Below are 221,791 nucleotides of genomic sequence, written 5' to 3' on the forward strand. Positions count from 1 at the left end.
GGGCAGTGCGGGCGGCGGCGGCTTGGGTGGCACGGAGGCGCCTCCCTTGCACTCCGGGCATTCCTCCGTATAGGCAGGAGGGGCATCTGGGTAAGTTTTTTGTGCGGCAGTGGGCTGCGCGCCATTTTGGGTTTCAGGCAGAAATGGAGGCCGCCGGTCGCCATTTTTTGCGTTGCTCGGAGAAGAAGGTGGAAGTTCGCCATCTTGGTGGCTGTCCTCAGGCTCCGGCGGAGTCGCGGCATCGAGGGTGTTATTGAGCCGGGCGACAAGAGACTCGGAGTCGTCGCCTGACTCCCCTCGGCCCTCCTCGCAGGAAAAGACTGCGGGGGGCGCGCTGCCTTGAAGGCAGGAGCGGATGGTAATGAGCGTAGGGATGAGGCCAGGTGGGAAGCACTTGTGCTTGTGCTCCGTGGCGGCCGACACACGGTTGATAAACAACCGGTATGTGTTGGGATCCCAAAGGTTGGCTGTAGACAGCCAGGGGTTGAAAGGGACTAAGAGGTTCCAGTAGTGCTGTAGCTGTTGAACTGAAACCTTGCAGCTGTGGCACTCAAGGAGCGCAGCAAGCGCCCGAACCTGCGGGGCTTGGCGGCGAGTGAGTGAAGCTCCCATACCAGGCCACGGGGTTACTTACCTGGGCGGAGATTCTCAGCTTGCCCTTGCCCCACATTGGGCGCCAGTTGAGGTTGCGGCTCGCTGGGTGAGGAGTCCGCAGAGGGGCCGCAGGCAAGTAACGACGAGGGGAAGAACCCACACGGAGACTAGGCTGATGGCGCAGGTCTGATTTAATGAGGAAGTGCTTGACAATATAAGCCCGAGGGAACGGGGGTGGGGCTAGCATGGGGTGAGAGCGGATTGGTGAGCACGGGCAGAATACCCTTATATGGCCAGGAGATGCAGCGCTGCAGACTAATGGGTGGAGACGGGGCAGAGGTGGGCCGGCAAGGGGGCGTAGCCGGGGGCAATGTGAGGGCGGAGTCACCCGTACCAGGCGGAGGGCGTAGTCACCCATTCCCGCCACCCCTCCCAGGCAGCTGTGGCACCTTACAGCTGCCCCGGGCTGGCCACAGAGGTTAACCATACCTCGGCCTGCTTCCTCTCCTCAGACTCCTACTTATTTTCTCATCTCAACCTAAAAATCACCTCCTCTGGGATGGTATTCTTGATCCCCAAAACCTGAGTGAAAAATTTCTCCCAAAACACCTTGTACTCTGGAAGTAGATGCAGCTCAGTGGTTGAACACCTGCTTCCCATTCATGAAGTCCCGGGTTCAATTCCCAGTACCTCCTTAAAAAAACAAAAACACCCTGTACTCAGTATTACTGTGTTTATTATTCTCTGTTGCCAGTGGATAGATGGATGAATTTATAGGATGAATGGACCTCCAGTTGATACAGTTGAGTTGACTCTATTCTCCATTTTATGGCAATGTCATGTCAGTCTTCTGTACCTGATAGGAAAGTCACTGAAAAGGGGAGAGTGTTTTGGTTTCTGTTTTATCTTCCCTGCCTATTAAAGTACCTGATACAAAGTAGGCACTTAAAAATGACAAATGACTGTAAAATGAGCAAGCATGTAACTATAATAAAAGTAAAAAGGGGTAACTGTCACTAACAAAAGAAAGGCACAGAGAGAACATTCTTCAGACTCCTGCTCTGCAAGATATACTTAGCAAGATCTGAGACAGCACAAAACTAAGTGAATTAAAACTGAAATGCCCAGTTGAGTAGAGGAAGTAAGAGAAAATTAGCCACAAAAGAAATACTCTTCTTTTTATTAGATTCTTTAAAGTGTACCTCTCCTTTGTATAATTTTTCTTGGTTATTAACTTTCATTAGAAAGCAGACCAATTTTGTCCTTGAAAAATACATCTTCTATTTCCTCTTCAATTTTTTCCCACACTCAGGCCTGCACCTGTATGTTTTACTACTTGCAATAAAGACCAGCATCTCAGAAAAAGCACTGTAAAGGTCAGAGGTAACCAACCAGGGCCTATCTTACTTAATATATATATATAATGTGGTTGTTATTTACAAAAATAATATAACACAGGGTTTACACATCTCTATTAATTATTTAAAGTTACCTAGGTGAGGATTATGCTTCAGTATAACCATTTTAGATTTTGGATTGAAATAGGAATTTTAGGCTTAAAAATAGATTTAAGAGCCCATACAGCAACACAGACTTAATAATAAATCCTGATGGAAATGTGTTGCTCTTATACTGGGTGCTATACATCCCCTAAAGAAAAAAGTAAAATATGGCATTAAAATAATTTTCTACTCATTACATTAGCACATTACCAAATTACTAATTGCATGATAATCTCTATATTTTTAGCATCTGCTCATCTCTACTTCATTAATACAGTATCCAGTCAGCAACAACAAAAAATGAGTGCATGCTGTACAGCAAGAGGAGAGAAGCAGCATTTACAGGTTGATTATCTTATATGGCAACCAAAAGCAAAACAGGTAAGAAAAACATATCTTACAAGATATATACAAAACTAATTTACAGTGACATTTAATATATACTTTTATCAGAAGGAATACACTTAGATCACAATTACATGGAAAAACACAAACTATATGAAATTCTAGGTTTTTCCCCTAGAATATTCACAATGCTTATCAAAAGTGAATTAGTACAATAAAGATGACCACCAAGTGATTGGATAAACAGAATGTCATTTAGTATTTTATAAACACAGATTCTGATAGAAGCTACCACTAATTATCCAGAAATCTGAGTTAACAGACATTCTATATTGCATACTTGATATTAATACAGCCATTAACTGTATACACAGACTATGAGTCCAAGGCAGGAGCCTAGAGGACAGTCAGAGAAATACAATGAACACCATCCCACCAGAGTGAGTACAGAGCTCCTGCTGTTTTTCAGCCCATTCCCCCCTCTGCCCCACTACAGTACAAAAAGCCCAAGCCTGGCACTGAAAAGCCTTTCAGATGCTGGTATGATTCTTGATCATTTAACTGGACAGGACCCTCTCCATGGCCTTTCAGGTTCTGACTGTACAATCTCCCTCCCACAAAAGGAATCAAGCACTGTCCCTGAAGCCACAAATGAGGTAACACAAAAAGAATTAGAAGAAGGAGGTATCTGAAGAAAAGGCACCTGCAAGTCTAAAGTCCTCTTTGGTGAGAACACTATACATCCGCTGGGGCAGGGCTTTGGAGTATGGGGCGGGGCGGGGCACAGTGGTCCGCAAAATGAGTTCCCGGCCAGCAGGCAGGGGAAAGTCGGATGCCGAATTCTGCCTTCTTTCTTCTGGGGAGCCCATTCTCTTCAGTTCCTCCTCTGGTGGAGCCATGGCTGCAGCCTTGAATAGAAACAAATGCAAAATTCAAAAGGGATTCAAATGCTAAACTCAAATATTTTTGAAGGACAGATGAATAAACATGATAATATACATCAAAATGTTCTGTATTACTCACTAATGCTGTCAGCTATGTTATGATTACCCAAGAAACACAACATAGGAAATGCAAGAAGCTTAAAACACTGCACGAGCAGCCAGAGATAATAAATTGGTGACAGAAACAGAAGGGGTAATGACTGTCAGGGAATATGCTTTGAAAAGCAAGGGCCATATTCAGTATCTGATGAAAGGCAATAAAGGAACTGTTCTGGTTTCTATACATTTCTTTTAGCAATGACCCAAGTCTGATGTCCTCAGTCCAGCAAGGAGCTACTGCTCTCCAGAGTCTGGAAAGATGATTTTTTTTCCCAATCTCTATTTTTTCAGTCAATTCTTTTTAAAGTGCATTTGGCAAATTAAAACTTGGGAAATTGGTTTTGTTTGCTGAGCTGCTAATATGATCCAGAAATGACAGACATCCATGTAGCAATAGCCACAGAAGAGAAGTTCTAAATAGTAAAGGCATCTTCTACTTTCATTAAAATTTCATAAAATGCAGATTCAATTAGGCTCTTCATTTTTACTGTGATCATTATACTTCTTTAAACCAATACCACAAGTTTAGGGAGGAAATGGAAACATGAAATCATGTTATGCTAAACATCAGCTAGAAAGGTATGCCAAATCCAGACTGTTAAAAAGGTGGTTAATCTTAATGACCTTATGAAGTTAGAGGGATGGGAAGGAACAAGGAACTATGAGGGACAAAAGCTATTTTGTTACCTCATCAGAAGATTCAGTCAGCTTGAGAAAGGGTGAGAAAAGAAACAGTGATGAAAAGAAAACAAGCAAGATGGCTTAAAAAGGGCTTGACAAGAAATTTCAAGGCTGTTTCCAACACAGCATGCACTACATTAAGGAATATGATCCTACCAAAAGAATATCAAGACAGACAAAGTCACACCACATACTAGCTGTCAAGCAGACTGGACATCCCCCCCTATTCATACATCTGATGATCCAACAGCTGAGGTAGCAAGTGTCATTTTATGGGAAAATGATATAACAAAAATTACTCTTTTATTGAAGAATAAAATTTTAAAAAAGTGCTCGTGACTTGAAAAATAGATAATCCAATGACTTTAAGAATAGGTGTCTAAAATTTACTCAATTTAGCAACACTGAAGCAAAATTCAATCATTAATTTGCTGAATCCCATTTAAATAAGTCTGTCTCACAAAAGCATGTACATCACATGATCGAGTTTATTAAAAATTTATTTTTAAGGAAGTTTTAAATATATAAAAAATTCAGTGAAATTTCATCACAACTTTAAAATTTTAAATCTTGATTAGTAAAAGTGATATAAATTATGAGCAGTTGTACATTAAGAGCTGAGTTTAAAAATGTACCAAACTGATGTTTGTTCTACAGATTATATAGTGTACCAATTCCCTAACAACATTCACTACAAGATTTGAAAGCTTGAAATCTCTTAAAATTGTATGTGTGATAAATGTACAATCTAAGTATCTATTATCAGGGAATTAGTCCTCTGTATAATGAAATACAATGGGGTCATTAAAAAAGATGATGCAGGAGAGCGATGTAGCTCAAATGGTTGAGTGCCTGCTTCCCATGTAGGAGGTTCCCAGTTCGATCCCGGGTACCTCCTAAAAGAAACAAAAGCAAAAAAAGATGACGTACTCAAAAAAAAAAAAAATTAACAATCAGTGGAAAACAAGGATAATAAAGTAAATTATATAATATCCTTCTATAAAATATACATATATCTATTTCTACTAAATGTTAAATGTTGAAAATGATCATCAGTAGGGAGTAAGATTATGCATTTAATTTTTTCTCCATAATTTTCTGTATTGGACTTTTTTTTTTTTTTTTAAGATTTATTTCTCTCCCCTTCCCCCCCTCCAGTTTTCTGCTCTCTGTGTCCATTCGCTGTGTGCTCTTCTGTGACCACTTCTATCCTTATCACAGCAGCACCGGGAATCTGTGTCTGTTTTTGTTGCGTCATCTTGCTGTGTCAGTTCTCCGTGTGGGCGGCACCATTCCTGGGCAGGCTGCACTTTCTTTCGCACTGGGTGGCTCTCCTTATGGGGCGCATTCCTTGTGCGTGCGGCTCCCCTACGCAAGGAACACCCCTGCGTGGCAGGGCACTCCTTGTGCGCATCAGGACTGTGTATGGGCCAGCTCCACACAGGTCAAGGAGGCCCGGGGTTTGAACCTTGGACCTCCCATGTGGTAGAAAAAATGCCCTATCCATTGGGCCAAGTCCGCTTCCCTGTATTGGACTTTTATTTGGACAATAATTCTCTACGGATGGTCTAGGGGGAGGATAATTTCCATTTTGTGGAAAATTTTGCTTAACTGCCCCAAAAAGTAGTGTTTTCAGCATTAAAAATATAAATACTTTAGATTTTAAACCTTCCTAACACATAATTTTTAAAAAAAGATCAAAGAGGCAAGAGCTTTTGCAATGAGAAAAATTCATAGTGCTGGTATCAAAGAAATGTGCTTTAATAGTCTGGCTAGACTGCAAACGAAGATACTATAGGATGGGAAATTAACCAGATTTTGGATCTATTCTGTTTAGAACTCATACTTTATAAGGAAATAAACTTTTTAACTTGAAAATCTTAAACTTTAGGGGAATTTTCCTGTATTTTTTGCTTTTGCTAAAGTCAGATCAGTATTTGGCCATGACTGTGAATCCATTACTAGATGTACTGCAGGCCATCTCAATGGAGATTACAAAATTGTTATTCCATGTGCAAACCCATGAAATTCTTTCTTATTTGATAATGAGAATTATATCCTCAACACTGGGTCCTTCTAGTGTCATCACTGTGACACAGAAATACAGTAAGTAAAGGATGCCCTTTATAACACTCTTTATTAGAGTCTCTAATATTAATAAGTTCTGAAATGAGATTCATCTTTGGGATAACAGGGCCTCTTAACCAGTAAATAAGATCATCGTTGACCAAGAGAATATTGGCCCAAGTGTAACTAGTATCACCTTCATAAAATTTAATTTTAATATTTTTTAAATATCAGAAGATAGTATATATTTGTTAAACTTTCACTTACATTAGTAGAGGCAAAAATGATAATTTTCCAAATTGAGCTTTTTTCCTATGCTGAAGGTTCATATATACAGTTTCTATAGTCCTAAAAATCTAAAATGTTTCTCTTTCTTTTTAGGACTTCTCTAAATTTAGATCTATTCCCTCATCACGATAGTTTGAGTTAAAACTTGAACCAAGTTGTAAATCCATTTACAACTGGATTTAGATTGGGATTTAAAGATGGTTAAAGTATACTGTATTCTATTTTCAACACTGGTCATGGCTAACTGAACACTTACCAGTTTCTGTAACAATGGATTCAGATTCTTCTAATTTCTGAAAACTAGGTCCTAAATACATATTATTCATCTTACTTGAACCACTGTAGGAAAGCAAGTGGATTTCAAAGACTTAGAAGTCACAGTAAGAGGCAATGTTTCCTTAATGTTCAAATCTAAACTCCCAGATTTACAATCAGCTGTGTGTGTCAAAATTGCACCTTACTAAGTAGAGGTCACAGAGATCATGATATAGTAAGTAAGGAGTCTCACATACCCTCTGAGCACTCACAAACAACTTGTGAATAATCCTGCCAGCATGTCCTCTTCCTGCACCAATGACTAACACTTCAGGCTGCTCCAAGAGGCAACTCACAAATCTAGAAGAGAGGAGTAGTGAAAGGATGGAAAGGAAAGCAAGATGCTCAGTTCATATGGTGTCAATCCTCCCAGATTAATTTTGTTGGCAAATCCTTAAATTGGTATCCTCCAATGCCAGAGTGGATTTTTTATAATAGGATAGACTGATATTTGGAATTAATCAATTGACCATCTTACTGCCTCTTCAAATGTTTTCATAATTTTTTTTTTGCCTTTTATCTTTTTTTAATTGTTTTCATAAAATTTTTAAAAGCCTCTGTCAAAGTATAGGAAAAAATATTCAATCTGTTTCAGACTACAAGCTTAGAAAAGGCTACACTAAAAGTCTTTTCTTTTTTTCTTTTAGATAATAGAAACTTAGTTTTATTTAGTAGGCAAAGGACTGATGCATGTTTCTAGCTCTTCTCCTTTTTGAGTTGTGCTTAAAATAAGCCAGGCAAAATCTCAATTGTAGGCTGTGCCATTACGTGCTGGAAACACTGCACGGACAGCACAGCTACCTGCCAGTGGAGCTAAGAGTCACAGGTACAGAGCCCGTGTGCCTGCACCACCTGTTCACCAATTCATATTGCTATTTTAGAAATGATTCCCTTGATTAGAGCTTAGTGTTCTCATAAAACTGAAGGAATTTTCAGGAGCAAAATAGGCTGGCAAAAATTTTGTTCAACAAAAGACAAAAAATTCAAACAAGAAACTGTTCAAAGCTATAGTAAATGTCTTGTCATATAATACTAATTATTTAGCATCAATAATGCCATTTCTTGTGGAACTTCTGAGGCTGATGACAAGTTTTAAAAATATGACTAATTCAAGCTACTAATCAAGGTAACTGGAAACATTTTCTCTATCACATACTAAAACAGCATTGTCCTTTAAAGGACCAAGGGCAAAAATGGACGGGGACTCAGACTGAGAGAGGCTCAACTGGTAATAGTGCCGAGCTGCTCAAACCTGCCCCAATCATGTGCTCCATTGGGAGAGGCCATCTGTTTCGTCTTTCGAAACATATTTGCCAGGTACATCAGATGTACACCTTAGAAATCACAAATCTTGTTTTAAATAAACTACTAGGAATAGTGAGCAGAAATATAGCTCAAAACATTCCATGCAGTAGTCAAGGAACAGAGGTGAACGCAAAACTTGAGGACACCCAGTTTAAAGTTCCTCCATAGGAAACTGCATGCAGAACATCAAACAAAGAAATCCCTAGAAGAAAGGACACTGGTGGACTGTTTCTGAAAGGAGGAATGGAAACACCTTGCAAACATTCGGAAATATAGCATTGGTCAAATCCTATGGTAAAATATTTCTCTATCTATAGTCAATGCTTATTTCAAATAATATGAGTGCCACAAAATCTCAATATTCTATTAAAATTTCTCTAAAGAGAGTGGTAGCTTCTGCTCCTACTGACAAAAGTGAGTTAGCAAAGGGGCAATTACCTTTCCAGATCTTCTTTTTCCTCCTCTAACTCACATTTCTCAGTTCCAAACTTGGCTTTTAGTGAACGGGCTCTAGCAATTGTAGCTTCCACATTAGTAATTTGATGGATGATTTCCTAACAGTGGGAAAAGGAGAGACATACATTGGAAGACAGAAAAAAGCAACACCTTTTAAAAATGTATCTTTAAAATAATTATTACCAAGTGGGGAAAACACTTATCATGATTCTGATAATACGTCTAACTTACTTCCAATTTTTTGTCTTCTGGATTGGGGAAGTGCAAAACCTTACTGGAATGGGATATCATTTGCTTTATAATCTTCTTCACTGAAGAAATGTTTTCCAGACTTTCTATTTTTAAAAAGATCAAAGTGATCATTAAGTAAGTTAGGTAAAATATACTTTCATTTTGAAAATGAACTAGTGACCAATCAAATAAGACATTTACCTTCTTCTTTTACCTTGAGTACAGCTGCATGAATTACACAAGGTAACAGGTGCCGAGCAAGATCTGCAGGTTTCTGGATTGCCAGGTAATGTAGCACCTTAAGGAGACATAAAATTACATAAATGATCAATGTAGCTGTCAAAGAAATGAAGCAGCCATTTATGTAAGTACAAAATCCTATGGACCACTGAACTACATCCATAACAAGAGAGTAGAAGAGAGTTCTCCTTTCAACTGAGCACCTACTACTACTCATCCAAGTAAGTAGTTAACTATACCAAAGATAAGAATAGTACTACTGAAAGCAATTAATAATTTTGCTTTTTGACAAGGCTGCCAAGTCCATGCAACTGGGAAAGAATAGTCACTTCAACAAATGGTGCTGGGAGAACTGGATAGCCTTATCTAAAGAGAAAGAAAAGAGGACCCTATCTCACATCTTATACAAAAATTAACTCAAAATGGACCAAGGACCTAAATATAAATCTAGAACCAAAAAAATCCTATGAGAAAATGTTGGTAAACATCTTCAAGATCTTGGGGTAGGTGGTGGTTTCTTAAACCTTACACCTAAAGCACAAGCAATGAAAAGAAGAAAAAACAGATAAACGGAGCCTCCTCAAAATTAAATACTATTTTGCTTCAAATGAATTTGTGAAGAGGGTAAAAAGGCAGCCAACTCAATGGGAGAAAGTTTCAGAAACTACATATCTGATGTTTGATTTTCATGTTACATAAAGAGATCACATATCTCAACAATAAAAAGATAAGCAACCCAATTGAAAAATGGGAAAAAGTCTTGAATAGACATTTTCCAAAAAGGAAATACAAATAGCCAAAGAGCACATGAAAAGATGCTCAATATCACTAGGAAAATTAGGAAACATTACAGAAATGCAGATCAAAACTATAATGAGATACAATTTCACACCTTACACAATGGCCATTATTTAAAAACAAACAAACAAACAAACAAACAAAAAACCCAGAAAATTGCAAGTACTAGAGAGGATGTGGAGAAATGGGAATACTCATTCACCACTGGTCAGAATGTGGAATGGTGCAGCCCCTGTGGAAGACAGTTTGATGGTTCCCTAGGAAGCTAAATATAGAACTGCAATATGATCCAGCAATCATGCTACTAGGAATATATTCAGAAGAACTCAAAGCAAGGGTGTGAACAGATATTTGCACACTGATGTTCAGAGCAGCCAGAGAAGCATTATTCACAACTGGTAAAAGATTATTCACACTGGTAAGTGCTCATCAACTGATCAATGTAGTATATACACACAAACACAATGGAATACTATTCAGCTGTTAGTAGAAATGAAATTGGGATGCATATGACAACATGGATGAACCTTGAGGATACTATATTGAGTGGAATCAGCCAGACACAAAAGGACAAATATTGGTCTCACTGATATGAACTAAATACAATGAGTATAACTTACGGAGATAAACTGTAGAATATAGGTTAGTAGGAGACAGAAGGTGGGTTGAGAAGAGGGGACTGATGGTGGATGTATTTAGAATGTTTAATAAGGATGATTGTAAATATGTGGAAATGGATAGAGTTGATAGTAACACATTATAATGAAGATAACTAGCCTCACTGATTTATAAATGTGACTGTGGTTGAAAGGGGTAGTCTAGGGAGGTTAATGTTAATTGAAAGAGGATAATCTAGGGACTGTTTACTATAGTGATTTCAGTGGTACATCTGGATTGTGATTAATACAATAATGTTCTTCTATTAAAAGATATTAAGAATATGGTGAAACATGGGAAAAATATAACTAATGTATCTTACAGACTATATTTGACTGTAATATTGTAATATTTTAGTAGCAAAGGCAAAGAAGGTACTATATTGATGCTAATGGTTTAAAAAGAGAATATGGGATTTAGTTTTATGAGTGAAAATAATCTCTTTTTTTCTCATTAACAAGACGACTTTGGTCATGTCATTTGACCAACCTGTGTTCATTTGTTTATTTGCCTGTCTTTCAGAACACTGGAGAAACAGTGTTTGTTTTTGGGATTGGATAGGATAAATATAATATGCCTGGATCGGATTTTTTTAAGGTGACAATTCCATGGCTTCTTAAGGTGCCTTTTGTCTGTTATTTCATTTTCTGAAGTTGAAATAAAGTTTATTAAAAAAATTTAAATAATAAATCTATTGTCCATTGGGCCCCTTATAACTTTTTATTTTCAATATGCTTTTACCTTTCTCTTCTGTTTCTGTCCTGAGTTAAATCAGCTCTAATTTTATTTTTCTGTGTTTTGTCCAGTTTTGTCTAGTTTTAGCATTTCTAATTAAAGATGATTTCCATCTCTCTCATTCTTATTTCAGGATATCTGAATCAGTTTGAAATCTTGTATTACAATTTTCTTCGACTTCATGGTCAGTATTCTGGGCAATATTTTCACATTTTCCTTTTTTTAAAGTAATTTTGTATGAATATAGTCTGCACTTTTCTATTCATAGCTATTTCACAATTTGAAAATGCTATCTTCTGTGCAGTTTAATATATGGAGGGGGAAGGAAGGGATGGGATTGATACCTCTTGTTCCTCCTTCATTTCTACAGGATCCTTAAAAATTTCCCCCTCTTATCTCCTTTCCCATCACTACAATGCTTCTAAGAAGTATCACTTCTTCTCTATATATCTGATTCTTTGAAAGGCAATCTCTCTCTGATATTCCATTTATTTTCTAGTCCCTTCCCTGAAGCCAGTGCTGTGAATTACCAAGCCTAACCTGTGTGTTTTGGCACTTAGTGTTGAGATCTTTCTTTCAGGGGTAATTCTGAACTTTGTCCCAGTACTCTGTATCCCTCTACTCTTTTTCATAAGCCTCCTGATCCACATTCTCTACATCCACAGGCTTAGAGCATTGGGTACTCCAATAGAATATGGTTTATTTCTCTATCTCCTAGTAATATTAAAGGCATGGGTCTGGGTCATTTGTGGATTCATATGCTCTACTTGTTGATATGAATTTAGGGGTGGAAAGATGGCAGAATCATCTCAGGCAATTTAATATCAGGCACCTGCCACTATTTTCCAGACTTAGAAATGTTTTTTTAAATATTCGCAAAGTATTCCACTGAATGGATGTACATATTTATTGAATAAAGGCCCCACTTGGGAAACTTTGGGTGTTGCTACTCTTTCATTATAGAATTTTTTAAAAAATTTATTTTTATTTATTTCTCCCCACCTCCTCATTATTTACACTTGCTGTATCTATTGTCTTCCTTGTTTCTTTAGGAGGAACCGGGAACTGAAGCTGGAACCTCCAATGCAGGAGGGAGGCACCTAATCGCTTGAGCCACCTCCGTTCCCTGCTTTTGTTGTGTCTCTCATAATGTTTTTTTCTTCTTTTGTCTCCTGTTGCATCAGCGTGCTATACCTGCTTCTCTTCTTCAGGAGGCTCTAGGAAACTCTGCTCCCTGCTTTGTGGTGTCTCTCATTATGTTCTTCCTCTTGTGTCTCTTGATGCGTCATCATGTTACATCAGCTTGCTGCATCTGCCTGTCACACCAGCTCACGGTCTTCTTTAGGAGGCACTGGGAACTGAACCACGGACCTCCTGTGTGGTAGGCAGTAGCTCAATCACTTGAACCACATCTGCTTCCCTCACTACAGAACTTTAAAGAACATTTTTTTATATAGGTCTTAGTGTATTTCTCACTATTTCCTTAATATATTTTTGGTAGTAAAATTGTTAGGTCAAAAGGCATCCCTATTTTTAAGGCTCTTGACAAATAATGTGAAACAGTCCAATAGAAAGCATTCTATACACAATATTCATGGCCTTATTCTTTGATCTATTTCCAACCAGTCCTAAAATTTCATGTCTATGATATGAGAATAATAATTAGAATTCTAGTATTAGAGACCCAATTACCTTTTCTGCTTCCCGTGTATCATCAAAGAGTCTCCTCTGCCTTCTAGCAGGAATTGGCTTAGCTGTTTCCCAGGCTTCTACCCACATATTGCTTGGAATCTTCATTCGGGCACTCAGGTCTCCTTTCAGAACTACATTGCCCTTTTCATCAGTCACCTCCTCTTCAATATAATCCCGGGGTGAATACCACCTCACAAAATCTTCCAGAAAGCAACCTGGATTAGCTGCCTAAAATAGGGCAAAAAAAAAAAAAGAATTCAGTCAAATAAAAATCAGTGGTTACTAATAAACCTGTGTTAGCAAAATCGTACTTTCACATCTTTACAATCTAATATGTGAAATGAGTATAAACTCTCCTTTAAAACAGGTCAGCTGTTAAAGTACCAAAAGCATTTTATTTTTGCTGACTCAGATTCTTAGAAAAAGAAAACATTTTCATTTGATGAATTTGGAAATAAAAATGTGATGTAAAGTGAAAATAATTTTCTTCATCCAATTGTAAGTTACATAATTTAATACTATAGCATAATAACTAGTCAATACTCATAAAAATATCAAAACTCTCATCAAGTAAAATTAAATAATACGAAACATGATCAGAATAACAACACAATGGTGGAAAATTTCTGCTCTTTTTCTCAATAAATCAATACTGGTACTGTAGTAAATACTGGTTAACCTTCAAAATTTTCTTTTCAGCCTTCAAATCTTTGTGCTTTATATACTGAATTACCATCACATAAATTGTTTTAGTGCTGTTAGGAATTGGAATTCAAACTATTGTTTCTCAATCTTCTGGAAACCAAACTATAATAATTAGGTAAAAGTGGCAGTGGATAACTCTATGGAATTAACAATGATGCATGCCAAAAACTTTCAAGTAATTCTAATTTCAAGCAAAAAACAAACAGGCTTCACAGTGTTAGTTGTAAAGCATGGAGGTGTTTTTCTAAGTGCCCAGCAATACATTAATGTGAGTACTATGATGCATGTATACATCATCCCAACCATAGTACTAAAAGGATATGTGTACATATGTTAAACACATACTTGTCTATTATATTCTCTATTACACCATATTCTTCTTGCTTACAGGTAGTATATTTAATTGCTTGCAACAATAAATAATACAAACAATAACAAGTGCGAAAAGAAGGGTTATTTTTCTTTCCTTTTTTAAAACAAATTAACTTCAGACTAAAATGAAAATCACATAAGAATGGTCAGTCTTAAGTATGAAGAGCAAAACTGTCAATTTTTCCTCACTGAAGTCACTGCTACAAGCTCAAACATCCCCATAGGTTTAGAAAATGCCCCTAGGACACGAGGAATCAGAGGAGGATCCTTACCTGGCTCTCAGTAACTTCTAAGGGTCATGGCATGGTCTGTGGCAACAAAGTACTGCCATGAGCTACATGACACTCACTGACACAGGATTCACATAAAAATATCTGGATCTTAACCAGGCAACACCACACCCACACTAAAACATGATAGGAAATTAAAGATAGGCCTTGCATGATGGGAGCCAAATTAATAAAAAAGAAAATAATATTCTATGCCTACATTATGTATTATGTTAAAGCAGGGGTTCTTAAAAAGGGGTCTGTGAGCTTGAACTGAAATTTTAAAAAAACATTATTCTTGTGGGGATGTGTTGGAGCAGGTGTGACATATTTATTAAATAATACATAATATAATGTGGACTTAAGGGATCCGTGGTTTTCACCTGACTGGCACAGGGATAAGTGGAACAAAAAAGGTTAAGAACCCCTGTGTTAAAGGAAGCTATTTCACACCAGAATCATTCCTTCTAGTTGTCCTTAGTTTGCTAGGCTGAAATTATAATTATCAGGAGACGGTCAAGGCTCACTTCAGCTGCTTTTATATTCTTTTCTTTGTGAGGTATAGGTGCACATCCACCTAAAGCTCTAGGGATTCTACCAAGGATCCCTAATATCAAGTCATCCTGAAACAAAACCTATTTTAGAGTAACTATGTATTTCCTTATATATATAATTATCTGATTTCCATACTGGGACAGTTATGTAAGTTGACTATTTTAAATATAATCAATTTTCTAATTAAAACAGTGCTATAAAAGATTTGTAGTTGCCCAAGGTAGTACACTGTACTGCAGTACCCTGAACCACAGCTTTGCTGAAGCACAACATTAAAGCAAATTACACTGAGGGCCAAATTATATCCAACTTGGAATTTCCTCCTGTCCATGTCTCTGCAAAGACACTGAAGCAGGACAGGAGCAGATGACTAGGAAGACAGCTAGAGGTCAAGTGAAGAACCACAGCTGTCAAGGCTAGTACTTCCTGTTGTACAGACATACCCTAAGCCAGGGGTTCTTAAAATGTTCCCTTTTATTGTCACTTAAATTTGCTAGCAGGGAAGGATAAAAGTGGCATAGGCGATCATGGGCTGTTTTGTTTTTTTTCAAAGCACATGAAAAAGCAAATTCAGGCAGGCCTGCCTAGCACAGAAGCAGGACTGAGTAGGGACTATGGATTGAAGAGATGGAGGCCATCACAGGCAGCAGAAGGTCAAGAAGAAAAGTCTGGGCCTAGTGTATCACCAAGAGAAAAGGGAAGTCAGTCCTGTGGCCCACCAGCCTATCCAACTGGTTTTTTTTTTGTTTTTTGTTTTTAATATACACAGGATTTGCCTATGCTTTCAAGAATATATAATTCAAACACGAAAGTCTTTTCTTCTTCCTTCATTTCTGGTTTTTTAATCTAAAAAGAAATTAAATGTTACCATTCCCTGAATTCTCAATGTTCTAGATAAACGTCTATATCTATGCCTAAAATATTCTTCTGCAGGTGGCAAATGTCTACTCACCCTAAATGACAGCCTTCTGAGAAACCTGTGACCACTCAGTAGAGTGACTTTTTTGACCTTGCCTTCATAATAAAATTCATCATGTTAAAACTACTTATTTCTTATTCATCTAATCATACTATAAGGCACACAGTAGGCACTCAAAGGTCTGCTGAATGAAGTCACTTACAGTAAATCCTAAATTGGCTGAACACACACAAAGGAATACCCCTATACATACATAGAGAGAGAGAGAGAAATTATTCAATTCTCATTTTTTAATTATTATTTAAAGACTGGTTATTTTCTTTTGTTAAATTTAAGAAACAAGCTTATCTATGTCTTTTGGGGGATAGGCTAGGGTACTATAACTACTAATGAAATCAAAACCCTTAACAAAAAAAGACATTCAGGCTTTCATACCACTTTGTAGAATGACCTTTACATTTTCATCTCAGAATAGTTCAAAATAAACCACAGAGCTCTGAAAGTGCGACCCACCTTAAAAGACTCCATATCTGAGAGCAAACAGGCACTCTGCATGCGTGCTCGCAGGTGAGCCCCTTCTGCTGATGTCCCCAATTTAGCTAAAACCTCCGACTGCTCTTCTAGCAGATCTTCTGTCATAGGTGCTGGTTCCTGTGAAGCACAAAAGGACAAAGCTCACGAAGAACCTTTTATTTTCAGACAAAGCAGAAGTATAAAAATAAAGATGGTAATATTTCAGCTCTAGCAGTCACAAGGTACGTATTTAAAGAATTCAGAGAAATGGAAGTTTTCAGAACCTACATTAAAAAGTGATAAATTAGGAAGAATGAAAATAACTTTCAGCAACCCCCGCTTCCCTGCCCAGTGCTCTCCTTCTAGTAAGATTACCATGTTTCCCTCCACAAAGACTGACAGCCAGAAGAAGGATCTGGGGCCACTGAAAAATTTCCTGCCTATTAATTATGATGAAATGAAATCCTAATAACCATGTATGTCGCCAGATCCTGAGCCTCAACAGACTCCAGCACCTACAATCTGATTTATTGGACTTACCACACTCAGCTAAGATGGAGGTGAAGAAGGACAACCACCACACCATGGAGCCTAGAGTGATTACAACTGAAAATGGGAGGATTGCATCCAGCATCCAGGTGGAATCTGAGCCTCCTCTTGACATAAAGGTGCAATGGACACAACCAATCCAGTGTCCACATAGAAGAGGTGGCATTGGATTGGGAAAAATGGACATAATGGACAAAGGGTATGGGGAAAGGCAGGAAGAGATGAGAGGTGGAGGTGTCTTTGGGACATGGAGCTGCCCTGGATGGTGCTTCAGAGGTAATCACCGGACATTGTAAATCCTCACAGGGCCTACATGATGGAATAGAGGAGAGTATAGGCCATGATGTGAACCAATGTATATGAGGTGCAGAGGTGCCCAAAGATGTACTTACCAAATCCAATGGATGTGTCATGATGATGGGAACGAGTGTTGTTGGGGGGGGGGGAGAGGGGGGGGTGGGGGGGTGGGGTTGAATGGGACCTCACATATATATTTTTAATGTAATATTATTACAAAGTCAATAAAAAATAAAAAAATTAAAAAAAAAAAAAATAACCATGTATGTCATTACCAGTTGCAACAAGGTTTTTATTATAAATAATGAGAAAAGAAAATGAAACATAAAAATAAAGGCAAATAAATAAAATTGATGTCAGGAGTTGTTTTGAGTTTAGGTTTTAGTTTTTAGAATCTGAAACATAATGCATTTTAATGGAAATTACAAATAAAAAAGCAGCTAAGGCAAAGGAAGGTACAGCTGCAGAATCATTGAGACAGGGAAACATTTCAAGGCTGTTCAAGGTGGCATAAGAAAGCTCTGAGAATTAATTCTATTATATACTACATTTGAAATACGAAGAGCTCAATAATATAGAAAGCTTACCTGCTTTCTATATTAGTTAGAAAAACATGAACATTTCTATTCCTAGATAAGAATAAGGTAAAACCTAGCAGAAGGAAGAGTGGTTAGAGCATCTTGCCAATAGATTCCTTCCAGATTTCAGGAGCTTACTATAAAGCCGGGTCTCTTAACCTCAGTACTGACTTCTTGGCCATGTAATTTTTGTTTTGGGATGTTTAGCTCCATCCCTACACTTTACATACTAGATGCTTGTCATATCACCCCCACCCTGTGACAACCAAAATGTTCTAGAAATTGCCAAATGTGTCCTGAGAGGCAAAATCCCTTTCTAGTTAAGAACCACTGCCATAAAACATATCTGTTAGAAATAAAGTAGAAGCATGGTAGAGCTATGACATTCAAGACACAAATCAACAAAGTAAACAACTTTTTCTTGTATCAACCTCATTTTTGAAACATTTAAACCTAAAATGGGACACTTTCAAACACTGCTGGACGGAATATAAGGGATAAACATTCCAGGACAACAATTTGGCAATCAATATATTTGGCAAACATTTATGATCATGCCCCCAACCCAGTAGTTCCACTTCTAGAAATATCACTGCAGCATTATTTGTAATAGTGTAGAAAGAATGAATGGTCAACAATAGGAAAATAATGACAATATAAAAAAAATGGGAGGGAACGATTCTAACAGTAATTACTTCTGGGTTATGGAATTATGAGTATTTTATTTTCTCTACAATGAATACATATTACTTTTAATTACCTGACAGGTACCAAGCAGGAGTCTTACACCAAAAAATTTAGCTTCGACCTTTACTGACACTCAGGGTTGAATAGCAATCAGCCAACAAGGTAGGAGAACATATTGGGGAAGAGCTTGGGCTCCAGAGTCCGTATGACCTGTGTTGAAATCCCAGCTATGTGATCTTGAGCAATCACTCGACTTCTCTGTGACTCCCTTTCTTTAAATATAATATAAGTATAATAATAATAAAGGCTATATCATAGGGTTATTATGAAGAATAAATCCTGGCATGTGCTCAGTAAACACTAGCAATCAAAGAAATAATACTTAGGTTGCATTAAACGCTCTATACTCAGCTTTCTCTATGACTATTATTTATGACTACTATTTTATCAAAATATCTCAGTAAAGTTCAAAATTATATGAATCTCTCATGAAGCTATATACTCAAAAGCAGAGTCTTTCTATTAAGGAACTACTTTTTTTTTAACATTTAGTATGCACATATTTATTCATTTTTAACTTTATTTTAAAGAAGTTTTAATTTACAGAAAAGTCACATTGAAAATGTAGTGGATTCTCATATACTCCACGCTCTCTCCCTCTCACATTTCCTCCATTAATAACATCTTTAATTAATGTGGTACATTTGTCTTAGGGCACTGAAACCACAGGATAGGAGAGAATGAAGACGATACTGACTACACCTCCTACTGGGCACTGCAGCCAAACTGAAGTGAAGAGATAATAAAGAGGAGAAGCAGCTGTAAGCAGCATGAAGATCGTACGCTTTCATATATACTCCTTCTGAATATGCCCAAAGATTTCTCGTATATCTTGTCTGACGTAATCCCTGAGGGGTGGTCAGGGCATTTTACAAGTGATGAATCTGAGATGTAGAAAGATAAAGCTCCTTGTCAAAGATCACCAAGTAGCAAATCTACCAAGTGGCAAACCAAAAAGAGAATCCAGGACATCTGGCTAATGCTGACTTTGAGAGCTACTAGTTCAGGAGTGTTTGAATTCTTAGGAAGCAATGTAAAGTTTACTATATTTTAGTGAGGCAGGTAATTGATTAATGGAGTTTTTAAGCTAATACCTAAAGTATGAAATTATATGGATTTCAAATGATATAATTTTGAGTTACAACCACTTTCTTAAAGCACAAATATAATTCAAATAAACGTTAAGGTAGTGAGTGGACTAAAAATTTGCCCAGATCTACCTAAAGGTAAGTTATAAAAAGTAATCTCTAAAAACGTATAATGTGTGTTGAAAAAAAAAGTTTATTCTATATTCCAGGTATACATTTGAATATGTAAAATAAATGAGGGGGCATAGACTTTTTTTTTTGAGAGAGAGAGAGAGAGAGAGAGAGAGAAGATAGATAGATTCATTCATTTATTCCCCCCTTGCAGCTTGTTCCTTTCTTTGCTGTCTCTTCTCTGTGTCCATTTACTGCCCAATTTTTCTGTATCTGCTTGTCTCCCTTTTTTGTTGCGTCATCTTGCTGTGCCAGCTCTCCACGGCACATGGGCCATCAGCTCTCCGCGGCGCACGGACCTGCTTGCCTTCACAAGGAGGCCCAGGGACACAAACCCAGGCCTCCCAAATGGTAGATGGGAGCCCAAATGATTGAGCTACAGCCACTTTCCTTTTTTCTGGGGGGCTGGGGTGGGGGGAAGGGGGTATACTTTTGAAGAAAAAGAAAGGACTAAATTAAAAAGCATTTATTCAAGAAAGAAAAAGTGTGAGCTTCCAGAAGAGTTTTCTCAGACTCTTTGTTAATCCAAACAGGATAACAAATATATAACTTACTAAAAATAAGAACTACTATTGATTAAAACCCAGGGTGACCATCCTCCCAGAATTTGCCCTCTAGCAAAAGCAGCATGAGACAACACAGGGGAGTGCAGAAAACTACAGAGGCAGACAATCTGGGATAAAAGCCAGCTTCAGATACCAGGGAGAGGGTGATCTGTCCCCTGAGAAATAGAGGGGACAATCAAACTCTTGTAAACAGGGGAACTCCAAAACAACTAACTAGCAAAAGGCCAGGACAACATGGATGCCCATTAAGACAGGTAAAACCTGGCACAGTGTATTTTTTCTTTCTGATGGGAGGAATGAAGCTCAAGAAAACCTCCTGTCTTCTCACCAGCTGGTTACAAAACAAAGAAACATATATACCAGGGAGTAAATCCCAGAGTTAACATTTTAAAATATTAAAACAGGGAAGAAGCCTTGGCCCAGTGGTTAGGGCATCTATCTACCACATGGGAGGTCGGCAGTTCAAACCCCGGGCCTCCTTGACCCGTGTGGAGCTGGCCCATGCGCAGTGCTGATGCGCGCAAAGAGTGCTGAGCCACACAGGGGTGTCCCCCGCGTGGAGGAGCCCCACGCACAAGGAGTGCGCCCCATAAAAAGAGCTGCCCAGCGCGAAAGAAAAGTGCAGCCTACCCAGGTATGGCACCGCACACAGGGAAAGCTGACACAACAAGATGATGCAACAAAGAGAAGCACAGGTGCCTGTGCTGCTGACAACCACAGAAGCGGACAAAGAAGAACACACAGGGAATGGACAGAGAGAGCAAACAACTGGGGCAGGGGGAGGGGAGAGAAAGAAGTAAATAAATAAATCTTTTAAAAAATATATTAAAATATACAGTGTGCAACTAGAGTACAAGGCACACAAACAGGAAATGATGGTCCAAAGGAAGAGGAGAAAAATTCAGAAAACACCCAACAAAGACAAAGAGAATATGGACATATATAACAAAGTCTTTTAAAAAATACTCTTTAAAATGCTAAAGGAGGTGAAGAAAAGTACAGAGAAAGAACCTACAGGATATCGGGAAAACAATGAATGAGAGTATAAGTAAAGATTTTAAAAAGGAACCAAACAGAACTACTAGAATTGAAGACTAAAATAACTGAAATGAAAAATACCCTGGAGGGTTTCAAAAGCAGATTGAGGCTGGCAGAAGAAAGAGTAAGTGAACTTGAAGACAAAACACTTGAAATGAGTCAGGCCAAGAAGCAGAAAGAAAAAAAATATTAAAAGCAAAAATATCCTAAGACAGCTACTGGGACACCATCAAGTGCACCAAAATATGCATTATGGGAGTCCTAGAAGGAGAAGAGAGAGAGAGGAAGGGGCAGGAGGAAGAGTCAAAGAAATAATGACAGAGAAATTCCCAAACTTAACAAAAGACTTGAATGAGCACATCTAAGAAGTTCAGAGAACACCAAAGAGGATAAACATGGAGAAGAGTATATCCCATCATATGGTGATTACACCATTAAATGCAAGGACAAAGGAAAGCGTTCTGAAAGTAGCAGAGAAAAGCAACATGTTACTTACAAGGGACTCCCAAGATAACTGAATGCCAACTTCTCATCAGATACCATGAAGGCAAGAAGGCAGTGGGTTGAAATACTTAAAGTGCTGAAGGAAAACAACTATTAGCCAAGAATTTTATATCCAGCAAGGCTCTTTCAAAAATGAGGGTGAGATGGAGAAATGCTCAGATAAACAAGCTGAGGGAATATATCACCACTAGACCTGCCTTATAAGCCTTGCTAAAGGCAGTTCTTCAGACTAAAACAAAAGGACACAAAAGTTATTCAAAGCAGAATAAAGTAATAAAGATCTGCAGTAATGCTAGTATTATTGTATTGTATTATTTGGTATGTAGCTCCACTTCTTACTTCCAACAAGTGCTAAAATGCAAATGCATAAAAAGTATGATATACCTATGCTTTTGGACATACAATGATGTAGCTCCACTTCTTACTTCCAACAAGTGCTAAAATGCAAATGCATAAAAAGTATGATATACCTATGCTTTTGGACATACAATGATGTAGTCACTGTGGAAGACAGTTTGGCAGTTCCTCAGAAAGCTAAGTATAGAACTACCCATATGACCAACAATCCCACTACTAGGTATATACCCCAAAGAACTGAAAGCAGGTGCTTGAACAGATATTTGCACACCAATGTTCATAGTAGCATTATTCACAATTGCTAAAAGATGGAAGCAATCCAACAGTTCATCAAAAGATAAATAAAATGTGGTATATACATATAATGGAATACTATTCAGCCATAAAAATGGAATGAAGTCTTAATATATGTGACAACATGGATGAACCTTGAAGACATCACGTTGAGTGGAATAAGCCAGACACAAAAGGACAAATATTGTTTGTTCGCACTGATTTGAAACAATTAGAATAAGCAAACTCATAAGAGTCAGAATCTAGAATATAGGTTACCAGGGGACAGGGCAGGACTAGAGAATGGGAAGTTGAGGCTTAAAATATATGATTCCTATTTGGAATGATGGAAATATTTTGTTAATGGATGGTGGTAATGGTAGCACAACACTGTGAACACAATTAACAGCACTGGAATGTGTATCTGAATATGATTAAAAGGGGAAATGTTTGATTGTATGTATGATAACAGAATAAAATTAAAAAAAAAAAAATCCATGGAACTACAGGTAACCCTAAGTTAAATCATGGATTTTACATTTACACTTCCCATGTACAATTATAAAATGTGATATCATCAACTTTTAACAAATGTTCCACACCAATGCAAAGTGTTTGTAGTAGGGCAGTATATAGGGATCCTGTATTTTACACACAATTGTTCTGTAAACCCACAGCTTCTCTAATAAAGGAAAAAATATTCCAAGTTGATGGATATAAATAAGGGAAAGCAAACATCTTACTGTACAATTACAATTGATCAACTTAATATTCTTCAGAATATAAAGACCTGCTACAAACCGTTTTAAGAAAATCCTTGCATCTTGAGAAATAGTAGTAGCTAGCCACTTGTGTAAGAAAAATTTCTCAGAAAATTAATAGCTAAAAATTGTGTGCTTATTTTATACTAGACACTTTTATTTACCGAACACATACTATTTCATTTAAACCTCACAATTATAATGTCGTTATTACATGAACGTGTATTAATACACCTAAAGAAACTGCAACAAAGAAAGATTTGAAAACTAGATCACTCAGATAGTAAGTGGTAGAAATGGAATTTGAACTCTGGTAACCCAACTCAACAGACTGTGTTCCTAAGCATTAGATTATACACTAATATGTCTGGTAAGCCTAAAATAAGTAATTTTAAAATTAAGTAAAGTTCTGTGTCAATTATAACTTAGTAAATAAAAACTAACCTTCACTGTTACTCTACAATAACAGTGTACTCTACACTGTACTCTACAATAGTACCTTCTGTAAAAGAAAGTTTAGAATAATAGCTTTATTATTAACAGTAATTTGTCAATATAACCATCTTGTGTACAATGGCAAATCAACATGCTAAGAAGAATTACAAAGTTCAGAGAATAAGGTTTCTTTATGAAAAAGAACCATTTGAGAACTTGGAAATTAAAAATACGATTATTTAAACCCCAAGAGCAAAACAATGCAAAACAAAAACTCAATAAAGACAAATGAGCACATCAAAAAAGGTAAGTTAGTAAGTTGGAGGAAAGAACCCTAGAGTTAGAAGATTAAAAAATCAGAATAGTCCTGTATCTATTAAAGAAATTTAATTTAAAAGTAAGCCTATAATTAAAAACATTTTACAAACAAAATTCCAATTTCTGAGTGGCTTCACTGGTAAAATTTAGAAGTAGTCAACACCAACCTTATAAAGATTCATCCTTATACAGAAAAAAGAAGAAACACTTCCCTGATAAGGACATTATAAGGAAGTTTATAGGCCAATATCTCTGATATATAGCTACAAAAATCTAAAACAAAATATTAGCATATCAAATCCAGCAATATATAAAAGCATAATACATCAAGTCCATGTGGGATTTATTCCAGGAATGCAAGGATGTTTCAACCCTCAGAAAGCAGTGTAATTCACCACATTAACAGAATAAAGGAGAATAATATGATTACCTCAATATGCAGAAAAAACATATGATAAATCGCAATGCCTATTTGTGACAAAAACTCAGCAAACCATGAGGAGAAACTTCCATGACGATATTGATGTCAGATCCCATCAGTGATTATCATATATATTGGTGAGTATAGAATGCTTTCCTGCTGAGGTTGGAGACAAGACTGCCCACTACTCAAAAGTGTACTGGAGGTGCTAGCCAGTACAATTTGGCAAAAAAGAATTAAAGGGCATCAAGACTGAAAAATCAGAATTAAAATTTTCTTTATTAACAGATGACATGATTGTGTATATAGAAAACCCAAAAGAATCTGCAAATTACTAGAAATAATAAGTGAAAGTAGCAGGATTGCTAGATCCAAGGTCAATATAAAAAAGCAACTGTGTCTATATCATAGGAAAAATTAGAAAATTAAATTTAAAATATTTACAGTAATATTTTAATAATCACAAATACCTTGGGAAAATTCTCATGACAGCAAGTCTAATGACTGAAAATTATAAAATCCTTATATAAAATGAGGGTTATTTAATGATCATACGATAATACTGTTAAGGTGTTAATTCCCCCAAATTGATCTTCTCAAATTTATATGAAAATGCAAAGGACTGAGACTAGCCAAGACAATCTTTAGGAACAATAAAGTTGGAAGATTACCACTACCAGATTTGAATAGTTATTACAAAACTATAAAAATAGAGACAGTAGATTACTGGTAAAGAGTCAGTTTAATAGAAAAGAATAGTCCAGAAACAGACCTATACATATTCAGTCACTTGATATGACAAAGACATCACTGATATTTAATGGGAAAGTATTAAAACAGTTGGATATCCTTACAGAATAAAAAAGAAATTTTAATCTCATTCTCATACCACACACAGAATTAATTTGAGGTAGAGTGTAAACATAATTGTGACAGGCAAAACAATAAAGCCTCTAGGGAAAAAAATAAGAATACATCTTCAAGACTTCGGGGTGGCAAAAAACTCATAAATAGGACACAAAAGGTATTATTCATTTAAGAAAAACATTGGTACTTGGACTTTATTAAAATCAAGAAAATACATGCAACACAAATATCAAAGGTCTCACATTAAATATATATGAACATTTTCTACAAAGAAAAAGACAACTAATTAGAAAAAAAAAAAACTAGGCAAAGGCCTTGAACAGGAACTTTACAAAAAAAGATATCCAAATAAGCAATCCATACATGAATATGTGCTTAATATCATTATTCATCAGGAAAATGTAAATTAAAAAGCAAGAGATAGTACTATATAGCCACTGAAGAGGCAAACAGTAAAATGACTGGCAAATTCCAAGTGTGTAGAAAATAGTTAGCATAGCAGAGTTGAGACCATTATGAGATCACTACCCACACAGGGTTTCAGAGCAAGGCTGCCCTTGGCTTTTATTTGGAAACTTGGATTTTAGGGTTCCCACCATTCCCAGAACTGATAAAAATTGCTCACACTGCCTGAACTTTGTGTGAAAACAATATAGATTATGCTGAATACCTGCTTTCATTCTGGAAGTTTGGAATTTTATGTGCTAGACAGAGGGTGCCTATGTGACCGACCCCTAATAAAAACCCTGGGCAACAAATCTCTAATGAGCTTCCCTGTTAAATAACATTTCTCATACATTGTCACATTTTGTTTGCTGAAGGAACGAAGCACCATCCTGTGTGATTCCATCAGGAGAGAACTCTTGGTAGCTTGTGCCTGTTTTTTTCTGAACTTCATTCCATGCATCTTTTCCCTTTGCTATTTATCCTCCCGCTGTAATAAATTATAGGTATGAGTTTGACTATATGCTGAGTCCTCTGAGTCCTCCTAGTCAATCACTGAACCTGCAGGTAGGGCCTTGTGAACCTCCAAGTGTTGGAGATTATAGAGAAGAACTATGATTATTATACATTATTTTTGGGGATAGTAAATTGGTTCAATCACTTTAGGAGACTGTTGGGCAATATCTACTAAAACTAAAACATATTTCTACAAGATTACCTATCAATGCTGTTAGGAACATAGCAGAAAGACATGTCCATCCAAAGACATTTACAAGAATGTTCATAGAAGCTTTATTCATAATATCCCCAAATTGTAAATAACCCATATGTCTATCAGCAGGTGAAAAAGATAAAAATATTGTGGTATATCATACTACAAACAATAAAACTCACATAAATGCTTACATATGCAACAACATGGAAGAATCTCACTGACGTTAGTTATATTAAACAAGAAGTTCAACACAAAGAGTACAGAGCATACAATTCAATTTTTTTAAAAGATTATTTATTCCCCTCACCCTTGTTGTTTTGTACTAACTGCCTGCTTTCTGTGCTCATTCACTGTGCATTCTTCTGTGTCTGCTTGTCTTTTCTTCAAGCAGCACCAGGAACCAATCCTGGGACCTCCTGGAGTGGGAGGGAGGTGCTCAATCTCTTGAGCCACCTCAGCTTCCTGGTTTGCTGTGCCTCTTTTTGTCTCTCCTTTGTGTCTCTTTTGGTTGTATCATCTTGCTGTGCCAGCTCTCCACACAGGCCAACATTCCCGTGTGGGCCAGCACTCCCTGTGGGCCAGCCCGCCACACAGGCCAGGTTGCCTTCACCGGGAGACCCCAGGAATCGAACCCTGGAACTCCCATATGGTAGATGGAAGCCCAATCACTTGAGCCATATCAGCTTCCCAAATTCCATTTATAGACAAAAAAGTAAGCAATGTATGATTCCATTTATGAGGTTCCATCACTCACAAAATTAATCCATGGTGATAAAGTTAGAAAGTGATTACCTAGAAAGGAATATTGGGCTGTACTAAGATATGTGGCTGTTTAAATTTAAATAAATGAGTTCAACAGTCACATGTAACTATGTACAGTGCAGATACAGTATACAGAACCTTCTATTTTCACAGAAAGTTCTACTGATCAGCACTGTTCTAGAATAACAGGAATTTTCTATATCTTGATCTGGGTGGTGGTTACATGGGAGTATACATACAAAAAAATTCTTAAGATATACATTTAAGAATTATGTACTTTATAGTATTAAGTTGTACCTCAAAAGAAAAACTGGATATCCATATGCAAAAACTAACTTAAAATGGATTAAAGTTCTAAATATAAGAACCAAAAACTATACAACTCCTAGAAGAAAACTGAGGGAATATCTTCATGATCTTTTGATAGGCATGGTTTCTTAGCCATCACACCAAAAGAATGAACAAAAGGAAAAGCAGATCAATGGACTTCATCAAAATTAAAAACATTTTTGCATCAAAGGACTTTATTATGAAAGTAAAAAGATAACCTAAAGAATGGGAGAAAATATTTAGAAACCATATGTCTAATAAAGATTTAATATCCAGAATTTACAAAGAAATCCTACAAGTCAACAATAAAAAGATATATTAAACAATTCAATTTAAAAATGGGCAAGAGACTTGAATAGATGTTTCTCCAAAGAAGATACACAAATGGCCAAATTCAAACAAACAAACAAAAAAATGCTTATGAAAGCTCCTCAACATCATTAGCCAATAGGGAAATGCAAATCAAAATCACAATAAGATACCATTTCACAACCAGTAGAATGATTACTATTTAAGAAATGGCAAAGAAAAGTGTTGGAGAGAATACAGAGAAATAGGAACCCTAATATAATGTTGGTGGGAAGGCAAATGGTACAATCACTATGGAAAACCATTTGGTGGTTCCTCAGAAAATTCAGTATAGAATTTCCATATGACCCAGCAATTCCACTTCTAGATATACACCCAAGAGAACTGAGAGCAAGGATTCAAACAGATATTTGGACACCAATGTTTGCAGCAGCATTATTCACCATTGCTGAAAGATGGAAGCAATCCAAGTGTCTATTTACAGATGAATGAATAAACAAAATTTGGTATATACATATAATGAAATATTATTCAACCATAAAAAGGAATGTTCTGATACATGCTACAATATGTATGAACCGTGAAGACGGCATGCTGAACGAGATAAGTCAAACATATTCATATACATGAAATATTATAATAAGCAAATTCATAGGGTCAGAATCCATACTATAAGTTACCAGGGGCCAGGACAGGGGTAAGGAATGGGGGGTTAATGCTTAATTGGTACAAGAGTATCTGTTTGGGGTGATGGATGGTGGTGACTGTAGCACAACGTTGGGAATATAAGACAATGAATTATATATTTGAATGTGGTTAAAAGAGAAATTTTAGGTTGCATATGTTAATAGAATAAAAATAGGGCATTTTTAGGGCATTTGAATTGTTCTGCATGATACTGCAATGATGGATATAGGCCATTATACAATTTGTCAAAACCTATAAAAACCTATAAAAGTGAAAAGTAAAAACCATAATGTAAACTTGGTTAGTAACAATGCTTGGTTCATCAATTTTAACAAATGTACCAGACTAATGTAAAGATGTTATTAATAGGGGAAAATATGGTAAGGGGAGGGGGTGGGTTATATAGGGAATCCCCTGAACTTTTGATGTAACTTTTTTGTAATCTAAAACTTGTCCAAAATCAAAGTTATATAGACAATATAGTTATATAGACAAGAAAATAAATAAAAAGGAAAATTTTAGGTTTTATATATGTTACTAGAATAAAAATTAAAAAACAATAGAATTGTAAAACACAAACAGTGAACCCTCATGTAAACTGGGGACTATATTTAATAGTATTAATTATAATATTGTTTCATCAATTATAATAAAAGTATCACAGTAATGCAAAATGTTAATAACAGGAAAAATTTTGTGTGTATGTGTGGGATATGAGGATTCTGTATTTTCTGCACAAGTTTTCTGTAAACCTATAACTTCTCTAATAATAAAAATAAAAAATAAATATTGTTCATTCTTAGGTGTTGAGCTGTTGCTGTTCTACTTTTCAATGCTTAAAATGGCTTCAAACTGCAGTTCTGATAGTAAAAAAGTTAAAAACTAATATAATAAAAACTAAAACTAATATAATTAAAGGTTTTGTTTATTCTCCTCCATATTTTTAGATTTTGATTTTGAAATACCTGAACATTCACACTAAGTTTAAGAAATAATGGATAACATTTTACATGATGAGCTACCTATCTATTTTAACTTCAAAACATTTTTCAATCTCAGAATCAGAATTTTAAACAACTGCCCCTACCCAAAAGTTATCATCTACTAAAATGAAGCTACATAAAGAATAAAATAGTAGAATTCTGAAAATCAATCTGTGTCCTACCTGGGTTACGGGAATGTAGAGAGGTTCTCCATTATGTAGCAGTGTAAGTTTCCCATGCTGATGGAGACGTCCTTCTGGCTTTAAAATTGCCATTTCCTTAAGTCCTCCTTTCTTGCCACACTCTTGTCCATTTCCCTTAAGTTCTTCAGTATCACTTAAGCATTCAAAAAATTCTTCTTCACTGTCACTCCAGGAATCCCAAGATTTTCCCACCTCTCCTTTTTCCTTATCTGTGTCTTTCAGATTATCTACACCCAACTGGTCTCCAGCTTTTCCAGCATCCCTGGGATATGTATTAGTCAAATTATCTGAAGAACCTGTCTTTCTCCCCTCATCACGGGCCTTCTTCCTTTCAATACAGCAATTTAACATCTTAAGGAAATAGAAATTAATTTATATTTCAGTTAGTTACAGTAAAAATATAATCTATCCATTCTTTAAATATTTAATATTTATTCTCCACCCTTCCTCAGTTCTTTGTTGTGAGTTACAGTGATTCACAAACCTAGGGTGACTCTCAGTATTCTCAACACAATGAGAAATAGTCTATGGTCCAATATATTCCCATTTACTACTAGATTAAATAACAATTAAATCAAGATCACATTTATATAAGGTCCTTAGGGAATCTTTACCTGTAGTTTCTGATGCAGTAAACAACATCTTAGATCTGGGGGTCCACTTGCTAATCTATCACATAAAAGAAGTGGGAAAAGAAAGCTTAATTTTAGTAAAAGTGCTTCACCTATGCATATTATTCATACTCCCATAATTTTTAGCCATACTGATTGGTCAAAACTAGATTTCCATAGGTAAGGTAAGTGAGTTCCAGAAGGGATGCAATGAACCCTAAAAGATCAAAAAGAGTCACTGCTGTTGTGTTCTCCCATTACACAAACCACCAACAGCAAATATAATAGATCAATATTGGCAAACTAGTAATGATCTCAAGCCAAACAAAACTTAAAGATGTCCAGTTCTGATCTGGGGCCATGTCTACCACCATGCAAAAAGAGAAAAAGTCTCTAATCCACCCCAAGTAATAGTATATATTTCACAACACATAAAATTAATTGGTCTATGCATTCAGAGCTCAATTATTAATGTGGATTTTCACTATAAAAACCAAGATCTCCACTTCTCTTTTGCCACTCCCCAGACTGTATCTAGTTTTAAACCATGAGGTTCCCATGCAATCAGCCAAAGATATGCCTTCATATTCAATATGCCCCTAGTCCTGTCTAAATTAAGTTCCAGAGCAAACTGGTTAGAAACAAGAATGAATCTAGTCAAGCAGAGACTGGTAAATGACATAATAATAAAGGTTTTTGAATCAATCACAATTTTAGATTACTCATATCATAGTGTCCTCTCTCAGCATGGGTAGAAGAGCATTATAAACTATGCAATATAAACAGATATGCTAACTACAATTTATTTAAATATCAATATGACTTTTATACAGGAAAAATTATACGTTTAATATCTGAACTTGTAATAAACTCTAAAGAAATCTCCCCCAATATAAAATAGATGTTCACTGAAAAAGATTTGGAAAATACATAGAGGAAAAAATAAAAATATAATTTCAAACCTATGAGAAAAATTGCTATTGGCACTTGGATATATCTCTTTCCAATGTATTTTCCCATACAAATACATTAGCGTAATTGAAAACACAATGTATATGTGATACTATTTTCTCCTTGATGACATATTATGAACATAATCAAAGATTCTTGGAAAAAATATGTAATGGATCCATAATATTCCATTACAGAGAGACATCATAATTGATTTACGTATTCTTTTACTGTTTGATACTCAAGTTGTTTCCATCTTTTTTTCCTATGATAGATTTGCTGCAGTAAATCTATCTACATAAATCATGTCCATGTTTCTTACTACTCTCTTATGACAGATTTCCTAGAAGGGGAGAATTAATGGGTCAAAAGTCAAATGTCTGCTAATAAACAAAATTTCTATTTATACCATTGAATTTGAAATTGAAATTATTACCCTGGAATCAGAAAGTTGTTTTCCCATCTGAAACGCATTTCAAGAACAAATTCCTGCCAGAGGTGTGCCACTCCTTTCAACCCACCATGGTAGAAATTGATCATACAAAGACACAAAGCCAATTTGTATGTTAAACTGTCAGATGGTGCAGATTTGAACTGATTGTAGAGATTCTAAATTTAACAAAACAGAAATAAAGCAAAACTTAACATTTTTACATTTATAATAAAAAAGTGGTAGAGATATTTTAATATTAAAATTAACCTAGCTTACCAAAACTAGATTTTATCAAACATATAATACACTACTGCCTAAATCGTTCCTAGGCAATTCCACGTTTTCAAGATTTCTAGTGGGATTTTTAAAAAGCTATAGTTTAGTGAGGCTAAAGTTACAGTTTTAAATTTTCTTTTGCAGAATCTTTAAGATGTATTCCAAACTTCTTATTGTTTTTAAAAATCTTTTTCTAATTATAAAGGAAGTATGCTCTTGAAGAAATAAAGGAAAACCAATAAAGAATCAGAATGGTATGAACTAAAAATATATATATAAGCCTCTGCTTTTCCCCTCACTTCATGAAATCTACTTCCCAACAATAACTATTATAAACAATTTGATGTATCTCTACACCTGTCTTTTAAACACTCTTATTTCTCAATTTATCAAAGCTGTGGATAAGGAGAAAATTTCACATTTTATTCCATTAATGAGCTCTCTACTCACTTTCTAGTTTTGAAATACGGAGAACTGAAGTTGCAGAATATCTGAGGAAAATCCTACAAGTATGCACAGTATGCTGATGCTATTTTTCCACTGATTCCAGAAACTTTTATCAAAAATATTTATCTATGCCAATATTCTACTCAAAGTATTGATCTACGCCAATGCTTTAAAAGGCCACAATCTCCACTCAGTTTTCCTAAGTTGCTTTTTAAAATAAAAAGATACTTACGCTACTATATTAGAAATATAATAAACTCCTAGAAATGCATTACGTTTTAAATATGCTAATACTGAACTCCAATCCAAATCAACTTACATATTCCTCATTCTCTGATGGAGGATTATTTTCTGTTGTAGTAGTTCCATCTAATGATTTCTCAGAAGCAGCATCAGGGAATAAGAACTTAGGGAGAAGAAGAAAATCTTCATTTTAGACCAAATTTCCTATTTTCTTGATGTTTATAAATCACATAAATATTATTTGACTTTTTCTTGGTTTTGCTGTTACAACAACGGAAATGTTCCTATTGGGCAGGTTAGCTGCTTCTATGAGATCTCAAGTTTTCTAATTCAGTTCAAAAGTACACAAAATTTCAATGATTAACCAATTTTAGAAAGATTTTTCTTAAGAGAAAATTAACCGCCTGTTCTGTGAGCTGAACAGAAAGCAACACTGAAATCTCTCCATTGCTATTTCATTCTCATCCAAAGCCATTAAATTTCTTAAGTATTATTATTATTTTAGGAGGTATTGGGGATTGAACCCAGAACCTTGTACATGGGAAGCAGGCGCTCAACCACTGACCTAGATCTGCTCCCCAAAAAGAATTGATTTTTTCCCTTTGTTTGTTTTTAGGAAGTACCAGGGATTGAACCCGGGCCTTGTCTATGGGGTGCAGGAGTTCAACCACTTGATGTACATCTGCTCCCCTTAATATTATTAAAAAGACAAAATTGTAAAAGAAAATTTAAAAACATCCATATATTCACAAAGCTCTGTGGATTTAGAACATTCATAAATCTTCACATATAAAAGACTGAAGGCATGATAGTCCAGACTTATAACTTCATTTAATAAAGTATCCCTAGAAAGTGGGAGTAAATGGTAATGACCAGGGCATCCTTTCTAGGTGGTTTCTGCTTCTATATGTTAATGTATGTGGGGATAGGAGGGGGTGGTGATGGTGAATAACTTCTTGTCACTCTGCTCCTTTATTTGTACAAATATTTAATCATTCTAAGAAATTCAAAGTATTAAATTGGTGCTACTGGTAGAAATTTCTGATGGAAACAGATCTGGTAAAAAAAAAAGTCATTGTTTATGACACTGAGATATATAATTTGAATAAAATCTCTTAGGAAACATTCTTAAGAAGGAACCTTATTCACAGAAATTTATCTTTAGTCCTGTCCTCTTACTGCTATTCCTTCCAATCCAACTGTTTTCTGTAACTGCCAATTATTAATTCCTTTTATTATGCATTCATATGACAGAACACACTCAAGAGATTTTTAAAAATTAGACGATCTCTTATGTGCCAAGCCCAGTATTAGGCACATTTACAAACATTATCTTATTCTCATTTCCACTGTATGAACTAAATATCACTGTCCACATCTTAAAGATGCACAGTGAAAATATGGCCAAGAAGCCTTGTTCAGATAAATGTGAAAGAATAAGATTAACATCAAGTTTCCAAGTCCAGTGTTTTCTTCATTATACTACTTTGGAAGGATTTTCCCAGAATTGTCTTAATGCACAAATTGACAGAAATATGATTATCACTACAATTATAATAAAAATAGCTCTCATTCACCAAAACCCTTTTATATAACAGACACTGTAAAAGAAAGTCCTTTACGCCTCATGACAATCTCAGGTTTTATTAGCCTCGTTTTATAGAAGAGGAAACTGAATTTGTATGACTTACTGAAAATCATGCAGTAAGTCAGAGTTAAGCCCTGTTGTGTTCAGTTCCAAGGCTGGGCCCTTTCCACCATGCTATATCGAAAAGAAACTCTAAACCTCTAATTTCTAGCCTATTCTCGTTCTCACCATAGAGCTTTCTCTATATTGTTGTCAAAGGAAGCTTTCAAAAATAAAGTACAGGAGGCAGATGTGGCTCAAGAAGTTGAGCGCCTGCTTCTCACATGGGAAGTCCCAGGTTTGATCCCTGATGCCTCCTAAAAAACAAAAATAAAAAAAAAGAACAAGCAAACAAACGAAAAATCCAACTCAGGGGAGCTGATGTGGCTCAGTGGTTGAGTGCCGGCTTCCCACATACAATATCCCGGGCTCAATCCCCAGCAAAAGAAAGAAAGAAAACAAAGAAAGAAAGAAAAATAAATAAAGCCAAGTGCTTCAGGATGTCATTTGCTACCTCTTCAGTCTTACCCCTGGCCACTCCCAGGGAAAACCCTACAATATACCAAAGTGTTCAATGTGCACTCTCAAGCCTCTGCTATTCCTCTGCTTCTAAAGCCTTCTTCTCTTCAAGACTCAGCTCAAGCCTTCCCTGATCCCTACTGCCCAGACACAGACAGATGCATCCCCTGCTGTATTTTCACAGCCCTTCTGCTGCACTTTTCACATGCTATTTAGTACTGTAACTCCTGGTTTATTTTAGTTTTCCCCACTATACTAGGAACACTGAGTGTGGAGACTTTCTGTTTTACTCATTTTACATTCCCAATCCAGTTCCTGCCACACAGAAAGGTCTTCATATATAATGAGCAAATTATTATGCATATAAACATGTAAAGATACATTTACTTACCAAGAGAATAGTATTGAGAACATCATTATTCAGTGGTGACTCTTCTGCACCTCTGTGTTTCCGTATTTTCTTCTTTGCAGTGTGTACCATATTTGAAACTGATAATTTATGAATTGGAACTGGTGCTGGCTCTGTCAACTTGGACAAAGCGTGAGATATATCAGCAATTTCTACAAAAAGAACAATATAAACAAATTATCTCACCTACCACAGCAAGGTAAAGTGATGAGTAAATCAAAGATTGTATAGAATATTTTACTTACTCTTTCCACCAGAGTGACATGGTCTCAGAATTATAAAATTTTTAAAACATGTTCAGCTTTACATGCAAACACGAATGACAAAGGTTTCACACAAATTATTTCTCCTCAGGGGAGAACTCTAAAACTCTGCATTTCAAAATATCTTACAGTTTTGCTAGAAGAGTTTATAAAATACACTTAATGTCTTAAACTCAGGCTGTGGCCTGGAAAGAAATGGTAACTGTCCAGTCCATTAAAACTAGCTTCTCCAACTTAATTCAAAATGAAAAACTGGATGAAACATTGTTGGGAAAATGTGCCAAATAACAGGGTAGAAAACCAAATATGACCTTAAACAAACAAAAAAGTAGGTTACCTCTTCCTTCTTCCTCAAATGTAGACCGTCCAAGAATCTCATCAGTTGACTCCTTTCGACGGCAAACTTTAAAAAATTCACTGACAAAATCACCTACACAGAAAAAGTTACTCATTTATGACACTTAATCGGACAAAATCAGTCCTATAAATTAAAGTACATGTCTCTTCACAAAAGCTATTAACCATTGAGTTTTTCCACCTGAAAATCCAAAAATCAGTCCTATTTTAAAGGTTCTTCCTTCTCTTTTCTCCATAACCCAGGATATTAAAATGTTTTCCTTAGAAATCCCTCTAGAATGAAAGGAAAAGGTAACTGTACATAATATCAAGTCTTACTATGTGCCTCAATGAGACAAGTAATATTACCATAAAGTTCTGTAACAAGAATATTACTGTATGTATGTAGTATTGTTCTTTTCCCAACTGCCACCCTACTAAATTTTTAATCCATAAAAATATATATAAAAGAAATTTTAAAGATATTTTAGATTAAGAAATCTTACAAGTTGAAAGTCTAGCAGCTTCAGCTGCATATAAGCGGTATACTTTGTGGCATTATTTTAAGGGGGGAAAGGATTTGGTATCTAAAGAAATCATAGCTTAACAAGAACTATCAGTTCTAAAATTGTTGATTAATATAATATACTGAGTAGATTTAAGCTTTAAAATTCATAGACTAATTCTGAATACACATAGAAGATTTTCTGGATTTGTTGAGAAAAATAGTAAAGTTCTACAATCTAGTCAAATAATTTAAAGAGGCAGGGTAAGAACATGGACTAATTTAAAATTAGAGCACTTTTTTTTTCTTCCCCTCTCCCTCCCCCGCCCTGCTATTTTTGCTATGTCCATTCGCTGTGTGATCTTCTGTATTTATTTCTCTTTTTGTCTTCTCTTCATCTTTCTACTCAAGGATTCAGCAGGATTGAATCCTGGGGACCTCTGGTGTGGATAGAGGTTCTCTGTCAATTGCGCCACCTCAGTTCCTGGTCTCTGCTGAACTTCATCTTGCTGTGTGACTCACTTGCGTGGGCACTGGCTCACGCCAGTTTGTTTGGGTACTTGGCTTGCTGAGTGGGCACTCGGCTCACCACACTGGCTCACCACACGGGCACTCGCACAGGCACTCAACTCACCACGTGGGCACTCGGCTCACCACACAGGCTCTCGGCTCGCCATGTGGGCACTGGCTCATCACATCAGCACCCTTTCTCTTTTTTTTTTTCAGCAGGAGGCCCCAGGGATTGAACCCGGGTCCTCCCATATGGTAGGTGGAGGCCCTATCACCTGAACCAAATCCTCTTCCCTAAAACTAGAGCACTTTTCTTTTTAAAGCCCTCTACAATTACTGTAGAAGTCAATGGACGATGAATAAGGAATTAGGAAAAACTTTTGTAGTAAATAAATTTAATAATTTGATGAATAACTGACAAAAACCATTTATTATGCATTCACTATGAGACTGGCACTCTGTTAAGTGTTTTACACATACACACACATAATCATTTGCTCTTCAGAATAAACCTGTGAAGTGTGTACTATTATCTATCTAATTTTACTGAGAAGGACAATGAGGTGTACAGAGAATAAGTATCTTTGCCCAAACTGGTAGATCTAGGATTTGAACCAAGGTGTGCAAACTTGAAAGTTCTTGATCTCAACACTATACTTTCTCCCTTAAAACCCAGACAAATTCACCAAGGGCCAGAATTTTACCTTTTAACATCTGTGTGTTCACTAACATATACTTAGCACAAATGGCAACTGCTACTTAGCATTTGATGAATAGCATATGATGAATGGTAAGGAGCTCAAGAAAATAATGCTTTATGGAAATGCATCATTACTATCATCAGAAAATACTTAGTAACTCAATCAGTTGGATGGTACCAGGTAATATGGAGTGAAGGTGACACAGATGAACACAAGAAATAGAGAAAATATTTTCATATGTAGTAAAGATAAGGAGGAAAAAGCACATTGAGGAGATGGGTTTTAAGATTTCATAAAAGAGATACACTGATAAAACCGGAAAGAGAAAGACAATTCCTGACATGGGATAAAACAATACCATCTGAATAGCAGTTGTTATTTCACTTGATTCTTCAAATAACCCTATGAGGTTACAAGGTTATTTATACCCTTTTCTCTTATTAGAAAACAGCCTTGCAGAGATCATACAATTCTACAGAGGCACTCTAGTGCAGACTGTCAAAATCAGTGCTACAGGTCCAGTGGGAAAACAAAAGGTAAACAAGTCCACTAGCTGGAATGGAAGATGCAGATATGCCACAGGAGGAAGGAAAGGAAATAACATTAAAACATCCAAAGAGTAAAACTCAGGTAATGGGAAAATACTAGGGAATTCTGAGGTGTAGAATTCTTTAAGTTAAAACCAAAAGACAAGAAGGAAATCCTGCTAGTGAGATTCAAGAGTTACTAGGAGTCACTGCTGTTGGCAATGATTAAAAAAAAAAAAAAAAAAAAGGTATAAATGGTATTAACCAAGGTGATCACAAATGTAAAAAAAATTCCCTTTTATATAGGTAAAATACAGTACAAAGAATGTATAATCATGGTAGCACAACACTGTGAACATAATTAACAGCTCTGAATTACATATGTGAATGTCATTAAAAGGGGCAATTTTAGCTTATATATGTTACTAGAATAAAAATTAAGCAAGATATTAATAATATAGTATATGGGAACTCTATTTATGCATGGCTTTTCTGTAAAACTAAAACTTCTCTAATAAAAAAATTTCAAAAGAAGAAGAGAGGAATGTACTCAGTGTTCCTGATCTGAAGATAGGTAGACTGGTGGTATTTCTGGAAAACAACACATATAATTACCTTACCTAGCAAACACTGAGGATTATCAGCTTTTCGAACTCTAACAGACCAATGGGGAGCTTGAACAGGATCCAAATCACTAAAACACAAAACAATACACGTAAGATCCTAATTATGACAATTTGCAAGATTCATGGACTTTAAAAAAAAACAAAATCTCTTAAATTTCTTAGACAAAAAAGTATAAAAGCGAAAACCAAAATCAAAACTAAATTATTAAAAAGCACATATAAAAATGATTTTGAAGAGGTAATGTACACTGATAACTTAATGAGAATTACATTAAGTAATTAATGTACATTAAAAAGTATTAATGTACATTAACAAAAAGTACATCAAGTAATTACATTAAGTAATTAATGAGAATTAAGAATAAAAAGGGAATGGTAAATAAGGAAGTATGCTTAATCATCTTAAACAACCTGTTTGTTATATCATTAATAAAAAAATTGACTACAAAAATTTGCACAAGCTCCTAATGCCCTGTTTTATCAATTAAAGAGATTATAGCACACTTAATGGAATAAAGTTCAGCCATTTAAAAAGTGAAACATCTATATTTATTGACATAAAAGATAAATATAATATATTAAGTGAATAAAGCAAATATATAGTGCAAATTTTTAAAAGATATACCCTAAAATGTTAACTCCCATTTTAAGTGAAAGGATTATAGTCTTTACTTTCTTTTTAACCTCTCTAAATTACTTGATTAAAGCACTCATGTTACTTATTATGACCAGCAATTACAATAAATTCACTTAACTGATGAAAAGAAAAGGTGTTCTATTTCTCTCTGTTTGGTTTCAAGCATAAGAAGGTACTTACATTAATAGCCTTCTTCTTTCTCCACTTTGTTCCTGGATAATTCTTGCTATAATTTTCAAGTTCTTAACATTGCACAGGAATGTATGAATGAATGTTTTATTATTTATACAATGTTTTATTATTTATGATAAAATACTATTCCAAAACATTTTAGTGACCTTCTTATTTTCATAAGTACTTCATGAAATGCTTCATAACAGCTCAGAAATGCTCAACAGAATTTTGCACTGAATCTCAAATTCAGAGTAAGATTCAGATTGCTCATTACCTCTGACCTAAGAATTACTTCCCCAAAATCTATTACCTACAACACATCTCTACTATATATTAAACTGTTTAAAAGAGTGATCTTTAAAAATAGAAAAATGAACCTTTTCAGAAACTGATGTTAGAAAAAGGAAAAATGCTAACTTATTTAGTAGTAAATTTATTCTAATGTAGTTTCTGAATCTCACTGTACTACCTTTAACATACTTACGAATAAACATCATTATCCACAATGATCCCTTCTGTCAGGTGAGGCCATGTAGTTGCTAAATGGAGTTCACTAAAATAAACAAAACAAAAAAATATATCCAAGAGCTTCAAAACTGTATATAGTCTCTGACTGAGCAATTTTACTTGTAGAAATTTATCCTAAGTAATTAACTAGTGATGTACATACAAGTATGTTAAAACTAGCATCTATAAAAAAACTGAAGACAACTGCTTTAGCAAAACGGTAATACATCCATATGAAATTCACATTTTGCAAACATTAAAAAATCATGTAATACATAATAGTCAAAAAGTAGAAATAACCTAAATGTCAATGAGAGCTGATGAATGGAAAAACAAATTTGCTATATACAGTGGATACTATTCAGTCATAAAATGGAATGAAGTTTTGTTCTGATATATGCTACAATATGGATGTACCTTGACCAACATTATGCATATGCTAAATAAAATAAGTCAGAGAAAAAAAGGGAAACTGTCATATGCCACTTATGTGAAAAATCTAGAATAGTCAAATTCATACAGACAGACAAGAGATGAGAAGTTACCAGGTGCTGGGAAGAGGAAAGGGGAGGTACTGCTTAAGGAATACAGAGTTTCTGTTCTGAGTGATGAAAAAGTTTTGGCAATGGTAGGTGGTGATGGTAGAACAACATTGCAAATAGAATGCCACTGAACTGTACACTTAAAAATGATTACAATGGCATTTTTTTTTAGGCAGTGCCAGGGATTGAACCCAGGACCTCGCACAAGGGAAGCAGGCACTTAACTACCTGAGTACATCCACTTCCCTACAATGGCAAATTTTATGGCATATATCTAATAGTACAAAAAATTAATTTATAAAGAAAGAATGAAGTACTAAGCCTCTAATGAGCATCCCTGCTCTAATCATTGTTTAAACATTTCACACATGTTACAAATTGCTGCTGGAAGAATTAAATGCGTTCTACGTGACTTCTCTGGGAGAGGACCCTTAGAGCTTTGTGCCTGGTTTCCTTGAGTTTAAAATATGCACAAATAAAAAGAAACTAAGAGAATTCATAAGAAAGAATCCAGCTTTGCAGGAAGCATTAAAGGGAGCCTTAGAGGCCAAAAGAAATACAGGAGAGAGGCTTGAAGGAGAATGTAGAAAGGAAAACTATCTGAAAGGATAATCAAAAGAGTAAAAAGACAGGAAAATAAGATCTGATATATGGAAGACAAAGTATAAAACAGTGGTAGTAAATAATGCATTTTTAATAATACATTGAATGTGAATGGATTAAACTCCCCGATCAAAAGATATAGACTGAAAGAATGGATTAAAAAACATGAGTCATCCATACGCTGTCTACAAGAGTTTTGCCTTAGATCCAGGGACACAAACCAGCTGAAAGTAAAAGGCTAGAAAAAGATATTCCAAGCAAATAGTAGCCAAAAAAGAGCAGAGGCAGCTACACTAATAATGGACAAAACAGACTTTAAATGGAAAAAAAGTGGTAAGAGATACAGAAGGACGTTATCTATTAATAAAAGGGACAATCCACCAGGAAGATATATAACAGTCAAAAATATCTATGCACCTGACCAGGGTGCCCCAAAATACATGAGACAAACTCTGGGGAAACTGAATGGAGAAACAGACATCTCTACAATAGCTGGAGACTTGAACACACCACTCACATCATTACATAGAACTAGGCAAAAGATCAAAAGGAAACAGAACCCAAACAATATGATAAATGAGGTAGACCTAAAAGACATACACAGAACGTTGCATCTCAAATCGGCAGGTTATACATTCTTCTCAAGTACTCATTGATCTTTCTCTAGGACAAACTGCATGTTGCGTCACAAAGCAGGTCTCAACAAACATTTTCAAAGCACCTTCAGATCATAATGCAAGGAAGCTGGAAATCAGTAATAGGAGGGAAAGGGGGAAAATCACAAATGTGGAGGCTAAACAACACTCCTAGACATTCAGTGGATCAAAGAAGAAACTGTAAGAGAAATTAGTAAGTATCTCGAGATGAATGAAAACGAGAACATAACCTATGTAAACTTATGGGATACACCAAAGTCAGTGCTGAGAGGGAAAATTAAACCCTAAATACCTATATTTAAAAAGAAGAAAGAGCTAAAATCAAACACCTAACTGAAAACCTAGAGGAACTAAAAAAAAAAACAGCAAACAAATCCCAAAGCAAGCAGAAGGAAAGAAATAATAAAGATTAGAACAGAAATGAAATCAAGAACAAAAAAAATGAGATACCATTTCACATCTATTAGAATGGCCACTATTAAAAAGACTGAAAACTACAAGTGTTAGAAAGGATGTGGAGGGATAGGAACACTTAATTCAGTTAATGGGAATGTAGAATGGTACAGGCACGTGGAGGACTGTTGTGGCAGCTCTTAAGGAAGCTGGATACAGATTTACCATGTGACCCGGCAACAGAACTACTAGGTATATACCCAGAAGAACTGAGAGCAGTGACACCAAACAGACACCTGCACACTGATTTTCATACCTGCATTCAAAATTGCCAAAAAATGAAAGAACCTAGGTGTCCATTAACCAACAGATGAATAAAAAAATGTGGTATATACATATGACAGAATATTATGCAACTTTAAGAGGAATGAAGTCTTGAAGCATATCACAACCTGGAGGACATTATGTTGAGTGAAGGAAGCCAGACACAAAAAGACAAATACTGTATGGCTGATTATTAATTAAATATACTGTGTAAACTCACAGAGTTAATAACTAGAATATAGGTCACCAGAAAACAGAAGTTAGAGAATGTAGAGTTGGGGGTTAATCTGTACTGAATTGGTAAAAAGGTTATTCATAAATCTTTGGAAATGAATAGAAATGGTGAAAGCACATCATGGTGTTCTTAACTAGAAGTGCTAATATATGGGTATGACTGGTTGAAAGGGAAATTCTAAGGTCATGTATATTACTTAGAAGGAAAGCTAAAAATTATAACATGGGACTATATAGCTAACAGGAAAATCTTGTGTAAAATGACTATGGGTAATATTGCATTATAGAAGACTTTTTTCTTTGATACTGAACAAAATGTATGTTAATGCTATAAAATGTTAATATCAGGCAAAAATACAAACAAAACAAAATATGGACAGTAGTGTATAGTAATTTATTAATAAGCTTCCATTAAGGGTTTAAAAAAAAGGAAATATAATGTGAGAGAAACTAGGCAAAAGGTGCTACATACTATTTGACTCCTTCCATACAAAATATAAATACAAATAATTATAAAGACACAGAATAGCAACTAAATATGGCAGGGGAAGAATACAGAGATTGAGAGATGATTATTAAGGGGCACAACTTTTTTATTTTGTTTTTATTACTACTGGAATAATGAAAATGCTCTAATGATTGAAATGATGAACGTACAACTATGATTGCATACCAATGATCATACACTTTGGATAGGTCGCATGTTTTATTAATATGTACAAATAAAATTGATTTTAAAAAAAACCTCTACACTCCTGAATAATTCTAGGACTTAACCTCAGATTCAGTTCCATAACCATGTCCTTTTTTTTTTTTAAAGATTTATTTTTATTTATTTAATTCCCCTCCCCTCCCCCGGTTGTCTGTTTTCTGTGTCTTTTTGCTGCGTCTTGTTTCTTTGTCCGCTTCTGTTGTCGTCAGTGGCACGGGAAGTGTTGGCGGCGCCATTCCTCGGCAGGCTGCTCCTTCACGCTGGGCGGCTCTCCTTATGGGTGCACTCCTTGCGCGTGGGGCTCCCCTACGCGGGGGACACCCCTGTGTAGCAGGGCACTCCTTGCGCGCATCAGCACTGCGCATGGGCCAGCTCCACGTGGGTCAAGGAGGCCCGGGGCTTGAACCGCGGACCTCCCATGTGGTAGACGGACGCCCTAACCACTGGGCCAAAGTCCGTTTCCCACCATGTCCTTTCCTAGCCCTCTAACCATAGGATAATTTGAGGAAAGAACAAACTTTGAAGAAAACCTCTTGACTTCCTTTTCTAATGTCAAAGATTTCTTTCCAAAATGCATAATGCCCACGATTGTTGATCAACATTGGATTTATATTGTCTAACATATGCACATCACCAAATTTTTGCATTCTTCAATCCTAATTGGTTTCTCGGCTGACTATGACTTATAAGGAAAATATTTAAGAACCAATTCCTTCAAATTTGTACTACCAAGTCAGTTTTATTCTGTCCCACTAAAATTTTCTCTAAGCAAAATCCAAATGAAAGAAACAATTGTAGGGCCATATATATATCTGTAAGCTAACTCAATCCATTCCCCTCCCTGCTCACTACATTCTAGCCATGCTGGCCTTCTTCAATTTCCTCCAGGAAACATGCGAAGCTTTTCTTGCAAACATGTTTCCTGCAAGAGGGCTCTTTGCATAGGCTTTCACCTGGAATGGTTCTTGCTCTTTTCCTAACTCCTGCTCTAATTAAAATACAGACTAAATATCACTTCTTTTCGGAACACTTTCCAGACCAAACCCAGTGAAAACTGGTCCTCATTTTATCACATCATTACACCCTATACTTTTCCTTCAAATTATGCCACAATTTATAAGTTTTTCAAAGTAATTATTTTAATGTCTATTTCCTTCAGCTAGACTGTAAATGCCAAGAAAGCAGCAACTGTTTTATTCACTTCTATATCTTCACCATTTAGCATAGTGCTTGCTACATATAATAATTATCAATTACAAAAGATACTACTTTATCATCTCTCTTTTTTTGAGGTACTGGGGCCAGGATTGAACCCAGGACCTCCTAAGTAGAAACCTGGTGCTGAACCACTGAGCCACATCAGCATCCCTGAGTTGGTTTTTACATTTGTTTGCTGGCTGTTTTTTTGTTTTTAAAGTACACTGGAAACCAAACCCAGGACCTCACATGTGGGAAGCAGGCACTCAACCACTTGAGCCACATCTACTTCCCACTCTTGAATACTTTTAAGTTAAACCATTGTTATTTCTACTTACACATGAGTGTGTAATATATGTATGTGTGCGAGTATCTGTTTAAATTAACCAAACACTTTAGTTAACGAAATGAAATAAGATAATTTCTAAATCTGTACTATCTATGTTTTCCATGTAGTTTGCTCTCCAGGATTAAATTTTCTAGGTCCTACATTTCCTTGTAGAACCACTTATAAAATTTCAGTAGCTCTTCTATAAATGCAATTAGATGACCTAAAAGGTCACTGCTGTATCTCTTGTGTAATTCTTAATTTCTACATTCTGAAAAACTGGTCAGGCAAAATGAAAGTAATTGCTAATTCTGGGATAAATGAATGCTTGTTCTATTCTTTATGTTTTTCAATATTTACATTTATTTACATGCTTCCCCCCAAAAATTCACCAAGAATCACTTTTGTTAATGAGCAATCAATAGCATTACAAACATTTTAGGTATTATTATTATTATTATTTTTTAATTTATTTTTATTTATTTCTCTCCCCTTTCCCCCACCCCCAAGTTGTCTGCTCTCTGTGTCCATTTGCTGTGTGTTCCTCTGTGCCCACTTCTATTCTTATCAGCGGCACCGGGAATGTGTGTTTCTTTTTACTGTGTCTTCTTGTGTCATCTCTCCATGTGTGCGGCACCATCCTTGGGCAGGCTGCATTTTCTTTTGCATTGGGCAGCTCTCCTTACAGGGCGCACTCCTTGCCCATGGGGCTCCCCTACGTGGGGGATACCCCTGCGTGGCACGGCATTCCCTGCGAGCACCAGCACTGTGCATGGCCAGCTCCACATGGGTCAAGGAGCCCAGGGTTTGAACTGCAGACCTCCCATGTGGTAGACGGATGCCCTAACCATTGGGCCAAGTCCACTTCCCCAGGTATTATTTTAAAACCTCATTTATTTCTTAAGTTACAGAGAAAAAGACTTTCAAATTATTAGTGGTAGCTCTTCACTTCTAGTCTTACATTCATCCTAACAGGCAACAGTATTATAAAGTATAGCAAGAGCAGTTCCAATATAAATTTTAAAGTAAAATAATCCCATAACTCAAATGATAATACTGAAATTCTCACCTAATAGGATCTTCACAGGCACCAAATGGTAACTTGCCAAATTCCAGGCCTCCAACTTCTCCTCCTACAAGGGCATCTATATCTAAACAAAAGAGTATGTTTTTCATTATTTAAAAAAAAAATAGAGAAATAAGATTTTATCTATTTATGGCAGGGATTCTTACCAAAAGGCCCATGAGCTTGAATTAAAATTCAAAAAAACATTATTCTTGTGGTGTGGGTGTGATATGTCTATTATTAATAAATAAAACACAGTATAATGTAGACTTAGCAAGGGGTCTATGGTTTTCACGTGACTGGCAAAGGGGTCCATGGAACAAAAAGGGTTAAAAACCCCTGATTTAGGGTAAACCCTTTGGAACATTATAGCTTTAAAAGGGCCTATAACAGGGAAGCGTATTTGTCTCAACTGATAGAGCATCAGCCTACCATACAGGAGGTCCAAGGTTCAAACCCAGGGCTTCCTGATCCATGTGGTAAGCTGGCCCATGCGCAGTGCTAATGAGCACAAGGGGTGCCATGCCAAACAGGGGTGTCCCCTGCATAGGGGAGCCTCACACACAAGGAATATGCCCTGCAAGGAGAGCTGCCCCACGTGAAAAAAGCACAGCCTGCCCAGGAGTGGTGCTGCACATACAGATAGTGATGCAGCAAGATGATGCAACAGAAAGAGACACAGATTCCCGGTGCCGCCTGACAAGAATGCAAGCGGACACAGAAGAACACACAGTATATGGACACAGAAAGCAGACACCAGAGGAAGAGAAATTTTTAAAAATCTTCAAAAAAAAAAAGGGCCTATAACACAGCTAGAACATACAGCATCTTAAGAGAGCAATCAGAAACTAAAGACTTTTTTTGAGAAAAACATAGTAAAAGGACATACTTATCTCCAATTAATCCAGGGTTTCATTCAAACAATGCATTCTAAATTTTACCCCTTTAAAGTATTCCTTAAATATTACTCAAGAGATATTTCTGCAAATTGTGGTTTCATTTTCTAAGAATGTGATTAATATCATAAAAAAAATTTTTATCACCAACCCTAAATTCATCAGTTTTGCTATCAATAATTCCTAAATAGCAATTTTCCCACCAATAAAATATATTTTGGTTGGGAATATCTTGAAATACTTAAAGTTCAGGAAAGAACCTCCTTTCCATTATGAATGTTATGTGAAATTAGAGGAGAATTTAGAGGGTAAATCACCCCACTTTGTTCCATCCCTCCTGAAGAAGTAATACCTATTTTGAAAAGACATGAAGTGGATATAATTCTCTTTGAAACAATATAAATGGTTGCTTGTAGTTATACACAATACACTGTGAAATAAAGTTTACTGTTGAGTTATGAACTCTCCCCAGACGTGCTAAAAATAATTTCTGACAATTATCTCCACTCTAAGTTATTAAAATTAGTCGTTTAATATGGCTCAATGACTTGATTCAGTAAATTTTCTCAAGTTAATTCATTCTATTCCTTTGACTAAAGAATGACTCCAAAAATAAAGATCACAATGACTAGCATTATTACTAAATATAAAATTTTTAAGAGTACTAAAATTTATAATAAGCAAATTTTGGGCAACTGGTAAGTGAAAAATTACTACTAAAGGTTTCAACTAAATTAAAAGTTGAGAAGTAACACTGTAGAATGAAGAGAACACGGGATTTGGAGCCAGAATATGGTTTTGTTTTGTTTTTTGAATAATGTAGGAATTGGACTATTTTTTTTAAGATTTATTTATTTCTCTCCCCTTCTTCGCCCCGTCCCAGTTGTCTGTTCTCTGTGTCCATTTGCTGAGTGTTTCTTGTCCTCTTCTGTTGCTGTCAGCAGCACAGGAATCTGTGTTTCTTTTTGTTGCGTCATCTTGCTAAGTCAACTCTCCGTGTGTGCGGTGCCATTCCTGGGCAGGCTGCACTTTTTTTTCGCACTGGGCAGCTCTCCTTATGGGGCGCACTTCTTGCGCGTGGTTCCCCTGTGCGGGGACACCCCTGCATGGTGCGGCACTCCTTGTGAGCATCAGCACTGCGCATGGGCCAGTTCCACACGGGTCAAGGAGGCCCGGGGTTTGAACCGCGTACCTCCCATGTGGTAGACGGATGCCCTAACCACTGGGCCAAGTCCGCTTCCCCAGAATATGGTTTGAATCCAAACATTCTCACCTGATGACAACATGACCTTGGACCAGTTATACACTTTATAAAAGAATGATACTATCTGCCTCATAAGGAAAGGAAACTAAATGAAATTATATATAAAAGTGCTAAGCACATTATCTGGCCCATATTACATCTTTGGTCTCTTTCTCTTATAAGAAAACAATGTTAAGAACTTATATGGCCCTCAATCCACTGAAGGAGAAGGACTAGTATTTTAATACTCATTTTTAAAAATGGGTAATATTACATTAGCCAAAGGCCTTAAGGGCAGTCAGAATTGTAATGTTAAGATTCTAGCTCTTGGGCTTCTTAGATCAACCTACCATACAACCTTGGAAAATCTTTAGAACTGCTCAGCAACAGAGTAGTCTTGGAGTAAAGTAAAAGGAAGATAGGAACTGAAACTTACACAAACTACAAATACTCAAGGGGGTACAGTTTTTGGGAACTAAAGTTACCAACACAAACACTCGAGTCATCCTTCTTCTAATATAAATCACAGCTTACCTTTCAGTTGCCTTTGCTATCCTTTAGATGCAGTTTTTTAAATTGTCTATAATTTTCAAAATTTCAATAGTACAAAAACTAGTAGTAATATATGTAACTGCTAAAGGAAAAGGATGTACTATATTAATTTTAACATTCAACCCACATCTACTGATATATAATTTTGAATCCTATAAATAAACAACTACTTGGACCAAAAATAAATAGTAAACAATATTATTTTAATTTGTTTCTCTTTGGTAAAGGGAAAAATGTTTTCAGGTTACTAAAAATCATACTATAATTATTTATAAGTTCGTAATACATTTCTTAATAGACGTTGTGGCAGTTTGATATTATTTATGAATTCCAAAAAAGGATACTGATTATGTTTGGAAACTGGTCTGTTTCTCTGGCCACGATACCTTTTGAATGTATTAGATTCAGATGAGATGCCTTTGATTAAATTATGTTACAACTGGGGCTTTGATTCAATTATGTCATTAGAGAGTGCAGGGTTGAGTCCCCACCCCCTTGGTAGGCTGATAAAACAGACTCTCACAGGGAAGAAGAAACACAGAGATTCCTAAGGCCCCAGAAAGAGAGATGAGCTTAACTGTTTACAGCTGACCTTGTAAAGAGACCAGAGCAGCTGAGCTCAGAAAGAAATGAGCCCCAGAGGAAGAGACGAGCTCTATGCCAGCCTAAGCTGAGACTGGAAGAAGTTGGGATGACGGAGCCTTCAGAGGAAAGAGGAAGGCTGAATCCTAGCAGATATTGCCCACCGTCTTACATCAACACGTGGCAAAGAACTTTGAGTGAGAAAGCACCTCTTATGGTACCTTGAGTTGGACTCTATAGGGCCTTGTAACTGTACTTCTACCCCAAATAAATACCCTTTGTAAAAGCCAACAGATTTCTGGTACTTTGCAACAGCACCCCTTTGGCTGACTAATATAGGTATGGTTAACTATAATTACAGTTATGTGTCAGAGAAATGCTCAGGAACCAAAACCTCAATTAAGCAATATGTCCATCAGGCTGAGTTTCTCTAGAACTTAGGTCATACCTCACTCACATTTGTGTCCCTCTAGCACAGCCTGGTCTAGCACAGGCTATGAATCAATATATCAATGACTAAGCAAGCAAAATGATTTTAATTCACTTTTATAATATGCAAATTCAAGTACAAGAGTCTACAGTTCTTCCCATTATAAGTATGTGCGTATACAGATGTAATTTTTTCTTCTGTTTCTTTCCTTATTTACCAATCTTCAAATTCAATTTTCTATACAGTTCTCCTCATGTCTATTCTCAGCATGTGAGGGTGGCTTCTCTTATTATAATCTAAAATAAGACATTTTAATTATTCACTACATACTAATTTACAGCACACGATGATCCACAGCAAGGGGTGCTTTATAAATAATACTAGCTTTCAAAGACATATTGTCTAACATATATAATACTATATCTAGAACAACCTATGAAGCAGTTATAAGTGGAAAAAAAAAACAATAAAGGCAATGAGATCCACAAATACTACATTTTTTAAAAAATTACAAAGCGGACTTGGCCCAGTGGATAGGGCGTCCATCTACCACACGGGAGGTCCGCGGTTCAAACCCCAGCCTCCTTGACCCGTGTGGAGCTGGCCCACGCGCAGTGCTGATGCACGCAAGGAGTGCCGTGTCACGCAGGGGTGTCCCCCGCGTAGGGGAGCCCCGCACAAGGAGTGCGCCCCGTAAGGAGAACCGCCCAGCGTGAAAGGAAGTGCAGCCTGCCCAGGAATGGCGCCACGCACACAGAGAGTTGACTCAGCAAGATGACGCAACAAAAAGAAACACAGATTCCCGTGCCACTGACAACAGAAGCAGATAAAAACAAGAACACGCAGCAAACGGACACAGAACAGACAACGGCGGGGGGGGGGAGCGGGGAATAAATAAAATCTTAAAAAAAATAAAACAACTGAAACAAACTGTTAAATAATTTTAGTTTCTAAGTATATTTGCTTTTTCATTTATATTCATTAAGTTAAAAATACTTCTAAGTTATCTTACCTGGAGGTTGCTGAGGCCAAAAATACTGCTGCCAATCCTGAAGAACATAGGTAAATCGAATAGCAATACTAACTGGAGGCAATGGAGTTAAAGGACATCCCTAGGAAATAAATGCAGGAAATAAATGTACCATGTAAGTGCTGGTACACTTGTTCTATATAAATTACAACACTACAATTTCTAATATGCAATGGATAAAAAACTATCTTTTCAAAACCTGTATTTTCAGATTATGGTGCTAGATAGATAACAAGAGCAAATGTTCATAAAGTATGACATTCTAGCCATTAAACAGGAAAAAAAAGTCATTAGACATCATTAGAACTAAAGGTGCAGAAGTTAGGAAATAATTTTTATAGGAGAAATTCTTACAAACTAAAAGCTTTAAAATTTTACAAGCAGTGAATCAAAAAAAAAGGAGCAATGCTAGCAGAGGTTAGACCTCCTTAAAAAGAAAAAGCAAAGGTAAACTCTTCAAAGGAACCACCATATATCTACATGTGCATGAGTGTGTACAGAGTTTCCCACAACTCTTGCACACTGCTTCTGTAAATGTTTTCATTTGAAGAAAAAGTTGTGCAGAAAAAAAGTTTTAGAAACAATGCCAGAGAGCAAATTAATTTTTGCTTTATTATGAAAATTGCTTAAATTACTACATGGAAAGGGAATATTACATTCCATTAAACAAAATGATCTTTCAAAATATATTATACACTTTTAATTACACAAATACAACTTCTTACTATTCACTTCAGACAAACAGAATATGAAAAAAGTTTCTTTTTGCAAATAAGACAAAGTATGAGAGATATCTTTTCTTTTGAATGAAAATGACTCAAACTGAAGTCAGTTGTAATATTCAGCCAGAATTTTAGACTAAGATAGTCACTCATGCAAAAGATATTAATGAATTGGTGAACAACATAAAACTTAAATTTATCTTTAAACTAATTAAAAATTTTTAAAAATTACCACCCAAACATCCCAGGATCCAGATTCCCTTCATAGTGCTTAATCTCCACAAATATGAAATGGAACATGAAGGTGCATGAGAATTGCCTAGGAATCTTAGGAAAATGCAGAGTAGTAGTGCTCTGCATGTCTGACAGCATTCTAGGTATTGCTGGTACTACTGGTCAGCAGACCACACTTTAGAGCAGCAAACAATAAGAAACATTTAGCTTAGCAGTAGCTATAAAATTCACTAGTATCTTTAAATATAAACTCATTCTGAAGTCAAAATAATAAGGTGGCTGACAAAGAAAAACTTTTCCTCGTACTGTTCTGGAGGGAGCAGAGTAATCCTTGTACACATACTAGAAACATGTATGTCTGGTGGCCCAATCTATCTAGTGGTGGCCTGAGAGACTCACAATCCAAAAACATGTGCTGGGTATAAAACGTGGCTCACAGAGCTCTCCTACATAACTCCCCAAGAGAGCAATCAATTGGATATCTGAGGCAGGGGACTGCTGCCTAAAGGACATACCATGTAGTGCCCACACCATGAGGAAACTATTTCCTAGTAGAGAAGGGATATTCATACCTGTGCAAATAGGGTATGGCAGTTTGATATTATTATTGAATTCCAAAAGAAATATTGATGATGCTTATAAACTCCGGTACCCTTTGATTGTATAAAATTCAGGGATTTCACTTTTACTTCATTAAATTAAAATTAGGGCTTCGATTTGGTCACGTCAGTAGAATATTGAGTCTCTTCCCCGTTGATGGGGGTCACTCACACAGAAAATGACATGGCAGAGTCTCTTCAGAGCATAGGCAGTGAGTAATAGGGGAGGACAGGCAAGTATGTCAAGCCCTCAATGTTGTTGCAAGTAACTATGAATCTTGTCCTTCAATGAGTTAATTTTGACGGTTACCATGGTTCCTGAAGGCAGGGGTGGGAGGAATACAATAGATGGAACATGGGGCATGTTGGGGGTGATGGAATTCTTCTACATGATCTTGCAATGATGGATACAGACCATGTTAAGCATCAAAAATCTAAAAAGGGTACAGTGCAAATTGTAAACCTAATGTAAATCACTGACCATGGTTAGCAGCAACGTTTCAATATTTATACAAAAATGAAACAAAAGTACCACCCAACGAAAGTAAACTGTTATTAGGAAGAAGGGGAAAAGAGGGAGGATGTTGGTTATATGGGAATCTCCTATATTCTGTACATGACTTTTCTGTAACCAAAAACTTCTTTGAAGACAAAATGAAAAAAATATCAAAAATTTTTTTAAATTTCGTATTTATTTTTAAATTTCAAACTTGTAAAACATTTTTTGTATTTTGCTTTTTTAAAAACTATCATTATTATATCAATTTCCTATTAATTATATTGTTACTTTGTTGGCTTCAATTTTGAAGAAATTTTGGATCACAGAAGGGTTACAACTATGACAGGGGAGGGTCACTGATGCGAGGTGTCAGAGATGGGGGATGCACGGGAGGAGGTTCACCTGCAGCATACCTACAACGCATATGAATGTGTTCAAGTGTTCATGGGGCATTGTCACAGTGGGTGGAGAGTCACACAATAACCAAAAGAATGTAGAATTCCCATCATGGAGAGCTCTGCCACATTCTCCAATGGTACAGAAAGTATCCCCTGAGTAAAGGGGCAGTGGCTAGTGATGGAGGATGGATCACTGACAGGCCCTTCATAGTAATGACTGTACTTATGAACTTTTAGCCTTGTAATACAGGGTGCCTAAGCGTTATTTCCGGAAAGCCTCCTTGTTGCTCAAATGTGGCCTCTCTCTAAGCCAAACACAGCACATAAATATATTATCTTCCCCCTAGCGTGGGACATGACTCCCAGAGATGAGCCTTCTTGGCACCAAGGGATTACTACCAAGCACAAACAGGCACTGCAATTGGAAAAAGACCTTGACCAAAAGGGGGAAAGGGTAAAGACAAAGGAGCTTATATGGCTAAGAGACTTCAAAGTGAGTGGGGAGGTCATTCCAGAGGTTACACTTATACATGAATCAGCAGGATCTCATTGACAGCCACAGAAAATATTGCCTCAAAGAGTGGAGCTCCTATGGTGTCTGAAATCAGACACCACAGGCAGAAGAGACAGCTCAGGGGTTTGGCGCCCTGCCAGCAGGCCCTACTTTGGAATTTATGCTCCCCAATGTGACAGGGTTGGACTCAGTTGTGGTTTCCCTACACATGGCTCTTCTGCCCCTTCTATTTGAACTTATAGTTACTACTAGAGCTGATGGGTATATGTCCAAGAGACAAATCTTTCAGCTGTCCATATACCAGTTGGGCCCTGAATCTTAACAGATTTGCAGTACCTACTCTCCAGTTCACTGGACTCACCCAGGACAACAAACGAAGAGATGATGATAGACAATGACCGTTTCAAGGAACAGAGTCTGCAACTGCAAGCAAGACAGTCCCATCCGGGAAGCGGACCTGGCCCAATGGATAGGGCATCTGCCTACCACATGGGAGGTCCACGGTTCAAATCCTGGGCCTCCTTGACCCGTGTGGAGCTGGCCCATGCGCAGTGCTGATGAGTGCAAGGGACTGCAGTGCCACGCAGGGGTGTCCCCCGCATAGGGGGGCCCCAGGTGCAAGGAGTGTGCCCTTAAGGAGAGCCACCCAGCGCTAAAGAAAGTGCAGCCTGCCCAAGAATGTCGCTGCACACACAGAGAGCTGACACAGCAAGATGACGCAACAAAAAAAAGAAACACAGATTCCCGGTGCCACTGATAAGGATAGAAGCAGTCACAGAAGAACACACAGCAAATGGACACAGATAGCAGACAACTGGGGGGGAGTGAGGGGATGGGGAGAGAAATAAATAAATAAATCTTAAAAAAAAAAAAAAAAAAAGACAGTCCCATCCATCTGCCCCATAGGATCTAAGCCCCTTCTCAATTAGAGGTGAGGTGGGCATCACCATCCCAGAATCCTCAGGACTGGGGAATGAATGATGGAATAGAGGAGATCAGTTATTCTACTATAGACTTACTGTGATTCTAGCAATGGAACAACTTTTATTATTGATGTGGAGGCAGTGGCCACTGGAGGTTCTTAGGGGAGGGAGATGGAAAAATATGTGTAATTTGGGGCATTTTCAGGACTTGGGAATTGTCCTGAATGACACTGCAATGACAGATACAGGCCATTATATATCTGTCATAACTTAGAATATTTTGCAGGAGAGAGTGTAAACTACAATGTAAACTATAATCCACGCTTAGTGGCAATGCTCCAAAATGTGTTTATCAATTGTAACAGGGAGACGGACTTTGGCCCAGTGGTTAGGGCGTCCGTCTACCATATGGGAGGTCCGCGGTTCAGGCCCCGGACCTCCTTGACCCGTGTGGAGCTGGCCGTGCACGGTGCTGATGCGCGCGGGGAGTGCCGTGCCACGCAGGGGTGTCCCCCGCGTGGGGGAGCCCTGCGCGCGGGGAGTGCGCCCGTGGGGAAAGCCGCCCAGCGTGAAAAGAAAGAGCAGCCTGCCCAGGAATGGCGCCGCCCACACTTCCCGAGCCGCTGACGACAACAGAAGCAGACAAAGAAACAAGACGCAGCAAATAGACACCAAGAACAGACAACCAGGGGAGGGGGGGAAATTAAATAAATAAATAAATCTTTAAAAAAAAGAAAATTGTAACAAATGTACCACACTAATGAATGATGTTGTTCATGAGGAAAAATGTGGGAGGAGTAGGGAGCAGGGCATATAGGAATCCCCTATATTTTTAACGTAACATTTATGTAATCTAAGTATATTTTTAAAAAATTAAAAAGGAAATTAGCACCAAGGGATTACTACCAACCACTAACTGGAGAGGCAACTAGAAAGAGATCTCGAATAAAAAACTCATACCAGCAGAATATCTCAGCCTACGTGTTGGATCAAGTGTTAAAAACTGCTTTTGGACCTTGAATAAAAGAGGGAAATGGCAAAGACAAATGAGTTGATATGGCTAAAAGTCTTCCAGAAAGAGTCGGGAGGTCATCAGAGGGGTCGAGCTTATGCACACCACAGCAGGACCCCAGAAAAAGCCAAAATAGATAAAAGACTAGGTACTGGTTCTCCTGAAGGCTATGGAGATCCACAAGGTATATAATCATGGCAGATGGTGCCACGTCAGAGGGCCCCACTTTGTAATTTGTGTTCCTGAGTGTGATGGAGCTAGACTCAGATTTGACTTTTCTACACATGCCTCTTCTGTCACTTTTACTAAACCTGTGGCTGGCACTAGGGATGGTCCATACTCAGGAGACTTGAATCTCTGGACTGCCCATGGGCCAACTGGGCCCTGAGCCTCAGCAGAGTGGCAACTCCTACTCTCTGGTTCATTGGTCTTACTGACCGACACCAGCTACAGGCAGGTGAAGATGGTCAACCACCACACCAGGGAATCAAGACTGCCTACAATGTAAGCAAAGGAATTGCATCCATCATCTATGTGGAATCTAAGCCCCCTCTTGATCTAGAGGTGGAAGGGACATCGCCATCCCAGGGTCCACAGAATGGAGGAATAAAATATGGGCTACAGTGGACTTACTGATATTCTACTATAAAACTATTGTGACAAGTAATAGAAGAAATCTTATCATCAAGATGGAGAAAGTGGCCACAGTAGTTGCTGAGGGCAGGGAGAGGGTAGAAGAGATGTGATGTGGGGGCATTTCTGGGATTTTTGAGTTACCTTAATATACTGCAGGGTCAGATGCTGGACTTTATATATCCTGCCATAACCCACTGAATGTACTGGGGGAGAGTGCGAACTACAGGGTAAACTATTATTTGTAATGCAGCAGTGCCCCCAAAATGTGTTCACTGAGTGCGATGAGGGTGCCGCAATGATGAAGGAGGTTGTTGGTGTGGGAAGAGTGGGGTGGGGGGCTGAGGGGTATTCAGGAACCTTTTATATTTTTTAGTGTAACAGTTTTTTTGTGATGTATATATCTTCAAAAAAATACAATTTACAAAAATGATGTGATGGGGAGTGGGGAGTGGGTTATATGGGAATGTCTTAAGTTTTTTGTTATTTTTATGTTTTATAATGTAACATTCCTTGTGTTCTATTAATTAAAAAGAATTTAAAGTATATTAAAAAGAAAAAGAAAAAAAAAGAATACTCTTTGATGAATATAACAAATGTATGACCCTCAAATACAAGGTAATAACAACAGAGTGGAAGATAGGAAAAAATATACCTAATGCAAAATATGGATGATAGTTAATAGTACTATTTTAATAACCTTTCTTCAACTGTAACAAAGGTAACAAATATTTAAAAATAGTAAAATTATAAAGAAAAAAGTGCTATCATCAATTGTAACAAATTTTCCATACCAATGCAAGGTACTGGTGGTAGGGAGGTAGGTATATGGGAATCCTGTATTTCATGTATAATTTTTCTTTAAACCTACTACTCTTAAAAAAAAAATTGAAGGAGAATGATATTTATGTACAACCTACACTCAAGTGTTCAGAAAATGGACTGACAGACACATGGATAAATAAGACAGATCAACAGGATGATATAGCAAATAAGGCAAAATTGGTGGAACTTGTATCTGGAGGAACAGGTGTATGTTGAAGTACTCTGGATGGGGTTTATATTATTTTGGTAACTCGCCTGCAAGTTTGAAAATATGTGAAAATAAAAACCTAAAAAAAAAAAGCCTTTTAAAAGAATTAGATCAATTCCTACTGAATCAAGTTTGAGAGATGTTTCATATCTAGAAGACTGCATTTTGTGAAAGTTCTAATAGAGGATGGAATAAAGTCATTAAGAACTTTTTTTAAAAAACTACCACTAGCAAAAGGTAAAAATCTAAGTCAGGTTTCACAGGGTGATTCCAAGTTTCAGAAAAGAAGTTTACTATATAGATTAGTGACCCAAAAGATCCATGAATATAATGTTCATTAACATATTTTAGAAGAAGAAGGAAGAAAGTATTAATGTTTGCATGTGAACAGAAATTCGATCTAAAAATTTTTTAAATAATTGAAAATTTCTGGATAGAGAAAAGGACAACTAATGGTGGAGAAATGAACACATAACTGCCTTTTTCAAAAATGTTCTCTAATAGTACATGTAAAATCAAGCAGTACTTAAGCCATTTCAGAGCCCAGAAAGTTTATGAAGAGAAAATTATATATAGGAAATTCCTTAAAATACATGCTTCTACAATTTTTTTTTAAATGGAAACAATCACAAAAACTGGTAACAGTTATTTTGAAGGGAGGGATTGAGGTTAGTAAAGGAAAACTTTGACTTTAGTTAAATTTCCTAACCTGGCATATACATCAATTTTTAAAAAATACATTAACCTAATTTATCAGGGTGGTAATAACCCTACCACGACACCACTTAGTTTCATAAAAAGTCCTAATCCTAAATTTATTTCTAGCAAACAAGATGTATTAAAAAAGAAATTTCAGCATTATTTTCTTCTATAAATGTTTTTCTTTTTAAAATTCTCAAACCTTTGGAAAGGGAGCAAAACCCAGTACAATAAACACTCCCTTTCACCAAGTTCGCCAATTACTAACATTTTACCACAATTGCTTTCTCTATTTATACACACAGACACACACATATACATATACTTTTTTTTAAGTTTTTGCTGAACCTTTTGAAAGTAAAATGCAGGTATCATGACAATTCAACCCTAAATAATTCAGCATTTTATTCCTAAGAGCAAGGATAATTATCCTACAGAACCATAACACAATTACACTCAAAAAATTAACAATGATACAAAATATTTTTCTTACATCTATTTGTTTTGCTCAAGAGTCTAATCAACAATTATGCTTGCATTTATCTGTCTGTCTCTTTAGTCTCCTTTAATCTAGGCAGTTCCCTAGACTTTATTTTGCCTTTCATGATATTGACATTTTTGAAACATCCGGGCCAGTTACTTTGTGGAATATGGCTCATTTTGAATATATGTGATTATTTCCTCATGTTCTGATTTAGGTTAAATATTTTTTGCCAGGAATTCCACACAAGTGATCATATAACCTATTCAATGAATCACATAAGGAGGCACATGGTGCCAATTTGTTAATCAAGTTTGATCACCCAAGTGAGATGTCAACTTTAGCATTTAAAATATCCCAACTTTAAATTGGCATCCTTATAACCTAAAGGTAATAGTTCTCTAAGTGGAGGATTCTCTATGCCACTCATATATATGACCTTGCTCTCTTTATTATAGAGTATTCAAAATAGCTCAACCTTCATTTTTCCCCCAGAGCACAGGTAGGTAGGTCCTCCATATCCCTGTGAAAACCTTTTAATAGAACATCAATGATATTTTTAGCATATGCCATTTAGCCCTGCTGTCCTCAGTCATAGACCAAAAGATAGATTAACCTTAAGAAAAAAATCAAATGAAAAATTGGGGGAAAAAAACAAAAAAACAGGCAATTCACAGGCCAAAGGTTTCTGGCCTCAAGAAGCTCACAGTCAAAAGCCCCTCAAAAATGATGCGTGAAGCCCATGCATGAATTAGGGGAGGCCAGCAAAATTACTATTATAGGACAATGAATAGAAATAGATACCATAGATAAATTTCAACTGAATGAAAAAACAAAACAAAACACAGTTTAGTTTCTTTATCATTAATGAACTAAAAATCTAATTGGATATTTTGTTTCTTTAAATATCCATAGTACTTTATGAAGTCCATTAAATTCTTCTTCTAAGCAATAACATTATCAGTATTATAGAGAAATATTGCTATATGCTTAATGAAATTACCAAACTGCTATTTTTCTCCAATCCTAGATAAGACAGACAATATGAATGCCAACTTACAATCTTTGATTTGAATACGTCCAGGAGACCTGACAAATGAGTATACTGATTTGGCACCTTTCGAAGATGAACCATTTCAAAATCAGTTCGGACACCAGGACCCTGACATTCTCCCACATACATTCTTCGCCATTTGTGATGTATCTGCACGAAGAGTGGCACCTGACTGAAAGATATAATTAAATAGGAATAGACTGGACATTTGTTAAATATATGAATAACTCTCAAATCTCCAAATTTTCCAAAGCTACATTATTTCATTGATAAATAATTTTTAATCTCAAATATTTAAAAGCACTAAACAAGGAGCTATCCAAAAATACAGACTTGAATTTACAACGAAGCCACTCTGGGTAACACTTGTCTTTAGAACAATAAACTAGTGATTTTCAGTCAAAAAACTGTTTAAAAATGGCTAAATGTCAGAGAACAGCGGAATTAAATTTTCCTGGATAAAAAAACAATCATATTAGTCTTTAAAAATTCGTAACATAACCTAATTCAAAGGTATTAAATTCAAATTAAATCAACATGGTAGTGAAATAATAGTTTTTAACTTTACCCTTCAAAGATATAAATACTTTCCCAAGCTAATAATACTATATTAGTAAACATTTTAAAGCATTCCTTTAAAAAAAGAGTTCAAATTATTCACTTATCATATACTACAAAGGACATCCACTCTAATTTTTCTGCATTAAGTTTACATTTAATATCTTAGTCTATGATATGCAAATGAGCACAACTCAAAATACCAGAACAGTAATTAATCAAATTTCATGTTCTTAATTACTTCCATTTTAGTATACAGCCTAAAAAAGTATTTGAAAATGCATTTTTAAACGGATTTATTTAAAAGTTGTTTTAAAATTAGATTTTGTAATAAAACAAACTTTCAAAATCAAAACATAATTGTACAATTTCTTCTTCATCTTAACTATACGTTGAATATTTCAATGTTTTCCTTTAGAAAGGCCCTCCATGAAGGTTTTAATTTGATCCTTATATATCAAATTCCAGTTTATGTACTGTTTCTAATTGTAATAAAAGCATTACTATTTAGCAACCATTTTCCTTCATAAATTTTAATTTAAAAGTTTCTAACCTTACTGTACAGGTTTTTCAAAATGCCTACCTACCAGCCAGTATTTCCCAAAGCAATAGAAACAGAACTCAAAAGAAGATTGCACTTCGATTCACTGAGAACAGCATCATTATTTGCAGCAGGGGCAATCACCACAAACTCACGCAGTCCATACCTTAAAGAAAGAATCAGTGCAGTTAAACAGGGAAAAACGTCAAAATACAAAAATTCATTACTTGGCAAGTGAACCTAAAAATACCGCATTTCTTTGTTAGAGAAGCACTTCCATTATTCACCTATATCTCACTTCTAGCTTTACAAATTAGAAGCCATTTGCTGAAATGACAAAGGAAGGTCAAATAACAAGTTTTGCCTTAAAAGTTAAAACTTTGAGAGCAAGCACTGAAATCTTGCTTTAATTAACTGACCACATCATGTCAGTCAGTATGAAAAGACAAAGCTCTGCAACAGATTTCTTAAATAGCAAAAAAATAATTATCATCCATGATTTCTTCATGCTGTCTAAAAGTGAGAACACAATTTGCTAAGTATCTTAACTAAGGAATGCTTATATTCTTTTACTCAATAACACATATTAGACAGGAGTTAAAAATTATCAGAAAACAGCTCACTCTTTTTATAACTATCTTACAATAATGAAAACACCTCATTTAGTCGTCAGGTCTTTTAAAAGCCACATATTTCCAGCCAAGCTTTACCAAGACATAAGGTCAAGTTCATAATCTTGCCTACTGAAAATTCCTCTACTAGTCTATTACTGTATTTTTATTGAATACTTTATTTAAAATAATGAAAATAATTTATGAAAGGTGTTCCTTGTTTGTCTAGTTTATTTTATTATCAGGATAGGTAAAGAATTAGTAATGTTTAATTAACATTGTTCTTCAAGAAATCCCTCAAATAGCAGCAAAAAAAGACAAAAAACAAAAGCAAAAGTCTAATCCAAAATCTGTTTATTGTTTAAACCACAAAAATGCCTCACTACATCTTACCTCGCCTCAACTCTCCTACTGATGAAATCAAAATTAATTAGGTAGAGGCAGCGAACACTGGAAAGAACTCAGAACTGTACATTTTAAGCTCTAAAGGTCATTAAAAAAGTGTTTAAAATGCCCACAGAAGGAAAAAAACAAAACAATATGAGAGAGCATTCTCCAACGTTGTCCCCCACCCCAGAGTAAAATCACTGTCAACAGTTTTGTGAGCATTCTTCCAAAAGTATTTCTGTCCTTGTACCCATCCTACCCCCACAAATGGTTATACTATATATACCTTTCTGTACTTCCTTTTCAAAGGTTAATTCCTTACTAATCAGTACTTTATTTCCAGTTTTATGTTACTGCAAACAATACTCCAAATATCTATTTCTATAAGTAGAAGTTAAATTGCTGATAAAAGAATATTTGGATTTTTAATATTGATACTGTTCACAAACTACCTCCCCCCTTCTGTGAGGGGGAAAAATGAACTTCTGCCAGTATATACTCCCATTAACAAAAAATAAGCCTAGGTGAACTGCCTTCTTTTTGTCTGCAGTTTAGCATCTTCCACTATGTCTTTGTTTCCTCTAACTGGAATGTCTCCCCACTCTATTGCCATCACTGAATATCCATATTCTGCTAGATTCATTCTTTGAAGATGTCATCTCAAATATCACCCTACCACCCCAGCTAAATGTCTTCTCTGAATTCTAAAATTTTTTCTTGTATTATGATTTTTAAAACATCAATATGATTGACTTACTTTCCCTATTAGATCTGCTTGATTACTTGACACCATGCCTTCATCAAGTAAAGAAACATTAAGTGGGGGATTAAAATATTAGCAAAAACATGGGAAACAGATTTGGCCCAAAGGATAGTGCATCCGCTTACTGCATGGGAGGTTCACAGTTCAAACTTAGGGCCTCCTGACCCATGTGATGAGCTGGGCCACATGCAGTGCTGATGCACACAAGGAGTGCCCTGCCATGCAGGAATGCCCCCCACGTGGGAGAGCCCCACGCACAAGGAGTGTGCCCCATAGGGAGAGCCACCCAGTGCGAAAAAAGTGCAGCCTGCCCAGGAATGGCGCCGCACACGTGGAGAGCTGACGCAGCAAGATGAAGCAACAAAACAAGACTGGGATTGCAGGTGCCGTGGACAAAGAGAGCAGACAACAAGGGGGCTGGGGGGGGGGGCAGGGAAGGGGAGAGAAATAAATAAAAAATAAATCTTAAAAAAAAAAAAAAGGAGCAAAGACAAACATTTTATAAAATAGAAAGATAAATGGCTAATGAACTTATTAAAAGATGCTTACCACCTCACTAGTGTTAGGAAAATTAAATTAAAGCAAAATACCACTGTTAACCTATCAAACTGGGAAAAATATGAAATACTGATAAAACGCAGTGTTGGTCAGTGTTGGGAAATGCTACTGGAGGTGGTATATAAACTTTAAAACCTTTTTGGAGGGCAGAGGGAGAATACATCAGTATTTAAATCCCCAAACCTTGAGCTTAATTTCATCTCCTTATATAGATGCTATGAAAACATTCATACAAATGCAAAAAGACTTACATGCGATTTTTTTACTGTGAAAAACTAGAAACCTGAATGTTCTTCAGTAGCAGTTGGGTAAATAGTAATGTTTTCCCCCCATCCCATACTGTGGAATTCTTAATAGCCAATAAAAATAGTAAGGTATATCTGAGTGTACTGATATAAAGGCTATCATGAAAGCTGAGAAAAATTAAGATATTACAGAACAATATGCAGAGTAAAATCCCATCCATGAAAAAATTCCCAAAACAAAAACACAACACATTCATATAATTTATATACTCCTAAAAATTATCTACATAGACACACCCCTTATTTCCCACAATTTCCTATTGGTTGTCCCAAATCAAGAAGCTTAAGATTGTTTTTACACCCTTTTTCTTGTGTGTGGGGATGCGAGGGATGTAGAAGAAAGAATGGAAGGGGAAGAGGGAGTGGGATGTAAGACAAGTTTCATTAGTAAATATATTTCCTACAATTTCTAGCCCAGTCATTTAAATTAGGAGCTCAAATGCATCAAACAAATAAGAATCCCATGACAGTGATTTTAATAATAGAACTGCTGAACCTAAGAGATTACATATGTACACTAAATACTAAATTTAATTTAAAATTTTGCTTTAGCACCCCATTGTCCAACCAAGAAAGGCAGGATGACTACATGAACCATTTCAATTTACTTTATTTTAAGATGTATTTTTATTTCTTACTCCAAAAAAAAAAAAACACAAAAAACAAAAGCAGCAACAGAAAATTAACCATACCACCTACTGTGAATGCTACCATTTCACATGCCTCACATGTATTTCTTTATTTTAGAAGGAAATATATTCAGAATCTCTTCAAATAGCATAAAGACTATATGCATAAGATATTGGATTATCAAAATTAGTGGTGATAAATAAAAGAGGGAAGTGGACATGGTTCAATTGATACAGCATCCATCTACCATATGGAGGGCCCAGGTTTCGATCCCCAGGGCCTCCTGACCCATATGGTAAGCTGGTCCATGCACAGTGCTACTGCACGCAAGGAGAGCTGTGCCACACAGGGGTGCCCCGTATAGGAGTGCCCCATGTGCAAGGAGTGTGCCCCTCAAAGAGAGCCACCTGTGTGAAAAAAGCACAGTCCACACAGGAGTGGTGCCGCACACAAGGAGAGCTGACACAGCAAGATGACGCAACAACAAAAAAAAGAGGTGCAGTTTCCCACTGCCACCAGACAATGCAAGCAGATGCAGAAAAACACACAGCGAATGGATACAGACAGCAGACAACGGGGGGGGGGGGGGGGGGGGGAAGGGGAGAGAAATAAATTAAATAAATCTTTAAAAAACAAACAAAAACAATAAAAGAACCATTTCTTGGACACATTGAAACACCTAGGATCTAGAAAACTGTCTATAAATTGGAGTTCAATAAACGTTTATTTTATTTTAGGGGTTCCTTGGGTATTGCAATATGTATCAATTTATATAATCTATTTCAGGTTAATTATGGGTAAATAAAGCAACTTTGCACAGTACAGCACTATTTTTCCTCTCTTTTGTGCAATACTGTCACATGTATTACATCTTTATGTACATAAGTTATAAACCCAACAATACAGTACCATAATCACTACATTAAGCAATCTTACATTTCTTAAAGATTACATTCACCTTTTCTATTTTTTCTTCTTCTTCTTATATATATTCTGCCACTTTCATCTCAAAGTTTCTCATCTCAACCAGTCCAAAACATACAATTTGGTAGGATTAATCACATTCATAATGTTGTTCTACCCTAACCACCACCCACTTACCAGAACATTTCCATCCCCCAGACAGCCAGTACCCATCATGCATTAGCTCCCCATTCTCCCTCCAGTTTCACCCCTCTAACCTGTAATCGACTCTCCTTCTCCAAGAATTTGCAGTCTAGTTATTTCATGTATTTGAAATCACACAATATCTGTCCTTTCATATCTGATTTATTTCACTCAAGATGATGTATTTAAGGATCATCCATGTTGTGTCATGTATCAGAATGCCATTCCTTTTTATGGCTAAATAATATTGTATATATATATATATCACAGTTCATGCATTCATCTGGTGATGGATGTTTGGACTGCTTCCACCTTTTGATTACTGTGAATAATGCTGCTATGAACACTGGTGTACAAATATCTACTCAAACCCCGGCTTTCAATTCTTTTTGGATAATCTCCTAGAAGTCAAATGTAATTCTATATTTAATTTTCTGAGGAATCACCAAACTGTTCCACAGCGACAGTACCACTTTACATTTCCACCAAAATTGCATGGGAGCTCCTATTTCTCTGTATCTTCGACACATTATTTCTGTTTTTAAAATAAAAGCCATTCTAGTGATTGTGAAGGGATCGCATTGTGGTTCTGATATGCATTTCCCTAATGGCTAATGACTACATAAGTTTGAGATTTTAAGGTTGAGCATTTTTTCAGTACTTGTTGGCCATTTAGTTATTTTAGTTGCCCTATTAGCCACTTCAATGTCCACAGTAAGCTGTGGGACTAGCAAGCCAGGCACAAGCATACTGGTTCAGTCTTTCAAGCTGCCACCAGACACTGTACCTACATGCACCCTGATATGCACATAAGGGTTACTCTACTCCTTCCAGACCAGGCCCACACTGGTGGTGTGGGCTGGCTCCATATTGAGTAAGGAAGGGAAAGGAAGGGCCAGAAAAGACACCACAAGTTTTCTTATCATTTTTTTTAAACCTTTATTTTTTTAAAAAATACTTTACATTACATAAATGTCACATAAAAAATATAGGAGATTCCCAATATGCCTCACTCCCTATCCCTCCCACACTTCCCCACATTATCAACATCTTCATTAGTGTGGTACATTTGTTAGAGTTGATGAACACATACTGGAGCACTGACACTGAGCATGGATTATAGTTTACATGATAGTTTACAGTCTGCCCACACTATTTTGTAAATTATGACAAAATATATAATGGCCTGTACCCATCATTGCAACGTCATTCAGAACAATTAAGTAGCTCTTTTCATGATTTAGAAATCACTGTTACTGCAACTCTTTAACTGTATCCAGGGCTCTGAAAAAGACGATCATGTCAATTTTTGCTTATCATTTAATAATTTGTGGGAGGATGGAACCCTGGAGCATCTCACTACAATATCCAGTGTTCATCTTTATTTTGGAAAGATAGTTAAGTTAAATATAGAATTCTTGGCTGATGGTTGTTTTTTGAGCACTTTAAATATGTTGCTGCACTGCCTTCTGGCCTCCACTCTTTCTGAGAAATCAGTCAACTGTATTGCTCTCATATATGATGTCATTTATCTAAATGTGTATTTACAACTTGCTGTTTCAAAATTTTCTCCATGTATTTGGGTTTCAACAGTTTGACTGTCATATATTTAGATGTCATTTTCTTTTGTGTTTATCCTACTTGGAATTCACTGAGATTCCTAGATCCCTGAGTGAATGTTTTTCATCAAACTTAGGAAGTATTTAGCCAGTAATTCCTCAAATATTTTCTTGCTCCTTATTCTTCATGTGGGACTCCCATTACATATAACCATTCTTTCCTTTTTATTTTTTTAAGAAAAAAGGAGAATTTAATTTTAATTTACAGAATACTGTAAGATATGAAATGCCACAAAAAATAAAAAGCATATAGATAGGAGAGGCTTCATACAGTATGTATAGACTGGAACTATTCAAGTATAGTTTCACTGTAAAAAGTGCTACATGACAAATCACATTTAAAAAGAGTTATTACAGAAAAAGTAAGAAACACTTACACCAATCACAGCAGTCAATTTTATATCTCAGATGTACAATTTGAGCACTGAAAGTCCTAGAAGTATCAGTCTGAGCTTGGAAGCTATAACCTTCAGAAGTAGCTTCTGGCACAACATTCTGATCTTCTTTCTCTATGCAGAAATACTTTTCAGTCAAGCTTAATGAAGGCTTGTACACAGACTTCATTTTCCTAGTTTTGTAGAGTTTGAATTTTGTCAAAGCCTTCACGTTCTCTAGTCATTATACTAATAAGCTTCTCAGTTTCACCTAGTTTCTCAGCAGTCTGGAAAGTATTTGAAATGGCATCCAGAATAACCAGAATAATTTTGGCATCTGTTACAGTTAAAAGGTGCATCAATGGTTCTATTATACCACAATGGATATGAACTATTTTACCACTTGTATATTTGGCCATAGTCCATACACCTTCCTTTTGTGTCTTAAAGTCTGTCTTAGAGAGAACATCAGTAATGAATAGGACTAACCCATTATTCACTGTTTGCTAAATATGGTCCTGACAGTCACCTCCAATGTTTGACATTGCCCATGAAGCTTCCTTCTGAATATTAGTTTTGATGTTAATTGGCAGGCTGGGAAAGAAGGCAAGTGCTCCTGCATCTATTACAACCTGAGTCTGTTCACCTGTCTAAGTGACAATATTCCCTATAGCTTGTAGCATATTGAGTTACAAATGGCATTTCAATACCTCCTAGAAGATTCACAAGCTGAGGCACAACTCCTGTTTTCAAAACCGTTTGAACTTATTCATATGCACCATCGATAAGAATGCCCAACAGCATCTAATGAGGTTGTAGAATTCTTGTTCTAACAAAGGTTTGAAATAGTCCAGGTAAGATTACATAAATTACCACAAGTTATGGGAAGCGGATTTGGCACCCGCCTACCATATGGAAGGTCCATGGTTCAAACCCAGGGCCTCCTGACCCGTGTGATGAGCTGGCCCATGCGCAGCGCTGATGCACGCAAGGAGTGCCCTGCCACGCAGGGGTGTCCCCCGCATAGAAAAGCCCCACGCGCAAGGAGTGTGCCCTATAAGGAGAGCTGCCTAGCATGAAAAAAGTGCAGCCTGCCCAGGAATGGTGCCGCACACATGGAGAGCTGACTCAGCAAGATGACACAACAAAAAGAGACACAGCTTCCTGGTGCGGCTGACAAGAATACAAGTGGACACAGAAGAACACACAGCAAATGGACACAGAGCAGACAACGGCGGGGGGGGGACGGGACGACTAGTGAGGAAGGGGAGAGAAATTAATTTTTTAAAAAATCTTAAAAAAAAAAAAAAAAAGACCTATCAGGAACTAGAGGTAGAACTAACAGAAGATCTGCACCTTACTTGATAAACAAGTCTCAGAAAGCTAAGCCATCACCTGTAATGTTTCCTAGAGCCCATACATTTTGCTGGTAAGAGCATGTAGAGATACCAAGAGAGAAATGCATGCTGGGATGCCACCTCTGTCTACCACAGCCTTGATCTGTATGATGTCCCAGAGAATTGTTAATGAGCCCCAATCAGATTCAAACTGAATGGGAGTAAAGTTAGTTCTGTCAAGGATACAAATGTGAGAATCAAACCAGCCTGGATTATGTTGTCTTTGAGGAACTGCTGAGCAGCTGGGAGCTAACTTTCCAAATTGTTGCTATTTATGCCTTTGACAATGTCATCAACAGACCAATTTTCAGTACCCTGATTGTTGGGGTTTTCTTCCCATGTAGTATCATCAACAGGAAAAGAGCTGACATTTCTCCTGTCCAGCCTCTTGCCATCCTTCTCTTAGCTTTCCTCAGCTCCATTTTAAATTCTATACGGGGATGCCTCATATCTTTACTGTCTTTTCCCCTTGTTCTTGAATCTGCTAAGGCAGGCAGCTGATGAATTAGCATTGTCACTGGTAGACATGGTTGTGAGACAAAGGGAGAAAACTTCAGAGTGGGCTCAGGATTCCAGAAGAGGAATTGCAGGGTTCACAGGCCATGTACATCAATTGCCCTCAAAATGTCCATCATGGTTAAGCCAGAAGATGGTGTGCATGTAACCATTCTTAATCGAAGATTTAGCAGTTTTCAGGAATAGATGGTTCTGACTTTGCTGTCTGTCTCTGGGCAATTTTCAGTGCCCTGAAATGGTTTTAACAATTTCGTCCAATTTTGTACTTAAATTGTTTTTCTAAGAGAGAAGAATCATTGACCACTTTATTTTGCCATTACCAAAAGCCCTCTGAACACTTGCTCTTGAAAAAAATGAAAACATTTTAAAGGTCCTAACAACTAAAATATAAAATACAAGTCTCTCAAAAACATCAGGTTCTTTTACATGTACCTCTCTCTATCTTAGCAAAAAAATACATTAAAATGACAAAACTAAAGTTTTAAAAGGGGTCATAATAATTACTCAACTACACAGTTCACAAGATGGCTTGTAAACGGTTTCTTTTGTTTTGCCCCTGCTCCTTTCTGGTAGCCAATTAAGGTTAATGGAAACTAGAGGTCCAAAAACAAGGAAGAACAAATGCAAAAGCATGCAGACAAAAATGTCCTCAAGTAAATCCTTTCAGTATATATACCATTCTCAGTATAACCCCTTCAAACATCTACAGCTTTTATTTTCTCCCTTTTTCTATTAGTTTCCTATTGCTGCTATAGCAAACACAAACTTGGTGGCTTAAAACAACACAAATATACTGCCTTTAAAGTCTGTATGACAGAGGTCTGATATAGGTCAGGGTTAAAATCAAAGTGGTGACAGGGCTGAATGCCCTACTAGAGGCTCTAGCAGAGAATTCTTTTCCCTTGCCTTTTCCAGTTGCCAGAGGGTGTCCACATTTGCTACGTCTTTAAGATTAGCAACTTACCATGTGTAAATTCTCACATCATACCACTCTAACTTTTGCTTCTGCCCTTTCAGTTTTTAAAGACCCTGTGACTACACTGGGCCCACCCAGATAATCCAGGATAATCTCCCTCTTTTAAGATCAACTGATCAGTAACCTTAAATCCATGTACTCCCTTGATTCCTTTTTGTCACGAAACCTAACATATTCACAGGTTCAATGCACATCTTTAGGGGATAAGGGGATTCATTATATTGTCTACCATCCTTCTAATTAAAACCTCTACGCAGAAGAAAGCTCATGAATTTACATTCAGACATAAATGTCTGCTAATGCTGAAGTCTGGGTTCTTTCCATGGCTATTTATATTAACACAAGGAATAAAATTAATCAAAGTTATAAACCTCTAATGATAGTTCCAGAAATCAGTGACTGGAAGACATTTAAAGGATGGATATATAAGGAGGTGGTGAGAAGCATGATCAAATCCCTTAAGATCAATTATCTTGCCTAGACTATAAAATTGACCATAAACACATATCTTTTAAAGATCACTTTTTTTTTTTTAAGGTACTGGGGGCCAAGGACTGAACTCGAGACCTTGTATGTGGGAAACCAATGCTCAACCACTGAGCTACATTGGCTCCCCTGATTCAGTTTTTTTGTTTGTTTGGCTTGTTTTTTCAGCAGGCACTGAGAACTGAACCCAGGACCCCTGTGTGGGAAGCAGGCACTCAACTGCTTGAGCCATATCTGCTCCCTAAAGACCACTTTTATAAATACCCTTTAAAAAGTTAAACAGGATGATTGCTAACCTGGCACATATTTCATATAAAAGATAAACTAGAATATATCAAAACAGTTTATAACAAGGTTCAGCATTTAACATAAATATAAAAATTCTATATCCAAAAGAAAAAATATAAACAAACAAGTAAATAAATACTATTTCCTCCAGTTCAATTGATTTAAAAGTATGTTAATCATATGTTAATTTATTGCATTCTAACAGGGTCAATCTATACAAACTATTGTATAAATGAATATTTTTATGTAACTTTTTAATGTAGTTGTTTTAGTATTTAGTTTAATTTTAAGACGTCAATGTTCATAGGTGAAAAACTTGTTATTTTTCACTTGATAAGAAACATAAGAATTTCTATGCATGAAAATTTTAAGAATTTTTATTTTTAGCAATAACGAAAATCTTCTATGAGAAAACTGAAATCAACTTAAGATGTCCAGTATACACAAGTCCCAAATACTCAGATATCAAGCTATTCCGATCTTTTGCCATTCCAACCCTCTGCTGCTTTACTCCAGGCTTGTATGTAGTTTTCAAGTCATTTAGGCATCTTTATCTCTACTAAAGCTCTTTCTTCTGCCTTTTTTCCTCCCCTTCTCCCCCACCCTGCTCTTTTTCTGTTGTTGTTTTGCTGCTGTGTCCATTCACTGTGTGATCTTCTGTGTCTATTTCTCTTTTTGTCTTCTCTTCTCGTTTTTTCTCCTCTAGGATTCACCAGGATTTGATCCTGGGGACCTCCAATGTGGAGAGAGGTTCCCTGTCACTTGCACCACCTCAGTTCCTGGTTTTCTGTTGCTTCTCGCCTTGATTCTCCCCTTTGTCTCTCTTTTTCGTTGCGTCATCATCTTGCTGCGTGGCTTACTGCACCCGCACTGGCTCTCTGCATGGCCACTTGGCTCACCACACAGGCATACCTTTACCAGGAGGCCCTGGGGATCAAACTCAGGTCTGCCCAATGGTAGATGGAAACTCAATTACTTGAGCCACATCCATTTCCCTCCTTCTGCCTTTAATACCTTTATACCTGATTGTACCAGACTTCTTCTTACTCTCCAATGAACATATATGCAAAAATTCTCAACAAAATACTTGCAAATCGAATACAACAGCATATTAAGACTTAAACATCATGACCAAGTGAAATTTATTCCTGTTCTGCAAGGGTGGTTCATTATAAGAAAATCAATTAAATTAATACACCACATTAACAAACTGAAGGAAAATACCACATGATCATCTTCAATTGATGCAGAAAGGCATTTGACAAAAATCCAGCATCCTTTCTTGATAAAAACACTTTGAAAGACAGGAATAGAAGGGAAATTCCTGAATATTATAAAAGACATATATGAAAACCCCACAGCCAACATCGTACTCAATGGGGAAAGGTGGGAAGAATTCCCGCTAATATCAGGAACAACTCAAGGATGCACACTGTTACCATTGTTGTTGTTGTTGTTTTAATAAAGATTTATTTTATTTATATCTCTCCCTTTCCTGCCCCTCACTGTCTGCCCTCTTGTGTCCATTTGCTGTGTGTTCTTCTGTGTCCGCTTACATTCTTGGCGGCACCGGGAATCTGTGTCTCTTTTTGTTGTGTCATCTTGCTGCATCAGCTCTCCATGTGTGCGGTGCCACTCCTGGGCAGACTTTGCTTTTTTCATGCAGGGTGGCTCTCCTTGCAGGGTGCACTCCTTGCGCGTGGGGCTCCCTTATGCAGGGGACACCCATGTGTGGCATGGCACTCCTTGCGTGCGGCAGTGCTGTGCATGGGTCAGCTCACCACACAGACCAGGAGGCCCTGGGTTCAAACCCTGGACCTCCTGTATGGTAGGCAGATGCTCTATCAGTTGAGCCATATCCACTTTCCATGTCACCATTGTTAATTCAACATTGTACTAGAAGTTCTAGCTAGTGCAATTACACAAGAAAAATAAAAGGCATCCAAATAGGAAAAGAGGAAGTAAACTCTATTTATAGATGACATGATCCTATACTTAGAAAATTCTGAAATGTCCATAACAAAGCTACGTTAACTAATAAACAATTTCAGCAAAGTCGCTGGGGATAAGATCAACACACAAAAATCAGTAATGTTTCTGTACACTAGGTACTGGACAATCTGAAGAGGAAATCAGAGAAAAAAATTCCATTTAGAATAGTAACAAAATGACTCAAATATGTAGGAATCAATTTAATCAAGGAAGTACAGGACAGAAACTTAGAAAACAATGTTAAAAGAAAATAATGACAACCTAAACAAATGGAAAGACATTTCATGTTTATGGACTAGAAGATTAAATATCACGAAAATGTCAACCCTACCCAAACTGATTCATAGATTCAATGCAATACCAACCAAAATTCCAATAGCCTACATTACAGAAATAGAAAAGGCAATTACCAAATACATTTGGAAGGGAGAGTGTACCTGAATAGCCAAAATCTTTCTAAAAAAGAAGAGCAGCGTGACCTTGAAACATATTAAAAGTACAGTGGTCAAAACAGCACGGTGTCGGAGTGTAAAGACAGATGCACTGACCAGGGAATAGAATTGAGAGTCTAGAAATAATCCTCACCTTTACAGCCAAATGGTTTTGACAAGCCTACCAAGTCCATGCTGACGAGACAAAACAGTCTCTTCAACAAATGGTACTGGGAGAACTGGATATCCATAACTGAAAGAATGAAAGAGGACTTCTGTATCACTCCCTATACAAGAATCAACTCAAAATTAATCAAAGACCTAAATACAAAAGCCATGACCATAAAACTACTTGAAGAAATACAGGGAAACATCTTAAAGACATTATAGCAGGTGGTGGTTTCTTGGACCTTACAACCAAAGCATAAGCAACAAAACTAAAAATAGATAAACAGGACCTCCTCAAAATTAAACACTTTTTTACCTCACAAGACTTGGTCAAAAGGGTAAAACTTAACTGGAAAAAATATTTGGAAATCACGTGGCCAATAAAGGTTTAATACCTGTGATATATAAAGAGATATTACAACTCAACAATAAAAAGACAAATGACCCAATTTAAAAAAAGGGTAAAAGACTTGAATAGACATTTGTCCAAAGAAGAACTATAAATGGCAAAAGACACAAAAAAATATTCAACATCACTCATGCTTAGGGAAATGCAAATCAAAACTACAATGAGATATCATTTCACACCTATCAGAATGACCACTATTAAAAAGACAGAGAACGACAAGTGTGGGAGAGGATGTGGAGAGATTGGAACATTTATTCATTGTTGGTGGGAATGTAGAATAGCACAGTCACTGTGCAGGACTGTCTGGCAGTTCCTAAAGAAGTTGAAAATAGATTTGCCACATGACAGGCAATACCACTACTGGGTAGATACCCAGAAGAACTGAGAGCAGTGACCCAAACAGACATTTGCACACTGATGTTCATAGCAGCGTTATTCACAATTGTCAAAATATAGAAACAACCCAGGTGTCTTCAACCAATGAATGGATAAACAAACTGTGATGTATTCACACGATGGAGTATTATGCAGCCATAAGAAATGAAATCCTAAAGCATATGACAACATGGATGAACCTGGAGGATATTATGTTAAGAGAAGCAAACCAGACACAAAAGGAAAAACACTGTATGACTGCACTGCTATGAAGTAAATATATTGTGTAATCTCATAACGGTAAACACTTGAATATGGGTCACCAGAAAATTGAATGAGTTTAGAGAATGGAAAGCTGAGGATTAACTTGTACAGAACTGGTACAAAGGATGTGTATTAGTATTTGGAAATGAATAGAAAACGTGAAAGCCTAACATAATGTTTGTAACTAGCAGTACCTGGGTATGAAAGTGGTTTAAAGTCTAAGGTCATGTGTATTACTAAAAGGAAAGCTAAAAAATTTAACATGGAACTGGATAGAATAGTAAAACTGCATGTGAAGTATAAAAATGGATAAAATTGCATATATAAGACTGTTCTTCTTTTAAGCTGTACCAATGTATGTTAATATTACAAGATGTAATATCAGACAAAAAAACCCCATTAGGCTAAGTGAAAGAAACCAGACACAAAGTACTACATATTATATGATCCCATTTTGTATAATATGTAAATATAAATCAATTTATAAAGATGAAATTAGATTAGTGGTTATATAGGCCTAGGCAAGGAATGTTAAAAAGGGTAGAGTATTTTTTTTTTTTTTTGAGTAATGAAATTGTTCTAAAATTTTTGTGGTAAAGAATGCACAATATTGTGATTATACTAAAAGCCACTGATTATACACTTTGGATAGTTTGTATGTTATGTGAATATATCTCAACAGAACTTTTTAATAAATAAATATTGGGCAAGAATAAAAATAAATCAATCATATTCTTACATACTAGCTCCAAACAATGGAAAAACAAAATTAAAAAATAATACCATTACAAAGCTCCTTAAAAAAAAGAAAAAAAGAAAGTAATACTTAGGAGTAATTCTAACAAAACATATTCAGGTTCTACATGCTGAAAATGACAAAAGACTGAAGAAAGAAATTTTTTAAAAAACTAAATAATTGGAGACAACCAACATGTTTATAAAATGGAAGACTTGGGCTAATGTCAATTATCAATTTCCCCTAAGTAATCTACAGATTTAAGGCAATTCCAATCAAAATCCCAGCAGGAATTTTTATAGAGAGAGACCAACCATTTAAGAATGTAAAGCAATTTTGGAAGAAAAAAAAAAGGTTGTAGAAATCACATTACCCAATATAAAGTTTTATTATAAAGCTACAGAAACCCAAACAGTAGGGTATTGGCAAGGGTTAGATAAGTAGATCAATGAAAGCAACTAGAGCATCCAGACATAAACATTTGTAAATGATTTTTTATAAAAGTACAAAAGCAATTCAACAGAGAAAAAATACTCTTCAACAAATGCTGTTGGAACAAATAGATATTCTTATGCACACAGACACACACAAAAATAGAAAAATATGACCTACACCTTATACCTTTTACTCAGTCTGCCAAAGAGGTGCCAATGCAAAGTACCAGAAATCTGTTGGCTTTTATAAAGGGTATTTATAAGGGGTAAAAGCTTACAGTCCCAAGGCTGTGGAAAGGAAAACTCAAAGTACTATAAGAGGTACTGTGTATCCAGTCCTCTGTCTCCCAGGCTTTCTATATCAGTCTCAGCTGTTCTGGTCTCTTCCTAAGGTCAGCTGCAAACTATCAAGTAAATGGCTTGTCTCTCCCTGGGGCCCCAGGATCAAAAATGACAGGGCTCTTATTCTCTTCCCATGTCTTCTTGTATCTGTCTGTTCCTCTGAGTGTCCCTCTATATCAGACCCAAGAAAGGGGAGTGGAGGGGGAACTCAACCAAGTCACACCCTACTGATGTGATGGAATCAAAGAAAACCCTCAAAGCAATCTTAATAGATCATTGACTCGAGGGCCCCTCAACTGGATTTAATATAAAGGGTATCACTGTCAGAGGAATAGAGTGGTTTACAAACGTAATCTTTCTCTTTTTGGGATTCATAAATAATTTCGAATTGCCACGTTTACATAAAAATTAATTTGAAATGGTTACGAGATCTAAATTAAAAGGTGAAATTTTACAATAAAACACAGGAGAATTATCTAAGTGATCAAGGTTAACATCACCAGTGATTAGTCATGTTGATAGCCTGAACTCTGACATGAGATGAAAGTGGCATTTCACCTCTGTGGTATTCATCCCCAAAACCCATATCCAAGTCTAAACATCAGACAAATTCAAACTGAAGAGCATTCTACAAAATATGTGGCCAGTCGTCCTCAAAACCATCAAAGTAACTAAAAGCATGAAAGACTAAGAAATCTTGAAAGAGCAGAGAAAACTAAGGAAATGTGATGAAAAATGCAAACTTATATCCTACACAGGATCCAGGAAGAGAAAATGGGCATAAGTGGAGAAACTAGTTAAATCAAGTTTAGCTAATAACAATTTGGTATATCAGTTTTAATAAATGTACCATGGTAAGAGGGGAAACTGGGTGAGAGGTGTACTGGAACAGTCTGTACAATCTTTGCAGGTTTCCTGTCATTCTAAATTTACCCCCAAAATTAAAAATTGTTTAAAAAGAAAGCTTTTATGACCTTAGACAGAAATCCTAAACAACACCAGAAACACGAGCCAAAAAATCCAGAAAATTGATAAACTGATATTCATCAAATCTGTAAACTTTAGTTTTGGAAAAGACACTGCTAAGAGAATAAAAACACAAGCTACAATCTGGGAGAAAATATTTGCAACCACACATTTCAATACCCAGCACCCCAATACATTAAAAAAAACAACAAAACACACATCAAAAATTGACAGTACCAATTATCAGTGAAGATGCAAAGCAAATGGACCATGCATACACTGTTGGTGGGAATGTAAACTGGTATAGCCATTCTGGATATCAGTTTGGCAGTTTCTTATAAAGTCAAACACACATTTGCCATATTGCTTAGCTATCCCACTCTAGGTATTTACCAAGTGAACTGAAAATCCGTAATCATGCAAAAATCTGTGACTGAACATTTATAACAGCTCGATTCTTAAATACTCAAAAGTGGAAATGACTCTCATATTCTTCAACAAGTGAATGAATAAACAAACTATGGTACATCCTTACAATGAAAGAGTATTCAGCAATAAAAAGGAACAAACTATCAATACACACAACTTAAAAGGATCTCAAAGGCATAACATTAAGTGAAGATGTATGACATTCTATAAAACACAAAACTATAATGACACAGTAATTGCCAGGGGTTAGTTACAAGGATGTGGGGAAGGTGTGACCACTAAGGGACCATGAGGGAGTTTTGGGAAGGATATAGAACTATTCTATACTGATTGTGATGGTGGTTATAAAAATCTATAGATGTGTTAAAGTTCACAGAACTGCTGATCAAAAAAGTCAATTTTACTATATAGTAATTTAAAAAAGCCAAATTTTGAAAAAGTATATGGCTTTTTAAAAAACTTAAGAGGGAGTAGATGTAGCTCAAATGGTTGAGCACCTGCATCCCACATACAAGGTCCTGGGTTCAATCCCCAGTACCTCTTTAAAAAAAAAAAAAACACACAAGCAAACAAAAGAAAAAAAACAACTCAGGAAGCAGGTGTAGCTCAGTGGTTAAGTACCAGCTTCCCACATATAAGGTCCCAGGTTAAATCCCCATCCCAGTACCTAAAAAACAAACAAACACCCTAAGAAGTGATTTACCCTTAATACAAACAAAAATCTCATTTGATAGACTGAAATTCACCATATCTGTAAACTTTAGTTCCCTGACCCAACAGTAGGTATTCAATTAATGTTGATTGAATGAATATATGCAAAGTTCATGCTCTATACTAGCACGTTGCCTTCTGGTATATTTAGTCATTTTTTTTTTTTAAAAGATTTATTTATTTATTTAATTCCCCCCCCTCCCCTGGTTGTCTGTTCTTGGTGTCTATTTGCTGCGTCTTGTTTCTTTGTCCGCTTCTGTTGTCGTCAGCGGCACGCGAAGTGTGGGTGGCGCCATTTCTGGGCAGGCTGCTCTTTCTTTTCACGCTGGGCGGGTTTCCTCACGGGCGCACTCCTTGCACGTGGGGCTCCCCCACGCGGGGGACACCCTTGCGTGTCACGGCACTCCTTGCGCGCATCAGCACTGCGCATGGCCAGCTCCACACGGGTCAAGGAGGCCCGGGGTTTGAACCGCGGACCTCCCATGTGGTAGACGGACGCCCTAACCACTGGGCCAAAGTCCGTTTCCTATTTAGTCATTTTTAAAATGTATCCACATTTTAAAATGTATCCACATTTTAAAAGACCAGAAGAGAATCTGGAAGAATTTAAATAACTCATAATATAATGCATTTATTAAATTCCTTTTTTAGTTAAGTTCACAGTTTTTAAAGCCAGTATATAAACTTCCTTAATTGAGGTCTTCTTTCTTGCATGTATACTCATAATGGGCCCAGTTTGGTGGTGGTATATTTTAACCCACCCACACTCCCAAAGTAAAGTTCAAAGGCACTTTTAAATATGATATACTTCTTATGTTTAATTTATCAACTTTACAATTTAGACACAAGTGATTTTTTATCATACAACTAAGATCAGCATTTTATTTCAATTCAATTTCCAAAAATAAGTATTAAGTATTCTATGCCAGTCAAGTGTTCTATGCTAGTTATTAGAATTAGAGTTAGGCATTACCCTAGATTATGAAGCACACTGCAAAAAAGAGTTCACAGCAGGTCTGCTTACAAGGTTGGACATTGTCTAGCACCTGAGAACTTGGATTTCAGGAGGGTTCCCACCATTTCCAGAACTGATGAAAATGGCTCACTGTGACTAAATTATCTGAGCAAACAATGTCATTTATGCTGATTATCTGCTTTCCTTCAAGGAGTCTGAAATTATGGTATGTGCCAGTCACAGGGAGCCTACATGATCAGCTCTCAATAAAAACCCTACACTGAGCCTCTAATGGGCTTTCACTGTATATGACACATATACAAGTGTTGTCAAAATTTTTTGCTGGGGGAATTAAGGCCCTGTGTGACTCCACTGGCAGGACTCTCAGAAATTTGCACCTGATTTCCTATGGACTTTGTCCCATACACTATTTCCCTTTGCTGATTTTGCTTTATCTTTTTGTTGTAATAAATCATAGCTGTAATTACAACTACATGCTGAGTCCGGTGAGTCCTCCCTGTGAAGGGTCAACTCTGGGATGGTCTTGGAACTCCAGTAACACATATAATAAAAAAGATTCTTGAGTAAATGTATACATACCATCTTACCAGGCAATGTGCTCTTGGAGGAAAGTCATTGTTCATACACAGCAGATCTTGCATAGTTTGTGGAATAACATCTATAAAAACATTTGATAATGAAAAATAGAGTGTGTTCATTCTAACACAGAATTTTACAATATATTTAGTGAGGAAACACATATCTTGCAAGTCCATGTAGTTTTGTCATTGTTTAAAGCCTTGTATCTAGGGCTAGCTCTAAGAGTTGGAGGTAAGGTTATCTCTCTCTCTGTTTAAACAAAGTCAGCCTATAAAAAAGACATATACCATTCCTTAAACTATGTTTCTACTATTTTTCTTTCTTCTAAATCATGAATCAATTCCTCATCCTTAGAAAGCCATTTTTTTATTTATTCTTCTTCACCTACCTTTGTATTTTTCTTCAAAATTCTATTTAGAAGTCTCATATCTAACTTTTCTTGGCCTTAGTCATCCTAAGTGGTCTTGTAAAACCTGTGCACAACTTACAGTTTCCAACCCTTATATCTTTCAGTACCTGAACTACTGCTATCCATAACAAGATACTAACATCAATGTTCATTATTTATACTCACAAATGCACAATAAATCCAAAGCATAAACAGTAATGTGTTCATAACAAAAATATTCCCTTGTGCTGTATATCTATATTGATAAACAAATTTATATTTTCTAAAAGAATAAATAAAATATTAGTGACTTGGCCCTCAATTTAATTAAGAACAATAAACAATTTCAATTAAATAAAAGATCGGTGCTCAAATCTTCTGACGTCTGATTATACACAGTTTTGAACAAATGTGTATCTCCAAGTTAACTGATGATTTGTTTCTAAATTCCCCATCTAAATGAAAACTACATAGTATAAACACAAATGCAACAATAATGCCCTTAACTATCTTAAATTCATCTATCTTCTTTTACACCAGTCCCCTCTATCTGTTCATCTCAGAAACACTGATTCTAAGCGTCCTTTATTTTTTTAATTTTTATTTTTTGGTCCTGTATTTTTAAATGTCCTTGAAGAAAGAAATTATTACTACAACAGCTTTTCCTTCATGTATGATCTTTCCTCAAATTAAGAGCCCTTAAAAACACTCTATTTTGAACAGTTTCCTTTGTTAATCAGTGGAATGGTGGAACCAGAAATCCCAGGGGTACTATCAGATTTCCCACCAACTGCATACATTTCCCTCATCCCTTTACACCTAATGTACACATATTTATATTTTGGTTTGATTATTTTATTTTGCTGCATAACTGTCTTTCACATGTGTATTCATGGAATGTTACATGTCTTAGTTTATGAATCTGAATGCAAATATAACCTAAATGTTTTGTTTGTGAGAAAAAATAAATATAATAGGAAAAGTAATATAACTGTATTTCTACATAAGAAAAGGCAAAAACTATTTTGGGCTGCACTTAAAAATCTATTTTGCCCAGGAAAAACATTAACACATATTCTACATATTTATTTTCTTAGTGACTATAGAAGAGTATCTGACTGACAGCTCCAAAATTCATGTTTATTTATATCTTATTTACTAACTTTTATACACTAGCATGTCAAAAGACCAGAAGATTTTGGATGATGTGACCTATTAGTGGTCACTTACTAAATAGCTAGCCAGGGCCAGGTAATGGGAGAGGTGCTTATGTATAATATCTCTTTAAAAACATCTTATCAACCATCCAAATAGTATCACTTCATGTTACAAATAATAAAACTTAGTCAAGTAGCCAGTAAGTATAAAAGCCAGAATTTTAATCCATTTGGTCCAATTCCAAAGTCTGAGGTATATCTAAAATCACAATAATCAATAGACAAATTTTCTTTTGCTTTAACCCTTCAAGGCCCAGCTCAGTTGCCTCATTCTATATGACACCTTCTCTAACCTCCTCCAATTAAAAATGATATTTTTTTCTTCTAAATTCCAGTAGAATGTTATCTGTTTTTTGGATGGCACTTACCACTCTCTACCTCCTATTACAGTTATTTACTTGTGGCTCTTAACCTCTCTTATTGTAAAGTAAGTTTCTTAAGTATGTGTTCAACAAGGCTTAGCAGAGTACCAAGGACATGTTAGCTACTTCATAAATACGTGTAAAACTTAATTCATCTTATAATGAATGATACAGCAATTCTATATCTGAAAAGATCATACTTTTCCTTCAGATGTGATGAAACAACTTTGCAAAAATAAACAATTTCAGAGGATAATGCTGAATTAGCAAAATAAATTCATGACTCAAAAATCATAAACAGTCTCAAAAGTGAAGAATTAAAAATCATATACTATAAACTTACCTTCTAACAATTCATCCTTTCCTTCTTTATCACTGGATTCTTGGACAAGATGATGGTGAGTAACTGAAAACCTGAAGTCAGCAAAGGAAATTTCATCTGATTTCTCTTCCCATGTACCAGAAGTAAATATACCCTGTATTTAAAAATAAAATGGAAGAAGATTCACCTTAAAGTATTCAATATGTTTATGTTTATTATGTTTATTAACTCAGGGATTTTTTCCTTTTCCTAAAAGGAAATCTAAAAGTTTCATCATATAACTATGCTACATGTAAAGAAAGAAAGAACATTTAATAAGTAAATAAAACCAATAGGACATTACTTTATGAATGATTTACCACAGTGATCCTTTAAATAGAAAATTCCCCTAGATGATCAGTTAACTTCAAATGTATAATATTCCAGTAATTTTCCTAAATAAGTCAGTATATAAAATCATAAATACAAAGTAAATCCAATGCCTCTTCACATGCAAATAAAAAACTTCCTATTAATAGAAGAATCTCTATCATAGTTACTCGTTAACATAAAATGATTAAATTTTACAATCTAATCATGAAATTTCATAAGAACTAAGAAAAATACATGGTAATAAAATAAATCTCTATTATAAAAAGCTCAAGCCTAATAGCACTATGTACTACTTCACACAGCTCTACTTACTAGACACCAGAAATTGCTTCAAAAGGAAGTAGTCTGGGGGACTTCCAGGAAGATGAAGAATTAGAAAGGCACAAAAGTCACTTCTCTCATAGAAAAATAACTAGAGAACAGGCAGAAACTCACAGGAAAACTGTTATAGGATTTGGGACACCAGAGAAGGCTGGACACTACCCACAAGAGAGCGGGGCAAAGAAAAGGAGACTTGGTGGGAAGATCCCCGAGTACAGCTGCAGCCACAGCTGTTAGCACCCAACCCCCCACCCTCAGAAAGCTGGCTGGTGGCTATAAACTGAAGGGGTCACAGAGACCCAAGTTCCCAGAAAAGGGGAGTGGGGGGGATATAACCAATAAGGCTTTGGCCCAGAGAACTTGGTCTTCAGCGTCCCACAGGTTGTCCCATTATAGCCTGAGCCAGGACACGACATTGCTCTCCCTGGAAGCCAGCATACAACGAATGAGAACCTGCCTTCTTAAACAACCTCCCTACTGACCTGGACTGGTTGGTGAGTGGAAATTTAGCTTCTCATTGGGAAAAGAAGGGATGCAGCCAGCTGAGGGAGGGCAGCATCTGATCAGCAAGTGTGAACTGGGAGACTTGACTGAATAGCCCACCCAGAGGGAGACTTCTCTAGGACACTGATTCTACACCAACCACCAGGGTGGGGTTCCAGTGAACATATTCCCCAGAGGGGATCGTCTGATAGCAGACAAGGAGAGTTCATGCAAAGAAACAAAAACTAAATAAATAGAAGAAGCTGTCTGGTACCTTCACTGCCCTCTCTCCCACCAAGGTCCCTGGAAACTGGTCTATGCTTCATTACTGGGTTCATGGCCCTGGTTTGAGCAGTTAAACAGGGGCAATCCAAAAGACCTGGAACAAGTTGAACTAAGAATCAAAGAACAAAAATAAAAATAAAAAAAGAATCAAAGAGGGAAGTGGCTGTGGCTCCATTAGTTGGGCTGCTGTCTACCATATGGGAGGCCCTGGGTTCGCATCCCAGGGCCTCCTTGTAAAGGCAGGCTCGCCCGCATCATGCAGAGAGCCACTGGCCTGGATGCCACGGAGTGCCACCCAGCCTGTTAGTGCTGCAGAGACAAGCAAAAACACAGAAGAGTGTGCAATGAATGGACACAGAGAGCAGACAGCAAGCCGCAAAGGGAGGAGGAATTAAAAAAAAAAAGCCACGGTAGGGGGATAAAAAAAAAAAAGAATCAAAGAACAGCAGTAATGTACACAGATGCAACATTAAATCTCTAGACAAGAGGAGAAACTGATCATCAGAATAAACACACCATCATAATTAGATGCCTAAACATCAGTAAAAAAATTGACATACCACGAAAATGGAAGCTATAGCTCAGGCAAAGGACCAAATCAAAGCTCCAGATGAGATACAGGATTTGAAAAAATTAATCAATGATGTTCACACTGATGTGGGCTATGGGTGGGAGGCTCTTTGTCTCTTCAGAGATAACCTAAGCTCTCTGACTTGTGGGTGTGACGGTAAGAGGCTGCAGTCCTGCCCTTGGTAACAATGGCAAGGACTCCAGTCCCAGGAAACAGTTTAACAATGCAAGGTTTATAAACTTTAAGTATTTAGGGGATATGCAAACTAAATATGCTAAAAGCTTACCTAGAATGTCTGAAGTCCATGCTAAAAGCTTACCTAAGATGTGGAAGATATATATGCTAATTGAAGCCTATTGAGAACTGAAACAAAGGGACCATTTGGCCTTTCCTCTCTGTATAAAAGGGATTCAAAAATCTTGTTTGGGGCTCGGGATTCAAACAGAAAGCTCCCAAGTCCGGCTGGCCGTCAATAAACCATTTTTCCTTCTCAAAATCATTCCTGAGTCCTGGCCTCTCTATACACAAATAATTGAACCTCTCTCAAATTCTACAACATTTTTGGCGACCACGAAGGGACAACAAATGAAGGCCAGAGACGGTAGCATTTTGCTGCCCCTTCCAAATCCCCGAGGAAGCCGGGAGGACTCGGGTGAACCCCAAATCTGGGCGCCCCTGGATTAAATTTAATCCAGAAAAGATGTGGGCTCCACCAGAAACTTCCTGACAAAAATCAAGGGCAATGGAAGGTCTGAAGAGAAAGATTCTGGGAATGAAAAAGAACTCTGAACATGGAAGAAGGTAAGACTCCCCGGGTGAGCAAAGTCTGGAAAGCCCTAGCTTTAATTGCTAGGAAGGGGAGGCTGATCACCTCCCGAGAGAACCCTAGTAGCCCCAGAAAATTGGGGGGAAGCCGTTCTCTCTAAGCCTGGGAAAAGGAGAAAAACCAGGGGAAAGCCCTGGTGTTTTAGGTTTGTCTAACTTGCATGTTAGAATCTGGTACTGGTCTCACATCCACTGAAGGAGTGGAGTCTTGATTTTAATAGGAAGGGTTGTTTATAGGTTCGAGTCCTAATGTCTTGGAGAAAAACCGGGAAAAAGCCCTGGTGTTTTGGGTTTGTCTAACTGCATGTTAGAATCTGGTAGTAGTCTTATATCCACTAAAGGAGTGGAGGATTGATTTTAATAAAAAGGGCAGTTTATAGGTTCAAGTCCTAACGTCCTGGAAATTGGTCTAGATTAAAAAAAAACAAAACAAAACAAAACTTGGTTATAGGAAAATGGATCGGCTTTTCTGGTGGAGCTTGGTCTGGGTGTAAAGTTTAAACAGTGGAAAAAGTCTAGCTGAAATCTTTTATTACGGTGCTAAATTGTGAATGAATTCGCTTCATACCAAATGTTAAGTGTTCTAAGGTTTGTGATGGCTGTGGGGGCAGCCATGCTGAAAATATATATATAATCTTGTGGGTCAGATTAGTGACCTTTGTACTTCTGTCTGTGTCAGCTCAATGCTAGTGTTGGAGTTGTGTCCTTATGTAAAGTAGAATTACAGCTGAGCTGGAGCCCTCCCTTGCCATTGGCAAGGGGGTGAAATGATTATGGGGCAAAACTGAGGAGTCTGGATGTTTGCGGAGTCTAGATGTTTGTGCATGCTCTGCTGTCTTGCCTCTGGTCTGGCCCTTTGCCGGGGCTTGGAAGCCATCTGTGTCCGCGCCACACACCCAAGTTTGTTGGGGATGTCCCAGTCAGGGTGGCTGGGTCCCTGGGAGAGCTGCCAAATTTGAGTAGGTTCTGCCTGCCCATTTTGGCTGAAAGCTGGAAAGGGGGGAGCGGCTTGCCCCTTTCCAGTGAGTCCACACCTTCTATTCATAAGCCGGATTCCTGTTTGATTGTTGTGCACCCGACTGCCTGGAAGGGGGGGAAGTGAAGGGGGTGAAAAGCAGAATCAGAATAAATGCAGTAAAGTTCCCTCCATAGGGTGCCAAAGCCAAAATATGTTTGCATTCTGCCCAGGTTCTTAGAAGGTATTGTAGTAACTTTAAGTAAAAGAATGTGTTCTGTGAAGGTAAAATTTGTCTTAAGGGTATAAATAATTATAAAAGTTTTACAAAGCATTGTTTAAATTAAGGTATTTAAATGGCTAATTGCAGAAAGTCATTATTAAACAAAAACTGAATTGATAATAATAATAATAAAAGATACTTTTATAACAAACTTATTCGGCAGCCAGTCTCCCCTGCCAACTTGCTTCCAAAAAAAACTGTTTCTGGTATTACATGCTACTAAGTATTTAAAGTGAAGAAAAGTTCATTATTTTAACAAGCTTGTTTAGTATTAATGGCAATTATATATTGTAAGAAGTTTGCCTGGTAACTTAGTATGTGGGATATATGCAATGTGTTTTTATTGTTAAGGAAACAGAAGATGATTTTGTCATAAGATAAAATGATTGATTATTGGAAAGAGTAGAGTGTGGGACAAAACCTGAATGAATACTGAAAGTGTAGAAGGTTTGTGGAAGGAAAATTTTATGATTAAAATTGAGTAAGAGCAGTATACAAAGAAAATCTATTTTATCAAAATAGCTTCTTGTGCTTTAACCTCATCATTTCCTCAGTGTTTGAAGAAGAGTCTTACCTCTTTTAAAAGAACATAATGTTCTAGAAATCAAATCCTGAAAAGTAGCTTTTTATTTCAAACTAATGGCAAGAGATTTATTCTTTTACTTTAAAGGAAAAATTAAAGTAATGGTTAAGTTCATTTATTATGTTATAAGTCGAATGAAAGGTATTTAAAGGTGTTATAAAATTAACAAGTTTTTAAAAAATTAATAAAAACTGTAACTAAGAGTTAAAATAATTTATAAATGCATTTATATTATAAAACAGTGAAAAGATAATAACTGAAATTATAGCTGAGGAATTTAGCCTGAAACTATTATTTAAGTATAAATTCTAAACTAACCTTTCCTTTGTTTATGGTTACTTCAAGCTCAAACCTCACCCCTTGCCTTTGCCTATGGTTATTTCATAATTGAGAAGAGCTGGGACATCACTGTCTCCTCTTCTGGTATTAGTAACGCTTTCTCTCATGAATTCAAGTGTAAACTAAATAAATTGCTGCCTGATGGAATAAGATTAAATGGCCACTGGAGTTTTATTATCTCCAAAATCAAAAAGGGGGGGTAGAGGGGGAGACGTCTCCTGCCCTGACGGTCAGTGTTCCTAAGAGTAGTAATTCATGAGAGAAACCAATCTGTCTCCCTGAGGCTTCAAATAGCCTCAGTAAATGTATATAAAATTAATCTTGTTGCTTATCCAAAATATTGCTAATTTCAAAGTAAAATATAAAGTTCTGAAACAAAATTGTGCTAAAGCATTGAGAACATTTTGGTTACAATCCATTAATTAAAAAAATTCTTGTGTAAAACTGCATGGTCATAGCGTAAAACTGCACAGTCATAGTGCAAATTAAGAAAAGTTTCAGGAATCTTTGAAATATTTTGTAGTCACATTTGTTTTGTAAAAATTAGAAGTTTAAAGTTATGTTTTTGTGTCAAACTATTCATGTCTGCCTATTTGCTCAAATTGTTTAAATTAAATATGCAGTTATATATGTAAATAAATATTCTTAAAGCCCAAATTAAACTAAGCAGGATGAAAAAGTCATAGAAATCTGATTACAGAAACAATTGGGAAAGGGCCTCCTCTTTGCAAAAGCTTTAAAGGCAAGACTAGGCGTGGCAGATTAAACCTATCTACTAGGCTAGGGAATTAAGAATCAGTTTGCTCAGTAATCTCCCAGTTTAAACCTTTTGTCAGCCATAAAATGTAAAAAAAAAAAAAAAAACAAAAAAAAAAAACAACAAGGATTAGGCTAGTTTTCACATAAAGGAAAAAAAAAATGTTGATTTTTGTAACCTGGTGGCCTGCTGCCTCAGTCTCCCACTCCCAGGTTGGACAGCAGTGGAGGAGACCATCTTAGGCCAGTCCTATGGGCAGTGAAAGGATGCCCAAGAAGGAGCTAGGTCGGTGCCATTTCAGCACTAAATTCTATTCCTTATTTAACAAAGGGGAACAGGTAAAAACTAAAATGGTTGGAATGTGATAGAGGAAGCAGTTAAATCACAAACTTTTGTGCGGGAAAGTTAGATCTCAGATAAGCTGTAACTAAAACAAAGGAAGAGCTTGTGTGCTAGGCTTAGGGGTATAAATTGTGTCATTTTTCTTTGTTCGGGGCGCCAGCCATAACTGGCTCTGCACCCCTTCTTGCAAGATTGAGAATAAATTATTTTCTTCTCCACAATCTGGTGAGCCTTATTTACTTCCAGAAGATTTCTTTCCAATAAAATAAAGGTAATTAGTGGCTCTATTAACAAATTTCAGTAAGTAAAGAAAAGTCCATAAAAACTATGGAGAGAGCTTTCCTGGGTTATGATTAAACAAATTAAGTAATTGTGTAATGTGTTTTAAAACGTAGTAGTCAGTATGCTTTTAAATTATTCATTTTCATAACTTAAACAAAGAAAAGAAGTTTTTAGTTTCCTGTAAGGGAAAAAGAGAACATTCCTTGCATAAACTGTAATGATTTCAATTTTATTTAACTTGAGTGTAATCTCCCATAGTTAATTTATAAACTAAATTAACATTATGTACGAAATCTTTAGAGTAATGAAAATTGTAAGTTCACATTAGTGAAATTAGGCTAAAGGAAAAAGATTGTAGATATGCTCTCTTAAATAGAGTAAATTTCTTTGGTAATTGTAACTTAATAAGTTTATTTAAACATGAGGTATCTAGTCAATTATAAGGAGTTTGTAAAACATCTGCCAAACTGAAAATGTTTAAATAGTTCTAGTTGTAGAAGTCATTGTTAACTAAAACTTAGATTGGTATTGGTAGCAGAAATAACTTAATGATAATAAAACCTATCTGAAGGCCACCACAAAGCACATATTTAAGTAAATGGTAATAAAAAGTTATCTTGATTCTACTGGAAATCTTCTGTTTTCATTTTAACAATGAAAAATAATATTTTTCCTCTATTACTGACGTAAAGTACCTACTGTTATCTTCATAGTAAAATTGTGTAAGTAAACAGTCATTTGATATATGTGTTGCATTAAGTTGTTTAAAATATATATAAAAACAAGGAATAAACTTTAACATTGCCAAACTCTTGTACATTCAAACCAGGCCTTGAATACACTACAGGTAGCCTCTCCATGTCAGTTATTGGCTAGGCTGGGCACTGACCCCTCAATTAAAAATATTTGCTGTATCAGCCTCTGGTTCTGCTCCTGAAGTCGATGGAGACTACGTTGCAGTTTCAAGCTCCTGTAGCAGCCAATAATGACTTGGTACAGCCAAGTGTACAATGGATATCGCCTCCAGACTGGCACTGTTCCACGGTGCCAGAGAGCACTATGCACCAGGCTAGTAGAATACTGGAAAATCTCTCTAAGATCAAGGATGCTGCGACTTGCTCACTGTGTTGAAGAACATGCTAAGTGGAGCCATGATACCAGGATACTATAAGTGAAACTTAAACACAATTGGCATTATGGCCTGCTCTCATGGAGAGAAAAGATGTAAAGTATTACAAACCTGAAACTCAAAACTAATAATTGCAACTCTGAATCCTTTTGCATTAAGTAATACATTAGTTAATATTAAGTGCTGTACTTTTATCCTGTACTAAACATATGCCTAATAATTATAACGTTATCTTTTCTATTTTAGATCAAGTGCAGAAGTATATTAGACATGTTAAATTCCTGGTAAAATCATTTTCTAAACAGTTAATTAACATGTTTATAGACTAAGGTGGCAGTCTCAGCCAGTCTCAGTCAACTTACTATATTCTACTGTACTCTGCTGTGTAGCAAAGGTGAGGCTTGCTGACTGATGGTGAGTCACCTATTGAACAAGTCAAAATTGCTAGAAATTGTACATTTAAAACCAAGGTGTAAAAAACCTGTATTCTGTAGTTCTGATCACTCCCACAGGGGAAAACTAAGAGAATTTCCAACTTAGTGTTCTAATCCTGAATGAAGCCAGTTGCCCAAGGAGTGCCAGTTGACCAGGAGCATCTGACAGAGCGAATGAGTGCCAATCATTGAACAGCTTGGAATGTGTCTTCAGACAAAGCTAAGTGTCTGTTGCAATTTCTCTCTGAAGATGAATAACTTAAAAAAGAATATATATGCTGTTCCCACCAGCTTTTAAGGAGTGCCATCTTTATAGGCACCTAACCTTGTCTACCTCTGTAATCCAATGTCCTCTTTTAAAAACGGGTATTCCAAATTTTTAATTAAGTTTGCTTCTTTCAGAGTGAACATCTTATTAACCATATGAAAACTTCATCCAACTTCATACAGAATGCCAGATCCATCTTCCTCCAGTTAAAATAAATTAAGAGTTTTACACCTTATTAGGTAATGACTACAGCCCATGGTCAGCAGGAAGCAGTTACAGAAAAGAGATCATCTCCCTTCAGCACCCCTTTTAAATTAAAGGTGTAAACTCTTCAAGGGTAAAATAAAATTAATAGATGGATCTGGAACCTGACTGGAAATCCACGTGAGCGCCGGTGGCCGCAGGATGACTGCAGGAGGCCCCCGCCCCAGGATTCTGCTGTCCAGAATGAAAACTTCTAAACATTTAAAAACAGTCCTGGATGCTACACTAAAGATTGATAAATAATCAATCAAAACAACAAATAGCCATCCACCTCATAGCTCAAACAATAATTATGCCAAAGCTTAGCAAGTTAAACTTTGGCAAAGGGGGGAAATGATATGGGCTATGGGTGGGAGGCTCTTTGTCTCTTCAGAGATAACCTAAGCTCTCTGACTTGTGGGTGTGACGGTAAGAGGCTGCAGTCCTGCCCTTGGTAACAATGGCAAGGACTCCAGTCCCAGGAAACAGTTTAACAATGCAAGGTCTATAAACTTTAAGTATTTAGGGGATATGCAAACTAAATATGCTAAAAGCTTACCTAGAATGTCTGAAGTCCATGCTAAAAGCTTACCTAAGATGTGGAAGATATATATGCTAATTGAAGCCTATTGAGAACTGAAACAAAGGGACCATTTGGCCTTTCCTCTCTGTATAAAAGGGATTCAAAAATCTTGTTTGGGGCTCGGGATTCAAACAGAAAGCTCCCAAGTCTGGCTGGCTGTCAATAAACCATTTTTCCTTCTCAAAATCATTCCTGAGTCCTGGCCTCTCTATACACAAATAATTGAACCTCTCTCAAATTCTACAACAATACAAGTCTCCTAAAGCAAATCAAGGAGTTGAAGGACATCTTGGCTAAACAGACACTGGACAACACAAAGAAGAATTTGAAATCTTGACTGAAAAATAACAGAGCTTATGGGAATGAAAGACATAATAGGTGAGATTAAAAATACATTAGAGGGGAGCCAATGTGGCTCAGTGGTTGAATGCTGACCTCCTGTACAAAAGGTCCTTGGGTTCAACCTCTTCTACTGGTACCTCAAAAAAAAAAAAAAAAAAAAAAAATTTAGAGGCATACAAGAGCAGATTTGAAATCACAGAAGAAAGTGACTTAGAAGAAAGAACAGCTAAAACTGAAAAGAGAAGAACAGAGGGAGGGAAGAATGGAAAAAATTGAGCAGGGGCTCAGGGAGTTTAATGACAGCACAGAGTGCAATAATGTGCCATGGAAGTTACAGGAGGAGGAGAAGAGGGAAATGGGGTAGAAAAATTATTTGAGGCAATAATAGCTGCAAATTTCCCAACTTTCATGAAAAACATGAATGTACATATCCAAAAAAAAGAGGGGACTCCAATCAGAATGAATCCAAAAGACCTACCTCAAAACACGTACTATTCAGAATGTCAAATGCCAAAGAGAAAGAGAAGATTCTAAAAGCAACAAAGGAGAAACTAAATATCACATATAAGGGCTGCCCAGTATGATTTCGTGTAGATTTTTCATCAGAAATCATGTAGGTGAGAAGACAATGGTATGATACAATTTAGATACAGAAGGACAAACACTGCCAGCCAAAAATTATTTATCCAGCAAAACTGTCCTTCAAATATGAAGATGAGTTTAAAATATACAGGTAGACAAAAAATAAAAAGGGACATTATGACCGACCCCAGAGAAACTGAAACAATCATTAAGAATGCAACAAACCCATCACAAGACAATGAATCAGTCATCAAAAATCATCCGACAAACAAAAGTTCAGAACTAGACAGTTCCACAAATGAATTCTATCAAACATTTCAAGAATAATTAATACCAATTCTTTAGGTGAGCCCTGAATCTCAGAAAGTTGTGGGCAACACCTACTTTCCAGATCACTGGACTCACCCAGAACAACTAACGAAACGATGCTGATGGACAACTCCCATCCCCCAAAACACAGAGTATCTACCACTGCAAGTAAAAATAGTTCCTTCCATCTGCCCCATTAATCTAACCATCTCTCAATCTGAGGCCAGAATCCTCAAGGTTAAGTAATAACAAACATAATGGGGAACAGATGGACAAAGTAAACTTATTAATACAGTACTAATGGGAGAATATGTAACATTGTTATAAAAATAGTGGTCACCAGGGATTCTAAGGGGAGGGGAAGAGAATAATAAGCAGAACACAGGACATTTTTAGGGCATTGGAATTAAGCACAACGTAAACTATAGACCTTGGTTAATAGCAATTCTTCAATATTTATTTATCAATTGTAACAAATGTACCACACAATTTTAAGATGTTATTAATAGGGGAAGATGTGGGAGGGGAAGGGAGTGGGGTATATGGGAATCCTGTACACCTTTATGTTCAAGGCTCCCTCAACGTTATTCCTACGTCTGTGCTGTTTCATCTGAATCTCCACCACTGACACTAATCCATTGGGAAATGGAACAGGGGTAAGGGAGCAGCTCTACTCAGTTCAAATTCTTGCATATACTTTTTTGGTAAATGATTAAAGATTTTTATACTTAAAAAAACAAATGAAAAACACAATCTGTTTAAATTCATCCAAAAAATTGAAAAGAGCTGAAAACTACTCAATACATTTTATGAAGCCAACATCACCCTAATACCAAAGCCACATAAAGATACTACAAGAAAAGAAAATTACAGACCAATCCCTCTAATGAACAAAGATGCAGAAGTTCTCAAAAAATATTTGCCAATCGATCCACCAGCTTATTAAAAGAATTATACACCATGATGAACTGGACTTCATTCCTGGAATGCAAGAGTGGCTCAATACAAGAAAACCAATTAACATAATAAAAAACATTAACAAATTGAAGGGGAAAAAACCCATCTCGACTGACACAGAAGACATCTGACAAATCCAGTATCCTTCCCAGATAAAAACACTGCAAAAGATAAGAATAGAAGGAAAGTTCCTAAACATGATAAAGAGCATATATGAAAAACCCACAGCCCACACAGTACTCAGGAGGGAAAGGGTGAAAGGATGCTGTCACTACTGTTATTCAACACTCAAGCTAGAGCTGCAAGGCAATTTAAAAAATAAATAAAAGACATCCAAATTGAAAATGAAGAAGAAAAAAATCTATTCACAAATGACATGATCTTACATTTAGAAAAATCTTAAATCTACAACAAAGGTACTAGAACTAATAAATGAGTTCAGCAAAGTGGCAGGAGGCAAGATCAACAAGCAAAAATCAGTACAGTTTCTATACACTAGTAATCAAAAAGCTGAAGAGGAAATCAAGAAAAAATTCTATTTACAATAGCAATAAAAATGCTCGAATATGTAGGAATTAATTTAACCAGGAATGTAAAGGACTGGTATTCAGAAAATTACAAAATATTGCAAAAAGAAATCAAATAAGACCTAAACAAATGGAAGGACATTACATGTCCATGGACTGGACATCATGAAAGTATCAATTCTACCCAAATTGATTTACAGATACAACTCAATCCCAATCAAAATTCCAATAGCCTACTTTTAGAAATGTCACTTACCAAATTTGTTTGGAAGGGAAAGGGGCTCCTGAATAGCCACAAACATCATTAAAAGAAGAGCAAAATTGGAGGACGCACGCCTTCTGACTTTGAAGCATACTGGAAATACCAATCAAAACTACAACAAGATATCATTTCACTGTTAAACTGGCCACTATTAAAAAGTCTGAAACCTGCAAGTGTTGCAGAGGATATGGAGAGATAGGAATGCTTATTCACTGTTGGTGGGATCGTAGAATGGTACAGCCACTGTGGAGGACTGTTTGGCAGTTCCTAAGGAAGTTGAATATAGACTTGCCATGGTACCTGGCAATACCATTGCTATGTATATACCCAGAAGAACTGAGAGCAGTGACACTAACAGACAGCTGCACACCAATGTTCATAGTAGCATTATTCACAATAGCCAAAAGATGGAAACAACCCAGACGTCCATCAACTGATGAACTGATAGTCCACTTTGGATGGATTTATGCTTTACTAATATGTATCAATAAAATTAATTTGTTAAAAAAAATGGGCAAAAGACTTGAATAGACACTTTTCTAAAGAAGAAATAAATGAAAGAAATACAAAAATATAAATGGCAAAGAAACACATGAAAAAACTGTTCATCATCCTTTATTAGGGAAATTCAAATCAAAGTTCCACAATGATTTATCATCTTGCACCTACTAGAATGGTCACTTAAAAAAACAAAACAGAAAACTACAACTGTTGGAGAGAATGTGGAGAGACAGGAACACTTATTCATTGTTGGTGGGATGTAGGATGTTACAGTCGCTGAGGAAGTCTGTTTGGCAATTTTCTAAGATAGTGATCTGCCATGTGACCCGGCAAAACCACTTCTAGGTATATACTCAGAAGACCTGAGACAGGTTCATGAACAGACATCTGCACACAGGTGTTCACAGCAGCATTATTAATGATCATCAAAAGATGGAAACAACCCTGGTTTTCATTAACTGACAAATGGATAAACAAATCGTGATGTATATACACAATGGAATATTATTCAGCTGTTAGAAGAAATGAAGTCATGAAGCATATAACAACATGGATGATCCTGGAGGACATTATGTTCAGTGAAGGAAGCCAGGCACAAAGGATAAATATTTTATGATTTCACTATTACGAACTGAATATAATGAGCAAACTCATGGAGTTAACAGCTAGAATTTAAGTCACCAGGAAACAGAATGAGGTTAGAGAATGGAAAGTCAAGGTATAATCTGTGCAGAATTGGTAAAAAGGTTGTTTGTAAATGTGTATGATACATATGGCAAATAACTATTTATATATGGTCTTTCCTTAAAGAGAGGTTGACCTGTGTTAAATTAAGGCATCTATGGCCTACAACAAAAGTCTGAAGCTGCAATAAGTAATAATGGTTTGGTATGCTAGGAGAATACCAAAATATGAGCAAGACTCTACCTAAAAAAATTTCAAAACATTGCTAAAAGAAAACTCAACTTCTGGGGAGATGGTGGATTAGAAAGACATGGGAATCTCTTCTCCACAAAAAGAGCTAAAGAACAGGCTCAAACAGCCTGGAAAAAGATCTTCTAGCGTTTAGGACACCAGTGAAGGCTGCCCAGACACTGCCCAGAGGAGAGAGGGACTACGGAGAGGAATCACGACCACAAAACTCTCAGTTGAAACCAGAGGCTGCTGCTGCTGAGATTCTCCCCCACCTAAAGACACTTTAGTATACTCGGGCCTCTGGGCCTGCAGCTACAGAAAATGGGGGCTCCAAGAATCCACCAACCCAGGAAAGGGGAGAGAGGGACGCAGCCTAAGGCTGACTCAGCTTCTGACCCACAAATTTGGTCGGTTGTGTCCCATCAGCCCTTCTAGGCTGGGTGGGGCCACGCCATTGTTTGCCTTAGGAGCCAGTAAGGGGCTTAAGATATAGGACCTTCCCAATCTCCTCCTCTACTAACCAGGACTAATTGTTGAGGACATAGAGGGAAGTAGAACTATTTCCTACCTGGGAAAAGGGAGAGGGCTGTTAGAGAAAGCAGGAGAACTGTCTTTGAGAAAGCGTAAATTACAAGGCTCTAAACCTCCAGGCAGGAAGCTCTTCCACTTTGATTATGTGTTGCAAAAAAGACCTCAGACCAGGTATTGACCTGGAAGGACTACCAAAGAGCACCCTCTGCTGGCAGACCAAGGAGGTACACGTGAAAAAATTAATGAGACTTTTCCCGACCTTTATAACCTCCTTCCCCAAGGACCTAGGAAGAAGGTCTGCAACTAATTATTGGGTCCAGAGCCCAGTTTTAAGCAACTTACAGGGTCAATCCTAACAATCCAGGTTAAGTAAAGAGTCAAAGAGCAATGGTAACACACAGCCTCCTGCCACTAAATCCCTACAAAAGAGAAAGAAATTGAGCACCTGAGTAAACTACCATCCTAATCAAATGCCTAGACATCAGCAAAAAATTGCAAGCCATACCAAGAAAATGGAAGACATGGCCCAAGAAAAGGAATATATCACAGCCCCAGAAGAGACAGGATTTGAGAGAATTAGCGAGATGCACACACACATTTCCAAAACCAAATTAAGTTGAAAGACAATATAGCCAAAAAGATAAATGACATCAAAAGGACATTGATAGCCACCAGTCTAATGGGTGTAAGATAAATGGCATCAAAAAGACATTGATAGTCACCAGACTAATTTTTTAAATGGGTTGTCTTTTTATTTTTGAGGTATAATTTTTTATATATGCTGGATATCAGACCCCTATCAAATATATGGATACCAAATATTTTCTCCCATTGAGTAGGCTGCCTTTTCACTTTCTTGATAATCTCCTCTGAGAAGCAAAAGTTTTTAATTTGAGGAGTCCCAATTTATCTATTTTTTTCTTTCATTGCTCATGTTTTTGGTGTAAAGTTCATGAAACCATTTCCTAATACAAGATCTTGTAGATGCTTCCCTACATTATCTTCCCAGATCTTTATGACCTTGGCTCTTATATTTAGATCCTTGATCCATCTTGAGTTACTTTTTGTATAAGGTGTGAGATGGTGTTCTTCTCTCATTCTTTTGGATATGGATATCCAGTTCCCCAAGCACCATATGTTGAAGAAGCCATTCTCTCCCAGTTGAGTGTACTTGATGCCCTTGCCAAGTATCGGTTGACTGAATATGTAGGGATCAATATCAGAACTCTTACTTTGGTTACATTGGTCAGTATGTCTATCCCTATGCCAATACCATGCAGTTTTGACCAATGTAGCTTTGTAGTATGTTTTAAGGTCAGTTAGTGTGATTCCTCCGATTTCATTTTCTTTTTTCAATATGTCTTTGGCTATTTGGGGCTCCTTACCCTTCCAAATAAATTTCCTACTTAGCTTTTCCAATTCAGTAAAAAATGCTGTGGTAAGGCATCCATGGGGTAAAGGCATCCAAATAGGAAAAGAGGAAGTAAATCTTCACTATTTGCAGATGACATGATCTTGTATTTAGAAAATACTGAAATATCTACAACAAAGCTACTTGAGCAAATAAGTGAGTTCAGCAAAGTGGTAGGATACAAGATCAGTGTGCAAAAATCAGTAATGTTTTTGTACACTAGTACTGAGGAGGAAATCAGGAGAAAAATTCCATTTACAATAGCAACAAAAAGATTCAAATACCTAGGAATTAATTTTAAAAAAAGGGGTATAAGAACTATATCCAGAAAACTACAAAACAGTACTAAAAGAAATCAATGAAGACCTAAACAAATGGAAAGACATTCCGTGTTCATGGATTGGAAGAATAACTATCGTGAAGATGTCAATCCTACCCAAACTGATTTACAGGTACAATGCAATACAAATCAAAATTCCAACAGCTTACTTTACAGAATTAGAAAAGGTAATTACCAAATTCATTTGGAAAGGAAAGTGCACCCAAATAGCCAAAAGTATTCTAAAAAGGAAGAGCAACGTGGGAGGAATTTCACTGTCTGACCTTGAAACATATTACAAACTACAGTGATCAAAACAGCATAGTACTGGTATTAACAGATACATCAATCAGGGGGAAAGAATTGAGAATCCAGAAATAAACTCTCACCTCTACGGTCAACTGGTTTTTGACAAGCCTACCAAGTCCATATTAACAGGACAAAACAGTCTCTTCAACAAATGGTGCTGGGAGAACTGGATATCTATAAGCAAAAAAAAATGAAACAGGACCCCTATATCACTCCCTATACAAGAATCAACTCAAAATGAATCAAAGACCTAAATATAAAAGCCAGGACCATAAAACCACTACAAGAAAATGTAAGGAAACATCTTAAAGACCTTGTAGTAGGTGGTGGTTTCTTGGGCCTTACACCAAAAGCACTCACATAATGAAAGAAAAATAGATCAATGGGACCTCCTCAAAAGTAAACACTTCTGCTCCTCACAGGACTTTGTCAAAGGGGCGAAAAGGCCACTGACTCAAAGGAAGAAGAGATTCAGAAATCACATGTCAGATAAGGGTTTAATATCCATGATATATAAAGGAATGTTACAACTCAACAATAAAAAGACAAATGACCCAATTAAAAAATGGGCAAAAGACTTGAATAGAACATTTTTCCAAAGAAGAAATAAAATGGCAAGAAACACATGAAAAAATATTCACATCACTCATGATTAGGGAAATGCAAATAAAAACAACAATGAGATATCATTTCACACCTATCAGAATGGCCTCTATTAAAAAGACAGAGAACCACAAGTGCTGGAGAGGATGTGGAGAAACAGGAACATGTATTCACTGTTGGTGGTAATGCAGAATGGTATAGCCATTGTGGAGGACTATTTAGCAGTTCCTAAAGAAGCTGAATATAGATTTGCCACATGACCCTGCAATACAACTGCTGGGTATATAACCAGAAGAACTGAGAGCAGTGACACAAACAGACGTCTGTACACTGATATTCATAACAGCATTATTCATAATTGCCAAAAGATGTAAATAGCCAAGGTGTACACCAACCAATGAATGGATAAACAAACTGTAATGTAGTCACACAATAGAATATTATGCATCCGTAAAAAGAAATGAAATCATAAAGCATATGAAAACCTGGGTGAACCTGAAAGACATTATGTTGAGTAAAGCAACCCAGACACAAAAGGACAAATACTGTATAACTGCATTACTATGAACTAAATATATTGTGTAACATATTGTATGATTCCATTAAAAAAAAAAAAAAACTCTTCTGAAATTCCAAGAGGAAACAGATGAAGTATGAATGTATAAATAAATCTTCCAAGTCCAAGGGGAAAAAAAAACTTTAAAAGAAAAATAAAGCCCTACATAAATGGAAAAAAAGAATACAGAAAGAGAGAGGTAAGATGGTGGCAGAGTAGAGAGTTCCAAGAGCCAGCCTGTCCTACAACGCAGTTAATAATCACACAAAGTTATCTATAATCACTTTACTGGGGGACCCAAGAGACCAGAAGAGGAAACTGCAAAGTTCTTGGACGAACAGGAGACTGCCCATCTGCAGTGAATATTCATGAGTAGAGTACTCCATGCTATGGAGACTGGTGCCTATCCCTTGCTGCCAGGGCAAGATACTTCAGGAGCTATTCCCTGGCAGGAGTTGGAAGCTCCATTTCCCAAAAACAGGGGAGGAAAAGACAGGAATAGACTTCAGCTACTGATTAGTAAATTCGACTGGCTAAAGTCCAATCCTAAGTACAAGCTAAAGTTTGAACCTGTTCAAGTCAGAAAGAGACCAGTAGCCTCCACTTTAACTCCACCCCCAGTATGAGGGGAGGCAGGGCTGACTGAAAATCACAGTGACTGTAGGGACCAGCTTCCTTCTACCCAGGTCAGATAGCTGCCCTAGCCTGCACTCCATCCCCACCACCAGCAGGGAGGAGGCTGGGGGGACCTGCACCAGCCTCTCCAGGCAACCGTAGTCACCTTCAGCCCACACAGAACAGACTGTTGAGCACTCCTGGCTCCATTCCCACCCCAGACAGGGACAGTGTTTCCTCAGTCTCTCCGGACAACTGCAGTCACTTTAGACTTGCACAGACTAGACTGTTGGGTACACCAGTGGCTACTTCTCTGCCCCAATAGGATGGGGAGGGCAGTGTCTCCCCAGCCTCCCTGGACAACTAGAGGCACTTTCAGCCTGCAGACAAGACTGTTTGACACACCTGTGGCTCCATCCCTGCCCCTCACAGGACAGGAGGAGGGACAGTGCTCCCTCAACCTCTACAGGCAACTGCAGCTGCTTTGGGTCCACACAGATTAGACTACTGAACACAACTATGGCTCCATCCCTGTCTCTGACAGGGCAGGAGGAGGGGCCCTTATGGCAGGAGTTCTTAACAAGAGGTCCTTGAGCTTGAACTGAAATTCAAAAAATCAATCTTGTGGTGATGTGTTGGTGTGAATGAGATATTTTTATTAAATAATGCACAGTATAGTGTAGACTTAGAAAAGGAATCTGAGCTTTTCCCTGACTGGCAAAGGGGTGTGTGGAACAAAAAGGTTAAGAACTCCTGCTCTATGGGTAACTGCAGTCGCTTTCAGCCCACACAGACTAGACTGCCATATACACCTGTGGTTCCATCCCTCATTCCTGCCCCTGGCAGGGGAAGAGAGGGGACAGAGCTTCATCAGTCTATCCAGGCTACTGCAGTCGGTTTTGGCCCACATGACTTATTTTACTGTCACACCTGTGGCTCCAACCACCACCCCTGTCTCTGTGGGTAACTACAGACAGTCTTGGCCTGCATGGCTGGGATTACTGCATATGGCTGTGGCTCTGTCCCTACCCTGGCAGGGGAGAAAGATGGAATAAGCTTCATCGGTTCCTGGGGCAACACATTCTCCATGGCTTACAGTATCAACCTCATCCTCAGCTTTTACTCCGCCACTAGCAAGGTAGAAAGGGCAAGAAATAGATAAAAAAGAGCTGAAAAAATTTCAAATTGACTAAATTGGTGATCACCTGACAGCTGCAGTGTCAAAAACCATAGGTACAGCCTTGAGCAGCCCTAGTATGACTAGCAATGCAAACCAATAGCCCCCAGTTAGCAGTGCAGCATCTAAACCAACCTCCTGAGCTGCCCTTGCCAGAAGGCCTCCCAAATCTCATTAGAAACTTAAACCCAAGGGCAATGTAAGAATTCGGGGATTAAAAAAGGGGTCATTTGCAAAGACTTTACCAATTCAACCTGTTCTGCCTCCTCAAACTATAATCCAGCAGCTTCAGCCATTAATTTCACTGGTACAAAGGCAACTGCCTCAACAGCAGCCTCAGCCATAAAAACCAAAGTAGCAACAAGGACCTCAGTTTCAGGCCCAGCGTTACCAAGTACAGCCCCAGCAGCAACAGCTGCAGAATCACTGGGTACCTCCTCGAAAAAGTGGGCAGGAAGCGGATTTGGCTCAATGGATAGAGTGCCCACCTACCAAATGGGAGGTCCAGGGTTCAAACCCAGGGCTTCCTGACCTGTGGGTGAGCTGGCCCACTTGCAGTGCTGATGCGCACAAGGAGTACCCTGCCACGCAGGGCTGTCCCCCGCATAGGGGAGCCCCATATGCAAGGAATGTGCCCCCTAACGAAAGCCACCCTGCACAAAGAAAGCGCAGCCTGCCCAGGCCACACACATGGAGAGCTGACGCAGCATGATGATGCAATAAAAAGAGACAGAGATTCCCAGTGCCACTGACAAGAATCCAAGCGGACACAGAAGAACACACAGCGAATGGACACGGAGAGCAGACAACAGGGTGGGGGGAGAGAAATAAATAAAAAATAAATCTTAAAAAAAAATAGGGGACAAGTTCCAACCAGAACTAGGGAGTAAGGAATGAAACCTTTGATTTAGGTGTTGGTCCTGCTTCACCTTTCAGTGTAGAAGTGCATCCAGTACTGGGAAGACTAAAGGCAATAAACAACTATAATCCCAACGATTTTGACTGGAACCTGACGAATGGGCATGTATTTATAATCAAAAGCTATTCTGAAGATGACAAAAATCACTCCATTTAGTACTCTATCTGGTGTCATACTAAACATGGTAATAAACATTTGGATGCAGCTTACCATTCCCTGAATGGGAAATGCCTGCTCTATTTACTATTCAGTGTGAATGGTTGTGGATATTTTTGTGGAGTGGGTGGAGATGAAGTCTGTTGTGAACTGTAATGCATATGCTGGTGTCTAACCTCAGGATAAGTGAAAGGGCAAATTTGAAATGAAATGAATCTTTGTCAGAGGTGTTCCCAATAACTAATTATAGCATGTTCATTTAGAAAACGACAACAAACCAGTTACCAATTCAAGGGACATTCAAGAGGTGCCCCTAGAAAAAACTAAGCAAGTGCTTAAAATAATTGTCACTTTCAAGCATACCACTCTCCATCTTTGATGACTTTGCAAATTTTGAAAAACCTCAAGAAGAGGAGGAAGTCATTCGTAGGGAAACAGAAACAAACAATAACCATATGGAGATGTCCTGCTAGAATTATAACACTAATGATGTAGACTCTGAAAATACCTAATACATCAAGGAAGATGTTATTAAAGCTTTTTTCTATGTAAATTGACATCTTTGAATGCTTAACACAGACTTCTCTTGTAATATTAATAGTTTTCATCAGCACATTTGCCCTTATACACTTACCAAACACACCTGAGAACTGTAACTTCATCAGGCAATTTCTGCCCTGAAGCTTTTACCAGTATCTGCTGTCTTCCCTAATTATGCATTCTAGTTAAGTCACAGAAGACTTAATGAATGCAAGGATTCATTAACTCTTTGAATTAAATAGTAAGAGTTAACCATTAGTAGCGGTTCAGTGATTTAACAGTCACAATGCTTCAACGTTTTCTTTCCTGCAGATTTTAAATTGCCAGTTTAGCTGTCAGATTAAAAGCAAAATAATCACGCCATATTTAGTCCTGGAGTTTAAGTCTAAATGTTTATGTAAAAAAGTATTATAGTAAACTTTCAGTATGACAAAGCAATCTTAAGCTCTATTTTAGCCAAATGAAACTATCTGAAATTATGTTAGAACGTTTCCTTTGTTTTCAAACTGTTTGGTATAACAGAATATTAATATGCAACTTGCTGGATTTCACCAGTTAATGCACTTTCTTCTCCCCTCTATGCCCCAATGAAATCTATCCTGAAAAATGTGCATTTGTCTGAGGAATTATTTTGTTTGCTACCACTTAATGAATCTCAAATTTTGAGTAAACTTACCTCAGTTTAATAAGACTTTTAATGACCTTTATAACGACACTGAAAACCCTTAATTTCTATTTCTGGGTGTTTGTGAGCCTGACTGCAACCATGAAGAAAAAATTTATTACTCTAGGTATTCACTAGGTAAATAAACATAGTTCTTGTTCAGCAAGAAAAAAGAATATAAATAGTGTTGGAGGAGTGGGGAAATGAGTGCTTTCACATAACATGTATGGGGAAGAGTTTAAATTCATTCAGGCTTTTTTGGGCAGACAACACAGCTTTTTTTATTAAAAGAAAGAATCACATCCCCTTTGACCTAGTAATTCTACTTTTAGAAATCTATGCAGAAACAGTCATACAAGTATGCAAGGGTATATACAATAATGCTGACTACCACAGTAATGTAACCGTAAAAACTGGAAACTAAGTATCATTCAACAGAGAGATACATAAATATCTTATGATATGGTCACAAAATGTATTACAATGCACCGTTAAAAGAATGAGATAGATGTCTATGCCCTGGCTTGGAAAGAAGCCCACAAGATATTAACTTTAAAAAATAAATAAAATTTTTAAGAAGGTAGCTGCAGTACAAGGAACATAATGTGAAGGCATCTTTTCTCAAATGTAATGCATATATACAATTATATGAGGATAGAAAAGACTCTGGAAGAGAATAGCAAACTGCTAAAAGTTGGATTAGAAAGTAGATGGGGCTAAGTAATAAGGAGGGGACTATCATTTTTTAAAAAAATATACATCATCTGATTTTTTTTTTACAATATCATTATTTTTGTAATTAAGGGTTTTAAAAAAGTAATGAAAATATTTTGGATTCAAAAGCAGAAAAAGAAAAGGACAATAAAAACATTCATTTCAGGGTGCTCACTCTATAGGACAACTTCATAGATCGTATGATAGAAATTCTGCTCTAAAATATTTCTCCAACAATGTTTACTTATTACCTTTCTACATTTTACTGAAATTCCACAAGCACTGTTTTAAAACTATTAAAAACTTCAGGCATCAGGACTAAATGGTGGAAAGGAATTCAAGGCAATGTTATTCACAATTGCCAAAAGATGGAAACAGCCCAAGTGTCCATCAACCAATGAAGAGATAAGCAAAACATGTTATATACATACAGTGGAATACTGCGCTGCTGTAAGAAATGAAATTGGGACACATGACAACAAAAAGACAAATATTGTACGGTTTCACTAATATGAACTAAATACAAAGAATAAACACATGGATTAAAACCTACTAGGAAAAGTGGGCTGAGACAGGGTACTGCTAATTTATGTAAATTTTTAATTAGCTTGACTGTGTAAGTGTGGAAATGGATAGAGTTGATGGTAACACATTATGAGTATAGCTAACAAAGTTGGTTTATGAACGGGATTGTGGCTAAGAGGGGTGTTCTAGGGGTATAAATATCAATTGAAAGAAAGCTAGAGAATAATCTAGGAACTGAATAGTGAACCCAGAGGTAGATGAGGATTACGGTTAATAGTACAAATACAAAAATGTTCTTCTATGAACTAGAACATATGTACATCATTATTACAAGGTGCTAAGAACGGTGGTGCATGGGAAATACAATTAATGTAAATTATGTACTATAATTAGCACCAACAGTGTAATATTCATGCATCATTGTAAAAGAAGGTACTACATCAATGCTAAGGGTCAATAATAGGGAGATATGGAATTTTTTTCTTTTAGACTAAGGAAAACGTTAAATAATTTACTGAGGCGATGACTGCACAACTCTGTAATGAAAGTAAGGGCCAATAAGTGTGCACTTTGGATAAAATGTTCAAGACATGGGAATGTATAACACAACGAGCCATGTGGTAGAAGATGGGCTATGGTTAACAGTACAGATATGAGACTGTTTTCTCATGACCTGTAACAAATGTATAATACTAATACATGGTATTAAAAATGGGGGGGGTTATTATAAAAAATATACCAAATGTATGCTATGTTACAGTTAGTGGTAACAGTCTGATGATATTCTTTCATAATCTGTATCAAATGTGCCACAACAATGTAAAGTGCTCATAAAGGGCTGTTGAATTGGGATTTCTGCATGTTATGCATGATTGTTTTGTAAGTTCACTACTTCTCTAATAGAAAATATATATTAAAAAAAAAAATGACAAGGAATAAGAAAAACTGTCTCTATTAGTAGACAACATGGTTATTAATGTAGATATGCAAAAGAATTCATGAAAAGATTATCAATAATGAGTAATTTTAACAAGGTTTCAGGATACAAACTCAATATATAAAATTTTATTGTATTTCTATGTACAAGCAGCAAACACCTGGAAAATGAAATAACTCCATTTACAATTACATCCTACAACATACAATTTAGCAATAAATTTAACAAATTAAATTTATTTGTTAATAAGACTTGTAAGACCTTTACACCAAAGACAATAAAACATTGCTAAGAGAAATTAACAATGATCTAAATGAATGTAGAGATATACCATGTCTATGACTAGAAATTTCAAGATTGTTAAAATGTTACTTTTCCCCAAAACAATCTATGAATTCAATGCAATCTGAATCATAATCACAGCATAATCCTTTTTTATAGAATATGGAAATGTAAAGAACCTAGAATAGACAAGACAATCTTGGGTATAACAAAACCTGGAGGATTTACACTACCTGGCTTCAGGATTTACTATAAAGTGGGAACAATTTTGAACCCCCAGGAGAAACCTGGCAAAGTCCGGCAACATTTTTGGCTGTTGCTACTGAGAGGGTGCTACTGGCATCTAGTTAATAAAAGGCCAGGCATACTGTTAAATATTCCACAATATACAGGGTAGCCCTCCACCACAAATCCGGCCCAAAATTTCAGTAGTACCGAGGATGAGAAACCCTAAACTACATCAAGGTAATGTGGCATTGCCATAAGGATAGTCAAATAGATCAATGAAACAGGATACACTCCAGAAGCAGATCCCCTTGGTTAACTGCTTGACAAAGGCCACCAAAAAAAAGGGGGGGGGGGGGGTGGGGGTAGGAAGAGGGCAAAGAACTTGAACAGACATTTCACAAAGATAACAAATGGATAATAAGCACATGAATAGTGTCCAGTATCAATATCCATCATGGAAATGCACATTAAAACTATAACCCATTAGAACTACTAAATTTAGAAGACTGATCATAACCAATTGTTGGTAAGAATGTGGACAAATCAGAATCTCATAGATTGTTGGCTGGTGGGTAAAACACTACAACTAGCTTTAGCAGCGTCTTGTAGTTAAGCATACACTTATCCTATGACCCAGTAGTTCTCCTCCTATTTACCCAAGAGAAATAAAAACATATATCCAAAAAAAAAATGTTTAAGCCTCATACAAGACACAGTAGTCAGTAATTGAACAAAACCCAAATGTCTATCAAGCAAACCAAATTTTGGTATATTCATTCAAGAGAACACTACACAGAAATAAAAAGATACTACAACCTAGGTGAATGTTGAAAACATTAGGATGAGTAAAAGAAACTAGAAACAAAGAGTAGATACTATCAGGATTCCATGAAAAATACAAAAGAAAAAGAATTAGCAGACATCTGGGAAAGGGGAGGTGAGGTGAAGAGCATGAGGATTTAATGGCAAGAGTCACTACGGATCTTTCTGGGATGATGAAATGTCCAATAGCTTTAGAGGAGTGTAAGTTAAACAGGTATGACCATTTCTCAAAATTTAAGCAGTCAAGGGGAGCAAATGTGGCTCAAGCAGTTGAGCATCTGCTTCCCACATGGGAAGTCCCCAGTGTCTCCTAAATACAAAAACAAAACAAAACAAAAAACCAACAACAAACAAATGAAAAAATCAACTCAGGGGAGTCGATGTGGCTCAGTGGTTGAGTGCTGGCTTCCCACATAACGAAGTCCTGGGTTCCGGGTTCAATCTCTGGCCCCGGTATTTAAAAAAAAAAAAAAAAAAGTTTTGGACATTACAATGTGTATAAATTTTATTTTTTAAAAACTGTAAAATAAGGTCTACTTGGGCAGGAAGGAAACAAGAATGGCAGAATATTGTTGAAACTAGGTGAAAAGCTTTTTTAATTAGGTTTGTTATTCTATTCTGTTCATTTTGTATATGGTTGAAATAATTAAAGATTTTAAATAAATCACTTTTCTTAAACCCCACCCGTGAAGGAACAAAACTGGTAATCAATGTCTTTCACATAAATTAAAAGCTCTTATTAAGGCATTCTTTAAATCTTCTTTTCTAAGCTGAATAATGCCTATCCTTTAGACTTTCTTTAATCTTATTCATCATAGCTACAGCTTATCTTGCAATCTGCTGGTTTCTACATGTCTTTTCTTCACTACTGTTTACTAGGGGGCTTCTCCACCTTGAAGAGGTAAAAGTGCCTGGCAATGCAACTTAACACATTACCCAACTGAAGCTTCCAAATTCAATTTAGCATGTAAAATTTTAATCTTGTATATTACTTTGCTCCCTCACTAGAATATACCAGTATTTTCTATGGCAGCACAAATCTTAAAATGTCCTCACACTAAGCACACAGCAGGTACTTAGTAAATAATTGAAAAATCAAAGAATGAATGAATATATCAGCACTCAAAGTACCCTGTGTAGCTCTTTTTGATAATGCAAACCAATTCCCACTCCTATATCCAGTCCACTTCAACTATATCCAGCTTATTTTGCCTTCAGTCTTACTACCATCCATATCAATTTTTACTATGTGTTTGCTTCAATAAGTGGAAAGATTTGAGAACTTCACATTTCTCCTTTATTACAAAAAAAATGTAAAAATATTATAGTAAGTCAGTTTATACTATATATTTCAAAATATATGGTTTCAATGTAGTATTATTTTTTCTGCTCATATTCATATGGATAAAGAAAAACCTAAAGCTTTCATGATAGTCTTATATTCTGTCACCATAAAGCTGAAAAACCCTAAGAAGCAAATATTGAGAAGAGATGCATAGCTATTAATCGATTTGTATTAAGAACAATGATCGATTTTACTTTAAAGGAATTTAATTCACATTAAACATACACATAAGCTTAAAATCAAAATGTTAGTTCTCTTAAGTTAAAAAGAAAAATCTAAGTTTCTTCTCAGAACCCATGCTTCAGGAAGTATTTTGAGTGTGGTTTATGAATAAAATGACCAATTCCTTATAATGCTAAAAGAATTAGAGTTTCATCTCAATTTTGAAGAATAGTTTTTTCATGCTTAAATATCCTCAAAGCACCCATATAAGGTTTTTAAAAGGGGGAGGGGAAATGAGGAATTCAAGAATGTAAATCCAGTCTGTCTGTTCCCTCAGTCATGCTAAGATCATTAATTCTGTCAGGAAGACATGCTGGTCTTAGAAAACTGGGGGAAACAACATTCTTTAATACTAGTATCTTAGTATTAGCATGCTTTGTCCTCCAAAATGTTCTGCCTTTCGGCTAATTATGTGTGGAATGTGCAGTGAATGTTTTCCTGCTAGGTATGTAAGGTTCTCTTAAGTCCAAGTAATTTCCTATGAATTCTTTTTCTTCTATGGTCTTTAAGTCTACACTGGTAACATTGTGAGGATGTATAGATTGAGGCAAAAAAAAAAAAAATCAAGACTATACATCCTAAATCCAGGACGAATGCCTCCTTATAATGTTCTTTTTCTTATTTAAACCTACATTCATATTAACTCTGTTTTAAAGCTAGGATCTAAATGACTACTTCTGATTTATACATAACAAAAAAATTCCTCTGGCAAATATCCTCTAAGAAAAAAGTGCTTGGTAATGCTGAATCTCATAGCTGTTTTTAATAAAAAAGACTAACTTTCAAAAAAAGCGGGGAGAGGGGACAGGGAGGGACAGGAGCGGAGAGACCATAAAATACAAAAATTGAGTAAAGCAGCTAACTATACCAAGTCAACTGTAAGACCTAGATTTCCTTATTAAATAAGCAAAATACTCAAACCAAGAAGTTGGTAATTACAATATTTCTCTAAATAAAAGTCTGTGATAAAGGAAAAGGAAGGAAAAGGCAAGAGAGAAATAAACATCAGGAAAAAGATAAAGAAAATCACAAGAATGACATTATATAAAACAAAACTTTATTATTTAAAAAAAACATTTCACAAGTCTTACATTTGCCACAGATTCAAATCCAAGCACTTCCAGATGCTATTTGGTGATGTTTACAGATAATATATAACATTAAAAAATACTTAATTCAAATGTGCCAAATGTACCAAGTGTTCAAAAATAAAGGTTTCAAAGTAAATACTCATTTAGAGATACCAGCAAATAGATCTCACCTTTTCAAGTGGCTTTCCCAAAGAGTTTCCAATTAGTTTCCAGTCATTCAAGACTTCTTCGACTTTTGAAATAAACCTAAGATAGGGGGAAAAAAAAACTTTCTAAAAATGTAACACAACATAGTATTTCCTACTACTACACAAGTTCTTTAAAAGGGGATTTTTTAAAGGTTCAGATGAGGAAAAAAGAAAAAAGGAATTTTAAAAATATTTTAATACTTTTATCGCAGAGAAAGCTCGGTAAATTTAGTACTGTCATCCTAATTTATAGATGTGGAATAAAAGCAGAAATAACCTTCTTTAACCCAAGAATTCTCAGATTTTGAGTTTTTTCGTTTTTGTGGGTTTTTTGAGGTACCCGGGGTTAGAGATTGAACATGTGACCTCCTATGCAGGAAGCTGGCACTCAACCACTGAGCCACATCGCCTCCTCTAAGTTGTTTTTCTTTGTTTGTTTTGCTTATTGTGTGTTTTTAGGAGGCACTGAGGACCCAGCACTTCCTATGTGCCAAGCAGACATTCAACCGCTTGAGTCACACCTGCTTCTCAGATTTTCGTTTTTTAATTCTATTGCTTACCCAAAGGCATTCTACCTTCTATAAAATGTAAATTAAGAATTAATAAATTTCTCCATCTTAAAAAAAAATCATGAATTTAAGGATAGACATAAAAACTGACTAAAATGCTTTATTAAAGATCATTATGATATCAATAATCTACCTCTTTCTACAAACTGACCTACTTAAATCAATCTTTCCTTTAAATAAATTCAGGAATTCTCAGATTTGCCCCACTCAAAAAAAACCCACATTATTTGGAAACTTTACTCATTAAAATAAAACAAGTTTTAAAGGACAGCTGACAAGAACATTGAAGTAACAACTGACAAATAGATTTTACAACTATTTACTATCTCATCCCTAAATCTAATAATCAAGCAGATCTTTTTAATAAATTCTTTTCAATAAAGGAATTGAGTTTTGACTAACAACATGCTCAAAACCAGCAAATGAAAACTGTCAAATGTCAGCAATAGTGGTAAATACATATTATACAACAAACACTTTCATAAGACTACTACTTAAGAAACAGACTTTTATCTTATAAAAGTATGTCATCTTTCAGCAATATTAGCTCTACTAAAACACCTAGATAGTACTACTGCCCAAGTAAATTAAATCAAGCTCTATTCAAAGGCTTCAGATTTTTACTTCTGTAACATTACAAATTAGTATTTACATTTCTGTTATAAGAATAATGATAAATGATAAATCAGATTTATGCTTTAACTCTACCTTTTAATTAATTCATTAAAATGAAAGGCATTAATTAATATACTAATTCACTCTGGGGGGAGTTTAGTCAACAATTTTCAGTTTTGAAAATGGATGTTCTCAAAACAAATTAGCACGTTTACAAAATAGAAATAAATTTAAAAACATATTAATGAAGTTAAAAAAACTTGAAGCTATATTAGTGTCCAACTGCAGGAAAGCTGTTAAATTAAATTAGTAATGGTATATCCATTCAATGGACTAATACATATGCATTAAAAATTGTGTTTTGAAGGTTAAGAAAGTGTTCATATGCTAAATGAAGAAAATATAGAAAGTATTAATATGGTTTGATCCAAAAAGTCTACAAAACATACAAACACACAGACTAGAAGGAAATGCATCAAAATTTTAATAGTAGTTATCTTCCAGCAGTAAGATTACAAGTGACTTTTCTTTTTTATTCTACAATAATCTATAATAAAAATAATTTAAAATAATGTAGCTTTCACATTAAAAGGAATATTTTTAAAGGTATTGCATGAATTCTTCTAGTTCTAGCTAAAAGTGATAATTTAGACTAAGTTCCAAGATTTGCACTGAAAATTTAGTAACTTCTTCCCAGAAGCTCACTCCTCAGATATTAAAGGGTAACTTATTCTATATTAAGTTCCTTTGTTACATGCACTTAAAAGATCAGGTTTCTTTCCCTTCCTAGCTATTTTTGCAAAATTTTTAATTATAGACATATCATTACTTGATTCATATCTGTCTTTTCCACTAAATTGTGTACTCCATAAGAGCAGGAATGTATCTGTTTTTACCAACCACCAAATCCCAGGTGTTCTGCATTGTGTTTGACACATGCGTGCTCAATAAATATTTTCTCAATGGACAAATGATGAAAAGACTCATGGGCTTTAGCCCTCTTAATAAATTGTCTGTATGGCTCATAACACATGGACGAGACCTTTCATTAAAACAGTAAACTCAAGATTTAAGCAACTTCAAAGTCTTCAACAGTTTTCTCATGAATTATAAACACAAGTTTCACTCTAGAACCAAAAGCATGAAAGTCAAAAAGCAAATTTCCTACTTTGTGGCAGTTCTGATAATTATGGTAACAATTATTTCTGTATGAGAAGCTAAAGGATTTAATATTCCACTTTAAAATAATTTAAATATTTAGCTAGAAGAAAGTGATCATTTCTTCATTAAAAACCTCACTGCCATTCTCCAAAACTCAAGTTTTATTTTTGTAACTGCCTTCAAAACCACGGAGTTACTATTTGAAACTCAACAGATCCACAACTGACCTCTTCTCATTTTACCACTTTATCTTCATTTTTTAGGCAAGAAACCACAGCTCCATGCTTGATTCTTCCTACTGTACAGTTCATCCAGCTTATCTAAATCTTCTTTGATATGTCCTACAATCCTCCCTTCTATCCTTTCTTTGTCCCATCCTAATTGTGGATGACCAAAGTATGTCATTGGCTTTAAATTTACCTTATCTCGTGAAGCAACTCTCATATCCCTTCACCACTCTAAAATCTAGCAAGGACCTCTTCCTATTTGCCTAAAGCAGTGCATGGTGTCCTCCTAACTAGCAGCATCAAAATTACTTGGGAACTTGTTAGAAATGCACATCTTTAGGTTCCACTTCAGACCTAGTAAATCAGAAACTGAGGCTAGGGCCCAACAATACATGATTCTGATGCACACTAAAATTTGAGAATCACTGGCCCAAAAGCACCAAATATAGATTCCTTTAGTTTTGGACGCTGTCCATAATCTGGTCCTATCTTTCCTACTAACATTCTTTCTTACTTCCCTTCAACAGAGGGCCTTCACTCCAAAAAAGACATATTTTTTCATGAAATCCCAAAGGTTCCTTCTCACTATATGCTCTCTACTCATGTCAGCCCCTTCTTGTACCTTCCCAATTTCAAGGCTCAGTTCATTTCCTACCTTCTCTACGAAAACATTTCCAACAATGTAGTCCACAACAAACTTTTATTTAAATTTCCACAATTTTATAGTTAGTACCACCTGGCTTACAATTTGGCTATTCGTTTTTTGATTGTTTTTTAAACATAAATGGATCAAGTTTTTTCTTTAATACAGTTCTGGACTCACTGTACCTGCTCAATAAAGCCCTGACAGTGTGGTTGTCTTAGTGAACTTGTGTTTTTTTTTTTTTAGTAGATGTGGGATACTAGCGGTCAAACTATTATTCCAGCAGGAATTTTTTGTATTGCTCCATGCCATCTAATGACAACCACAAATTCTCTCCCCCCTATTGGTAAGATTATAAAATGTTGCAACAAGCTAAACAGACTTCCATAACCAGGAAGCTTAAGTTTCTGGGCCAATGAACAGAAAAACTTCTTATTGAAGCTATCACTTCTCCACAAACTTGGCTTTCAAGTAATTTCAGCGATACAACAGTTTCACACAGACAGCTGTTCAAGGGAGTTTGGCAGGCACAGGAAGCCTGGGCACATTACCCAAGGATATAACTCGAATCAAAGCGTTCCAAAGCCATATGCAGACTTTTTTAAAAGGTCATTCTAAAAGACAGGATGGAGATGGTGGGAGTGTGGCAGATGGACAACAACCAATACTACGAAGAAAGGCCTCCTCCTGACATGTAATGAATGTAAACGAAAAGGAAGAAAAGCAGCTGTGAAGTTTACTGCTTACCATAAATAAGTTTCAAAAGGAAGTGAAAATAGGGACGAAGTCGTAGCCTCGAAAATTTGTTTTGCGGGTGGGTAGCAAGCAGATAATCAAAAGTCTAAGGGAAGTGGTTTGAGAATAGAGAAAGTAAAAACTTTCCTCAGAATTCTCCTCCCAGGGATTTGGCTGACGTGGGGGGACCGGGGTTTGTCACGAGACTGGGAAGGGGCTTGCAGCTGCCCAGAGAAGGAAGGACGGGGCGCACCGAGGCCACATGGGTCTTATTTTTCCCACAGAAGTGGCATCACATTTGTTGTGTCTAGGTTAAGAAAGCCCTGGGGGTACGCTGGGGCCCAAGGTCCCAGTAACCAGTGCTGCGACTCACTCACCTTTCCCATTCCGAGGCAGTGGTGAAGTCCGTGATCTCAAATACTTCGGACTCTGGCTGCGGGAAGGGGAAAGAGAGAAAGAAAAAGATTGAGCCCCTGGGCGCTGACGCGGAGGAGATGAACGTAAGCAGAGATAAGGCTAGACTGTCAGGGAGGAAACACCTCACCTCGCTGTCGGCCGCCATCTTGAGGAGCGCCAGGTCGGGCGCTAGGGCTGCCGGGAAGGACAGCAAAAAGGCAAGGGAAGGAGGAGGGCGGAGAGTAGGCGGAGGCTACGGGCGGGGCTTCCTCGCGGCCCCGCCCCACTGTTAGCAAATTAAGTCTGCGAAGGTTCTCTCAGCCAGAAATCATAATTCAGAAATAAAACAATGCTCTCTATTTCCCAGGGCCGGAAGAACTTAGCCTACCCCCTCCAACTCCCCTTCCTCTACTTCATTTAATAAAATTTAAAAATATCCAGTTGAGAAATGAATTCAGAAGGAAAGGGAAGCAAGTAGGTTGGAAAAGGCCATAGGCTCATGTGGATGAGATTGTATTAAAAAAAAACTAAAGTACATTGGCTATGTTTTTATTCAATCTCTGTTGATTGCAAGGCACTGAGCTAGATCGGTAATACCCACCTACTCTCAAACTCCAAATTTCCAACCAATGGACTAGCAATGTGTCTGGAAAAAGATCTTGACCAAAAGGAGGAAGTATTAAATACAAATGAGTGTTTATGGCTTAGAGATTTCAGAGTGAGTCGGGAGGTCATTCCAGAGGTTATGCTTATGGAAGTCTTGGGAGAATCTCATTGACTGCCACAGGAATCAGAGCCTCAAACAGCAGGGCCCCTGAGGACTCTAGAGACATCTGGAAACTATAAGCTGGGTAGACAATCAAAGGAGTTTGGCACCCTGTCAGTGGGCCTTACTTTGGAATTTTTGCTCCCCAATCTAACAGAGTTAGACTCATCTGTAGTTTCCCTACACATGACTCTCCTGCCCCTTTTATTTGAACCTATAAGTAACACTGTAACTGTTAAATATATGTCCCAGAGACTTAAATCTGTGGTCTGTTTATGAGCCAGTTGAACCCTAAACCTCAGCAGAGTTGCAACACCTACTCCCAATTCACTGGACTGACCCAGGACAACTAACAAGGGCAGGATGATAGACAACAACCATCCCGAGGAACGGCGAGCACCTGAAAGCAAAACAGTTTCATCTGCCTCAAAGGATCTAAGACCCCTCTCAGTTAGCAATAGAGTGGGCATCACTATCCCCAAATCCTCAAGACTGGGGAATGAACAATGGACTAAAGAAGATTTATTATTTTAAAAATGGAAGAACTTTTATCATTGATATAAAAGCTGTAGCCACCAGAGGTTCTAAGGGGAGGGAGAGGGAAGAGTAGGTGTAACAGGGTGATATTTTCAGGACCTTTAAATTGTCCTGCGTGACACTGCAATGACAGATACAGGCTATTATACATTTTGTCAAAACCTATAAAATTGTGAGGGGCAAAGCGTAAACTATAAATTATAGTCCATGACAAATAGCAATGTTTATATGTGTTCATCAATTTCAACAAATGTACCACACTAATGAAAGATGTTGTTAATGTGGGAAAGTGTGTGTGTGGTGGGGGAGGGTATATAGGAATCCCCTATATATATATACACATATGTTTTTTTAAAGATTTATTTATTTATTTCTCTCCCCTTCTCCCCCACCCCGCCCCAGTTGTCTGTTCTCTGTGTCTATTTGCTGTGTCTTCTTTGTCCGCTTCTGTTGTTGTCAGCGGCACGGGAACCTGTGTCTCTGTTTATTGCGTCATCTTGCTGTGTCAGCTCTCCGTGTGTGCAGCACCATTCCTGGGCAGGCTGCACTTTCTTTCGCGCTGGGTGGCTCTACTTACGGGGCGCACTCCTTGGGCATGGAGTTCCCTTATGCAGGGACATCCCTGAGTGGCATGGCACTCCTTGCATGCATCAGCACTGTGCATGGGCCAGCTCCACACAGTTCAAGGTAGCCCGGGGTTTGAACCGTGGACCTCCCATGTGGTAGACGGACGCCCTAACCACTGGGCCAAGTCCACTTCCCTATATATATATATATATTTTTTTTTTTCTTTTAAAAAATACTTTCATACACATCTCTTTTTTTTTAAGATTTATTTTTTTATTTCTCTCCCCAAATTGTCTGCTCTCTGTGTTCATTTGCTGTGTGTTCTTCTGTGTCCGCTTGCATTCTTGTCAGCAGCACCTGGAATCTGTGTCTCATTTTGTTGCATCATCTTGCCGCATCAGCTCTCCGTGTGTGCGGTGCCACTCCTGGGCAGACTGGACTCTGGCGCGGGGCGGCTCTCCTTATGGGGTGTGCTCCTTGTGCGTGGGGCTCCCCTACATGGGGGAAACCCCTGCATGGCATGGCACTCATTGCACGCATCAGCACTGTGTGTGGGCCAGCTCATCACACAGGTCAGGAGGCCCTGGGTTTGAACCTTGGACCTCCCATGTGGTAGGCAGACACCCTATCCATTGGGCCATATCCACTCCCCTATATTTTTAATATAACATTTATGTTATATTAAAGCTTCTTTTTTGAAAAAAAAATTTTTATCCAAAAACAAAAAAAAATAGAATCATCCTACTGGTTTTCTGATTTCTGGGAAGAGCAACATATTGTTCAGTGAACGCTTCATGTTCCTCAGTGGAGGAACAAAGAGGTTGCCAGCTCACAATTAATAATTATATCTCATAAATAATGAAATATTTACAGATAAAAAGATACCAGGTCTAGAATTTGCTTCAAAATAATGGACTTGAGGAAGGGGATGGCGCTAGGAATGAAAAAAGATTGTCTTTAGTGGATCATTTTTCAGGCCAGGTTATGGGTACATGGGTGTTTATTATACTGTCATCTCCAGTTTTGTTTAGCTTTGAAAGTTTTCATAAATTAAAATTGTTAGAATTGAATCTCATTTTGGGAGTTCTGCAACCCCCAAGAGGAAATTGAGGGTAGGCAACTAGGAGATGCAGCTGCAGCAATGAAAATACTTGATTTTGAAAAGTGTTAGAGAGATCAGAAATTTGGTGATGTATAAAGGTCAAATAAGGTAACTAAAGAGCAGAAGACACATAGTATTGGCAGTGTCAAAACTTGAACTCCTATTTGTAGATGCTCTTTTGGTTTCTGTCCACTGTACTAGTGGGTGGCTGTGAGTTACTACTGTAGCAGTCTTTCCCAAGCGGTCTGAACTTGCACCACCTTCATTCATTCACAAGTATTTATTAAACACCACTAAAAGAGAATCACTAGGCTCTAGGGATATGAAGGTGTATGGTGGATATAGCCCCTGACTTCATGGAACTCCAGATCTAGTAGGCAAACTAGAAATTTGCTGCACCAACAGAAAGGAGAGGTGCTACACGTATCAGTATCACTATTAAAATACCTTTCCCATTATCTTTAAATAAGGAACAAAAACTAAAGGATTATTATGTAGGGTCTTAAAATGAGAAAAAAAAATCCATTCATTCCACAAGTATTTATGGAGCTTCTTCTATGTGATAGGCATTTTGGAAGTCACAGAGTATAAGGAAAAAGACTTTACCATCCTCAAGGTTACTGTCAGACCATAAAGAAGAAGGGGAAAGAGGGAAAAAGAAGATGGATGCAGGGAAACAGACTTGGCCCAGTGGTTAGGGCGTCCGCCTACCACATGGAAGGTCCACGGTTCAAACCCCGGGCCTCCTTGACCCGTGTGGAGCTGGCCTATGCGCAGTGCTGATGCGCACAAGGAGTGTCGTGCCATGCAGGGGTGTCCCCCACGTAGGGGAGCCCCATGCGCAAGGACTGCGCCCCGTAAGGAGAGCCGAGCTGCCCAGCACGAAAGAAAGTGCAGCCTGCCCAGGAATGGCTCCACCCACACTTCCCATGCTGCTGACGACAACAGAAGTGGACAAAAGAAACAAGACGCAGCAAATAGACACAGAGAACAGACAACCGGGGGGGGGGGGGGAATTAAATAAATCTTTAAAAAAACAACAAAAATCAAAAACAAGAAGATGGATGCAGAAAGGGAGATTTGCAGCTATGGGAGATGAGGAGGATTAGATAGTAAATACAAAAGGAAAAAAAGTGTTTGTTCACCTCCCTTTTTAAGATTCTCACCAAGTGAAATAAGTCTGTGACTTTTAGGGTGAGACATATCCATGTTTGAAACCATGAAGTTCAGCCACTAACTTTCTGACCTTGGATAAATTACTTAACTAAACCTCAGTTTCCTCATTAGCGAAAGGGGTCTTGTAATACCTACAACTGCATAGAATTGTGACAAAGATTAAAATCTCTATACACTTGTAAAAACACTTAGCACAATGTCCTAACAAGCAGGAGGTGATCAATTAAGGTAGCATTCAAAATGAATGTACTATACAAACCATAAACTGCTATTCAGATGTAAGGCATTGCTCTTTCCTCCTTGCTTAGCCATGAAGATGTTTCAGTACGTACCAAAATCAGAAACTCCACAATCACAAAGATGTTATTGCAAGAAGTTAAATTTTAGAAACTGTGTGAAACAGCCTTATCAGGTTGCTAGGTAAAGTTTTCTTCCAAGATATTTTTGGTTCCTTGTCTTCTCCCCAGAGAAAATTTTAAAATAAGTTATTTGGTAAAGCAAAGTGTGAAGCCAGGATGCTAATGATCTGAAGCACCCAGGGGAGACACACTTTTATTAGATTTTCACTGGTTCACAGAACAGAAAAGATTTTGTTTCTTAAGTGTTAAGAGCTGTTTTACTACACATCCAAAGGCAAGGGTTTACCATGCAAGTGTGTTTCCTCTCTGCCATAATTTTCGGTTATTTCAAGGTGTTACCAATAATGGCCACAGGGAGAATTTTGACACAGAGGCAATTTAAGAGATTAGGAGCCTGGAAAAATCACCCTCGGTTTAGTCCTCAGAGAAATGTGGTGGCATAACAGTTTAATTATGTCTTAGTGACAGAGCAAACACAGTTTGTGTAAGGAGCAACAGTGAGACCACACCATCCTCATTTTCCTTGGCCCCTGTTCTAGGAAAATCAGGAATTCTCTATGACCCTGCCATTATCACAATAGAAGGTGCAGCTGGAAGAGGAAGAAATTCTGCGAGAACACGAAACTCTTCTGAGAAAAATTCACTAAATAAAAATTACTGGACTACACTTATGCGTTCATTCAGTGATATTTATTAAACACTGTGGTAGATTGAATTATACATACCAACAAAAGACATGCTTTTAATCTTAATCCACATTCCTGTGGGTCTGCACTCAGGTGTAAATAGGACCTTTTAAAGATATTATTTTTAGGTAAGGTGTGACCCAACTGAATCAGAGATTATTCTTTGAATGCTTCCACAGGATCTACCTCAAGGCGTGACAGTAGACACTTGTCTTGGTCTTCCAGGCCGCTATGGCAAATATCACACAATGGGTTGGTTTAACAAAGTAATTATTGGCTCCACATTATTGGAGGTCTTACGAAGAGAAGAAACCAGAAGACAGAAGTCGAGAAAGCCACAGGGAGGAGCCATAATCGAAAGTCAGTGGAAACCAGATGAGGGAGAGATCTCTATGTGACAGGAGGCAAGCCAAGGAACCCCAAGGATTGCAGCAATCCAGCACCAAAATGCTACAGATTTGGGGGAGAAAGCATTTACTTGCCAATGCCTTGATTTTGGACTTCTAACCTCTGAAAACCATGAGCCTGTAATTCCAAGTGTTAAACCAACCCATTGTGTGATCTTTGTCATAGCAGCCTGGAAGACTAAGACAAGCATCTACTGTCATGGCCCTCTGGTAGAGCCTGTGGAAGCATTCAAAAAATAATCCCTGATCCCTATCCTCAAGGTGTCCACAGTCTGAAACTGCTCTCAGTCTAAGATAAGACTTAAATGAAAAAAATATGGTTTTAAAAAGGATGCATGACAGTTACCCAACTTCTTAAAGCTCTTTGTAAAATCAGTGGTAGGGAAATATTTACATAATCTTTCAAAAAACACACACTCTAAATAATAGTCTGCTATTTCTTGAGCTAGAAAGAAATAGTCACCCTGGTGAGGAATCCCTAGAGATTTTCAAAAGAAATAATGCAATCTTCATTCACTCATCATTCAGTCAGTCATTTCTTCAATAAGCATTTGGTAAAAGCAGCTATGCGCTTAGCGCTGTTTTAGAAACTGGGATTGAAAAACATAAAAGAAAAGTTGCCTGCCCTTCAAAAGTTTCAAGCATAAAGTAATTGAAGTCCTGGATGGTAATAATAAATCAAGAACAGCTAATTCCAGGTTCTTAGGTTTGGAACTTGTTTTCTGGCAGATTCACACAGGACAGTACTTGCTGGCAGGTTGATTTAGTTTACACAAATAAATATGCTTTTATTTTTAAACTATTTTAATGGAGTCTTGAATTGGGAATGTGGGAAGCAGAAGAATTAATTGGAAAGAGTCATAAGAATTGTGTATAAGTTTACAGAATAAGCATACACTGTTAAACATATGTGTGGGTGTGTGGGGGTATATAATTGTATATACAATTAATTACTATATATTACACACGGGCATGTTCTTATTTAATCTCCAAACTTTCTTTGTTAGGATAATGAACTGTTCTTGCTCAGGTGATTAAGAAATGCAAAATCTTATACTTAATCCTGAAATTCTTTTGTGTCATAATGTCTTAAATCCCACTACTTTTGCAGTAAAAATGTCTCCAGGTGCTTGGTGATCTGCTCCTCAGATTCTATTTAACATTCACTTCACTCTAGTTGCCAACGTCTAAGGAGTTCCATCTTAACCGCACCTGCTATTTTGCTGGCAGTTAATCTTCTCTCTTCCATTTATCTCTATTCTTTGCATTTGCACATTTATGTACTGCAATACACAGCAAAGTAAGAGATACTTAAATCACTATCACCAAAGGCAGAGCCTGGTAATCTGTATTTTTAATTTCAATTGTTGTAAGTTTTACATAAGTTAAAGGATAGTTTTCTCATTGTAAAAGTTTCAGATGATACACATAAAGCCAATAGCCTCTTTGACTGTCCTCCTTTCAAATCCAATAGACCCCATGCTATAATCTCTGATACCAGTTAAGTGTGTCCTTTCAGACCCTTTCCTGTGTCTTTACATATTCATTTGTGTATATAGAAATATATACTTTTACCTTCTTTTTAATTCGGATTTTGCACAAATAATAATGTCTAGTACTTATTAAGTGCCAGGCATTCCTCTAGAAACTTTACTATACAAACTCATTTAATTTTTACAATAACTCTATGAGGTAGGTACTATTATCATGCACCCTATTTTACAGATAAAGAAACTGAAACAGAAGGAGCTTAGGTAACATGCCCAAGTCACACGCCTACTAAGTGGTAGGGCTGGTCTTTGAAACCAAGTAGTCTGCTTCCTGAGAGGGGCTCTGGATCTCCTCACCATACCAGTATCCTACTATCTGCATTACTTGGCAACTGGCTCTTTTCACTTAAATCAGTGGTTCTTAACCTTTTTTTGTTCCATGGACCCCTTTGTCAGTCAGATTAGATGACTGTATTGTAATTTATTTATTGCGTACATTCATAAGTGAAGGAAATGATAGATTTCAGTTACAGGTCAGAGAAAATAAAGATAATAAGTTGATTTTTTTCAATGCAAGTTCACAGACCTCTGGTTAAGAACCTCTGACTTAAATAGTTCAGTTTCTTGGAGCCCATATTTGGCAGTATTTAAAGCTCTTTTCTCCTTTTTTAAACTGTTGCACAGCATTCCAAACTTCAAAGTCTGGATGAACCACATTTTATAAAAACCATCGCCTATGGCTTGACATGTAGACCACTTAGTATTTTTTGCTATTAATGAAAGTGTTACATGAGTGATGGGTACATGGGAGTTCATTATACTATTCTGTTTACTTCCTTTATGTTTGCAACTTTCCTTAATAAAAATTTATTTTAAATAGGAGGATAAAAATTAACTATACTGGCCTCGTCCCGGGCCGCCACAGCCCCTGCACAGCGTGGCACCCGGACTCCACACTGGCCGCTGCCCACTGACCCCTTGGCCTTCCCCTCCCAGAAGGCAAGTCGGAGGCAGCAGCGCTCAAGCACAGGCCCAGGAGTGGGGGTGGGTGGGGAGTGGGGATATATGGAAACCTTTTATATTTTTTAATGTAACATTTTGTGTGATCTATGTATTTAAAAAATAATAATAAAAAGAAAGGAAGAAAGAAAAGAACACAATAGTAAACAAGGGATATTTCAACTGTGGAGTTATCCTTTTAATGAAGAAAGCACCGTGGTAAACTGGGATTTCAAAAAATCTTCAGTGGAAGCTGATTTTAATGTAACCAATAATCCTTAAGGCTTTTCACTCTGAACCACTCACCGGCAGGCGCTACACCTGAGAAGCGAGTGGGTTCGTAGCCTTGACTGCAGCAGAGCTGCCGTTAGGTCTCCACTGGCGCTATGCCAATGGAAAGGATGGAAATGGACCTCATGTTAATTTGTGGTCAGCAATAGAAAACAACAAGGGTGGAATTTTTCTGCTCCAAATTGGAATCTGAAATATGAAAACAGCAGTGTGGAAGAAAATTTAACAAATAAACGTGATTTATTAGAAAATGAAAGAGCAAATGATACTTTACCCAGCATTTAAAAAAAAGAACCAGAAACCATAGAAAACTTTGAAGAATCTTTCACAAAGGAACTATGTGAAGTATTTCCATATTCTGATTTTTCTCCCTCCACCTTTCAATATTCTGGACTTGCACAAATGAGTCCCCCTAAAATCAGAAACTTTGGAAAGTGATGGTGGAGCCCCCAGGAAGCTCTACTAAACACTTGATAATGTTTACTGGAAACGGAAAGAATACTTGTGACTATACAAAAAGAGAAGCCCTAACTACAAACTAACTCTTTACTCCAACAATTACTGAATGACCTTCATCCTCCAAAGCAATACCCAAAGTGAGACAGTCAAGCTTCTCTGATTCTTTGAGTCTTCAGACATCTTGTATAGATAAATGTCAAGAAAAAAAGAAAAAACAATTCTGGCTCTTGCAAGATTGAACAAAATACTTCTAAATGGAACTGAAGCAATGCTGGAAAATATAAGTGGAATACTAGACCACTGTCTCTAAAAGTTCATACACCACAAAACAATTTTTTAAATTTATTTACTTATTTTTATTGTCTTTTTTTAAAAAAGATACATAGATCACAAAAATGTTACATTAAAAAGTATAAGAGGGAGGAAGCAGACTTGACCCAATGGATAGGGCATCTGTCTACCACGTGGGAGGTCCAAGGTTCAAACCCCAGGCCTCCTTGACCCGTGTGGAGCTGGCTCACGCGCAGTGCTGATGTGCGCAAGGAGTGCTGTGCCACGCCGGGGTGTCCCCTGCATAGGGGAGCCCCATGAGCAAGGACTGTGCCCCATAAGGAGAGCCGCCCAGCGCAAAAGAAAGTGCAGTCTGCCCAAGAATGGCACCGCACACACGGAGAGCTGACACAACAAGATGACGAACACATAGCAAATGGACACAGAGAGCAGACAACTGGGGAACTGGGGGGGGGGGGGGGGGGAGAAGGGGAGAGAATAAATAAAAAATAAATCTTAAAAAAAAAAAGTATAAGAGGTTCCCATATGCCCCATCCCCCACCCCATCCCTCTCTTCCCGCTTCAACAACCTCTTTCATCATTGTGGCACATTAATTGCATTTGGTGAATACATTTTGGAGTGTAGCTGCACTGTATGGATTATACTTTACATTGTAGTTTATACTCTTCCCCAGTATATTCAGTGGGTTTTGATAGGATATATAATGCCCAGCATCTGTCCCTGCAATATCATTTAGGACAATTCCAAGTCCCGAAAATGCCCCCAATTCACATCTCTTCTTCCCTCTCCCTGCTCTCAGCAACTACCATGGCCACTTTCTCTTCATCAATGATACAATTTCTTCCATAGTCACAATAGTTCCATAGTAGAATATCAGTAAGTCCACTCTAATCCATATTTTATTCCTCCACCCTGTGGACTCTGGGGTGGTGATGTCCACTCCACCTCTAAATCAAGAGAGGGCTTAGATGCCACATAGCTAGTGGATGCCATTCTCCTGCTTGTAGTTGTAGGCACTCTTGGTTCCCTGGTGTGTTGGTTGACCATCTTCACCTCCCTGTTAGCTGACCTTGGTAAATTCAACAAACCGGAGAATACAAGTTGCAACTCTGCTGAGGCTCAGGGTCCAGCTGGCACATGGGCAGTTCAGAGATTCAAGTCTCCTGAGCATATACCAACCCCAGTACCAACCACAGATTCAGTAAAAGTGACAGAAGAGGCATGTGTGGAAAGGTTACATCTGAGTCCAACTCCATCACATTCAGGAGCACAAATTCCAAATAATTAACTTGACTGCAAAAGTGTGGAAATGCATAGAGTTGATGGTAATACATCATAGTGAGTAGCACCTGGTTTATAAATGGGATTGTGGTTGAAAAGGATAGTCTAGGGATGTAAATATCAATTCAAAGAAAGCTAGAGAATAACTAGGGACTGAATAACACGATGAACCCAGAGATGGATGAGAATTGTGTTTAATATACAAATGCAATAAAATGCCCTTCTCTTGAACTGAAGTGGACATATGTCACTATTACAGGGTGGTGGGATTGTGGAGAAGCATAGGAAAAATAGAAATGGTGTGGCCTATGGACAGTTCTTTTTTTTTTTTTAAGATTAATTTTTTATTTATTTCTGTCCCCTTCCCTCCACCCCACCCCGTGTTGTCTGCTCTTTGTTTCCATTCGCTGTGTGTTCTTCTGTGGCCACTTGCATTCTTGTTATGGACAATTCTTAACAGCAATACTGTAGTAGTCTTGCATCTAAGGCAAAGATGTATAGTGCTGATACTGGGGGGGGGGGGAGGGGGATGGAAAATGTGTGCCAAATGTATGTTATGGACCATGTTTGGTGATAGCAGTCTGATGATATTATCTCGTAATCTCTAACAAATATTCCACCATGGTGTGGTGTGTTGGTGAAGGGGTGTTGTGTGGAAATTCTAAACATGTGAATGTTTGTAAACTCACAACTTCTGTAATAAAAATATATTTCAAATAAAAAGTATTCACAAAGGAGCAGAGAGGCATGGACAAGAACCCTCCAGCAAGCCTACTACTGCCCAAACAGCACCCTCACTGGTTAAACTGGTCTCAACAACATGCCTGCTGCCCAGGTCTCCAGTACCAAGTTCACCTGTACCTTTGTCTTTTCCCAAAAATCGGAGGGAAGAAATTGAGCCACCAACGACCAAAAAGAAATTTTTTCTAGAAAAATACAGTATTGAACAAACTATTCTATAATCAGAAGCTGAACTGTTTATTGCCTACTGAAGAATAAATGCTCACCCACTGACCAAAAATAACCCTTTTCTTTTATACATCTCATCATGAACAAAACTCTTGCAAGTAGCCCAGCTAAAATATGGCTCATCATTCCAAGGTACAGCTATTAAATGCACACATACAGACACACAGAGGAAACAATTGCTTGAAATGCCATGGAGTGGAACTCGTGTAAATCACTGCAGAGATGTCTTTTTATAAGTTCCAAGACTTCTTTAATGACATATTTGACAATCATTTGTATGTTTCAAAGAAATATTTCACTTGGTAAACTAAGCCATTATGTTAAAAAAATTGTTCTTTTTTAAATTATTTTCCATTATAATTCCATCAATAAATGATAAAATTGGCAAAAAAAAATTCATTATACCTGCATTTTTGTAAGCATGTATTAGAATTACATAGGTGAGATACAGAAATGGAATTGCAGGGTTGAAGAGTATGTGCATGTAAAAATGTAATAGACAGGGAAGCAAATGTGGCTCAAGTGATTGAGCTCCCACCTATGACATGGGAGGTCCTGGGTTGGGTTCCCAGAGCCTGCTAAAGAAGATGTGCAAGACAGCAAGCTGATGCAATGGGCTGGTGTGGTGAGCTCACACAAGATGATGCGGCAAGAGACACAAAGAGGAAAACATAATGAGAGACACAGGAACAAAGCAGGGAGCAGAGGTGGCTGAAGTGATTAGGTGCCTCCCTCCTCCATGGGAAGTCCTGGGTTCAGTTCCCGGTGCCTCCTAAAAAAGGAAGACAAGCACACAATGAACAGGCCAACAACAAGGGAGTAGTGGGTAGAAATAAATAAATAAAGCTTTAAAAAAGGTGTAAGAGACACTGCCAGACTGCAATAACCAAAATGAGTTTTAGTGCTTTACATACCCACAATAATGTACAAGAATACTCATTTTCCCACAATACTTAATATCACCAATCTTTTAAATTTTTGCCAATATGCTGACCAAAATGATTTTGATTTGCATTCTCTGATGCCTGATGAAGATAAAACAATTTTATATGTGTCTGGCCATTTATAGTCCTCTCCTGTGAAGAGTGATTTGAAAGCCTTCACTTATTTTTCTATGAAATTGCAAGAACTTATGATTTTTATAAAATCTCTCCAGAGGATATTCAGTCATAGCTGGGAGCCAGGCCTTTAAGGGCTCCATGTCAGAGTAGGTGAGGATCTTCATGCTCACATACATTGTTTTTCTGAGTTGCAAAAAAACCCTAGTTAATGAAACCAGCAGCCCCCATTCAGTGCTACCAAAAATCCTGGCCTCTCTCATTGAAGTTTCTGTAGCTGTTCTGACTCTTGGGCCTCAATCACATCTCCTTTATCTCCTTTCTCAGACCACTGAGATGCCCAAGTCATCCTCCCTCCTTGCACTCTATACCCCGCTCCCTGCTCCACCTCATATGCTTCCAAGTGGAAAAGAAGATATTTGGGGCAAAAATGTTCCTAGTAAAATTGTCTTCCTTAAAAGCAAGAGGCCCCTCTATGGTCTTCCTGAAAAAGCGTCTGTCTTTTCCCACAACTGTGTTGCAAAGGACACCATGGGTTTTTTTTTTCCTGACTCATTATAATAATCTTCTACATTTTCTACCGCTCCTCTCCTCCAATTAATTTTCAATCCCACTTCCAGAAGGATCTTTCTAAAATACAAATTTGATCACTTGCTTCCTTGAATAAAATCCTTTCATGTCTCTCCCAAATCAGCTGTAAACAGCCTCACTTCCCTCCTTTCTCTCCTGTATTCTGTGTCCCAGCCACACAAAAATATTCTCCATGCTCTCCTTCCTCTGGACATGCTGCTGTTCCTTCTACCTGGAACGCCCTCTGTCTACAGTTTGCCCAGTGAACCGTCATTCCTGCAAGTTTCCGCTCAAATACACCTCTTCTGTGACAAGTCCCCATGTCCCTCCTCCAACCCAGAGGAAAGCATTTTGCTCCCCCTTCCACGCTGCCTTTGAGTCTTTTACAAGCTCTGCGGGAGCCTTGCCACCTCGTTTCATCTTGTTTTGTATACCTGTCTCTCCAATAAACTGTGAGTTCCAAGATTCAGCTATTAAATGCACACACATTTTGGGAAATGAATAAATATTTCTCAAAAGGAGTGACCAGAGGAGGATTACTCTTTGGGAAGCCAATCAAAAGACGCATGGATTGCAAACCAGCCTGAACCCAAGGTTAATCCTTCAGAAATCCTATAGATCAGAAGGTACAGTACTTAAAACTTCCTCTTAACAGAAAAACTAAGAGGACTACACCTGCTGGGAATAGAAGCAAAGTAAACTGTAGTAAGTAAAACAGAATACTAGTCTGTGTGTGTACACAAAGTAGTGTTAGGTTGCTCCAAGTTGCATTGGGTGGTAAAAGAGTTTACACAGACTTAGCAATCGCTGAGTGATTTTTACCGTGATGTCATCATTGGCTAGAAAAATGAGTGTGTGTGTGTGTGTTAGGAGCATGGTAATAGCGGTAAATATATCAACATCATGGTCAGGCTGCTTGGGTTCAATCTTTGGCTCCACGATTTATTAGCTTAACCTTTCTCAGCCTCAATGTCCTCATACGTAATATGGGAGGGTTAAATGATGTCATACATGTGAGGACTAGCCTAATAAGCATTTGATCAATGTTAGCCACTGTTATTATAACACAATATTTGTACTCTCTTCAGCTGAGTATATATAATGTTAAGTAAATCTTTTTGATAAGAAACCCGTGTCCTTCAGCAAGTGGCACAAAAAAGTCTAACAGCATAAAATGCCAGGTGACCTTGTGTTTTAGAGTGCTGTGGGTCTACTTCCTCTTGAGTATGTTTTTTTGCAATTTGAAGTCTCTTTGAGCTTGGTTTATTACCACTTGTGGCTCAGACAAAAATGCGGTCCATATACTGAAGCTTTGCTTTGGGATGTCACGGCGTGTCTAGATAAGGAAGTGTTCTAATGTAGAGTCTCCATTTACTGGTGCTTTCTCAGGCATGACTCTAAGAATACAATTAGTCCGGCTGTACTTTATTGGATTCTCCCTGTGTTTAACATATTCGGATTTGGAAAGGGGCCCTTCTGGCACATTACAGGAATTACAAAGTTAGGGCTTTCCTGGAGAAAATCTCTAAGTGGGAAGGGCGAGAATGGTGACTGTGCTAACTATGGAAGTGCAGCAGCGTACAACTATTTTAAGCATTTAACCAGCAACTTTAAAGAATATACACACTTGTTTTCCTTCCTGGATGAGATTGTCCTGCTTTCAATTCTCCAAGCTAAATGCACTGCGGATGGTTGCCGGGGCAACAGTCCGTAAACTAAGCTGTCTCTTTGCAGTTAACTGAAGGGTTTGTGCAGGCAGAACCAGCTTTAATTATCAAAAAAAAAGTGCTTTGGGCTTGGCAACATCGGAAAATAATCAAAGAAAAAATCTAAATCTATGGTGCTTTCAAATGGATGCTTCGCTGCAGTGTGGGTTGACAAACATCCTAGAAATCAGTGCCACAGTGAATTAGGATGATGTTGACTGCCGCTTGGCTTGGTGTTTCTTCAGCAGTGTACCAACTCCCTGGGCAAAATACACTATAGGTAAGCCAAATCTTCACTTTTCATCCCATTTTAAATAATACCATATGTCGCAAATTTTTTTTTCTCCCCAAAGAATGTCCCAGAGGAGAAACATCAGGTAAACTGACAGGAAACTGTGTCCTAGTCTCAAATAATTATAAACTTACAGTAGTATTAAACTATTTAAGATTTTTCAAATATTGTGACAATTCCTTCTAACACTTTAAGAAAATGTCTCCAGACATAGGCTAAATAAATAATGATTAGAAAGTGGTCATAAAGATACTAGCTTCCATTGAATTATATCAAAGACAATCTTTTATTTTACTTTAGACTCCAAAGTATGTGTTAAATTTACATGGCATAAATCTTGAAACCACTTCATATTATATGAATGTATCCTTAGCTACGTTTTCTTAACACAAAAGGCGATTACCATTGCTTTGTCTTACTTATGTAAGGTTTCAAATCCAGTATATAGTGTAATAAAAAGGATTTTGATTTTCAAATAAACCATGCATACAATTAAAAATTAAAAAAGACCGGGCCTCAATTGATGCTAAACCAGAAGTCCCCATGGAATGAAATATTGCTTAAAAACCATTGAGCAAACGAGTCTAAATAGAAACTTGAGAAAAGTTTTCTTACAGAGAAACTTAAAATGGAAATGTCCAGATTGAAGGTCAAAATAGGAAATGAAGCTGACTTAAGAAAAATCAGTGCGGGTCCATCCATGTTAATGGAAAGAGTGATCTGCACGTAAGGGTACTGCTCTATGTCAAGTCAATCTTCATTGTTTTACTCTGGTTACTACTGAGTATGTGAATCAACAGATGATTAAATAATGACCACATTGCTCAGTACTGTAGTGATTTGGCCAGATATAACTTTGCAGTTATTAATTCAAGGTTTGGCTAAAATCTTAATTTTTATTTTTTATCTAGATTCTACATACTACACTTCTTACAACATGCTCACACTTAAAGGTAACATTAAAGAATTAAATCACATAATCATAACATACATAAGTCATTTCATTGTTAGGTAATAGCATTCTTGGAAAAAATACTTTAGAGGGTTTATTTCACTTTACAATTAAGCTTATGATTAAGCTTGTGATACAAATATTTATTTCATGCCTTATTACTTTAATAACTTATTTTCAGCTATTGAAGGACAGATTTTAACTATCCTTTATTTCTGAATTTCTTTTACCTGTTATATTGCAAATATCTGTTTTCGAAAACAAGTATGTTTAATCCAAGTTGCAAAGCACTTTTCCGGGACAGATGTGTGTGCACTGGTTTTGAAATTTTCTGTGGCCTGAGTATATCATCTGCTCCGCTCTGAATAAATTTCCAGGAACGTTGCTTATTAACTGTTAATGATGAAGATAATTGATGATCAAACGACAACAATCAACCACATGTGTGCTTCTCTTAGAAAAGCTGAAAGGAAACAGTCAGGCACTGATAGTGGAACTGTGAACTGGTGCAGCCATTCTGGAAAGCCATCACACTTAGTGAAATTAAATACTCTCCACCGTTTTGCCCCAGAGAAACTCTCACACAGTCCCTAACAAGGCATGAACAAGGGTATTTACCACAGTGTTGTTTGTGAGGTGGAGTGTCGAAAGCAGCCTTCCACAACGCCAGGGCAAGGGATACTAAAATACAGTGGGCGCATTCTATGAAGCTGTTAGAGGCACAGCTAAGAACAAGGATACAGCTTAAAAACAAAGCGTTAAGTTAAAAAATAAGTAACAAGATCAGAATAAAATATCATTTGTGTAAATTTAAAACGTGTCCACACACAATAGCAGCCCCATATGCCTTATAAAGATATATACATATTATAATATAGATATAAGGACACCTCTTAGGCACAATAGGTTGGGTTCCTGAGTGAAAGAGGGAGGAATGGGGGTGGGAATTGGAGCTGAAGGGAGAAAAAATAAAATGAAACAAGAGGAAAGCCTGACGTGGCCCAGTGCTGCTAATGTACTATGAAATAAGGAGTATGATTAACTCAACCCCCTCTACCTAAGGTCTAAAAAAAGAAAAATGAAAAGAAGCCTGTTTTACTAATGTTTCTTTAAATATTAGTTGCGTTAAGTCTTCAGGCAGTTACCTCCCCACTGTGAGATCCCTTTGTGCCAATCTGAAAATGGGTTTCTCTACCATCCATTGTGTGATCTTGAGCAAATGATTTAACCTGTCTGGGCTATGTTTTTCTCATCTATAAAACCGGGATAATACTGCTATTGACTGTTCTGATGGTGTTGTTTGAAATTAAGTAATGTAATATATGCAAAGCATTTAGAACAGTTTACGGCACATAGTAAGCATTAGATAAATGCTGACTATCATCACTTTTGCTATTGTATTACTGTTATTATTATCTAGATATTGCATCCCTTTGAGCACAATTAGGGAAAGACTTGATGAACTTATTCTCTATTTCAATTTACTCTCTATTAGAAATTGGGGAGGGGCTAATATCTACCTTAGGACATTTAATAAAAAATAATAAGTGTCAATGTTAAATGTCAATTTTAAAATGAGGTGAATTGCAAGAAATGTTGTACATTAAAATCTAATCCCAGGTCAGTGTTTCCAGAAGGAATCACCTCACTGCAGGGCTTAAAAAAAGGAGAAAGAGTTCCCAGCCTCACACCAGCCCTACTAAATCACAAGGCACGGGGGAAACTTTTTTTTTATCCCCCCACCCCCGCCCCTTGGATTTCTGCTTTTTGTGTCTGTATTTTATTTATTTATTTATTTGTTTATTTGTTTATTTCCGACCCCCTCTCCTGCGGTTTGCTTGCTGTCTGCTCTCTGTGTCCATTCCCTGTGCGTTCTTCTGTGTTTTTACTTGTTTCCTTTTTTTGTTGGGTCACCTGGCTGAGTCGGCTCTCCGTGGCACCTGCGGAGCTCTGCAGCGTGCGGGCGAGCCTGCCTTCACAAGGAGGTCCCGGGGCAGGAACCCAGGGCCCCCATATGGTAGACGGGAGCCCAACTGATTGAGCCACAGCTGCTTCCCGAAATTTTTTTTTGTAACAAGGGGGGCAAGGGATTCTTAGGTTCATGCAAGTTTAGAAAACTGCACTAAACCAAGGGTGCCATTTCTCTGAAACCAAGGAGAAGACATTATGTTTACCGGCTGGCTTGGCTGCTGACAGCATCTATTGTCATTTTGTGAAAGGAACCGCCTACCTCCACCAGCATCCCCTGCTCCCAAGTGCCCCGCCCCCAGTCTCCAGACCCATCTTTCATTTTCTGTGGCCAGTGTCACAAATCCTGTTGACCTTTCCTTTTAGATTTGTGTTTCTGCCTCTCTATTCCCCATTTAAGTCACTCTACAGTCTGCTATCATACCTCTTCTTCCTATGACACCAAAGTTCCTGAAAGACGCTGTTCAAAACTCTCCGTGGGCTTACCAACCTGTCAGAAATTAAGTGCAAATTTCCGTCCTGTTTCCTCCTTTGCTCATGTCTTCCCCCAATCAAAACTGCCCTTTCTTCTTCCCTCTGACTCTCCAATCTTATTGGTCCCTCCTTCTTTCAAGGGAGTATTCCAGGCCACATTGACATACCATCTCTCGGACATCTATAAGATTCATTATCTATTGTTTGCTTTGACATTTAATCATACATGTTCCTTGTCTTTTGTCTTACCTGTTTTATGTTGTGTTCTAACATGACAGGTAAATGGAAGTTCCTGAAGGGTATACAGTATCTTCCTAACTGAATTAACCAATTCATCAGATATTTCTGGAATGGGATAGATTTCTATTTTGAGAGAGAGGCTCTATTATTGTCTAGCCCATGAAATCTGGAGGCATTTGTATGTTTAGAACTTCGAAGACCAAATCTAGCCTTATTTATTTTCCTGAATTTTTCTCCATGAAGTTATACCATGAAATGGATCTTTTGTTCTTTTGCTTTGAACCAGCATCATTACAAATAAATTGCCATTCCGTGAAATACCATGTGCCTACATACAGTAAGCATGGTTTTAGAAATAGAAGTTAGAGCTATGTAGTCCAAAAAGGGATTTTGTTTCCAGCAGCAAAAGCCTCTGTGGGAGAGGTAGTTGGGTGACCCTAAAAATGACAAGTTTAAGAGACATCTTTTTTTTTTTAAAGATTTTTTTTTATTTAATTCCCCCCCCCCCATTGTTTGTTCTGTGTCCATTTGCTGGGTCTTGTTTCTTTGTCCACTTCTGTTGTTATCAGCGGCACAGGAAGTGTGGGTGGCGCCATTCCTGGGCAGGCTGCACTTTCTTTCGCGCTGGGCGGCTCTCCTTATGGGGCGCACTCCTTGCGCGTGGGGCTCCCCTACGTGGGGGACACCCCTGCGTGGCAGGGTACTCCTTGCGCGCATCAGCACTGCGCGTGGACCAGCTGCACACAGGTCAAGGAGGCCTGGGGTTTGAACCACGGACCTCCCATGTGGTAGACAGACGCCCTAACCACTGGGCCAAGTCCGTTTCCCAAGAGACATCTTAATGGTTTGAGGAAATGAGATGGGATCTTTACTGTAAGGATTTTACTGGAAAATCTATCATCTGTGGCCACAATGCTGCTCAATGACTCACACTGGGCTAGAACTAAGGAGGATAATTAACGTCCCTGCCATTGAGGAGTTTACAGTATTATTGGGGAAATAGGAGTTCCATAAAGGAAATAATTAGAGGGAACTGAATAGACAACACTAAGGATCTTGAAAATCTGCAGGAATTCCCACTTTTGGGATGGGCCGACTACTTTGTATACAGTATTTCAGATCCTCAAGCCCTTTTAGGAAAGAGGATTGTCATTTCCATTTTAGATACGAGAAAATGATGTTCAGAAAAGTTGACCAACTTGCCCAAGTCACATAGTTGGTAAGCTGGGGAGGAGAGATTTGAACCCAGGTTTTCTCAGGCTACAAAGTCTAAGCTCTTTCCATTCTAGTATTGACCCATTCTTTCTTCTCCTACAGCCCAGATGATCTCTCAAAGTGATGGTCAAATTATTATTGCTCCTAACTTAAAATATGTTAAAAAAAGAACAATAACTGGTGGGATTGTAGAATTTCCCCCTTTTTCAAAATTGTCTTTAAAACTGTTATATTTTTGGGTGTGGCTCAAGTGACTGAGCTCCCGCCTACCAATAGGAGGTCCATGGTTTGCTTCCTAGTGCCTCCTAAACAAGACAATGAGCTGGTGTGATAAGCAGGCACGGCAAGCTGGCACAGCAAGAGATGCAACTAGAGACACAAGAAGAAAAACATAATAAGAGACCTAACAAAGCAGGGAGCAGAGGTTCTTGGTGCCTCCTAAAGAAGACAAGCAAGACAGCAAACTGACACACCAGGCAGGCACGGTGAGCTGACACAACAAGATGATGCAGCAAGAGACACAAGAAGAAAAAACATGAGAAACACAACAAAGCAGGGAACGGAGGTGGCTCAAACGATTAGGAGCCATCCTCCCATATCAGAGGTCCTGGGTTCAGTTCCCAGAGCCTCCTAAAGAAACAAGGAAGACAACAGACACAGAAAATGCAAACAATGAGGAAGTAGGGAGAAATAAATAAATAAATAAAATCTTTTTTAAAAACTGTAATATTTTTACACATAACAGGAAATAGGTGATGGTAAAAGCAAAATGTTGCATATAACCAAAATGTTGCATATGAATGCTTGTTGGCTCTTGTATAATTAAATTGTTCCTTTTCTCTTGAAGGCAACTACATGGAATTGGAAAGATGAATAAAAATAAACTGATTCATGATTTCCTGGAGGTAGTTTCAAGAGGTGATGTGGAACTCATCTGCGGCCATATTACTAAAGTCCATTCCATCCTTGGAAACCTTGACTTTCAGCACCCAAAGACTGGGAATACACCTCTCATCACTGCAGCAGAAGAAAATCGAACAGAGGTAATGTGTGATATCCTGGAACCTAAGGATAAAGAGTTGTCCAACCTAACGGTTCTGAGAATGAGATGTGTGGGAATAGCATAACCACCCCTTCCATCTCGTGCAAAAATTGTCTAAAAAAACAAATCAGAAAAGATAGTAGGTAGAGGGGGACTGGGAAGCCTTAAATAGTCTTAGATGGGACTTATCTTTATTCATTCCCCCACTCAGCCAACAGGTAATCCTCCTATACCCAAGACAATATAATCCACACGGTGGACGCAGGTAAATCAAACACAGATGTCACCCTCGAGAAGCTCATGGTCTAATGGAGACCCAAAATGCTCCAAATATTCCTCTTTTCTCTATCAGCACCTAGAAATGTATTTTCTGCTCTAACAAATGCCTGAAAGGTAATAGGAGTAAATAGATGAATAAAAAGGCCCAAAACAGCAGGAGACTTTGTCTTCTTTGTTCTAGCTGCTTCCCCAGCTACAAAATAGTGCCTGACACATCTAAGCACTTAGTAAATATTTATAAATGGATAAACTGACTAATTAATAACCCATTTGAATTGTATTTACACCCTAGAGTTTGGAAACTTGCAAGATCCTTTTTAAGAATGCAGGTAAAAGGGGTAACAATATGAGCACTTGGAATTGGGGAAGGGTGGGGGTTTCAAGGAGTATAGAAAAGGGCTCAGAAGGGGAAACAGGTGAAAAAGGCAAATTTCACTCAGCTACATAGGTTGGTTCCTCTACAAGTTCTTAGGAATCCAAATGCAAGTGGACTCTCAACCCTGCCTGGTCACCTTTCTTCCTTAATGAGTTGCTCTCTTGACTATATTTTCAGCTCTTTTTCTTTTTTGATGTCTTTCCACGAATATTTTTATTTTAAAAATTATGAAATATAGTATATATGTTAAAATATATGAAAACATGTGTAAAACTTAAAAATAATGAAACAAGCACCTGTGTATCATCATCGAGGCCAAAAAAAATAGAAAAGTGCCGTGCCTCAAACGCCCTCTCTATTCTCCTCCTGAATTGCTTCCCCCACCCCTGATTACTGCAGACTTGAATTTTGGGTTAATCATTTCCTTAGTTTTGTCACCTCTGCATATATCCCTAAATAGTCGAGTGTGTACTTTTTCCTGGTTTTGAATTTTACAAAAACAGACTCACACTGTATGTATTTCTCTGTAACTTACTTCTTTTGCTCCTCTTTCAGGCATTCAGCTCAGTTCAATTCACTGGCCGGGTTGTTACGAAAGATATAATTGCCACGGACTTCCCCCTCTTTTGACTTCTTTCCATTCGGTACTCTGAGTCTAAACATGTAGCTCTGGTTTTTCACTTTTACTGCTATCTAGGATTCTACCGGCTGAATATGCCATAACTTATTATCCATTCTATTTCTATGGACATCCAGGTGGGTGCCAGATTTTTGCTATTATAAACAATGTGCCATCATAAATAGTATTTAAATATGCTTAGATATCCCCCTTCTATTAACACATAAATAAACTCCTCCTTTGATCTCATATTCTACTCCAATTACTTCCTTCCTCTCTTAACTCTTAACCTGCAGACCTCTGTCATGAATTATGAAAGGTCTGAGGTTTTAACCTACTTGCAAGCTAATAAGTTAGCCTGGAATGATTTCTTGAGTTCTTAGTAGAAGATACAAAACTCCTAGGTTAGAAACAAAGGAAGTTTATTACTTATCACAATAGCATTGGCCAAAGCATCACCAAGTTTTGTATCCGTTTCCCAAGTCCCCATTTCCATAAAATGATGGGAAGAGAGGCAGATGTCTCCTGCACACAGTAGGTTGGATCTCAGGAACCCTAAGCATGGGGAACCCAAATCTTTTATAATGGGCAGTAAACAAACCTATCCTTTACTCCAGAGGGAGACACTATCTCAAGTATCTTTGAAGGTTGTTCACTAGACAAACAAGTTTGATAAGATAGTCTGGAACAAAGATAGTCAATGTCTTTGTTCACAAGACTTGCAGAAAAGTGAGAGACCTATGGAGACTCATCTAATAATACCTACCCTTATTTTTACATTGTGTTTCCTTCTGGTGAATTTTTCCATGAGAAAACCACTTTGACAGCTACTCTGATTAATCAACAGAGGCTGGGATCAAATTCGACAGTTTATCACATACAGCATTCAATTAAGGCTCCTACTGACAAGACTCCACGCAGCAGGACTAGGCTACCTGCCATATTGTCCTCAATCATGCCTTGAAGGATCCTAGATCCATCCAGGTGAATAAATATCACAGACTATCAGGGTCTGCTTTTGAAGCCCAGGAGACTTTCTACTTGAGTTTCTGTATTGTTTCCTCTTGGCCCAAGTTGTCAGTCCAGGTACAGCAGGATGTGTTAGTAATTGCACAGACAGACTCCACCACAAGGAGAAGGTCTAAGGCAATTCCACCTTCCTTAACAACATTAGCCAGTGAGTTGAACTGACCTGAAAACCTCTCATGGAAGAGGTGGGATCATTGATAACTATAATTAAAGTCAGGGACCAATTTTGTTCCATCTTTTCTAATTTGATGACTCCTGTATTAGTCAGCCAAAGGGGTGCTGATGCAAAATACCTGAAATTGATTGGTTTTTATAAAGGGTATTTATTTGGGATAGGAACTTACAGATACCAGGCCATAAAGCATAAGTTACTTCCCTCACCAAAGTCCATTTTCACATGTTGGAGCAAGATGTCTGCTGACACCTGTGAGGGTTCAAGCTTCCTGGGTTCCTCCCTTCCAGGGTCTTGCTTCTCTCTGGGTTCAGGGTTCCTCTCTTTCCAGGGCTTACTTCTTTCTGGGCTCAGGATTCCTCTCTTCCTGGGGCTTGCTTCTCTTTCCTCTGTGAGCTTAATTCCTGGGGCTCCAGCTTAAGGCTTCAGCATCAAACACCAAAATCAAAACTCCAACATTAGGAACCCTTTCTGCCCTTTGCCATGCCCTTATCTGTGAGTTCCCAGCCATTGGTGGGTGGGGACTCAAAACCCTAACGATGTGACCCAATCAAAACCCTAACCATAACTTAATCACACCCAGGTACAGTCCAGATGACAAACATAATCCAGTATCTATTTTTGGAATTCATAACCATATCAAACTGCTACAACTCCTATTAGAGAACTAATTGCCCACAGTATGCACATAAATGACAAGTCAGTTACCCCTCAGTGAAGCTCCCCAAAGTAACCAAAGGAAGCCTCATTTGGAGAGAGCCCTGCTATCATCTAAGGACTACATGATCTAGTGATGCTATTTCCTTAAACATCTGAAGGTCCCTTATGACCTTTATCATAAGGTGTAAGTCTCCATATTTTCAGGAAGGAGGAAAGTTAATGCCTGGATTCCAAGCATGAAATGCCCCTGAGGAGAGAATTGTTTACAATTGTTTTCCCATCCCCAAGTGGGACCTACGTAGGTTTGGGGAGTGAGAGTGGGGAGCACAAGATGACAGTGCCTCCAATATGTTCTCTAAGCAGGATGATAGGCTTTGGGATTCCCAATTCAGTTTGAATAGTTGTATGTAGTCCTTGATTTTGTAGGATTATCTGTCCTGTTTATCCAGGTCAACAGCCAAATGAAATTCATCCACCCCATCAGAAACACAGAACACTTTCTTTGTGCTTAGTGTGTGATAGCAGATGTGTCACCATGTCTGATATAATGATGGATCCTGGCAGAAATGGCGGCAATCTGGACAATGCCGGGTCAATCAATAGTTTCATTTCAGTTGATCTCATCAGAAAATGAACCCTCTTCTACACGAGGTGACCCAGACAGTTTTTTTTCCCTACAGTTCATGGCCCTAAAGAGGTGTACTGTAATCTGCCAGTCCATAGTTTTCCAAGTGTAGATCAAAGACTTGTTTCATTGGCAGCAGTGCAAAAACCATAAAAAATATAACCAGTTTAATCAAGGGTGTGTTGACAGAGCCATGAGTTCTATCCAGAGCTATGAGTGGAACAGCCATGTCCATTGTCAGTTCTGGATACCTGGCCCCAGAGCTGAACAGTTGTCACAGCCCAGTGCTTGCCATCAAGCTGCAGCTTGGCTGAACCATCAATGACCTAGGATTAGACATTTAGGAGAACCTCAGTGAAATGAAGTCCCCATTGAGCCAGTGGTTTGGTAAGGAAAAAAACTTGCATGTTTGAGATATAGAAAGCAGGCCAAGATAACTAGGCTTGTAGAGAGATGTGGAAGAGTGGCACAAAATGAGGTTGGAAAAATAGGCAGGAACCAGATCACGCAGTGCCAAAAAGGCGTGGAAAAGCATTTGGAAATAATGAGACCCATTAGAAAGCTGTTGGAGTGGTTCAGGCAAGAGTTCGGGGGGTGACCTGGTCTGCAGTGACAGTAGGGAAGATTGAGAAAAGTGGACTGAAATTAGAAACCTGGGAGTGATCCTTGATTTTTGGCTCACCATCAGCCTTCACATGTAATCACTGGCCAATTCCACCTGCTTTTGATTATTATGCCCTCAGCTACTCCGCTTCTATCTCTCTTGTCCCTTATCACTATCTCTCCATAAGGCTATTGTAGTAGTGTCCTCAAGTTTCTCCACTTCCATTCTTGACCCACATACATCTCTTTCATATTTCTGCAGCAGAGTGATTTTCTGAAACACTGCTCTGATCATGTCATTCTCTGTGTAAAACTGGTTCCCCATTGCCCTGAAGATAAAGTCCTCATTCCTCACAGGGGGTTGTAAGGCCTTTCAGGATTAAGCTCCTGCTGCCTTCTCCAGCCACATCTCCCGCTGTGCCTTCTCCATCCTGAGCTCCTGCCATAGTTAACTCTTTCCAGAGCTTTGAGTGGTATGGGCCCGCTCATCCCCACTACTTTAATCACACTGTAACCTAAGCTTGGAATAGTCCTTCCCCAAATTTGGTCTCTCAGGTACCACTGAGACATCACTTTCTCCAAGAAGACTTCCATAACCCTCCAAGACTGGTTACTAGGTTTATTCTAAGTGCTCCTCAGCCTCTTGCATTCACCTCTCTTATTGTACTTATTACACTCTTTTGCAATTATTTTTTTTTCTTCTTCAGTAGACTATCAATGCCTCGAAGGCTGGTCCTCTATCTTGTTCATTGGTGAAGCCTCAGCACCAAGAAGAGTTTCTAGCACATACTAGGTACCCACCGATATCTGCTGAATAGATTATTTCTTCACCATTTTGAATAGAATTTACTTTCTCCCTAAAAATACTAGAATACAAGATTCAAAAATCTTTAAGCCAGGAAACTGTGGGCCTGTGGGTTTTATATTCTAAATTATAGATGATCCCAATAGGATGTCAATGTATTATGTGAGTTTGAAATAAAGTATTCACATGTCTAGTCCTAAAAAAAAGAGTATTCAAAAAACAACTATCTTGAAGATTTTTGTTTCCCAAATTTAAAATGACAAATAGCAGTCACCTGTGTACAAACCAACCCTTCATTTTTATCAGTCAGAGCCACATTCATGTCAGTTTTCTACCCAGCACTGAAGACACTTTAAGCACTCGAAAGCACTAAATAAGAATGTTGTGGTATTGCAGGTTGTTGGATTTCTTCTGGAAAAAGGAGCAGATATCACCCTTTGCAATTACAGCAATCAAACTGCAGTCCACGTAGCTAACTATGATGTCCAAAGACAGCTCCTCTTGGCCATCAATGGAATCCAGGCCCCCCAAATGAAACTTCTACAAAGTTCATGGCAAGGCGATCTTGAACGACTTCGACACTTGCTGGTTCGTTAAATTGATGTTTGCTTCTCTCTTTGGGTTAGGTGGGCAGTAAGAATAACACAAACTACGTATAGCTCTATTTAAAGAAAAATAAGTTCTTTCTCAATGCAGTTCCAGAAAGTTTCAGGCAGAAAATATGAGCAAGAAACAAGGGTCAAACAGAAGAGTGGGATGGAAAATAAGATAATAAAAGAACACAGCAGCAGCCCATTTCCACCTTCTTCCAGCTGGAGGCTAGAAGTCATGAGCACCCCTGGGAAATGATGTGCTCCCAGGAAGCCCCCAGAGGACTGCTGTCAACTTGCTCAAAGGAGTTCCCTTGACATCATTGCCATTTGTACAATTGCTGTTTAGATCCCTTTGGGCCAGACGCAGTTATTATCTTTATCCTGAAAAGGGAATCAGAGAGCCTACGCCTTGCACAACATTTAGTTATAACCAACGGTGTTAGGAAATGTTTCTAAAATGCTGTCTACTTGGAATATTGGTCCTCTTCTTTAGATTTTCTACTTATAGCTACTTTCCCCAAAGCAACTTAAAAATCATGTACATAACCAAGGACTTTACTTGTGGGTGACTGACAAATGCATACCCTTGACATTTACATGCAGACCACGTGACCTTGTAACCAAAAGAAAATCAATTGCTACTAAGAAACAGATTCTTCCATTCCCTTATGGCAAAAACACAAACAGATTTTTTTAAAAAAGTGAAGGACACTGTAGTCGCCTATCATTCAAGGATAAATACACAAAATCCAAAGGACTCTATTGTAGTACTAATAATCGTCTAAAACTGCCACATCTAGTGAACTGAGGTTTAGAAATCTTTTTGAAAAAAATTATTAAATTTTATTTTAATGGTACTTGGAATAGCTGTCCTTGTAATCCATGTTTGCTTTCATAACCATGTTTTTCATCCCCTAACGATTAGCAGTTGAGTTTTAAGAAACTGGGACCTGTAACTGGATCCAGAGTTTTATCGGCAGATGCTGAATTAATGTACTATTGCAAGACTATTCTCAGCTCGAAACTTTCATGTTGGTTCTAACTAATAATAAACATTATATAAGAGGTGATTTCTTTTCAGAGAATGAAAAAAAAATATTAACTAATTAATTCCCACAGTACACCTCTGAGGTAATATCATTATGTCTATTTTGTCCCTGGAGAAGCCGAGGTAGAAACACTTTGATGATACTGACATGACATAAAGTGAAATAGAGATGGAAAAATAAGTGAGTTACTTTGGTCTATAAGATAAACAATTTGAATAATTTGGCTTTAAAGTAGCTTTTCAGTTCTAAGTCATCCAAATTAAATTTTACCTTCATTATAACAAACTAATTATTTCTATGTATCCCACATCAGTTTGCCTGTTTAAATGCAATTGAATGAGCTGCCTTATCGTTGTGAATCATTCATTCATTCAACAAATGTTTATTGAGTACCTGCTATATATCAGGCACCCTGCTAAGTGCTTTTTTATATTCTACCTATAATCATCTAAGTATCCCTGAAAAGAAGACATTATTATTCCTACTTTGCATCTGAGGCCTCAGCATATTAGCAAATAAAATATAGGATTTAGCAAATAAAAATTAGCTAATTCAAATTTAGCAGATAAAAACACTACGTACCCAGTTAACTTTGAATTTCAGTTTAACAACAAATCTCTGTTAGCATAAGTTACGTTCCAATTGACGTTACTCATCATTTAACTGGTACCCCTTATTTTATCTGGCAACCCTATCAGGGAGTTTAAATATCCAACTGAAGGAGCCAGGAGTCAAACCCATGTCTGTCTGTCTCTTAAGACTGTGTTCTTTCACCTCAGCTCTTTCTCAGGATAGAAATGGGGAAAGAATATTTTGAAGTTAAAAATGGAAGATTGTGCAATCAATGAAAATGCAAAGATTAGGATAAATAACAAACAATAAAAACATATCAAAATAAGACTTCATGTTTCTAAAGGCATCTGAAAAGTTCCTGGATATAAATTTTCCAAATCAACATGGCTTAACCCCTCTGATGCTGGCTGTGAGAGACGTGGACCTGTTTGAGAGTCTTGACATGTTACCAGTCTACAGACCTGTGGAGGTTCTATCTGAGCTCCTCAGGCATTGCGCGTAAGTATCACACCGCTGTTGTTATTTACAGAAATGATTTGTAGATCTAGACACACAGATATTACATACATAAAGGCTCATGCATGTTCGTAAACAGGACTTCACAATTGCAAAGTGATATACAGATGTTATATACCAGTATAATAGTATATACTTGCATATTACTATCTGTTATTCTTATGACATCCACCTCTTTGTTTTATTTGTTTAAATAATTAGTGTTTTGGTAGTTACTGGAAATACCAAACAATTCTGAATATGCAGCTCCCAACTCCCAAATTGTTAATAATTGTTTCAGAACAATTGTCATCGTCGGTCTATCCAGACCAATTTATAAAAGTGATTTCCATTTATCTAAAAATTACTATATGCCAACATATTCTTTAGGAAGGGGGAGGTAAACAACTTTTTAAAAAACTAGCAGATAAATAAGCAGTCCCTTATTAGAATTGCATTTTTCTAATTCTGGTACCTGTACATTGTGTTATTAAACAAGACCAAATGGCCCAAATCTCTAAGTATGTAATAAAAATTTTGTTTAGAAAAAAAGGAGGAAGGAGCTTCAAGAACAAAAATGTAGTAAAAACACCTGAGATATTATAGAAGGGTCAGTTAGTAGAATAGGATGGAAATGAAATTTTAAAGCTAGCTCAGACTTTAGTGTTAAGAAATAACTGGGGAGATTGTTTAAAATGGTGATTCCTGGATACCATCCCAGGTGGGGTGGGGTCCAGAATACAGAGATTAAAGAATGCCACTTGGAGAAACACTGCTCTAGAGAAACTCCCTTATTTGCAGATGAGCAGATTGAAGTCCCAGTGAGTTAAGTAATCTGCTTTAGGCCACACAGAAAAGTAGTGGTAGTCCCTGATTCCTGGTCCCATATGGCTTCCTTTGAACTATGACATTTGATGGAGAGAAGACCACAGGAGAATATTGTGACTCACAACACGGTACGCTCTCCCAGGATAATGAGGAGATTCCAGTTCACAGGTTTTAGTTGAAGACCATGACCCACTTGCTTCTTGTCCCCTTGTGTGACTAGCAAAGTGTGTTTATTGTTGTTTCCCTCACTGCAGTTGGTCAATAGGATGCCCATCATTTATCCTTAGGATTTCTCTGAGCTGGTGTCTAATCCAAGGCTTCAGTATAGTCTAGGGAGGACAGTAGCATATTTACTCAGTTGCAAGGAGTCCTAAATCAGCCACCTGAGCAGAAAAACCACAGAGCAAGACAAAAAGAGTAATGCAAACATCGGGTAAAGAAGAAAACTTTTCATTTTATGACAAGATCACTCCTTCAGCCAAGATCCTGGGAAATAAGCATACTGGCTTTGTTTTAAAGACAGATTTACACCATCTTACCAATGTTCAATGAAATGGATCTAACTGTTAGCGTGAGAAAAAAGGAGGTATCAAGAAAGCAAGCAGTGGCCCGCGACCGCCATTCAGCAGCTGGCAGGAAGATGGCACCTGGTGGAGAGCAAAGGCTTTGATGAATACACAAAGGAAGCAGGAGTGGGAATGGCTCTGCGAAAAACCGGTGCAATAGCCACACCAGATTGTGTCTTCACTTTTGACAACAAATCTCTCACCATAAAAACTGAGAGCATTTTGAAAACTTAACAGTTTTTTAACTTGGTAGAGAGGTTTGATGAAACTATAGCTCTCAGCAGAAAAACTCAGTCTCTCTGCACCTTTACAGACAGGGCATTGATTCAATACTAGCAACAGGGTGGGGAAGAAAGCACAATAACAAGAAAAGTGGAAGATGGGGAAATTAGTGGTGGTATGCATTATGAACAATGTCACCAGTACTCTGGTTTATGAAAAAGTACAATAAAATTTCTATCACCTTTGGGCAGGAATTAACTGTGAGGATAACAAGCCCAGTTTAATGAGCAAACCTCCCTACTGGTTTTTTTTTTTCCCATTATGTTCCATTATTTTTATCACAAACATTTTATACTCAACTATTATACACTGTGGGTTTAATTAGTATTATTGATTGCTTTGGTTAGTAAATAAATGTGTTTATGGAAAGAAAGAAAGAAAAAAAGGAAGGAAGGAAGGAAGGAAGGAAGAAAGGTTTTCCTGAATAATTGGGGGGAAAATCAGCTCTTTGGGATAATAAAACAAGAGTTGATCAAAATGTTTTATTCTTTACTTGAGTCATCCTTAAAGAATTATGAAAATTGTTGTCCATAGATGAAAAATTTCTGTTTTATTATATTTTTTAGAATAAGGAGAAGAGTAAGATATAAAGCATATTCTTTTTATTTAAATCTTGAAAAGTTGTCACCCTCTATCACATACATTTGGAGATCATTAGTTATCCCCTAACCACAAACTTATTTTTGTTTGTTGGATGGCAATGATTTTTTTCTCTCACATTGGTTTTCTTTTTCAACAGTTTAACTAAATAATCTGTTGATTCTGTTCTTCTTAGGGATCCTAAACTCTGTGATTTTAGTGGAAAATCAGCAATACATTATGTGTCACAAATAAAGAGTTTGAGGAAGCAGCAGTTATTGGACATTCTAATGAATTCTATGCCAAAACCAGGTAACTATTTCTATTCCACTTGCACAATCCCCCAACTATAAAAACGTTGTTAGTAAACTTTTTTCCCCTACATCTATCTGATTAATCTATTTAAAGAAATCAAGCCAACAATTACTTGTTGAGCAACAACTCTGCACAAGGCTTGTGATTGGGTGCTTTGAGGGATGCAAAGAAGTCTAAGGTGCAGTCCAAACTCTTAAAAGTACACAGTATGTTCAGGGATACAACACATCAGTTGGAGGAGAAGGAACTTGCTGTGAACTTGGAAGAGGAAGAGGAAGAGGTACTTATGGTGGCTCTTGAAAGTTGGATAAGTAATGGAAAGGAATAGAAAAGGAGGAAAGGTTGATAGAGGTGGGGAGAAAAAGGCTGAGCTAAGACAGAAACAACCACAGAGAAAGGTATAATGAAGAGTGCCTCTGAGCATGATGTGACTTTGTGAAAGCCACTTGACTTTAAAGGGCTTGACTTTATATAAGCTTCTGGGGCAGGAGGCTATACCTGATATTTGAAGATTCACTTCTCCTTTCCACTAGGGTTCTACACAACAAATGAGATTCAGAGTGTGAGTTTTATCATTGGGCCAGGCAAGTGACCAGGAACCAGTGGTGTGCTGGTAAATGTTGAACAATAAACTCTTAGAAGGAGGGGGAGCATTGCTTTGTAGCATTTGCTAATTTGCATGGTGTAAATATTGCCACCATAGCCAAGTTCAAGCATCCAACTTGACATCACTAAATGCTGCTTTGAGAAGATATACACAGCTGCACACCATTGTATTGTAGTCCCACCACACAGAATATATAGAGCTTAGATAATAGCAAAGAATAATAAAATTAGAAGCTATGAGTTTTGAGTGTATATTAGATTTGTTTTTTAATATAGTTTGTTTAAGTGGAAGTTCGTGTAATTTAGTTTTTAATATTGGCTCTTTTTAACAATAGCTTGCAAAATTCCTGCAAATTTAATAATTCACTCCCGTGAAATGGTGAAAGCTGACTCCAGAATGCTGTTGACAGGAACGCCTATTGTGTTAAGCTCCCTGGTCAAAGCGAGAGTGTGGGATGTGCTGGGGTCTCCCAGCTCCCAAACTAAATTGATCTCAGCAGAGAAATGGCATCCACCCCTACCCTCTTCTACTTCCCACCTCATGGCAGCCCTGTCCAAGAGGACGTACCACATTGGAGACCAGAAATACAAGGAAAACCCATTGTGCTGGGAAATAAGGGGCCCAAGGCAACAAGATGTAGTACCATGCGAACCACTCTTTGCACAAAGACCCCACCATGAACAGTAAAGGTCAGAGCCTAACAAACCCACTGGTTAGGCTAGTCATTTCTCCTATGGGGATGAGCAAGTAACGGGCTGACAGAGGGATGGGATGTGTGCTCTGTATCTGGGGAATCCAGCAGTAGTCTCATGCTCTATGGAAATATGGGGTGGTGGAAAACTAAACGGTATATGGATGTGACAAAATTCGAGAACAAAAACAAGGTAGAGCTGGGCTCCACTTGAACTGAAATTGGTGAGTAGAAAATATAGGGAACTAAAAAAGCAAATCTTCTATATCTTTCTGGGGTCACTTGGTCTCTGACTTTTGTGTCGCTTCACACTTACTCCACTTTCCTTTGTCAAAGACCAGCTTCCTCTGCTTACTCATTCATTTTTACATAGTCCCAGAATGTCTGCCATAGCCCTGGGGTCATATCATGAGTTCTCAGGAAATATATCAGTTTCCCAACTCCAGATTCACAAAGTGGAGCCTGATTGATTCTGTCCTTCTTTTCGAGCTGGGCCCAAATATAAGTCCCATGCACAGCCATTTTGGGGTAAGGGGACTCCTGTTCCAATCAGCTGTTACTCAGATTTGCCATGTGGTTGGCTGCCCATTCACACTGTCTAGTGTCAGATTTCACCTGGGAGAGGTACAGTTGTGTCAGACAACAGATATCCCTTCTAATACAGAAGGCTTTATGGAAGAGGTAAGACCCAATCTGATCCCTGAAAGAAGTTTGGGAACTGATATTGTGGAGAAAGGCACGAGTGAGCATGGCTTATCCCAAGGGCAAACCAGAGCCAGGAACAGAAAGTTCATGTTAGAGAAAAGGAAAACAAGATCAGATACATTAAGAAAATGGGTCCATTGAGCTTTAAAATTCAAGCTGAAGAATGTCATTTTATTTTTAACTAAATAGAGTCACTAACAAATTTAAGGTGGAGAATGAGGAAAGCCATAGTTTAGGAAGATTAGTTTGTTCTTATTGTGTAAGATGGATTTGAGGTAAGAGTCTCATGGCAAGGAGTTCTATTCAGAAACTCTGCAAGTGCCATATGTGTGGTGATAAGAACCAAGAAAAGAGTCCTTGGGTGGGGCATGGTAGTAGGCTTGAGAGGTATTAGGCATGGTGAGTCCGAAAGAAGAAGTCAGAGAACTTAGTGATGTAAAGCTGTTAGAGGGGACACAGAAACAAAACTTGAGAGAATTGCATCAAAGGTGATTCCAAAGTTTCAGGTTTGGGAAATGGGGGAACATTCTAGTTTGGTGAAGATAATGAATGTGAGGGAAATGAGTTGAAAAATATTGAATTTGATGGAAATGTGTGTCTTTCTAGTAGCAATTGTCAGAGGACTGGGCTTATGAGAAAGGTCAGGTAGATATGTTAGTTTTCAAATGATCTGCATAGAGGAGATTGTGAGGACCTGAGAATGGTTGAGATCTTTGTCAGAATGATGATGGCAAAAGACGGTATGGAGGGCTGAGCAGAGGAAGTGTACCCACAGTTAAAAAATTGTGTGCACATAGGGACTTGTGAGTGATAGGGGCAGGAGAAGAATTGGGAGAAGGTGACAAGAAAGAAGGAGTGAGAAGCAATGCCAAATTTGAAAAGAGATTACAAAGCAGAAGTGAGACGTTTCAATGGCCACATGGAGGAAGACGAAAGATTATAGAGGGTAAGGAAGGAAAATATGGTGAGGAATTGATTACGTGTTCAATATTTTTTATCATCTCTTTTTTATTGAGGTAAAATTCACATAACATAAAATTAACCACATTAAAGTGTACAATTCAGTGACATTTAGTATATTCATGATGTTACACAACCATCGCCTCTGTCTTGATCTAAAACATTTGCATCACTCCCCAAAGGAAACACAGGATCCAGTAAGACATCACTTCCCTCACTCCCTGCCTCCAGTTCCTTGCAACTACTAATCTACTTTGTCTCTATGGATTTTCCTATTTGAAATATTTTACTTTAAAGGAATAATAAAATATATGGCCTTTCGTGTTGGGCCTCTTTTAATATTCGAGGCCATAGCAGGCATTAGAATTTTATCCCTTTTTATGATAGAATATTATTCCATTATATGAATATGTCACATTTTGTTTATCCATTCTTCTACTAATGGACCTGAGTTGTTTCCTTTTTTCCTGCTGTGAATAACACTGTTAGGAACGTTTGTGTACAAGTTTTTCTTTGAATTCTAGTTTCAATTCTTTTCAGGATATTCCTAGCAGTGGAATTGCTAATTCTATGTTTAACTTTTTCAAGAACTGCAAACTGTTTTCCACATTGCTGCAACATTTTACATTCCCACCAGTAATGTATGAGTGTTCCTATTTCTCCACATATACTCATCAACACTTGTTATTTTTTATATATTTTTTTGTTTTGTTTTAGCCATCCTTGTGGGTGTGAAGGAGTATCTCATTATGGTTTTGATTTGCATTTCCCTAATGGCTAATTATGTTGAGCATCTTTTCATGTGCTTGTTAGCCATTTGTATATCTTGGAGAAAAGTCTTTTCAAATCTTTGCCTATTTTTTAGTTGAGTTATTTGTCTTTTCATTGTTCATATATGAGTTCCATTTATATTCTGAATACCAGACCCTTGTCAGATATATGACTTGTAATTATTTTCTCCCATTCTGTCTGTTGTCTTATTACTTTCTTGATAGTGTTCTTGATGTACAGAAGTTTTTAATTTTGATGAAGTTCAACTCACCTATTTTTTTTTCTTTTGTTGTTTGTACTTTTGATGTCAAATCTAAGATTTTATTGCCAAGAACAAGATCAAGAAAATTTACTCCTAGGTTTTCTTCTAAGAGTTTTATTTAGGTCTTTGATCCTCTTTGAGTTAATTTTTGTATATGGTGCAAGGTAATGATCCAACTTCATTCTTTTGCATGTGGATTTCCAGTTGTTCTGGCACTATTTGTTGGAAAAACTATTCTTTCCACAGTGGATGGTCTGGTGACTCTCAATTCTAATCCATTGGTCAATGTGGATTACTGTAGTTTTATAGTTGGTTTTGAAATTGGAAATTGTGAGTCCACTAATTTCATTCTTTTTAAGATTGCTTTGACTTCTTGGAATCCCTTGAAATTCCTTATACGTTAAAATATATATATTTTTCATTTCTGCAGTAAAGTAGTTGGGATTTTCATAAAGATTGCATTGAATCTGTAGATAGTTTTGGAAAGTATTGCCATTTTAATATTAAGTCTCCTAATATATGAACACAGAGTACCTTTCCATTTATTTAGGTCTTCTTTACTTTCAGCAAAATGTTGTCATTTTAAGTGTACAAGTCTTGCACCTCCTTAGTTATATTTATTCCTAAGTATTTTTTTATTTTAGGTGCTATTATTAATGGAATTTTTGTGTGTTGATCTTGTATCTGCAATTTTGCTGAATTTATTTATAATATTTAATAGTTTTCTTGTAGAATTTTTAGGATTTTCTGTATATAAGAGCATGTCATCTGCAAATCAAAATAATTTTACTTCTTCCTTTCCAATTTGGATGCCTTTTTATTTTTCATTTTTCTTGCCTAATTGCTCTGTCTAGAACTTCCAGTACAATGTTGAATAGAAGTGGCAAAAGCAAGCCTCATTGTTTTGTTTTGTTTTTAATTAGAAAAACTGTGGATTAACAAAGCAACTATGCATAAAATACAGGATTCCCATCTACCACCTTACCACCAACGGCTTTCATTAGTGTGGAACATTTGTTAAAATGATGAGCCTCCTTGTATTGTTCCCGATCTTAGGGAAAAATCTTTCAGTCTTTCACTATTGGGTATGATGTTAGCTGTGGATTTTTCATGAACACCTTTATCATGTTAGGGAGGTTTCCTTCTATTCCTACTTTGCTGATTATTTTTTATCATAAAATAGTATTGGATTTTTGTCAAATGTTTTTTTCTACACCAATTGAGATGATTATGTTGTTTTTTCTTCATTCTGTTAATGTGGTGTATTACAGTGATTGATTTTTGTATGTTGAACCTGGCTTGCATTTTTGGGACACATCCCACATGGCCGCTTACTTGTTCAATATTGTTTCAGTTACAAGATAAATGGAAGAGCAATTGGAAGAGGCACACAATTTCACTGAAGAGCCCATGCTTATTTGAAGTAGTCAGGACAGCAGGCAGGAGATAAACATGATAGCAATGTCCCTCACTAACTGGGAGTCATTGGTGTTCAGAACTGTCAGTATAAAGTGACTTCAGGAAGCAGAGGTGGCTCAAGTGATTGGGCTCCTGCCTATCAAATAGGAGGTCCAGTGTTTGATTCTCAGGGCCTCCTAGTGAAGGCAAGCTGGTCCATGTGGAGTGCTGGCCCGTGCGGCCTGCTGGCCCACACAGGAGTGCTGGCCTGCACAGGAGTGCTGGCCTGCATGGAGAGCTGGCACAGAAAGATGATGCAACAAAAAGAGACACAGAAGAGAGACAATAAGAGATGCAGCAGGACAGGGAGCTGAGGTGGCACAAGAGATTGAGCACCTCTCTCCCGCTCTGGAAAGTCCCAGGATTGGTTCCCGGTACTGCCTAAGAGGAGGCAAGCAGATGCAGAAGAATACATAGCAAATGGACAAAGAAAGCAGGTAGCGAGCACAAAACAACCGGGAGGGGGTGGAAATAAATAAATAAATCTTTAGATATATATAGAAAGTCACTTCAGGTGCTAGACAGGAAAAGCAAGTGTGTTCAAAGTAGCCGAGCACCTTGTGCTTGGCAACTATAGAGCAAATGTAACTTACAGCTCATTGATGAGGGTTGCCCTTTAGCAACTTTGCCTAAATCATACTAGTTAATTCCAAACTATTGAAGTGATAATATTTAATTACTATTTATTTAACTTCCTGGTAAGTGTTCTTCCACACACTAAAGAAAAAAAGTTGCATGATCTATACCATTGTTATTATTATTTTTTCTTTTTATGTCCTGGGTCAGGGGATTGAACCCCAGGCATCATATGTGGGAAGCTGAGTTGGTTTTTTCACTTGTTTGCTTGGTTTTTTTTTAGGAGGCACCAGGGACTGAACCCAGGACCTCCCATGTGAGAAGCAGATGCTCAACTGCTTGAGCCACATCTGCTCCCTAATCTATATTATTTAAATCACTGGGTGGTGTAAGGACCTGTATTTTGCTCTGATTTCAGTTGCTAGCCACACTGTGTCGAAACATTGTGTTGTAACAATCCTTCCTCCCCATATATCTTAGTTAGCCAGGGCTGCTAAAACAAATACCACAGACAGGATAGCTTAAACAACAGGAATTTATTGTCTCACAGTTTTGGAAGCTAGAGGTCCAAAATCAAGCTGTCAACAGGGCCATGCTTTCTCTGAAGTCAGTAGCATTCTGGTGGTGGCTTGCCAGCAATCCATAATTTCTGCCTCTGACAGATGGCAGTCTGCCTCCTTCTGTTTCCTACTGCTTCCTACTACTGTGTCCAAATTTCCTTTGCTTATGAGGACACAGTCATATTAAACAAAGGATTACCTTGATTCAGTTTGGCCTTGTCTTAGTAGTATCTTTTTCTTTTTTTTAAAGATTTATCTTATTTATTTCTCTTCCCTTCCCTGCTGTTGTCTGTTCTCTGTGTCCATTCACTGTGTGTTCTTCTGTGTCTGCTTGCATTCTTGGCGGCACCAGAAATTTGTGTTTCTTTTTGTTGTGTCATCTTGCTGCGTCAGCTTTCCGTGTGTGCAGTGCCACTCCTGGGCGGGCAGTGCTTTTTTTGCACGGGGCGGCTCAATGCAGGGCGCACTCCTTGCATGTGGGGCTTCCCTACACGAGGGCCACCCCTGTGTGGCACGGCACTCTTTGCGCTCATCAGCACTGCGTGTGGGCCAGCTCACCACACGGGCCAGGAGGCCCTGGGTTTGAACCCTGGATCTCCCATAAGGTAGGCAGATACTCTATCAGTTGAGCCATGTCCACTGCCCTTAGTAGTATCTTTGAAGAACCCATTTCCAAATGATGTCACCTCCACAGGACTAAACATGTCTTTGTGGGGGGCATGATTCAATCCATAACACAATGAATGATAGTAGATGCTTCAGGATAGTGTGGAGATTCAGGGAAGAAAATCCAGTAGTGAATGAGTCAGCACCAATCTTTTCTACCCTGTGCAATGCATGGAAGTATCCCAGGGTTCATCTGGAAGAGACACAAAGGCGTTTTCTTCAAGCCCTGTACCAGTGGAAGTTCTTGATGAAGGATTATCAACCAGCAAACTTGGAGGAAAATGTCCTCCTCCTTTGTTTGGATCTTTCCTGAGGAAGGCTCCCTAATGCTTGGCCAGCTGCTGACAATTTTAATGGTTAAAAAGTTCTTGCTCGTATGTCAGCAGAGGGCATTGCAATGAGAATACAGAGATTAAGTAAAACATGATCGGACTTCAGTTGAGCCAAAATCTGACTCCTGGTAATGTTTATTTCTCACGGATCCTAAGACTCAGAAGGTTCTCAGAAATTGATTGATTTCACCCTATCTCTTTAACATTTTTTTTTTCACAATTCCAAGGTATCTATTTATTTTTTCTCCTTCAATAATAGTAGTTACCATTAAAGACTTTTTAAACAACCATCCATTCTGTGGATTCTTGTCCTCATATCTCCCCCTCTGAAAATTATCACCCAAAAGCCTCATCAGGATCCCCAAATACTATTTCAGGAGAATTTTTAACAAAATGGAGCTGGTTTTAGAAACTAAAGGACATTTCTCTTGAACTTCCTGTGAAATTGCTGATGGTGAATCTTATCAAAACACATTATTATGTTTCTTTTGGCAGAAAGACACGCTGAATCATTGCTTGACATTTGTCATGATACAAACTCATCTCCAACTGATATGATGACAGTTACCAAAAACCAAAACATAATCTTGCAAAGCCTCAGCAGCAGTGAGGTAAGGTGTTCCCTTTAAAGAAAAAAAAAAATGGACTAAGAAAAAATTGGTAACGTACTCCATCTACTTAATTTGTGTTTTTTGAATTTTTATAATAATCGTATAATTATGTATTTTAATGTAACAAAAAAATTAAAGCACAATTAGTAAGACAGTGCTCCAAGGGTTTAATCTCAGAGGGTAATTAGCTGGTTAACTCTGAGTCTCATGCATGGTATGTGTATGTATGTGTTTGTGTGGGTCTAATGCCAATGTGGATTGCTGAAGCTGAATCCATATTAAATAATAAAATATAGCTTGTCTTTATGTATGTTAATATTGAAAAAGAGGAGGTCATTAATGTGATCCTGTCAAAGCCACCAGAGGATTCCTCTTAGAAGTGCCTCCTCATGGCCCTGGTTATCACCCCTGCGCACAATGAATGACAAAACAGAAAGTCCCCTCTGTTTCAGTAACAGTGCTAGTAACAAAAACTGTGACTCATAGAAAACTCTGGAATGATACCCACGACGTGAAATGATTGCCTACAGAGAAGGAACTGAACATGTACTTTGTACTATATATTCATTTGTACCTTTTGAATACTATATAAAAAGAAACATAACCCAAAGAGTTAAAAATAGGATTACTCTATGTTTTATTGGTAAGAAAAAATAGATCTCACAATTACTTACTTCTTGAACATTAATGAGGCATGTACTATATCGTTTAAAAACAGAAATGAGAAGCATTGAAGGGTAAAGACCTTTTATTTCCTTTCTCCTTCCAAAAATCATTGCAGATCAACAACAATACCAAAACAAAAATAAAAATATACTTTTTAAATTAAAAAAAAATACTTATCGCCTCATAAGATCTTATAAAATTAGTATAGAGAGGTTCTGTGTGTCCATCACCCAACTTTCCCTGATGGTAACATCCTCCATGACGAGTACATTATCAAATCTGGGAATTTGACATTGACGTAATGCAATTAACTAGTTTACAGATTCTACTAGATTTCACTAGTTTTTGCATGCATTTGTTTTGCCGTCCCTCCTTCCCTCTGTCCGTCTTTCTTGTAGTTCTATGATATAGAACTGTTCTGCTGCTACAACGGAATTCCCTTATGCCACCCCCTTGTAGACACACCTTGCTTTGATTTCTAAGCCCTGGCAACCACTTACCTGCTCTCTAATTGTCTAATTTGGACATTTTATGAATGTTGTATAAATAGAACTATACATGTAACCATTTGAGATTGGCTTTTCCACTCAGACTAATGCTCTTGAGATCTATCCAAATGGTTGTGTGTATTAGTAGTTTGTTCCTTTTTATTGCTGAGTAATAGTTCATGATATGCCTATATGGATGACGATAGTTTGTTTAGTCATTCCCCCATTGAAGTCCATTTGTTTCCAATTTTGGGTTCTTAAAAATAAAGCTGATATGAACATTTGTGCACGGATTTTTGTGTGAATGTAAGTTTTCATTTCTCTAGGACGAATGCCCAGGAGTACCGTTGCTAGGTTTTATGGTAAGTATAATATATATTTAATTTCTAAAAAGCTACCATTTGTTTTTTCTGGAGTGCCTGTACCATTTACTCAATCAAGTATTAGAGTTGAATAAAGACATTTTCAGACACACAATCTCACAAAAGGTGTGCTTCTGATACATCTTTTCAGGAAACTCCTATGTTCTCTATTAAGTTAAGGGAGTAAATCAGGATAGAGGGAAAAGTGGGATCCATGATTTAGGGGATCTGGAATCCAAAACAGGAGAGAGAAGGGAGTCCCCAGTATAATGGAAAAGCAAGTCCCAGAACTTCAGCCACATAACTGGTTTAGAACAAGGAGCTCAGAAAGGAGCAGGAAAATGGAGATTTCCAGGGAGGAAATGTAACTGACACACTCTCTGATATTGACCAAGTGCAGAAGTACATTAAAAGACAACTGAAGGGGGAATGAAGGGGGAACAGATGTGGTTCAAGCAGTTGAGCACCTGCTTTCCACATGAGAGGTCCCAGGTTCAGTCCCTGGTGCCCCCTAAAAACAAAACCAAACAACAAGCAAATAAATGAAAAAACCAACTCAGGGAAGCAGATATGGCTCAGTGGTTGAATACCGCCTTCCCGCATACAAGGTCCCAGGTTCAATCCCCGGTCCCATAACTCAAAGGAAAAAAATGTTTAAAAAGAAAAAGGCAGGAAGCGGATTTGACCCAACGGATAGGGCATCTGCCTACCACATGGGAGGTCCAAGGTTCAAATCCAGGGACTCCTGACCCATGTGATGAGCTGGCCCACACACAGTGCTGATGTGCACAAGGAGTGCCCTGCCACACAGGGGTGTCCACCGCATAGGGGAGCCCCACGCACAAGGAGTGCACCCCGTAAGGAGAGATGCCCAGCGCGAAAAAATTGCAGCCTGCCCAGGAGTGACACTGCACGCACAAGAGCTGACGCAGCAAGATGATGCAACAAAAAGAGACACAGATTCCCAGTGCCACCAAGAATGCAAGCGGACACAAGAACACACAGTGAATGGACACAGAGAACAGACAACTGGGGCGGGGAGGGGGATGGTAAGGGGAGAGAAATAAATAAAAAGTAAATCTTTAAAAAAATAAAGAAATAAACCGTAAAAAGGAAAAGACAATTGAAGGAACTGAAGGTTGGATTAGGCATTAAAATATAATAATAAGAAGAAAACTAGGGAAGCGGATGTGGCTCCCTACCATGTGGGAGGACCTGGGTTCGATCCCTGGGGCCTCCTGGTGAAAAAGAAGAGAAAACTGCCTGTGCAGAGAGCAAATGCCCGTGTACTGTGTAGTGAACAAGTGCCCTGTGCAAGTGAGTCATGCAGCAAGATAACGATGCATCAAAAAGAGAGACAAGGGGAGAGTCAAGGTGAAGCACAGCAGAAACCAGGAACTGAGGTGGTGCAACTGACAGGGAACCTCTTTCCACATCAGAGTTCCCCCAGATCAAATCCTGGTGAATTCTAGAGGAGAGAAAATGAGAAGACAACACAGACAGCAGAAATAGCAGGGCGGGAGGAGGGAAAGGCAGAAAATAAATAAATAAATCTTAAGGGAAAAAAAAGAAGAAAGCTAAGAAAACAAAACAAATAAAAACAGGGTTTTGGAGTTTTGTTCAGGAAAAAAGTTATACAAAAAAGAAAGTATAACTAAACTGCACTACATCGTACTATATAGTATAATTCTCACATAATCATTATTTGAACTTTGTTGATTTAACAAGAACAACAAAAAAGGCAGAGTGATTTATTGGGAGCTTGGGGAAAGGGGGTATAAGAACATTAAATTATCATCTACCATAATGAAAACTCAATAAATAGTCTCTAACTCTGATGAGTCAAGAGATGGCAGGATAAATAAATTATCTTAGAGATAAGGAAGAAAATATCAGAAGCAGCTAAAAGGTTGGAAGTGACTGCCTCTGCAGGAAAGAATGGGGAAAGAGACTGATGATGTTGTTATGTCTGCTACCAGAATTTGGCTTTAAAAAATAATGTGCAGGTTTATTTTGATAAAAATTAAAATTAATTAAAAATTTAAAATATGGGGAAATGGTCCATTCAGGACTCCTCTGGGGCATGGAGTGGGATGAGGAAGAATGGAAACTTAAATTTTTTCAAAAACCATTTGAATATTTTAATGTTGTCCTTTTTAAACTTTTCTAAACAGGACAATCTGTTCAGGACAGACTGCACTATTTACAGTAGTTTTAGCTGCTTCTCCGAAATTGCTGTAGGGCTGTGGTTCTCAGCTAATTCTCAGGATGATTTTACTCCTTTCCCTGCACGGGCCATTGGGCATTGTTTGGAGACATTTTTTGTGTCACAGCTTGGGGTGGGGATGGAGGTTAATGCTACTGGCATCTAGAGGATGCTGCTAGAAATCCTACGATGCACGTAATTATTTGAGCCAAAGAATTTATTCCAGAATGTCAGTAATGCTAAGGCTGAGGAACCCTGCTATGTAGTGGGTTTTGATATAATATCATTGAGTTGTGTTGTTTTTAGTTCTAACATTACTCAGTACTCAAAATAAAGTACCTAGAGATCAGTCTTTAAGTTTAGTGTCATGCATTAGAAATTGATAAAAACAAATTGACTTTCACTTTTTGTATGATGTTTTAAAAATATTTTCTTGGGAAGCGGATTTGGCTCAACTGATAGAGCATCTGCCTACCACATGGGAGGTCCAGGGTTCAAACCCAGGGCCTCCTGATCCATGTGATGAGCTGGCCCATGCGCAGTGCTGATGCGCGCAAGGAGTGCCGTGCCACGCAGGGGTGCCCCCGCATAGGGGAGCCCTACACGTAAGGAGTTCATTCCACAAGGAGAGCCGCCCGGTGTGAAAAAAGTGCAGCATACCCAGGAGTGGTGGCGCACACATGGAGAGCTGACGCAGCAAGACGACATAACAAAAAGAGACACAGATTCCTGATGCCGCTGACAAGAATTCAAGCAGACACAGAAGAACACACAGTGAATGGATGCAGAGAGCAGACAACTGGGGGAGGGGGAGAGGGCAGGGGAGGGTAGAGAAATAAAAAATAAAAAAAAAAAGTCTTTAAAAAACTATTTTCTTTTTAAAAGGATTGAAAATCTCTTATGTTGAAACAACCCTTTTTTTGTGTAACTTGAAAACTTTTTTAAAAGTTTTTCACTGTATTTTTTCTTCTTATGGTTGAAATAAGCTTTGAACTAATTTTAAAGGCAGAAATAGACTTTTTCACTAACAGATTTGCTTTTTCTTCCCTAGTGCTTTCGCTATGTTTAAACTGCAAAATTGAAGGTTATCTTTCACTTCTTTTCTTTGAATGAGAACTCATTTTTCTTTTCAATAGTTTGTAATCGTTTTTTTTTAAAGATTCATTTTTTATTTATTTCTCTTCCATTCCTCTCCCTCCCCACCCCAGTTGTCTGCTCTCTGTGTCCATTCACTGTGTGTTCTTCTGTGTCCCCTTGTATTCTTGTCAGCGGCACCCAGAATCTGTGTTTCTTTTTGTCGCATCATCTTGTTGTGTCAGCTCTCTGTGTGTGTGGTGCCATTCCTGGGCAGACTGCACTTTTTTCGTGCTGGGCAGCTCTCCTTATGGGGCATACTCCTTGTGCGTGGGGCTCCCCTACGCGGGCAACACCCCTGTGTGGCATGGCACAACTTGCGCACATCAGCACTGCCTGTGGGCCAGCTCCACACGGGTCAAGGAGGCCTGGGGTTTGAACCGGGGACCTCCCATGTGGTAGGCAGATGCCCTATCTGTTGGGCCAAATCCACTTCTGCATAATAGGTATTTTGATGGCAGTATAAATGGGAGGTTCTACTTTTTATTATTTTCTGTGACAACTGAAATGAACCAAGTGAAAAAAGAAAGGATTTGCCTTTTTCACAAAGATGGCACCCAAAGTGAAGAAGGAAGTCTTTGCCCCTCCCCAAACTGAAGTCAAAGCAAAAGCTTTGAAGTCAAAAAACACATGCTGAAAGCCACAAAACAGAAAGATCCAAATGCCACCCACCTTCTGGTGTCTCAAGAAAACCCAAATATCTTTGGAATAATGAATCCAGGATAAACAAGCCTGACTACTAGGCCATCATCAAAATTCCACCCCCCAACCACTGAGTCACCCTTGAAAAAGAATGAAGACAACAACACACTTGGGTTCATTGTAAATGTCAAGGCCAGCAAGCACCAAATGAAAGAGGCTGTGAAGAGGCTCCATTACATTGACATGGCCAAGGCCAACACCCTGATCAGACCTGATGGGGAGAAGAAGGCCTATGTTCGGCTCCCGACCATGATGCTTTGGGTATTGCCAACAAAACTGGAATCATCTAAACTGAGTCCAACTGGTAAATTCTAAATATAATTTTTTCCCCATTGAAAAAAAGGAAGAGAGGATTTCCAAACTCTCTTGGGAATTAATGAATGAAACATCAGAGTCTTTGTGACAAATCCTGGACACTTCTCTGAACTGAGAGAAGATAGACATCTGCACGTAGGACAAACACTTTTTATGTTACGAGACTCTCAAATGTGTGGTTCACCAAAATCATAGAAGCTAGGGAGCTAGTCACAACATCTGGGTTGTGGTGGGATAGCTTTAAGTACTGCTTGGGTCTATCATGGTTTTAGAAATAAACAGTGAAAGATTACTAGCACCAGCTTCTAATGAAGGAAACTGGGAACAATACAAATTCTAATAAGAAAATGGTTCTTCACTGCAAAACTTGGGAATACTTTTTGTAAATCAGGTTGGTTTTTCAAACTGGGTTTTCAGCATAATGACTATTTTCTAGAGGGTAAAGAGAATTTTGAGGGAAGCAGAGGTGGCTCAGGCGCCTGAGCTCCAGCCTACACATGGGAGATCTGGGTGTGGTTCCCAGTGCCTCCTAGAAAAGACGTGCAAGATAGCCGACCTGATGTGACGGGCTGGCGCGGCAAGCTGACGCAACAAAGTGATGCAGTGAGATGATACAACCATTAGACACAGTGAGGAAACACTATGAGACACATAACAAAGCAGGGAGCGGAGGTGGCTCAGGTGATTAGGTGTCTCCCTCCCACATGGGAGGCCCTGGATTCAGTTCCTGGTGCCTCCTAAAAAGAGAAGGCCAGCACACAACAAATAGACACAGCGAATGCAAACAATGAGGGGGTGGGGAGAAAAAAGAAATCAAATAAATCTTAAAAAATAAAGAGGAATTTTGAAAGATTGAGCACCGTGATTAGGTGGGAGGAGTGGGGGGATGGAGTGTGGGGTATGTGGGAACCTCATATTTTTTAATGTAAATTTTTTTGTGATTTATGTATCTTAAAAAAAAGACAATGATATTAAAATATATATATATAAAAGAAAACCATCAGAGTGAAAACTTTCATCAGCTTGGTTGCCTCCTCTCAGTCTAGGGTTATATCTGTACATAGAGAGCAGGGATTTCTACTCTCACCATTGGTAAATGATGCCTCGGGAGTCAACATGGAAAAGATCATGTTCCTTTGGGAGTTGTTCAATGTAACTATGGCAAAAGGACTTTTTCCAGTTATCTACCCAGATGGAAATTGTGGCAGCCTAGCAGCCTGGACCAAGACATGATAAAATATTGAAGTTCTGTTTCTGTATGATTTTAGCTTCGATCTTCATTTTTGATCATGCAATTAATCATGTCCACATCTGTTTGAGTCTCGTGCTCCACGGGGCAGATACTTTCCTATTATTTTAGTTCTTTATCCAATTCAACAGGAATCCACAGTGTGAAACGTTAGCCTAGAAAAATCAGCATTCATTCTGCCAACAAAGTAGTACATTGAATAACCGAGTTTTTATTTTATGACATTTCAGGAGCTTGACCAAGATGATGACTGCAGTCATTCCATTTTGGTTAGTGAAGAAGGAGATCAGACTGCCAGACAAGACTGGCAACCCAGGACAGAAGGTATTGGGCTTCTATCCTTGATGTATTTACAAGGGTAACATGGATTATTTGGATTTCCCCCCTGATTTCAGAAGGCCTCAGTGCAGAACTTTACAAATACATAAAAATACAGAAGAAAAGAAAACCACTCATAATCTTATCCCTTGACCCATATCTGAAACCCTGATCTTGGCAACTTTTGCTCTCCTTGTCTCTGCCAAAAGGACATCCCTCTTCTAGCTCTTCATTCCACTCCACTCCAGCTCTGCTAGCAATTTCTCTTTTGCCTGACCACACAGTTCCCCCATCTCTTTCCTTTCAGAATCTTCCATCAGCCCCAGAGCTCTGTTCTCTTTCAAGGCTGAGCAATTCCCCACTGTCTATTGTTCCTGAGCTCCTCTGGTGAGGGACTGTGGGGGGGAGTGAGCAAGGCACTAGAATCTCAAGTCTCAGTCTTTTACTCTAAGGGACCAGAAGCCTGGAATTTTCCAGAAAAACACCCATTTCAAATATGTTATTCTGTCATACACATAAGTGCCCTTGCATTTAACAGTCCACAAGATATTTACAAAGTCTTGCCTCAGAAAATGGTCACCAACAGCTATCATATTTGTCTGACTACTCACCTATAAACTTTTAAAATGAAGTGTTTACTTGAACTGCTCCAATTTCTCTCTGGCAATTTTCTGACTTCCATTTCTAACACTCCAGGGAAGCTGCCCTCTTAGCTGTCCTTGTTTTTCTCTTTGAACCTCCTCGAATGCTGCGATTTCCTTCGCGGCTCTCTGCTTTGGCCCTTTGTGCGATTGCTGCCCTCTTCTGGGGAGCTGGCCACCTTTCGCAAACCCTCAGAATCTCCTCTTCCCAGCCTGGGCATTAAGAATAATTTAGCAATGTTTATAATTATTAACACCATTAGCCCTGAAAGGAGCTAATTAAATAAGGGAATCTGGGTCCCCTTCCAAATAGTCTTTGTGGTCTGTTTTTCACTTTCACAGACTTCAAAGCCCAGTTCTCAGAAGCCTCCCTCCGCCACGAGTACATTCTGAGAAATAATAAGTGTTTAGCTTATTCTGTCAATGTGGAGATGACTTGTCCATTGAGGTGCTAGTAATTCTTTTTAAATTGATTTGTAATATTTTAGGTTTTACTATATGAGCCATAGCAATTATCTTTCTGATGAATTTTCTTCTTACAGTTGATGGAGGTCTCTCTAAGTACTTAGTTAACTGACCAACCAACCTAACTAAAGTTAAGCTAGTTACTCTTTTCAGTCACAAAGTTTGAAATTAAAACGTTCTGAGCATTACTGTGCATCGTACTTTGAATATCAAGTCCCATGTTGTTTCTAATATACCCTCAGTTATTAAGGTTAACAGTGCTTTCATGCCCTATGAAGACTTTATGCAGATACAATGTAACTATTTATTCGGTGTTTTGGATATACATATTTAATAATTTAATTTATATATGTTTGTCCATCATATTATTCTATTAAAAAGAGAGCATCACCAACTAAAATATGCAAACGCTATAGTATTTGGATGATAAACACTTTTTATGGAGAACTTCGGTATTCCTGCAGTATACATTTACTTTATTGAGGGCTTTTGCAGAAAAGAAAGGGTAAAATACAATGTATAGACCTCCCCCCAATTTTCCTTATTTTTCTCTTAAGTGCAAAAATCTTCTTGCATTCCTCAATCAGCTATTTTCCCAAAATATAACAAATAATGTAGGCTGGAATTTGAGCATGTAAAATTACTCTTTACCTGAGAGAAGAGTCTATTTCCTGAAATTATTATGCTTAAATTTTTTTTTCCTGTGATACCAGTGTATATCCATCAGGATCTTAGTTACAAATAACAGAATCTACTCTATCTGGGTTTTATTTATTTATTTATTTTAAGGATTTATTTATTTATTTATTTCTCTCCCCTTCTCCCCCTGCCCCAGTTGTCTGTTCTCTGTGTCCATTTGCTGTGTGTTCTTCTTTGTCCGCTTCTGTTGTTGTCAGCGGCATGGGAATCTGTGTCTCTTTTTGTTGCATCATCTTGTATGTCAGCTCTTCATGTGTGCAGCACCATTCCTGGGCAGGCTGAACTTTCTTTGTGCTGGGCGGCTCTCCTTACGGGACGCACTCCTTGTGCATGGGGCTCCCTACGCGGGGGACACCCCTGTGTGGCAGGGCACTCCTTGTGCACATCAGCACTGCCTGTGGGCCAGCTCCACACGGGCTAAGGAGGCCCAGGGTTTGAACCACGGACTTCCCATGTGGTAGACGAACACCCCAAGCACTGGGCCAAGTCTGCATCCCCTATCTGGGTTTTAAAGGAAGACATTTTAAAAAGAGAAATTAGAAAGTTCACAGACCATTGAAGAACCAGAAGGAACAGACTGCACATTGGTTTTCAGGAAGAATTTCCATAACTACATCTCAAAACTGGCCACTACTGACCCCGAAATCACGCAGTCTCTGCCACAAACAGCAAACTGATTCCACTTTCAACCTTAAAATTCCCTCCTTCTGCTGACATCTACATCAACAGAAAGGATGCTGCATTCCATACATGAATCCCTTTAAGTCTGTCTGACCAGCCTGAGCTCTGGTGGCAAAGGAGGCTGGAAAATGTAGTTTTCAAAAATTCTATGTTGTGGGGAGCAGATGTGGCTCAAGTGGTTGAGTGCCTGTGGTTCGGTTCCTGGTGCCTCCTGAATAAACAAAAACAAACAACAAGCAAAACAGAAAAAAAATAAACAAGTTGAGGGGAGCTGATGTGGCTCAGTGGTTTAGTGCTGGCTTCCCCCATGTGAGGTCCCAGATTCAATCCCTGGCCCCTGGTACCGCAAAAAAAAAAAAATTCTATGTTGGGAAGATGAGATGCACAATTTAGAAATTTGATACTAGAAAGAGAATCAAAATATTCTGAATTTTGAGGCCCACATTCCAGAGAGATATGCCCACCTATTTAAAAAGAACAAGGAGAAAACACAGGAAAGTAGACTCTTCTGGAGAAAATAATTCTTGGTTGAATGAATTAGGATGGACCAGATTTTAAATTTTCATTTTAATAATGACTTTAACAATGACAATTTTCCAACTTTTTATGAATGTCATTTTCACTTCTTTTGTGAATGAAATATTTCCAGCTATGTTTAAATGTTATCTTTTATTCTCTCCCTTCTGTAATATTTTCTGGTGGGGCTAATTTGTACTTTCTTATGCAAATTATGGAAAATGACCTCAGATAGGAGCGAGTGTTTTATTTTACATATGGTACTGTATCATTTTTCCTGGCTCACCGGGTAGTTCAGAGGCTTTTTCCACGGCCACTAACAGAATTCATGGAACAGAACAAAGAGAACGTTTGTATGTTCCCAATCAATTTCAGAGTCAGTGCATTCTGTGATCTTTTTTCCCTATTTAGGACCAACAATTAGGATGGCAGCCATTAGCTTTCATTGATTTTTAAAAAGGCAGGCATTTTTAAATATTTGCCCATTATAACTTTGTTCCTAGATTTAGAAAATAAATCAATCAGTTGACAGAATTTTCCCCATAATAATCTCATAAAGGTAGTATTTTATATTTTATTTTATTTTATTTATTGAAGTGAAATTCACCTAACATATAAAATTAATCATTTAAAAATGTACAATTAGTACACTCCCAATATTGCATATCTGTCACCTCTACCTAGTTCCTAAACATTTGCAAAAGAAAATCCCTTACCTATTAAGCAGTCAGTCCCCATTTACCCCCATCCCTAGCCCCTGGCAATGACCAATCTGCTTTCTGCCTCCACGGATTTGCCTATCCTGGCTATTTCATAGAAATGGAATCATATAACATATGACCTTTGTGTATGGCTACTTTCACTTAGCTTAATTTTTCTGAGGTTCATCCATGTTGTAGCATGTATCAGTACCTCATCCCTTTTTGATTTCTCTTGAAGTACTGAGATTGAGGATTGAAACTGGGGCCTTGTACGTGGGAGATCGATGCTCAACCACTGAACAACATCGGCTGCCCTGAGTTGGCTTTCTCATCCGTTTGCTTGTTGTTGTTTTCTCTAGAAGGCACTGAGAACTGAACCCGGGACCTCTCATGTGGGAGGCAGGCCCTAAACTACTTGAGCCACATCCTCTCCTACCTCATTCCTTTCGATGGCTGAATAATATTTCATTGTATGGATATACCACAATTTGCTTATCCATTCGTCCATTGGTGGACATTTAGGTTGTTTCCATCTTTTGGCTATTATGCTAGTGCTGCTATAACCATTCATGTACAAGGATCTGATTGAGTACCTGTTTTCAATTCTTTTAGGATATATCTAGGAGTAGAATTGCTCAGTCACATGAAAATTCTGTGAACCACCAAACTGTTTTCCACAGCAGCTGTACCAATTTACATTTTCTTCAGCAGTGTATGAGCCTTCCAGTTTCTCCACATCCTCCCTTAAAAAACTTATGAAGACTTCACTTTGCTTGAAAACATTCTGGGTGCATTAGTCCTCAGTAATTGTGAAAGTGCAGTCATTCTTAAGAATGTGCTCATGTGAGTCGCCCTCCTCGATTTTCTAACTTCCACAGCAAAGTACTGAGGCACCTAGCCTTTCGTACTAAAACATCCTTTACATTGACAATCTAGTTATTAGGAATATATTTGGTATGCTTTTCTTACTAACTTTTCTTTACTAACTTGACAGCTAGATTTGTACACATAAGGATGACTGCAAAAGTGTTATGAAAGAACCCATTCTCTTCTCAAGTACAAGAGCGACCTTGAACTTGTCATGTAAACTCATGATTATCAGTCTCTTCATCTCTAAAATGAAAGGCTTGGATCTAATGACCTCTAAGTTCCTTCCAGCTATATAACTCAGAGCCTCTCATTTTGTGTTAAATAAATATTATTAGTAGGGTCCTTGAAAAGTAAATAAAAATAAATTAATTATTCCAAAGAAATTTCATTTTCAGGTAAGTGTTCCTTGCTATTGTAGAACATTGGAAAACATGCAATCAAGATGTCTTATTTGAGAATCATCAAAAGAACCAAAGCTAGATATATTTTTATGATACCACAAAATACAATACTGGATGGCACAGATATTAAATATTATTATCATTTGCCTGATGGTAAACAAAAATTTTCCCTTGGAAATTTTCACTGCTTTTTGAATGCACTAGTCTCATAAATGACACAAAAGTAAGAATTGAACAACAAAAACACTTTCACTGTGGTGATTTCTATATATGTGACAAAATATCTCAAGTTCTTTTAAAATAATAAAAAGCTACTCATGGAGATGATAAGGACAGTGATAAGGATAGTGATGAAGTAACTTTCTGAAAGTCACCCAGGAAGTTCCAGAGAAGGGATATATAACCAGATCTAATTCACACCCCATCCTTAGCCTCTCAGCTTTACTTCTCAGAGGCGCTTATTAAAACCATTGTTCCTCCAGGGACATACAGATGGAATAAATGGCCCTGAAAAACACATGGATAGGAACATTAAGTCCTCCTGGACAGATACTCTTCAGTGTTCCCTCAACATTGTTTACATATTGTATCATAATGCTTTTCTCATGGTGCATTTTGTTTTCTTATCTCCTTTACTGGTACGGGAGCTGCATCTTGTTTATTTCTCTATCTTCAGCACAAAGCATTGAGATTGGTACACACTTAATAAAAGTTTGCTGAATGAAAAAAAATGAATGGATGAACAAACCTTAAAGTCCAGGCAATTTTAGAATAGTTCTGGACTTTACATTTTTATATAAATTTGTTTTATGTGTTACATGGTTAGCAGGGATAAAGTATGCAGGCTGGAACTTTCGGTCTTATGGGAAGTATGGATTCTTGAAATTGTTCCAGGGAATCAGACAGGAGATGACCAAAGTGACAAATACAAGCAAGTTTCCATGGGCTTACATAAATTATTTCATTCAATCCTCGTGATGGTCCTGTGAGGTAGATGTCATCAGTCCCTCTTTACAGAACGAGGCCTTGTTTTTATCCACTAGGACACAACACTGCTCACCATAAAACTTTATTTTAAATAAGCAAAGATTTATTATACAATTTTTTTTGCTTTTTAAAAAAACTTTTGTTTAGATCCATCATATGGTCAACAGGACTGAACCTCAGTCCCTGGCTAATGTCCATTCTTTAGTAATTGATCAAGAACAGATTATCCAAATAATCAAAAACAAAATACTTTCCTCTGTTATCACTGAATTCATTATTTATTCCTTCTGCTATTGTCATGTGTTTCTATAGGTGTTGAGATCATTGTTACTTTTCCAAGAGATATCAGTCAGTCCCGAGAAATGAGCCAAGAAGATTTGAAAAAAAACAAGTAAGGACTATTTTTTGAAACTTTAGATTGGAATTTAAGGAGGCAGTGATGATACCTGTATGGCAACCTACATTTTTTGTAATTTGGCCCAAAATAATACTCTAGAGTAGGGGTCCCAATAAATATTAGTGTGGCTGGGGCCAGATAATAAATATTTTAGGTTTTGGGTGCTGTATGGTCTCTGTTACGATTCAGTGCTGCCATTGCAGCATGAATGCAGCCATAGATGCTATGTAAACAAATGAGTGGGGCTGTGTGCTAATAAAACTTTATTTTGAAAAATCAACAACCAACTGGAGGCTGGATTTGGCCCATGGGCTGTAGTTCGCTGATGCCTGCTCTAGAGCAGTGCTGCTCAAAATGGTTCCACAGTCCTTCTGTTACCAGTCCATGATGAGGTCAGCACAGAACTTGAGGGTCACTAACATTTAGAACATTTAATACCAATTTGACAAAGTAATTTTATGTTCATTAATCTGGTAATTAAAAATTGGAGTTTATTTTTTGCTTGTTTTTGGTTTTATTTTTTATAGTAATTCACTTTTATTATATTTTACAAAAGTTATCAGTCTTTTTGTGTGATCTATCTGTGTCTTTAAAAAAAAATGAAAAAAAAAATGAAAAAAGTGATCAGTCCATGATGGATTTGAAAATTTAAAAACGAGTCCTTCACCAGAGACAGTTTGAGAAGCACCAAGCTAGTCAATGCCCTTGGAGAAGGAAAAGATGCATCCCCTATGCCTCCACTTTGCATCTCTGATTTCTCTGATCAAGGGATGGGGACTGGGAAACCTGAAATGGACCTAAATCACCTCCATTCAGGCAATGAACTGGGTGTAGAGGGTTTGGGAGCAAGTGGGCAGGTGAAGATGGCTTGTTATCTCTGGAATTCAACCATTCCACTCAGCAGCACCTTCTGGAAATAGTTCTCCAAACTTCCTAGCGATGTCAGACTGAACTGAAAACTGGAGATCCAGAGGACATGGGGAATGAGTTTTAAATTAAATGGTATCCCCCTTTTTTCAGTCAGATAATCTCAGGGCATCAAGAATGGACAAGAACACATTCTGCTTCTCTTGGAAGTGAAACTGAGATAGCAGACCTCAGGACAAAGACACCAGCCACATGTCCTTTCCTTTTGAAGAAAGAGGAAAGTTCCAAGGAGCTCTGCGATGTGAACTTGGGCTTTTTGTTGCCAAGACCTTGCTTAGAACCAAATCTCTCCAAGTCTGTAAGCAGAGAAGATGCTCCTCATTTTCCGAAGGAGCAGCGAAGAAATTCTGAAGGTAAGTTGAACATTACCTTCCCAGCATTTCCTTTATTCTTTCAGCCAACAACTATTTATTGAGTGCTTACTATATGCCAGCACTGTTCTAAATGCTGGCTACAGTAGTGCGCAGGACAGACAATTGCCCCTGTTCCCTGTCCTTGTGGGATTTTCCTGTAAAATATATACATAGCACAGTGGATGGTGGTAAATGCTATGGAGAAAAATCTATGAGAAAGTAGGTTGGGGTGTTTCGAGGTTTTCAGTAGGGTGAGTGAGGGATAGCATCATTGAGAAGGTAATGAACAAATACCTGACAAAGAAAAGGGAGTAAGCCATGTGTGTGTTTGTGGGAAGAGTAGTTCAGGGAATAGAAGGCCAGTGTAGGTGGAACAGAGTGAATGGTAGGAGGCGAGTGCAAAGAAAGAAGATTCGAAATGTCGGGGGTAGACCTAGATTACATAGGGTCATGCAGTATGTTGAAGGAATAAGGGAGATGGGGAGACTGTGGAGAGTGATCTGAAATGAAATTTCAAACAGTCTTTTAAAAGATGCTTTAAAATGTAATAGCTGTAGAATTACAAATTGTATCCTATAGTTGTGTCTTTCTGAATTATGTGCAACCTTGATTAAGAACCTCCGGATTAGATTATATTTTAGTCCTTGTTCCAGCTTCCATAATTTTTAACCTACATTTCATATTTTCCATTTCCTTTTCTCTCCGAGCTCCATTCTGGGTAATTTAATTTTATAAGTTTTCCAGTTCACTAAGGTTCTTCAGCTATATCTAATCTGCTGTTAAATCCTCCCACTTTGTTTTTACCCCCAATATTTTATTATGAAAATTTTCAAAACAGCAAAATTGAGAGAATTTTAAAGAACACCTTTATATTCACTACCTACATTCTACATTTAACATTTTGCTATATTTTCTTTATCATATCTGTTCATCTGTCCATCTCTCTATCCATTAATCCACATTATTTCTTGTTACATCTCAACATAAATTGCAGACATCAATACACATCCCCTAAATTCTTCAGCATTTTTACCATTAACTAGAGTTCAATATGTTTAGTTTTTTTTCCTTTTGAAAAAAGTGCACACAGTACACATTAACTGAACTTCTGCAAATGCATACACCTGTGAAAGCCAAACTGTATTGCAATATAGAATGTTAACATCACCTCAGATAGTTTCCTCATGCCCTTTTCCAGTCAATCCTAACTGTCTCCAACTCCCCTCAAGGCAACCACTGCTCTGAGTTTTTTCCACCACAGATTAGTTTTACATGTTCTAGAATTTGATACAAATGGAATTGTACAGCATATAGTCTTCTGTGAAAATCTTTTGTCACTTAGCATGAAGTTTTTGAGATTCACCCATATTGATATGTGTATCAATAGCTCATTCCTTTTTATAGCTGAATAACGTTCTGTTGTATGGATAGACCACAGTTCATTTATCCAGTCTTCAACTGATGGACATTCAGGTTGTTTCCAGGCTTTTGCTATTATAAGTAAAGCTGCTATAATCATTCTTGTACAAGTCTTTTTGTGAACATGTACATTTCATTTCTCTGGGGGTAAATTCTTAAGAGTAGAATTGCTGGGTCATAGGGTAGGTGTGTGTTTAGTTTTTAAGAAATGGTCAGAGCTTTTTTCAAAGTTTTTGCACCATCATACATTCCTGCTGACAACGTATGACATTGCAGTTGTTTCACATCCTCATGAGCATTTGTACTGCGTCTTTTAAAGTTTTTAACTCTAGTCATTCTGGTGGGCATGTGGTGGTATCTCATTGTGGTGGTAGTGGATCATTGTGATCTTTCCATTTAGGGTTTTTTTTTTTTAGGGCTTTTTTAAAAATAAAATTTTATTAATATGTCATTTATACATGAACATGTAATTGTATAGTAAAATTTTGGAATTTACAAAACAAACATGCATATCATCATACAGGGCTCCCACACATCGCCCTACCACCAATACCTTGCATTGTTGTGAAACATTTGTTAAAAACTATGAAAGAACATCTTCAAAATATTACTACTGAAGGACCAGCAAGATGGCGGCGGAGTAAGGAGCTCCTAGAGTCAGCTCCTGCTACAGGGCAGTTAGCAAACACCCCGAGCTCTCTGCAGCTAGCTGAAGCATCTGTTTGGGGGCTCCAAGAGGCCAGTAGAGCATCCTGCAACATTCTTGGGGGAGTGGAAGGAGGAGACTGCCCGTCTGCAGAGAAGACTCGTAAGTAGAGTGTTCCACGCCATGGAGGCCAGTGCCCATCCTCCACTGGAGGCACAAGCCGCCTTGGGAGCTCTTCCGCTGCTGGAATTGAAAGCTCCACTTCCCCAAAACGGGGGAGGAAGAGACGGTTGAGCACCAATTTCAGCTACTAATGAGTAAATCCAGTGGGCTACAGTATAATCCCGAGAACAGCTAAGGTTTGACCCTGTGCAAGTCAGAAAGAGTCTGGGAGCCGCCATCTTAACTCCACGCTTGACAGGAGGGGAATCGGGGTGGACTGAAAATCCCAGTGCTGGTGGGGACCGGCTTCTTCCATCCTGGTCAGATTGCATCTCTAGCCTAGGCCCCAGGGCCACCTCCAGCAGGGAGGAAGCTGGGGAGACATAAGTCAGCCTCTCTGGGAAATTGCCGGCCAAGCCATGGAGTCCGGTGATTGTTCTACTCTTGTGGCTCAAGCCGCCCCAGGAGCTGTTCTGTGACCAGAAGTGGAAGCTCCATTTCCCAAAAACAGGGAAGTAGGAGATGGTTGGCTGCCGATTTCAGCTACTGATTGGTAGACTTGGATGGCTAAGGAATAACCCTAGGAACAGCTGGGGTGTGAATTTGTCCAAGTCGGAAAAAGGCTGGTGGCACCATTTTGACACCACCCTCAGCCTGAGGGGAAGCCGGCAGAACCAAATATTACAGTGATTGTAGGAACCGGTTTCTTTCACCCAGATCAGCCTGCAGCCCTAGCCTAGGCTTCAGTCCCACCTCTGGCAGGGAGGAAGCTGGCTAGTTCAGCAACAACCTATCCACGTAACTAAGGGTACCTTTTTGTTGGCACAAACTGAGTAAGTAAAAGTCTACCGGGGCAACTGTGGTCACCTTGGACCTGCACTGCATAGATTGCTGCCCAGACCTGTTGTTCCATCCATGCTCCAGGCAGGGGAGAAAGGGAAATGAAGCTTCAGCAGTCTCTCTGGGCAACTGCAGTCTAGACCTGCATGACTTGGATTATTCCATGCAACTGTGACTCTATCCTTACCTCTGGGAAAGGAGAAAGTTGGGAGAAGCTTCATCCATCCCAGGGGCAATGAGGACAGCTTGAGCCTTCACAGTTTATAGCACCAAAAATATTCCTGGCTACTACTGCACAACCAGCAAGGAAGAAAGGGCAGAAAGCCCTAAACTAAAGAGAAAAAACTGCACCCAGAATAAATACTCCAGTAATCCTGATGCCAAGACACAACCAAAAATTACAATCCACACCAAGAAAGAGGAAGATATGGCCCAGTTAAAGGAACAAGATAAGCCTCCAGATGACATAAAGGAGTTGAGACAACTAATTATAGATATTCAAACAAATCTCCTTAATAAATTCAATGAGATGGCTAAAGAGATTAAAGATATTTTTAAAAATATTTTGAGGATGCTTTTTTTTTTAAAGATTTATTCTATTTATTTCACTTCCCTTCCCCCCTGTTTTCTGCTTTCTGTGTCCATTCGCTCTGTGTTTTTCTGTGTCTGCTTGCATTCTTGTCATGTGGCACCAGGAAACTGTGTCGCTTTTTTTGTTGCATCATCTTGCTGCGTCAGCTCTCCATATGTGTGGCACCACTCCTGGGCAGGCTGCACTTTTTTCACCCAGGGTGGCTCTCCTTGTGGGGCACACTCCTTGGGTGTGGGTACCCCTATGTGGGGGCGCCCCTGCATGGCATGGCACTCCTTGTGCGCGGCAGCACTGCACATGGGCCAGCTCACCACACAGGTCAGGAGGCCCTGGGTATCGAACCTTGGACACTCCATCTGGTAGGCAGATGCTCTATCAGTTGAGCCACAACCACTTCCCGAGATTAAGGATATTAAGAAGACACTGGAGGCGGCAGACTTGGCCCAGTGGTTAGGGCGTCTGTCTACCACATGGGAGGTCCACGGTTCAAACCCCTGTTCTCCTTGACCCGGGTGGAGCTGGCCCATGCACAGTGTGATGAGTGCAAGGAGTGCCGTGCCACGCAGGGGTGTCCCCACATAGGGGAGTCTCACGTGCAAGGAGTGTGCCCCGTAAGGAGAGCCGCCCAGTGTGAAAGAAAGTGCAGCCTGCCCAGGAATGGTGCCGCACACACAGCGAGCTGAAACAACAAGATGACGCAACAAAAGAAACACAGATTCCCATGCCGCTGACAACAGAAGCGGACAAAGAAGACACAGCAAATAGACACAGAGAACAGACAACCGGGGTTGGGGGGGGGGAGGGGAGAGGAATAAATAAATAAATCTTAAAAAAAAAAAAAGAAGACACTGGATGAGCACAAAGAAGAATTTGAAAGCATGCACAGAAAAATAGCAGATCTTATGGCAATGAAAGGCACAATAAATGAAATTTTAAAAACATTGGAATTATGTAATAGCAGATTTGAGGAGGCAGAAGAAAAGATTGGTCAGCTTGAAAAAATGTTCTCTGAAAGTGAACATATAAAAGAACAGATGAAGAAAAGAATGGAAAAAATTGAACAAGGTCTCAGGGAACTAAATGACAGCTAGAGATGTGCAAACATATGTGTCTAAAAATTGAACAAGGTCTCAGGGAACTAAATGACAGCTAGAGATGTGCAAACATATGTGTCATGGGTGTCCCAGAAGGAGAAGAGAAGGAAAAAGGGGCAGAAGGAATATTTAAAGAAATAACGATAGAAAATTTTCCAACCCTATTGAAGGACATATATATCCACGTCCAAGAAGCACAATATACTCCCATCCAAAAAATCCAAATAGACCAACTCCAAGACACATATTAACCAGAATGTCAAAGGCCAAAGACAGAGAATTCTGAGAGCAGCAAGATAAAAGCAATGCATAGAGTATAAGGGATACTCAATAAGATTAAGTGCTAATTTCTCACCAGAAATCATGGAGGCAAGAAGACAGTGGTCTGATATATTTAAGATTCTATAAGAGAAAAACTTCCAGCCAAGAATTTTATATCCAGCAAGACTATCTTTCAAAAATGAGGGTGAAATTAGAATATTCACAGATAAACAGAATCCGAGAGAATTTCTAAGCAAGAGACCAGGTTTACAGGAAATACTAAAGGGTATGCTAGAACCTGAAAAGAAAAAACAGAAGAGAGAGGCCTGGAAGAAAGTCTAGAAATGAAGATTATATCAATAAAAGTAACTAAAAACCTCAAAAGAGTGGTGAAAATAAAATATGACAGATAAAACTCAAGTAGACAGGAATAAACGTAATCAACAATGTAAAGCACTTGTATTCAGATAACTGCAACCCAAAGTTAAAAGAAATCTAAAAAGTCCTAAATAACTGGCAGAACATTTCATGCTCATGGATTGGAAGACTAAATGTCATTAAGATGTCAATTCTACTCAAATTGATATACAGGTTCAATGCAGCCCTGATAAAAGTTCCACCAGCATTTTTTAAAAATTGAAAACACAATTATCAAATTTATTTGGAAGGGCAAGGGGTCCTGAATAGCCAGAAACATCATAAAAGGAAAAGTGAACCCTATCTCTAGACTTTAAATCATACTACCAAGTTATAGTGGTAAAAACAGCATAGTAGTGGCAAAAGACAGATACATAGACCAATGGAACCAAACTAATGGCTCAGAAACAGACTCTTACATGTATGGTCAAATAATTTTTGACTAGCCTGTCAAACCCACACAGTTCAGGCAGAACAGTCCATTCAGCAAAATGGTGCTGAAAGAACTGAATATCTATAGCCAAAAGAAGGAAAGAGGACTTCTATCTCACACCTTATCCAAAAATTAACTCAAAATGGATCAAAAACTTAAAAATAAAAGCAAGAACTATAAAACTTCTAGAAGAAATTGGAGGAAAATATTTTCAAGACCTGACTATAGGTGGTGGATTCTTAATGGAGATAAGAGAAGGCCTGAGATGGACTACTGATGTTTAATGTATGTAGAAGTTTTAATTAGCTTTAATGTAAAAGTGTGGAAATGTATAGAATGGATGGTAAAAATAGTAATAGTTAGTCTATAAATAAGAATGTGGCTGAAAATGGTAGTCCAGGGATGTAAATGCCAATTGACAGAATGCTAGAGAATAATCTAGGAACTGGATAGCACAGTAAACCAAGAGGTGGAGGAGAATTGTGGTTGATGGTACAGATACAAGAGTGTCCTCCTTTGTGAGCTAGAGCAAATGTATATCATTACTGCAGGGTGTTGGGAACGCATGGGAAAAATGCAACTGGAATGACCTATGGACTATGGTTAGCAGTAATGATATAATACTCTTGCATCTGTGCCAAAGATGTGCTGTGTTGATAATGGAGCAGTATGGAAAATGTAAGCCAAATGTGTACTATGGACATGATAACAATCAGATGATATTATCTGATCTGTAACAAATGTTCCTGCACAGTGTGGTGTGTTGATAGAGGGGTGTTGTTTGGGAATTCTGCATATGTGCATGATTGTTTTATAAGTTTACAACTCTGTCATAAAAAATATATTTAAAAAATAATAATAAGGTGTGTTGAGGGAAAAACACATGAAATGTAAGATAAGGACTATAATTAGTAGTAAGATTTTGACAATGTTCTTTTGTAATTTGTAAAAAATATCTCACAACAATGCAAGGTGTTGATGGAGGGCTGATGTACGGAACCCCTGTATGATATGCACATTTGCTTTGTAAGTTCACAACTCTTAATATACACTTAATTGTTTATGTATGTTCATATATAAATGACATAAAGATAATAATAATAGGGAGGGTTGGGGGAAAATACTTTGGTTAGTAGTCATATTTTGACAATGCTCTTTAATTGTTAGTTAAAAAGGTTTAACAGTAATGTAATGTGTCGGTGGTAGGGTGAGTTATGAGAGTCTTGTATGATGTTATATATGCTATTACTATACACTTATTTATGTATGTTCATGTGTGGGTGTTATGTTACAATAAATTAATTAAAAAAAAATTTTTTTTAATTACTACTAACTATAGGCTGTATCTTCCCCAACCCATCTGATTATTAACACCCTATATTAGTTTTATACATTTGTGATCGTTCATGAAAGAACGTTCTCGTATTTGTCCTGTTAACCACAGTCCGTCTTCTACCCCATGGATTGCCCCTGTTATACATTCCCATGTTTTGTACAATCCGTTCAAAGTGTGTACTCAGTGGCTTTCATTTTCACCAGAGTTGTGTTGTCATCGTCTCAGGCAATTTTAGAACATTTTCATTACTCCAAAGTTAAGTTTTTTAATTTTGTTTTTATTTCAACAATTAAAATTTCATTTCTAAAAGTTCCATTTGTTTCTTTTTCAATATGCTTTGCTCGTTATTAAGAATGTCCTGTTTGATGACTTCATCTTTTATTTCTTGAATTAATACATTGTTATTTTGTATTCTGTATTTGATCATTCCAATAGCTGAAATCCCTGGGGGTCCGAGTCTGTTGTCTCTTGTTATTGCTGATTGCACTATTGGTGGCTGCTTTTCCTGAGTGTTTGGAAATCTTTTAGTATGCACTCATATTTGACTGATGTTTATCTGAGGAAATCATGGAGGCCTACACTGAGGATACCTTCCTCCGGAGAAGATTTGGGTTACCTTCTGCTTAGTATGAGGGTTGTTACTGACTTGAGACCACTTAGCTTCACTCCTGGATCCCCAAGTAAATGTGAGAGTCTGAGGATCAACTTCAAAGTTTATCTATCCCAAAAGTTTTGGGGGGGGGGGGGCCATGCTTACCACTATTCTAAACCAATCAGCCTAAACAAACTACCAGGGACAAGCGTGAGATCCAAGAAGTCAAGTTTATTGACTTGTTGCAGTGAAGGAGACCACATACCAGAGGCACTGTGGGGCATCTCGTGAAACAAAGGGAAAAAACAGAATTATTATAGGATTTGGGGGAAGGATACAATTCAGTTAAAATTTAAAACAACAAGCAGTGTTTGATAGGCCATATATATGTAAAAGTGCTAACATCAGGTCTAGGCTGCAAAGTGGACCCAGAGTCTTGTTGTCTTGTTCCTTGGGCTCCACAGTTAGCTCCCAACTCTCAGCAGCTTTTCTTCAGCCTCATGTCTTGTCATTCTTCCATAGCAGGACGAAAAACATTAGAACTCCTGAGCACCTTCCCTTCCCTGAAATCTTATATTTGCACATGCTATTTTCTTGGCTGGGATATTTTTCCACACTCCAGGTCTCATGTTAGATACAATTTCTTCTGGGAAGTTTTTCTGAACCTCCCCTAAGCTGGATGAATTGCTATTCCTCTGCTCCGTAGGATCCTGAGCTGACCTACAACATGGCACTGATCAGGCTGAATTGTCACTATTTGTGAGCTTGTCTTCACCAGATTATAAAGGCAAGAGCCATAATACCTCCCAGCACTTAACACCACGCCTAGCCCCTAACTACCAAACAGATACATATTGAATTTAATAACAACAATAACTGTGTACTGAATGCTTATTATTGCAAGGCATGAACATCCACTACTAAAGTAATATTGGTAGCCCTATTTTAGAAATGAGGACACTGAGGCCAAAGGAGCTTAAGTGTTGTCCAGGTCACACAGACAGTGAGTGACAGAGGCTGGGTTTAAACCTGAAGTCAATGTGCTTAAGCACTATGCCAACTACGTTAATGCTCATGTCTTCAGTGAGTCCCACTTCAGTTGCAGTGGGAGAAAGGAATAGACCTACTTTGTCTTGTAGTAAGGAGAGGCCAGAGAAATGGTGGGGCAGGGGGTGCAGGCACAACCTGGAAGCAGGGGATGGCTGGAGATATCCTCCAGAAAGGTCCTGGAAACCCTCTTTTCCCCTAGTCTAAACCACAGAGCATCTTGAGGACAGCATGCCCAGACAAGGATCAACTCGGTTGGGTCAGTATTCTGTCATGGGGGCTGCTCTGTACATACTACAGTCTTCTCTGAAAATGTCAACTAGAGTCCCCCAGGCCAGTTTTGGTTTGCTTATTTTTTAATAAAAATTTGTTTAAACAAAATTTTCAAAATTTCGGCAATAAATATATATTCATTAAGAAAATTTCAAAACAGACAGATGTTCAAAAAGAAAAAATAATAAGAAGTATAAATAATACTTCAAGGCCATTTATTCTAGTGTGCTCTTCCATAGCTCTAAATAACATGTTTATCATGATACTTCTAGATTGTTCAGTTTTAGACTTTATCTATTAGGATTTAACACTTTAAATCTACTTCCCTTATATACAAGCACCAGCCCCCCATCTTCTCAATCTTTGGGTTTAAAAAAAAATCAGTATTCAGCACAACATAGTGAACATAATTAACAGCACTAAATTATATATGTGAATGTGGTTAAAAGGGGAAATTTTAGATTGTACATATGTTACTAAAATAAAAATTAAAAGAAAAAGATAGGACTGTCCAACACAGTGAACCCTATTGTAACTGATGGACTATAGTTAATAGTAAAGTTATAATGTTCTTTCCTCAAATGTAACAAATGTACCACACAAATGCAGGGTATTAAAAATAGGGTGGTATATGGGAATTCTGTATGTTGAGCTAGGATTACATTTCCTTTCCTTTTAGACATTTTCTTTTTCCTGGTGTTACTAATGCCCTTATTTCATCATTTGCTTATGTTCTTTGTATCTGTCACTACTTTATCTCCATCCCCTCTGATGGACTTGTAAAATGCATCTCAGTCCAGACAGCTAGATGTCAGGTAATCTGTGGCTTCCTTTTGTTTTTTGAGCCTTTGCTCCTAGAAGCCTCTGCAGCTTCCTGTTTTGCTCTGCAATCCCTGCTCTTTGGACCTACTGACCAGCAGTCTATTTGGGAATTTTCCTCACCGTCATCCTGGAAATTCCCTTTGCCCGCCTTCTGTGTTCAATCCCTGGATACCTGTGCTCCTTCTCCTTGGCCTACATCCTCATTTTAATGGGATATATTTGCTGGTAGCTTCCTGAGAAAGGGTGCATGGAACATATCAATGACAGTTTGTCTCTGCTTCCTCCGGATTCTTTTCTTCTTTTCTCTTTGTTTTGTTCTTTGTATTTTCTTGTTAAGGGCTTTGCTTATATATCTGTTGATCCTTGGTTCTCTATGTGTATTTGAGAGGAAAGCACCAAAAAACACTGTGTGCTTGAGTGGGGCTTGTTGAATGGGCCTTAGAGGAGAGGCGTGGCAGAGACTGGACCCTCTCAGTGTCCCTGAAGAGGGATGCTCCAAGCTCCTGTCTCTAGGCTATCCAGCTGGAAGCCAATGTGCTTGGCCCTGAGAGGCTTCACATTTCACTTAATCCTCTTATTTTCGGTCCAGCACCCCATTTCTCTTTGCAGCTGTACCTACCTCCTCAGCATCTTTGTGCCAAGCTCTCCAAGTAGTAAACTTCCAGCCATCTGCCAGCAGTGGGGAAAAGCAATTCCTGACTGGTGGGATGGGGCAGGGAATCTAGATTCTGCTCCTTGTACAAACTGATAGGCAACCCTCTCGTTTTTGGCCTCATCTGCACCTCCCCTCCCCCTTTCAGAGGTACCTAGTATCTTCAATTCTGGCTCCCACAGGCAATGAGCCAAACATTCAATTCTGGCTCCCACAGGCAATGAGCCAAACAGAGAAAGCTGACCATTAAATCAGTTACAGTCTGCCCTTGCAGTTTGCACTGACCAAATTTTGTTGACAGCCCTCATTGGTTGTTTCATCTTCTGTTTTTCTCTGTCTTTATTTACACCTTTTTAAATTCTTTTACTGTCATTTTAGTGAGGTTTGTGGAGAAAGTGGAGAAAAGCTTGTATATTCAATCATCCATGTTTAACTGGAATTGTACGCACATTTTAAAAGATTTCAATATGTACTGCCAAATTACCCACCAGAAAGAATTTACCTCTTTATGTTACCACAAGAAATACTGAAGAATGCCTTTCTATCCCACATCAATTCTTATGAAGATTGAATAACATCTATCCAAATATTTATAATAATACCTGTACGTTGTGTGTGTTTTGTTATACCCAACTATAAATTACATTCAGTTTTATTACTGGTCTTAACTTCTAATATCTTTTCAACAGAAAATTTCCCCCTCTAGGATATGACCTCTACGAAGGCAGGGATTTTGTCTTTATTATGATTATATTGCTATCTTCTGGGATAGTACCAGCTTTTCAGAGGGCTCTCAAAAAATATTTGTTGAACGGATGCGTAAAGAACTGTGGTGAGGTGGGAGAAGCCTTGGCCAGCTGTGGTTAAGGGGAATGCCTGTGTCCTTCCTATTGGGATCCTCCTCTTAGGTGACCAATTTTCACCTCAGAATGGCTTCCCTAGCTGCATTACATATTAAAGAATTCTGTTTCTCTCTAACCAAAATTTCAAAATGGCAGTCTGTGGCTGAAATTGACCCATAGGCATATTGTGTTTGGTCTTCACAGCATTAAAAAAAAAAAAGTAGGGGAGGATTTTGTATAAAATCTCCAGCTCTCTGGCTTCTGACAATTGGGAGGTCTTGCAGTGCTGAGTCACCCATTTGGAATGGACAACATCAGTGAGAGCTGAGTAATGGATGCCCCTTTAATTGGGGCACAGGGTCTCAATTAACCACTGTCTCTACCTGTCCCACTTCATCCATTTATATGGCCCTGAAGACATTGGCGCTGTGGCCTTAGCTCTAAGCTGTGGTAGCAGATAAGGCTTTGGGGGGCCATTCTGACATTTTGGTTAGAACATCTGAGTTTTACACCATCTAGTAAATCCCATTTCTCCCCTTTATGCCCCACACCATACGTGATGTGCAGAATTTATTACCTACCCCATGTTTGAGTTCAGACAACTGTTGGGAGACATGAATATTTTCACGTTTCTGTTCAGTCTGTGCTTTCTGAGCAAAAAACACTAGGGAACTAAGTTAAAAGATGATTGAATGGCAAGCATGCCTTGTAATGTAGGGATAGTGGGTTGCTCCTGAGAGATTTGAAGGCTTATCTCCCCAGGAGCTGCTTGCTTACTTTCCAGGGTGATAAACCGTATTCCCCCTTTCCCCTGAAGACGTTTGCTTACCTGTAGTAAAGATCACTCTCTTTCTCTGGAGGGGGAGATTGACTAAAGTGCCAGCCACCCTATCTTCATACCTTCAGGGTTTCTTCCTGTGGTGCAGTCCCAGTACAGGTGCAGGTAAACATTGGATTGTCATTGGATTGTCCTATGGGGAACTGATGTGAAGATGATCTATGAGTAATAAATGGTCTGTTTTCTGATCCAGCGATCTTCTGTATCGGCAGGGGCAGTAGTCAGAAGGTTTGTGTAATCATTCCATACCTACCTCCATGTGGCTTGCATAAGGCAAAAACTTAATTTTTCACTTTCCCTCATGCCTTAGCATAAAAATCACTCCATCCCAAATTCTGGCTTAAGCCTGAATGTGTTCACTCTTCTATTAATATCCAATTGCTTTTATTTTTTTCTTTCCTAGAGTTTTCTGCCTCTGAGTTGAATTGCGGTAGCCGAAGAATTGAGGTAAGATTAGTTTTAGTGTTTCTCACTTAAGAATTAAAGTGAAATACCTTTTGTTGTTAGAGATAAACTCTATCAAATAACTTAAAACCAAAATCCTCAGCAATTATATCTTGGAAAAACAACTCATATATGCCTTTCTATGTTTGTTTCTTTTCTGGGGTGTTTCCCAATAACTCTGCATAATGAGGTGAGTGTCTCTCACAGACCATATTTTAATTTGTCTTCTTTGAACATATCTGGAAAGTATACAATTCGTTTCCCCAATGTCTAATTTATAAGCAGAGTATTCAGACAGACTCTTGTAATTCTTTATTTCTCTCAACCATGTGAGCCACTTCCATATCCTAGGAATCTCCAAAAAAATACTTACACATAACTACTGCATAATGTTATAAAAAAGGAGTCTATTGACCTAAAAAAAATTTCATGGCTGCTACTAGGGAGATATTTAAGCACTGGGACAATCTGACTTTACTTCCTAAGTTATCTTTGAGAAATGGAAGAAAATTATATAGATAATAAAACTTGTGAATGTATTGCATCTCACATCTTTCTATTACCTAAGCTCCTAGTATCAGGTTCCCTTTCCTTTCTTCTTACATATAGGTAGCAACAGAAGAAAATGAATATATAACTCTCAGTTTCCATCCATGACCCATGCCTGTACAAATGCTGATATAATTAGGTATTTAATATGTACATATGAGAAATGGCCACAGTAAAGAGAAGGGGGGATTTACATGAGGAATATTTATAAAGTGTGCTTATAGCTTAATGACCGCAAAGCTAAATATCACACATTGGGTTGTACTGACCTCTAGAGGTTGATAAATAAAAATGAACTTAGTTTGAAAAATCGATGGAGGGGAAAGGAGAAATTAAAAGTTATCCAGGGTTGCTAAATTTATACTTGAAAAGTATACTTTCAAGTGTATCATTTTATTCTTAGTTCTAAAAAACCACTGGGAATGATATTATTTAGTTTTAAAAATTGTGAGCTCCAAAGCAGCTTTGTACTTTAAAGGCCTAACCAAAGAGAATCTCAGAATATCCCCAGATTACTTTAAAGTAGTTAAGATGCTATTTTATATTGTGCATTCATTAACTTTTTCTCTCTCATTCCTTTTAGTTCCCTCTGCCACCATTGTCACTCCTGCCCATGAGATCTGCTCTCCTTACTATCCCCCAAAACCACAAAGTTCAAAAAGACAGAGAGAGAAATATTTCAAGCCTCATATCCTTTGTACCTAAGCTCTTAGAGCCCATTAGTCAATCTGAAGAGCTTAAACCATCACACAAGCAGCAGGAAGCCCCGCATAAAGTGCTGGCAAATCAGACTCTCCGGTTTTCTGATACCTCCATTTGGTCCAGAAACATGTGCCCTTTTCGGAAGACTAATCATCACAGAGAACATCTGGAAGGAATGGAGAATCAGAAATCCAAGGAACGAGAAAGATGTGACAAAACTGAAACCTTTCACATTGCAAGAGGACAGTCTTTGGTGTCCCCTGAAAACTTCAAGGAAAGCAATATTCCTACAGAGAGGGAAGAGGATACTGACTGCTGTGGTAGTGAAATGAGAAAAGCAGAAGAAGAGTGCTTTCAATATCTTTCATTAAGAAAGAAAGAGAATTCAGTGGCCAGAAACAATGAACAACATTCAGAAATTGTATGTGCCATCCCAAACAAGTTCCAAAGGTCCCAGCATTCAGAAATAACTCCAAGCCAGGATGAAGAGACTAGCAATGATAATGCTGACTTAAAAACTGCTTCAGTGCATAAAGCAATTGAGCCACATCATATTTTAGAAGAGTATCCTGCACTTGAAAGCTTGTCCATCATGGTCCCTGATGGCCCCATTGAAAAGTTCCCAGATGCTCATAGTGGCATGGAGACAAGCATAAAAATATCAGTTGCAGAGTCAACCAAACAAGAAGTGAGTGAGATGGTGCCTCTTATCCATATCACTTTCCCAGGAGATGGAACCCCCAAGGAACCAGCCATGGCCAAACCAAGCCTCAATAAAAGGAAGAGCACCCTTCAAAACAACAACAGCTTTAACATACTTGCACACCAAGGAAATGACAAGCATAAGATGAAAACCTATAAACATAAGTTGGATTCAAAGGCCAAGATAAGTAACAGGACACCTCAGAATATCATGCTATCCATGGAAGGTTTCATTAAACCTACCATGCATAAAACCAACCTAAAAACTCAAGTTTTCCCTGCTTTGGGTCTTATTGACCCCAGGCCTCAGCAATCACCCAAGTTCCAAAGAATGCCACAGATAGAAAAGAAGCAACCAACTTACCGGGCTCTGAAACCTAAAAGGCCATCATTTCCTTGCATTTGTAAAACTCCTGGAATAAAAAAGTCTCCTGTTCCTCTTTCTGTTCAACCAATAGAGCCAAACCTAAATTGCCTAGATCTTAAATACAGTGACATGTTCAAGGAAATCAATTCAACTGGTAATGGACCTGGAATCTATGAAATGTTTGGGACCCCTGTTTATTGCCATGTGCGAGAGGCTGGCCGACATGAAAACAAATATTACCATGAGATAAACTCAGCTGCACCTGGCAGATGTATCTCCAACAAATGTAGATCTTCACACAGTGAGAGGAGCAGCAATAGCAGAACAAGACTTTCTCAGAAAAGACCACATATTAAGCCCCCAAAGACTTTGCTTGGCATTAAACAAAAACACAAAAGTTTAATTTCCAAAGAAAAGGGTTGCAAGTCTATAGCTAGTCACCTAGAAGACAATGAAAATGATATTTTGGAACCAGATTGGCAGGTAAAGTCTTCAGAAAATGACTTTCTCTCTTTCAAAGATGAAGTTCAGCCTATGAACTTGGCTCAATCTCCTAAGCAGTCCATTGATCAGAACGATTTCCTTCCTGTCTCAGATTTATCCATTGTTGAAGAAGTCTCTGCAGGACAGTATACCAAAGAAAGAGATGTTTCTAACAATCAAATACTTGCCATGAGCCTCAGAGATTTGCATGAACTGGAAGAGTTACATCAACAGATCCCATTCGTCCCTTCAGAGAACAGTTGGGCATTGCCCAGTGAGAAGATTTCCAACAAGCATGTACTGCAAGAAAAACGAAATACAGGATCTCTTGGTAATTTGAATGCTAATGAAATATTACCTAAGGACCTAGGGTTTGATAGTGTTTCGGATAAGTCTAACACACTCACGAGTTTCTCTTTCCAAGAGAAACAAGAAAGTGCATCTTACCAAACATATCAAAATTGGATACATTCTTTGGACCCCAATAGTTTAGCAAATAAGTCAATTACATATCAAACGTTTGGAAAGACTTTAAATGCTCCAGGCTCAATTTCTCAAGAAATTCTGGACTCTGTAAAGAATGAAGAATTGACAGATGAGCTGTTAGGTTGTCTAGCTGCAGAACTATTAGCTCTTGATGAGAAAGATAACTCCTGCCAAATAATGGCAAATGAAACAGATCCTGAAAACCTGAACTTCAATGGAAGAGGAAATATCATGCAAGAACTGGGCAGAGAGACAACAAATGTTAAAATACAGGTCAGTATAGTCAGTATCAGGGAAAGAATCAGACATTATCTGGTTCAAACCCGTTATTTGCAAATGGTGACTCAGAAACCCTAAACAATCAACTACTTTCCTCAAGTTCACATTGTTTGTGCCAGAGCTAGGTTAGAATCCGGGTCTGGTACTCCCAAGCTGTTTTATGTTATGCAGTCTTCCAGAGAAGTTAGCTAGCTTGCTATGCAATCAAATTGCCTTGGTAAAATTAAATACATAATAAAAACTATATATTTAAATAGGTCATTGTTTTATTCAATGACAGTATCTTCCAACATCAAATAAAAGGAGAGAATAATTATCAGGAAAGCATTGCTCTACGCAGTATGTGAGATAGAAGAAGTAAACATGGTCCCTGAAGAGGCTCACCATCTAGTGCCAAAAAAACATATGAAGATGGAAATGTGTATTTCTCAAAGATTGCCTGCACCTGCACATTTGCTCTCCGAGGGTTCACTACTGTAACAAATATACATATTTGCCTACTGTGTTTTTGGCCCTAGGCTGAGAACTAGGGACATGGTGGGGTATGTATGCTCTTGCCCTCAAGGAAGTCTAGGCTGAAAATCCCGAATTTTTTTTTTAATTGATATTTTGTTTGCCATGGGAGTCAGGATTGGGGGAAAGCATAGCAATAGATGATAGGGCTTTTAGTTGCTTGTTTTGTTTGTTTTCGTTCTCGCCAAAGTATTTGAACTTCTTATTCTATTAAAATTTTAAAGACAGAAACAGTGGGTTTAGCTGAACTGTTGTTTATTAAATGCTAACTCGGGTTATAGCACACTATATCAGTCTCAAGAGTAATTATTCCAAATAGTCAATCAGAAGAATACACAAGGCACCATAGCTAGGTTTATTGAGAACTAACCATGCATAAGTGAGGCTGCATCGTATTCTTTTTGCTTCATAACGGCTCTATCAGATAGGTACAATAGGCTCTAATACATCCCTATTTTGCAGATGAAGAAATTGAGGTTTAGAAAGTCACTCGGATAGTCATGTACCCAAGCGTTCCGATTTCAGCTCCATACTACGTCACAATATAATGCTCCCTGCCCTAAAAAGCCAGCTCCACCCTGTTGGTAAGCTTGGTCTCTGCTGGAAAGTGGGCAATGATTTGGAGAAGCTTCTAGGCTGGGGTGGGAGACGTGTATGTGTGCGTGCGTGCCCACCTCTGTAGTTATGATTTGGGCTGACCGTGCTGCCATTTCAAATTGAATAATAGCTAGCATGCCAGTAAATACAATCCACCCATAACCCTACCCTGAAATGTTGGAGTCAAACATGGACCTTTTGTCACTTCTCCCTTCCGAGCAGTCCTTAAATGTCAGTTTGGATAGAAAAGTGAGTGGATGGGGAGGAGGAACCCAAATAGCCCTTTGGAGGCATGTAGATATTAGAGGGAAAGGATGGTGTGAGATCTATCTGCTAGTAAACCAGGAAATGAAGCCTATTGCCATGCCTCTGTTGCATCACTGTTATTATTTGTTTTTAAGATGACTAATATAGGAGCTCAAAATGAAGTCTTTAGTTCCTAATCAACAATTGGAAAACACAGTGTAAGTTGTACAAAGAAATACTTATTTCTTGATTTCAGGGCAGTGCCTAAGTTTACTATGAATGCAAATATTTGGGGATCATGTTAAAATGCATGATTCACCTATGTCTGAGCCTGAGATCCTGCATGTCTTACAAGCTCCTGGGTGAAGCTGACGCAGCTGGTCTCAGATTATCCTTTCAGTAGCAAGGGTCTAGGGGATGGTGGATCTTCAGCCAGTCGCTGCTGGTCCTGACCACCAAAATTACTGTAATGGACGTGTGTGTGTGAATGTGGCTGCATAAATATATGTAGATATGCTTATGTATGTATGTGTTAGAGTGCATATGTATATATATATGTGATGGATAGATGAACATGTATGTTTATGAATTAAATATAATTTATATTTTTGTGAATGCATGTACGGTTATGTGTCTGTGTGTGTGTGCGTATGTGTGGCTACATGTATGTTTCTCTTTCCAAACTTGTCCCTGTTTAGGGGCAAGTTGACTGGGAAAATGGGATGCTTGAAGAGAGAGTTGAGGGACTGAGAAGACAGCTCACACTAACATACATGTCCTCTCTTATTTTGGGGACCTCGTGAAAGCTCATTCTCAAAAGACAGTGATCAATAGCCTGCAGCTCCGTGTGGACCCCAAGATAAATAGGGCTTATACCTCCCCTTATAAAATATACAAGGCAAAATGTGACTTAGCAATGTACACAATTAACAAGGCCAGGTACAAAACTAAGATATACTGCTTGTTCATTTTTTGGGAAGTGTATGTATCCAATAAGAATAGGCATGGGCAGGGGTGTTTGAGAAAAACACTCTACTCCACTCCCCTACTCCCACCCCTTGTCTCCCTCCCCATGCTTCAGAGTTTAACAGTGATCTTCCTTTGGTCTCATTCTTTCAGAGGTTCAGTAATGGGTACAGGATATATGACAGGGAGGAGAAATTTCTCAACTCAAATGAAAAGAAGACCTTTTCTGAAAACAGTTTAAAGTATGAGGAGCCCATCTTGTGGACCAAGGGTGAGATCCTTGGGAAGGGAGCCTATGGCACAGTAAGTTAAACTGAAAAAGTGATAAACACCTATCTCCATCCCTCCTTGGCCCCTTTCCCTTCCCTCCCCCCACCTCGTCCAACACACACTCTTACTTAGAACTCTTTAAGTCAGTAGGAACAGAAAATCCAAACCAGCATGAGGAAAAGGATGGTTATTGCTTCATGTAACTGCAAGGTCTGGAGTATTTCTGATTCTGGGCACACTGGCTTCAGGAGCCCAACCATGCCAGCAGCATGTGGTCTCTGTGCGTCTCTCAGTCTCACTCTCATTCTCAGGGCCCATGTGGCTGCCCAATGGCCATTGTCTCTCCAGCCTTACTCTCCCAGGTCCAGGTCTCTCAACAGGTCAGGATTTGTGCCAAGGAGTTGAGTTGTTGTTGGGCGGCAAAACCAGGAGATGCCCCGATGTTTTGTGAATTGCGTTGTAAGATCATCTGAAGCCCCAGGACTGTCGACATTAGTGACATACACTGGAAAGAAAAGACTGGCCCCAGACAGGATCTTTTTCGCCTTCCTTTGGAGGCATTTCAGGAATCAGTGAGAGGGTGGAAAAACATGAAGCCACTGAAGTCACATCATGAAGCTGACTATTGAGTTGCCCAGACCTTCCTCCCCTTCTCCAGAGGGCTTTTAGAACTGAAATAGCCCCTTCAGTGCAGGTATTTGCCCTGGTCACAACACTATTAAATGGCAGGGCTGGATGTAAACCCAAATATTTGGACTCTAGAGATTAGGGTCAAATATGCAATAGATTCCAAAAATGGAGAATTTTGTGGAGCTTTCCTACTCTCTGAAAATGTATCACACATGGGAGGTTTCTCCAAAAGCATCCTTGAGTTTTAAGAGCTTCTCAATTTGGGAGCTGATGTGGCTCAGTGGTTGAGTGCTGGCTTCTCATATACAAGGTCCAGGGATCATTCACCTGCCCCAGTACCTTAAAAAAAAAAAAGAAAAATAAATTCTCATTTTCCTAAGACGTAAACTTTAGTTGGAAATTATGCCTATAAGACACATCAGAATGATTATTTTTCCCCCTAAATCTCAAGAAAACGTCCTTAAATTAACATTTATTGGGTGAGATATTTTCCCAAATGACCATCGCATGTTCTCATCATAGAAATCTGTCAGACAATATTGCAACCACAATTTTACAGGTAAGAAAGACTGAGTTCAAAACAACTTACCCAAGGTTACACAGCTAGAAATGGCCAAGCCAGGTTTCTAACCAATCCAGGCTACTTGACTCCAACCAGTGTGATTTCCATTCACCATCCTGCTCATCCCCATAGTGCCTCCATTAAAATCGCCTCCTTTGAATTTGCTTATTTTAAATACTTTGTATTTAGGTAGGTAATTATCATCTTAGAGAAAGTCAAGGTTTGGGGAAAGAAGGGAAAGAAAAGTGTCTTATGTGGCGTTTTGTGAACTAAATGTGATTTATATTTAATAATAAGATATTGGTTTGCTTCTAGGTATACTGTGGTCTTACTAGCCAGGGACAGTTAATAGCTGTAAAACAGGTGGCTTTGGATACCTCTGATAAATTGGCTACTGAAAAGGAATACCGGAAACTGCAGGAAGAGGTAGATTTACTGAAAGTACTGAAACATGTCAACATTGTGGCCTATCTGGGGACGTGCTTGGAAGAGAACATTGTAAGCATTTTCATGGAGTTTGTTCCTGGTGGCTCAATCTCTAGTATTATAAATCGTTTTGGGCCATTGCCTGAGATGGTGTTCTGTAAATATACAAAACAAATCCTACAGGGTGTTGCTTATCTCCATGAGAACTGTGTGGTGCATCGAGACATCAAAGGGAATAATGTCATGCTCATGCCAACAGGAATAATAAAGCTGATTGACTTTGGCTGTGCCAAGCGTTTGGCCTGGGCAGGCTTAAATGGCACTCACAGTGACATGCTTAAGTCCATGCATGGGACTCCGTATTGGATGGCCCCAGAAGTCATCAACGAGTCTGGCTACGGAAGGAAATCTGACATCTGGAGCATTGGTTGCACTGTGTTTGAGATGGCCACAGGGAAGCCTCCACTGGCTTCCATGGACCGGTTGGCCGCCATGTTTTACATCGGAGCACACAGAGGGCTGATGCCTCCCCTACCAGACCACTTCTCAGAAAATGCAGCCGACTTTGTGCGTGTGTGTCTAACCAGGTAAGAAACTGAAAGCAAGAGACAGAGGATAAATCTCCAGAGATTTCAAGAGGCTGACATTTCTTCAATTTATGGCCCATTGAAAGTTCTGCTTCTGTTAAGAAATCAGGAGGGAGTGATTTTGTGCTGATAGGAATTGTGATTAGCCATATGGGTGATTGTGTTCATTGTTGTACCAGAATATATGGGGCAATGCTTCAAGTAGAAAGTGCCTCAGTTAGATATCTTATCAGGTCCTGATAATACTTCCCCCACTTTTGCAAAAATTGCTAAAGAGGGACTTATTTACCAACGTGACATCTTCCCAGGGACAGGTCATTGAGAAATGATGTCACCCATGCTTAGGCTTCCCTTTCCTAAGCTGCCTTCTCTCTCAGGGAACCAATTTCCATTCTCTTTCCTCCCTTTCAAAACCAGCTCTCAGGAGAGTATGTGAGAAACTCATTCATACCGAGGTATCGATGGTTATGCCTTGGTTCCCCCAGAAATACTTGCACTTGACGTGAAGAACAAATCCCTGGAGCATTTTAAGCATCAAATGGGAAAATATTTGGGGAAGTGGGAAAATCCCAGAAAGCTGCCTGTTTCCCCCTGTCCTCATCCCCCTTCCTGTGTATAGAATAACATTCTAGGTAAAATGTTAGAGCTCTAAGGGACCTTCGAGATTATCTAGTGACTTTCAAACTTTCCTTAGCCAGGCACCTTTTGCTCATACGGAATCTTAATGTAGAGAATAAAACTTAAAAGCAGAGGGAGAAATGGCTCTGATTAAATGTGTGTGTGTGCACGCATGGGAATGATAGGGGTTGCCATAGGGTAGATGCTGAAGTCCACCCACCTAGCCTCCGGGACAATGCGGAGCAGCCTAAAACCTAACCCACCTAGTAGGCTCTACCTTCAGTCACGTGTGCAGGATGAGGAATGACAATTTCCTGTCTTTCAAGGAAGTGCTTTCTTATTCTTAGATGAGATACTGTAGCACCTCAGCTTTCAGCAAGCACGTATGGAAACTCCCAATTTCCCTTTCTTAATGAGTCTTGGCACCCACAGGTCTCCCTGTCAGCTATGGACTGGGCCTCTTGCTCTCTGAATCCCTCCTCCAGTGCTCTGGCTGAGTTCAGGGGCATCACGTGGGTGGGGGCAGCAGCACATACTCCAGAGGCAAGTTGGGTGTCCTCACATGGGCTTTGTGGACAGGGCATCAGGTACGGAGTCCCCTCTCTCCCAATTAAAATCCCACACAAAGGGACACAAAGGTTGCTGGGAATATCATATGGACCAGAACTAGTTTGGGACACTGGTCTAAGCTGTTAAAACAAGTACTTGCTTTGGCCTGAATTTAACATTGACTTATTATTGGCTTGAGCTAGGAAATACTTGCTGTTCTCATTTTCTTTCAGGTTGTTCTTGCTCATATACATACACACATACACACATACGGAACTTAAAAGAGAAGGTGTGGAGTTTTTCTTCCCAACATTTCCAACTCTCCTACAAAGGAGCATGAGGGAACTAGCTAAGATTGCTCTTTATAATGATGCCTTTTGTGGCTGTCCCTTGAAGACCAAATTCCATGAGCTTTCGTTTCACTCCCTGACTTCTGCTTGGGCTCAGGCCTTTGGGGAAGATTATATGGCATTCTTGATAAATACCAGTGGGATCCTTTCAAAACTATGAGTCAAGTCACTTCCTCTCTATGCTCGAAACTATCCCATCTCACTCACAATAATATGCAGAGTCCCTCCCATGACTTTACAGGGCCCTGTGTGATGGGTACGGCAGCACCTCTTTTAGCTTATTTTCTTCCCCTCTTTTCCTTGCCGGCTCTGCTCCAGGCACACTGGCTGCTTCCTGGGCCCTGGCAGTGGAGTCTACTCCTGCCTCAGGTCTTTGCATAAACTATCCACACCACCTGGAATGATCTCTTCTCAGAATGTCTCCTGGCTCCCTCCTTTCCCTCAGGTCTCTGCTCAAATGCCACCTACTCAGAGGACCTTCCTGACGGGCCAGCATAGCCTCACACCACTCTTGCCCCCTTACCTGCTCCATTTCTCTTTACTGCATTACTTCCCTCTGACCTGTAATATATTCATTTCTTGTCTTTTCCCGCCAGAATGTAAGTTCCAGGACAGCAGGGACTTGGTGTGCTTTGTTAACTATTGGATCATCAGCACCTAGAACAGCAGTGTCTAGACATTCATATATTAACTGAATGATTTAATGAATGAATCCCAACAAGCAAAAGAGAGTGATGAAGTGGAATGAATGAGATAATTCAGATTTTTTTTAAAAAAGTTAACTATCCTGAAAGAAGAGTAAGATTTGACTGACTGAGTAATAGCAGTCATCCTGTAAAAACCCTTAGTACATTGACAAAAGCTGAAAATAGTTGACTTCTTAATGCAACTTTTCAAATGTGAACCCACTCTATGCCCTATTCTTTTGGAAACTAAGGCTCTTCTTTTGAACCATTCCTTCATAAACAAAGAAACACAGCTCACACTCCTAATAATAGCTTAATAAGGTTGTTGTGAAGTTAAGTGAAATGGTGTATATAAATTTCTAAGCAGAGTATAGGGCACATAATTATGTCTCCATAGTTAAAAACCATTAGGGAGAATACTAACACCTTACCCAATTAGTATCTTATACAAGGCAGCATTTAATTGCCTCCTGAAATTCTATGGCAAAGACCCTAAGGATCCAAGAACCTCACCTGATGTCCACAATACTACTCCTTGGAGGCAGGTGTGGATAGTCAGATAAAAGAGGCCCCCAAAGATTCAGAGTTAGAGGTGATCCGCTAGAGACCAGGAACAAGGAAGGCTTAAAGAGAACAGAAATGAATTTTGGGGAGCCATGAGAAATAAGTGTGGGTGGGGTGGTGCTATGCCTGGCTGAAAAGTCCTGGAAATCAGGCCAAGGAGTTTACCTTTGTTGCACCTGGAAGTGAAGAGTGGCAGTGTGTGAAGAATTTGGATAATTTGGATAATGCCATGAATGAAAGGTCTTTGGGATGACTGGTGAGATGGTGGTATACCAACAGGCCTGGGATGGAGGCTTCTTGAGATTAGAGGGTCGTGTAGGAATCCAGAGCTTGGACTTTGATGGTGGTGAAAGCAGTGGGACTGTCAAGATGATTCCAGAACACTTCAGAGGCAGGTGAATTAGGGCTTGGTGACTGATTAGATAAAAGGGCTGATCGAGGAGGATTATATAATGCCCTGGGTTTGAGTCTGGATAATGGAAGAAATTATAACTGAAAGTTGTGAAGAGGAAGAGAAGAGGAAGCTGAAGAGGGTCCTCTTACCTCTAAGGAGACATTTGAAATGGTGCAGCTGGAGGTACATGTGTGAAAATCATTAAAAGGTTGATAGTTACACTCATGAAAAATTAGAGGGCTGAGGAAAAGTTTTTAAAAATTCTCATGGGGGAAGATAACAGAATAAGCCTAGCATCAACTTTAGCACATAATTGGAAAGTACAGAAGGGAAGGGGCCCTGAGGTGGGAGAAGAACCATGAGGGCAAAGTGTAAGTAGGATATGGGTTCAGCAGGAGGAGACAGTGAATATTTCATATGCTGCAGAGGTGACAAGGAGGAGCTTGTTAAATTTGGTAATGAGAAGTTCACAGTTAATTTCAAGAGGGCAGCTTCTATAGAGGAGTGGGCCAAATGGTTGGGGTTTTAGAAGATAAAGAGTGTTGGGGGGAAAACCACCACTGTATTTGGCCATGTTAAAGAAATTTGGCAGGAATAGAAAGAAAGGATGGCAGCTAGAAATGGTAACCTAGTCATGGAAAGGATTTTTGAAGGGAGGAGAGATTTCTGCATATTTTTAAAGCAGAAGAAAGAGCCCCCAGAAAGTGAGAGATTTTAATTTTGAAATGATGTATGGTCCCTTTTTATAAAATCATTATAAACTTTAGAGAAGTTTTAGATAACAGAAAAGTTAAATCAAAAGCATAGGGGGAGGAAAACGGACTTGGCCCAGTGGTTAGGGCGTTCGTCTACCACATGGGAGGTCCGCGGTTCAAACCCCAGGCCTCCTTGACCTCCTTGACCCGTGTGGAACTGGCCCATGCGCAGTCCTGATGCGCGCAAGGAGTGCCCTGCCCCCATGCAGGGGTGTCCCCCGCGTAGGGGAGCTCCAAGCGCAAGGAGTGCGCCCCGTAAGGAGAGCCGCCCAGTTTGAAAGAAAGTGCAGCCTGCCCAGGAATGGCGCCGCTCACACTTCCCGTGCTACTGACGACAACAGAAGCAGACAAAGAAACAAGACGCAGCAAAGAGACACAGAGAACAGACAACCGGGGGGGAGGGGGGGATTAAATAAATAAATAAATCTTTAAAAAAATAAAAATGCATAGGGGGAGGGAAATAGGTGTAGCTTAGTGGTTGAGCTCCTGCTTGCCATGTACAAGATCCTGGATTCAACCCCTGGTCTTCCTCAAAAAAAAAGTTTAGGGGGAGGGTTCTAGAGATATCTAGACACTATAGGCAGGGCAGACAATCCCCAGGAATTCGGCACCCTGTCAGTGGGCCTTACTTTGAAATATATGTTCCTCACTGTAACAGAGTTAGGTTCATTTATAATTTCCCTACACATGGCTCTTCTGCCCCTTTTATTTGAACCTGTAATTATCACTAGATTCATTAAATGTATGTCCCAGAGATTTCAGTCTTCAGTCTGTTCATATGCTTGGTTGAGCCCTGAATCTCAGCAGTGTTGCAACACCTGCTCTTCAGTTCATTGGTCTCACCCAAGACAACTAACAAAAGGCTGATGATGAACAATACCCATCGCGCCAAAAATAGAGAGTATCTACAAATGCAGGCAAGACAGTTCCACCCATCTGCCCCATGGGATCTCAGCGCCCTCTCAATCAGAAACAGAGTGAGCATTACCATCCCAAAATCCTCAAGACTGAGGAATGAACAAACATAAGCAGGGAATGCAACTATGGACTAAAATAGACTTCTTATTATTCTAGTAATGGAAGAATTGTAACACTGATATGAAGGCAGTGGTTACCAGAGGTTCTGAGAGGAGGGAGAGGGAAGAATACGTGTACCATGGGACATTTTAGGGACATTGGAATTGTCCTGCATGACATTGCAATGATGGATATGGGTCATTATAAATTTTGTCAAAACCTGTAAAATTGTGTGGCGCAAAGTGCAAACTATTATATAAATTATAGCCCATAGTTAATAGCAATGCTTCAATATGTGTGCATCAGGTGTAACAAATGTACCATACTAATGAAAGATGTTGTTAATGGACAGACGTGTGAGAGGTAGAGGGGTTGGGGTATGTGGCTTCCCACATGAGAGGTCCCAGGTTCAATCTCCAGCCCCTGGTTCCTAAAAAAAAATCTGCCCAAATTAAGCATCAGCTCTCCAATCATCGCCTGTCTCTATCTCCTCATAACTTATCTTCCTTACTCCACCTGTAAGAACTGTAAATCTGATCAATAGGCTTAGTTTATATCAGTGAGATCATGCAGTATTTGTATTTAGTGACTGGTTTACTTCACTCAACATAAGGTCTTTGAGGTTCATCCATGTCGTCATAATTATTAGTGCTTCATTCCTTCTTACAGGTGAATAACAATCCATTGTACATATGTACCTTGGTTTGTTTACCCATTCATCTGTTGATGGACACTTGTGTTGCTTCCTTCTTTTGGCAATTGTGAATAGTGCCACTATGAACACTGGTGTGCATATATCTATTTGTGTCCCTGCTTTCAATTCTTCTGGGTATACACCTAGTAGTGGGATTGCTGGGTCATATGGCAGTTCTATTCTTAGCTTCCTGAAGAATTGCCAAACCATATTCTATAGTGGCTGTACCATTCTACTTTCCCACCCACAGTGAATGAGCATTCTAATTTCTCTACATCCTCCTCAACACTTGTAGTTTTCTGTTTTGTTTTTTTTTTTAATAGCAACCAGTCAAGTAGGTACAAAATGATATCTCATTGGAGCTTTAATTTGCATTTCCCCAATAACTAGTGATGTTGAGCATCTTTTCATGTGCTTTTTAGCCATATGTATTTCCTCTTTGGAAAAGTGTCTGTTCAAGTCTCTTGCCCGTTTTTAAAATGGGTTGTTGTCTTTTTGTTACTGAGTTGTAGCATTTTTTAATATATGGTGGATATTAGAACCTTATCGGATAAGTGGTTTCCGAATATTTTCCTACTGAGTAGGCTGCCTTTTCACTTTCTTGACAAATTATTTTGAAGCACAAAAGTTTTATTTTTTCTTTCATTGCTCACGCTTTGGGTGTAAAATTTATAAAACCATTTCCTACCACAAGATACCATACAACAATGCTTCCCTACATTATCTCCCCAGAGCTTTCTGGTCCTGGTTTGTTTGTTTTTTTCAAGATTTCTTTCTTTCTTTCTTTCTCTCCCCTTCCCCCCCCCCCACCCCCACCCCAGTTGTCTGTTCTCTGTGTCTATTTGCTGCATCTTTCTTCTTTGTCCACTTCTGTTGTTGTCAGCGGCATGGGAATCTGTGTTTCTTTTGTTGTTGTTGTGTCATCTTGTTGTCAGCCCTCCGTGTGGGTGACGCCATTCTTGGGCAGGCTGCACTTTCTTTCACGCTGGGCGGCTCTCCTTATGGGGTGCACTCCTTGCGCGTGGGGCTCCCCTACATGGGGGACACCCCTGCGTGGCAGGGCACTCCTTGCGTGCATCAGCACTGCGCATGGGCCAGTTCCACATGAGTCAAGGAGGCCCAGGGTTTGAACCGTGGACCTCCCATGTGGTAGACGGATGCCCTAACTACTGGGCAAAGTCCGCTTTCCTCGTGGTTCTTATATTTAGGTCCTTGATCCATCTTGAGTTAATTTTTGTATAGGGAATGAGGTAGACTCCTCTTTCATTCTTTTGGATATGGATATCCAGTTCTCCCAGCACCATTTGTTGAAGATACTATTCTGTCCCATTTGAGTGAGGTTGGTGGCCTTGTCAAATATCAGTTGGCCATAGATACATGGGTCTATATCTGAGCCCTCAGTTTGGGTTCCATTTGTCAATATGTCTAGTCTTGTGCCAATACCAGGCAGTTTTGACCACTGTAGCTTTGTATTATGCTTTAAAGTCTGGTCACTTTTTTAAAAAAGTATTTTATTTTTATTTCTCTTTTCACTTCAGCTATTCTTGTTTCCGCTTTCAAAATTATCAAAGGGTAGCCAATTTAACCAAAAGAATGCCTTTGGAATAGGCCATTATAGCTAACTATTGACTGGTTCATTAGTTTATTAGTTTGTGGACTGATTGATATATTTCCAAAAGCTTTTTGATTTCATGAAGAAAAAAAACAAAACTGTAATAGTCCTAAATGATCAACTATACCCATTTATGCTTATTCAAGAGTACCCCAAATAGGATTATTTCAATTATTTACTCAAAGCAATAAATGTTATTTTATATAATGTCTACTTTTAAAGTCTTTTCAGTTTGGATTCTAATGCCTTTAAATGTTAAAAGTAAATTAAATGCTCATCAAAAATGTAATAAATTGTATACCTAAAATATGTGAATTTTACTATATGTGAATTATACTTCAAATGAACAAAGTACAATGGAAACATAGGGCCTAATTTTTAATCACCATAGCTACTATTTTTAAACATTTTTACAAAACATCTTTTTGAATACTTACAATGTGCTATACACTGTTTAAAAGCATATTATTATTTCATTCAATTGTCCCATTGAGTTAAGTATTACTGTTCTCCCTATACCACTGATAGGGAAAGAGTTTAAGTCACTTGCCCACATTCACACAGCTAAAAACTGGAGTCTGGGCTCAACCCAAATCTGTCTGGAAGTTAGAGGTTGCATTTCCATTTTTGAAATTTGCGTTGAGTCTAGTAGATCTAATTGGCAGGCATATTAACAGGTGCTGCTTCTAATGTGTTTTTCCATTTCTTAGGGACCAGCATGAGCGACCTTCCGCCCTTGAGCTCCTGAAGCATTCCTTCTTGAAGAGAAGTCACTGAACATATATCAAGACTTTCTTCCCAGTTCCTCTATGGATACTCCGCTATTGCTTAATTGTGGGGTGTGATGGTTAAGGGAATTTTGTCTTCCTACTGAAACTTCAATCTAGCTCAATTTAACCGGATCCTGCAATATCACTAACTTAGCGTTTTAAAGTTAGCTTCAGGCAAGATTATTCATGCATAAGATGAGAAAATTTTCTTAAACTATTCCAGTGTTTAAAGTTTCTACTGTCCAGGAAATAAATTCTCTACTGCTTTATACAATAAATTATTATACAATAATTTCCTTTTATATCTGGCCTATCAATTTTAACGTCATCAGTTTAAAATAAATTGTAAAATCAGCTTGTATTTTCTTGCTTAGTGAGAAAAGACTCAATTCTTGCAAAGGAAACTAGAGGAAGGTGGAAAGTTAAAAGGGGTAGAGAGAAGCTAGTCTGAGTTCATTTTGTGGCAATTTTTATTTAGGATCCTCAAAGTTGAACAGGAGCTAGCTAAGAGCCATGAAAGGGGCAAGACATTCCATCATTAGAGGGTCCCTCAACTCCTCAGAAGCCTCCACATACAAGAAAGAAGTTGGGCTATTCTCAGACTGTTTTCCTATAATTTACTTGTAGTATGATTTGAGAGTTTCACCTATTTGTAGAGTGAATTAGGTCATTAACACAATTTGAACTGGTTAAGCCTTAAACCAGCTGGTAAGACAAAAGCTATGTGAGACTATAAACTTTTTCAGAAAACTTGGCTCAGTTCTCAGAAATGAAGATTATCCCAGATGAGGTCACACTTCAAACACTTTCCTTTTATTTCCAGAAAACTGGTGAACATTACAAAGTTGAGCATGGATAGAGAGAATTATTATAAGCCCTTTTAAGTCCAGGGACTAGGCACTTTTAAAAATTAAAAAAAAAAAGTATTAGAGAAATTGTGGGTTATCGAACAATCATACATAAAGTGCATTGGTGTATACATTTATTACAAATGATGAAAGCACGTTTTTATTATTGTGCTATTAATTATAGTCCATGGTTTCACTTAGGAGTTACTGTTTGTGTTGTTCAGTTCCATGAATTTAAAAAAAATTATTCTAGTAACATACATACAACAAAATTTTTCCATTTTAACCATAATTCAAATATATATTTCAGTGCTGTTAATTAGTTCAGTGTTGTGCAACCAAAACCACTATCGATGAACTAAATTTTTCCATCATCTGAAACAGAAACTCTGTACAATTTAAGTATTAACTTTTTTTTGCTACTACCACCTTGTTCCCTGGTAACCTGTATTATAGCTTATGACTTTATGATTTGTTTATTCTAATTATTTCATATCAGTGAGATCATACAAATTTTTCCCTTTCGTGTTTGGCTTATTTCAGTCAACATGCTGTCTTCAAGGTTCATCCATATTGTTGCATGTATCAGAACTTCATTCCCTATTAAAGTTGAATAATTTTCCGCTGTGAATATATTCCACATTTTGTTTATCCATTCATTGGCTGATTGACACTTGCGTTGCTTCCATCTTGAGGCAATTGTGAATAATCTGTTCTAGTCCCTGCTTTCAATTCTTTGGGATATATCCTTAGAAGGGGGATTGCTGGGTCACATGGTAATTTTATACTTTTCAGTATAGTTGAAAGTTTTCCAATTTTATTGATCTTTTCAAAGAAACTACTTTTGGTTTTGTTGGTCCTCCATATTGTTTTTTTCCTCCTCTATATTTCATTTATCTCTGCCCTAATCTTTATTTTCTTCTGTCTGCTTGCTTTGGGATTAGTTGGCTCTTCTTTTTCTAGTTCTTCCAGTTTTGATGTTAGGTCTCTGATCTGAAATCTTTCTTCTTTTTTAATGTCAGCATAAATTTCCTCTCAGCACTGCCATTGCTGCATCCCGTAAGTTTTGGTATATTGTGTTTTCATTTCCATTCACCTCAAGATATTTCGTAATTTCCCTTGTGATTTCCTCCCTAAGCTATTGTTTAAGAGTAGATGTTTAGTTTACACATATTTTGTTAATTTTCTATTTCTTCCTCAGTTATTAATTTCTAACTTCATTCCATTGTGGTTGGAGAAGATACATTGTATGATTTCAATATTTTTTAATTTATGCTTTGTGACCTAAGATACGTTCTATCCTGGAGAATGATCCATGTACACTTAAGAAGAATGTGTATTCTGTTCTTATTGGGTGATGTGTTACAAATATGTGTGTTAGGTCTAATTGGTTTAGGCTATCTTTCAGGTCTTCTCTTTCCTTACTGATCTGCATTACTGAACATGGAATATTAAAGTCTGCTATTAATGTAGGACCATCAATATCTTCTTCAAATCTGTCAGTATTTGCTTCATATATTTTGGGGGCTTTGCTGTTAGGTGCATATATATTTATAATTGTTATGTCTTCTTGTTGAATCAACCCCTTTATCGTATATAATGACTATCTTTACCCTTTAAAGATTTTTTTAACTTAAAGTGCATTTTAGCTGGTATTAGTATACCAACTTCACCTCTCTTTGGTTATTGCTTGCATGGTATTTATTTTTTTCATCCTTTCATTTTCAACATACTTATGTCTTTATATTTAAGGCAAATCTCTTCTAAATATATTTATTTAGATATATATATATGTAATTGTGCTGTGCTTTTTTATCCATTCTGCCAATCTCTGCCCTCTGACTAGAGAATTTAATGTTTACATTTTTAAAAAATTTTAAGATACTTAGATTACATAAATGTTACATAAATAATGTAGGGGATTCCCATATGCCCTGCTCCCCACACCACCCACATTTACCCACTTTAACAACATCCTTCATTAGTGTGGTACATTCATTCAATAGATAAACACATTTTGGAGCATTGCCACTAAGCATGGATTATAGTTTACATTGTAGTTTACACTCTCTCCCACACAATTCTGTAGGTATGGCAAGATATATAATGGCCTGCATCTGTCATTGCAGTGTCATTCAGGACAATTCCCAAGTCCCAAAAAATCCCCTGTGTTATACCTGTTTTCCCTCTCCCTGGCCTCAGAACCTCCAGTGGCCACTGCCTCCACATCAATGATATAAGTTCTTCCATTGTTAGAATCACAGTAAGTCTTATAATAGAATACCAGTAAGTCTACTCTAGTCCATAATTCATTCCCCAAATCCTTAGGATTCTGGGATGGTGATGCCTACTCCACCTCTAATTGAGAGGGGGCTTCAGTCCCATATGGCTGATGGATGGGACTTTCTTGCTTGCAGTTGTAGACTCTCTTGGTTCCTTGGTATGGTGGTTGTCCATCATGACCTCCTTGTTAGATGTCCTGGGTGAGTCCAATGAACTGGAGAGTAGGTGTTGCAACTCTGTTGAGATTCAGGGCCCAACTGGCACATGGACAGCCCAAAGATTCAAGTCTCTTGGATGTACACCTACCAACTTCAGCACCAACTGTATATTCAAATAGAAGGAACAGAAGAGCCATGTGTAGGGACACCACAACTGAATTCAATTCTGTCACACTGGGGAGAACAAACCCCAAAGTTGGGCCAACTGGCCAGGCACCAAACTTATGAGCTATCTGCCCTGATCATAATGTCTGGGTATCTCCAAAGCCCTCAGGTGCCCCACTATTTGGGATAGAGTCTAATTTGGCAGTCAATGAGATCCTACTGAGACATACATAAGTGTAACCTCTGAAATGACCTACCAACTCACTTTGAAGTCTCTTAGCCATATAAACTTATTTGTCTTTACCTTTCCCCTCTTTTGGTCAAGGTCTTTTTCCAGTTGCATTGCTAGTTGGTGCTTGGTAGTAATCCCTTGGTGTCAAGTAGGCTCATTCCTGGGAGTCCTGTCTCGTGCTAGGGGGAAGTTATTGCATTTATATACTGAGTTTGGCATGGAGAGAGGCCATATTTGAGCAACAAGGAGGCTCTCAGGAGGTAATGTGTAGGTACCCTATAAGTGTTATATGGTAATGCTTAGGTACCCTATATGCTAAGTTTCAGTTTTAAGAGTAAAGGTTTGGGAAGTGGATGTGGCTCGAACAATTGGGCTCCCATTTACCATGGGAGGTCCTGGGTTTGATTCCCGGTGCATCCTGGTGAAGGTGAGCTGGCCCACATGGAGATCTGTCCTGTGTAGACAGCTGGTCCACATGGAGAGCTGGCACAACAAGGTGATACAACAAAAAAGAGACACAGAGGAACGACAATGAGAGACACAACAAGCCAGGGTGGCTCAAGTGATTGAGTGCCTCTCTTCCTCATCAGAAGTTCCCAGTATTGGTTCCCAGTGTCTCCTGAAGAGAATGTGAAAAGAGAAGACAAGCAAACACATAAGAATGTGCTGCAAATGGACAGAGAGAGCAGACAGCAAGTGCAAGCGGCTGGGGAGGGGGGACGACAAATAAAAATTAATCTTAAAAAAAAAGGTAAATGTTCATAAGCACAGTTATCAATAACAAGGGACTGTCAATGGACCATCCTCCTACACTGCCCATTGCCTCATACTTGGGGGATTCTGGCTGTTCATTAGAGAATGTGGCAGAGCTCCCCAGGATGAGAGTTCAATATTCCTTCAGTTATTGTGTGAATCTCCACACACTGTGACATTGCCTCATAAACATTTGAACACATTTATATGCCTTATATGTATGCCAGGATGAACCTCCTCCCATGTATCCCCATCACTACACCCCACACAATGGTCCTCCCCGACCACAACTGTAACCCTTCTGTGATCCAAAACTTTTTCAAAAAGGAAGCCAATAAAATAGCTAAGTGCAATTAATAAGAAAATGAAATAATGATAGTTTTAAAAATAAGAAATAAAATACAAAAAAAAATTAAATATTTAAAATTTGGGGTAATAAAAATAATGATAAAATATAAAAATTTTTTTGACATTTTGCCTTTCATTGCTGTAAGATCTGTTGTCCTGTATGTACAGTGACATTTTCTTCAATGTATATCCCCCAATATCTTACGTTTTTTCATTTTGTCTTCAAAGAAGTTTTAGGTGACAGCAAAGTTATGTATGGAATATAGGGGACTCCCATATATCCAACATCCTCCCCCTTTCCCCACTTCCAATATAATAACATTTTATATGTGGATGGTACATTTGTTATAACTGATGTACAAATATTGAAACATAGCTACCAACCATGGTCAACGGTTTACATTACAGTTTACATTTTGGACCATACACTTTTATAAATTTTCATGAAACTTAACATGGCCTGTGTCCATCTTTGCAAGACCATGTAGAACTCTTCCATCACCCTCAAAATGCCGCTTGTTCCATCTCTTCTAATCCTCCCTCCCACTCCCCTCAGGACCCACAGCAACCACCAGGCTTCACACTTTGCAGGATCAGATTCATAGTTTCTTGCATAACCTGTTTACATTTAACATCACTATTGGTAATGCAGGACTTCCTTCCACATTTTACTATTTTGTCCTTGTGAGTCTTATACCTTTTTTGACCCTCAGTCTCCATTAATGCCTACTTTCCTATTTATTTGATTTTTCCTATTGTACCATATTCAATCCCTTCTCAAAGCTATCTGGATATATTTTTCATGTATTTTACTTGTGATTACAATGGGTTTAAAAGTTAACATCCTGGGAAGCGGACTTGGCCCAGTGGTTAGGGCATCCGTCTACCACATGGGAGGTCCACGGTTCAAACCCCAGGCCTCCTTGACCCATATTGAGCTAGCCCACGCACAGTGCTGATGCATGCAAGGAGTGCCCTACCACTCAGGGGTGTCCCTGCATAGGGGAACCCCATGCACAAGGAGTGTGCCCTGTAAGGAGAGCCCCCCAGTGTGACAGAAAGTGCAGCCTGCCCAAGAATGGTGCCGCACAACACGGAGAGCTGACACAACAAAATGAGGCACAGATTCCCGTGCTGCTGACAACAACAGAAGCTGACAAAGAAGAAGACGCAGCAAACAGACACAGAGAACAGACAACGGGTGGGGGGTGGGAGAAAGGGGAGAGAAATAAATAAATAAAATAAATCTCAAAAAAAAAAGTTAACATCCTGACTTCTGGGAAGATGGCATACTAAAAAGACACAGGACTCTCTTCTCTCCCAGAAAAAATAGCTACAGGACAGTCAGAAATAGCCTGGAAAAAATGTTCTAGGGTTTAGGACACCAGGGGATGGCTGGAGACCACCAAGAAGTGAGAAGGGTAAAGAAAAAGAATCATGATGGCAAAACTGTGAGTTAGAAGATGTAGCTACAGCATCCAGCACCCTCCCCTGCCCTATAGACACGTTTGAGTTCTCAGGCCTCAATGCTGACAGCTACAGACCAAGGGGGCCCCAAGGATCCACATCCCTGGGAAAGGGGAGATAGAGGGACACAGCCTAAGGCTGACTCAGCTTCTGACCCACTAATTTGGACTGCTGTGTCCCAAGAGCTCTTCCAGGCTGTGTGGGGCAGTGCCATTGTCTGCCTTGGGAGCTGGCACAGGACTAAAGAGATCTGACCCCATCAATTGCCTTTTCTTCTGGTTGTTGAGAATGCAGAGGGGAGTGGAATTATTTCCAACCTGGGAAAATGGAGAGGGCTGCCAGCAAAGGTTGGAGAACTGCTTCTGAGTAAGTCTGAACTTTGAGGCTCTTAGCCTCCAAGCAGGATCCTCTATCACACAGATCCTGTCCATGTTGCAGCAAACACAATCTGAACAGGCTTTAAAATTAGATGGTGCCAAAGAGCACCATCTGCTGGCATGCCAAGGAAGTGCATGTGGGGAAATTAAAAGTAAACAAGATGTTTTTTTCTGGCCTCTACAGCCCAAGGCCCTTGAAAGAGGGTGTGCAACCCATTATTGGGTCCAGGGCCAAGATTTGGACAACTAACAGGGATGATCCTAAAGGCCCAGAAGAGGTTGAACCAAGAATCAAAGAACAGCAGTAACACAGACTATTGCCACTTAATCCCTACAAAAGTGAGAGAAATCGAGCATCTAAAGAAGTGCACCATCTTAAACAGATGCCTAGGCATCAGCCAAAATTATAAGCCATACTAAGAAAATGGAAGAAATGTTTCAAGCAAAGGAATATATCAAAGCCCCAGATGACACACAGGATTTGAGACAACTAATCAATGAGATTCATACACATTTCCAAAATCAAATCAATGAATTGAAAGACAGTATGACTGAAGAGATAAAGGACATCAAGAAGACACCAAGAATTGGTGGGGCAAGATGTTGTCAGAATAAGTGCACCCACATCATCTCTCCTACAAAAAAAAAAAAAAAAAGGCTGAGTGGGGACAAAATCCTGCCTGAGTGAGCAGTTTTGGGAACCTACAAAGCAGGAGGCTTCTGGACATCAATTTTGAGAGAGTGTGACAAAAAGTGATTGCTCAAGGTAAATCCATGGGTTTCTGGTGCTTGAGGACTCCGAGAGTGGGAGGGTTCTGTTGAAGGGTGGAAAGGGGTCCCATGAGTGTGGGTTCAATCATCTGGACCCCTCTTTTTGAGCTTTGAGGAGCATACCAGCTGGCTTGAGGAGAAACCAGGAAGAGGGGAGAGGAGAATATGCTGAGGCACCCTGATTTACATAACCACCCTGGAAAAGGGAAAATTGGTCTGGGGGAAGGTGGAGTCAGGCAATTAACTAGTCCTGTGCAATATCCCTAAGGGAGAGGACAGTAGAAAGTTTTTGGTAGGCTTCCAAGAGCATATTTAGGGTTCCTGGCAAGGTGTGTGTGCTCTCTCTCAAAGAGATTGAGAGTCATTATTTTCTGTGGTGAGTTGGTTCACCAGGATCCATCTGAATTTTGGAGAGGGGCTCTCACACAGGCTTCTGCTTCCTTGGGAGAGAGGGAACTGAGGAAAGGAGAAAGGGGGAAGGACAGATTCCTAATCCGTTTATTCGATTACGAAGAGTCAATCCTTCCCTAGGAAGGAAACAATTTTTGAGGAGCAGGTTGACCCAGAAGGAGGGTCTGGCTCAATGGAGGAGTTTCAGCCTTGAGTGTGCAAGGTCTCTGGTTCAGTTCCCAGCTCCTCTTAGAGTAGTGACCCACTGGGTTATTAAACATCTAGCTAATGCTTTGAGACAGGGAAAATATAGACATTATCCTTGTATTAGCTTCTCTAGAGTCTCTTATTTTTCCTTAAAAAAAAAAAAGATTACTTTTGTTACATAATTTCACTTAGTTTACTCACTAATACCCACTTCAAAATCTGCAGTGAGAAAGCTGCAGGGTAGCTGATTGATAAACACCAGCAACCTGACAAGTGCCACAGGGGTTTAAGAGGGAAGTCTGGTTTTTCTTTTCTTTTTTCTTTTTTTCTTTTCTTTTTTATTTATTTCTCTCCCCTTCCGCCCCCCAGTTGTCTGCTCTCTGTGTCCATCTGCTGTGTGTTCTTCTGTGACTGCTTCTATCCTTATCAGTGGCACCAGGAATCTGTGTTTCTTTTTGTAGCATCATCTTGCTGTGCCAGCTCTCCGTGTGTGTGGTGCCATTCTTGGGCAGGCTGCACTTTTTTCGCACAGCGTATAACAGCAGATTTGAAAAGGCAGAGGAAAGAATTAGTGATATGGAAGACAGTACATATGAAATCAAACAGATAGTATAATTGGTAGAGAAAAAGAGAATAAATCCAGCAGAGACTTAGGAACCTGAACGACAACACAAAATGCACAAACATACACATTATAGGTATCCCAGAAGGAAAAGAGAAGGGAAAGGGGACAGAAGGGATGTTGGAGGAAACTTCCCAAACCTTTTGAGGGACATGGGTGTATGTGTCCAGGAAGCACAGTGCACCCCAAACAGTATAAATTCCAATAGGCCTACCCCAAGACATATACTTGTCAAATTATCCAATGCTCAAGACAAAGAGAAAACACCTAAGGAAGCAAGAGTAAAGAGAACCATCACATACAAGTGAAGCAAAATAAGATTAAGTGCTGATTTCTCATCTAAAACTATGGAGGCAAGAAGGCAGTGGTATGACATAGTCAGGGTACTAAAAGAAAAAAATTTCACCCAAGAATACTTTATTCAGCAAAGCTGGCATTCAAAAATGATGGAGAGTTCAAAATATTCACAGATAAACAGAAACTAAGAGAGTATGCCAATAAGAAACCTACCTTTAAAGAAATACTAAAGGGCATTCTGCAGGAGGAAAGAAACAGGAGAGACAGAGTTGGAGGAGAGTGTAAGAACAACTAAAAAGACAAAAAGAGAGATAAAAACAACATATGACATACACAAATCCAAAGAAAATATGGCTAATGTAAGTAATTCCTTGAGAGTAATAACACTGAATGTTAATGGATTAAAGTCACCTGTCAAGAGACACAGATTGGCAGAATAGATAAGGAAATATGACCCATCTATATGCTGTCTACAAGAAACCCACCATAGACCCAGGGATTCAAGGAGGCTGAACATGCATGGCTGGAAAACAATCTTACAAGCACACAATAACCAAAACAGCTAGGAGTAGCTATACTAATACTGGACAAAATAGATTTTATTTTATTTTATTTTTTAAAGATTATTTTTTATTTATTTCTCTCCCCCTGCCCACCAGTTGTCTGTTCTCTGTCCATTCGCTGTGTGTTCTTCTGTGTCTGCCCGCATTCTTGTCAGCGGCACCGGGAATCTTGCATCTCTTTTTGTTGCGTCATCTTGTGTCAGCTCTCTGTGTGTGCGATGCCATTCCTGGGCAGGCTGAACTTTTTTTGCACAGGGCGGCTCCCCTTATGGGGCGCACTCCTTGCGCATGGGGCTCCCCTACGCGGGGGACACCCCTGCGTGGCAGGGCACTCCTTGTGCGAATCAGCACTGCGTGTGGGCCAGCTCCACACAGTCAGGAGGCCCTGGGTTTGAACCCTGGACCTCCCATGTGGTAGGCGGACGCGCTATCAGGTGAGCCACATCCACTTCCCGACAAAATAGATTTTAAATGCTAAACTATTGTGAGAGACAAAGAACGACACTACATATTAGTAAAAGGGGGTAATCATTCAAGGAGAAAGAACAATCATAAACATTTATGCACCTAACCAGGGCGCCTCAAAATATGTGAGGCAGGGAAACGGATGTGGCACAACCAATTGGCTCCTGTCTACTATATAGGAGGTCCAGGGTTTGATGCTCAGGGCCTCCTGGTGGGGGCAAACTGGCCCACATGGTAAGCTGGCTCAGGTGGAGTGCCACCCCATGTGGGAATGTGGCCCCCGCAGGAGTGCTGCCCTGTGTGGGAATGCTGCCCTGCATAGGAAAGTCCTCCCATGCAGGAGTGCCAGCCAATGCAGAGAGCTAGTGCAGCAAGATGACACAATAAGAGACACAGGGGAGAGAAAATAAGAAGATGTAGCAGAACAGGGAGCTGAGGTGGCGCTAGAGGGTAATTGCCCCTCTCCCACTGCAGAAGGTCCCAGGATCGGTTTCTGGAGCTGCCTAATGAGAATACAGACACAGAAAAACACACAGCAAACGGATACAGAGAGTAGACAATTGGGAGAATGGGGGGAATTGGGTGGGAATAAATAAAATAAATTTTTAAAAAATAGATGAGGCAAACACTGGAAAAACTAAGTGGAGGAATAGATGCCTCTACAATTATAGTGGGGAACTTTAATATACCATTATCACCATTAGACAGAACATCTCAACAGAGAATCAATAAAGAAACAAAGACATCTAGAAGCCAGGAGAAGCCCCAGATATTCTCCAAGGACTTTATCATTGGGCCCTCACAGGATATTGCTGTTTCAATCAAAACAGCAAACAGCTGGAACCCCTCCCCTCCATTAGCAAAGGGGTGGAATAATTAACAGTTTAAAAGCCAGGCACAGGCCTGAGTGCTGGCTCTCCACTCTCTTGCCTCTAGACCTGTTCCTGCCTTCTGTGCACTGCTCTCATCATTTTTCCTCTGCCATGTGGTCATGCAAGTAAAACTTGGGCATTTATAATCATATAATGGGAAATTGTAGCCTGTAAATCAGTCTTCATTATCACTTTTCAACCCCTTCCTCTCTACCTGGGACCTCTGCTCTGTTATTTTCTCCCATTTCTCTTCCCTCCCTATCTGAATAAATTACTGGCCTAAATCACCCGGCATGCTCTTGAAATTCATTTCTGCAGCATAGCGAAGAACCTAAACTAAATCCAGTAACACTGTGTCCCATCAGCCCTTCCAGGCCAGGTGAGACTGTGCCATTGTTTGCCTTTGGAGCAGATAAGGGGATAAAGAGATACAACCCTCCCTCCCCCATCCCCTACTCTACCAACCTGGACTGATCATTGAGAATGCAGAGCGGAGTGGTATCATTTCCTACCTGGGAAGAGGTAGGGGGCTTTCAGAGAAGGCTGGAGAACTGTATCTGAGAAAGTTTGAATTACAAGGCTCTTAGCCTTCAGGCAGGCACCTCTATCACATTGATCCAGTTGGTGTTGCAGCAAACACACTCTGACCAGGCACTGAACTGCAAGGGCTGCCAAAGAGTGCCACCTTCAGGCAGAACAAGGACATGCATGGGAGAAAATTAAAAATACATGAAAGATTTTTTCTGGCCTTTATGGCTTCCTTTCCCAAGGCCCTAGGAAGTGGATCTGCAACCGATTACTGGGTCCAGAGCAGTCTTGAGAAGCTAACAGGGAAAATCCTAATGATCCTGGTTGAACCAAGAATCAAAGAGCAGCAGTAACACACAGCCTCCTGTACTAAATCACTACAAAAGAGAAAGAAATTGAACATCTGAGTAAACTACCATCCTAATCAGATGCTTAGACATCAGCAAAAAATTACAAGCCATACTAAGAAAATGGAAGACATGACCCAAGAAAGGGACTATATCAAAGTCCAAGAAGAGATGTAAGGTTTGAGAGAACTAACTCATGAGATGCACACACAGGTCCCAAACCAAATTAACGAGTTGAAAGACAATATGCCCAAAGAGAATGAAAGACACATAGGTGAAGATCAAAAACACATTAGAGGTATACAACAACAGACTCGAAATGAAAGAAGTAAGAATAAATGATACTGAAGACAACAGCTTAAACCGAATAGAGAAAAGAACACAGAGAGAAAAGAATGGAAAAAATTAGGCAGGTTTCAGGGAGTTGAATGACAATATGAAAAGCAATATGTGTCATGGGAGTACCAGAAGAAGAAGGGAAAAGGGTCAGAAATAGTATTTGAGGAAATAATAGCTGAAAATTTCCCAACTCTCATGAAAGAAATGAACTTACATGTCCAAGAAGCATACCACACTCCAATCAGTATAAATGTGAATAGACCTACTCCAAGATGCATACTACTCAGAATGTCAAATGTCAAAGATAAAGAGAAATTCTGAGAGCAGCAAGGGGGAAGCAAACCATCATACATAAGGGACCTCCAGTAAGGCTAGTGCAGATTTCTCATCCGACACCATGGAGGTAAGAAGATAGTGATATGATACAATTAGGATACTGAAAGAGGAAAACTGAGCCAATAATTCTTTATCCAGCAAAATTGACCTTCAAATATGAAAGTGAGTTTAAAATATTTACAAACAAAGAGAAACTAAGAGAGTTTGTAAAAAAGAATCCACACTCACAGGAAATACTAAAGGAAACTTTACAGCCTGAATGAAAAAGACAGGAGAGAGAGGCTTGGAGGAGAATATGGAAGAAAGAATAACAGAAAGGATACCCCAAAGAGTAAAAGGACAGATGAAAAAAGATATGACATATGAAAACCAAATAATAAAATGGTGGAAGTAAATAAGGCATTTCCAGTAATATCATTGAATGTGAAAGGATTAAACTTGCCAAACAAAAGATATAGACTGACAGACAGATTTGAAAAAACATGAGCCATCCATAATCTCCTTCAAGAGACTCACCTTAAACCCAGGGATACAAACCAGCTGAAAGTGAAAGATTGGAAATAGATACTCCATCCAAATAGTAACCCAAAAAGAGCAGGATAGCTGTACTAATATTAGACAAAACAGACTTTAAATGTAAAAAAAATTATGAGATACAGAAGGCCATTATATATTAATAAAAGGGACAATCCACCACGAAGATATAACAGTCATAAATATATATGTACCTAACCAGGGTGCCTGAAAATACATTAGGCAAATTCTGGCAAAACTGAAGGAAGAAATAGACATCTCTGCAAAAATCACTGGGACTTCAACACCCCACTCACAGCATTAGATAGAACAACTAGAAAGAAGATCAAGAAGGAATCAGAGAACTTGTATAATATAATAAATGAGTTAGACCTAAGAGACATGTATAGAATGCTGCATCCAAACTCCGTGGGTTATTCATTCTTCTCAAGTGCCCATGGATCTTTCTCCAGGATAGACCACATGTTAGGGCACAATGCAGCTAGATAGAAAAAGATTAAAATTATACAAATCACCATCTCCGATCATAATGGAATGAAACTGGAAATCAAATATAGACAGGAAAAAGGTAAATTTGCAAATATGTGGAGGCTAAACAACACACCCTAAATAATCAGTAGGTCTAAGAAGAAATGGCAAATGAAATCAGTAAATATATTGAGATAAATTAAAACAAGAACATAACTTATCAAAACTTATGGGATACAGCAAAGGCAGTCTTGAGAGGGAAATTTATAGCCCTTAATCCCTATATTAAAAAAGAAGAAAGAGCTAAACAACACTTAACTGAACAATTAGAGAAACTAGAAAAGGAACAGTAAACCAATCCCAAAGAAAGCAGAAGGAAAGAAATAATAAAGATTAGAGCAGAAATAAATGAAATCGAGAAAAAAAAAAAACAATAGAGAAAATCAACATAATCAAAAGCTGTTTCTTTGAGAAATCAATAAAATTGACAACCCCCTAACTAGATTAAAAAAGAAAAAAAGATAGAAGATGCAAATAAATACAATCAGAAGTGACATGGGGGAAGTTACAACTCACCCCACAGAAATAAAAAGGATCAGAAGAGGATATCATGAGAAACTGTATGCCAACAAACTAGGCAACCTAGATGAAATGGACAAATTCCTAGAAATGCACAATCTACACTGATGCTATGAGAAGTATAAGAACTTAACAAGCCAATCACATTTAAAGAGATTGAATATGTCATCAAAATCTCCCAACAAAGAAAATTCCAGGACCAGATGGCATCACAGGTGAATTCTACTAAGTTTTGTGAAAATAATTAACACTAATCCTCTTTAAACTCTTCCAAAAAATTGAAGAGGAGAGAAAATTACCCAACATGTTTTATGAAGCCAAAACCACCCTATTACCAAAGCCAGATAAAGACACTACAAGAAAAGAAAATGATAGACCAATCTCTCCAACGAACATAGATGCAAAAATTCTCAACAAAATACTTGCAAATCTAATCCAACAGTATGTCAAAAGACTTATACATCATGACCAAGTGGGATTTATTCCTGTTCTGCAAGAGTAGGTCAATATAAGAAAATCAATTAACTTAATACATCACATTAACAAATTGAAGGAATATCACATGATGATCTCAATCAATGCGAAAAAGGCATTCAACAAAATTTAGTATCTTTTCTTGATAAAAAAGCTTCCAAAGATAGGAATGAAGGAAAATTGCTCAGTATGATAAAGGACATATATGAAAATCCCACAGCCAATGTCATAGTCACCAGGGAAAGGTTGAAAGTTTTCCTCTAAGATCAGGAACAAGGCAAAGATGCCCACTGCCACCACTGTTATTCAACATTGTGTTAGAAGGTCTAGTTAGAACAATTAGACCAGAAATAAATAAATAAATAAATAAATAAATAAATAAATAAATAAATAAATAAAAGGCATCCAAACAGGAAAAGAGAAAGTAAAACTCTAATTATTTGTGGATGACATGATCCTATATTTAGAAAATTCTGAAATGTCTATGACAATGCTACTTGAACTAATAAATGAGTTCAGCAGTGGCAGGATACAAGATCAACAGCAAAAATTAATGGTGTTTCTGTACAATGGTGTCTGGACAATCTGAGGAGGAAATCAGGGGGAAAGTTCCATTTACAACAGCCACAAAAGACACAAACACATAGAAATCAACTTAACCATAGAAGTACAGGACCTATACATAGAAAACTATAAAACAATGCTAAAAGAACTCAATGATGACCTAAACAAATGGAAAGACATTCCATGTTCATGGGTTGGAAGATTAAATATCATGAAGATGTCATTCCTACCCAAACTGATTTATAGATTCAATGCAATATCAATCAAAATGGGGTAAGTGGATGTGGCTCAAGGAGTTGGACACCTGCCTAGCACACAGGAGGTTTTGGGTTTGGTTCCTAGTGCCTCCTAAAGAAGATGAGCAAGACAGAAAGCGGATGCGGCATGCTGGCGCTGCACAGTGACACAACAAATTGACACACAAAATGATGTAATGAAGGGACACAATAAGGAAAACAAACAATGAGAGACACAACAAACAGGGACTGGAGGTGGCTCAAGCCATTGGGCACCTCCATCCCACATGGGAGGTCCCAGGCTCAGTTCCCAGTGCCTCCAAAAAAAAAAGACGAGCACACCACGAACACACAGAGAGAGCAGATAGTGAGTGCAATAACAGTGGGGGGCGGGGGGGGGGGGGGGGAAGGGCAGGGGGAGAAATAAATAAATCATAAATAATATAAATCTTAAAAAAAACCTCTAAGAAAACTTCCAATAGCCTACTTTACAGTAATAGAAAAAGCAATAATCAAATTCATTTGGAAGGGAAAATGCACCCAAATAGCCAAAAGTATTCCAAAAAAGAAGACCAGGGAAACGGACTTTGGCCCAGTGGTTAGGGCGTCCATCTACCACATGGGAGGTCCGCGGTTCAAGCCCCGGGCCTCCTTGACCCGTGTGGAGCTGGCCCATGCGCAGCGCTGATGCGCGCAAGGAGTGCCCTGCCACACAGGGGTGTCCCCCGCGTAGGGGAGCCCCACGTGCAAGGAGTGCACCCATAAGGAGAGCCGCCCAGCGCGAAGGAGGGAGCAGCCTGCTGAGGAATGGTGCCACCCACACTTCCGTGCCGCTGACGACAACAGAAGCGGACAAAGAAACAAGACGCAGCAAAAAGACACAGAAAACAGACAACCGGGGGAGGGGAGGGGAATTAAATAAATAAAAATAAATCTTTAAAAAAAAAAAAAAGAAGAGCAATGTGGGATGAATTTCACTGTCTGATCTCAAAACATATTACAAAGCAACAATGGTCAAAACAGCATGGTACTGGCATAAAAATAGACATATCAATCAGTGGAACAGAAGTGAGAGTCCAGGAAAAAACCCTCACCTCTACAGCCAACTGGGTTTTTTGTTGTTTTGTTTGCTATTTTTAATACAATACAAGTTTGTATTTTGCTCACCTCTCAGTCCAAGCAGGGTAGGGCTCTTTCCCAACTCATTAGGGATTCAGGCTATTTGTGTTGCATGGTTCTGACAACTTTTAGGCCTTCATCCTTTGTACAAGGAGCTGGAGGATGGGGAAAGAGAATGTGGGGATGGCACACCAGCTCTTAACTGCACCAGCTCAGAAGTGTCCCACATTGGTGAGAACCAGTCAAGAGTCCCTCAGGGATGAAAGGCGTCCATGAAATATATAGTGCCTGGCTCTAGACCAGGAGGAAGAGGAGAACATAAAGACTCAAGTGGCTGTCCTAGATAGGATGTACTTTCTCCAGTTGGTCACAATCGTTCCATTCTTCCCAACATCCTGTTGATGGGGATGATCCTTAACACCCTCAGCTCAGTCATGTGGCTCAGGAGAAACTGCCAGTCATTAGCCAACTGATTTTTGACAAACCTACCAAGGCCATGGTAATGGGAAAAATCAGTCTCTTCAATCAATGGTATTGGGAGAACGGGATATTAATAAACAAAACAAAAGAATGAAAGAGGACCCCTATCTCACTTCCTATGCAAGAATCAATTCAAAATGGATCAAAGACCTCAATATAAAAGCCAGGATCATAAAACTGCTAGAAGAAAATTTAGGGAAACGTCTTCAGGGTCACGTGGTAGGTGGTGGCTTAATAGACCTTATACCCAAAGCATAAGCAATGAAAGAAAAAATAGATAAATGGGACCTCCTCAAAATTAAACACTTTTGCACCTCAAAGGACTTTGTCAAAAGGGAGAAAAGGCAGCCAGCTCAATGGGAGAAAATATTTGGAAATCTCGTATCTGATAAGGGTTTAATATCCACAATATATAAAGAGATGCTACAACTCAACAATAAAAAGACAAATGACCCAATTAAAAAATGGGCAAAAGACTTGAATAGACATTTGTCTAAAGAAGAAATACAAATGGTGAAAAAACACATGAAAAAAATCTGTCACTAGAGATTAGAGAAGTGCAAATCAAAGTTACGAGATATAACTTCACACCTATTAAAATGATTACTATTAAAAAGACAGAAAGCTGCAAGTGTTGGAGAGGGTGTGGAGAGAGAGGGACACTCATTCATTGTTGGTGGGAATATAGAATGGTATGGCCACTGGAGGACTGTTTTGCAGTTCCTAAAGAAGTTGAATATAGATTTGCCACCTGACTTGGCAATACCTCTACTGCTTATATATCCAGAAGAACTGAGAGCAGTGACAAGAACAGATATCTGCACAATGATGTTCAAAGTAGCATTGTTCATGATTGCTAAAAGATGGAGCCAACACAGGTGTCTATCATCTGATGAATGGATAAACAAATTGGTGTATACACACAATGGAATATTATGCAGCTATAAGAATAAAGGAAGTCGTGAAGAATATGGTAACAGTGATGAACCTGGAGGACGTTGCATTGAGTGAAGCAAGCCAGACACAAAAGAACAAATACTGTATGATTGTGTTACTATGAACTAAGTATATTATGTACTCTCATGGAGTTAATAACTTGAATATGGGTCACCAGAAAATAAAATGATGTTACAGAATGGAAAGCTGAGGATTAGCTTGCTAGAATTGGTAAGAAGGATCTTTGGAAATGAACAGAAAAAGTGAAGCCCAATATAATGCTTGTAACTAGCAATACTATAACCTGGGTATGAAAGTGGTTTAAAGGGAAAGTCTAAGATCATGTATATTATTAAAAGGAAAGATAAAAATGTTTAACATGGCACTGTACAGCATAGTAAAGCCACACGTAAAATATGAATGTGGGTAAAATTGCACATATAAGACCACTTTTCTTTGAAACTGAAGAAATGTGTGTTAATACTAAAAGATATTAATATCAGACAAAAAACCCATTATGCTCAATGAAAGACACAAAATACTACATATTGCATGACTGAATTAATATAAAATGTAAATATAAATCAATTTACAAAAATGAAATTAGATTATTGGTTACATAGGGCTGGGCAAGGATAGAGTGATTGATGGGGTGTGGAGTTGTGTTTTTTCTGAGTAATGAAATTCTAAGGGAAATGGACTTTGGCCCAGTGGTTAGGGCGTCCGTCTACCACATGGGAGGTCCGCGGTTCAAGCCCCGGGCCTCCTTGACCCGTGTGCAGCTGGCCCATGCGCAGTGCTGATGCGCGCAAGGAGTGCCCTGCCACACAGGGGTGTCCCCCGCGTAGGGGAGCCCCACGCGCAAGGAGTGCACCCGTGAGGAAAGCCGCCCAGCGCGAAGGAGGGAGCAGCCTGCTCAGGAATGGCGCCGCCCACACTTCCCGTGCCGCTGACGACAACAGAAGCGGACAAAGAAACAAGACGCAGCAAAAAGACACAGAAAACAGACAACCGGGGGAGGGGAGGGGAATTAAATAAATAAAAATAAATCTTTAAAAAAAAAAAAAAAAAAAGAAATTCTAAAATTTTCTATGGTGATGAATGCACAACATTGTCATTATACTAAAAGCCATTGATTATACACTTTGGGTAGATAGTATGGTAGGTGAATATATTTCAATAAAACTGCTTAAAATTAAACAATTGTGCAAGAATAGGCAGTAAGAGCAGCTATGAAAAGCAGAGGAAGAGAGATTGAGAGGTGAAGGGTTTTCTTATCATTACTTGTAAAGCATTTGTGTTTTAGCACTGATAGGAGGTAAGAAGTGGAGCTACATACCAGAAAAATACAGTAGTACTGGTGTTTATATAACCCATACGGTTACCTTTATGCAGGTCTTTATTTCTTTATGCCATTTCGAACCACTGTCTTGTGTCCTTTCCTTTCAGTTTGAAGTGTTCCCTTCAGCATTGCTGTTGAGGTAAGTGGGGATGAATTCCTTCAGTTTTTGTCTTCTCTGATGTCTTAATCTCATTTTTGAAAGAAATTCTCATCGGATACAAACTTCTTGGTTTGTAGTTGTTTTCTTTCAGCACTTTAAGTTTTTCAATCCACTGCCTTCCAGCCCCCATGGTTTCTGATTAGGAATTGGCACTTGATGTAATTGGGACTCCCTTGTTAAATGCTGCTTTTCTCTTACAGCGTTCAGAACTCTCTCGTCTTTTCTAAAAAATTAAAAAACGCTTTTAATTTTTTTTTTTTTAGGAGGTACTGGGGATTGAACCCAGGACTTTATATATGAAATGCAGGCACTCAACCACTGAGCTACACCTACTCCTCTCTCATTGTCTTTTGTATTTGACCATTTGATCAGTATGTGTTAGGTGTATTTCTCTTCAAGTTTATCCTGTGTGTTGTTCTCTGGGATATTGGATGTGAATTTTCGCATCTTTTGCTAAGTTTGGGAAATTTTCTGTCATTTTTTTGAATATTCCTTTTGCTCCTTTCTTTCAATTCTCCTTCTAGGACTCCCAGAGGTCTCTTAGGCAATTTTCACTTTTTATAATTCTTTTTTCTTTCTGCTCTTCTGCCTGACTCATTTCATTTGTCTAGTCTCTGAGTTCACTAATTCTTTATTCTGCCAGCTCCAATCAGCTGTTGAAATTCTCTTGGGAATTTTTCATTTCATTTATTGTGGTCTTCAGTTCCAGTAGTTCTGTTTGGTTCCTTTTTAAAATTTGTCTCATCACTCAGATTCTCATATTATTCATTTATTATTTTCCTGATACTCTTTTTTTTATTGGCAACTTAAAATGTAAAGTATTTTAAAACTTCTAAAATTTGAAAACAAAATGCTTTAGGCTAAATGATATAGTTTTCCAAAGCTGAATTTGCTCATTAGGAGCTCAGTTTTTCTGCTTGAAATACAAAACAATTACCCAGAACTCTTAGGTGTGAATACTGCTCTTTGATGACCTGTGATTATATCATTGATCAATCTCAGTTGCTAACATTCCCCCCTCTTTATTTCCCCTCCTTGGTGTAAGGGATTTAAAAATTATATGTAGATGCATCTGGTAGCCTTACACCAGCCACTTCATTCTAAATGTCTCCTGAGAGGCATACACCATGCACAGGAATCCATCGTCATCCTTCTCTCTTTCATACACTTCAGAAATGGGTGTGGAAATGCTCACCATGCTGTGTCTGTTCACCAACAGGCAAGCTTGATTAGCATTCACCTGCAAGCTCCGTCTAATTATTTTGATTAGTCCATTCATGTTTACATGATCTGGTAAAGAACTTGGTTTTATCCAGTACAGGAAGCTGCTTCTCATCCTTGTATCTTTGTATTATCACCAGGATTTTGGTATGCTGCTGCTCTTGGATAATCGGAACATCTACTGTTTGAAGGTGCAGCGTTGCTTGAAGAATAGACCTCTATTCAGACGGCGTGGGGGGTGAAGGGAGTGCAGCAGTCATGCCGAGGTATTGGGCTCTGGAGGCAGCCCTAGCAAAAGAGCCTCATCTTTTGTTGTATTTTCCTTCTTCCCCTTGAGTAAACAGACTATCTTCCTGATATCCTTTAATTGTTTCTCTGTGTTTTCATTTTTCTCATTGAACATATTGAAGATCCTTTTTGAAAAGTCTGTGTCTGGCATGTCCATAGTCTGGTCTTCCTTGATGTTTTCTGGGTTTTTATCCTCTTCTTTTCAAGGGGTCATTACTTCTTGTTTCTTTGTCTTGCAATTTTTTTTGTTGCACAGTTATGTACACTTTAATGTTTTTAAATGTTTACTCTGGGATTTATTCCCTGAAATAGTTGTTTCTTGAGTTTGTATCCAGCTAGTGATATGACAGACTTTTTTGAGTTTCGGGAGCTACCCAAACCAAGAAAACCTAAGCAAAACACATCTACCATCTTTGCGAACTGGCTTTGTATTGGCTGGTGCTGTCCTTCAGAGTTCAGCTCTAGTATTAGGAAGGTTAACCCAACGTGAATGCAAAGGGCAGGTCCTCCCTGTCTTTTCTGTGTCTTGTCCTGGTCTTGTACAGATTAGCGACCTTAGGAGTTCCCCCATTTACAGGAGTGAATGCCCTGCTTCCCAGGGAACAGGTCTTTCCCCTTTCCTAGGTGTTTCACCGTAGGGAGGACTTAAAGCAGGTAAGCCTTTGCTACCTCAGTTATTTCTCATACAGCTTTCATTGTCATTACCTGCTTTTGCCTCAAGGGCAAATTCTGGGAGGGGGAACATACCAGAAAGGAGCTTCCTAAGTCAGTTCTCCTGCCAGAACTAGGACAGGGACCCACAAATGTTCCAAACTTCCCTGGGGAGGGAATGGGAGAAATGCCAGGATGGGTGCCTGGAGCTTCTTCCATGACTTCCCAAAGCTGTGCTTTTTTGGATCAGCACATGCCCAAAAATGCAGCTCTTCAACTGTCCTCTGCAGCTGAGGAAGCATGTGGTCTTTAAGTCTCCTCCACCTTTGTCCAGGGTTGGTTGGAACAATGGCCCCCCTCAGAGGCTGGCCCCCAGCAATCTGAAATAGCTAATCAGAAGTGAAGACTGTCTCTTTCCGCCCCACCTCTGAGTCTTGAGGAACTAAGTTTTCAGGTCCTTATCTGGCACCAGCAAGCTAAACCAGAGGCTAGACCCCACTCTGCTTTCCATGAGAGAGGGGATGGACAACTGTTACTGCCTTGGAGGGAGCAATTTACTGATATTTACCATAACGTCATTCTCCTCCTCCTGTTCTTCCCTAGATGCTATAGTGTTATATCATACTCGAGGTTCAAAATAGTTGATTCGGATAGTTCCTGCCTACTTTAGTAGTAGTTCTGGTGGGGAGACTGTTTCCTGGAGCTTCCTACTCTCCCATCTTCCCACAATTCCAAATAAGCACTCATGATAAGGTGTCTGTTGCTGTGGACGTTACCCATCTATTAAATCTCATTGACACCCATTGTGTTGGCTGTCACCACTTCAGAATGGCACAACAGCAAATTATCTTTAGTATTTTAACACTACTGCCAGGCTTTGTCAAATCCATATGCTTGTTTGGAAGTTTTTGAGAAATGTGAAATGCAGTCCAGCTGAGGAAAAAGGATTTTACTTTGTTCAACATGATCCACACTGATGGGTTAGTGTAGGTGTACTTTTTTTCCTCTCAAATTTGTATAGTTCTTTTCTCATATTTGCTAAGAATGGAGGGGATAAACACATGCCTCAACCCTTTCTTCTTGAATATCAACAGGACCTGAAACATGTCACTTTGTAAAGGCAGCCCACCACACCCCACCTTTTTCAATTTTAGGAGGGATCTTCAGTATTCTCAGAAGTCTGAATGTTTATATGATTCTGGAGGACTTTATTATTTACTCAAGCCTTTTAAATTTTACTGGTAAAGGGTAAGTAGTAAGATGTTTAATGGACACATGAATTTGTTAACTTACCTTCTTCAAGTGATAAATGTAGGTATACCTTGGTCCTAAAGCTTTCTGTTAAGATACCACTGATTGTTTGGAATCATCATGCTCTTTATCAATGCCCAGATTTCCCCATTATACCTTGGCTTTAGAAGACAGTTTGAAAGGAGGTTGGAAGTGCAGACGGGAAGGGACTGGGAGGGCTAGCATTTGAGTTGCTAGAAAAAGGTGTATTATTTAACTCTGGCTGCTATTTGGGCTGGTAGTATTATTCTCATTTTATTAATGCATAGGACTCAGAGTTTAGTCAGTTACTCAGGCTATCCAACTAGTAGGTGTGAGTTGAGATTTTCACCCAGATTTGTCTAACTTAAAAGCTCTTGCCCTGCTGACTCCCAGAATGTTAATAAATGTAATCAGTTATATGCAAACAAAACATCACCAAAAGGCTGATTATAAACAAATTCACCAGTTCACTTATTGATTTTGATTACTTTAATGGTGTGAAAGCTTTTCATTTCCACTTAGCATTGTTAAATACAATTAAATGACTGGGCATTGCCAGAAGACCCGTTTCTAAGAAGAGCTTATCCAGAAGACTAAAAAACCCTCACAAAACCCAGCTCTACTTGCAGGGGTTTTCAGAAATAATGGAACACACTCCACAGGGTTGCTGATACACAACAGCTGGTGGTGACAAAAGTAGCTTTGGTCCAGTAGAGAGCTTTATTGGAATGAACAAGCACACCATACTAAGCAATGTATATCTGTTTCCCCACTCTGTTAAGATGCCCTCTATGTAAAGTGGAAAAACTGCCAACCAATCAGAACATTTCCCCTTTTATGAACTTTCCCTTTCTACCTTCTTGGAGATCCTGTCTACTTTCTCAATGGGACACTGCTCTATTCAGCAATCTGCTTTATAAAGCGGTGAGATCCTGAGCTGCAGGTTTTTTTCCCCCATTTATCAGCAGCAATACTATCTTCCCTCCCATGAGGACCTCCCTTTATATTAGTCACATTTTTAAGTGTATTTTATTATGTATTGAATTCCTCTGTTTTTGGCCCAAGATCAACGAAAGGAATTAACTCTCAAGTTCTAAAAAGTACTCTCCACTCTACAGCACCTTCCTAACTTTAAGCTACTTGAGTCATACACTATAGACATTTCTTAATGGCTGAATTAGGAGTTGCCACTGAAAGTGAGCTCTGGAAAAATATGGGAAAAAGCTGTATCTCATCTCCCTGCTTTATCCATTCCCTCCATGAAAGTAGCCCTAAGCCTTCTACATTTAATGATAACAGCCCATTTATTCTGCTCAATGAGTAACCAAGAGCCTCCAAACCCTATGAAGTCCTTAGCCTTCATAGCTGTTGCACTTACAAGTATGAATTCTTGTTTAAAGCAGCTATTTAAATGCAGAGACCTACATTTTAAAATTTCTTGTGCAGTATTATCTACCTTCCCTTCAGTGGTAACCAACAAGGTTCACAAGGAAAAGCATTCTTTGCATTTACTGTTAGTACTGTGAAAAATTGAAATAGCAAACAATCCTGTAGTGAGGCCACGTGTACTTTGCCCTTTGCAATGATTGCTCAAACTTGATAAAAAAACGAAACACGGCTAAACTGACCACTAAAGCAGTTACTTCTTT

The 221,791-nt window shown here is 38.3% G+C and overlaps 2 protein-coding genes and 3 pseudogenes across 7 annotated transcripts; 2 read left to right on the plus strand and 3 right to left on the minus strand.

Annotated features, from left to right (window-relative positions):
• Positions 1-767: 767 nt before the first annotated feature.
• On the minus strand, positions 768-113,985 carry RAB3GAP1 (RAB3 GTPase activating protein catalytic subunit 1). Of its 2 annotated transcripts, XM_058301089.2 has the most exons (25): positions 113,892-113,985; positions 113,725-113,780; positions 109,380-109,455; positions 81,815-81,947; positions 79,505-79,583; positions 60,722-60,841; positions 59,583-59,748; positions 50,758-50,857; positions 46,046-46,127; positions 39,965-40,033; positions 38,664-38,737; positions 35,802-35,894; positions 35,184-35,353; positions 32,723-32,809; positions 31,684-31,856; positions 30,300-30,354; positions 29,665-30,036; positions 16,283-16,420; positions 12,950-13,177; positions 9,029-9,125; positions 8,828-8,931; positions 8,579-8,694; positions 7,033-7,135; positions 4,172-4,192; positions 768-3,349 (listed from the first exon to the last, which is right to left on the minus strand). In XM_058301089.2, exons 1-25 carry the CDS (start codon positions 113,907-113,909, stop codon positions 3,113-3,115), a joined length of 2,967 nt encoding a protein of 988 aa, XP_058157072.1. In that variant the 5' UTR covers positions 113,910-113,985; the 3' UTR covers positions 768-3,112. The 2 variants fall into 2 exon arrangements, with proteins under 2 accessions (XP_058157072.1, XP_058157073.1); XM_058301090.2 differs by lacking the exon at positions 4,172-4,192.
• On the minus strand, positions 66,890-68,046 carry LOC139439326 (importin subunit alpha-1 pseudogene; annotated as a pseudogene).
• LOC111761072 (importin subunit alpha-1 pseudogene) lies at positions 68,282-69,025 on the minus strand (annotated as a pseudogene).
• Positions 113,986-118,201: 4,216 nt separating the features above from the next.
• On the plus strand, positions 118,202-128,466 carry LOC101419236 (protein FAM217A pseudogene; annotated as a pseudogene).
• Positions 128,203-197,742, plus strand: MAP3K19 (mitogen-activated protein kinase kinase kinase 19). Of its 5 annotated transcripts, XM_071216477.1 has the most exons (16): positions 128,458-128,738; positions 134,447-134,642; positions 139,712-139,797; positions 140,206-140,397; positions 142,368-142,522; positions 144,971-145,086; positions 153,173-153,288; positions 154,769-154,804; positions 160,641-160,734; positions 167,002-167,080; positions 168,107-168,366; positions 181,036-181,079; positions 182,209-184,638; positions 187,120-187,269; positions 188,744-189,441; positions 197,391-197,742. In XM_071216477.1, exons 4-16 carry the CDS (start codon positions 140,341-140,343, stop codon positions 197,455-197,457), a joined length of 4,302 nt encoding a protein of 1,433 aa, XP_071072578.1. In that variant the 5' UTR covers positions 128,458-128,738; positions 134,447-134,642; positions 139,712-139,797; positions 140,206-140,340; the 3' UTR covers positions 197,458-197,742. The 5 variants fall into 5 exon arrangements, 4 of the variants coding, with proteins under 4 accessions (XP_058157074.1, XP_004480225.3, XP_071072578.1 ...); XM_004480168.3 differs by lacking the exon at positions 139,712-139,797 and having other exon boundaries at positions 128,443-128,738; XM_058301091.2 differs by lacking the exons at positions 139,712-139,797; positions 154,769-154,804 and having other exon boundaries at positions 128,203-128,738.
• The last annotated feature ends 24,049 nt before the right edge of the window (positions 197,743-221,791 follow it).

This window comes from Dasypus novemcinctus, chromosome 7 (assembly GCF_030445035.2).
Source record: "Dasypus novemcinctus isolate mDasNov1 chromosome 7, mDasNov1.1.hap2, whole genome shotgun sequence".
Classification (NCBI taxonomy): domain Eukaryota; kingdom Metazoa; phylum Chordata; class Mammalia; order Cingulata; family Dasypodidae; genus Dasypus; species Dasypus novemcinctus.

Excerpts from the sequence above, each read along its gene's own strand:
- RAB3GAP1 (XM_058301089.2), bottom strand. Across the intron at positions 40,034-46,045 it reads GCCTGTGAAGATCCTATTAG|TGAACTCCATTTAGCAACTA; the intron begins GTGAGAATTTCA and ends TGTTTATTTTAG. Across the intron at positions 13,178-16,282 it reads CAGATATGGAGTCTTTTAAG|GCAGCTAATCCAGGTTGCTT; the intron begins GTGGGTCGCACT and ends GCCCTATTTTAG.
- MAP3K19 (XM_004480168.3), top strand. The coding sequence starts at position 134,469 with ATGAATAAAAATAAACTGATTCATGATTTCCTGGAGGTAGTTTCAAGA. Across the intron at positions 142,523-144,970 it reads GAGCTCCTCAGGCATTGCGC|GGATCCTAAACTCTGTGATT; the intron begins GTAAGTATCACA and ends TGTTCTTCTTAG. Across the intron at positions 154,805-160,640 it reads TACCGTTGCTAGGTTTTATG|GAGCTTGACCAAGATGATGA; the intron begins GTAAGTATAATA and ends ATGACATTTCAG.